The 249,231-nt window shown below is 42.3% G+C and overlaps 17 protein-coding genes and 2 non-coding genes across 27 annotated transcripts; 12 read left to right on the plus strand and 7 right to left on the minus strand.

Moving 5' to 3' along the window:
• The first annotated feature begins 3,332 nt into the window (after positions 1-3,332).
• Positions 3,333-6,498, plus strand: zgc:122979 (uncharacterized protein LOC641576 homolog). Of its 2 annotated transcripts, none has more exons than XM_041059008.1 (4): positions 3,333-3,455; positions 4,086-4,344; positions 4,734-5,287; positions 6,265-6,498. In XM_041059008.1, the coding sequence occupies exons 1-4, from the start codon at positions 3,348-3,350 to the stop codon at positions 6,496-6,498; spliced, it is 1,155 nt and encodes a 384-aa protein (XP_040914942.1). In that variant the 5' UTR covers positions 3,333-3,347. The 2 variants fall into 2 exon arrangements, with proteins under 2 accessions (XP_040914942.1, XP_040914941.1); XM_041059007.1 differs by having other exon boundaries at positions 3,348-3,455; positions 4,104-4,344.
• A 1,189-nt stretch (positions 6,499-7,687) lies between these two features.
• hwa (huluwa) lies at positions 7,688-9,847 on the plus strand. The gene is made up of 3 exons (XM_041059425.1): positions 7,688-8,278; positions 8,947-9,145; positions 9,681-9,847. Exons 1-3 carry the CDS (start codon positions 7,688-7,690, stop codon positions 9,845-9,847), a joined length of 957 nt encoding a protein of 318 aa, XP_040915359.1.
• A 1,348-nt stretch (positions 9,848-11,195) lies between these two features.
• On the minus strand, positions 11,196-16,216 carry atp5fa1 (ATP synthase F1 subunit alpha). Its single transcript, XM_041059576.1, has 11 exons — positions 16,092-16,216; positions 15,062-15,137; positions 14,761-14,930; positions 14,213-14,386; positions 13,602-13,768; positions 12,560-12,860; positions 12,208-12,432; positions 12,022-12,129; positions 11,788-11,932; positions 11,520-11,670; positions 11,196-11,424 (listed from the first exon to the last, which is right to left on the minus strand). The coding sequence occupies exons 1-11, from the start codon at positions 16,149-16,151 to the stop codon at positions 11,346-11,348; spliced, it is 1,656 nt and encodes a 551-aa protein (XP_040915510.1). The 5' UTR covers positions 16,152-16,216; the 3' UTR covers positions 11,196-11,345.
• Positions 16,217-17,190: 974 nt separating this feature from the next.
• c16h18orf25 (chromosome 16 C18orf25 homolog) lies at positions 17,191-27,936 on the plus strand. 3 transcript variants are annotated; one of them, XM_041058758.1, is made up of 5 exons: positions 17,192-17,418; positions 18,299-19,201; positions 24,148-24,318; positions 24,778-24,892; positions 24,991-27,936. In XM_041058758.1, exons 2-5 carry the CDS (start codon positions 18,364-18,366, stop codon positions 25,178-25,180), a joined length of 1,314 nt encoding a protein of 437 aa, XP_040914692.1. In that variant the 5' UTR covers positions 17,192-17,418; positions 18,299-18,363; the 3' UTR covers positions 25,181-27,936. The 3 variants fall into 3 exon arrangements, with proteins under 3 accessions (XP_040914693.1, XP_040914692.1, XP_040914694.1); XM_041058760.1 differs by lacking the exon at positions 24,148-24,318 and having other exon boundaries at positions 17,193-17,418; positions 24,991-27,935; XM_041058759.1 differs by lacking the exons at positions 24,148-24,318; positions 24,778-24,892; positions 24,991-27,936 and adding an exon at positions 21,112-24,124 and having other exon boundaries at positions 17,191-17,418.
• A 3,170-nt stretch (positions 27,937-31,106) lies between these two features.
• Positions 31,107-44,618, plus strand: rnf165a (ring finger protein 165a). Its single transcript, XM_041059328.1, has 8 exons — positions 31,107-31,271; positions 37,953-38,253; positions 38,329-38,454; positions 38,605-38,734; positions 39,202-39,306; positions 39,503-39,598; positions 39,711-39,811; positions 40,684-44,618. Exons 1-8 carry the CDS (start codon positions 31,211-31,213, stop codon positions 40,799-40,801), a joined length of 1,038 nt encoding a protein of 345 aa, XP_040915262.1. The 5' UTR covers positions 31,107-31,210; the 3' UTR covers positions 40,802-44,618.
• A 1,168-nt stretch (positions 44,619-45,786) lies between these two features.
• On the minus strand, positions 45,787-72,316 carry LOC121195641 (lipoxygenase homology domain-containing protein 1-like). The gene is made up of 41 exons (XM_041059240.1): positions 71,584-72,316; positions 68,236-68,350; positions 66,332-66,412; positions 65,352-65,536; positions 64,483-64,581; positions 64,193-64,341; positions 63,977-64,100; positions 63,601-63,851; positions 63,388-63,523; positions 63,030-63,190; positions 62,843-62,929; positions 62,364-62,499; positions 62,087-62,241; positions 61,828-61,988; positions 59,245-59,321; positions 58,934-59,130; positions 58,626-58,818; positions 58,331-58,491; positions 57,909-58,242; positions 57,592-57,743; positions 57,015-57,148; positions 56,549-56,700; positions 56,058-56,162; positions 55,850-55,978; positions 55,579-55,746; positions 55,276-55,457; positions 54,997-55,113; positions 54,339-54,501; positions 53,882-54,036; positions 53,516-53,725; positions 53,245-53,368; positions 52,907-53,115; positions 52,592-52,777; positions 51,954-52,081; positions 51,732-51,849; positions 49,904-50,081; positions 47,938-48,123; positions 47,513-47,683; positions 46,834-46,972; positions 46,373-46,528; positions 45,787-46,267 (listed from the first exon to the last, which is right to left on the minus strand). The coding sequence occupies exons 1-41, from the start codon at positions 72,314-72,316 to the stop codon at positions 45,787-45,789; spliced, it is 7,278 nt and encodes a 2,425-aa protein (XP_040915174.1).
• A 3,598-nt stretch (positions 72,317-75,914) lies between these two features.
• st8sia5 (ST8 alpha-N-acetyl-neuraminide alpha-2,8-sialyltransferase 5) lies at positions 75,915-88,333 on the minus strand. 2 transcript variants are annotated; one of them, XM_041058162.1, is made up of 9 exons: positions 87,696-88,333; positions 83,413-83,520; positions 83,002-83,097; positions 79,731-79,823; positions 78,779-78,865; positions 78,270-78,414; positions 77,999-78,111; positions 77,205-77,297; positions 75,915-77,101 (listed from the first exon to the last, which is right to left on the minus strand). In XM_041058162.1, exons 1-9 carry the CDS (start codon positions 87,839-87,841, stop codon positions 76,639-76,641), a joined length of 1,344 nt encoding a protein of 447 aa, XP_040914096.1. In that variant the 5' UTR covers positions 87,842-88,333; the 3' UTR covers positions 75,915-76,638. The 2 variants fall into 2 exon arrangements, with proteins under 2 accessions (XP_040914096.1, XP_040914095.1); XM_041058161.1 differs by lacking the exon at positions 83,002-83,097.
• A 1,217-nt stretch (positions 88,334-89,550) lies between these two features.
• rpl37 (ribosomal protein L37) lies at positions 89,551-93,514 on the plus strand. Its single transcript, XM_041059807.1, has 4 exons — positions 89,551-89,666; positions 90,729-90,864; positions 91,163-91,247; positions 93,404-93,514. Exons 1-4 carry the CDS (start codon positions 89,664-89,666, stop codon positions 93,471-93,473), a joined length of 294 nt encoding a protein of 97 aa, XP_040915741.1. The 5' UTR covers positions 89,551-89,663; the 3' UTR covers positions 93,474-93,514.
• LOC121196261 lies at positions 90,579-90,658 on the plus strand. Its single transcript, XR_005895731.1, has one exon. It is a non-coding gene; the product is annotated as a small nucleolar RNA SNORD72 (small nucleolar RNA).
• Positions 92,162-92,239, plus strand: LOC121196260. The gene has a single exon (XR_005895730.1). It is a non-coding gene; the product is annotated as a small nucleolar RNA SNORD72 (small nucleolar RNA).
• A 1,811-nt stretch (positions 93,515-95,325) lies between the features above and the next one.
• pdcl (phosducin-like) lies at positions 95,326-109,177 on the plus strand. Its single transcript, XM_041058391.1, has 14 exons — positions 95,326-95,525; positions 95,628-95,711; positions 98,088-98,204; positions 99,262-99,402; positions 99,518-99,661; positions 100,371-100,552; positions 101,027-101,110; positions 101,303-101,549; positions 102,435-102,721; positions 102,958-103,105; positions 103,431-103,782; positions 107,288-107,472; positions 107,549-107,730; positions 108,085-109,177. The coding sequence occupies exons 1-14, from the start codon at positions 95,519-95,521 to the stop codon at positions 108,646-108,648; spliced, it is 2,724 nt and encodes a 907-aa protein (XP_040914325.1). The 5' UTR covers positions 95,326-95,518; the 3' UTR covers positions 108,649-109,177.
• A 2,777-nt stretch (positions 109,178-111,954) lies between these two features.
• Positions 111,955-114,009, minus strand: rpl28 (ribosomal protein L28). The gene is made up of 5 exons (XM_041058185.1): positions 113,959-114,009; positions 113,403-113,490; positions 112,923-113,046; positions 112,206-112,324; positions 111,955-112,091 (listed from the first exon to the last, which is right to left on the minus strand). Exons 2-5 carry the CDS (start codon positions 113,481-113,483, stop codon positions 112,002-112,004), a joined length of 414 nt encoding a protein of 137 aa, XP_040914119.1. The 5' UTR covers positions 113,484-113,490; positions 113,959-114,009; the 3' UTR covers positions 111,955-112,001.
• A 232-nt stretch (positions 114,010-114,241) lies between these two features.
• On the plus strand, positions 114,242-117,127 carry LOC121195169. The gene is made up of 6 exons (XM_041058449.1): positions 114,242-114,611; positions 114,696-114,810; positions 115,126-115,235; positions 115,393-115,492; positions 115,702-115,820; positions 116,013-117,127. Exons 1-6 carry the CDS (start codon positions 114,521-114,523, stop codon positions 116,114-116,116), a joined length of 639 nt encoding a protein of 212 aa, XP_040914383.1. The 5' UTR covers positions 114,242-114,520; the 3' UTR covers positions 116,117-117,127.
• On the minus strand, positions 117,126-134,707 carry sec16a (SEC16 homolog A, endoplasmic reticulum export factor). 5 transcript variants are annotated; one of them, XM_041058448.1, is made up of 32 exons: positions 134,617-134,689; positions 130,684-132,983; positions 129,550-130,077; positions 129,287-129,438; positions 128,977-129,065; positions 128,706-128,829; positions 128,335-128,533; positions 127,478-127,661; positions 127,217-127,359; positions 127,001-127,062; positions 126,512-126,650; positions 126,142-126,384; positions 125,951-126,048; positions 125,781-125,862; positions 125,540-125,657; positions 125,332-125,443; positions 125,134-125,239; positions 124,826-124,966; positions 124,598-124,711; positions 124,124-124,325; positions 123,587-124,047; positions 123,424-123,468; positions 121,872-122,027; positions 121,653-121,742; positions 121,471-121,527; positions 121,262-121,382; positions 120,934-121,071; positions 120,699-120,781; positions 120,408-120,479; positions 119,896-119,955; positions 118,845-118,913; positions 117,126-118,733 (listed from the first exon to the last, which is right to left on the minus strand). In XM_041058448.1, the coding sequence occupies exons 2-32, from the start codon at positions 132,907-132,909 to the stop codon at positions 118,659-118,661; spliced, it is 6,489 nt and encodes a 2,162-aa protein (XP_040914382.1). In that variant the 5' UTR covers positions 132,910-132,983; positions 134,617-134,689; the 3' UTR covers positions 117,126-118,658. The 5 variants fall into 5 exon arrangements, with proteins under 5 accessions (XP_040914382.1, XP_040914379.1, XP_040914380.1 ...); XM_041058445.1 differs by having other exon boundaries at positions 129,550-132,983; positions 134,657-134,707; XM_041058446.1 differs by having other exon boundaries at positions 119,917-119,955; positions 129,550-132,983.
• Positions 134,708-146,245: 11,538 nt separating this feature from the next.
• On the plus strand, positions 146,246-169,813 carry notch1a (notch receptor 1a). Its single transcript, XM_041058873.1, has 34 exons — positions 146,246-146,485; positions 147,641-147,722; positions 154,353-154,615; positions 154,733-155,071; positions 156,124-156,246; positions 156,340-156,573; positions 156,680-156,835; positions 156,944-157,129; positions 157,315-157,428; positions 158,015-158,128; positions 158,234-158,467; positions 158,568-158,678; positions 159,951-160,143; positions 160,252-160,397; positions 160,510-160,623; positions 161,248-161,367; positions 161,461-161,613; positions 161,712-161,940; positions 162,044-162,245; positions 162,433-162,586; positions 162,697-162,881; positions 163,245-163,377; positions 163,494-163,751; positions 163,852-163,964; positions 164,090-164,661; positions 164,794-165,234; positions 165,350-165,495; positions 165,600-165,813; positions 165,955-166,039; positions 166,162-166,324; positions 166,441-166,739; positions 166,848-166,995; positions 167,102-167,199; positions 167,310-169,813. Exons 1-34 carry the CDS (start codon positions 146,428-146,430, stop codon positions 168,570-168,572), a joined length of 7,443 nt encoding a protein of 2,480 aa, XP_040914807.1. The 5' UTR covers positions 146,246-146,427; the 3' UTR covers positions 168,573-169,813.
• Positions 169,814-171,778: 1,965 nt separating this feature from the next.
• camsap1a (calmodulin regulated spectrin-associated protein 1a) lies at positions 171,779-193,017 on the plus strand. Its single transcript, XM_041058874.1, has 19 exons — positions 171,779-171,974; positions 176,746-177,008; positions 178,395-178,556; positions 178,640-178,720; positions 179,893-179,925; positions 181,003-181,144; positions 181,524-181,663; positions 181,769-181,865; positions 181,975-182,101; positions 182,562-182,647; positions 182,978-183,062; positions 183,151-185,518; positions 185,623-185,759; positions 185,877-186,085; positions 186,254-186,316; positions 191,890-191,977; positions 192,078-192,199; positions 192,415-192,533; positions 192,725-193,017. Exons 1-19 carry the CDS (start codon positions 171,779-171,781, stop codon positions 193,013-193,015), a joined length of 4,809 nt encoding a protein of 1,602 aa, XP_040914808.1. The 3' UTR covers positions 193,016-193,017.
• Positions 193,018-196,541: 3,524 nt separating this feature from the next.
• kcnt1a (potassium sodium-activated channel subfamily T member 1a) lies at positions 196,542-220,137 on the minus strand. Its single transcript, XM_041058966.1, has 31 exons — positions 219,971-220,137; positions 217,525-217,689; positions 211,708-211,787; positions 211,255-211,402; positions 210,438-210,485; positions 209,990-210,038; positions 209,702-209,761; positions 209,300-209,374; positions 208,535-208,618; positions 208,114-208,208; positions 207,655-207,835; positions 207,422-207,586; positions 207,153-207,289; positions 205,075-205,138; positions 204,786-204,894; positions 204,384-204,492; positions 203,290-203,439; positions 202,656-202,885; positions 202,303-202,519; positions 201,882-201,987; positions 201,561-201,733; positions 199,649-199,720; positions 199,328-199,462; positions 198,974-199,085; positions 198,710-198,811; positions 198,425-198,508; positions 198,201-198,329; positions 197,601-197,895; positions 197,419-197,481; positions 197,228-197,312; positions 196,542-196,659 (listed from the first exon to the last, which is right to left on the minus strand). Exons 1-31 carry the CDS (start codon positions 220,135-220,137, stop codon positions 196,542-196,544), a joined length of 3,807 nt encoding a protein of 1,268 aa, XP_040914900.1.
• Positions 220,138-224,127: 3,990 nt separating this feature from the next.
• psmd5 (proteasome 26S subunit, non-ATPase 5) lies at positions 224,128-228,778 on the minus strand. Its single transcript, XM_041059806.1, has 10 exons — positions 228,590-228,778; positions 227,916-228,060; positions 227,710-227,823; positions 227,501-227,629; positions 227,043-227,152; positions 226,530-226,672; positions 225,998-226,189; positions 225,769-225,878; positions 225,530-225,670; positions 224,128-225,348 (listed from the first exon to the last, which is right to left on the minus strand). Exons 1-10 carry the CDS (start codon positions 228,760-228,762, stop codon positions 225,091-225,093), a joined length of 1,515 nt encoding a protein of 504 aa, XP_040915740.1. The 5' UTR covers positions 228,763-228,778; the 3' UTR covers positions 224,128-225,090.
• Positions 228,779-228,852: 74 nt separating this feature from the next.
• On the plus strand, positions 228,853-231,116 carry LOC121195133 (beta-1,3-galactosyltransferase 9). The gene is made up of 2 exons (XM_041058392.1): positions 228,853-228,882; positions 229,947-231,116. The coding sequence occupies exons 1-2, from the start codon at positions 228,853-228,855 to the stop codon at positions 231,039-231,041; spliced, it is 1,125 nt and encodes a 374-aa protein (XP_040914326.1). The 3' UTR covers positions 231,042-231,116.
• The last annotated feature ends 18,115 nt before the right edge of the window (positions 231,117-249,231 follow it).

Here is a 249,231-nt window from a genome sequence, read left to right on the forward strand (position 1 = left end):
ATTCAATGTCTGGGCACCATGGCTATCTGTATCAGATTTCACAACAATCCATCCAGTAGTTATTGTGATATTCCAGTGGTGGATAACACCATCCATCCATCCATCCATCCATCCATCCATCCATCCATCCATCCATCCATCCATCCAACCAACACTGTCAATCCAAGAACCAAACCGCTCACTTGACTAGAGGAACTTGGCATGTAGTTAAGCCTGCATGTACTGATCACTTACTATTAAATTGACTATTCACCTGTACAAGGTTTGAAAAAGATGTAGAATTTATTATAGCATGTACTGGGTTGTATACACTAACACTATGACTCACAATATATTAAAGCAAACAAAAAGGAATAAAAAAAAAAAAGATAATGCACATACGCACCATGTAGTTAAAGACAGGGGTCATACACAATTGCAGAGCTAGTGGCTGTTTATTGCAGTTACTACTGAACGCATGTGAGAACAGCAAATAACACCATAAGAACACCAGGCTTCGTGTAAGCTGTCCGCCTTCTCGCCTAACAATAACGGTGTCAGTGCAGCCTGGTACTTTAATTAGCGTTATTTTCTCTGAGACTGACAGTTAACTTTGTATGTGTTTCTATGAGACAGAGTGTGAATGTGTGAAAAACCGGCCAAACACACAGTCAGACTGTTCCCGTGGGCAGGAAGGAAGAATGAACGCAGTGAAAGAGGCTGTTCTGATTCACTCTATCCTGTTCAGTCTGTGAATAGCATGGAAGAGCTGCTATCTGGTGCATGACGCTCCTGGTTCATCACGTTCAAACCAAATATGTCTGTTGGTTCCTGTAAGACGAAAGGAGAATCCCCAGGAAACTCCATCCCCTATTGGATGTATGAAGCATCACAGCGCAGGAAGCATTGCCATGTATGTACGCTCCCTGTGACACTGAATCCATATCCATGGCTGCACTGCCAGCTGCACGGTCGGCTTTGTCGTAAGCTTGTAGTATGTGTAGTATGATCTCTAAATAGAAATACTGACTCTTTATCAATGGGAGTAAAAGAGGTATTCAAACAGATGCTGCTGCATGTCATCAATAGTGGTGGCCTTCCTGTAGTGATGACTTTCAAGCTCACAAGAGTATGTGGGTCTGTGAGATATTTTTAGAATTTTCTTTTACATATTTTATTTAACTTAAATATTACATGAGCCCCGTTTTCTCAAGTTACTTCTTTTAACTTTAGCAAAGTATTGTATTTGTTACACAGGGGGTGGTTGGGGTGAGAAAGGGGGCGGGGGAGTTTGTATTTTTTCCTTTTGTTGAATTGAGGGTTGTCTGTTTTTTTGAGAGCAGGGAAGGGTCGGGGCAGTTGTCTCTCAGGACAGCGTGCCATCGGTTCACTAGCCAGCAGATGCCTTCAGTTTATGTTGTATTATAGCCATCATAATAGAAATGTGGCAAAGTTTAGGCCTGCCACAGGGCACATGCTGATTCTATCCCAAGTGTGCAATTTGGACGATGTAAAAATATTGTTCCATTGACATATTAAACTTGAAAACTTGGCTGAGTCATCAGGGGGAAGGGTATTGCTTGCTAAAAGTCAAACACAAGGTTCACCCCCCCCCCCCCATACAGCATACAGTCCCTTATCATTATGATTATTATTAATATAGACTCAACATCAGACTCCAAAAATCTTCATCATCGTTTCTGGCAAAGCAATCACCATGCTTCAATCAGTCAACATGCTTTTGAGGTGACATCTAGAGTTTTCACAGGCGGCTGATACAGTGTGTGTGTGAACACTAACAAAACAAGGCAAGGTTTTTAACACATTTGGTTACATAACTTGAAGCCGCCTTTCCTTCCACAGCTGTTTGCTGTTGGTTATGAAGTGTCTCATTTGCATCGGTTTGCATTCATTGTCTGCATTGCACTTTATTGCTGTGCAGAGCTACGTGGGCGGATGCATTTACATGAACACCTGCACAATCTAACAGATACAAGAACCATTCAGAAAACACGGCCTCCGTAAAGCGTTTTTGACCTTTTCACTGAAATTCCATTAACACAACTGTTTGGGTTCAGAAGTTAACTTCAACTACAGGAAATAAAACTGACACATTTAAAATGTTGGTCAGTAGGATCGTGTAAAGCTGTAATTTCTGTCTTTGTTTTGGATTATGGTAAATTACTGGGTGCATATTTTCTCTCTTAGAAGCCCATCCACCACTTCTGTATGTATGGGGGCTTGTGAATATGAAGTAATGCGTTCCAATACAACACAACAACAATGAACAGCTTCAAAAAGTGTTGAGAATTTTTATCTTGTGCTACTTTATACTTGTTGTACATTTTTAGAGTTGGTGGTTACTTTTCCAATCAAGAGTTTACATTAAAAAAAATTAACACATAAACTTAACAAGCGTTGCCAAACGTTTTGGCAGAAAAGCAGTAGTTGAGTCCGTGTTACGTTTCAGATATGAGTTGTTAGGAGTTCAAATAAAGAGCTATTTTTCTCTTTTTCTTTGTTTGAAAGGAATATAATGAAGTGTACTTCTTCAATCACTGTTATTTCATTAAAATAGATTAGACTGTACAGGCGTTCATGTTATTGTGTCAACCCAATGACAATACTTATTGATTATATAACCTAACCTGTGTCCATACTAATTCACGTATCTGGCTGTTTAGCTCGGCACACAGGTGTCACCGCAGAATTACAGGCTGCTTAAAATAGCTGAAATCAGAAACAGGCTGTTCTCTTGGGTATTGTCTCACCCACAGCAAAGTTAAATTGCTATAATCTGTAAAACCCGTGGGTTCACGTTCAAATGTACAAAATGTGCACAAGAAATCACTTGAGGACAGGGGCTCCATCAGTGAGCAGGTGACTGTCTGGAGGTTGTCTGGGCAGCAGCAGGGTTTTTTTTTTCTAATCTGTATGTCTGGTTGTTCTGTTCTGTTCTGTTCTGTTCTGTTCTGTGGAAGAAAAAAAAAGGACTCTGTGTACTGTGTCGTGACTGTCTGCTCGGCTCTGCCTTCAAGAACTCCGGAAACAAGTCTCGAGATGGAGAAGGAGGCTGCAACATCCGCGTGATCATCGCCTGAGCACCAATGGCTTTGCACCGAGCAACCTGAGGACGCCGGCATCCCCTGCCGTGCGTGAAGAAAGGGGCGGGTCAGGGGAAAGCTCGTCCACGCTGCGTGGGCGGGTGAGCGTATAGTAAAGGAGCTGCCGCGGCGGTATTTAACAGAGAGCCGAGGAGAGCACCAGACAGGACGGAGCGGAGAGATTTCAGCACCAGCGCGACTGGACAGCGACACGTAGCAGCAACAACAACAACAACAAAAAAACTAACTTTCTAGCAGAACATCATGGTACTCATCTGGACCCAGTTCGGTATGAAGCACAAAAATGTCAATGTCAAGTGCAAAGTGCGAGTTATGCACCGGGGAGACAGCTCAGGCTCATCATCATCAGCGGTAAGTACATTTTTTCATAAAGATTTAGTTTTTCAAGCTTTTTGTTCTGTTGAATTATCGATTGCTTAAATTACGTTAAGTTGGAATACACTGCTAGAATCATTAAGTTTCATACAAGGCGTATTATATGAGTGAATTCGCTGATGTACCGGCATCTTTCGGCATTTGATCGTCACTGCTGCATCCATTCAAATGCAAGACTCGCTGATTCCCGTTCAGCCAATCGCTGCAGAGAATCTCGGTCGTTGGGGAAGACTTTTTGCCCCTCACATGACTCCCCCCTTCTCTCTCGTTACCTTGTGCTTCAGTCTTTAAGATTCTTTAAGACATGCAGTTACATAGCAGCACAGAGATAAGGCGGTGTTTCCCCAGAGAGGGTCTTTGCTGAGGGGCTGATTTCACTGCATATTTATACATGCTGTACAGCAGCTGGTGTGGAGGATGTTCAGACATTCTGTGCTGTGTTTAAGGGAATGAATGTTTTAATTTACATGCTTATTAGTTATTCATTCTTTCTCAGCCTCTGCCACTTGAAATGACAATTGTCTATATGAGATTTTAAGACAAAAAGTGAATTCTATGACCAGGTTTTATGAAAGGACTAATGCATGACTGCTGTTGTTTCTACAGGAAGGCACCAGGTCTGAGCAGGACACACCCTGCCTGTCCATCAAACCCACAGGCAAGGACTTCTACAAAATCCTGGGTGTCTCCACTGAATCCAACGAAGACGAGATCAAGAAGGCGTACAGGAAGATGGCACTCAAGTTCCACCCAGACAAGAACAGCGATGCTGATGCAGAGGACAGGTTCAAAGAGATTGCAGAGGCCTATGAGATCCTGACTGACCCCAAAAAGAGGAGCATATACGACCAGTTTGGAGAAGAAGGTGAGAGTGAGGGAGATCTCACACTTGTTATTTCACTGACATGAGTTAAATACCTTAAAGAGTATCCGCCATCTGGCCAATTACTGTAGCACAGGCTGCTGCAATAACTATTCATGCCATCATCAAGGCTTAATACTGATGTGCAGAGGGAGAATCATGACTAAAACACTGTCTCCCCTATTAAACCAGCTGAACATGTGCATAATAGCTGTGGGCCTGATAAATTATTCAGGGTGCAAAGAAAGAGTTTTCCTGAAAATTCCTAAATAGCTGATGTTTAGTAAAGGCAGAACTTGCACGAAAGCAGCATCAGGATTAGAATGAGAATGAAGCATTTGATGAATGTGCATCCATTTAATTTAACTCTTTGCATTTCTCTGTGTTTTTAGGCCTTAAGAATGGAATGTCTATGACAGGCCAAGGCACTGTTTTCCGCAATAATTTCCCCAGCGACCCCCACGCCACCTTCTCCTCCTTCTTCCATGGATCCGACCACTTCGACATCTTCTTTGGCAGCGACTTAGACGGTGAAGATGACCTCTTCAACCCTTTCAGACGGTTCACCTTCAGCCACGTGGGTGGGTTTGCCGGCTACGATGGCGGGCTACGAAGAGGCCAGCGGCGCCTGCAGGGCGAGGAGGTTGTGCACGATCTGCTGGTGACCCTAGAGGACGTGATGCACGGCTGCACAAAGCAAGTGAAGATCACCCGCAGCCGGCTCAACCCCGACGGCCGCAGCCTGCGATCTGAAGACAAGGTGCTAAACGTGGTGGTGAAGAAGGGCTGGAAAGCGGGGACCAAGATCACCTTCCCCAGGGAGGGAGATGAGACACCCAACAACACCCCTGCAGACATCACCTTCATTCTCAGGGACAAGGAGCACCCTCAATACAAGAGAGAAGGCTCCAACATCGTCTACACGGCCAAGATCACCCTCAAAGAGGTGAGTTTTCTGCATTTATGTCAGGCTTAAAAGTCTGTCAGGGTTAGGAGTTTGACTCCCACAGAGGCCATCATTTCTGACCGAATGAACGACATATTGCGAAACATACAGCTGGTCTAAAAGTAGAGATACTATGTGATTTTTTTCAAGCCGCTTACACCTACTCAGAGAAAGGCTAAAACCCATCCACCACTTCTTGTCTTTACATAACTGTTGAATAATCCGTTTTCTGAAATACCAGAGAAAATCAATAACTGAAAGGCATCAATAAGACGTAAGACAGAAGGTACGATATCTGCCAAATGCAGGGAGGGGTGATACATCTGATTGTAGTCCGAGAACAGAACACAGTGTTCTGTTACGGGCATCTGAGCCCCCAGCTTACAATGGGCTGACAGTCCCCCGCCAACAGAACAGCAGCAGTATCCTGCCAACGCCTCCGTTACCTCATCAGCCCCTGTAGAGTGGGAGAGAACAGGAGCTAAATTTAGCCTCAGCACTGACTGCCCCCACGAATCGCACTTCACTCTCCATCTCAACTACTATGTGTGCTGCAGACTCCTCTCCCTGTACCAGGCAGTTTTTTTGGCTCGCTCTGTCTCTGGCTCTCACTTCTACCAACCCACACACAGATTAGCAGGGTAGCAGTCACACAGACTGGCATTTCAAAGAGCTCCTCCATCTTCCTATGGCTCCCTTCAGTCACTAAAACACTTAACTCCCACACACAGTCAGTAAATAGAGCAGCGATTATCACATCTGTAACACCAGTTTGTTGCATAAGACAGAAAATCGTTATGCTTTTAGAAAGATAGACGCTCCATATTTATCTCTTATGTAACATGACACTTATTTTTTTGTTGCGAGAGCACTTCATTCAGTCTTTCATAATGAGGCCAATCAAAAGTATTATTAAACTTGTTCTAAATATAACAGCTCTACAGGACTAAAATTTTTATTCCTTTTTTTGTCTCCAGGCTCTCTGTGGCTGCACAGTTAACGTCCCAACACTTGACAGCCGGATGATGCCTCTACCATGCAGCGATGTTATTAAACCTGGTGCTGTTCGGCGGCTCAGGGGCGAAGGTCTGCCCCTGCCCAAGAGCCCTTCCCAGCGAGGCGACTTGGTGGTGGAGTTCCAGGTGCTCTTCCCCGACAGGATCCCACCACAGTCCCGCGAGATCATCAAGCACAGCCTGGCCCAGTGCTAGCCTGCTTTATTTAAATGATTGAAACAGCTTCGCCACGTGTGTATGTTGTTATCAATTCATAAACACAGCCTTGCCCGAGGTGCTAACTATCACAACCAATCACAACCTCTTACTGTGTTTGGAAAAGGCAAGCAGTGCTAAAGTGAGCTGTAGTTCAGACAGGACTTTGTGAGGAGATGACTTTCTGTAGGTATTAGGCACAAACCACCTGTGCTACATGAGCAGTGAGTACAGAACTGATGAATGGGGTCTTTGGTATCTAAGGGCGTCTATTGACTCAATGGCCTTTCTCTTGAATGAAAAGGTTATCTGTACTGTAATACTTGCAAACCTATAGCAGGATATCAGTGTGCTATTCAAGTCTGTATAGACTTCCTTAAACCTGAATGGTAGAAACATGTGAAGAAAAAAAAACATCTTTATTATAGTTATATGGTGTTCATATGACTGATCCTTTGCATTGATTTATTTCAATAGCAAAATGTACTTGTGTGCAAAGATCTACTTTGTGTACAAAATGCAAAAACATTGTCTCTAAGAGATTCATCTGTCAAATGTTCTATTGAATCATTTGAAATGTTTGTATGTATTCTACAATGAGCTAGCTGTTGATGTATTATTATTACCTGATATAGACATATTTAGAAGCATGAAAAATAAATAAAAACAAGAATTTGAGTTCTGTTTTCCTCTGTTGATTATACTTGCATCAGTGGACCACAAATGTCCTCAACCAAGAATTAAGACATCGCATTCCATAAAGAAAATCACAATTGAGAGCACGAAGCTCTCCCAGGCATCACTGCAGAGCCTTCTGATGCAGTGATGTGCAGTGCCTGCTGCCATCTAGCGGCGATTAGCTGCTACGACAACGCGGAACATCCCGCAAATAATGAGACGCACCTGTTGATGTGTAATTTTATGTAGCTGCCAGCTGAGACGCACAGTCGCCTCAGATCTAGTCTTTGCTTAGCGAACACTGACAGGATTAGTCCACAATGACGAGGACAGGGCTGATAAAAGACAACAGTGGCACGTGGAGACTGTTTACATGCGAGAAGCAGGCTCAAAGTCAAAGCAGTCCACACTGATTGACACATCAAACCACCTGTGCATTCAGAGACAACGTGAAACCTCAGCTGAGAACAGCAATTCTCTAAAATTCACCCTTTAAGTTCTCTGGAATGAAATGTCGCAAATAAGTCAGACCACACCATCCAATCTGACAGAAGGTTACCCGGTGACAAATCTGACTTTAGTCGTCCTTCTGCTCATACCCTGCGTGGTCATCCTGCTTCTGCTGAACTGCCTCTTCCTGGGTTACAAGTTAATGGTCCTGTCAAAGAACAACAACAGACAGAAGCGAGAGGACACCGAGATGATGCTTTTGCAGTCCACCCTGCAAAGAAGAAGAGTGTCCGACATGGCCTTTCCCCTACTGCAGGACGGGAGGAGAGCTTACATGTCTGTGTCGGAGCCTGTCCTGCCGCAGCCCGTCACTTCTTCCAGGGCTTCATCCAGGGAGCGGGCCGGGGTGGATCACAGGATCCGGCTCTTAAGGCCAGATGGTGCCACCGGTTCGGGGTCCCTGAGGGCGCCGAGCACCATCCGGGCCTCTTCCTCTGCAGCTGGTTTCAGCCCAAGGCTTGACCTGCCCTCCGGCTCACGGACATACAGCGTCAGTAAAGCGGGCTGGTGCAGAAGCGCACCAGTTTTACCGCAGTCCAGTGACTCAGAGGCTGAAACCAGAGTGAACCTTGTTCCGCCAAACTCTCCCACGGTGAGTGATCAGTTACTAAATCGACCAGGAAGAGGCCTGAAGGGCCAATGCCAACAATTGACAATGCCAACACCGGTAGGTTCAAATTCCAGTTATGACCTATGCAGCATGGCTGAAGTAACATGCTTGGGGCAAAAATGAGCTGCAAGGCCCCTCTCACAGGCCTGTTATCCTTCCTCTCTGATCATTGCCTACAGGGGTTTCCTGTGTGGTAATTTGATTAAATACTAATTTAAAAATTTACACACAAACTTAGGTAAAATAGTGAAGGATTCAGATTATGACTCACAGCCTCAAGACAGTGTTGCAGTGTCCCACATAACCAAGCAAAGCCAACAAACCCGTTGCCACACAGGGAGGGTGGGATTTTTGAGGGCCACTGGGACAGTTGCCCACTCTGCCTGGCTGGCAATCCAGCTGCAGTATACAGTGAACCTGATGTACCAAAATTCATGGTATTTTGAATAGCTAAACACTTTGATTCTCACTTCTTGCTTGACCTGTATACATATTAGGTTATATAAAATAATACACATTTCCTTTCAGATATTTGACACCTCATCTCAGCTTCCTCTGAAGCTCTCTGTCTCTTTTTTTTGTCCTGCAGTTTTTTGAGATTTCATCAGACAACAAAACCAAAAAGTGTGCTTTTTTTCCTTCGTTCACAGCAGGAGCCAGAGCATGTGGGTTACATTGGTCGGAGCAGTACTTACGAGATGCTGACAGATGTGAACCCAGGTGTTGCAGTGCATGTGTTTGACAAAGCAGACATGGAGTGTGAGTACACCAACCCACCTTCAGAGACGTCTTGCCTGAACACCTCTGCAGTAGGTCCTGGACTTGACAGCGACTTTGGTGCAAGTGCAGGTACGCTTCAGTCTCCTTCAGCTGCAATGTAATCAAAACATTCATTAATAACTGTTACTGCTGCATCAAACTGGCCAAAGCAGGGGTACAGTGTGATTATTATCTTTGTCTGAGTGAAAGGTTTACAAAGGAGAACACAATCTCACCAGAGGAGGAGCATAAATTAACTTGATTTCTGAATGAAACCTTGCTCGGAGCAGTTTTGCTGGTTTAGGCCCTATGTAACATTGTATAGGCTGTATATCTAAATAATTTGAGTAGTATATTTTAATGTTGTTCTGGAATAATCAAGAAAACAAATCGAGTAGTTATGTTGTAGGTTCTGCAAAAGTACGTTGGTAGCCCTGTTTAGTTTCGACCACAGTATTTGCCCGGGAAAATGTCTTTGTCTGCTACTGTGGACAAACTCTTGGCAAGAGGAAAGTCTGGTGACAGAGAATGAAGCATCACAAAGGGACTCACTCCAGCCAGGTTTCAAATTTGTACCTGTGACTGCTTTATTCAAACCAAGTTCTGAAACATGACTTCTTTTCAGGTGTCTCCCTGCGGATTCTGTCAGCAGACAGTGACGGTCTGTCCAACGGTGTGCTGGCTTCAGCTTTGGAGTGGGATTATTATGACCCCTGCTATGTCAAACAGAATAATGTACCCAAACATAAACACCACAGGCCTGCAATGCACACTAAACAGTACTGGGTGTGATATGATTAGTAGTTTTAATGTTTATTTATTTTCATTACTTATTTATTTTATTTAAATAACTTTTTTTTGAAAGACACAAATAAATATTTAATGTATTTAGATTGTCTCACTAATAATCACTGACTTTACACTAGTGTGAATTAACTTTTAATGAACGCACTCCGCCACTGAACTTTTTTTTTTGAATTGCCACTGAATTGTGAGTTATTTACTAAGCACCTTCACTTACATCGTTAAATGTTTACTGTGCACCTTTCACTGATGTTTGTTTATTATTGTCACGATTTTGTAACTACAGGACTGCTCAGCCAGTTCTGATTTCATAAACATTCACATCAAGATACACATTCACTACTGCTGTTTATGTTTTGATTCACTCTGACCAATAAAGATTAATTTAGAACTTAAGTTCCTGTGGATTACTTTTATTTCCTCTACAGGAGACTAAGATCTGCACTAAATACCAGGATTCAGTATGTCAGCACTGAACTGATCTTTGTGCTGATCTTTGGTGGGTTAAACTTCATTAATGAACACACACAAGTTGATAACTCATGACATTGAGCCTTTACTGTATAGTATAAGCATATATTTGCTATGCTTATACTATACTGTCCGATTTAACGCTTAATGGTAGCGTTTTATAGATACAATATAGAGAAAAGACTTTACAATCTTGTCTAATAGTCAACGAGCAGAGAAATAAACTTTCAGAATTCTGTTTAAATAAAGCAGTGACAGGTACAGATTTGAAACCTGGTCAGAGTGAGTCCCTTTGTGATGCTTCATTCTCTGTCGCCAGACTTTCCTCTTGCCAAGAGTTTGTCCACAGTACCAAATAAAACAAAGACATTTTTCCTGGCAAATACTGTAGTGGAGACTAAACTGGGCTACCAAATACTTTTTCAGACCAGATGAATTTATATGTTTTTTAAATTACAAAAACTCCAGAATTTAAACCAGTAAAATTACTCCCTGCAAGATTTCATTCAGAAATCAAGCTTTCATTCAGAAACCCTGTTCTTGCTGGGTTCTTCTCTAGCTTTGTAAATTGTTGTGAGAATGATATTTAATTTGTCATGATTTAAAAAGGTGAAGTATTGCAACTTTGGACATTATAACCAAAATATAATATATATAAATATAAATTAAATGCTCGATTACATCAAACTGGTTATTGAGTGATGTGTCAGCATTGGTTTCAGTATTTTTACTATGTTGTTATGTGATCAGTAGGAACTGCAAACTGTGGTGAGAAAACAGAAGAGTCGCACCATCAAGGTATACCAAAAACAGAAAGTGCCCCCAACAAACAGTGTCCCAAACACCAAAAGAGGTGATAAAGTCAGTTAGTTGGAATACTTTATTCTCCGTTCAGAGATATCTGTACATTAAAGATCAAGTGCCACTTGAATTTTTTCATAGTTTAAGTTCATAGAAAGAATAACTGACGCTGCACTATGCAAACATGAAAACAACCAGACCAAAAAATGTGAATTTACTCGAAGCTGGAGAGGAAATTCAACACAATCTGCTTCAGCTTGGCGTCGGAGGCCTCAGAGATTTTGCCATCAGCCCTGCAATGAAGATGAGACAGATTACAATACATATGCATACAAAAATCAGAATGCAAAAATCGCACATGCTGCCCCCTCAAAGCTCTTTAACTTACTTAATAGCTGCCAGCAGATCTTGGTGCTGGCTCAAAATGTGCTGCAGGAACGCCTTCTCAAACTTGGTGATCTTGCTAGGCTCCATTTTGTCCAGGTGTCCCCTCACACCAGCATAAATGACTGCTACCTGTTCTTCAATAGCCATGGGAGCTGAAAGACAAAAGTATACAGGCATAGTAGTTAAGACGGCTCTAGAATTGATATATTCTCTGAAAGACATGTCTATATTCTCCATTTTTAGCACTGAAATGAACAGTAAATACTCACAGTACTGCCCCTGTTTGAGGAGCTCAGTCAGACGGACACCACGGTTCAGCAGCTGCTGAGTGGCAGCATCCAAGTCAGAGCCAAACTGAGCGAAGGCAGCCACCTCACGGTACTGGGCCAGCTCCAGCTTCATGGTACCAGCCACCTGATGACGGACAGAAATCAGCAAGTCAGAATCAAAGACATTAATTGCGGCATCAGCTCGGAGATGGATGATTAACGAGAATGACTAACCTGCTTCATGGCCCTGGTCTGGGCTGCAGAGCCGACACGTGACACAGACAGACCGACGTTGATGGCTGGACGAATACCCTTGTAGAACAGCTCAGTCTCCAAGAAGATCTGAGCAAGAAAACAGCATTCAGCTAATGGTTCGAAGTTTCTCTTGTGATGAAGTATGACAACGAGTCACACACTCACCTGTCCGTCTGTGATAGAGATGACATTAGTTGGAATGTAGGCTGACACGTCGCCAGCCTGTGTCTCGATAACGGGAAGGGCTGTGAGGGAGCCGCCGCCGAAGTTGTCGTTCATCTTAGCAGCTCTCTCCAGCAGACGGGAATGCAAGTAGAAGACGTCTCCTGGGTAAGCCTCACGACCGGGGGGACGACGGAGCAGCAGGGACATCTGGCGGTAGGCGACAGCCTGCAGACAACACAGACAACACACGAGGCTGGGTTTAACTCTAAGCTAAAATTATTTACAGTAACCAGTTTTCCGTGTATTAAAAATCCTGACCAACAATCAAATTAAATTAAAGGACCAAACTCACCTGCTTGGACAGATCGTCATAGATGATCAGGGCGTGTTTGCCGTTGTCTCTGAAGTACTCTCCCATGGAGCAGCCAGAGTAGGGAGCCAGGTACTGCAGCGGAGCGGCATCAGAGGCAGTAGCAGACACCACAATGGTGTACTTCATGGCGTCGGCATCAGTGAGCCTCTTCACCAGCTGAGCCACCGTGGACCTCTTCTGGCCGATGGCGACATAGATGCAATACAGCTTCTTCTTCTCATCAGTTCCATCGTTGAAGCGCTTCTGGTTGATGATTGTGTCGATAGCAATTGCGGTTTTGCTGCAACACAAATTTAAAGGCTAAGCACTGACAAACAGATCCATGTTGTACAAAGGGGATTTTCAATCTTGCGCTTTGGGGCTGATTGTTCTGACAGTTTTACCTTTAGTGTTCATAAAATCAGTATAATGTCAATGTCCACAACACTAATTCCTATTGTGCAACAACAATCTCCTCCAGAATGTCTTGCAGCCTTTCCTTTATAGGCAGGCATTAATTATAGCATGAAAACATAATTTGTTAAAGAAGAGAAAGTAAAACATGAGACTTGTACTGATAAATAATGCTATGAAAAGTACATTATATTAAATTTAACATGAGAGCTGTTGTAGTTGGTTACAATTCTCTTAATGACTCAGCAATTATTTTTTATGAGAATTCACGGTAAATAATCTCTGCACCACCTTCTCTGCATTTGAAAGCCTTGAAAGAAAACAACCACAGAGGCAACAACAGCTGTGATAAAACTACAACAATAAACTATAGTAATTAATTTTAACACACACTAACGTTTGCTTGTGTCAATATTGAAATGTAAAACAGCCATGAAATGACAAAAAGCTGAACAATCAGAAATCAGAACAAATAAAACTTCATATAACATATTTCAATGTAGATTATTTTGTCGACCCCTTAGCAACATTAGCTCTTCAACTGCTGTAACACAATTTCAGTGGCACTAGAAATAACATCAAATGCTACCATGTGTTCAAGCATTCACTTTGAGCAGAATCCTCTTACCCAGTCTGCCTGTCTCCAATGATGAGCTCACGCTGTCCACGACCGATGGGGACCAAACTGTCCACAGCTTTGATGCCAGTCTGCATGGGCTCCCTCACAGAGATACGGGGGATGATACCAGGGGCCTTCAGACCCACACGCCTGCGGACCTTGGAGCCAAGGGGGCCCTGTGAATAAAACATCGAAAGAAAAAGCGATTGAGTGCTATCAGTTATTTTCAATGCTAGTGAACTAATCTAAGTCATGGTGAGAGAACTTCCTGTCCATTAGAGTTGAAACCATTAGTTGATTAACTGATAAGTTTCTTGACAGAAAACTAATCATCAACTATTTTGATAATTGATTAATTATTTAAGTTATTTTATAAGCAAAACTGCCAAACTTTCTATTAATTTACATATCTCAAATGTGAGGATTAGGGTTGATATTTAATAAATAAATAATTAACCGACTAATCGAAAAAATAATAATAATAATAATTGATAATGAAAAAAAGGTTAGTTGAAACCCCACTGTCTACTTCATGCTAATATAATAACCCCAGAGGGAAATTTATTAACATTAGAAACACTTTAAAAAAAAACTGCCTTGAAAATAAATTCTGTCATTACCTTTCCATCGATGGCATTTCCCAGAGCATCGACAACACGGCCCAGGAGCTCTTCACCAACAGGAACATCTACGATAGCACCTGTTCTCTTGACAATGTCGCCCTCCTTGATCAGCTTGTCGTTACCAAACACCACAACACCGACGTTGTCAGGCTCCAAGTTCAGAGACATGCCCTGGAGAAGAGTAGAAACAACAACTGCCATCACTTTCCCCGTTTAATTACACTGCCAAGTTACTGGTAACATATCAATGGTATTAACTGACCTCTATTTAATAATCAGTCTGTATTGAGTTTGATAAATTACAATGGTTTGACTCATTGAGGGAAAATGATCCGATCTTTTATACAATGTATTTAAAATGTACAAGCAGTGACTTATGCTGGTGACCACCAAGCACCATTTGCCATTTACCACTGTCTACAAATGATCTAGAAGAAACGGGTTAAGCAAAGACAGCCAGTGTGGTCTGAATCCAGCATTCTCAAGCATCGAAGCACCACAATGCAACTCATTCTGTGCAGAGATAACATCATCATCAGTCTTACCTTCAGACCAGAGGAGAACTCCACCATCTCCTCAGCCTGCACGTTCCTAAGACCGTACACTCTGGCAATACCATCACCGATGGACAGCACGCGACCAGTCTCTTCCAAATCAGCACTGGTGTCAGCTCCCATGATCTTCTCCTCCAGGATGGATGACACCTCGGCCGTGCCTTGAATGTATGTAAAGTGTTAAATGAGCAAACTCCACATCTTTAAATGATAATAAATGAGTCTTACCCTTGAAACCTTGTAACGTATTTTCTTTAGTAATAGGCCAATTCAAGTTTCCTGATATACTGACCTGTTTTCTGCAGCCATGGGCGGGTGGTATGTAGATTCTTGGCTCCCACACATGCTGCAGCAACGTTCTTGGATACCTTTATGACAATGGAAAGTAGCAAAGGAATACATTTTAATCAAGTTCATGTAGGTGCAGCATTTTCAAGTTATGTGAATCCAACACATACACTTAAACAGTTTATTGGGTATAACCAGCCAAAGCTAATGCAGTGTTTTACAACATCCATAATAAAACTGCTGCTTAATTTTTTACAATGTGAACCAAAAGTAAAACATATTCTTCATTACATTTATTATCTTGATTTCTAAAATTTCAATTTTAAAACTTTTTTTTATTTAATTCAATGCTTTTTAAAACTTTAAGCCTGCTACACACCTTGACCATGTCCGTATAACACAATACAGTTCAACAACACCACAAATGACAGTTGATTTAACAACATGATAATCTCCATGAAGATGGGACTTATAAAAGCTGTACCCAATACACGAGCAACTGAGTGTATGAAAACATTTGATAAAGGCCTCTAGCTGTGTAGTCTGCAGAGTTACAGGACAGTCCTTAACAATAACAGATAACATACAGAATAACATAATATTCCATATAATTTCAACCCATGTATAAACAGCAGTCAAACAAACTATAATGCAAATCTTAGCCTAGCAAGTGCATCTGCAGCTAAAGCTGGCATGTGGAGTGAGACAAATCTGACCTTCACAAACAAATCACTTCGTTTTAGCTTAGTCATTTCCATTGACAATGCATTAAAAGTGCAACACGTGGACCAGAGAAAGATTTTTGTCGAGTAATCACAATTAACCACCACCACAATTACTATCACAAAGGCAGTTTGTTGCTATCATCTACACATGTTAACAGCGGGGAACAAGCTCTGTGAAGGGCCCGGTGTCCTCCGGTGCAAAGACGTGCGAAAGCACAACACCGCCATGGCTCTCCGTGTGAATAAAACGCGGTTTTTTTGGATCGAAGTCGACAAAAATCGAAACATAAAGAAGTTAGAGATGCTTACAAATCCAGCCCGTCGAGGCAGGGTGCGGGCAAGAGCCGCTGCGACACGAACTGACAACATGTCGATGTCCTGCGGAGTCTGTCCTGCTCCCGGTGCGGAGAGAGAAGGATGGCGGACACGGAAGCCGATTTGTAGAAAGGTCACCGTGACCCGGTAGTACTTCAAAATAAAATACCCCTCCTTTTTTCTTCATTCATTTGTTTCGCCTTTACGTTTGTAACTTTTGATTGAGGTACATATGAAATAAATACAACCTATTTGTCAAAAATAATTTCATTTTAAGTCATTCATAATTATGGCCATTCTAAATAGCTGAACGTAGTGATCAAGCTCAACGTAATTTTTTAAAATGAATCAAAATGGCATGTTTCTCAAAGGGGTATTTAAAGTTAATTTGTGACTTTGCTCTAGACTGAAGAGTTGCACCACACAAAATCAATGGATTTAAGTAAAAACAAACAAAAACAGAAAACGGTAGTAATGGGCACACAGCCTGAGATTTCAAATTGCTTGAAATTACTCAATTTAAAATTTGCAAACAAATTAATGGAAAAAGTAAGGTCTATCAAGTTGATCAATATCTAGCTATATCGTCTTTTTTTAATTTATGTCTATGTTATTCCCAGCGAAATTTACGAGTATTTCTCATTAAATGGATTTCAAATCATTGTCCAATTAGCCTCAGGTTCACTGTGTAGGAAGCAGTTAGTGGTAATGTGATAAATGCAACTTTTTACTTGAGGCTGGGGATATAAATGCTCACTTGTTGAATTGCTGAACTCACAACATATGTTAGAATATCAGCTCTGTATATATCATTGCATGAGTAAAGTACACTGACCCTGGTCTTGAAGAGGGATTCTATGTCAAAATCTAGTTTTAAGACCTTCATTGGTTTAGTTTATACTATATAATATTTTTTTCTGTGTGCCAAATGTCAATCCGGTCATGCCTGGGTCACTAGTTCGGGTACTGCTTTGTCCTCTGTCCTCTGCTTGTCCTGCGGTATTTTCTCGCCCTGTAATATTAATATGCGACCGCAGGGGCGCTCGGTCATTGACAACAGGCCGGAAATGGCGCATGTAGCTTTGTGAACGGCTGATGGAGACATTTTAAAATAAACACACAGCTAGCCGCTAACGGCTAACAGGGCTCGCAAAGGTGCGAGTGCACTGCGCCAAAACACGTTCAAATTCTTCCAAGTTTTAAAGAAGTGATCTATATTTTATAGGGCTCTGTTTATGCATCGTAAATCAAAGAATCAACAGATTATTGAAGATGTCAAAAAGTCTGACACTGAGAAGAGAAGATTATAACTAACGCCGCGGTAAGTTGTAACTAGCGCAGCCGATTTTAAATGCTAAGTTGCTGAGATAACGTTAGCTGTTAGCCACTGGCATTATTCTGCCTGTTACACCTCTGGCTGGCTAGATACTGCTTCCATTTATAGCATCTTGCGAGGCTGCTGTCCTGCAACCTGAATATGTTTCCATGACTTGTCGTGTTCTTCTCGCTTAGTTTCGGGAGTGTAAGGTTATGATCGAGGTTAGCTTCACTACGCAGCTAAAAGTAATGTCCGGATCCGAGTCTGCGTTAGCCTCAGTTAGCCGCGGACACAACTAACTAAATTCATTCATTCAGGCACAATTAAATATTTCAGTGTACACATGCTTAGTTTAATGTGGCTGAAGGTGTCTAACAGACATTCGTGAAATAATTTTCAGGCTGTGTGAAACGTTTAAGTAGATTAAAATTCAAAGTAAAAGTTACGTCCATTCGGAACACCGTAAATTGTTTATTACCAATACCGGGAAGGGAAGAAGAGACATTTCTGGCGAAAATATTGCATGGAATTTAGTGGGATTGTTTGTTGATTTTGGTATGTGAAAAGTCAACAGTTATGCAACATGTTAACCCGGTACAAAATACACGAAGTAAGTTGCAAATCAGTGTTTTAATGCGAGTTTGTAAGGCGAGGAAAGAAACGGTGTATTTAAACCAATAGATTTGAACTAGAGGCCTAAATATTGAAATGGCAATATTTCATTTTTTGTGGCCTTTGTGGTTATGATTGTAACTCAGCATGGCCACCATAGTTAATTATGCCCTCAAGCATCGAATGAGACCTTGAAGGTAATGGTAAAGATCTTGTCCACCCTGTTGTTCAAATTTAGACTGTGATTTGAAATTAGTTTTTCCTCCAACAGGTGAGCTCCTGTCCAGGCACATTGGTCCATATTTGTTGGACCTTTGGGCTTTGGGCTCAACTAGCATGAAGATGGCTGATTCAGAGAAGGCAGAGGAATTTGTGGATGCCGAGTGCCCCCCAGAGTGCCTTGATGAAGCACAATCAGCCACGGCTTCTGTTCAGGGAGAGCAGGATGAGCATCTGAAAACAGAGACCACCACCAGTACCAGCTCACCACCAAGGGAAAAGGAGGCAGACAGCCCCTTGCATACAGAGGGTGAGCAGAGTCTCCTCTCCATGCCATGCCTGATGAAAGAGCTCCGCCGAGACTCCCCAGAGTCCCAGCATGCCTCCACAGGGAGTGACAAGCCTGTGTCCCGTAATATCTATGAGAGTGACTCCTCAAACCCCTGCATGCTCTCCCCCTCGTCCAGTGGCCACCTTGCTGACTCAGACACACTCTCCTCAGGGGAAGAAGGTGCTGCTCCTCCTGTTGGAGAAGAGGAGGAGGGCAACATGGAAGCTGTAAATGATCCTGGACAGGCAGCTGGAAAGCAAACATCTATCACAGCAACAGGGGGCAGGAAGTCTCGGCGGTCACGTTCAGAGAGCGAGATGCCTCCCAATGCAATGGCTGCAAAGAAGAATCGCTGCCAGCCAACCGTGGTTGCAGCAGGAGGGCAGGAGAAACAAACCAACGGCAAGATGACGAAAGTGAAAGGTCATCGGAGCCAGAAACACAAGGAGCGCATGCGTTTGCTGAGGCAAAAACGAGAGGCGGCAGCACGGAAGAAGTATAACCTGCTGCAGGACAGCAGTACGAGTGACAGCGAGCTCACATGTGACTCCAGCACCAGTACCTCTGAGGACGAGGATGATGACACTTCAGGAGGTAGCAAGACAATCAAGACAGATATTCCAGGTAACATCAAGTGTTCACAATGCATTGCTTTTGCACAGTGCTACCACCACTGTCCAGGGTAACAGTAGCAGCAGCAGCCACGTAGATAACCCATGTAAAACTCTATTACATGGTAATAAAAAGACACATAGTCCAACAGTGTATGACAATCACAGATAATTCAGAGCCAAACACAGATCTTAACAATAAGAGACTGTCTGTGTGACCTTAAAATTTCAGGCAACCCAAATCAAATTGTTGACCTTCCACATATAGTATTAACATGCCGTGGGGTTGTCCAAAGCCTTTGTAATATTAGATCAGTACAAGCACTGCTTTGTCTGTTTGTTTTATCAGTCTGTCTCTCTTTTGTTATTTCCTCACTCATCATCTGTCTTCATTCATCCTGTCTTTAGATACTTTGTATGTTTAGAAGGGCCTATGCCCAGTCATTTGTAGTAATACGTTATGTTTTGTTGGAGCTATATCTCATTGTTTGCATGCTAATGGAAATCCAGTGGACATTTTTCAACTCATGGAATATACAGAGCTGAGTTACTGTAACCTAAATTTTGAGTTCTGCAATTCAACAAGTGAGCCATTTATATCCCCAGCCTTTGCTGTAAATAGACAATGGTGTACGCTCTCACTGTGTTAGTTTGAGCTGCAAGACTCTGCAGCTACTGTTCAGTGTTGATGTGCTATAGAAATATAACCTCATACCAGAGAGTTTAGGTTCAATCATACTTACTGTGCCATTTTATTAGAATGTGTACAAGTCAATTTAAAAGTTTTAAATTTTTTATTTGGGAGGTTTAATGACTGTCTATATCCCCTGTAGCCTGCTAGGCATCTAGGGTGTCCTGCTTTTCGGTCTCTGCCTGGAGCTTTTAAATATTCCTTAGGTCTGTCATACACTTCACTCTGCCTACACAGGAGGCGAATAGCCTTGGTAGAATTGCAAACAGGCGGTTCTCTTCTTTATAATGGGTTCTGTAGCACCTTTTGAGAAGTCAGAAGGCTCTTATGTCAGCGACTTCAACATGTTAATGCATATACAGCTCTGACTGTGGATGGCTGTGCTGTAAACTAAACTCAGACACAGACGTGCCTAATAGGAATGAACACCGGCAGATAAACACTGGCAGTATTTTCTGCTTGCACATCGAACGTTTGTTCCCTTAGTTAATCTAATGTTTCCTGATGGTTGTGGAAATCTCTTGGGTGAATTGAGTTCTCTATAAGTAGCTACTAGTTGGGTGATATTTACAGGCCCGCTGCCCTATGTTGTTGTTGGAGAAGCCACTTTGTTTGCTTTAGGTTGATCTTTTCCCTGTGATTATGTTCCTTAGAGGAAAACCTGCTGGGCTGGTTCTAGGGGGCTGTTTTTCTGTTCCATTGAATTCAGGATTTAGCTTGTGATGTGTCAAGGGTTTTGTTTAATGAATTATTGTTTAGGTCATGCAGTCTGTTTCACAGTAGAACTAGTTTATTTAGTCATAGATTTTTGTTCAAGAACATTATAGAAGTTATAATAACAAAGTTGATTTAACTTTTAGAAGCAAATATAGTTAGATGTATCTGTTGTCATTGCATCACGGGTTTGCAATTAATGCAATTAATTTTCCTTAAATGGGTGTTTTCCTTCAAAGTCTCACACATTTTTCAAACCACAGTCACTGAATCAGTCGCCCGAGACATCCAGTTTCTTCCTTTAGGGATCCGTAGTACATGAAACACTGTCAACCATTTTTACATCCCGCACACAGATTTGAGTGCTACAACTGCATGATGTAGTCCATCAGCATGAAAGAGTCGATCTGCACGTAACCAAAAACAAACTGTCATTTTCTCTTTAATACAAAAGTCCACCTCCGAAGCATGAAAGTGCCACTGTATTTTCTTATGGCTTGGCCTCAATGTCTTTAAAGCTGGCTTCAGACGTGCGTCGGAGAGATCCAGAGTGGGCGCCCAGATTCATGGGCTGCTGGACAGCGGTTCGTGGGACAGGAACGGCATCGGCAGCGTTCTGGAGGAGGCCATGACGCGCTTTGCCGTGATGCAGCGCCAGACTGAGGAGCGCTTCCGCATCTGGATGGAAAAGCTTGCGCACCTCGACTCGGACAACGACTCGTCCAAACGCTCAAGTGATGCCCTAGAGGGGCAGCAGCATCACTCCCAGGGGCCACGACCGTCCCCTCCCAGTTCCTTTTTACCATCGTCAGAGTCTGCAGAGACTATGGCTGCCTACATGCTGGCACGAGAGAACAACACTCTCACCCCTACCCCTATAAACAACAACATCCTACCTGAAGTGGTCACTCAGAATGGAAATCTAGGTGTTCCAGACCCTGGTCTCTTGAATGTTTAGATTTCACTTCTTCACTCTTTGCAGTTTCATACTTTGATCTTACCAAGTGTAGAATTAGTTGATGCAGAAAGCATGGCAGTGGGTATTAATAGGTAAACGATGCGAGGTCACTAAACTGATACACCATCAACAGCAGCTGGGCCTGAGCTGGTCATTTGAACTTGACTGTGCAGACCTGAGGCCCAGTGCATCTGCTGGCACTGAATCACTGTGAGATTTGACATTCATTCAGTAATTCAGCTCACCTGTTTGATTTCTGCAGCGTCTGTGACACGGACACGGGGCATATTTCAATAGACTGTTGAGTCAGGGCTCTTATTGTATTGCTTATTGTATGGCTTGTTTGTTTTTGTTTACCAGCTGTACACACACACACGTACAGAGTAGCTGATTGTGTCAAACACACGACAGCACCGGGGCAGCCATGATTACAGTGCTAGGTGGGGTGCTGCTGCTTAATAGCATGTGCCTTGTCATTCTGATTTTGTGCTGGGAATGATCGATAAAGCATCATAGTATTATTTCTTTAGAAATCAGGTTCAACAACCTTACATAACCCTTTTTTCTCCTGAACTATGTTTGCACTTTGCTTGTAAATGGTTCAGGACTTTAAAAAAAAATCTTGCAACAGCCTTTATTTTGGTGGCATAGCTTTACTAACATCAGAACATTTAAACATAGATATGCCTATAAATATAAACACAATATACTAACCCACGCGATCTCTTGCTTTTTTAAAATCATATTACGTAATTAGATTAGAAGTTTACATTTTTTAATGTTTGCCTTTCTGTTACATTTGCTGCTATTGCTGCCTCTGTGCAGTAACAGGAAACTAGTGAGGAAGGAATTGCTCCCAGGGTGTTTTATTTTTCCTTTTTTTTTTATTATAGCCTGTGTATAGATTATGGGTGTCAGATTTGGCATGGGTTCCTTTGTTGTAGCTGTTAGCTGCAATGTCAAGAGCCTCAAATTTTCATTCATATAATATTTGCGTAGTTCTTTTTTTTTTTTTTGCACTGGTCTGACAGCTTGGCCTGTGTCTCCACAAGGCACTGCGTATTCCGTAGCTTGACTTTACACTGAAAGCCCAGGCATCAAACTTACAGATGCACAGCAGTAACACAGCTGCAGTATGGTGCATGGCAATGTTTACTGATTTCCTGAAAACAGACTAATCTGGGTGATCAAGTGGCCTTCTCTGGTTCAGATCCTGTGGTCTTTGAGGCGGAAACACTCCTCTTCAAACCCTATCCGCAAACTACTTTTAGTGATGTAGATGACAGTAGTGTCACAGTTGCTTACACTACTGAACCATCACAGACGCTTAAGAAGGAATATTTGGCCTAATCATATTTATAGTTAGGATGTTTAAAAAAGTGTTTTCTGTATGTGTATATGTAGCCCAATGACTGTCAGTTTTACAAAACCTAAAGCTGACTGCATCGTTTCCCCACCTGTTTGCATGTGATTATATTAGTATATAGAATGTGCAAGGCCAAATTAGTTTTCATCAGCAGCATGTGTGCAAGGTATAGCTTTGCTTATGCTGATAAATGGTGACTGACAGAACATTTGATCTATTTAGTTGTTTTCTCTTGGCCTAATGGTTTTGTTTCAAATTGTGTGAATACTGGTGTTTTTGTTTCATGGTGCATTAATTACTTTGCCATTTTTGGGTTTGAATGGATCCAACAACTGCTGTCTTGGATTTGTTAAAGCTGAAATTACCTTTTGAATCAACTGTCAACACAGTAAAGAGAGCCTTGTGCATACAATCACAAACTGTGTGCATTAAAAACAACACAAAGGACAGTCCATTGTTTACCAAAGAGACTATCCTGGTTTACATTAGTCCTTTTTCTATCTTTAATACATGGCCTTTTACATTGGCAAGTGCTCGGTTTCTCTGGTAACCCTGATACCTGCTTATTTCAGCCCAATCAGCTACTCATAGGCAGCGTTCTTTCATAGTACACGCTGTCCAGGCAAACCCCCCCTCTCACACACGTCTGGATAGCAGTGTGTGTGTGTGTGTGTGTGTCTCCCAGAGACTATTTTGACAGGGTAGAACAAACATACATATTCCCGCTCTTCCACAGTTATTCTTCTGTTGTTTGGCCTTTATTATCCCAATACATTTCACTCACTGAGTAGAGATTATGTTGAAGCGTTTTGTAATGACTGTATTCTAGTGTTGTTTTATGTGAATGGCTGTTACTTTAAAAGCAATAAATGGAGAGAAAAAAAATTGCTGCTCCAAAAGGGTTATTAATACACTGCAAACACAACAACTCTTATTATATAAACGCGTCACTAGTGTAGCTTTGTAAAGTGATGATCATTTTATTCACAGTTGTAATTGTTCATGTTTTACAGCGGAACGAGGGCTGTCAAACTGACTGAGCCAAACTCTTTTACTTCACTGTTGGTGCAAACCTTTGAATCTGGTGAAATAGGGTGTGTTTCCTTGTGTGTATTTTAGATGCCGCAGCTAGCAGGACTATGGATGCTGTATCCAGTCTCTTGTCCAAACAGAGTCCCACTATTCCCAGGCATGATTTGAATAATGAAGTGTTTTCTTTGTTTTCTGCAGACGGGCCTCCAGTAGTGGGTCACTATGATATTTCAGACACTGATTCTAACCAGGAGAGTATGAGTGTGGAGACAGTCCGGCCTACGGTGATAAAGCATGAGCTAAAAACACACAGAGGCCAGGATATGGCAGCTCACTCTGGGTGTGTAAGAGCTCTGAGCTCTATCTCAGGTCAGTTACAAACCCGGTATATCTAAACTGATAATTTCCTCTCAGTGAAGACAGGACAGACATTTAGAGGCATGGGTGTCATCAATAAGTGGGGAAACTCTTATTAAATTAAGACGCCTTTGAAGTGCTACTACTCTTCATCTCTCACTCCACTGGCTTGCACTTGGTGCTATTTAAAGTCTTGCTGCTTTGCTCCAACAGAAAAGAATTTACTTTTTACGACTGGCTAGCCGGCATTGTCAAAACATGAAGATGAAGTCCACAATTTCTGTTTTGTCCAATGTGTGTCACTCCATGCTATCCAGTCAGCTTTTCAAGCACAAGTGTCAGATTCATCATTGTTTTGTTCTTGTCTGTGTCAAAGCAGCTGCGGTCTTCATGTGTCAGAAAGGCCTGAGGCTCTTCTACTGCCCCGGTCCTCCTCACAATGTGTGACTCTGTTCCTCTTATTTGTTTCAGGCCACGTGGAGGCAGAGCTGTCGCACAAGGAGAGTTCTCAACACAACAAGGGCCAGATTAACATTGCTTCCTCTGACAGTGAGGTGGAAATTGTTGGAGTGCAAGAAAAACCACGGTAAAGACTTAAAGAGGAGGAACTTTATCTGTACAATTTTATTTTTACTGACGGTGTGAAATTTTTTTTTTTTTTAATTTTTTTGTTTCTAAATCCAGATGCGCCCACCCATGTGGAGGAGTGATAAAGAGTTTGTCCTCCTGGAAGGAAAACTCAGTGGAGCAGTTAAACAGCACAAATCAACCACATCTCTGGACTACTGTTTCCCCACAGCCTAACTGGGTGTCCCCTCCTGAAGTGGTGGACCTCACGCTGGACGAGGACACCGGACACAAATACCTACTTTAAACAACTTGTACACTGAAGACTCCTTATTTCTTCCTCTCACTCCTAATCCTCATCCTTCTTGCCTCGCCTCCATGTTACGGCTGAAATCCTTCCTAAAGTTGCAGCCTCGCCTGTAACCGTTCGTGGACTCTCACTGCTCCAGAGCACTGTTTGTTTTTAACTTACTGTTGAACAATCATGTGTATCAAAGCCATTCTGCTGACGCAATTCCCTGATCCTGGCTTGTCAGCTATGAATTTAGGTTGTAATAAAATGGCACAGCACTTCATGTGCAGGTGGAAATTTACGTAAGAGTGATTTATCTGTTAATGATAGCAATATCCTCCCTTCATTTAATACCTCAGTTACCCCCTGATAACAGATGTAGGTAGTCATTTTGTTTTGTGTGCTTGCAAGCTGTATAGTGAAACCTTCAAGTTGCTGCTTGAGAGCAGGTCAGTATCACAGTATGGCTGTTGACCTGTTTCACTACAGACTCTGAATGGCGTATTTTCGGACTGGATTTGGCATTTTTATCTGCAGTCACCTGCGGTCAAGACAAAATGGCAGCTGGGACACTAGACCATAGATAGCAGCATTTGCTTTGTACCTGTCTGGGGTCAATTTTGTTTCTAAAAGTCTCACCACTGGTTTTATATTTAGTTCTGCATTGATAGCTTTGCTTTACAGTGCCCAGGTACAGCCTATGTTCATATACAATCTGGGAGTGCTTTGGTTTTGGTTTATCATAATGGAGTAGTCTGACTTTCTGGAAAAGAGGCATATTCACTTTCTTGCCGAGAGTTAAATGAGAAGATTGATACCACTTTTATATTAGTTTGTTCAAGCCGAGCTTAGCATAAGGACTGGAAACAGAGAAGCAGTTAGCCTGGCTCTGTTCTCTAAAGCTCACTAATTAATACTTTATATCTCGTTTGTTTAGTCTGCACAAAAACTGAAATGTCAGAATGGTAATTTACTGTTTTACAAAGGGTTATGTGGTGGACTTATTCTTGGCACAGTAAACTTCCCAGTGTCTCTGCTGGTTCCCCAGCAACTGCACAGAGCCAAGAAATAGCTGGACAGAGCCAAGCTAACATCACCCGACACCCCCACCCCCCCAATTTCCAGTCTCTGTGCTAGGCTAAGATGCTAGCTTTGGCTTCAAATTTAACAGACATGACAGTGGTATTGATTTTCACATCACAGCCTGAACTTTCCACCAGAAAGCACATAAGCTTATTTCTCAAAATCTTTCTTGCTTTAAATCCACAGCTTTTGTTTCCTTTATTACCATGTTACAATACATTTTTACTTTATCGTGAAATCTGAAACAGAGGGCCACTGGTTAAATTCAGACTCTGAGGGAAAAATACCGACACATTTGTCACAGACACAATGCAAAATATGACTCATTTCCACCACAGCAGAACTATACGTGGTGATGGTGGATTGGCAATAGAAATGGTGTGTCTTTAGTTTTGGGACACTTTATTTTGGACGCCATGTCCTCCGCTACAGAGTCTGAGAGTGTCCCAGGTGACTTAGTTATCAGTGAATGTATTTCCCTGCAGTGCTGACTGGGTGCACTTATTGTTTGCATGCTTATCCTGAGTGGATGCATACACCTTTAAACCTCTGGGGACCCCTTTATAACAACTAACAAATGTATCTTCCATTGAATACTGCAAAGTAAAATGGCCTGAATGCCTTGAAATGTGCACTATTTTCTTTTAGAATGGTATAAAGCTTATTCTTTTACCTAGAAAACAGTGGATTTTGCTATCTCAACAATAAATATTTTAATAATAGATGTGAATTTAGCACACATATAAAAACAGTAAAAGTGGTTTTGAGTTTGTGCCCACATGTGGCATTTACTGAATGAACTGATTTTACCCTGATCCTCAGGGCCCGCTTACTCTCTTTCCCTGTGGTCTTATTTTTGTCTTCATGCAGTACTGCAGCCACGTTGGTAATTTTTTTTTTTTTATCAACAATCCAATTTCACACACTGTTTCAACACTTTAGATTTATTGCGTATTGAATAACATCTACTCTCTGAGGTGATGCTTGGCAATTATAGAATATTATTTTAACTTCTGCTGGTCACAGAAAGGGAAAATCCTAAATATAAGAAACTAAACCAAAGTCTAAATGGAATATGTTTTCAGTTTGTTTCCTTTCCTGGTTTGAAATTTGCTTCCAATTTAGTCTTTTAAATTTACCCTGTAAGTCTGAATATTTTAATTTGGAAGTCAGTGCATTTGTTGTGAAATGACAGAAATTCTGTTTCAAATTCAACATACAGTTTAGTATGATGTGATGTTTTTGTTTTCCATTGGCCAGTTCTTTCCACTATATGCAGCTACCACTGTAATGACAGTTATTTTACCAGACCACTTCTGCTTGCAAAATCCATTTTGCTATTGTTCCTTAGCTTTAATATGAAATGTTAGTAAGACAGTGCTTATGTCTTTAGAGATAGCGGTTTGGTAGAAAATAGGGCAGTGATGCTCAACTATGGTTGCACATTGCATGTCTGGTCACATCTTTTAACCTCAAGTCAAATATTACCCTCATTACCAGTAATTTAGCCTTGCTCTTCTGTTTTTGTTTTTGTTTTGTTTTTTTTTTGGTCTGTTTTTTTTTTTTTTGTTTTGTTTTACTGTCAGTATTTTAAATTAACAAAAAAAAGGTGTTTATTTTGTTGCTTCTGCAGGTCCTTGACTTCCTTGAAATTATGTCTGTAGAACAAAAAGAAACTATTTTAAAACTAAATAAATAGAACGTTATTTAATGACCCTCTTGTACAGTTGCTGTGTTTTCCTTGAGATTCGGCTAATAATCATGTCTGGTGTCAAGCTTAAGGAAGGAAAATTGAACTGGTGAGAATTTATCTTGGATCTTTTATTGAGGTCTGATTAATGAATGTCTATTTGCAAATTTGGCTGTCGGTTTTGCCTGTCAAAAGTAGTAGTATTTGGGACGATGTCATCTCCTCAGAGAACTTTAAATACAGCTTTCACAAACAAAACATTACATCTACTTCAAAAACTTCTCAAATTTAAATATTATGACAATGACAACATACTGATAAATGTATCTGAAGCCCCAAGTCTTGTCTATGAAGAAGTGTTTTGTATGAGTATGGTCTTGTCCATATGAGTGAGAATAATTGCCTTCATAGGTACAATGCTTAATGAGATGGCTCATTGTGTTCATTTATCTTGTGGCCAAGGAGTCTAGACTATGACTCGCTGTGAACAATACAACTTCACCCTCACCCACAAAAGTGGCATGCCGGGTCAGAGGTCACACCGTGACACCTGCCGCTAGAGGGACATATGGAGTTCACAAGAAGAGGACAATGGGGGAGTGGAGCAATGTAGTCTGCGGGGCCCTTTTCCTAAAACTGAAGAAGCCCTTTAGCCAGCTCTTTTCACCCCCGGGCCAGAACATCAGCTGTATGCTAATTTTTACAGGGCAATAGTGGCCTCACAGAGCAGTGAATGCGCCTGCTCACTCTCAAAGCCAGAAATGAGCATCCTTCACCCTGCAGATGTCTGTTTAGTTTGCAGGTTTAGATTTAGGGTTGTACAAGTGTGCTGTTATATGCAGGTTTATTCAGAATGACAGCTCACTTGTTCATGACTGCTCCAACCACCACCAGAGGGCTTTACACCAACACACATATTGCATGGAACTACTTCTAATTACCAGAGAGCACAACATGAAATGTCACTTTCAGTCTCTGCTTAAAATGGTTCCAAATAAAGAGCTGCTTTCTAACTAACCTCCACCTGTCACGGTTGTAAGAAGGATCTCAAAAGATAAACCAACAAATCAGTTAGTGGATTGACAGAAAAATAATCTGCTGTGAAAAAAAAGAATATTCTCTGACTCAGGTTTCTCATATGCTGCTTTTTGTTGCCATGCAAACTGAATATCTCTGGCTTTTGGGCTTTTAGTCAAATAAGACATTTAGAGATGTCATCTTGGGCTGTGGGAAGTTTTGATGGGCAATTTTTTACCACCTTTTGATATTTTATTGACAACCAAAACTACTAAACTGTAAATAAATGGATAGTGACAAAAATTGTTAGTTGCATTAAATTGCTTGCTGACATTTTGCATTGAAATAGAAGGCAATGTGACTCGTGGACATGAGGACAGAAGAGATATAAACCTTTCAAGAAAATCTAAAACTGCAGTACCCACTGTTCTTATACTGTTTTGTAGTATAAATGTTTTGAAGTTCAAAGCGATAGTTTGGCGGCATTAAAGATCAAAAGTCTGTTATTTGGGAATAAAGGGAACCGATTGCAGTAGTTTGACCTGCACTGATAGTAAACCATTATGAAAGGCTCTTTGTGTGGCACAGCAGGCTTAAAGTATTAGATGGTGGGAACTGGAAGACGAGGACATATGGGACTAAGAGTTTTGTGACCCCCTCAGCCTCCCCATGCCCATCTGTTCCTTCACCCTTCAGGCTTAACACTAAAGGCAGAGAGGCTTTCAGGACACAGACAGTTTTCAACATATCTGCTGTGCTGAAAAATGGTACAACAAATGTTAAGGAAGAAGTTGTTTTTCAAAGGAGTTATGATGATAATTGAATATCCTTTAATGACCTTTAACAGATTATTCAGCTACAATTCCCTAATGACTGTGTCCGTTGCTTCCTTCTCACAGAGGGAACCTGGCTGGGACAAATAATCCACTGGGTCCTAAAGTGAAGAACAAGAAGCTTAAACAATTATTTAATTTAATCTAATCTGTTTTCTTGTCCTTCTTTCTTGATTCTTATTTCAAACAGGCTTTGGAGTCTTTGCTTATATGTTACATCTGAAAATGACTCTCAGATGTTCAGAGTTAAGATTGTAGGATTTTTTTATCTTTATTTTTTGTAGTTACTGAAGACTGTTAGTAACTGACAGTTACTGAAGACAGTGAACAAAATGTACTTAAAGCATCCAAAGTATAAGTATTCATGAAGAAAAAGGCCATTTTCAGAGGTTAAATACAGTATAGTGGACTGTTGTTGCTGACTGGGTGAGTGAAGCAAATTGGATCTATGTCATTACCTGATAGGTATTTCCCCCAAAGACCCTGCACAACAGTGGCCCACACCCACAAGTATTTTCACTCATCTTCTCCTGACTGCCCTGTTAGCTTTGTTGCAGGACAAGTTAAAACTTTATCAGTCTTACACATCTTACTTTTTCACAGCAGACATTTTGACTTTTCGTTCCAGGAAAAGCACAGGTGGAACTAATTTAATCAACAATGACTCATTTCCATCAGGTGTCCCAGTGAGCCAGCATGCACACGATCAGTGCCCTGGAAGTGACTCGCCTAAATGGAATGGATTTAAATGTTTTTAATGAAATGAATGTTTTCAGTGTTGTCAGTTTTATGAATTACATCTGTGGTTTTCTTGCTATGACATACAAGGAGCTTGGTTACCTCATGTAATACTCAGCAGAGCCTTTCATAAATCCAGCCTGAGCAGCATCATAGTACATATTATCTGCTTTAAACCATAAAAAGTATCAGTACTGGGATTGATATCTGTGATCCAGGCCCTGGTATTAAATGGTATCAGACTAAAACCAATTTTTGTGGTATTGCCCACCATTGCTGGATAATCTTACAGATTTGATTTTAATCGTAATTCCTTTGAGAAGCAGCTCCTGTTTCTGAGACGTACATGTCAATGCTAAATTAACAGTATGAATGAAATCTAATGAGGGGGTCATGATTTCTTGGAGGAGAAACCAGGGGGCTACCAAGTACCTTATCTGGGCTGGTGGAGTCACTCATGGAAGGGGCGGACTGTCCAGACCTCCCCGCCCCGGCGCTGAGCCCATTGGCGGAGCCGGGTGCCAAAGCCGGAGGTCCCGTGTGGAAGGGTCCAGGGATTGGTTGTCCCGGTGTGCGTGTGCAGGCAGCGCAGCCTGTCCGTTTGAATGTGCTGGGGACCGGAGAGGATCATTTCCATGGACCATCTGTCTCGCTGGCTGCCCACACAACAAAGAAGGACCCAGGATGGTGTTAGTACATGTTGGATATCTGGTTCTCCCCGTCTTCGGCTCAGTTAGAAACAGAGGTATGATTAGCTATATGTTTTGTTTGGTTTTCTTTTGTTTTTAAATCCTAACCCAAACAAATTTCTCCGCGTTTCTTCTCTTAAACGTCCTCAGATGATGTAAACAGAGCTGACACCTGCTAGCAAAGCGAGCACGATAGCGACAGATAACATTAGCTGTCTTGCTAACTGTAGCGTCGCGTACATTTAGCCGGTTTGAAAACGTGCTTACTGAAGACCGAAGACATTTAATCTCGCAGGAGCCACGGGTGTTATTCGTGTTAGGACGTTTCACGGCCTGCTTACCGCACCAAAACGACCGCAGCTGTCAAACGGCAGCCCCGCTTTTTTTCTCTTTATCCTCAGCGGCTAGCGCGGTCCTGCCTGGTTCATCTTCCACTGCGCCGTGTTTACGTGCGTTTGCAGCTATGTATGCGGTCATCGCTAGTTAAGTACCGGACAATACCAGCAGCACGATACGTTCACATTTACTATCTCAGCATTATGTTTTGCTAATAATATCCACAACTCTGTCTGGATTTGTGTTTAATTTGGCCACGCGAGCAGCTGACAACATGACAAGGGGTTGTGTGCCCCTTTTGTGTGCAACTGGCATCGAGTGTGTTGATTGCCTGCGCTCATTTTTACCCTGATTTTTATGACTTACATACATAAATTAACGCATCTTCCATTAACGACGGGCAGTGTAATGGCTGTACCTCAGATTAGGGGTTATTGTAAAAGGACCATAAAATGGTGGCTTTTTGCCCCAAACCGTAAAACCAAAAAATAAATAAATAAATAAATAAAACAAAAATATATATTTAAATGTTTGTCAGATGGAAAGCGACAAATAAAACCTGCAAATTACGCCGCAGGCGCTCCAGCAGTGAAAAATCCTGCCAAACAGAAAGGCGAATAATCACAGTCGTTCAATTGGGCACTATAACAATAACATCATCCTCCATTGCAGTAGGCTATCTGTGCTGATTATGTAATAATAGTAGTAGTACCAGTAAGAATTTGACGTGCATTGTTAAAACTACATGCAGTAGCACCAATGATTTCATTGTGCTTTTATTTGTGTTCTTTTTCCTGTTCCATAGTATCGAGGCTGGCTCTACATTCCGCATTTCTCAGACCTTTGTCCCCCTCCATTGTGTAGCTAACGATCATCTGCTGCTGTCTGCCGTAGCCTCTGCCTGTTCTCTGCATCTAGCTGTATTGTGAACCCCTTCTTCCTCATTTCCTCTTTCCATCTGAAGACGACATTGGCATTAAAACCGAGTTCCCACTCATACCGTATCCTTCTGTGTAACAGACTAAAGAATAACACCTTCTGTAGAAAACAGTTTGTCTTTATTTAAACTGTCATGTTGCTCTTTAGTGAATAACCCATTGTAGCATTAGACTTTACTACAGACTGTCATTGTGATTCTCCCATTCAGTGTGGATAGACTACATTCTGCTGTAAATTTCTGTAAAGTGGATACATTTTGATCCTCCCCGATTCGATTACAGCCAGGCTTGATCGAACTCTTTGAGTATTGTCTCCATTCCCTATTTGCAAAGGTGCATTGTACCAGCTTTTGTCGTCAATAAAGCGCTTGTATGATCACCTTCTCTAAATCATTTTTTTGACCAATAATCCTGTTATCCTAACAATCCCCCCCCCCCCCCCCCCCCAATTGGCCAATACCTGCAGTACTAAAATCACAGTAATTTGTGTGATGTTATTTTCACCTTTAATGGTCCACTGCACCTGCTATAGTGGCATCCAAACAGCTGGTCATAATCCTGTCCATGTGTGAAAGCCTTTGTTCCTGCTAGCTGAATTGATTTTGCCGGTCACAGTAAATTGGCGAGACTCGGGTCTAACTCATCTTGCCATTTTGAAAATCCCCCCCCTATCATTCACAGCCCCCTCTCAAGTCTTTCCTCAGACACCTCCAGAATGCTATCCATTTTACAGGGATGTGTATATCCTGCACTGCTGTAGAACTCCTTTTAGAATCAAAATGTCTTTTATTCTTTGGTTGTGGTTTTCTACCTTATGTTCTTGTATTAGATCCTAATGCATGGTCATTTTATACTTTTGTTTTTCCACATTGAACAGCAGATTCCAATGTAATCTTTGTGTAGAGATGTCCCTGCTGTACTGAAATGTGCTGTAAGCATACACATCTACTCATTGGATGCTGCTTCTGTTCTGTTAACCCTACAGAGAGCATGGTCGGGCCTTGCCTTTGGTCTTTATTTGCATGGTATTATTATGGTTATATAGGACATATTACTCTTATTATTACTATTATCACACAGTGCCACACATACTAATATTTTCCAATAAAGACTGTAGTTTTCTTCCTAACCTTCAGTGTGCTTTTTGCTGATTTCCATGTGTTCCTCCCCTCCTCCCTCCACACTGTGCTGTCACTGAGACGGTCCCCTCACTCTATATGTGCTCTCATTTCTCAGCTGTCTTTGACAGAGTTTCTTCAAGTTGCTGCTCTGCTTAGTTTGGAGTAGGGGCAGCCAAATTTTCTTTCCATTCCCAAACAAAAAAGGCATGTTTATATTGAAACACACTGGCATTGATATTTAATGTTACACGCTGTCATTCCTTCCTAATCCATACACTATTGTTTATAAAACAAAACGCAGCCTTCTTTACATCCACTCATTGGTGTTCATCGGTGTTGAGTTAACATTGGAAACACTTTGGGGCGATATGGATAAACTCCTCCATCATGGTATATATAATTTTGTATTGGGATGTCGATATATCTGGTGATATACTGTAGTCAGTTTTCTGTTAAATTATTTTTAATTATTATTATTTTGTTTGTTTTTGAATCTTTTTTTGTCTTTGTACCAATTGAAAATTGAAAAATGAAAAAAAATCAAGGTTCTTCAACAGATTTATAGCTTTGCCTAAAATGGCCTTGAAAAACCAAAGATATTAAAGGTTAATATGCCATGGTATAAATGGCATTGCAAATGAATCGTTTCATGGTAAAACATTATCATTTTGTCCAAAGTTGAGATATTAACTGACTACCATCTAAACCCCAAAGACTTTTGAGGTCTCTCGTCCCTACATATACACTGAACATTGGGCTACATTCTTCTGTAGGCTGTTGAGTTTTTTTCCTATGTGTTAAGCATTTAAGCTTAGCTAGCAGGCTGCTGGCTGTTTAACAGGCAGACATCAAAGTGGTATCTTCCCATCTAACTCTCATCTTAGCAAAATTTTCCTAAAATGTCCAACTACTCCTTTGTGAGTCTTCAGTTGTGTAGAACGATGAGAAATCACTTTGGTTCAATCACAAAATTGCGACCATTTAATCTGTGAAGCCTTATATCTGTATCTCTATGTAATGTTTAAACTATTTTAACTCATCCAGCTCTTTGCTTGTTAAATATCTCAACAATCAACATACCTTGACACGCTCATACAAAAAAAACTCTTAAATCACAGAAAGTAGCGGCTTTATAATATAAGATTAAATTCCTGTAGTCATCCAGTGGCGTGTTTGTAGCTTTTGACAACAGCGTAACAAAACCTAATGTGGCTCACATTACACTACAAGTACAGATAAAGCTTTTCATTATTCACTGCAGGCAGTCTGACATGAAATGAAAGTGTTGACAATTTTTGTTGGTAAATGATGATAATATTGCACAATAGGTGGTCTACAAGGAGTCTTTAATTACACAAGTGCTAAATGTTTATATTAGCCTACAAAATTATTTGGTTTATAAGTTCTATTTTTTCTTAAGTGTTAAGTTTGTTATTGTGTCATCCTGCTCTCACTATACACATTGCATTAAAAGCCATTGCTCCTTTGGAAGATTTGAAACTAGGGCAGTTGGTCACAACATGCAGCACAGGCTCTGGTGTCATTGATTTGGAGTATTTAGCTGCACACTTTAAATATAGACTCAGCAGTTTAAGGAGTTTTAAAGTCTGGGACTCCTTGCTGTCGAGCCACTTGAGCTCTACATCTGTTCAGAATGTCTGAAATAGTCAAGAGTTATTTATGTGCAGACATAAGGTGTGTCTGAGAAACACACCGAGATACGTGCTCGGCAACTTTCGCGACCGGCTGCAGCAACAGACTTTTAAATAACTTAACAGCTGTAATGCATGTGTTAATCCACAGTAGCTGCAGTGGTACAGGCCACATTAACATCAGATGTTTTGTCTTCCACCCAGCACCCACCCTGCCCTTATTTGACCCATGTACAGAATCAAGGTCAGTGAGCTGTGTGCAGGTATGGGGCCACGAAGAGCAATCTGAATGCAGATTTTCAGTCCAGCTTTACAGCTTATTTCTCTCCTTAGGCCCGCATTGTAATTGTGAGCATGCTAATCAGTGATATCAGCCAGTGTGGCAATGGGCTTCAATGGAAAACTGTGTGTACGCAGGTCTAAGTGTTGGAAGACCACTGGACTAGGCAGAAGACAGGATTACGTTAGAAAGGGGGGTGTGATTGTAAAGCTGCAGTGATGGCAGCAGGAGGGGGAGGAGGGGGCGAGGGAGGGAGAGACAGGTTTAATGTCAGACTGCTGCAGTCGTTATTGGGTGGTGCTACGGGCTGTCACTCACACAGCGACACCATGCTGCAGCCACACGGTGGGGGAGGGGCTGCCTGTGCGGCAGCTCAGGGGTGAGGAGAGACGGATGGGAGTGTATGTGCATGTGTGTGGATGGGTGGGGGTCTGTTCTGCACTAATCAGGCATTTTTATGTCTGTAAGTCAAAGTCGAATAACAAGGCTGCTGGCAGCTCTGCAATATGTCAAATATTAATGTCAGCAGATGATGCAGTATAAGAGCCCAGAGACAAGTCATTTGATATTTACTCTAAGCTTCACACGGAGTTCAGTTTTACCAGGTCACAGGCTTTATACAAAAGTGATGTACGGCCTTTTACCAAACCGAATCACCAGCCTGCCATTTCTGCTCTACTTCCTCAGCCAAATGTTGTTTTCAGTCTGCTCATGGCTCTCAAGGTTCACTGGCTTCCCATGTCCCAAGGCTACATGCAACGAAGCAAAACAACTATCATGCAATATGTCATATTAGTAATATTTAAAAAAAACAACTTGACATTATGGGAAATTTGCTTATTTGCTTTCTGGGGGAGAGTAATAGGAGGAGATTATTATACAATAATACATCCAGCAGCCAGTTAGCATGGCAATACCTACCAGTACCTAAATTCTGTGCAATATCTTTAGTTTCTACAAAAAACCCCATCTCACTATTTCTTGGCTGGGAAATAGCACACCACTTAATCCCCATAAAACAACAAACTATTGTGTTTTCGCTTTGGTTAACAGCTACAGGCTATCTGTTTCCCCCTGCTCCCAGGTTTTGTGCTAAGCTAAGCTAATCAGCTGCAGACTGCAGCCTCACATTTAACAGATAAACATGAGACTGTTATCATTCTTCCCATCTAACTGGTGAAAGCAAATAAGCGTATTTCCCAAAATTATAAACTAATCAATTTATAATTCACATATACTTAAGAGATGTGAGATTCTCTGTTTAAATTAAACTACAGATTTTTTGCCGTTGAAAAATGTTAGATGATTTGTAGATTAGATCTCATGTCAGAGAACAATCTTTTAATTACATTTGTCAGCGAATGCTAAATATATCACAAACCATTAACTAATAGCCAAATCCTCCCTCATGCTCATATCAGACATACAGTGTCACTCCATATTACTGTTTAGCAAGTCCAGATTTAATCTGCCTGATTCAGTTTGAAGCACCTGACACAGTGTTAGATTTGACAGTTGTTTCTTCAGAAATACATAACTTTGAACAGACTGAATATATTTTTCAAGGGTGCACAAAGGCACAATGATCAGGTATTTCATTACACACAGTGGACAGTCCATCTTCCACACCCCGCTGTCTGTGTCCTGGTCCAGAAACCCAGAAAGTTGCAACAGGGAGTTGATGTAGTAACTGTTTGTCCCCACATCACCCTCCATCCAGCCCTCCTCCCTTTGAGCTCAGAGTAGTTCCTATTGATGGCTTTGTGCAAGTCAATACCAAGGTAATTCAGCTCGACTACCATACAATCCCATGTCTCCTCCAGCCCTGGTAGGAAGGGTAATCTTTTGAGCCCACCTCTGTTGCTGTGGTGCCTGATTATCATCAGACTCATGGAGGGTATTAATGAGAAATCTACAGTTGAATTTGTGTTCCTTCAAACAGCAGGCATAATATAGAACCTAAGTCTATTACATTGATTAGCGATGGACTGCAGACAACCCTCCTCAGAAACACCCCAGGCTATTAGTGAAGATCCATGCTCCCTGCTGGCTATGCTATGGCAAGTGGACAGGGAGGCCACCGGGTGCAATCTGCCTGTGGGTTTAGATGGTGCTCCACAGGGGTCTCAGTGTTTGTGTCATCCATCTGCCGTTTTGTCTGTCTTGTCTCTTCCTGTGTCAGGAGTCTCCTATTTTTATGTTCTCTCAGTGTAATCACTTGTTAAATGTTTTTAAATGTGTTTGAGAGAGAGAGTCAGAAAGGTCAAATTTGTCTAATCAAGTGGGTATGTTTTGCAATTATGTGTGCTCTTCACTGGTCTGTCTGGGTCTCTCTGTGGTGTCTGTTTGGTTGGAAGTAATCACAGGCTTATCCAGCTCACTTCTGATCACTTACATTTATTTCCCATAGGAGCACACTTCACCAGGCATCACAACAGCCATGCTACCTCCTGCCGACACTTTCACCTGGGCGCTCCCCAGGCACCCATCTCAGCCGAGTTCCCTCTAGGACATGCCAGCCAGCCCCCTCAGACAGGCCTGGCCACCCACCTGCCCCCGGCACACCATCCACCCCTCACTGCCCTGCCTGCTCCCCCTCAGTTCCAGGATGTGCCGGGGCCTCCATTCCTACCTCAGGCCTTACACCAGCAATACCTCATCCAGCAGCAGCTTCTTGAAGCGCAGCACCGCAGGATCCTCCCGCACTCCAGGTGAAACCACAACCACATGCAAATACAGATACACAAACTCATAAAACCGAGTCAAACATTTTTATCTTATTGCAGAAGAACCCAGGAGCGTATTCCCCTGAACCCTCACAGACTGCGTTCAGGCTATGAGTACTCCCCTCCCCTCCATGTCCCCCAACCAATGACACAGCAGCCACGGTACCTGGCCGAAGGCACTGACTGGTGAGTCACTGTTGGAGATTAATGAGAGTCCTGTAGAGTCGAGAAATTATCCCCGTCCTTTCATCTCTGCACCCATCTGTCTGTCTGTCTGTTGCTATGCCTAGCATTAGTTGATGATGTTGATTTAGTCGCCTGTCTGTCTGCCTGCAGGGATCTCAGCGTAGATGCCGGCCTCCCTCACCACCAGTACCAGCTCCAGCAGCTTCCACAGCACTATCAGCATTATCTGGCCTCACCTCGAATGCACCACTTCCCCAGGAACACATCGTCTGCACAAGTGGTATGTTCAACACAGATTGTTCTACCCTGCTATTCTTTATTTTCAGTTTTACTACTGTTAATTATTTGGTTATTTTTTCAATAGATATCTTGATCTGCAAGTTAGAGTTTTTTACATTGGGCTGATGCGCTTCAAAAAAAGGATCAAATCTGATGCAGCTGAACCAGAGAAACTGTCTTTTTTATTCCATGCCTTGTCAGAACCTGGTGCCTACATTACCCACAATGCAACGTGAAGTACAAACGCTCGTTTTCCACATATGCATATATACTCCCCAAGACGTCTAAACAAACTTTGATGTGCAAAATCAGAGGAGTTCCCCTTTAACTCACAATAATTGGCTCTTTTCACACAACTGTCACATAGACATTTTGTCTTTGAGCAATGCATCAAAGCAATGGAGAAAATCTGTATTTAACTGCGGGATTAACAGTGCTGTAAAATGACGAAGAGTTCTCTTTTGCTAGGTTGTGCATGAAATCAGAAACTACCCGTACCCCCAGCTGCACCTGTTGGCACTTCAAAGTCTGAATCCTTCAAGGCATGCCACTGCTGTGCGAGAAAGTTATGAGGTAAATATATAAATACATTTCGTATACTTTCCATCTATCAAAGCCTGGACCCTCTTGTTTTTTCTTTTTAGACAAACTTTGCCTCACTGTGCCATCCCACTTGAACTTGTCTATACTCTTATATTCTATCTGACAAATAATCTCATACAACGTCCATTTAGCAGCTCAATATTATCCTACTCTACTTTTTCTTCAGGAGTTGTTGCAGCTGGAGGACCGGCTGGGGAGCGTCAGCAGAGGAGCTGTTCAGACAACCATAGAGAGATTCACCTTTCCACACAAATACAAGAAGGTGGGACAGATAACAGTAATCAGAGACAAAAACTACTGAATATATTCACACTGGGTTTAATGGCTTTTTGTGACCTTACCTTTTGTCTCTCTGTAATCTGACCTGCTAACAGAGAAAGCCCCTGCAGCTGAAGATTGGGGAGGAGGAGGAAACAGATGTGGATGAGAAATGTACCATCTGTTTGTCCATGCTGGAGGATGGAGAAGATGTCAGGTCAGAAATACTTCATTCTTTTTCACTAAAACAAAAAGAATATTTTCAAAGCTTAAAGTAAAAGTTTGAGAGTTAGTTAGTGATAAATATAACCCTACCTTCAGCAGCCAGTTAGCTTAGACTAGAAGCTAGCAAAATGGTAAAAAAAATCCATGTACCACACCTCTGATCCCAATTAAAGTAAAAACCACAAGTATTAGGTGATAAAATGTGAGGAAAATCTTTGTTCTGAGCAGTTGTGAGGCAACCAGTCCAACTCAGTCCAACACACTAACCCCTTGGTACATTTACACTGTAGTTTTTCTACGGATTAAACAAACAAGCATGTTAATAGATGAGCTTTAATGGTGCTAGCAGGCATTTGACAGAGCCAGGCTAGTTGTTTCCATGTGTTTCCAATCTTTGGTGCTAAGCTAAGCTAACCAGCTGCTGGTCGTAGTTTCACATTTAGCACACATATATGAGAGTAGTATCAGTGTGCTCATCTCACTCTCATCCAGAAAGCAATGAAGCCTAGTTCCCGAAATGTTGGACTGTTCCTTTAAGTATTGACATAAGCACGTGGACTTGCACATGAATTTAAAACCACAGTCGGGGGTGGGGGTGGGGGGCGGTGAATTTCAGGGGATAAAACAGCGCCCTGGGATGAGGAAAGAGAGTCAGCTTACAGCATATGGAGTCTCAGCTGTCTGAGAGGCGTGTAGGATTGATGAGTCAACAGAAGTCGTCTCTACATGCCTGAATGAACAAAATTAACTCCCTGCAGGTTTCAGAAGTTCTTTGCAAGCACATAACTGGATGCCGTGGGAGAGTCACATCTGCCAATGCGAATCAACGTTGACCCCGTGTCTCTCTGTCTCTCTGTCCTCCAGGAGACTGCCCTGCATGCACCTCTTCCACCAGGGCTGCGTGGACCAATGGCTGGCCACCAGCAGGAAGTGTCCAATCTGTCGAGTTGACATCGAAACACAGCTGAACCCTGACAGCTGATGAGATTCAACCCCACCCCACTCCTCTTCTTGTCAATCACCCTTGTGTGGTTCCTGCTTTCTTCCACCCCGGCTTGCCGGTTCTCCCCCACCACCCACTCCTCCCCCCCGTTGGGTGCTTTGCCAAATGTCTCCAGACTTCATGTGACATCACCACCCTTCTGACTCACGCTTTACTGAGCCAAGCCAGGATAACCAACTGCACGAGAGGCCGCAAAGGACTCTCTTTATATAGAAGCACATCCCTCTGGAAGCAAAAGACACGCAAACACACAAACACACACACACATACTCATGTACACAGGGTTTACTTGTAGCTTGCTGGTCGTAAGTGGGGTGTTGTTGCTGTTGTGGTGTTGTACTGTAGGTAGCCCCGGGCTGTGTAGCATGTCCTTAAAGCCATGACTTATTGTCCTGAGAGTGGAAAACACATAACCCCACACTGAGCTGGCTACTTTCTCTCTTTTCTCTCTCTCTCTTTCTATAAATATATATATATATATATAAACACATATATATATTTCTCTCTTTTCAAACACATGTCAATCAAAATGAATATTCTGCCACACAAGAAAGCTTAACAGAAACTAAATGCTCTGATGCCATGTTTACCTAAAGATCATTTGTGGTCGTAGTAGAGTAGCAGTAACCAACAAGTGATTTCTGGTGCACTGTCGCCTTCTTGGGGGCAAGCTCCAGCTAGCTGAGTGTTTTAATTCTATCATGCAGCTTTGACATTTTGCAATACAGTTGTACTTTTACCTTGGGCTGGTGTCATGTGAGATGGTGTCACGTGAGTAGGTCTCTCTTTCACTGCCGCAGAAACCGAGCCCAGTGATCGAGTCGTCATGTGTTAAGATTTTAAAAATAGGTAGAAAGTGTTTTTGTTTTTACCAAAATGCATTTTTGTCACAGTGTAGCTTGAACCTGACACGCAGGTTCACGTGTGTGTGCTCTGCCCTGCTGTGTGTGACTTAAAGAATGTGTCTAACAAAGGTGTGGATGTTCAAAAAGTGCAAATGCGAGTGTGTTTAAAGGGTTTCAGGCAACACCTAGATTCACTGTAGGTTAATAGCATGGCCAGTGTAGTGCTTATACAACACAAAGCCAAAAAAAAAGGGATGAAAAAAGGAAACTATCATGCACTGCAGAGGGAGGTGGGAGGAAGATTTAGCTGCCCTTGTACCTGCATCTTCACCTGGCGCAGGGCCAGAGGTAGAACAGCGTGTGCTAAAAATGCATGTTTCATCACTGACTCGGGCTGTTAGATTTGGTAGCGTTACTTCAATTTAAAAAGGTACAGAGATGGCTGTGCATGACTTAGTTAATCTGAGCTGTGACTATCTTCTCAACACTAACAAACAAACAAACAACAAAAAAAAAGCACTGTGTCAGTGGCTGCTTCCCTGACTTGTAGCGTGTGTTCATCCTGTCCCCTTTGGTGGCAATGGTGAGATCCTCTTTTTGATGTTAACCTTATTGCCTAAAGAACAAGCACATGTGACAATAGTTACAGCAACAAAAGTTGTTTTCTTTTTTTCCTTGGCATCGCATTTGATTTGGCTTATATTTAGATAGAGATTCATGCAGTGTTTCAGCAGAGAGAGGAGCTTGCGTTATTGATCTTGTGTATTTGTGTGACAGACCTCCCCTTGTGGTTGCTATGCTGGTTGCTATGCTGTATTGCTAGAACATGTAGAACGTGGTGCGATGGAGGCAGCCTCCCTCTCACAGTGCACACAGACACGAGACGACACGACAGCAGGAAAATATTCAGGCTGTTAAAACCAGTGTTTTTTCACTTTTGTTTTTTTTTTTTGTTTGTTTTGTTTTTAACCCTTCGTGTTGGATTGTCATTTCATTTCCACAGGGCCATGTGTTAATGGCTGCCTTTAGGACCCTCACTGTCCTATGCACTGTGATAGTAAAGGATAAAACTTGACCCAGAGTCTCTTTCAGCCTCGTGGGCCAAGGATCAATTAACATGGATTACTTCTCCCTGTCTTGTGCACTGCCAGTGTTGACACTGCCTCCTCCTGTAGTGGAGTCATCTGTGATGAAGTTTTCATAGTTTACACAGGGTGTTGTCAGTTGAGATGCCTTAAGTATTTAACAATCATAATTTATTACTAACTGTAGATATTGTGGGTATGTATTTAATTTTGTATAGTTTTTTTGGGGGCGACTGAATCATAATTTATTTATTTAGAAATAACACAAAAAATGCTATGAAAAAAAACTATTACCTCATTTTTGCATTGTTTTAAATGGGAATGCTTTGCATGCAGTTGTACTTTTTGGAACACTTAAAGTTAAAGAAAAAAAAAATTTAGCCCTGCTGTTTGATCTCCACAAGCTGGCTGTGCGATGTTTACTGTCCAAGGCTGAGCTACTGAGCCCGCTCTGTTTCTCTCTCTCTCTCTCTCTCTCTTTCTCTCTCAGTCTCTCTCTCTCTCTCTCTCTCTCTCATGTGGTGCTGTGGATCTTGGTTACATTCCATTCAATGCAATTTCTCTGATCCCCCATGCTGTGATGTAGTGGACAAACTGCAATGAAGTGAATTGGTTTTAGTTTGTGATTTATTTTTTAAATTTTTGTTTTGTTTTGCACTCACTTGTTAAAATATGGGAACCCTCTCACTGGCAAAAAAAAACTAGTTTAGATAATTTAATATAGTCACTAAGAACTCTGGGTTTTTTTTTTTATGCTCTGCTTCTCACAATGCACTATGGGTCTTAATAATGATCATCTGTGAAGCATGTTCCTTCGCTTTAACTCTTTGTGTCTATCTTTAAGTCTCATCTCTCTGCTGTTTCTCTTCAGTTCTTTTTCCAGAATAGTTTGTAGACTTAAGCATAACAAGTGCCTCGCTTTAAGTGTTAGGAGATATTTCCATATTACTGAAACCATGAATATGTAACAATCAATCCATGAAGCCACCATGCCTTATTGGTTGCATAACTAATCAAAAGAATGGGTCAAGAAGGAGGTGAGACAACATTTGACAGGTGTCTACAAAAGCCATTTTCCTCAAACATTCAAGTCAAACTGTCCAAACTAGCTGTCGGTTTGTAGTACTGAAGCATCACATACTGTGGAAATAGTTCTGACTATAAAGAGGCATGTTTCACCTTGGGCTTTACCTTTCTTCACTTCATTTCTCTATTCTGCTTATCTTCTATATCCTGTTCTCTCCACTTTGTCTTTATTTTACCGTCCACCCCTCCTCTCGGAATCTATCCTCTGTTTCCTTTCACAGTCTAAAAGGAAGGCAAGGATTTTAAAGCACAACCTTTTCTAAAAATGCATGTTTTCTCAGGTTTCAATATACTCTCAATGGTTTAATAGTATATGGTGAAAATATATACAAAGAATATAACAGAAAAAAAAAATATTAATTTTGTTGCTGCTTGAATCTGAAAAACAAAACTGAAGAGAAAATCCCAAAAAGTGCCAGTGAAAGGGCTGCCGCCATCCTTGTATGAAAATCTGCTGTTTAGCTGTGACTGCGCAATGTTTTTCAATATAGGATATTTTATCTGAAAATAGAATTATTTATCATTAATATTAAAGCAATAGCGCATTAATGGTGATGAGTGTGTTGATGAAGAAATGGATGAGCATATTATGGGTAATTGTTAGATTCACATTTGGTGGAATTTTGTACTTTATTTATTATTACTACTAATAATAACGGTAATGATTTCAAAAGTTGCATTGCTAAACCCAAACTGTTCTTTTGTTTTTTTAATTTTAATTTTATTTCATGGCTTGTATATTATCCTTTTGTATGTGCTCTTTTTGTAATAAATTGGATAAAATGGACTTGTTTTTGACCCTTATGTTTTGGTCTTTAATCGTCTTAATCTGCCCCCCAAGATGTAAATATATTTGACTCTTTGACACTAAAGAGAATGGTTTAAGGTTGATAGGAAGAAAGTAAAATGCAGCTTTTTTTTATGACTTAGCTTTTACATCAAGTAGAAAAATTCTCTCGGGCATCATTTTATATGCATTTTTCTAAAATTAATTTTTCCCCTCAGTTCGAGTTCTATAGTTTTCTCACCCATAACTTTACTGTTAGGGTTACTACTCACTGTTGTAGCTTTGGCACCTAAAGAGGCAGATTTTCCCAGACAAGTTGAGACCAAACACATAAAAAAAAAAACCCAGTCGAAAGTAATGATAAAATTGGTCCTTAAACACCAGATGCGTAAATAGCCAACCATTTGCTTAAAAGGTGACAATAAGTCAGTGCTGTGTTTACAGCTTATTTTCCACTGCACCCAAGTGGCCATAAAATCCATGATTGCAGGATTAAAGCAGCAATGATTTGTTTTTTTTAAATGTGGGTGCAGTAGATGGAGTTGTAAACACAGTACTGACATTATCACCTTGTGTTTATGGCCACCTGATGAATGCAAGTCCATTATTCACTCTGCTTTTAGCCTCCAGTTAGTCGCTAACTTTGTCGGATAGTGTACAGGGGGTTTACCAGAGCTTTTTGACAACAGCTGCCTGCTGTGACTGGGAACAGTTTGATAAGAGGAGTGACACTGAACCAAAACAATGAGCTGAAAGGCAGTAAAACGCTCCATAACACAACACAAGTGACCTATTTCACACTGTTATGCTGGTTTTGATATGTGTATAGATCAGTGAGTCAAACGGGTTGAAAACTGGAGTTCTGAGTATTACAAAAGAGTGTTTATCTTTTATAAAACCTTCATTGTAATAAAGCAGCTGAACAAACCATCCCTGACACATGACATTTAAAAAGAATGGCACATTCAGTTTCCTGACCAAAGACAATACTGTCACAGTATTTCATTACAAGCTACATTACCAGGTGGTATTAAACATCTAACCATAATATCATTTAAAAAAAACTGCCTCATTTCCTGAGATATAAACCTTTCATTATTTCTTTGGTCATTCATTTTAAACATGAATGTAGATCTTCCTGCTAAGAGAGAAATACATTTTTTAGTATTTTGGGTAAAGGACCCTGTTGATCTTCCCATCAGCCCTCTTAGTGTCCAACCACTTCCCACATAGGAAGATCGTGGTAACACCATTAGCTGTGTTCGTGACCTCCACACGATCCAGCAGCCAGCCGGGGCTCAGACCAGAGTTGTCATGCTCCACCCTAACTTTCTGCAGCTCTCCCATATCCAGCATTTCCAGCAGGAAACGGTCAGTCTGCTCACGCTCGAAAAGGTTGCGAAAATTCTGCCTTAGCTGCCGGCGGCCTGAATCGCCATTGGAGCCACAGATAGTGATGAAAACGTTGGCATCTGTACCCGCCCCCTTCTCATCACCTGTGATGACGATGATCTCGTACTTGACAGGCACCAGGCTTCGAGCTTTACTGGCAAAGCTCTCAACTGTCTTTGTGCACTCAAAGGTCAAGAAATCATCCCTCTTTGGAGAGAGAGGGATGAGGGCATTGCAACTGAAGATGTACCTGAAGGTGAGGAAACAGAAAGACAAGAAAAAATTCTGTCTGATAACAACAAACTAAACCAGTATGGTAGCAAAAATAAAAAGAATGAATACACAGATGTCTTACTTGTTTCCCAGTTCCTTTTCAGTGACGACAACCTCCACCACATGCCAGTAAACCTCCCCCTTTACTTTCTTTCCATCCTTGGGTGTGTGGCCCAGGCAGATACCAGCAATATCTCCCAGGGTCTTGGACGAAAACTCAAACCTGTCAACATTTCCCCTAAAAACCGAGGGACATAAGCATGTCGAGTAAATGAGTAGCTTTTCTCTTAAATTGGCTCACACATGCTTTAAATTCATGTCACTGCCAACTTGTTCAGTGTCTGAATAAATTTTCAGCAGGACAGTGTAATGTCATGATAGTAGACTGCAGCATTGGTTTGAGCTCAAGTACTCAGTGCTAGAGGGATTTTCATAATAAGTGTAAAGGGACAATTAGAGAGAGAGAAAGTGCATTTCTTTGAGCTTTGTTATGCAAAAAAGAAAGTTGCAGCTCATTAACTTAATCTCGCTGCAAGTACCTACCGCAAGAACCTCTTCTTCTTCGAGGAGTTCTCCATTACAAATTCTTTTGATCGGTTCTTCTTCCCCTCAAGTACAATCCAGGCATTTTCTTTGGTTTCAGCTTCATCCGTGTCTCCAGTTGTGACACAAATTTCATATTCTTTCGGAGAGAAAACACAGAGACAGTTACAGTAAATTGTCCCTGCGGTGGTCAAACAGACCTGGCATCATTTCCACACACAATGTTCAGCATACATCAGGATGCCATAGCACAAAAATACACAGCATCATTTGCATTAAATGAATATTAATTAAAATTACAACCTCTTTATCTACCTCACTGTTAGTGGCAGAGTTTCTGGAAACAATGCAGCATGTAATCCAGTGTAGCTCTGTCTCATTGATGTCCACCTCTTTTGTTTCCTGCTCACTCTATTTACACCAAACCAGAGCTGTATTACATTACAGCTACTGCTTCTTTAAAACAACATGCAACTGTTTGGCTGCAATGTAAAAAAGATACACCATTTGCTCTTATTCTGTATTCCTAACAAAGTACTTGCTCTGTAGGCAGAATTATGGGGCCTGTAGTATTAAACCACACTTGCTATTACCACACTAACCACGGGGGTTTCCAAATCAACCAGGAATGAAATCTAAGGACTACAGCTTTAACATGTGGTGTATGTGCCAGCCTTACTGGTCTTCTCATTAAGGTCTAAGTAGTCGTTGTTAGCACAGGCCAGTTCTCTCATTATCTGTCCATCATCATCATTCTTGGAGAGCCAGCGGTCACAGGGGAAACGAAATGTTTTGTCCATGATCTCATCTTTCACATCAATGTACTCCAAATGCCATCCCGGAGCAGGACCTGGGTGTAATGGGAACAGGAAACAAAAATGACGGTTAGTAAAGATGTGGCCAAGAGTGATGCAGGAACCTTTTAGGCCGATCAGGAAAAAGCTGTGTTGCTCCTTCAGGTTTCCTCAGAGTCAGACCAGTGATGCAGCAGTTGTTAGTGTTGGGCAGCAGCTACATTAAGCTCTGGTGCCTCACACATTCATTTATAAAGCACTTTTCAAAATGGCAGTTACAAAGCGCATGCAGAGTGACTGTTTATCTGACCTGTGTTGTCGTGCCACACTCGTACTTTGGAGAGCTCTCCCAGGCTGAGGATGTCTGAGAAGCGAAACGTGTCCACCTGCTTGCGCTCAAACTTGTTGGACTTGTTGCATTCTTTCAGCGCCAGTGTCCCCGTGTCTCCGCTCTCTCCAAAAATAATGATCCACACATTGGCATCAGTGCCTGCTCCTGAGGAGACAGGAGAGAGTCGCCCATCCACATTAACACAATCATCACCAAATGTGTAACTGGACAGTTAATTCATAATAAGTATTTGTAATTGTTTTTTTTTTTTTCTGAAATGCATTAAATTCATGAAAATGGAAACATAAAATGTGCTGGACCTCTCTTCTTTGAACAGTTTCAATGCGGTGATCATAAATTTAAAAGTGCTTGCACATTGTTGGAGATCTTTCTAAACTGCAACGAATCTCAACTATTGCAGGGAATTGCTAATGCTGAAATTGCAAAGCCCCAAGGAAACTGATCAGCTCACAACCAACCACACGATGCAAAGAGAAAAAACAAGGAGCAGAGAGAGCAGTGTTCTCTGACTCAGAGAGCACATCTATAATCCCGGTGTGCATGATTATTTCATTACACTGGGTTAGATACCACTCAGGCTGCAACATATTTTCAGTGTCCTGGAGTCTGTACTCTAATACAGAAAAACAATATTTACAACCCTGTAGCTTTAATGAGGAATAGAATGGTTATGCAACATTACAGGTACTTTAAGAATTGCATTTTAAGATGCTGTTACTTTATTTTTTCCATTTACCACTCTATATATTCATGTACATATTTGGCAGCCAGTGCCTCTTCACGCTACACATACAGATCACCCCATAAAAATCCCAAAGGAGTCAATTACCATATGCACAGCATCACCTATGTAATGTTGTCTGCATGCCCGTTTCTGTAAGTGTGCGTCTCTATCAGTCTGACTCATTATTCCTCGCAGAGCCTGAGTGGTGGTGCAGAGCTACATCTTAGCTTCCAGTAACTGCCAAGGGCAGAGAGCAGTTCTTTGAAGTCGGCTCAGACTTCTCAACACGCTATCGTATTGATCAGCAGCACCGCTGAGCTACAGAAAATACTGCATGAAGAAAAGAGGGAGCAAAGCCGTGTGGAGAGTTTCTGAAGAGAATTTCTTCCATTACCACGCTGGAGTAAAACATAAATTATTCCACTTTCGCTTCTCATGGAAAACACAAACCTCTGCACAAGAACAGGTCAAACGAGGATCTACATAACATAAAAAAAAAAATTTTAATTCGCATAGTGAAAGAATGAGATCATAGACATAAACAGCTTCTACAAAGTAGGCCTCATTTGGCGTTACATAGGTGAGTAGTTCACTAATCGAAGAGGTGCCACGTATGAAGCCACCATTCACTTTGAAGTTTAGTCATTTGAGCACCTGCAGGATACCCTCAGGTGCACCCCTTTGAAAGTGGTCCAAAAAAAAAAAAAAAAAAAAAAAAAAAAAAAAGATGGAATGCTGGAACCAGGTCACACTTAACAAATGATATGTCTCAGCTGACCTTTGAGTCCAACAGGACCCCCCCCCCCCAGGAAGAGCTGGAGGATGTTACTGATGAAAGAGAATATCTGGGCTGCTCTGTTCACTCTGAGCGTATCTGGACCTGACCTACGCTGACCCAGAGATAAAGATGCATGGATCATGTTGGTATTCCTAATAAATAGACTTTTAATGCAATTATTTGCAAGGAATTTTTTTGCTGCACAATTTTTTTTTTCATTTTTTTATTTACTTTTTGCTTATTAGTTACTGAATAATTGCACATCTTCACGCAACCTGAGGAGTCGCAAAACAAAGCCTCATTTGAAGGTGTCACAAACCAGAAAGGTTGGGAACCATGGGTATACACACATGGATGTTTTTCAATGGCACTTCCTGGTTCATGAGCCAGCTGACAGCAGCCTGCACATGTTGAGGACTTACCTGCAGCATCACTGGTCCTGACCTGGATGATGTAGGTGGTGAGCTCCACCATCACCTCTTCGTCCACCACAGCCGCCATCTCGCAGATCATGGTCCTCTTGGGTCCACGTGTCTTGGACAGCCACTCCTCATAGGTGAACACAGACACCACCTCTGTGGTCAGGTTACGCACGATCACCTGAACAAACGGAGTCTGCTTTTTAAATACAATATTACACTTGTTATTAATATCACTCAGAGTCCTGTCACTGATTTTGGTGATCAAAGGTGTATAAATGAACACTTGTTTACAGCCGCACCAGCTGCTATGTGAAGCTGTACTTATGCTATAATGCAAACATCAGCATGCTAACAATTACAGTGCCAGCATGCTGACCTTGAGCAGGTTTAGTGTTAGCATGCTAACATTTGATAATTAGCTCTACACACAGCTGTACAGCTGAGACTGATGCCACTAGTTTTCCCTCATATTATTGACATAATTGTTGAGATACTTCAGCCTGGACCAAGGTGTTGGTGCCAGATCACTGTCACTCTCCTCTGAGTGTATTAAAAGTGTTGTGCCACACATAATAAAGTCACATTATGGACACTAATGTGTTACTGATATGTACACAAACCCTTGCTTCTCCCAAGATGCCTGATCACTTGTCCTGGGAAGCATTTCGTTAGTTAATATTATAAACAGAGACTGGGTTCAAGCAGCCACACTTGTATTAGCTCCCGACTCTGCATATTTATTTGGGCAGATTAGTATGCTGGCAGTTCGCCCGGTGCACTGTTGTGTCCATTTCAATACACAGAGCCAGAAATCCATAAAGACAGCACATCTGCTTGTGATGCCAAACACACAAGGCTCTGTGCAGGGTCAAGTCAAGGAGATGTTTGCAGTCGCTGAGTCCCAGGCACGGACGGACAGGGCTCGGTATTGTTCCCGACTGCTCTGCTGCTCTGCAGGCATGGTGCCTTTACCATGGAAGACATTTGCATAGGAAATGTGTTCCGTTTCATCAAAGCGGTTGGCCTGAGACGTCAGACTGAATTTGGAGGTGAGCAGTGATCCTATCCTCACAGGGTCAGATGAAGAGAAAAAGTACTGAACCATTTTGGGGAAACCATGTATATTAATGCAGTCGATTATATTGCAGGACTACACATTAGAAATCTGTGATATCTGCACCAACACACAGCGGTTCACGCTAAAAGCTACCATAAAATTAAATGTTCTCTCTCTACTGAAGGTAGACACACAGTGCTCATTACTAAGCCTGTTTACTGTATCTCTGTGTCAGTGTGTGTGTGTCCATGATGCCAGCAACAACAGCATGGTAAATAAAATGGGTCAATATGCTCACTCCAGGATCTCTGGGTCCTGCTGCGTTTGTGTGTGTCTGTGTCTTTGTGCGTGGGTGAATCATTGACCATTCTCCTGCAGGCATGGATAGATGTGTGAGTCTGTCTGTGTGATATAATAGATTGAATGATCCTGTGACCTAAAGCATACAGCGCCAGAATAAAAACACAAAACCCATGACTGCTTTGTACTATTGATTTTGGATGAAGCCAGCAATTACTGTTCTGCTTTTTATGCTCCTGGTTCCATGTTTTATGGATGAGATCAGCACTTTCTTCCTATTCCTATAACCAATTAGCCCTTGACAAAAAATAAAGGAAGCCTGTGCAGAGTGCATCTTCAGCTGATTCTGGTGAGTTAAACCTGCTTAAATCTTTCCTTTTGCTGTAATCCTTAACCATTTTTAGCATGTCAACATCTCCTGAATACATATGTCTGTCCATCTCTGTAGTAGTTTGGTTAAGGTGAGCTGACCTGATCCAGAAACCAGTCAGGTCGACTGCCGGAGCCATCAATACGAATCCTCATCTTCTTCAGTGGGGCAATGTCATCAATCTCCATGTTGAAAGTGTCCTCCTGACCACGCTCAAACCTGTTATCCAGCACATAAACAACACAGAGTTTATAATCCACAGTATAATAAAATGTTGTCTTTATTTGATATGGTTTATGATGATGATGTCCATTTTTTGTTACCTGTCCTCATTCTTCTGCAGCAGCATCTCCTCTGTGCTGCCATTGGCCCCAAACACAGACATGAAGATCTGGGTGTCTGTTCCTGCATTCTGCACGTCTCCCGTGACGACCGTCACCTCATAAATAATCTGACAGGAAAATACTTATATCACTTTATTTTCCACACACCCCCACCAACACAATTACCTTTAAAACATCAGGGGACAAGGGTTTTTATAACACCCTAAACATCCATAGAATCATAGCCAATGGTATAAAGTAATCGTAGGAGCAAGACCTCTAGAATGAAAGAGACAACACATTTTTTATTGTTTCGTCTCTTTGTAGTTGTATTTGATTGACTTTCCAAAAAGAAAAATTAACAGCCACTCCAGACAGAAGCTCTGAACCAGGGGCCACCTGACCTCTTGGCCCCTGGGCTCAAGGCCTGTAGCCATTACGCCCACTCAGTCATCCATCAGATGGAATTTGAATTTAAACACACCATTTTCTTTTATGTAAATTGTTCCAGTGGTTTCATTAGTGACAGTTTGATACAAACTGAGTTACTATCACTGGTCGGTTGCAGTAAATCGATCTGTGATGCATGTTCTCTGTCATGTGGCTGTGGTTACCTCAATTTTGTCACATTTACATACCTTCTGGGAAATGGAAATGGCTTCTGCATCCAGCACATTGAATACTCTAGTGGTCAACCCATCTCCTCGATCTTTGGCCAGCCAGCACTTGCAAGCAAAGATATATTTGACCCCTTTGGTTGGCACAGCAACAGCCAGCTCATCAACCAGCCAGCAGCTCTCAGGAGTGGCGCCATCATGGCCGAGCTGCAGGGAAGGAGAGAAACAATCACTTCAAGCAACGTGGGTGTATTTTTCTGCACATTTGTGTGTGTGTGTGTGAGAGTGCACAATCTTCACTGAAATTCTAAAAGTGCCCCCCACCCCCCACCTCACCTCGACCTTTTTGATCTCCCCCACATCTGAACCGTGGGACTCAAAGCTCTCCAGAGAGCCGGCCTCAAAGCCCTTCCTCCCATCTGGCAGGTCCAGCCACAACCTCTCTGTCTGGGTGTGATTGGCCCCGATAATGATCACATAAGCCCTGCTCGTGGTGCTCGCATCCCTCTCCAGTCCAGTACAGATGGCGATGTGGTATGGTATGACTGCAAAGGGAGGACACAGCACTTATTCATTCACAAGAGCATGAGATTATGTAAAAATGTCTGTGTTGGAATATTAATAAACATTCACAGAGCAGAAGATGAATCAGGAAGATTCTGGATTTTTCTTACTTGGGAGCTCAATTTCCTCCTCCTCCTCCTTCTTCTTCTTATTCTTTTTGTTCATGTTACTGTCAACACTCTTCACTGTGAGGGCTGAGTTCTTCTTTTTACTGTCTCTCACTCCTTCATAACCCTTAAGAGAACACAACACACTGATAAAAACAATTGCACAAACATATATAAACATACATACTAAAATCTACACTTTGTTTTTAATAACCTCTTCCCCTTTTCCACATATGATTGTAAGGAACCTCCAACACACAGTCTTTCATGTTACCTTGACATAGAAGACTCTCTCAATGAGTCGGTCCTCCCTTTTCCTAGAGAGCCAGCGTTCACATAAGAAGAGGAAGACCTCCTCCGTATCCACGTCAACCACCTCGACCTGGTCCAAGTACCAGTCAGCGCTCATCATACTGTTATCATGGCGGATTTTTATTTTGAAAACCTGTCCGAGGTCGATTGCCTCTATAGTAAACTTATCCACCTGGGGAGACAAAATGTGTGATGTGTTTGCTGTGCTTCTGATAAATTTGTTCACTGTGTCATGATTGTTTGTCAATCCTCACTTCAATGGACTTTACAAAATAATAGAGTAAATATGCATAGCGGGAAATTAGCCACAAAATATGAGCTTTCTTACATATCCTCGTTCAAACTTGTTGCTGTTCGTCTCCGACTTGCTGAGTTTCCTCTCCCCAGTGTCACCCAGGTCCCCGTAAATCGTGAGAAAGACATTGGCGTCGGTGCCAGCTCCATTCACATCACCTGTCGTCACCGACACTTTGTATGTGTGAACTGCAGTGGGAGACGAAGATCACAGAAAAGAATACGGGGGGGATCGGTGCAAGGCAATTGGCAGAAAATAGACTGAAAAGAAAGCTATTTTTCATCACTGTTTGATGCCACTGTCATAATAGAAACTCATTCTGGTACAGAAAGAACCTGAAGGGAAGATCGTCTCTAGTTTTCCAAACTAATGCTCAGAAAGGTGCAGAAAAGGCAGGACAGACTGTGAGACAAACCTTGCAAATATTTATGCATGACAGTGTGTAATAAATGCAGCTGAATGTATTGTGTGTCTGCACATATTAACATACTCTCCAGCGCGTCTTCCACCTCGACTTCATTGACTTTCAGGCTTCCATCTCGTGAAAGTTTCTCAGTAATAATGTCAGAGGGCACCAGCTCTCTCACTGTTTCTCCATCATCCTCAGACTTGGCGAGCCAGCGCTCACATGGGAAGATGACAGTCTCTGAACCCTACAGTGACAGAGAGAGAGAGAGGAAGACGGGGCTCAAACACAACTATGATTTCATTTGCATGTTGTTTGTGGCTCAGGGGAAAAATCAGTGAACTCAGTGTCACGTCTTTGTCTGAGCCTCGGGTTAGTATCTGAAATCAAAAATGGAATCATGGTGCTGGATTACCCCCATCTGTCTGTGAGGAGAAGATCTCCACCTACTGACCAAAAATAGTAGTAAGTAGTAAGATACTTACAAAGACAAACCTAATTCCTAAACAACAGTTATTTGAGATGTTTATTAAGCATTAAGGTGCAAGTACTGTGATCAATATTAGTGATCAGGCCCTGGAGTAGTTAAAGGTATCAACACCTTGACCTACCATATTTATATACTTAAACTAAAGTGAAAAGACTTTTACCTGTAATAGAGTATTTTTACTTTCCAGTATTGTGACTTTTAGTCCAGTGAAATACCTCCTTCATCGCTGTGTCTGTCCTCCATGGACTTTACCTTTCCCTTCCTGAGCAGACGTCTGATCTCCACCCTGTCCAGATGCCACCCTGGGTTAACCCCTCGGTTGTCATGGCCGATACGGATCTTCTCAATTACATCCCCCACATCTTCAAGCTGCACAAAAACCAGAAAACATTACTGACCTAACAAAGTATTCAGGACTGAATTAACTATATTAAGTACAAAAATGACTCTGCTGTTCTTCACTGCCCTGGTCTCTACAACTTGATGCCTGCACCTGTTCTACTTATTGATGACAATACACTGTTATTTTACCTCAACAATAAACATGTCCTCAGCACCTCTCTCAAAGTACATCCTCCTCTCCCTCTTGTTGACACAGAGAGACTTCTGCTGTGTGCACACAGCATCTCGCCCATACAGAACGATGAAAACATCTGCGTCTGTGCCAGCTCCAAACACATCACTCGTGAAGGATTTAATCTCATAAGGAACAACTACAAAATAAAAAAAAATGTATATAAAAATTATATATATATAAATAAAATAACCAATTATGCGCATCAAATGACAATATCTTTAACATATGAATGTGTGCTAAAGAACACTAGGATTTACAGGGTGTGTAAAACTCCGTCTGAAGAGGATTGGGAAAAAGGTCCCTGACAATGGCCCCGTCATCCTCGCCTTTATCCAACCAACGACCACAGGGGAAGCGCAGTTTCTGTCCTAGAGATGGGGCGTCAATCTCCACATAGTCAAGGAACCAACCTGCTGATCCTCCTCCTTAAACAGTGACACAAGTTAGTATATTCCTGTTTGTCCCAGTATTGTGAATCATTCCGTGTTGAATATTCACTGCACAGGCAGGGAGTCTGTCCTACTGTACCACAGTTGTCGTGTCCAATACGCAGCTTTTTCAGCGGTCCGATGTCCACAGCTTCCACTATGAACTCATCAATCATACCCCGTTCAAACTTATTCTTATGGGTCTTTGATGCCTTCAGGTTAATGATTCCTGTGGATGAACACATTATACAGTATTTCAGTTATTTAAGTACACAGGTATAATGCAGGATGATCGTATGAAGTCTTACCTGTGTCATCCTTGGTGCCGTACAGCATCATAAAGACATTAGCATCTGTTCCTGCGTATTTCTTGTCACCAGTTTTGATCCGTACAGTGTATGTTGTTGACATGGCTGTCATGAGAAGAAATCAGAATGAATTAGTTATTGAGCAATCTGCTGTAGTAATTATTACCCTTGTCCAGAGATGATTCCATTTTCAGAGTCATTAAGTCAGCAAATAAATTTATACATGGGATTTCTTAAAAATGGTTTGTAAAGTATCGACTCCTGCAGCCACAAACATTACAACACAAGTAATATTCCCATGGCATCATAAGATACTTGAACTCTGTCAACTTGCTTTTCTGCAGTTTGACCACAAGTGTGCAGTATAGAGTGGTGTACAATATGCTCTGAGCAGAGGCATCTTCACTTCATCTGTACACACGCTAAACTCACCTAAGAGAATGTTTGATCAAATTTCTGGGCAGATGAGTATGCCATGATGTTGCTCTCACCTTTCTGTTCCAGACCGAGTGTGGCTTCAGAGTCTTCCTCATCATCATCATCCCCCTTCTTCATAAAGGCCTCGTCCACAGGAACCAGCTCCCTGGCAAGCTGTCCATCATCCTCATCAACGGCCAGCCAGCGTTTGCAAGGAAAAAAGTACCTAAAACAGAATACAGAATATATTTTGTGCAGTGGACAGTATACAGTACCATAACCAGGCTCCCTACTTAGGACTGTTAAGTGTCCAAAAGTACTTTAAGAAAATGACCATCCTTTATGGAACCTGTGGCACTGACTTTTTCTCTAGTGACTCAGCAAAGTGTAAATAATTTATCAATGAAATAAAATATTAAATATTTTTTTAATTAATTAATTGGTTAATTCATGCCAGGGATTTGTGTGAAGGTGTGGTGTTGCATCTATACTAAAGTGCTGCTGGATCACTGCTCTCTCTCTAAAATCATTATGACTTACGTGGTGTCATCTTTGTTGTCTACAATCTCTACCCTGTCCAAAAACCAGCCAGCGCTGGCCTGGCTGTTGTCATGTCGGATTCTCAGCTTCTTCAGGATCCCCAGGTCGACCGCTGTGATGTTAAAAATGTCCTCCTGGGTCACCCGTGCAACAAACCGGTGACAGAGGGTCAAGAAATGTCACAGGTCTTAGGTTAGCAGTCCATGAGAACCTCATTATTTATTTATTTGATCTTTAATTAACCTGCGGGGCTCCTGAGCTCCAACATTTGTTTAAAGACTCTTAGCCAGGACAACAGAATCAATGGTAACAATTCTGTGTAAAACACAGTAGATTAAATAAATGCATCTGTATAACATTATGAAGAGTGGGATAACGAAGCCTCTGTGGAGAACTGGAGGCAACATCACACTTTTTATAAATGTTTTTAGAGTTTTGAAGAGAAGAACATAACACAATATGTTAGTGAGTTCATTAGAGAATTACTAAAGAGCTGGTAGGAAGATTTTAACTGTCTCCTCACTGTAGCTTTATATTCAAGGGTAGGACATTCAGCACCAACAGAAACAAATCTCACCTTGTTTCTCTCAAATTTGTTCAGATTGTTGGACTTCCTAAGCCGTCGCTCCCCTGTGTCTCCAGTCTCTCCGCAGATGTTGATGTAAACATTGGCATCAGTCCCCGCCCCCCACATAGACCCAGTGAACACATGAACCTCATAAGAGTTCACTGAGAGGGAAATAGAGTGAGCGTGTAAATCACCAGTGACATTTTAACATTGCACACGACAACATTTGCAGCATTAATGTCAAAACACCACAGTTAAATCAATAATACGTGTCCAGGGGAAACTAATAACAGTGTGTCAATGCATTACATTGATGCTCTACTTACCCTCCAGGTCTTCATTGTCCTCAGTCAGCAGCTCAACCACAATCTCCCCATCCTCCTCATCCCTGGCCAGCCAGCGGTTACAAGGGAAAGTAAATGTCTCCACTACTTCCCTCAGCTCCTCAACTATCTCCACCTCTTCCTCCTCTTCCTTCTTCTTCTTTTTCTTGTCCTTCTTCTTGTCTTTCTTGGTGTCCTCCTTCTTCACCTCAACCTGCACCATAGCCATTGTCAGCCGCTTGATGTCCACCGTCTCCAGGAACCAGCCGTCTCCGATGCCCTTCCCGTCATGGTAGATACGTATCTTGTAGATCTTGCCGACATCATGAGCCTCGATCTGTGAGGTAGGTGTGAAACAGCGGTCAGACCAGGAATTTAAACCTCCAACAGATGTTGACTTAACATGGCACAAGCGCATTACAGACCTTGAAGATTTCAGTAGTGCCACGTTCAAAATTGTTGGAGCGACTCTTGAGAGCAAGGACTTCAGTTTTTCCTTCATCTCCATAAATCTGACAGAAGACATTGGCATTGGTGCCACCTGCACGCACGTCCCCTGTAACCACTGTTACTTCATAGTTGATCACTGTTAATGAGAGGGCATCACAGTATTATATACAAGATTGAAAACTATGTAGAGAAAAACAAAACACTTGCGTTTGTGTGTGCTGTGTTTAAAATGATCAATTCTGATTGTACAATGCTTTTTAAATTATTTACTTTGCTCGATCTCCAGGACCTCACTGGGATAGATCTCAACCTCCACTTTCCCATCAGCCTCATCTTTGCAGAGCCAGCGGTGACTCGGGAACATGTACTGCATCCCGTGAACTGGCACAGAGATCTGCACACTGTCCAGAAACCACCCGGCCCGCAGGCCCTCGTTGGTGTGACCAATCAGGAGACGGTTGATCTGTAAGTACAGAAGACATGAACCAATGGAATAGAACAGAATTAGGAAACACAAATTAATGTCTGAACCATAAACTCCATTCTCTGTTAAGTGCATGCATGTCTAAAGAACTTGCCTTTCCTATGTCAAAGGTTTCAATGGTGAAGATGTCAGTGCGTCCTGTCTCAAAGTAGTTCCTGAGGTCATTGTCAGAGACTGCCAGTATCATCCTGTTAGTGTCACCCTTCTCCCCGTACAGCTTGACAAACACTCTGGAGTCGGAGCTGGCCCCATTCACATTGCCAGTCTTGATTGCTATGTGGTAGCTGACATCTGGCGGTGAGGGAAATTCAGGACACTGATGCAATTTATGGAAGCATTAAAAATATATGCTGTCCTTTAGTTGCTTAACCTATGTGTTCTTGCTCTTGATCTTTCTGTACTCACTAAAGAGACGCAGGCCATCTCCTGCTGGAACTAACTCACGGACAATCTGTCCATCATCCTCATTACGGTCCAACCACCTAAACGAAAACACAAAGGAAACAGACAAATTTAATCCTGTAGCAGTAAAAACAGGACGAGAACAAGGCCACCCACCTAGTAAACAGCTGTTATTTATTATTCAGAACTTTTATTCTACCAGAACAGTTTCAGATTGAAACTGAATCACTAAACATTTTAGTGGCAATTAGAATATTATTGCTCCTTGTGAGGCAATCAGATCACTATTAAAGTCAAAATGAATGTAATCAGTGTGAAAAAAAAACGTACAACAGAACATAAAACAAAAAGTATCTGCCTGTTCTGCATTGTTTTTGAATTGTAAGATCTCTAACTTTCCCCTTTGAACAGAACAGACAAACAGGAAGAGCCTCTTTCCAGAGGTAACACTGCACCTCAGCTTTGCGGTTTGGCTCCAGTTACTACAGGAGACGGCTGGCTGGCCACATGCATTTAGTGCCTATTTGTCACGGCAAACTCATCCATCAGCTGCCTAACTACTTAAGCACACGCCACTGGAGAACTAGGGAACGTAAGCGTGGCCAATTTACAGCACTTACGAGGCTTCTAGAGCTGTTTGGACAATTTTGTCCATCTGGTTGGTGTTTTGGTGTGTTTCAGACTCAAGAAGGATGGGAAGCAATTGTTAAACACCTTTTGGGGAAAAAAACAAAAACAAAAACTTATTCCCTTTCTTGTTGAGAACATAAGTATGACTACTACTGCCAAGCCGGGAACACAAGGGGAGAGGACCCAAATGCTGACACCAGCAGGCAAACTTAAAGAAGATGATTTTCTTTCCTAACAAAACATCACTGGTTGCACAGTCTTTTAGCCGGTGAGCAAACTTCAAAAACTCCTTGTGGGGCAGTCACAGGGGTAGATCTACGGAAGTACCAGGAGCAGGGAAGTAACCATAGACTGTATAAGACATGGACGTGACACCCGTGATGTCACCCATTGGTTTCGGGCGCTTGAGCTGCGCCATCTTGGATTTTAGTGGGAGTGTACTTTCCATTTTTGGCGGAGAGGCGGTTACTCTACGCGTCAGCCGCGGTTAGCTGGCCGCGAACCCGCCCACTTAGCTCGGAGAAATAATTAATATTTACCGGCTTTCACCGCTGCCTCCATCCACTATGCACTTACAGTTACAGCAACACAAACAACAGCAGCAAAAAACAGCAAACAGAAAAACGAGACGAAATAAAATTGTAGCCCAGTATTCCCGCAATAAACGGACTCGGAGAGCACAGAACACACCGCAACAGCGTTCCTAACATTAGCCGCTCCGGTCCTCTATCTCTATCAGCAGCGACCATAAATCGGCAATAGGTGGGTTTCACATGACCTGACGCACGTAAGCAGAGCGATTTCACATGGAGTGTTTATTCTTATACTGGTTATGTATAGCTAGCAGCTAGCAATAGCGGCTATAATGTCAACAAACACATCTTACAGGGATACAAGGGGGTTTATTTGTCAATTACAAAGAAATACTAATGTATGACATGACAGCGAAATAGCATTTGGACTACTGAGTCAACGTCCCCTAAAACGCTAGGGCAGCCTAAAAAGTCCCAATGAAGTCCATATTAGACTACCGGCAACTTAATAATTATTACTATGTAAATGAGCATTAAGCCACAACCTAATGATATAAACACAGCCACAAAAACCAAGTTAGCTAGCTAACATACCTTTGACGGAGTGGTCACTGCAGACACGGGCATTAGCAGACTGCTCCTCCCGACCGCAGACGTAGGTTTAAGAGCCAACCTTTAACGGCGTTGTTCTGTAAGTTTTTTATATTTTTCACCTTTATGGGTGACTACTTTTGGTACCCTATGATAGCTTTTTTTCTTTTTCTCTATTATTGGAACGATTTGAGCAACGGTAAACTACACAAAACATAAGCATTTTTTCACAGGGTAGACAACAGGTGAATCATATAAGGGCGAGCCAGACAACAGGTGAATCGTATAAGGGCGAGCCAGACAATCAACAAAGGCGGGAAACAAGACAAAGGCAGGAAGTTAATTAAGAGCTAATACACAAAAACCAGGGCTACAAAATAAAACAGGAAATGCAGATCCAAACCAGGAACAGAAACACAAATAACAGGACTTCCAACAAAACAATCAACAGCCAAAACAAGAGTAACATGACTTCAGCATAAATCAGGAATTACTGAACAAACATGGAATGTATGTCTCAAAAGGCAACTTGAGGTAAGTATAAGGTCTGTGAGTAATATATTGTTGGTGTGTGATTTAATAGCGCGATCGATGCTAATGCGCTAGCCCGTCAATGGGATTCTCCATATTACGTTATCATCGAGCTAAGCGCTACTTATTAACACTTGTAGGTCGCGGAAGCGTACAACAGTATTACTCTTATGTCTGCTAATTATGTAGCTGTAGCCAGCCAGCAGTTAGCCTAGCTAAGCATAAACACTGGAAACGGGGGAAACAGCTAGTTGTTATTAAACCATTTCTTAAAGTCATGCACAAAGTGTTGTTGCCTTGCCTGAAACAGGGGAACTCAATGGCCATAGTCTCCGGCTGGCCCTCCTCTCTGACCATCACCTTATCAAGGAACCAACCACAGCCTCCTCCACGGCCGTCATGACCTACACGCACCCTGCGCACCTGGCCCAAGGACACGGACTCAATGAGGAACTCATCATGCTGAGGGAAGACAAAACATATTAAAGATTAAAGTGTATTTCTGTATTTGTGGGATTATTTGTTTTTCTGTGTTTATCTTAAATCAATAATGCATTCACATTGCCCTTTTCGAATTTGTTGACATTGTTTTTGCTCATAATCATGAGCCGCTCCCCCGTGTCACCCAGGTCACCGATAATATTGAGGAAGACACTGGCATCGGTGCCACTGCCGCTGACGTTGCCAGTGCAGATGGTGACGCGATACTTTATCACTGAAGAAAAACAAGAGAAGACTGGCATTATATTACATAAAGCACCTACATTCACTCAGATCTCATTTAGGATCACCCAAGCACATTTGTGTGTGTGTGTATGTCCTTAATGTTTCTCTTACAGGGCAGAGGATCATCAATGAGTGCTCCTGTGGCTGGAAGCTCTCTGACAATCTCATTGTCATCTTCATTGATGTCCAGCCAGCGGCCACATTCAAAAGAATACTTCTCCATTGACAGGGTCTTGAGCAAAGTGACCTGCAGAACGTCACAGCCTCGAATGTCATCAGATATGTCTTCTTCGTCTACCTTTCATACTGATTAATACTATACCTTTCATAGTGATTAATGCTGCTACTGCAGCAGTGACACTAACATATACTGTCCAAGACAATTTTTAAAAAAAATCAATAACATGTTTTAACTGTCTGAACATTTGTCCGTGAAACGATTTCCATTACAGCCTAATTTGCACATACTCTCTTTTCAGGTGCAAAGTAAACTCTAATTCTGTGTCTAACTCAGCGCTTAGCAGTGACATTGGTCAATAGACTTAACAGCTTACACTGACACTTCAGGCAGACAGAGCAATGGGTCTCACCTTTGCTAAATGCCAGCCAGCAAATGGATGTCTCTTCTCGTGCCAGATGCGCAATTTCTGCAATCTTCCTATGTCTGGCATTTCAACCTATGGCCATTAAAAAAAACAAACATCAAAAAAACATGTCTTGGAAAGCTTCACAGTACAAAAGAAGTGTAATGTGCTCAGCAGATGAGTCAGGGTTTACCATGAATTTATCAAGTTGGCCCTGCTCAAAGCTGTCTGAGTTGTTTTCCAGTTTGATCTCATCAGACTTGCCCCTCTCTCCATAGATCTGCAGAAATACCTGGGCATCTGTCCCTGCCCCCTTCACATCTGAGGTCCAAATCCACAGGGACCATGGGTACTCTGGAAAAGATTAGATCTGATACTAAAGAAGGCCACTCTAATTTTTAAGAATAGCAAAACTCTCTTAATTGCAAGAACAGCTTTTTTCAAAATCTGATATAAATCTATGACTTGAATCCTTTTTCTGTGCATAGAACATGTGCGATTTGCTTTTCTTTCTCAAAATAGAGATCTGTGAGGAGAATGAAGACACCCACTCTTCTGTTTTTTCTGCCTAAGAGAGACCATTTCATACAGCTCCCTCTCAATCAGTCCGTCCCCCTCGTCCTCGTCCAGCCACATCCCGCACGGAAATGTCTGCTCAATGCCCGTGAACGGGCAATATATTACCACCTGGAAGGGAAATGGGTGCTTGGTAGGTGAATGACACTTTGGGAGTCAATCTATAACCAGTAAGACATGTGAAGTACCTTTTCACAGTACCACCCAGCACCAACAGCCCCATTGTCGTGCCCAATGGTGACCCTGCTGAGCGGGCTAATCAGTTCACAAATCTCCACATTGAAAATGTCGATGAGTCCACGCTCGAAAGCCCCGCCCTCCAGGAAGACTTTGCCACTGTTTTTTGAGCCCTTGGAGCCGTGCATCACCATATGGATCTTTGAGTTGGTCCCTGCACCCCTCACATTTCCAGTCATCACTTGTACATTGTATATGATTCCTAAGTAGATGCAGGAAAATACACAAAAAACTGGCAAATTATCACTGCATTGAAAAAACATGAGACAATTATTGTATATATCTGTATACTGAACATACTGAGAAAGTGACTTGTGTTGTTCTTACCCATTGGTTGCACTGATCCAACCAACACATCTCTCTGTATTTTGCCATCATCTTCATCCATGGCGAACCAGCGATTAACTGGGAACTCATACACTTCTTTATTTCCCATGTCATCGATTACCACCTGTAGAGAAACGTTATGCACTGTCATGAGTGTTTTGAATGTATGTGTGCACATGTGTGCAGATTTTGTATGCATGTGCAGGTTGCACATGCCTTATCTAGAAACCATCCAGCTGATGAACCCCTGTTGTTGTGGCCGATGGTGATTTTCCTCAGCCTTCCCAGGTTTGGAGCCTCTATCGTGAACTTGTCCTCTGATCCCCGTTCAAAGTTGTCTTTGTCGCTGTCCAGGCGTCTCTCTCCTTTCATAATACACAATCAAACATCATAAGGTCATCAACAATGAATAGACAACAGGATTTTTCATGGCTAAGCAATGGTTTAATTTAACAGTTGATGGTAAATAAAAGTCACCTGTGGATTATTTGTGAGATAAGGCCTACCTGTGTCACCATTCTCTCCAAAGATATTTAGGAAGACATCAGCATCAGTTCCACTTCCCTTCATGTCAGCAGTGAACACACTCACTATGTATTTATTCACTGCAAAACATGGAATATTAAACAGGAAATCAAGAATACAGTTTTAATATATGCAATTAGTAGCACTACATAAACATAATTAGTTGGACTCTTCTTTTGTCATTAGGCGGGTTCCTTGCTAATCCACACTGAGATGGATTCCAGGTTAAATATTCATAACGCTGTGTGTGTTTGTTTCATCCATATTCTTCTAACCACTCCCTAGCAGCACAGTGTCCTCCGTGTTTATCTGAGCCTCGGTTTCACGATGCTCTGCTTGATTGACTGCAGGTTCTGAGACGTTAGATCACATTGCAACAGAGGACACATGGGCTGGTTTACCTGAGGATTACACTCTGATGAAATTCAATTACAACCTGAAACAGTAGGAAGATCTGTTGACTGTCAGGGACCTTTGTGTACAACCAGCCAGACACATGATAGACACTGTTAAATTACCAAAAAATGCTTTTTTTTCCTGTTCATTTCTGGTGACTATATTTCAAACTGTCTCTTTCTACTTGTCTCAATTTCTTATTTAATTATCAGACAATCTATGGTACAAAATAACTGAACAGAACATCTTTAATCAGCTTTATAACATTGGTGTCAAATTAGAATTGAGATCTTAAAACTAGAGGGTTTTTTGAGGTTTTTTGTTTTTGTGGTGATACTTTTAAATCCAGTGGTTTCTGCTGTGGTATTTGGAATATGAATCATTTATTGTTTTTGTTTTAACCTTTCTGAACCTTTGTGTTTTTGTTTTATGTGCTTGTCCCAGAGTGACCTACCTTTTGGGACATCCATGGGGTTCAGGCTGCCCAGCAGGTCCCTGACAAACAGGTTGTCACCCTCCTCCCGACTCAGCCAGTTGTTGCAGGGGAAATAGAAGCGCAGATGGGGCCGGTTCATGTCGGTCACCACCACCCTGTCCAAGAACCAGCTGGCGTTCATCCCTGTGTTGTCGTGCTCGATCCTGGGGAAATCAACAGTCATGGTGTGACATGCATTCACCCTGCAGATAATCATAAGTGAGCTTGTCACATCAGATGCAGCAGTGTTTTTGTTTTTTAGTGTGTTTGTATTTCTTAAGTGGTAAATCCAAAAAAAATAGGGACTTAGGGACTTAATCCATAGCACTTTTTGAACTTCTCATCCATGTTGAAATAAAAAGTGACAAAATTCATCCTTGAAAACAGTAGCTGAAAACTACTGTATTCAAGTTTGTTATTTTTGTGTAAGTGGACCTAGACTCAGGGTTGCTTCATTGTTGTTGCTGTTTGTTTCTTCAAACTATTACTTGTAAGTTGAGAGAAAAATTGTATGACTTGCTGGTGATACTTCCATAGTTCTTAATTATCTGAGCCATAGTGCAGCATCTCTACTTTTTGCAGTCTTTCACTTTTAAGTGTCCTGCTACTTCGTTTCACTGTCCATGTCTGGTGGCTGTGATGTAACTCAGCCTCCCCTAAGACATTAACTCCCAGCAACAGATGGGGCTTAACCCTCTGTCACTGGACGAAATCCTTTGATGGCCAGCAGTACAGCTGGAAAAATAAGTGAAAAATGTTTCTGTGTGATCCTGTCAGTAAGCTGCTGTTATCCTGTGTGAGGTATACTTAACTTTGAAGCATAAACTGTGATGTTGTCAGTGGCCTGTGGCTGTGCATTCAGGGTTTCATCTGCCATGGCACAGGCTTAACAGCCATCTTAACTGCCATCAGCCATGCAAACACCAAATGGCTGCATGTGTATGTGGACTTGACTTTACCTCAGTTTCTTCAGAGGCCCCACATTTTGTGTTTTGATACGGAAAACATCAGTCTTATTCTTCTCAAATGCAGTTCTGCTTCTGTAAATTGAGGAAACATGGAAAATGTCAGAATTTCTGAGACAGGTTAACTGAGAGAACGAGTCTGTGCATGTGTGTGTGCATGTGTGTGTGTGTATGTGTGTGTGTGTGTGTGTGTAAGAGAGAGAGAGAGAGACTCTAATTGGGAGAAAATACTGGGGGTAAAAAGATACAGACCAGACAAACAACTGAACTGAACTCTGGAACAGTAAACTACATCTCCTGACTGATCCAGCTTAAGGTACCCTGGTGGTCTAATGGCAGTGGTATAATCTGAACCTCCCCCAGGCTCCGGCCACTTCAACGCTCCCTCCTCCTCTTCCTCACGTACTTCTACCCCTTGCAGAGACGAACTGGGCCTATGCACACAGCAGACCCCCTCTGCCAAACACAGTGAATCAGATACCCTCTTTTCCATTAACAGAGAATACCTGCCTTTGTCTCTGACCCTCATCTCCATCTGTTCTCTTCCTGTAATAATCAACCCATGCACAATGCCAAGTCTTGCATACAGTAATTAAGGTGCATGGTGTCATATATGTATATGTAAAACACTGCCAAGAATGAAATACTGTCCACCACACATGAATACATGCTCTTATCCCTCATTTCCGTGTAACATCACCTGTAGGAGAATAATGGGGAGACATTGATAATAATAAAAAAAAAGAACAAACCCAATGCAAACTTTGGAATTCATGCAATTTGAATAACTTACAATCACACTGAATTTCCAAAGAGAGAACTTTTTAATCTGCTTTGATTGTTCAATTGGGCAAATATGCCTGAAGACATAGCAACCCTCCCTTACCTGTATCATGTTGTAAAGCTTTAATTGATCGTAATCGTAAAACACAATACAGGCAGGACCTAATATATATCGGAGTAAGGTGAAACTCCTTACTACACAATGTGTTTATTAAGTGACCTCATCAACATCCATGTTAAGTATTTCATTAGCTGAGCAACACAGTTGCACAGCATGGAGATACTGTATACATGCCATGCTGGTGCTGTCCGAGGTGGATGAATGAGAACGCCACAAGGTGTGGGTAACATGGTCCCGTGTGGCTTACAATAAGTTGGTATATCCTATACGCTCCACAAGTAACCCTATCTGTCAATCAATGTGTGCAAAGATAAAGGGAGCCTGCTACTGATAAGATCCCCTGAGAGTCATTTGATCATCCACAGAAATGACATCGTGGTCTTCTTTCATTTGCCTCTGAATGGAAAAGAAGACCGGCCATGTCACATAGTTCCTCCTTACTCCAGATATTCTGTGTCCGACATTTTATGTGACTGTATAGGGGAGAGATTCCTGCACCACAACCAAATGTTTTGTTATAAAGATGCTCTGCTTCTCTCACAGCAAACTATTTGTAGGTTTCAAGTTGATACAGTTTTGAAACAGAGGTCAAAGAGATTCCTGGTGTGCAAAGTGATTTTGTCTTAATGGGCTCTGTTGAGCAGGAATGCTCTCTCATACAGTGTTATATGCACAATACAACCAAACACAAGGACAGAATCATAACCATCCTTTAGCAGACTGATTAGAAAATACCTCTTTTCTGTGCTGAAGGATCAGAGAGGAATAGAAAATATTAAAAGTTAATGGCTGACATTGAAAAAGTGTCAAATGTAAACAGAATGGACTCAAACAGACTCAGGGTTACAGTGTTACACATGAAGCCTGATACAACGAGAGCAAACAAATCAGAGCAGAGTGAGTCACTGAGGCCTAGTTTACAGCCTTTAAGACCACGTATGTATCAAAGTATACTATAATTCAGTGATAACAACACAAATCCCTACAAACTCACTTGCTTGCCAGGTGAACCTTGGGCGTGACACCAAAGTCTCCAAAAAGGGTAACGAACACATTAGCATCAGTCCCGGCTCCCTTTACATCACCAGTGACGGTGACCACCTCATACACTGAAAGAGAGCGGAAAACATAGATTAGAAAGACAAGGGAAGATTAAAATTTATGCCAGGGTTGTCCAAACTGTTCCACAAAGGGCCGTGTGGCTGCAGTTTTTTGTTCCAACCAAGCAGCAGCACACCAGACTTGACTCATTTAATCAACTGATCTCAGTCTTCACACAGTTGATTGGTCAAACTGTGTGCTCTTCATTGGTTGGAACAAAAAGCTGCAGGTTAGTAGTAGTTTGGACACCTCTGATTTATGCAGTGTGGTCCATTTTGTGAGATTACTGTAGTGCATAAATTAAATAAATTCTATGCTGTCTAACTGGGACTAATTTGAAGAGTAAAAACTTGAAGAAAAGGACAAAGTCAAAGTCACAGCCTCACACAGTGTCCAATAATCTATAAACATTAGGGAGCATTTTGTTTCCCTCCATGCGAGGTTGCCAGGGAATTCAATGCAGCAAATCTGCAGTGAATCCATGTCTGGTGTGATACGGCAGCCAAGCCTCTCTCACGTTTCACAAAATGTGTGTCTCTTGTCTGACCAAGCCACCGAGCTGATGGGGAGGTTAACAGGATGAAAACTCTGCAGTCTGTAAAATCCACCTCAGTTTGTGTCATTTAAGGCGTTTACTTTGGTCCAGACGTTGACGTACACCCGTGACATCGCCCATTGGTTTCGGGGAGTCGGTTTTGTGACCAAACCATGGGTATTTGAGCTGCGCCATCTTAGACTTTAGTGGGAGTGTACTTTCCATATTTGGCGGAGAGGCCGTTACTCTACGGGTCAGCTGCGGTCAGCCGGCCGAGAACCCGCCCACTTAGCTCGGAGCAATATTTAATATTTACCGGCTTTCACCACTGTCTCCATTCACTATCCACTTACAGTTACAGCAACACACAAACAACAGCAGCCGCTTATTGACGGAGCTGCTCTGTCCATGCAATGTCGGACTTTTTAAACAGAAAATTGAGACGAAATAAAATTGTAGCCTAGTATTCCCGCAATAAACGGACTCCGAGAGCACGGAACACACCGCAACAGCGTTCCTAACATTAGCTGCTCCGGTCCTCTATCTGTATCAGCAGCGACCACAAATCGGCAATCAAGTCATAAGCTAGCGGCAAAATATGCTAACACACGCTAATCAGCGCAAACACCCAGGTAAAATAGTGAGAAATTTACTTACCGAAAAAACTGCAACACAGACTCCTTCGACGGTCGGTTAGTACAGTCTACACTACAACATGCCATATTTTGTCATAAAAACCTATCCGAACATTGGCAAACAAACACGGACACTGCAGCCCCTGTTAACCGCTGGAGGCCTCTGGATGTAGCCGCCTAGCCCTAGCCATAGTGCGTCTGTGCAGCGTCACAGCACCACAAGTATGGCTGTAGACCCATGGTCGTGATCATGTATTGCCACTATTTTTCCTAGTTTTCTATAATTCTATTCTATTCTATTTATTTATTTTGGAGCGGATTTTAAAAGTCACACCTGTGCAACTGCCTTTGTTTGAGTAACAGTGACAACATTAAATCTTCATCAGGAGATTAGGAAGCGTATAGCTGTTGCCTGTGACTCCATAGCCTGGCTTATACAGTGGTAATTCTATAGTCCTGCTGCATTACTGTAGTGTAAATGTAAACTCCTGTCTCTTGTGATTATGTAACTATGACTATTACGTGGACTTAAAGGTATGGGGCTTGAGGTCAAAACTCTACCGATGAACTTCGGAGACAAACAAAAGTCCAGTCTGTGTAGCAGCAGAATGTTGGCAAGCACTGGTCACTTGGCTCTCTGTAAGGTAACCATTGTTCTGGGTGAATGTTAAAAAAAAAACTCATAGTGGACTGAAGAGAATATTTGTTAAAATAACTGCAGATTCACTCAAAATAATATAAAAGAATAGTGAGTAGAGTAGAAGTCAATGAAAGACAAATACCCAAGAAAGCTAAGCACAGACACAGAGGACAAACAGATAACCTAAAAACATCCCAGAGAGGAGGAAAGGAGAGGCAGACGCCTGGTAAAGAGCAATTTGACCAAAGTCGATAAGAAAGGGACATGGATACCTAATTAACAGTGAGCAGGGCCATTAAAACCAGATTAAAAGAGAAAGAGAGACACCTGATAAAATCAGATAGACAGTGGCCTGGTAAAACCGAGCCTTGATAAACTCCCCAGAGTGTCAGAGACCTAAGTGAGCCAGTAAGGCAACAAAGACGTGGACACATGCAGGTATCACCCCAGATGATGCTAAACTCTGCTCCTTACACAGTCTGCACAATGATCGAGACCTAAAACTACATTAGCTTTAATCGGTTACTTTATGGCAGCAATTATTTAGCAGTGAAAATGCCAGGAAGTGCATTCATGTGTCACCTTTTCAGCGCGCTCTTTGTCAACATGATGAGGAAAATGACATGAAAAGCTTTTAAGTCCACACCTTTTTATATGTTTATGTATAATTTCCTTGTTCAAAACACCTTCGAATGCAAGTAAGTGCTGCACTTTCCAAATGCTTTTTCGTGGCAGGCCCGTCTCCATTTTTATATTACCAATTTGTTTTGCCATTTACGCTTCACAAGAAATAATTTCGATACCGAAGATGAGAGTTTGCATCCTCAGTCCTGTGTGGGCAGTTCTTTACCAGGGGAAGGGCGGTGCAACAGAATAATCTTAACTCAAAGGTCCACTTACTGGCTTTTTTCCAGGGTCAAGGAAAGGTAGCAAGTTGACTGATGCTGTGAGATTTTTCTAATGCTTATTCAAACCTAGTCTGGCTCAGAGCCGCACAGAACTAAGTTTGCATTAAAGTCATTTTAAACCTATAATTTAGAATTCACCTGCCATGGTTCCCCCCTATTTCAGAGCCTCTGATCTGCTTTAAGAAAACTCCTCTGGCTCCCAGCCCCGCCTCTGGCCACGGCACTGCTCCCAGCCCCTGTGACTGGGATGGCACCCAGCACCTGTCTGCCCCCGAGCCTCTGTTTGGCTCCATTCGTGTGGAACATAACTGAGCTTTCACCCAAGAACAATCACGGAGGGATTCCCCAGGGTGCCCCTGCTCAGAGCTGAGGAGAACTGAGGGAAATCTGTAGTCAAGCGTTGAGTTGCGATGAGTTGGTGCACTCCAGCAGGTCCATACATACTATATGTCAGATAACAGAGACTTACCTAAAGGGCAGCATGTGAGGTTTCTCAGTTGTCGCTACAATGTCAAATCCTTACCTTTCTTTTTGTAGTACTCATCCTCATATCCATCAGAAGAGTCTGTGTGGTAGTTTAGCAGCTCATTCTGGTAGATTGCAGCATAGTCCACCTGTTTATTTTTGGATTTCTTCCCCTTTTTCTTTTTATCTTCATCACTGTCTGCAGATCCCTTCTTTGCCTTCTTCTTTTTCTTTTTCTTTGAGTCCTCCTCCTCTTCCTGCTCCTCAATCAAGAGCTCCTCATCATCATCGTTGTGAGATTTCTTCTTCTTCTTGCCATCTTTGGACTTTTTATCCTTGGAGCCCATCTCCTCCTCTCCCTCTGGATTTTCTGTTGAGGACTTCTTCTTCTTTTTCTTCTTTTCCTCCTTCACTACCTCAGTCACTTCCTCTTTAAGCTTCTCTGATTTCTCCTTTTTGGATTTAGTGGTGGGGTCATTATTGTTCTTCTCATCCTCCTCAGTTTCATTTTCAATCACAGCACCAGCTTCAGAATAACCATCTGGTTTCTTTTTCTTCTTTTTCTCTTTTACTTTATCACCTTCTTTTTTCTTCTTCTCTTTCTCTGGGGCCTCCTGACTCTCAGAGTTCTCTGCGTTCTTGTGTTTCTTCCGACTCTTCTCTCCTTTTGTGGTGTCCCCACGGGTCACACCGTTGCTCCTCTCCTTTAACTTTGGCTCCGTTTCCTCCACTTCGTCATCAACCTCTTCGGTTTCTTCTGAAGCTGTGGATTTTTTCTGTTTCGACGGCATCTTTTATTCATCCACTTCCCTGGCCTTTAGTTTCGTAAGTGCTGCCTTGAGTTTCTAATGGTGTAAGACAATTCATTTGACCCTTGGCTGCAGGGAGGTTCGGGGATTGTGGGGTTCAGAACAGCCTGGGTGTGTGTGGCTGTAGGTATACCAACTCAGGACATGCACAGGGAGCAATGGCTGCCTGGACGTCTTCTACCTGGGCAGTATATGGCCATACAACACACAGTACTCATGAAAAATTACTGTTACCTCAGCACTCACGTGACCCATGGGAGAAAGCCCTGTGAAAAAGGAGCCTTGCACAGAGAACTTATCCTCTCTGCCACCGCACTCTCCATTATTCATGGTGTCAGGATCGCTTTACGGGCCGGGGGCGTCTCGCTTTTACCTGCAGTCACACGTACACAGACAGATAAACAGACAGACCGACACACACATACACATGAACACACGCACAAACTCTCCCTTACAATAACATCTCTTCTGTTACAGCGCGTGGCAATGTGTATAAATCACAATTACAAGTGCTGGGAAAGAGCAGGTGGTAAGACTAGATTAGCATAAAGACTGGAAACAGAAAAAACAACAACTTGCCTGCCTCTGCCCAAAGTTTTAAAAAATGCCTATCTACCTCTAAAACTCACTTGAATGATAAACAAAACCTGTAAAATCACAACTGCTTGTTTTTACACTTTCTATTGATTTAATGAACTAAACATCACGTATTAATTAGTGGGTTTTTTTAGGTGCTAGTAGGTTTTTTTTTAAAGTCCATATCAAATTGCTTAGAATGACTCTTCATTCATAATGTAGATTTTCAAGACAGCTGAAATGTAAGTCAGTGTGCCAAACAATACTGAATAAACTAAAACAAACAATGTTAAGCATATGTTGAACAATGTTAAGTTGCTTAGCTTTCTCTGCCCAGCGTGGTTTTACATTGACTATTTCAACATGATAAAGAAAAAAACTATTATTTTTGTAGGACTTCTGTCTTTAGCAAGTCTGTGTTTTGATATGATATGATAGAAAAAATTCCCCTTTGCAAATATTTGTTGCAGTGTTCTGGCCTTTCCTGTAGTTCCATCACACTGTCATACACATCTGCACCTGACTATGAGCCAAATAATCCCATTAGCCTTATTGCTGCCACCTGCCACCTGATAACGCAGGCATCATGGGGAAGGGCAGAGTTTGGTCATATTGATCTTTCAACATCAGATTACCCAACCGAGGGATGACAGCAGAGTCAAACCTCATTTGACACAGCGAACTGAGGAGCCATTCCTTTAAAATAAAATACAAAATCCTGCAGTTTTTAGTCAGATATCATAAATTGACTTTATAAATGATATGTTTTCTGATTTGGTATTTTCATTCATTACTTATTTCACACATTTATCCATTATTTGTAACAAACACTCACTATTTAAACTGTTTACCCCCTAACCTTTAGCTAGCTAGCTATTTTGACTGTTTATCCATTAGGCTACGTTTAGTTATCTGCTTCCACCATTAAAGCCATTACTTTTAACATTAGCTAACCATTAACCATTTTAAATATTGTTACTTTTAATGTTAATGTTAGCTATTTCAAGTGTTTATCCATTACTTTCAACTATTATGTTAAATTGTTTATCTATCGCTTTTAGCTAGCTAGCTAACACAAGCATTTATCCTTGGGGTACTTATTTATTTTTAGCTAAATATTTCAGCTCTTCATCCATTACTAGCTAGAATGATAACGTTCTCTGTTTACTTGCTAGCTTCATAAGCTTTCATTCGCAACACTTACTGTTCAGCTGACTCAATGTGGATATAAGCTACTTGAGCTAGCTTTGTCCACAGTCACCCCAACTGTCCTCTTTTAAGTTGAGAACGGGTTTTCTCAAATTCATCTAAAAATCCACCTTAAATCTTAAGCTAGCTTTCCTTATAACGCTACATTTGCTTCCCTAATGATAACTAATATTAATTTCTAGCTAAACTCAATCACCTTTCTGGCGCTTGTGCTAGTCTCAACTTCTCTCTTTACTGCACAACTCTGATATGATCTGCCATAGTCTCAGCCCAGCCACTGACTCACAGTAAGTGAGAGGATACAGACACCAGTCGCTGCTTAATAATTGAGGTGCTGACAGTAGCTTTGCTTAAGGAGCTAACTGGAGCAGACAAACCAGAGGTTAACTGGCCTGAAATGAGACAGTTAAATTGGCATATCGTGTCCTCTGTGACTCCACAACAAGCACACTGCACATAAGAAGAAAAAAAAAAACAATAGACAAAAACAGGAAATTTGGTAAATCAAACTTACTGCTGAGTTGTGGCATATGTATATTATATATATTATTATATATATTATTATGAATTTAATCTCAGGGACCGCACTATGCTCCTATCCCTACTCACACACAACAATAATGAATACATGAACATACAAGTGAGAAAATCCAAACAAGTTTATTTACAAACACAATACCAGTATAAAGAATGATCCAGAGTCAGTTAAGAAGCACTGTGTTATGTATTACCTCCATTCAGCGCAACAAACCAGTTCCCTTACTTTTCCATTCTTGATTCAGTTGTGTCTGCACAACAATTTAGTGGTGAAGCCAAAAAGTTTTGGTGTTCATATTTGCTGAACTTGTATCTCCTGTGCATAAACACACAAAGAGTCTATATAAATAATGAAAGAAACAGCATGTTTAAATCTTATAAGCAATGTTCTCCTTCAAATACAAAGGAAAGAAGGAACTGACAAGTGCACAGCCAAGCATAAACAGATGAGTGACAAAAAATTAATTCACAGTCTCTCAGAACCTTTTGCGGAGAACAACAAAGTAAACAAGAAAACCCACATAGCTGTCAAGTGCTTAAATTCATGATGCCTTCGTGAGTGCAAAATGAATATTCAGTTTAAAGGGGAAGGTGAAGTAATAGAGTATTCATAAAAGTGTTGTAGCACTTCAAAAAAGGGCAGCATCCATCTTTACTCGTGCATCTTTAATCAATGAGAACTGCATCCACTATTATACAATTCGCTTCGGCAAATCCATTTACCTCTCTCCGTGAAAGGTTTGTGTATATGTCTGCAAAAGCACTGTGAGATTCAGTAGAGGCTTAAGTGTAAACATATCTTAGTGATCATTTGAAGCAGGCACACACAAAGCCAAGTACAGAGTAAAGTCATGCAGAGCATTACATGTTTATGAAAGGTGTTTACAAGGAATAAGACTTCACTAATTCCAATAGAATATAAGCTGAGAACTGCACATGAATGTCTACCTTAGAGAGTCTTAACTGTCCTTTGATTCAAGAGACCAACTAAGATTTAGTTTGATGTTAATGTATTTGAAGATAAGCAAAACACATGGGTGCACTGCATATCATATAGAGGGGTTTGATATCTCATAAGGCAGCATGGCTTAAGACATGAATGACGGTGAGAGGCTGGGTCGCTCAACAGAGCTCTGTTGCTTTACAAATTGGACGGCCTTGAAAGTCAAAGTTTTGCTGCGGTGGTGTCATTGCAAAATATTTATCTGGATTTCGTTCAAAACTAAAGGAAAACAAAAGATCCTCACTTTTTTACTTCTTCTTGTACACCTTTTTTTTTTTTTTTACCAGAAACATCAGAGAAAATTTTAAATGGGAGAAAGTAGGCCACTGAAAACAGGCCATATTAAGAGTGTTTTAAAATATTCACCTAGTGAATCTGGTGAATAGGAAATAGATTACAAAAGTAGACAAATGGATGTTAGTTTTATCTTTTTTCATCCTTTCTTTAAATATTAGCTTAATGTCAAGGTTCAGGCTTTGTTTTACACAAACATTAAAAGCTGCCACACCCACAGAGTGTCCAAGATAAAGAGAGAAGAAGAGAGGGGGGAATGAGGGGACACGAAGACGCCCACAGTGCCCTCATTTCAGCATAAATATCTGTGCAGTGTTGAGTAGAAAACGACACCTCTGTACAGCAGAGCCACTAGAAAACTTCACAGAAACAACATCACTATGAAGACCACTGTTCACATTAAAAACAAGCATTCTATGGTCAGAGAGTCACAGATAACCATAGTCATTTGATTGGCTAAATAAACAACTTAAGGTACGCATCAAAAAGAGAAGTATGTTGGCAATTAAAGCAAGCAACCTTCAACGTGTAGTGGAGTTAGTGAGAGCCCAACTCTCTTTTTAAACAGGCAGGAAATAGTGAACTGTCTCCCTCACAGAAATTAAACATGACAGTAAATCTGCTTTAAAATAAACATATTAAAGGTAAAATGTTGAGCTATCACGTTAAGCAGAGGAGTGAGGGATCACGTACACTGCCCCGTGTGTACATTGATGATCCCGCGTGTATGCATGTGAATGAAGTTGAAAATTTCGTGGGGCATCGCGTGGAAGCCCGGCCGTGGCTTGACGTTGTCGTAGTAATGGTGAGTGATGAAGATGCCAGAGGGGTTCATGGGAAACGCCCAGAAACCGTAGAGGTGGACCTCCTCGCACATCTCTAAGGCAGCAGTCACAAGCATCAGGCCACTGCTGAGCCGCTTGGCCCGGACGCCCTGCACCGCCCAGAAACGCTGCACGTTGAGCAGATACTGTGGGTGGAAGAAGAACACGCCTCTCTGGGAGTCAAAGTCATCCAGCATGTACTTGACTCTGAAAGATACATCGGTGTTGCGGGTGTTGTAGAAGGCTGGAAGGACCACTGAGGAGTTCTCGTAATTCTGGAGGACTTCATAAAACGGTCGCCGCCATTTCTCCAGCTTCTGAAATCTGCAGAAGAGGTAAAACATCACACGGTCACAAAAACCAAAAGAGAAGAAGACTCCAGACAGATGTGGACTGAGAGAGTGAGAGATCTGATTTCTCACTGTACCTCTCTGTGATAATGCTCGGATTTATTGTCACCAGATCTGTTTTAGTGCCAACATCAGCTGAGTACTTCTCATTAATGGGTGGTATGTTGCACCTGCAAGAAAATACAAGCCCACTGATAAAGAAGTTCAAATGTACTTGACATATTTAACAATAAGCATGCTAACGAGACACAATGTAGAGCCGCACAATTAATCATATCATAGTGCAATGTAATATAGTAATACTCCATGTATATGGAATTGGAGGGTGTTGTCTTAATCTACCTTTCCAAAACCAAATAAAGCAAGAGTTTAAATATAAGAACTGATTGAACAGTGTGTTTTTTGGTCTAACATGAGATGCAAACATTTTAAAAAATCTTCATAATTATAGTATTTCCCTAAAGTCTGGAAGTTGTTTCTGTATGATATTATATGAGACTGTAAGGCATCATTAGAGACTCTATCCTGCTCCTGATTGGATTTAAGGAAGTTTACCCTCCATCCCCAGCCAAACTCATTATTCAAGATAGTGTTTAACACACTGGTAAGTCCTGGTCTGTCAAATTGACATTTGTCATCTAGAAATGAGTAAAATACTTTTGTTTAATTCTCTGAAAATAAGGACTGATCATTTAAAAATTACCACGAATTTTGCGTGGTAACTCTACCATCATTATCATTGTAAATGGAACGAGGGGCTTAGCAACTGTAAACTCTAAATAATCTCTTTGTTGGCAGTGAGCAAAATTAACAGTGATTATTATTGTGCAGCCCTAACACATCAAAGACGGAAGGATTATGTCCTGTTTACCTAAACACAAAATCTGCTGAGTCAATTTCCTTTCCACATTTGCTGTTCTTGATGATGCCACCATTTCCAATAACAGCACATTTCTTGTACTGTGATTTGGAATAGGGCATGTCCTGCATGAAACAAACAAATTATTAATGTCAGACCAGAGGTGCTTGGAATCAAACAGATTGTATCACAAGCTACAATAAACAAAAAACAATTTTCAGGAACATAGCAAACATTCATAAACATAAAAATAAGCTTATACACAAGCAGGATATTAACTCACATCTGGGAACATCTTGAAGACCTCAGTGGTGATGGGAAGGATACCACTGGTGTCCACCTCGTACCTCAGCTTGGCCCCTGCAGGAGTGTTCCTCTTGGTGGTGAACAAAAAGGAAGGTGCATTACAGCAGCGAGACAGAGACATCCTTCAGGAGGACACCAAGGAAAGGTAAGAGTTAGTTTAATAGTAGAAGACTGTCTGCCAGCTTCAAGACCAGAACAGATTTAACCCTTGTGTTGTGTTGACACTTGCTTTACCTCCTCATTGGACTCACACAGACCCCACATCTGTATGAGTACAAACAATAATAATTGCAAAATCAACCTTTTTTTTTTTAACCTTTAAATAATTTTTAGAAACTACAGCAACTATACATTTCTGTGACAGAGAACGATCAAAAAGAGATGTGTGCTTTGTGCAAACTGAGCTGTATTTAAGTCTTGTATGCCGCTTAATGAATCTGGACATTCAGATGTACATTTCCTCTGCTGAGACTGAGTAATGCTTACTTGAAGTTGCTGGTCTCCTCCTTGTTCTGCTCCCACCTACACACCTGCAGGTTTCGCCATCTCTCAAACAGGTCTGAGGTTTTCACCCTGGCAGACAGGCAGAGAGACTTGTGGAATGAGGAAGGATACCCATGGCCATGTATTTTCCGATTACCCATGTTTCTACAAGGGTAGTAAATTGAAGAAACATCAAAAAAGCAAAAAGACAAACAAAGGAACAGAAAATTGCAGTGAATAGTCTGTGATGGCACCACTGATGCCACTGCATCTAGACAGCATGTCTGTAAATAGCTGTCCTTGAACTGACATTCCTCTTGAGATGACTGGGAGATGTGATTTGCTCTGGGAAGCTGAGTGGCACCATTACTTTGACTGCCTGGCAGAGCGACAGCAGCTGTTCTCTGCCACAGCCAGAGAGGCTCACAGTCGTTCATCAAGCGCCCAGAATGTGTTTGACAATAAACTCTTTGACAGCCTGAGGGATGTCCATCAAAAGGTCACTGGACAATGTTCACATTTATACAACAGGAAAGATGCTGCTCAAATTGCTGTTAGCATAACTGGCTATTTTAGGAGTGTAATGAATCTGGCCAATAATCTACTGCATGATGTAAAAATGTGTTATTTATCCTGTGCCACAGTTAAATCTGATAATAAACAACAACTTTCAGCTGTAAAATACTGGTGATAAAATAGATCTCTTGGCATTTGTTCTCTCCTTCAGTCTCACCTCAGTTGTCAGAGTGTGAGGACCTATAACTTGTTTCTTGTTTAACAGCAACACTTAATGTACACACGTAATGATTATTAATAAAAGAACAGGGAGATATTTATTTATATCATATCAAGTGTTGAATTTTCTGTGCTTGAGGATCACCTTGGAGGAAAAAAACACATTCTAAGATATGGTTTTCCTCTACAAGTGATGGCTATATCATAAATCAACACTCACATTGTCAGGACCTTGACGTCCATAATCTCCTGCCTGAGCTCCCTGCATGCAGTGGAGTTGTAGTCAAAGGAGCCATCATAGTTTTCCAGATACCTGGCGGGATAGACACAGTCATCCTCTGCCTAAACCTTTCCTCAGACACAAGAGAATCCACAGAATTAACACCAAACTATGGAGATAAGATACAATATATAAAACAGTGTGTTGAAAGGACAAAATAAAGCAAAAAATATTTTATATCTATTGCAAAATATCCATGGTTTGACTTAAGAAATACTAGAATATCAGAGTAGCATTGTGGGATGACAAATGACAGAAGTGATGCAACTGGTTTTAGGCGTCACAGACAGGAAAGTAAGATACTGTTTACTGGACACTTGCACCAGATTCTGTTACATCTTAGTCTAAACCAATGTTATACACATAAGTGAAAAAAATATTACCTCTCATATTTTCACTTATTTAATTGGTTATGATGAGAACTTGCATGATTTAACACTGGTAATCTGTGATTAAGATGTGTATATGTGCTGTGTTAATTTAGAGAAAGAAACACTTGGCATCTGGTGGATATGAGTATGAGAGGGTCTGCACTTTTGTGTCAGGAAATACAATAAATTCATACATTTATATAGATAACTGCATAAAAGTAATGCTGTCTAATACTATATATACAGTTGTGCAGGCTACAGTAACATGAGATTTTGACTCAGTGGCTGATTTCTTGATATTTTGATAGAGAAACACATACACAGATGCTCATGCAAACAGGTAATCATGACATAGAGGCAAGACTTTTGGAATTTAATCTTTTCAACCAGAGTTTAAGAATCAAAATTATTATTTTAGACACATGTAAAACAATCATTACATTGAAATGGCAACATTAATCCAAAGCACACAAAGGTAATGTCTTCAGTATGGTGGTGTGACTGTGTTTTGGTGAATTTGACAAAATGGTTCTGCAAGGGAAGCTGAAAGGATTAATACTTGTTGTAAAATTCATGTCAAGGTGTCAGTAAGTTGCCATTTATTTGTGCACTGATGCCTCATTTCTTGCAGCACAACACATGCAATCAGAGCGCCATCTGGATAAAATGTGTGTGTATGAGTGTGAATATGTGTGTGTGTTTGTGTTTTGGGATGGGGTGGGGTGGTTAGGATGGAGGTTGAAAAGGGAGAAGAAGGAAACCACCACTGTAACGGCATTTGATTAGATGTTTTGAAGGTGCTATCACGTTAGGCAACAGAAAGTGATTTTTGATTTGATTTGATTTTTGATTAGGTTATGAAAAATTAGCAAAAAACAACTAATCGAATTTAAAAGAAAATGAGGATTAAATGGATGTAAATAATAAGTTACTTAACTTGGTTACTTTGGACTTATTTGGTTGGATCACTGGGTTGAATAATTGAAGGTGCTTTCTGATTTCCGGAGTATTGAATGTTAAAACAAGGCTATGTATCTTAAAATTCAAAACCAGTAAAACACAACCTTGCTCATTTCATCACAATCAAAACTGTCTTCAGAAATCTTGGGTAATGAAAGTAAATTTAATGCACCAATACCTTGTAATTACCACGTGTGGCCACAGAGGCTGCTGTTGAGCAAACATTAAATAGTATCCCTTTAGTCATGCATTGATTCAGTTTAAATTCAGTATCTTTTGCTTATTAAAAGCTACAGACCCAAACTTGATTTTGTCTAAATACTACACAGATTGTCTTAGTGTAAAATGTTCAGTATGTCAAGTTAATGAAGGCAATTCTTTTTCTATAATGATCAAAATAAGTGCTTCAGTTAACTAAAAAAAAAATCAGTGAAACGTTTTTAACTTGCCTGCAAATTCAGCTTTACTCTGCTGTGAGGGCATAAATAATTTAAACTGTGAGAAGTGTATATTTGTAAAGAGCCTCACCCCTAGAGGGTTGCTCACTTTAGCCCTGATCTATAATGTTCCTTTTAGGTTTGGGCAGAGGGCCACAGAACTGACAGTCAGCTCCCTCTGGCTGCATTTAAATAAACTTGATTTATATAAACTTACATCAATCCATAACAAAAATTTAGCTGCTCTAAAGAAATTTTACTTTTTTAAAATCAGCAACATCCCAATTCTTTATTTCAAAATATACCCCTTCTGAGGTACATCTGAATCTGGGAAAGCCATAAATATATATTTTTTAAATTAACATGTATATTGCTTGAGGATTTCATGCTAAAATGGCAGCAACTGTTGGGTGTATTTGTTGGAATGAATGCCGCTATTTGTCAGACAGATTTAATGGAGCGTGTTGTTTTGAAAGATGGATAAAATTGCAGCACATTACCTGTGGCTGTGGAAGTAAATGAGGTGAGTTAAATAAAAAAAAAAAAAAGAATAATCATAATAAAAGAACACAACGAGCAATACAATGGAAGGATGCATTAAAGGAACAAGATGCTGGGATGAAATCGTACAAATAAGGAACGATGAAACTGGTTGTCTACATCCACCTGATGATGCAGTATATTTCTGAGGTTCTACTGAGAGGAGTATCTGTCTTATATAATATATCTGATACTTTGAACTGGACTATTCATGTTTGTTTTAGCTAAGATGATGAAACCTTTGCAAGTGTTCTGCGTTCGAATCTAAAAACAAGACGAGGCAATAATTCACTTGATGAGATGAATTTCATCTCTTATGGCATCTGAGGTTAAACGTATAATGCTGGTTCAAAACCAATCCAGGATGAGAAAGACTAACCAGCATTTTACTGTCATCTACTGCTCAGTGCAATGAGAATCTGGAGCTCTGGGAAAAGAAAACAAATCTGGAACACTCCTGTTTTCTTGTAACAAGGAAAGTAGAAAAGGGGGTAAATCCAGGTTGCAGAGAGAGACAATGCAGATGTGAGAAGGGGAGATAGGGGGAGCAGAGAGAAGTGTCCACGCTATGTACATGGCATACACACAGAGCTGTGCAGAACACATGAGACACAGGTTGAGAAGGACAAGGCATTTGGAAATGGGTGCTGGATGGGACACAGGTACGAGGAGAAGCCAGTACATCAACAGGAGATCGTGGTTCAACCAGCTTCTGGAGGGGAGGGGATGGGGTTTAGGGATCTGGGGTCGAGGTGGACAGGATCAGACAACATGCAAGAGCAAATCTGAAGTGCAACCACCACTGAAAAAATATGAGAGTTTATACCTTTCAGACTAATGAAAAAGAAAGAGGCATTCTTGGGTTTCTGTGAAAATACTAAAAATGCCTTCAAACTGGCCTACCTTTGAGAGCGTTTTTTTTTCTTCTTAATATCGGCTAGGCAGGGTGTGACTATTACGGAGAGCTGTGAATCTGGCTGAAAATTCTGACGGAAACATCTGTCAACATGCAGACAGGTTAAGTTAGAGTTAAATGTGTGATGTAGTCGTGCGACATCAGCACCCCTGCTAACTTCCTAAACCTGCAAATTTCAAAACAAGTGAAGAAAAAGACTGTAAATGTGCTGCGGCTTGTGTCTACAGCATCTGAGGACTGACTGGTGGGCGTAGTAAACAGGGGCCCAGTCCACACATGCAGGGCTGGGTCGTCACTATGGTGGATTTGAAACTTGTGTTCTCTTTCACTCTATCTGTCTGTCTCTCACACTCTCTTTTCTCAGAGGTGTTGTGCAGTCAGTCACGCTGGAAAGGTACCTTTTCCTTCCATTTCTGGCAGGCTTCAGAGATCCATCATCGGAGAAATTAACGGGACCGGTCCAATTTCCTGTCTCGTCTCCTTTGAGTCGGCTAAACTGTTGCGCACTAGTAAGAAAATGAGTCAGTTTATTTGGGTTTTATTGTCCTTATTGTGCAAATGTCAAACACATACAACCAAGCCTCTGTGTTCACCCACAGAACTCAGAGTTGCACATTCATGCACACACATATACATTAAGGGGGACCAGCTTTTTGGCTCAAGAAACAGTCAAAATGTGACATCAAACATGGTTAGAATGAATTTTCAGTTAATGACACCATGGTTTGAATGGTTAATTTATGCTCTGCTGGGCTGTTGCCACTATCCTGAGTGTGATTCAAACATTCACACTCTGCAATATTGGCCTGCCAGAGTGTTAGACTTGTAATTCAATATATTAAAGTCACGGTGATTTAAGGGAAGGACAGTAATCACTGCCAATGTTTCTACGAAAGTCAAATCACTTCTGAAGAAGAGACGCCAACAGATTCGCCAAGTGTAGATACTATAAGGAAGCCAATTTAGATCATCTTTACAGCCAAATATCACTGATAAAATGGATTTATTCAGTTTACTCATTGAGTTAAGAGCTATTCAGCTTGTGAACACAGTAGTTTTATGTCACCTGTGGCTCTGGAGGAGCTTTATCAAGTCTGAGGAATTAAGTTATTTCAAATTGGACCTGGGCTTGGGGACTAAAAATATAAAACATCAAGCCCATGCCTTAAAAAACAGTGCTATGAGTTGGATTATGGGAAACGTAGGATCCACTGGAGCTTGACCCATAGTGGAGACTTAAAGTCAGAATATTTTAGCCTCTTCAGCATCAATTTTCACTATAACCATCACAGTCAGAGGAGGCCATTTGGTGCAGGTGGTTCGCAACCCTCATATCCTTTTAAGTTAAGCAACTACTTCCGCTAATGGCACACAGACATAAGCTATATCGCCTTTATCAGGGCCTAAACTCGTTACTGGTTATAGCAATGAGATTTGTCATAAGAATAATCACAATAAGAAACATTTTGAATATCACTAGATTTATCATTTGAAAATCTAAAAAGCAGCCTATTAATGGATAGGAGTTGTTACATCTTGGTCTGTGAACACAACTAATCACACTCCATATATCTAGGTATCTGTGGGTGCACAGCTTCTCCTATTATCTGACTGATTATTATGCAAGTATTCATGTGTGACTCATTTCTGTGAGTGCTTCGTGGGTGTTGTGCTAAATTCAGCGGGGAGGTTGAACCCTAAGAGCCTTTCTGGGTGCATTATGTGATCGAGCATTCATCACCGTGGACTCCTGTCAATACTGATCTGCAGGCGCATTTGGCCTCTCTGAGTGCCACTTCAGCATCTCAACAACACACTGCAACCGGCTGCAGAACAGAGCACGCTGAAAACCAGAGAGATGTTTGTCTCTCGCTTTAGGAGTGCCTGAAAAAAGGGCAGCTGCCTTTTATACAGAAAAGCTCATCACAGCTGCATAATTTAGTCCGTTACAGTATTATCTAACATAGATCTTAATCAGCACCATAATACTACATCTGTTAAGGCTTGATTTCCATGTTAAATGCAATTGGTTGATCAATAGAACGTAAAGATTGTACAGTAATGATATTTTCCAATATTGTGGCCACCATTAAAACTGCAGTCAAGCTCATGTTACCAGTTCTGACTCACAGATCAATTTAATGTCTTGAATTCAAAAGTTGAGAACCCATTTATCTCCCACTGACTCAATTACAGAGACAATTCGGACACTAATCTAAGCATTAGGTTGGACAAACAACAGACACAAAGTTGCTCTGAAGCACTAATGAGGTTTGAGTGTGCCCTCCAGCATTGTTAATGGGACTTGAGAGCAGTAAGGACTTTTGTAATATTGGATTCTGTGACTTGGGTTTTTAGGGCAGGTTAGCCTCATGTAGTGCTGTATGTCCAGGGGAATTTCATGTGACGATTAAGGGCTTCTTAAGTTTGGTGGGATCTCCATTGTCCTTATCAAAACAGATGTGATCTGCTCTTGATCTGTTTCTTGTTTCTTGTCTAACTTTTAATGGGTAATCACTTCTGTAAATGGTGCAAATGCTGTTACTTATGAACTATGAACAATGCCCTGGGATCAGTAAATTCATATACAGCTCTGTCAACAGCCCATTGAAACTGAAAGAAATCACAGAAAGCTCCTCAAAATTGGGAGATACAGCCCACTTATATAAGGACCAAGAAAGGCTTGTTTCTTAAATGGAGTCTTGTGTTCAAATTAGTGCTGAAATTAGATTCATTGATTGGCAGAATTGTGAAGAATTTTGATTCAATTAAATAATCATTTCCATCATTTATCAAGCGAAAATGGCAAATATTTGCTGGTTCTTTGCTATATATCACTGTAAGCTAAATTTATTTTTGTGGTTTGGACTGTGAGACAAAAAGAGGACAAGAAAAAGGTGATCCTTGTCCTCTATGTTTTATAGATTTTCATGATGATTTGAAATAATCATTAATTGACAATGAAGAAAATTATTACTTGCACTTATTTGCAAAGCCAAAATACTTTCTGGATGATTACCAACCAACCCCGTCCAACCGATCTGAACTAATACTCCATAAGTTTCCCCTCAATCTTAGCAGCCAAATGTCTCCTCTGCTGTAATTCTAGTTTGAATGTCGACAGCAATTTAAAGAGATGTTTGTTTTTTTCTGTATTGCCCTAAAAAAACAAGAGCGCATGACAAATGCCCCGCCAACAGGCCTGGGGAAGAGACTGGGTGCGGTCAAAACCCATGTGGACAACGACTTCGGATTGTTAATGCTTGGAGAGATGTCGCAAAATGATGTCTTCTCTCTCTTCTTCCTCTCTCTCTCTGTTTCTTACACACACACACACACACACACACACAATGCAAACACATTCATTTCATCACTCCCTCTAAGTCTCTCAGCCTCTCCCTCTCCTTCCTCTCTCTCTCTCCCCCACTTGCACTGGGTTGTGTGTGCAGACAGACTGTAGCAAAATGGCTGCCGCTGAGCCCACTGGTTTCTGTTGTGTGGCTTGTTCCCCCTCTCTCCTAGGCTGAGTGCTAGGAGCAAAGTGAGGGCACAGGCGGAGGAAGGTGTATGTGTGTGTTGGGTCTGGATTCATGCATCTCACCGCAGAGGTCAAGATGCCATGAATCCACATCGAGTATCCAGGCCAGCCCAGCAGGGGTGGCAGGGGAGGGGTTAGCTGTGGGGAGCTTTCAGATTGCAGCACATATATGTTTGCTTTGACGTAAGCATATATGTGCTGTCTGTAAAATATCTGGAGGTGGGGATAAAGTTTTCAGATTTTTTTTTTTTGTCTGAGGTGAGATTTTTGGTGTTTGCCATAAACAACCTAAAGATCAAACATCCCAGCTTCTCAGCATCTGCTCGTCTCACAGTAAAGTTTTCTCAGAAAGCAAAGGGGCCTGAAATTTGGTACACAAATGCATCTTTAAATTAGTTTAGATGAGTGCAAAAGTAGACTACCAACCAGGATTCGGCTCAAGAACCCCTATCAAGGAGTTGCACACTGTTACTGTTGCAGAGGTACTATAAAACTTGGCTCTGCAGCGGCTGTGTGCAGCCTGATAAGAAATACATATATTCAACAGGGACTGATAAGAAATACACATCATCTTAAACATGTAGCTATCTGTTATCATCATCAGCTCCACTGGCTTTCTGTTGCATTATGATAATCTGATGCCTCTGTAAGATGTAGGCTACGACCAGTCAAGAAGGCTGAAACGGAAAAATCAAATAAAGATCTTTGGAAAAAGAAAGGGAAAACATTACCATACACAGCTGGAGCACTGTGTATGGTATGAATGATGCTTCGTTTTCAGGAAAATATCAAAAAATAAATCCAATGGAAATTGTTTCTATGCCACTGGGAAAAAAAGATGGATGGTTAATTGCTATTGTTCTTTTCAGCCATTAAAGCTTGTTTTCCCCATGCGTACCCACATGTAGGCTAGTAACCCCCGACTACTCCCATTTATACCGCACAGTTTATCAGTTTATCATTTATCTTTCGCCATTCAGCCATTTAATTGGAATCAAACCTGAGTAATAAGCCTCACACAAAACGGCATGCTTTTTAAGTCTGAATCTTATTACAGTGTGGACAACTCTCTTACAGACAGCAGGGCCTGCGCTCTCATTGCGTGTGGTAAATGGCGACTAAAGAAGAATAATCAACACTTACCTCTTAATGTAGTTTTTCCCATATAGAATCTGTTGCAATAGTGTGACGAGTCCAAATGCGCAAATAAATATGAAACAAAGCGATCTATTGCCGAGTATATCTTTACCCGACGATGGGTCGGAGTATCCCATTCTTCGGCGCAGCATCCAGGGCTGACGGTGACACCCGGTTAGGTGTCTCTCTCCGCTGCATTCAGGACCAGGAGCGCAGGTGTCTTGTACCCGCTGGACTCGACATTGTCCATCACCTCCCTAGGCTGTTTTCCTGCTCTCACGCCATCGCATCATTGATGTTGGATGATAAGCATCGCAATGTATGGCCGGTTGTGATTTCAATTACAAACCATTAACGGCCCTGCATCCAATTCTGCCACAGAAAATTAATCCTATTTGTAAATATGTACGTATATTGTGAACAGACGGCTGGAAAAAAATATTAAATGTCCCGAAGGAAACTCTTGATTTCTATCGGATTTCATGCGCTCCTCGTCTCGAAGAGGTGCAGTCGCTCGGTCGGAAGCAAGTGATCCAGATTATCCAAAATAACGCGCTCAAAGGGCAATTTGTCCGGAATCAACCCTGAAATATTTAATCAGATAAAGAAACGACATCGATGCCGAACATGCTTGTTTTGCTTCAAATTACTGATTCGAACTGCGACAGAAAAAAACACATCCCCCATTGCTTCATATCAAATCTGAGCAAAGCTGCGTGACTGCAATGTAAAAGGAGGAGGGTGCGCCTTTTCTCAGCCTGACAACCGGGGGGCGCGCCGCTTTTCATTCAGACGCTCCTTACTCAGCCAAAACCCCAAGGTCATGGTCTCCTTCACCTCGCAATGTCTACATCAGCGCCTGTCACCAAACTGTACAGATTATATTATATAAAATTAAATAACATTATAATTTATTCATACCTGAAGTGGTTGCAACTATAATGCACATGAGTATTTCTGCAGTGTCACAGACTGATGGTTTTATGTCCAGGAGCTCATGTCTCAGGTTTCGTGCTTCGCTTTTCTGCTTTCTGTCTACCTGTTCTATTGATCTGTTTCTGGGTTTTCAAACCTTGACAGCAACACTGAGACAAGCTAAACCATGACAGCAGCGTCTTCTCAGAGCTCAGCGACTGACAGAAATCAGTGGAGCTTCCTAGCTGATAACTGTCTCAATGTCACCGATCTCTGCCAGTGTCCACTTTGACAGCTATCATTAAAGTCCATCTAGAACAGTCTGGGCTACTTTTAGCAACGTTACCACCTCTACAAGCAGCAGAGTCGTAGGTGGGTGTAACACAAGAAATATACCTGACTGACCCCATCACGTGACCGGTCACGTGATGCCAACATCTGTGAGACGTCACAGTCAGTCACTGGAGTTTTACAGTCAGATCAGGATCAAATTAAGTGAAACGTTAATGTCTTTTGCTTCAAACTCTCTTGAAACGTGTATATCTGCCCTGACCTGAAGTGGTCAGTGAGCTCTTTTGTCTTTTTTTTTTTTTTTTTTTTTTTAATTTTCTTCCTCCCATGTCCAGCTTGTGGGGCAAATTGCGCAAGGCATTACAATAAGGCCTACTTTTAAAGAAAAATATTTAAGCTGGATCTGTCGTTTCAGCGTTACAATTAAAACATTATATTTTTTTATGTGTGGTGCGGGTCCTAGAAATTAAGATGTAATCTGGCCTTTTTTTCTTCCTCACAACTAAATCAACAATAAATAAATCAATGTGTTCTTCGTAATAAATATAGGTAAGGCATTTTCTGTATTATTAAAATGGAACTTTTAAACACGATGAAGAGGCATATATAAAGTCATGGGTAGGGAAATGAGGTATACGTCTTCTTTTGCGCGAAACAAAAATGCTACGAGGGGTCACAATTCTGTGCTACACCGGAAGACGCACGGATGTAATTTGATGCAGCGCCGGCTCCTCTTCCGCCCTCTTTTCCCATAGCCACCGGACGAAAATGGTATGTTACAACGCTGTCAGGCACAAATCTGCAAACATCTGTTTAATGTGTCCTTAATCTGACATGGGCTGATGGTGTTTAGTTGTCGGGTAAACATGGTTACCCTTTGGATGAAGTATTTTTGAGATGAAGCTCCATTTTGATGAAAAATGACGTTGTTACTGTCTCTTCCGTTGAGCATTTATGTGCTGCCGTTAGCATTGAAGTTCAGTGTGTAGGTTAGGTTTGATTCACCCGGGAGAAGACCGGACAACGATAATTTAACTCTGAATTATATCGGTTATAGCCGTTAGGTGATCAAGAATGAATTAATGTATTTGTATTGCATTGTAAAGGTAAAGAAAATGGTAGCCTGTAAAATGGCTAACTAGCTTTTCCATAGCTGTAAGCAGAACCGGCTAGTTTCTTCATGTGTTTCTATTAGGTGAGCGTGCACACAGAAAACAAACATTTTACACGCTTTTTTGTTTATTTGATTCCTCATTTGTAACTGAATTACTCCTCATCATATACAAATACACTCAGTGACTGAGTAATACTGTGCGCAATACTTGTCAAATCAGAGTAACATGGCATACTTACTTTAAACATCACATTCAAAACAGGACAGACACCGATAAGCCCTGATCAGTGCTAATACAATGACAAATCCTGAACAGCCAAAGCTTTTATTTTTATCTGAAATGTGTTTTCAGTAGATACTACTATCAGATCACACATTGTTTGATGTAAGACAGTTTCTTTGACTGAACCTGGCCTTGTTTGGGGGTAAACTTCATTCCCTTTGCCTCTGCTTGTCCAGATGTTTGATCAGATGCTACAGTTAGAAACCAAGCAGTATACAGTGATGTACAGTGTTGTTGCACCTCTCACATCCAACATCAGGACATTATTGCCGCAACACTTGTCAGAGTCTTGTCAGTGATGTCTTCAAACACAAATGTCTGAACAAATGACTTTCTGTGATTCTTTCCTCTTAACTGAGACAAGACTGTCAGATCTTTAACATGTACTGAAGTCTTTGGGATTTGTTCCTGAGCTGCAGCGTCTTATCTTTTTCAGACGAAGGGGACATCATCTTTCGGTAAACGCCGGAACAAGACGCACACTCTGTGCCGTCGTTGTGGGTCCAAGGCCTATCACCTGCAGAAGTCCACCTGCGGCAAGTGTGGCTACCCCGAGAAGCGCAAGAGAAAGTGTAAGTCATCTAGATGACATGTTTTGATAATACAATGTCGTCCTTTTATTCAAAACATTGCATGCAAGTGTATTGCTGACCCTACATGGGCAGATAGATACGCAGGAGAGTTGCTGAGGTACCCATGTTATTACATTGTGACTAATATAAAACCGTCTTAGACCAGGAAAGGTCAACATGTAAATTGTGAATTATACTTAGTGTCATCAGACAACAACACTATGTTGGTACATCATCCAGCTCTACATTGATGTGAAAGGTCAGGCTGCCTTGATGCATACAGATGTTTGTTTTGTAGACAACTGGAGCGCTAAGGCCAAGAGGAGGAACACCACTGGGACCGGCCGTCTGAGACACCTGAAGGTCGTCTACCGCAGATTCAGGTATGATCTTTTGATGATAGAAGAGGCTCCGCTAAATTAGATGTGCTAATTCTGCTATGAAAACATGTTTGCTGTCTGTGCTTCCGTGCAGTGTGACAGGACGCTTTATGTCAGAAGTGATTGTTTTTATTGCCTTGGCGTCAGTAATATAAATGATACGTCATCTTGATGCTAATGCTTTGAATTGATTACACGTTTCAAAGGCCGCAGTGGGAATTTGCTTGATATCACTCCCAAAAATGTTAACAGACGTGATAAACACTCTCTAAGTAAAACCCATTTGTAGTAAATCATTTTATCAACTACAAACATTGGATCAGCTTTTGAGTTGTGTTGACATATTCCAAGCAGGGAATGCAAGCAGGATCCCTGCATCATACTTTAAACTGCCAACAGGAAGCTTATATCTTTATTTTCCCCCCATTCAGATATTGAATGTTGTGGTGTTGTTGTGAAATGTTGAACAGACATGTTTATAAAAGGTCTGATTATGTTACAGTGTGATCCTCATGATTTCTGTTGTTGACGTTACATCAAGAAAACTGTGGTTTGGGAGTAAAAAAAAAAAAAGTGTATCCAAAAACAGGAATAAACCATTTTAAACAAATGTTTACGAAAACAGCCAAAAGAAATGTCAATGCTGAACGCCACAGCTCTTTGCTGGGAGACGATAAACACAAGACTATAACACGGTCTGTGCACAATGCAAGTGAGCCTCAACGAGGTCTCTTGCTTGATCGTTTTGGAAAGGACAGATGGTCATAGGATCACCAGACACTTAGGAGATGGTGTCACTTTCACTCAAAACAATCAGAAAAGAATTTTAAGCCCAACAGTAGCCCAGGGATTCTGGTGTACTTCTGGGAAGTTATTTTCCAATCTGTCTATTGTGCTGTTATAAGATTTGTCAATGCTGCTTACCGATGATGGTGAAAAAAAAATGTCTGAACAAATGAACTCAAATGATATCAGTATTTTCTCTGAGGTAAGCGTCATTGTAAGACAAGATCAGTGACATTACATTAGACACTGGAGTTGCCAGGCTGGGCAGTTTTCTACTTACTTATTTAATTTGGCAGGAAAAATATTTTTCAGTGGGTTGTGTTAATTTGGGGAGATTATTGTACCATTTGGGTGGTTTCCATTAACAAAATGTTTTGCTATATTACAGTAAATCAGCCCCTGCTCTCATCCAAGTTCAGTGGGCTCAGATCCACGCGCAGTGTCGAGGAACTGACTGTCATAACCAAATGTCTTTTCACTTCATTACAGCCAAGTTAAAACTTTGTTCCTGTTCCAGTTGTTAGTCTGTCACAGCTGTGATAAAAGGCTGCCTTGTGTTAATGTAGCATCTTAGAGACTTATTTTATGACTCGTGTATATACAATGAAAATTGAAAATTGGCTGAGAGATTTGGCAGGTTCCAGGCTCTGATTTGGCTACTGTCTGTCAGTCCAACCTGGCAACAAAGGCCCAGACAGTAATTGAAGTTGGGCTTTGAGAGAGTTTCTGTTTCCAGTAAAAGGTCCAGGTGTCGTTGACGGTAACAATAATGCTAGAATGTAATTTAGGTATGGCAGTTCCATGGTCCTGGTATGGTGCTCGCTGGTTCACACTTGAGTGGATCTGAGTCACTGTTTTCCCTGCTTAAAAAAAGACAAACAAAAACAGAAAAACACTCTGTTAATGGAACCCAGATCTGAGTAAACCTGAACTTGTTTAACCCATGCTTCGTTTTTGGATGACTCGTTTTTAAGATGACGTCTCAGCTGAAATGCCAACTTCTGTTTGCTTACAAAGGAAAAAAAACCCAGCATGGTCAACGTCATAGTGCCACAGACCTGCTGTATATCCACCTGTCCAAACAAGTCAGGGAGAAATAAATATTCAGAATTAATCATCAGCTCTCAACAGCTGCAGTAACCATAGAGATTTACTTTGCTAGTTGGGTCACCAGCCTGCAACTACCAGGATAAAGTAAATCCATTAGCACATTTGTTAATAAATCTAAGGAAGCTACCGAACTGTTTTTGTGAAATAACAAATAAGTGAATTGTGACTTTTTCACCCGGATTCACCTCTGAGTCAGATTACTCCACATCCCACATCTGCATCAACCTCACTTTTTCTTTTTTTTTTAATTCCTCATTTTCCAGGAATGGTTTCCGGGAAGGCACCACCCCCAAACCCAGACGTGCTGCAGTGGCTGCCTCCAGCTCTTCCTAAAAGACACATTTTTGGTTAAATAAATGTGATGTTAAACAGGAGTTTCTGTCTTGTTTCTTGATCTTTCAGCCTGATTGTCTGGCCAGTGATGGCCGAGGACACCGATCATGTTTGGTGTCAGATTAAAACATTCACTTGGTTCACTTGTTCCATTGTCAAGTCAAAAGTTTTGGATATTATGTCAGGACTAAAAACACAAACCTGAAATAAAGTGTTTTCCGAAGCACGAGCCTTTGTATTAATGTAAGAGGTTACTCACTCACTTTTATAGATCACTGCCATTTCACTTTAAATTATTTGAACCTAATTACAACACTCTCAAGTGAACATCACACAAACAGTGCGAATGGAGAATGGCATGCAGGAAATTTCATCAAGTCACATTTCAAGCACAGTTTGGTGAGGCCTTGCCACAGATATTCCACCAAATATTTCACAGACATCAATACAAATTAATGAACACAGTTAATGTATTTGATCTTGTAACATCTAATATGCTGCATATTTACTAATATAGCATTTTTCCCCTCCTGCTACTTTGAAATATTTGGAAGATAACACGCTTTAAAATCCAAATGATTCCAGATTGCCAAATAACAGTTTCAGTGCCAAGCTGCACCTAAACCCAGCGTCTCTGACTCAGTCTGCAGATGGACTCTAAATCATTATCTGAAAGCAAAATTATCTAGATACCAGGATGTTAGGCTAACACCCCTTTGAGACAGAACAGCATTTGTATCCAAGATACAGAGGACTGCGCAGAATGAGTGGGGAAGAGTTCAGAGACCTGTACAGGGCCTCAGGTGACCTTCACAAGCTGCCCAGAGTTTCTAGCAGAGCCGCTGTCTACCTCACTTAGTAAAAGTGCAGCTGGAAGATGAATTACAGTCTGCAGCTTTAATGGCAGAATAGTGGTCTCCAAACATCTTCAACAACAAAACAAGTCTAAATATTTAGAACGGACCAAACAATACTGAAATATCTTAGATGGCGATCGGAGGGAAGTCGGTTTACAAATGAGTCAAAAGTTTAAATTTTATGGTCGCAGCTGGGAAACATCGGAGGAGACGGCCAGAGTGAAGGAGACCAGCAGTGAAAGGCTGTGGAAATGTTTGGGTGCAGGAATTTGATCAATTATATATTAACAAAGGAGATGTGTGGTTTTTATTGTGCAGAGGTGAGTCCGAGGTTCCAGCTGAGGTTAGTGAGGAGGGGATTCGTTCCCCAGCAGTGCAGTGACCCCAAAACATGAAACAAAGAAAAGCTGGGAGCTTCCACTTAAGTTAAAATAGCAGTTCTGGTTCATGGGAAACCATGAGCCAGCATTGGGAAAATTAAAGCCGTTGTTACTGAGTCCGAATGAGCGTATTATGCCTTAAGGGGTTTTCAGAGCAGTGTTTTTCTCCTACCACTCACTCGCAGTACCTGTTTATACACAACCACTGAAAGTGTTTGTCTGTTGGAGGGACTGGCAAGTCTAACATGATCTGCAACCTCACGCTATAGTGGAGGAGTACGGCTTAAATCGCCACAGATTTTTTTTACAGCAGCAGCAGCATTCCCTCCTGGTACTGCCTCAGGGTTTCTCCCCTGCGCTGCCAAAACACCGTGCCTCAGTGAAGGTACTGCTGTTTTCACGCGTTCAAGCTGTACTTCCCCGCCTGTTTTACCACAGATAGTCAGAACTACTCAGTTTTTACCCTGACCCTCCAAAAATTATATCCCATTTTACATCTATCACATTTATATCACTCATATTCAACTATGAGATATGACCAGCGGGGGGCGATAAAGAGCCGGAGACCCTCACTTGGCTGAAGTCACTCTCCCTTTCCCGTCTGAAGGCAGGTAAAGGCACAGTGCGGTGGAACTGCAGCACTCCTGCAGCACTCAGCGACAAGAGCTAACCTGTTGGTGCGTTGGTCCTGCTGCTCCGCCACTCTCCCTGTCTGGATCTCCTGTGAACCAGCCAGAGTCTGGATTATTGCACTTCTCTTCGGTTTTTATGAGTTGGAATGAAATTCTCCTGAACTGAGGCCGCTGTAATGAGATGTGAGTATCGCTGATTTCTGTGGCTGCATTTTGTTTTTACTTTTGCGTGTTACCTTTCCTTTCTGCTCCTAAACACACACTGACTTCAAACTTTTGCTGAAGCCTCTGTCCTAGGATCAGTTTGTGCTCTTCTCTTGCTGTTGCGGGAGCCTGCATGCCTGGGTGATGAGGTTACCTCCAACACAGGTAGGTGAGAGGTCAGTGGGTTTGGACCTACTGTTATGCCTGCATTGTAATATAATTACCTCTTCTGCACATTTTGTGCTTAAACAGCTGCCAGGCAGGAAACACATGTGCAGGAGGGGCTGAATAAATGTGCGTGCATGCCTGTGTTTTCATTATTCCTCTGGTTTTATCAGGTCTTCCTTGGAAGACAGGGGGACTACCAGTATGCTACTGTGTCCCAGATAACAAAGACAGGCCCTGGCAGGCCTGCTTGTGACACAGTAATACGACTTCATCAGCTAGAAGAGGCACAGCAGTAAGAGAATTTACATAAGGGCATGTTTCTTATAGATTATAGTATAATAAACCCAGCATTTGGAGGACTAATTCTGGATTTTTACAATTCATCTCTTCTTCCTTCTTAAGGTCTTCTTACTTAAATTAAAGTGAGATCATTTTATTTTTTTAATAAGCTGAGAATTTTATTTTTTAGTTTCCTAAAGGATATGATTTCAAGACTCAGCACTGCAAGATTTGTGAAAGAGGATGCTGTAGTGAAGCCCCCAAACAGACTTTTCCTGTCAGACCTGCAGCCTGACACACAGCCCCCCCACCCCCTTTAAATATACACAATACTATTCTGCCCTTCCGTCCGCTCACACCCATGTGAACGGGTTTCATTCGCCTCATTCCTCTGATTTCTGTTTCTTATTTCTGAATGAAATGATGCGTCATTAATCTGGTCAGGGCCCACACGGGAAGACTTGCGTTCCAGGTTTCTGAGACAAACTGTCTCCACAGGAGACAAACTAACTCTATAAACTGTTGATTTAGCAACAATGATTCATTTCCACGTCTTTTTTGGGGGCATCTGTGTGCCTGTATTAGAACGTGCAGCAGCGAGAGAGAGAGATACAGGAAATGCCAGGAAAGAGAGCAGGGAGTGACATGCAACACTGGCTGAGTGCTGAACCAGGGACTCGCTGCTCAGGCGCCGATGTGGTATGCAACCTAACCATTCGCCCACAGGTCACGTCATTTTGAACTTTTCCCGACCTATTAAATCAGCTAGTGTCTGTGTGGTATTTGAGTGTTCTCCTGTGAGATGGAGAGGCTGGGGGCTGTGAGGGCTGTGTTATCACTGCTGCAGAACCTTTTACCAGAAGAGGTTGCCTTTTACCTGGATGTTTTATAGTTTATCACACGGTTCACACAACATTTCATATCTGTGCACGCTGAACTATTCCATAATATTATGAACTTCCAGTTATCTGTGCATAAATCAATGGGTGAAAGAATTTCTTGTGTAAACAGCCTGATCTGTTATCGTGCAGTAGTTTAAGAAGATGTAATTCCTCTGCATGTACAAACTTTTCTTCATGTCCAAACTGTCAGACAACCCCCCTCCCCTCCCCGCCTCTCTCCCTCCTCTTTCTGTGTGAAAGAACAAAGGGCTTTTCATGGGTCTGACTTGACTGGCCAAAAGTGTTTAGAGTGTTTTTTTCCCACACTCTGTTATTTGAATTGTAAAAGAAATTTAAGACAGACACAATCATATACACTTGACAGAGAGACACAGAATCCATCTTGGGAATAGTTTTGGTTAATAGGATTTTTTTTGTTTGTTTCTGGCAGAGTTTGATAAGAAGAACAATGCCACTCACATGACTGTCTATTAAATATAAGCTTAGATTAGCTCAGCACAAAGACTGGAAACTGGGAGAAACAGCCACACCTAACAGCACCTATAACACTCAGTAATTATACGTCATTTGTTTAATCCATTAAAAAAAAAAACCTGAATTGTAAAAACAGGAATTCAGATGGTGTGTGTAAATGTCCGACTATTTCTTGGCCACACACAGTAACTTTTCCTGCAGTCTCTGCTGGTAGTACCACAGACCATAGTTCTTTCCGGGACATTTTTTTGAGAAATTGTTATGAAACATGGGGAAATAATGACCCTTTAAAAGTAAGTGTCCGGAAATGGCAGTGGGCTGAGATTATTTCACTAGTTTCCAACTCAAATAAACTTACCTCAAGACATTTTTGAGCACTGCAAAACTTGCACTGCAGTTATATGATAATTATCTGTCTCCTAAAAAACAAGGGTTGCACTAGTAGGAATTGAAATGGAATTACATCACTGGCAGATGTTTTATTAATAAAATCCAGTCCTGAAGGCTCAATTTGAGAAATGCAGAGGTGGTAGTACAATCCAAAACAGATGTTTTTGTGGATGAACCATGTCACTGTGTAAGAAGCACGGCCACAGTCATATTGTAATGTTGTCAAGATACTTCAGTTTCTTATAATGTAGGAGCTTTGCATCTGATGTGCCTGCCAGAGTTGATCTCACAGTCTTTTTACATGACGTCTTTTTCTTGTTTCCCACAGTGAACCCGTGCTGTTATTTCCCCTGCCAGCACTGGGGTGTGTGTGTAAGATATGGTGAGGACAAGTATGAGTGTGACTGCACTCGCACCGGCTACTACGGAGAAAACTGCACTGTCCGTGAGTCCAGTTATCCTCATGAGACCAGCTCTCATATTTCCTTTTATTACTGCACCTTTGGGGAATTTGAAACATTCTGTTATTCCTTTGTACATGAGATGGAGCCGGTCAGATGGCTGGCTGATGAAAGACTTTCATTTTGTTGTTTTTAAATCAGGAAATAATACAACTTAGACTTCTTGTCTAGACCCAAATATTTGGAAAAAATTGGAGAAACAGCAGCAACTGCCAGAAAGAGACCAGCTGGAGGATCAGAGCTGCTTCTGCTGGTCACTTCACTGAGGCACCTACTAACTCTGCCGGTCTGCTTCTCATTAACAGGGAACCCTCACACACTGTAGTCCTTAATCAGATGTGATGCATTTGGCTGACAGTTATGTAGTTACATCACACTCAACAGGCATAATAGCAATTAACCATTGCTTTTACTATGCAGAGAGAAAAGAAACGGATAGTGGGGCCAGAAGGAAGGAAAAGATAAGCAAAGTCAAACAGGATAAGAGAAAATGAGACTGAGTGAGAACATTCACTTCTTATGTAAGATGGAAAATCCAAATATGTGTAGCTCTGTTGTTTTACATGGGGACAGAAACCAGTGGAGCAGGAAGAAATCTGGATGTGAAGCAGGACTAGAGCTCTTTATTGTTTTCATCTTGAAACCGCAGATCATTTTTTTCTCCAAGATTAATATTTCTCGTCACTTAAATGACACCAACCCTGTTTCTCCGTTGAAGATGCCTTTTCTCATTGAGGAGAAGAATCTGGAGCTGGTACTACGTTGTTTCGGTGGTCTCAGATGAACTTTGAAATGTTTTTTAATGACGATGCAGAGAAGCCAGCACAACCCCACCTCTTACAACAGTCCTGGTTTTTAAAGTTTGGGGTTTTTTTGCCATATAAAATTGAAAGATTTGGAGACCAAACTTGCTGAGTGTCCCATTGGACTATGACACAATGACTTTGTCATACTGAGTGAATTTCCACTTGAAATTCCCAGATCCCACTGAATTCCAGTAACAAAAGTTGTTTGTTTTTTTCATGTGTCCTTTCACCACAGCGGAGTTTTGGACCAGAGTGCGTCAGTTCTTCAAGCCCAGCCCAGATGTGGTGCACTATATTCTTACCCATTTCCAGTGGCTCTGGGACATCATCAATAACACCTTCCTACGGGAGGTTCTTATGCGGCTGGTTCTGACAGGTCCAGAGTCAGCAGTTTACTCAGAGAAAGTCATTCAGGGCTGTTGTGTATTCAATAAATCTGATAACTGATTATTTTTCTTTTTTTTTTTTTTTTTTTTTTGTTGTACGAACAGTTAGGTCTAACTTAATACCCAACCCTCCAACCTTCAACTCAAAGTACAGCTACCTCAGCTGGGAATCCTACTATAATCTGAGCTACTACACCCGGCTTCTGCCCCCAGTGCCAGATGATTGCCCTACACCTGTGGGGGTCAAAGGTTAGCCACTTATTTATATTGTGTTTAAAACTGCAATAAGCAATAAGTGAACACTGGACTTCCATCCATCAGGTGGACAAAAGTATGACTCCAAATGAATATTGATGGTGCTCTGCATCTGCTGGATATGTGAATAGGTTACCAAATTACTTGTTGCACTGCCCCCGAGTGGCCAAAAAAAGATCAATGAACGTGTAACTATAGAGCTCTATGTGTCCAGTAGTTTTCTCTATTTATCAGTATTGAACCCTAGTACTTTTTTGGTAGCACCTGAAATATGCCCAAACTTTTCACTGCCAAATATAGAAAGTTGGCATCGAATGTTTGGTCAGATGTGTAATTATGTTGACTTGATCACATACTTACTGTTTTAAATTCAAATTTCACTGAAGTTCAAATTCTCATACAGGTGCTTGTTTTGAAATATTTGCATGATCTTGATATTATTTATAAAATGCAAATGTGTGACATTATCGGTAATAGTAAATGTATAGCATATGTTTTTCCAATTGTTTTGTAAGTGAATCAAAACCTCTCACCACAATAACTTGCATGCAGATTATCGACCTTGGACGGTTCAGAAGTGCAGTGTGATGTGTTAACCCTATCAGTACTGTTTTCACAGATGCACTGTTTCAATATTATGACTAGAGGCGTGGCATATCTGTGCCCTGTGCTGTGTGTGTGACGCTGTGGTGTTTCTCTCCAGGCAAGGCTGGGCTGCCTGACCCTGAGCTGCTGGTTGAGAGGCTGCTAAAGAGAAGGACGTTCAGACCCGACCCCCAGGGCTCCAACCTCATGTTCGCCTTCTTCGCGCAGCACTTCACCCACCAGTTCTTTAAGACCTACAATCGCATGGGCCTGGGCTACACCAAGGCTCTGTCACATGGGGTTTGTTCATTTAGAGCTTTTGTCCATTTAATAATAACACAATGAATTTAAATAGCACTCTACACTGTGTCCCAAAAGTCTGTGCAACACAGAAAAAGTCAACTCAGATTGTGAATATTATACAGAATGCATTTATTCAAAAGCCAGTATACCCCCCCCCCCCCCCGCATCTCAATTACTGCCTTCAGCCTGTGGGCCATAGAATGCACCAAGTTCATGGCAGCACTACCAAAAAGATTCTCTCAGTGACATGCACAAATGTTTAGGTCCATCCAAACAGATGAACTAATTAAGCAACCTCACAACACCTGGCTGACCAGGTGCAACCCATTTTGGAGACGAACGGACAAAAATGTTGCCCATTGGGGTGGGTGGACTTTTGGGACACGGTGTACTACTGCACTGCAGTTGTCCAGGCATGTTTGCCTTTGTTGTAAGTTGTATTTTTTTTGCTCTCACCTGTGACACATACAGGTGGATGCAGGGCACATTTATGGAGACAGCCTGGAACGTCAGCTCCAGCTCAGGCTTCACAAAGACGGAAAGCTCAAGTATCAGGTGAACAGAGTTGAAACTGTGAATAGAGAAATGCATTCATTAACCAAACAAGCAATCTGTGACTCACTAATTAATTATGGAATTAACATGTTGCAGTAATATAGTGTCTGATAAAGTGGAAAGGGTTTGGAAAGACAAGATTATGCAGTGAGTTGTTTTGTATAATTATTTATGACAATTTTTTCCCATTAGTTAATTGACGGCGAGATGTACCCTCCCTCTGTGGTTGATGCACCCGTTAAGATGAGCTACCCTCCTGGGGTCCCCCCTGAACGTCAGATGGCTATAGGTCAGGAAGTGTATGGACTCCTCCCCGGTTTGGGAATGTACGCCACGCTGTGGTTGAGAGAACATAACCGAGTCTGTGACATCCTGAAAGCAGAGCATCCCACGTGGGACGATGAACAGCTTTTCCAGACCACACGCCTCATCATCATCGGTGAGCTGGGCACACTTTTAAAGGAACAGTTTGACATTTTGGGTAGTATATTTACTTGTTTTCTTGGTGAGAGTTAGATGAGATGATACCACTCTCATGTCTGTGTGGTAAATATAAACACTACCAAGAGCAGCTGGTTGGCTTAGCTTAGCATAAAGAATTAAAACAATAGGAAACAGCTAGCCTGGGCCTGTCCAAAGATAACAAAGTCTAAATAGCAGCACCTCTAAAGTTCACTCAACACATTAATCTCATCTAAGTGTTTAAGTGGTTATGGTGGGGGGTTACGTGCTGGATTGTTCAGTGGTCGGATGCAGTAACTTTCTGGACTCTGCTGATTATTTGCCAACCTCACAATGACGTCAAGGTTCCAGGAACTCTCCGCACTGCACCAAGAAAGAATCTGGCATGCAACACCCCATAAAACCTTAAATTGTTGTTTTTACACTTTGGCTGTTGAACAGATTAAACAAAAATGATGACAAGACAGATGCTGGTATGTGGATGTTGTAACTCTTGGGCAGAGCCAGGCTAGGTGTTTCCCCCTTCATTCAGCCTTCATGATTTGCAGGCTGCTGGCTGGAGCTTCTCATTGAACATCATCATCATCTAACTCTGAGCAAGAAAGCAAAAAAGCCAAACTATTCATATAATGCATTCATTTCGTTCATTCGTTTTACTTTTACTTTTTTACTGTGGATACTTAGTGGTAGTGTACTTGACATTTTTTAATAACAGTGTCCATCAACACTCCTCCTCATAAGCCTATGATTGATAACTTTCAACTTGCATTTGAACCTGCTCAGTTGTGACTCAGTAGCAGGTTGGTATATTTAATTTTAATTTCCCTGCCTCCCTCTTAATGTCTCCGCATGTTTGCCTCAGGTGAGACAATAAAAATTGTGATAGAGGAGTACGTGCAACACCTCAGTGGATACCTGCTGCAGCTGAAGTTTGATCCCACCCTGCTGTTCAACACCCACTTCCAGTATGGGAACCGTATTGCTCTGGAGTTCAGCCAGCTCTACCACTGGCATCCCTTGATGCCCGACAGCTTCTTTATTAACGGAGATGAACTGTCATACTCTCAGTTCCTCTTCAACACCTCTGTTCTCACACACTACGGCATCGAGAAAATAGTGGATGCTTTCTCTCGGCAAGCTGCTGGCCAGGTAACAAACCACAGATAGCTGACATAATGATGTAACATGATAAATATGCAAAGAGTAAGAGATTGCATTTTTATAGAATAATTGTTTGTAACCTCCTGCAATTATAACTGAAACTTTAACTGCGGTACCGCAGGGTTAAATAGAACCTGTGGTATGGCTTCAAAAAGTTTTTTTTTTTTTTTTTTTTTTGGCATGCATACTTAGGCGTCCTGTTTTTGTGTATCTTTGTCCCACAGATTGGCGGGGGCCATAACATCAATGCTGTGGTGACCCATGTGGCTGTGGGAGCCATAAAGGAATCCCGCCAACTCCGCATGCAGCCCTTCAACGAGTATAGGAAGCGTTTTAACCTCAAGCCGTACACATCGTTCAGACAATTCACTGGTAAGAAAATCAGTTCTGTGTGCAGACCACACAACACGAAGTGCAGCCTGCAAAGCATGTGATTTACGACTTTTACAAGTTCATGAGAACAGCCGAGCATACATTCTCGGAATAAATGGCACCCGCTCGATTTCTAGGCATATTTTCAAGAGTATTATCCATTGCTATTCATTGCTGTAGCAGTGTTGTCCATTTCTTTCTATCCTGTGAAGAGCAGTAGACACTTTTTAGCTCAAGTTCCTCAGCTGATTACGTATTCTGTATCGCTTGACATGATTTTTGATATTTGCATTAACTATGCAATACTCCTGATTATCTTTTGCAGATAATGAGGAGGTAGCCAGCGTGCTTGAAGAATTTTACGGCGACATTGATGCTCTTGAATTTTATCCCGCCTTGATGCTGGAGAAAACACGACCGCTGGCCATATTTGGAGAAAGCATGGTGGAGATGGGTGCCCCTTTCTCTCTTAAAGGCCTTATGGGAAACCCTATATGTTCTCCAGATTACTGGAAGCCCAGCACCTTTGGGGGCAAAGTCGGCTTTGACATAGTGAACTCTGCCACACTAAAGAAGCTGGTCTGCCTAAACACCAGGACGTGTCCTTATGTGGCATTCAGAGTACCAAGAGAGGAGCCATCACAGAGAGTGAAGAGTGACAGTAAATCGACTGATGAGCTATGACCCTTTCCAGACACCAGGGGGTTATGGTTTGACAGCATGAATGAAGGTAAAAGAGGCTGCTGCTAAAAAACACAAGTGCTGAAGATGCTTGTTTGAACAGCACTGGAGAATCACACAGGACACAGAGTTCAGTATGAGATCAAACTTGCATCTTCCTTAACTTGCTCAATCTCTCTCACACTTGACTCGACACATTGGTGAGGACATAAACATCAGATTTTTGTTAAATGCTTAGTACCTGAAGACTGAAATACCATCAAAATACATGCTGACACTGTCCTGTAATGTCTGTAGGTTTTTTTGTTTTTTTTTAAATGTTTGCAAAACAGTATAATCATTCATTGAAATAAAATTATAGACACAGAATGGGTTGTCGATTTATTTAAATTGGTAGTGATTAAAATCTTTTTTATTGTCCATTCTTCTGAGCCTCGGGGAGTTTCCATTCCCACTTCCATTTCTCACACTCTGCTTTTCATGAATCCATTGTTACTTTTGGCTTGAGACTGAATACCTGTGCCAACAGATCAGAGGCTTATCCAAATGCAGGGTGTTTTTTCTTCAGTGAACAAGATGACAGCAGGGTTTACAGACACATAAAACTGAAGCAATGTTTACCCTATAGCTTAGAACATTTAAGTTGTAAACTCTGGTTACATATGGGTTTGTTCATGTCGGGGATCAGCCAGGAAAAACACATAAATCCACAGACAGCGGTATGTGCTATCTGTTTTTTCAGATTAATTCTGAAGTGATTTGTATTAACTGAAAGGAGTGTGAACCCATATTCTATTATTTGTATAGTGGTACATTTTGTAAATATATTTAAAAGAAAAGAAAAAATATCTGACTGGGTAATTTTGGTGCCACTGGTAGTGGTAGTAGTTGTAGTATATTCAAGTATATCATATTTCCACACCGCCCTCTAGTTATGAAGGCTGGAACTGCAAAATAACACTTCCAGGATCTTTCAAGTATGTGTCTGTGCAGAGCGGAGCCTGCTCCAAGTAGGTGGGGCCCAGGATCATCATTAAAGGACCAGTGGAAACAAAAACAAAAAAGCTTGACAACAGATTATGAAATAGCACTCCCGTGCTTGCACATTAGAAAACATCGAAAATATTTTTAATGCAATTAAGCAAAGTCAGCAATAGGTTATACAGCAATATTTCTGTCACAGTTTTTCAGATATTCATCATAAATTGAGCATGAGCCAAAGATGCAAAGGGGGTCTGGTGCTCCCGGGCTGGTTGCCTGTTCACCCTGGTTGGTAATCCATCTTTGGAGGATACATATCATAGTTAATATGGGGAATTCTGTAAATTCTGTATACATTTTTACACACATCCACGGGGCTTTATCTCAATCCTGGGGCCTCCAGCTCAGTCTCAAGAACCGATTCCATTTCGAAGCCATTTCCGTGCACGTGATATGAGAAATGTGACATTTCCTACGTCACTGGGATGGACCATGTTGCCTTCATGTGCTCTCGGTAAACTCCAAATTTACATTTAAGTAACGAAAAATGCGGGAAATGTGCGCGTTTGGGGAAATATCTGTGTTTAAAAAGTTGTAGAAAATATCGCAAGTTTTTTCGACACCAATTACTGAAACGGCTTCCACCTTGTCCACACCGTTAGTATAGGCTAAATCGCAACTTGCTATGCTACATACGTACGACACCGTTGTGAACCATGAAGGCAGCATAGTCTGGGAGAGTGGCTTGCGGCAGCTAAAGCTAGCAGATTAGCCAGAGTGAGCAGTCTGAGTTGGTGACATTTTACTAACATCAGCTGGCCAAAAATTCAAGGTAAGACCAAAACCAAATATTTATGGTCAACAGACATTGTGTATACCTTTATAGCAGTGCGCAATGTAGGTATCGAGTTACATACAACGGCCGCTTCGTTAACGCTCAGCTGATGACTAGCTAATGTTTACCAGTCAGCGTAAAAACAGCTAGGTAAGTTGGCTAATGCTAACTTAGCTCACTTTCACAAAGGCAGAGTCTGCTAAGTTCGGCCCTTGTCCTACTTAATGAACAAGCTAATTGGATTGTCTCTGTCCTCCTTCCAGTGGCGCTTAGGTACTTTAGGAAATATAAGTAACAGTTTATGGTTTGATGATGATCTCTATCTGACTTAGCTGTCACACGGGATTCTCATAGGTGTTGGCTGCAGGCCCTCTCTTCTACTGTTTACATGTGTTGGATACATTATAATCAAAGACAGGAGAGAGGTATTGTTAATCGTTGTCACCAATGGCGGCCAAATCAAACAAAAGTGCTCTGGCATAATATTATACTGTAATTTTCTTCCTGACCAGTGTCAAAGTTAGAGGGATTTTATCAAGTGTGTCTGCTCTGTCCGCTCTCCATCTGTGCTGCTGGGCTGACTTACATACGGCTCAGTGCTCCATTAGAAGCCTTTAAGCTCAAGCTTTATGAATTGACACACTTAAGCACAAGCTATGTATAAATGTAGATGCCCTCTTTTTTTTAAACAAGCTCTTTCTGGGCGACCTGTGACAGCTTGGATGGCTGTCAGTCCGGATTATTACGCTTCCCTGATGATGTACTCTGTCTGACTATTATGTGATAATAGTGTTGATAATCTGCAGAGGTTTTGTCTGCGCGGCTGCGGCATTGTTAATAAGGCAGACTCCAGTTTTGTCTCTCTGTGAGCTGCCATGCCTATGCAAATTATTAGTCAAATTTAGGGCTGCAGCTCATTGTGGCGATTAACCTTTGAAAAACAATCACCCGCATAACCTCCCAGAATACAAATTTCCTTAAATTCCTTGTTTATTTGTCCAAAACCAAAAATTCTTAATTTGTACATTTAAAAAAATGGAGTTTGCTCTCCATATCAAACACAGTGATACCATCTTATAGGGTTGAACGATTTATCGTTTTCTGATCGAAATTGCTATTTCAGACAACGCGATCATGTGATCGCCAAAGATACATCTTTTTTGCAGTGTTCCTGAGTGACCCATACATACTCATACATACCTCCCTACCTGCCAAGCTCACTAATCAGAAGCGGCACGTTGCTCGTGGACACGTCACGCTAACCAATCAGTATAACCTGATCCACCTGCTCCTTAATTTCTGAAATGGCTTCAGCTGGACGAGAAGCGAAGTTAGAGGGTTTAATCCCCAAGAAAAACAGCACATCGGTCATTTGGGAGTATTTCGGGTTTGAGGCTGCCGGCGTGCACCAGAAACAGGTACTGTGCAAAACCCTGTCGCGCTAAAGTTGCAACATCCAGCGGACACACAACCAATTTATACCGGCACTTGAAAAATCACCACGGGCATTTGCATGACGAAAAAGTCCGGTAATTGCAACATCTGCCAGAAAAACCGCAATTAGATTTTCCTAAAATCGTTCAGCCCTACCATCTTTTATGAAGGCATTAAGCCTAGCTGCGTCCAGACAAAGTTGCGTTAGAGAACTATGTCAGTGTCCATAATGTGAATGCTTAACTCAGGTGAGCCGTTGTCATGACGACTCTGGATGACAAGATTCTGGGAGAGAAGCTGCAGTACTACTACAGCAGCAGCGAGGATGAAGGCAGCGACAACGAGGATGAGGAGGGGGAGAACAAGACCATCCGAAACGCTGACGTCGGCGAGCCTGAGATAGACTACAGCGCCGATGGAAGTGCTGTCAACACAGGTAGCTTCATATGGAAATCATATTTATTAAGACATTTACAGTTGTTACTATGATGACACTGGCTGTTCCTCCTCAGGACCAAAGGGTGTGATTAATGACTGGAGGAAATACAAGCAGCTGGAGGTGGAACAGAAGCAGGAGCAGAAGAAAGAGATGGAAAGACTGATCAAGAAGCTGTCGATGACCTGCCGCTCTGACCTAGACCTGGAAAAAGACAAAGAGAAACAAAAAGAGCTGCAGGACAAAATTAAAGGCAAAGTAAGTTGGATGGGGACAAAAACACGGTAAAGAAATGCTTGTGGAAAGGTTTTTTTTTTTTTTTTTTTTTTTTAGCTTAAACTTTGTTCCTCACACCATCCTGGCAGTGCATAGGTAATTCCCTCTTGAAACTGTGCCACACTTCCAATGGGAAACAGGCTGAATTAGGGCAAGTTATTAATTAGAGACAATCTGATTAAGATAGTGAGTGCAATCCATGCCCCTTCATTCTAATTATGTCTAATTATGGATCTCTGAAGTTAATGGTGCATTTCACTTTGCATCAAAGCATCTGCCAACTATTTGACACATTTTGTGTTTTGACACGGTTTTTTCATTTTGTCCACTCTACAGATGACCATGCAGGAGTACAACATGCTTCAGGAAGAGGAGGATGATGAAGACTTCCTCCAGCATTACCGTATGCAGCGCATAGAAGAGATGCGGCGCCAGCTCTGCCGTGGTAAACGCTTTGAGCAGGTCTATGAGCTCAGCAGCGGAGAGGACTTCCTGGAGGCTTTAGACAAGGAGGATAAAAGCACACTGGTCATGATCCACATCTACGAGCCCGACGTCCCGGGCTGTGAGGCCATGACTGGCAGCCTGCTGTGTCTGGCTCAGGAATACCCGCTGGTCAAGTTCTGCAGCGTACGCAGCTCGGCCATCAGCACCAGCGCACTGTTCAGAGACAGTGCTCTGCCTGCTCTCCTCGTTTACAAAGGAGGGGACCTGATCGGCAACTTTGTGCGACTCACAGACCAGCTCGGGGAAGATTTCTTTGCTGTAGACCTGGAGGCCCTTCTGCAGGAGTACGGCCTGCTGCCCGACAAGCCTCCCATGGTCCCAAAGACGATTCGCAATGGAGCCATCATACAGACCACTGTGAGTGATGAGGACTCTGACCTTGACATAGACTAGAGCCATATCTAACATGCATTATGTGCTTGGGAAACATGTGTATGTACAGTCTGCATGGACGATAGATCAATTATATATATGTGGACCCCCTTTAGTGATAACAGACTGAGCCAGGATTTTACTGTTCACACAGCAGCGTACAACCAGCACCGAAGCAGAGCCAAATGTAAATACACACAAAATACAGACATCATGGTCCAGTGGGCGTTCTTCATTCCATGGTAAACATGAGTTAAATTTAATAAGAGTAAATACTAGACATTGTCATTATCGAGGACCTGTTGTTATGCACAGTGAGAATGCTTTAGGTGTAGGTTAAATGTTTTGTTTGAGCTGAGGCTGTCAACTATTTATTCATTGTGTTAAAACACAATTCCCTGTTTTGTTTAATTTTCATCTTTTTGTTATGTGTGTCACTCTGTAGAATACGAAACCTTCCAGCTCTATCTGACTTCTAGTTAATTTTATAACTTTTATATGTGCTGTACCATTTCAAATAGTAAGAAAAATAAACTGTAAAGTGTTTGGATTCGGTGCCTGTTGTGTTTTTATTTATTGAGAGTTGTAAATAGGGATGATGCCCAATTTAAAAAAAAAAAAAAAAAAAACCTGCAATAATTCAGCTTCCTCTGTGATGATACACCAGCATCAGCAGGCCCCTTTCCAGTTCAGTAAATTTCCCAGAGGTGATTTGTCTAACACAGACTGTGAATAGGTCAACTCATCCAGTCCTGTCCACTCAATAATTGCTCTGAACAGGAAAAGCCAGGGTTAGCACTAATTTCCGTGACAATATAAAAACTCACCATTCAGCTGTATTAAATTACACAGGATAGCTTGCACTTATCCCCACTGGCCATGAGATACTAAGTTTATACAGCTGAAGTTCTGTGGACACCAGGCTTATGTAGCCTACAAACAGCTCATCAGCAGCAGGGTGAGACAGGGTAATGTCAGCAGCAGGAGGGTTGTTTCCTCATGGTGGGAGGGAGCAGCTGAGCCGTGCAGGTCGTGTCCACAAAAGGCATGTTCCAGCAGGAGATGGGTTTCTGCACTGATGCCTGCCAGGGAAGAAGAAACACTGTCACAAATGCTCATGCAGGGTGTATACAGCAGCTTTATCTTTGTCATCCAGTGTGCAACAAACACAGTGCTGCTAGAAGGCTCTTTTGGCGCAGAGCTGATTAACAAATCATTTCATTATCCCTCTGGTGCTTACATGACCTGTTAAGCATAACTGCACCCTACATGACCATGAAATCAATGCCAATTAAAGGTATGGCCTCTGCCACAACAAGCCCGCTCAATGCAGTGGGTCTGCCGGAAGCTTTTCCCAGCTGGTATTGGACTTCTCTGAATTCACTGAAGGCAAGGCAATAATACACACCGTGCTCTGACCATTCGTCCCACAGATGCTGTACATCCTCATGATGCTCGTGGTGTTCGTGATGATCTGGGTCTTTATTAAACACACAGAAAGGCTACGTTGTTGTCTTGTCTGCGTGTCACAATTCAGAATAAGGCATGAGAAATAAAAGCACAGGAATCATGCATAGATAATTCAGTCCTCGGGCTGAGGTCAAACGACTAAAAAGAGAAAGGAAGCTAAGCTGTGTCTTTTGAAAGAACCTGAATGAATATAAAGCAGCAGGGAAAGGATTAAGAGAAAAAAAGACAGGACATCAACAGGAAATGAAAGTAAGGGAAATGACTAAAATGGAAAAGGACAGACAGCTGTTTTGACCTTGGGGGACCCATATGCCTTTGAAAAGTTCTCACTCAATGCAATAGGGGGCATGTATTTTACATCCTGTGTGTGTAGATTAAATTCTGTGTAATGTTTTTCAACTCGGTTTTGTCATGTGCAAGAGCAAAACGTGTGGTGAAGTGCAGAGTAGCATACTCTAAAATCATGCTGAGAGACCAGTGTGTAAAGAATAACTGCAATAATAATTTAAAGCAAGAATTAAAAACTATAAAGGACAAAAATTTTTAAATCCAAATGTTTTATTGTGAACTTCACAATTTACTTTCCTCTATAATGAGTTTCTTAAAATAAATAAATAAATAACTCCTATCTGAATTTAGAATTTAGATATAAATATTAAAGAGTACCATTTGAGTGATGCCAGAGCATCCGTTTGAGTTCCCTGAGGGCCTGGGTGAGGTTCTCCAGCTGGTCATGGAGGTGGATGTTCTCCTCTATCAGTGCATGGATTGTATCCTGTAGTTCAAAGCTCCGACTCTGCAGGACCAGCAGAGTGAAGAAAAAAAGCCCTGGCCTTAGTCCCCTCATAGCGACCGCAGCGCACAGCCTCTATCACATCTTCACAGACGCCATGCCATCCATCTCTGAGGTTTATCTGAAAGAGACGTGATTCACCGCAGAAATGATTGCTGCAGGACACTTTATCAGCTTAAACTCAAGGGGAGGCGACAGCAGTTTGTTCATTTCCAAAGCCATGAGTGGAAAGCTGCCAGTGGGCTGCTTTAAAATCTATCCAATGTTTCCACATCAGTGGGCACAGTGGCCACAGCAAGAAGCCTCAATATGCTTCAATGTGATCTACTTCAAATGAAAATATGTTTTAAATTTAGGCTGTGTTCAGTTCTTTAGGATTTCATGTAAATTGTAGTAAAAAAAAAAAATGCAAAAAATGGACTTTTGTCCACGCTGTCATCATAATGACATAAATTATCATTACAGACAGACATCCTCATCTTATTTGATTAGTAGCCACTCCTTTCTATCCCGTGCAGTACAGTGTGTTCATCATCACTGGGACATCAGGGTAGTGAAGAGTGTGAAATGTAATCAGGTGTTTTCTGGTCATCTATGTATAAATATTTGAAAAACCTGTACAAATGTATGTATAAAATGTATTGCTGCAATTATGCTCTGAATAATAGTGTAGATTTAATCTAAACTTAAACAGCTTGTTGAGATCGATGTGGTGCTTAGATCTTTTAGCAAAACAGACAACAAACTTCAGCACAAATAGGACAGTGAAACTAAATGCCCAGTTACTGACCTATTTCTAGCCACAACAGAAAACCATTTACTTTTGATCATGTGTTAAGTGCAAAGGCAAGCCAACAAAATGCCCCCCCTGCCCCCCACTCCATCCTTCATTGAGACGACAGTGGATGACTTTAACAGGAAGTTTTGCTCATTTATGTTTTCTCAAAAGTATGAATAACTTGATCCAAATAGCTGTGGTTGAATATCTGGGAAATCCTGTAGAACCCAGAAACCACAGATGTAGCAAGATCCTGGAGCAAGTTAAGACTCAGGACAACGTGGTGTTTTTTTCAAACAAAAAGCTTTTATTTATTTATCACGTGTTATCAGTTTATGCTGTCTTGGCAGCCCTGGTGCGCTTCTTTTTGACCACAACAGGCTTCTGGCTCTTCAGAATGGCACTGGCACGACGCAGGGCAGCCTGGGGAAACAAATCAAACACAAATTATTGAACAAATTGGTAAAACCTTTGAAATACAAACTTCAAATAAAGAACAAGAGATTTTGCCATTAAACTATACAGATTAAAGCTCACCATGCGCAGGTCCCTCCTGTAGTTGTTCTTGCGAATGATGTGCCTCAGGCTGTTGAGGGTGGCGCGAGAGTTCTTGTTGATGGTGATCTTCTCGTAAGAGCCGGCAGGTTTGTGCTGGCCTGTGCAACAAGAAAACAAGCATTCAAATGTAAAAACAAAAATATGAGGTCACGTAAAACTGCTCCACACCTCACTGCAAGAGCAGTTCTCATCTTGTCCTTAAAGCTCAGTTCGTGCTGACGTGTTCCAGGAATCAGTGAGTGCAGAGTTACATCTACCATCATTTAAATTCCTGCTTGTGACCGCAACCTAAAACTGTCAGTCTGATTTCTTAACTTTCGACAATTTAGAATATGAGCCAACTCTATTTTGAATCTTGTGGAAGGAAGAAGCGTGACTCAAGGAAGCATCTCTACAAAATGTAAAGTAGCTGCTGTCCCTTAACAATTTCGCTGGTGTTTGAAAATCGTTTTAAATCTAAATAAAATCTTCATCTTCTTTCATTCTTTTGAAATGAGTATTACTATTTTCCTCCAGTTTAACATTAGTATAACTATAGATATTTTTCAGATGTGTAGTAAAATCACATTTAAATGAAAAGTTGTTTATTCAAATGATTAAAATACATTGAGAACATTAGGTAAATCCCACACATATAAGATCACTTCTTTTACACACACAGGAAGTGCCTGACAATGAAAATAATCATGCATTTACCTGCACGTTTCTTCAGCACGACGACGACACCCTTGCCATCGGCCGCTGGCTGCACACCTACAGTCTTCTTGTGCACCAACCCATTGAAGCGGAAAGAGTTCCTGGCCTTCAGGTTGTTGGGCTCCTGCCACATAAATAGATGAAATTCTGATAACCCCACTGAACAGCTTGTGCCATTACAGTTCTAACAAATATTTATTTCATCAAGACCAGTCTTGTCATATCCTAATCTGAAAATGTCACTTTGGACACAGACTAGGTTGGACATCTTTCACCGCATGTAGACAGATCAGAAACTGACTGAATGATACGTATGATACGTAAAAATAATTAATTAATTAATTGATATTAAAAAATAATGGTTAGTTGCAGTTCTAATCAACAAAAACAAATTCTGCGTCTGGTTAGTATCATTCCTAGCACACTACTGGGACACAGGTACAGTTTGTGTCTTTCACCCTAGTGGTGTAAGTTACTCACAGTGCTGTAGGTCTGTCCGTTCCTCTTGATGAGGAAGCTGGAGCAGTTCCTGATGACCATCCACTGCAAATGGGACGACATGATGAACCTGGACAAAACAGGACCATGTGTTAGAGAAATGACACCTGACAGGCTACAGACGGTGTTTGTGACCATGCTCAAGGAAGCTAAGGGATAAGCGTGTTCGCTTAGTTTCACATTTTATTTTTTTTTTATTAGTTAACCGTCTGTGAGGTGTGGATATAAATACCCAAGATCATATACAATATCAACAGTTTTAATTTATTTGTACTTAAATCTAAAACAGTGAGCTACTGTCTTATTTTTTTTTCTAACGTTAGCTCCACTGCTCAGCACAACGAGGCCTAACCGGGGCGACGTGTTCACAAACGTTTTTCTTCCCATTTCTACACTGTACGAGGGTGTGTACGGTCATAACTGATGTATAACAATCAAACAACAACAATATCTCAGTTTATGAGCCTAAAAAGAAGCAAGATGATAAAACAAACCAACTTTACTAATCGGCTTTTAGCGGCAGAAGCGACCACGTTACCTTTTAGCAGAGGAAAAGGACCGGAGAGACCGGAAACCGCTTTACGGAACCTCTGTCTAAGATCCTTGCGCACCTAAAGCCACCCTTTATGTAAATCATTTGTTATAGAACCCACTTTTTCACTCATGAAGAGCATGTATATTGAATACTCATTATCATGTTGGCAATGTTTCCTAAGTATTACGATGCTACACCAAATTTTGAGTGCCATTCCATTGGGTACTAGTTATCCTCAAGCTCAGCGGAGGGACACGTCCTCACTGCTCTCCGGGAAAGCCTGACGTCGTTTCTGTGCGCCTGGTGTTTACAGATTGTCGTGAAAAAAATCGTCAGATACCAAATATCAGCTATTTTAACCCCAAACGAGGGAGAAATATTTTATGTCAAAACATGAGGGTATGTCCAGGATAAGCACGGCGTAAATAGGACGATAACTGAAGTGAAAATCAGTTGACTGAAGTGATTGGAAGATGTGAACACCAGAGTTGTTAAAGGTGAGAATCACCTGGCAAACAGCTCATGTCAAAACTGCATGACAGGTTGAAAGCAGCGTCTTAATGTGATGGATGAAGAAGAGGATCTGGAGTCGATTGGTGAGCAGCTTTACACTCGGATTTACCCAAAACACAAAGAGGCAGCTGGGAAACTCACAGGTAAGCTGACGTTATGAATAAGGAGAATATGTACGGCACATACAACATAAAACCACAGTTTCCAAGCCTGCGTGCGTGTTCCAGGTATGTTGCTGGAGTTGCCAGGTCCTGTCCTGAGACAGATGCTGCAGGACGAGGCCATGCTGACTGCAGCTGTGGAGAAAGCCCTCAGAGCCCTGCAGCTGCCACAGGAACCCAGGTACGGGAATGGGCAGGAGGTGGATCCTCGGTAGTCCTCATTTCTGAGCCAAATGCATTCCCAGCAGAGGAGTGAGTTAGTTTTTAGATGCAGACCATTATACCATTATACTGTAAACAAAAATGTCTCCATGAACTGGACACCCACTTCAGGGATCTTTGATCCTGAAGCTGTGTAATAATATTATTTTGGGAATGAGAAACAATCAATACAAGTGTATTTCAGATTCTTAAGAATGGTACACCATTGAATTTATTTGAGAGTCAGTCATGTCAACAACCTTTAATGTGGTGTATTCTCACCTCTTTGTAACAGGGAGACATGTAAGGATGAGGACGATGCATCTGTGTCCTCTGACTCTCTTGGGGAGCAGCTGTTTGAGCTGGTGGATGTCTACAACACCGGCCACTCACAGAAAATCACAGGTAAGAAATTCCTTGGGCTCAACACACAAACACGCCAGGCACAGCTGTTCCTAAGTACAGCCTCACAAAGCTGCTAGCATGGCTGTACACTCTTGGTCTTGTTATAATTTATATTCAAATGTAATGTATTAAAATATGACTCCTTGCTCTACCACAGGAATGCTTCTGGAACAGCACAAAGAGGCAGTTTTAAACCTGCTTTCAGATCCAAAACTGCTGGAGGAGCAGGTGAACCACGCTCTGAAGACACTAAAAGAGTATGTGATTTATTCATTACTCATATTTGCATACAAAGGCATAATGACACATACATATCCATTTTCTTACATCTCCAGCCCACCCATGGAGCCATTATTTTTTATGAATTCAAATCGACAAAATAAATGATTAAATAAGAGCCACCATTAATGAACAAATTACTGTTAAACTTCCTGTTTGTAATGATTTTTCTGCTGTTTCCCTTCAGGCAGAATGAGGAAACAGACGTCAGTGACACATCGGATGCTGACGACACAGAGAAACTGGGAGAGAAGCTTTTCTCGCTGGTAGAGGAGATGGATCCTCGTCATGCAAATGATATTACAGGTGAGCTGATACTCTGTTGGTATTCTCTGCAAATACAATTGATCTGCCTAGACGTCTTGGAAGTTTGTTTTTTCTTACTGTATAGGCCTTGAAAAGTGTGGATAAAGCCTAGTTTATACTTATACTATAAAACCTAAGAATAACACCAGTTACATTTTGTTAGTTTTTTGATCAATCTATCTGTCTGTATAGGTATGCTACTGGAGATGGACCCAGCTGCTCTCCAGCAGCTGCTCAGTGACCACACCATGCTGGAGGTTGCTGTTCAGAAAGCACAAGCAGCACTGAACACTTAAAATTGAACTCTGCTGAAAAGGACCATGAACTTTTACACAGAGAATAACACTAATTATTAATGAATGACTTGGATAAGCTCAGATAATATAATGCTGGGAAGAACAGACACATCATTCCAGGAGAACGTGGTAATATAAGCTACGTATTACATAACCAGCTATGTCTGTTTTATACCGATCATTAAGGAGATTTGACTGGACCAGCTGTAAATATCAGTTATTTACAGTTGGTCCAGTCAAGATTCTGTTAAGCTTCTTTCCAGCTGAAATGAAGTTGATGTTTCCACTTTCTAATACGGGTGCTCACTTTGCTAATATGTTATCGTCTTTCTCAGATAAGACGACTGAACACAAGTGCAAGTGTTTAATGAAAAATATTTATCAGTAGTTCTCCATCTGGGAACCGAACTTCCACTACAAGACATCAGAATCATTGTTGCTTGATGAAACTATGTTGGATGTATGAGAGGATTTGCCTGTAAGGCTGTAAAATTAGTGCTTACCTAAGTGTTGCCAACAGTCATGCTGGAGATGACATTTATGTATTTGTTTGGATTTTGTAATCAAACTGTATTCATATTGATGTAACCGTACACTGGTGAAATGTCTTTGCTAACAGAAAATACAGCTGATTATATATATAAAGATCCAGATTTTTACCCATGCTAGAAACATGGCTCTGTGGATGGAAATGTTGGGTCTGTCTTCTTCAACTGGTCGCACTGGTGCTTTTACATTAAATTTGAATGTAAATGAGGTAAACATGAGATGAAAATGTTACTGTAAAAACCCTTCCATCACCTCACTGGTCAGCCAAATGCTACACACAACATCAGTTTAATTTCTTATTAGATCTCTGTCAGGTTTGATAATGTTAGTAATATCAGTCAGTTATCAGTCACATAGAAACTATTTGGCATCACATTGAGAAAAAAAAGGGCATCTTCATTGGCTTATTTTGCCTCCCAACTGACATTTAGACTTAGGTACAGATATCTGCCAAAATAAATTGAACAAATTTCTAATACTTCATGTAATGTTGGTGATTTTATTTTAAAACAAAATAATGTTTTGAAACTTGTAGACATTTCTTTCATAGTACTACAGAGTGCAAAAAATACCTTTACTACCATTTTATTCCTACCTTTCTATTTATGGTTTTATGGAAAGGATTTTACATTAGGAACTCTAAAGCACTGGATAAAATAATTACCCTTTTAAAATCATAACCTGATGTCTACAAAATCACTGAATCAGAAACATCTGGGATGACAAATGCACTTAAAAAAAAGAAATATAAATGACAAAGTCTTAAGAGTGCAATTAGCTCTCATTTCACAATTTAGATAAAGATTTATTTGTCTGCAGAAGCGGCCAATACAAATGATCAGAATATGAATCCATGTCATCTCTGGTCAATCATAAATGCATTTTGTCAAAGCTATTCAGAAAAAAATTAGTTGCTCTCCACACACACACACTCTCACACACGCCTTTATGCCTACAGGTCATAAATACAATCAATCTAATATACAAATATTTGGATAGATTTATTTTTAGCGACATTTAAAATGCAGTTTTAATCCTGATTCCTGCTGTTCTAAGACCACCCCTCATTTTGTTGGTATCGTAAAATTTCTCGGGAGGAGAAACTGAAGCCTAACTTGGACGAAAGACCCCTGACACATCTTTAAAGTGAAGAGTTGCTGATGGGCAGGAGAACATTTAAATAAATATCTGAAACGAGCAGCATCCTAACACTGCAGACTTCCTTCAGCTCTCAGGTTGTGAAGCCAGTTTGAGTCTCTTCCCTGTGCCATCCGACATCCTTTCTTTACTGGAGGGCGACTGAGGAAAAGCAAACAACACAGCAGACAATGCACTATTGACACAACCCATTCTCACACAAATTGCTATCTCCCGTTGACAGAAGGACACTGAAGAGCTGCGAATGCACATACGAGTCCAATATAACAACATGAAATTAAAAAGGTGCCACTTTCTTTCTATCCATCACACATACAATCAATCAAACAAGGACATTTGGACTTTAGATACAAAGGGGAACCTAAAACAGGACCTGGGATGATTCATTCTGTTGTGTTGCATCTGAGGGGAAGCTGGACAGCTTAGAGGAGCAACATATCTATTGTACACTAAATTTTACCTACATGGACATACAGTTTGTGTTTGAATGCATCCATGGACACGCTTTTACTTGTGTTAAAACCCATTATACAAATGTCTGTTTTTGTTTGGATGCAGGAATAAGCCCTTCAAGGAGACGCCGTGCCTGTTAAAAATACACCAGTGACAATTACTGAACTAAAGAAGAAGATGAAAGATGGCAGAGTGGTTAAGATGACAGGACAATGGACCAACATATGATGGAGACTGTGATTATGCTCTTCTTAGAAGCAGGCAAAAAGAAGGGTCCTTAAGACAGAGAGCAGTATGTCCATGTGCTTCATTTACTTCCAAGGATGTAGGATATCACTCTATCCAACAAGTCTGTTTATGCAATCTCTCAGCAAGATGATGTTTACTTCAGCACGGGGTACTGGCGCTGACCTCCCAATCGGCCAGAGCGGAGTCCACCTCCTGCTGGTGCACTTGTCTGGGAAAAGGAAAGGAGATTACAAAGTGAAACCAAAGAAAATGAGAGGTGCTTTTACAATGCCACAGGATACTGCTTCATATTGATTTTTCTTTTTTTTTTTATCCTTACTTGTGCAAACTGCGCAGGGTTATAAAAGGTGACGCCTCCTGTGGGTGCAGTTCCCTGGGCAGGATGACTCTGCAAGGCACAAATAGAGTTACTACAGCATGTGCAGTCCTCTCCCACTACTTCTACAGGCAGGAGGATGAACTCCCAATGCCACACAATGTTTTGACAACATTATAAAACAGAGGCGAAGGAAGAGTGGAAACGTAATGCCAAAGAGGACTTGGATCCACAGTGAGGCAGCGTTACAAATCACAGTTTCACTCATTTTAGTATCCATGCAAACTTTATGACGGGTTAATGAAGCGATGTGCTCCCAGGACAACCAGTAAGCGAGTCGTCCTGCAGCAGTCTCCAGCAGGCTTCGCTCTCTGATCTATGACTCAAAGTTTCTAAACAACTCTCAGGTTAAGTGGATGCCTCAATAGTTTAAACAAGACTTAAAGAGTTTATAGCCACACTAGCAGCTCTGTAAGACTGTACTTGTACTAAATGTAACGTCGGTATGCTAACATGCTCGCAGTGAGAATGCTAACATGCTGATGTTTAGAAGATATAATGTTTACCAGGCTCACAATCTTGGTTTAACATTTTAGCATTTGCTAATTAGCGCTGAAAGGACAGAGTTACAAACCAAAGTACTAAACATGAACTGTCTTACTACACTTGATGGTAATCTGTCTAATAGTTGTTGAGATACTTAACTAAAAAACTGCTAGAGGAATTGTTATCCATAACTTGTTATGCTGCTAGTGTGGCTAAAAATAAAGGAACTTTACTGTCGTCACCGCTGCTCTGATTATATTAAATTTGTTGATTTGGTTCTGGTTGTTCATAACAGAGAGGTAAGTTGGTCTTGCTGGAGACTACCTTGAGGGTGAGCAGGCAGCCATCCTGGGTTGGATGAGCGGCGAAGCTTCAGGTGCAAATGGTGAAGCGTGCTACTAGTGATGTAGTGAGCCAGGTGGGTGAGCAGGCGAGAAGGGAGGGGAGGGGAGGGGAGGGGAGGGGAGGGGGGGTGAGAGTGGACCACTTGAGGCCCAGCTAGAGGTACCTGGTTTAAATGCTGACTCACTTCGCGTGATAAAGAACTCATTGAGCTAGAACGTGAGAGCTAAAGACAGCAGGAGGGAAATAAAAGGTAGACAAAAAAAAAAATAAAAACAGAAACCACAAACCCATATTAATAATCTCCCATGAATTGGATTACATCTATTTTCACTATCAACCAGTTCAGAATGAAAATAAATAAATTAGCGTTAGAAAATTATGGTTCAGAGATGGACAGAGATGGACAGAATTAGATTAAATTAGATTTTAACAGCAAATGGAACAGAAATTTTATATTTTGTCAAGGCTGCGCATTTAGCATGATTATGAGGAAAGACTTTAAGTTGACATGCATGCATTCTCCTGTTCTCTCATACCCTTTTTACATTAATTTACATTCATCGATATTAGCAAACTGCACGCACTGGCTGTTAGGTGTCGAGCATCATGTTTCAGTGGTAGCATGATGGTACAATGGTAGCTACAGCAGCATTTGCCAGGAACGATTTCTCTTACCTCCCCGGACTGTGAGCCATCAGGCACAGGATGACCCTCTGGGGCAGGTGGTAACAAGGTTGGGTTGAACATCTGAACAGATCAAAGTGCAAAAGAAGAGAATGTGGATGAGTAGAGCTTCAGCTTTGTCATTCTTTTTGACTGGCTAAGTTACCCCTAATGTCCGAATGTCCCATGACCTTGAGTGATTACATTGTTTGAAGTGCTGAGAGCATACTTAAATCTACAAAGCATTTTCAGCATGATGTGAAATGTGAAACACTTTTTTTTCCCAGTATATCACAAAGTTACCTGTGGAGCAGCGCTGGTGTTTGGTGAATTCTGCTCCTGATGTCCTCCTTCACTGCCCTCCAGAGGCTGTTGATCGTCAGGAGCTATATCAGCGATAGAGAGAAATATTTCATTACTTCATCTACAGCTTTCAGGGATGCCTTGCTTGTGACCGTACTGCTACACATATAAACTTAGACAGTTCACTTTGAAAAGTGCAAGAATTTTATGTATTCCTTTTATACAGGACACGCACCTGAGCTAGGCACAAATAGGTTAGTGGGCATGGGCATTGGTGCCAGAGGCGCAAAGAGATCCGCTGGAGCAGGGGCTAATCCACCCGGTTTAGCAGTTCTGCTGGGATTCAGAACATCCACATATCTGCTCTTAGTGCCTGAGAGAAACAGAAAAAAACATCTGAGTGGCAAGAAAAAGAGCAAACAGCAGGTGTGAACAGTGACTGTTAGACAATTATGTTAAGTGGTGTCTCCTTGATTACAGCGATTCAACTTTAAAAAGAATTATGCAAAGTCATGCACGGTGTTTGTGAAGCCAAAAGCCACAGTGAATAACCCTAATCTCACCTGCCTTCCTGGAGAACATGTTGACAGGAGGACCGCTGCTCGGGGGTGCAGCGGGCCCTCCAGGGCCAGGCATTGGAGCCATCTTGGGAAAGCCAGAGGGAGGTGGCGGAGGGGGTTTACTCTAACAGATTATAAGAAAGCCACGCGTTAGAACAGGTTGGTGTCTGCTTAAAAATGTCTTATAGAACAAATTGAAAATCAATACAGACCTCCTCTTCAGGCTCGTTCAAGTCGACCCATCTCTGCTTCTTCTCATCCCACACAATCTGACAATTAAGAACAATGCACTCTTGTCAGCACTGGTGACATGTACGAAAATTAAACTGCAAAATGAAACTGAATACAGACGAATACTAAAATAGGACATCAACATGTGACTGATGTAACTTACAGATTTGATTTTGTCATCTGGCAAGTGAGCTTCATTCTTCCCCTTCCTATAGAACCACTTCACCAAGCCACCAATGCCACCGCCACCACTCTGTATAAAAGAAAGGAAACTTTTCATTTAATACTAGTGAACTGGGCCCTCTCGCTTCTTCTCTCTTCCCCCTGGATTGACTATTGTGGGAGCACTGATTAAACTGAATGCTCAAGTGTGAACATGAACCTTTTTCGGGGAGTCTTTCTTGGCCTCTTCTTTGCGAGGCTGTTCAGGAATTGAAGGCGGAGGTGGAGAGGCCTGCTTGACTGCTGAGTTGCTGCGCTCTCTTCCACCAGAGTGAGTGGAAGATTCAGAGGTGGTGCGTGAACGACGTCCGTGACCCTGTGGACCAGAAAACACAAGAGAAGCTTGTTTTTGGGGGTGCCTTGACATGGACAGGCTTCCTGTGTTCCCTATTCTCCAGCTGTGTACAAAGGATCTTTTATATAATGGCTGCAGTCAAAGAGTCAAAAAAGTTACATCCTATGTCCTTTCCTAAACACTTTTCCTTGAAAGATGTGAAGGAAAATTCATAATTTCCACCTCCGTGAACAGTGTGGATTTTTTTTTGTACTACAACCGTTTTAGTGTTATTTAGGCTTAAAATTCTTACATTAAATTAGGGCGGGGTTACGTTGAGTGACATCCCCATAGACAGGCACTGGCAGTTAGGTCTTTGCTAAAGCATCGGCTGGGCTAGGCGGCTACCTCCAGTGGTTGACAGGGGCTGCAGTGTTTGTGTTTGTTTGCCAAATTTCGGATAGGTTTTTGTGACAATATGGCTTGTTGTAGTGTGGACTGTGCTAACCGACCGTCGAAGGAGTCTGTGTTGCAGTTTTTTCGGTAAGTAAATTTCTCACTATTTTACCTGGATGTTTGCGCTAATTAGCATGTGTTAGCATATTTTGCCGCTAGCTTATGACTTCATTGCCGATTACTGTCGCTGCTGATACAGATAATGTTAGGAACGCTGTTGCGGTGTGTTCCGTGCTCTCAGAGTCCGTTTATTGCGGGAATACTAGGCTACAATTTTATTTCGTCTCATTTTTCTGTTTAAAAAGTCCGACACCGCATGGACAGAGCAGCTCTGTCAGTAAGCGGCTGCTGTTGTTTGTGTGCTGCTGTAATTGTAAGTGGGAAGTGGGTGGAGGCAGCGGTGAAAGCCGGTACATATTAAATATTTAACATTTTAATATATTATTATTATCACAATTTTTATCATCATTAATAATAATGACAATAATAATAATGTTTGTAACGTTTAATATATTTTATTAATATGAAATAATAATGAGTTAAATAATAGGCTATAAATAAATTTCCCCCCACAACACCACCAAACTCTGCAGCTCCACCAAAAACCTCTCTATCTGAAAGAGTCATGTTTAAAACACAGCAGCAACATTAAGGTCTCTGTTATATGCTGTGTGTCGCGGTTACACGGGGTCGGCCTAGTCGGGTCGAACTCGGGAACTGTAGTGTGGTGGATGTAGCTGCGCGTAGCAGCTGCTTGTTAGTCTAGCTGATTAGCCTTAGGCTAGCTCGGGTGCTCCGAGCTAAGTGGCCGGGTTCTCGAACGGCTGACCCCGGCTGACCCGTAGAGTAATCACCTCTTCACCAAATATGGAAAGTACACTCCCACTAAAATCCAAGATGGCGCAGCTCAAATGCCCGTGGTGCAAAAAATACAAACAACCGATTTAACTGATTGAAATCGTATTTTAGCACACAAACGCACCATATGCATTGAAGACTGTGAAGTAGTCCTTGATCTCCCAGGACCCTGCAGGACCAGGAAAGACAGAGTTTTAAACATTGTTTATAAGATTTGTGAAACAATACAAAAGCAGTTAAAACTTAGTGAAACTTTGTCTTAGATATTCAGACAGATGGATACTGACCATGAGTGCCATGTGGTCATAGAGATCCATTTGAGGTGTTAAGGAGCTTCTGAGTGGGGATGATGATATTGACTGAGAAGGCTGCATCTCAGGTGGGGCCTGGAGCGGCTGCTCTACAGGTGGCATATGCCCAGGAGAAGGGGGCATGTGCTGAGGCATCTGGGTTGGCGGGGGATTCATCTGCACAGGTGAATGTGGCACCTGAGGGGGCATGTGTGGTGACATTTGACCCACATGAGAAAGTGGGGGGCACGGCTGCTGATGAGCTCCTGGATACATGTCTGACTGCTCAGGTTGAGGCTGGAAGGGAGGAGGGGCAAAGCCAGGATCCTGGGGAGGATAGCCTGAGACGGGGATCTGGCCTGGTGGTCCAGTGGGGGGTACTGGGTAGAACTGCGGCACATCATTGGGGGTTAAAGGCTGAGGTTGAGCCATGCCGTCTTGGAGGATGGAGGTGGGAGCTGAAAGAAAGTAGAAGAGGTGAGGTCTGATGCTTTTTGAGTTGGCTGACACACATTTACACACACAAATACACACCTGGAGGCATCAGCTGTACACCTTGTGGTGGAGGCCCGGGCAGTAATGAGCTCATTAGTGGGTTGTCAGGGGTGGGGCCATCCATCTCTAGCGGCATGCTGTAAGGTTCAGGTGGACTGGGCTGGTCCAAGTCAGAGCTGGGGCTGCTGCAGTCAAACTGTGTAGGAGTGGTTTTGCCTGCACTGTAAGTAATTACCCCTGACTAAAAACAAAAAGAGGCAAGAATTAATTGACAGTTTAAAATATCATAAATGTAAGATTAAACTCTAATCAAAATTTTCACTGTTTTTTATCATCACTGGAATTTTGAATTCATGAACAAAACAAAAGAAAAATTTACACAAAGTTTTATAAGAAATTCTTTTTTTAAATTTAAAAAGGGACCACATGCTTGATTCTTGGGCAATGTCTTCAGTTATGGTTAGAATTAAGCTCAAATATCACATTAGAAATGCCTATACTCCCCCTCCTCACCCTGATCTGTCCATCCAGCTGTCTGAGGTGAATCAGCCATTCAGGCTCATTGAACAACTCCTGCTCAGGTTTCTCCTTCAGTTGCGGATCGAAGAACCTCAGCTTTTCAGATATCTGTTCGCAAACAGAATAAAATTAACATTTGTCAGAATTCAAAAACTTATTCATATCTGTAATGGCTAAATTGAGGATGTACAGAAGGAAAGATGAGAAAAAATGAGTGCATACCTGTATGATTTGGCTAATAAAAACAGGAGAGTAGTAGGAGGGCTGCATGAGGACAGTCCTAGAGATAACTTCACAGTAGTGGAAGGCCTGAGCACACAGACCAGCTTCAGCCAAGCGGCATGCATAAATCAACTTGAACACCTAATAAGAGACAATAAGAAGCAGAGAACAGTGTTATTCCTCCATAGTAATATAACTGTTATCTTGTGCTGAGAAAACAAGACCACTTCTTTAGAAGTCTCCACAGGCTGATTCAGCACAGTTTGATAATTCATTCATTAATCATTAAATAGAACAGAAAAACGTACCTGGAAATTGGGCAATGAGCAGGGCTGGGAGCCCAGAGATTGAGCATACTCATAGGCTTCAGTCCGCTGAATAGCTTCATTGGTCGCAAATTGGTAAAAGGACAAACTGAATTGAAGAGACAAAGACACGGTTATATGTATGGTATATTTGAAAAAGGCCCCATTTCAGCATTATGCATGTATTTGTCTATCTCAAACCTGTGGTTGGAGCCAATCAGAACCATCTTGGTGCTCTTCTTTGTGAAAACTCCCAGACCAACTTGGGCCATCAAGTAGCAGAAGTGCGCAGCGTCAATCAGGCCCTTGGAAGCTGCCGCAACACAAAATGTATACAGACAGAAGGTGAGGTATTGTGCTGTGAAGAATCAGGAGCCCTTTTTAGTTTAGGGCAGTGAGTCAGTCCTACCGAGAGTGTCGCCCATGGTGGTGATAGTGCGGGTATCCAGGTCCAGGGTATGTGTGAGGTTAGACAGCACCATGGCCAGGTGAGGGCGCCAGTCACCCCACTTCTCCTCTCCACAGCACTACATGAATACAACAAATAACAAATAAATACACACCTGAAAAATATCCCCTTTGCATCTTCTTCAGAATGATCATGAAAAAATAATGTGGTGGAGAAAAGTAAAGGCCAAAGCAGTACTTACAGTGGCTGATGCAGGCATCCTCCCAGACATCAGCTGGTACACCGTCTGGAGAGGGTCATTGATGGGCAAACTGTTGGCAAACCTAAACAAGAGAGACAAACAAATTAAAGGTTACATCTATAAATATGTAAACATCACAGAAGGTGCCTTTTACATCACTGGTACTTTACCGTGTCATGACACGTGCATGTGTCCTGTTGTCCATCTTACTGGCCAAAAGCAGGGCATGGCCCCAGAGGCCTCCCTTCATGGCTGCTTCAAGTGCATCCTGTTCCCCAGGCAAAGCAGAGCACATTTCAGATTTCACAAGATAAAAGCTACTTGAAAAGACAATAATACAATTTAAGAGGGTATTTCTCACCTTCTTGCGGCCAAACAGCAGCAGCTCCCTGAAGCGCTCTGTTTCCTTGCCCACATTCTCTGGGACAGTCATGAATGTGTCAGACAGGAGGGAGAGTGGTCCAGCTCCTGGCTCTTCCTCAGCTCGTGCCAGTGGTTCATTGTTAAAATCAATCAAGTTGGCTTCATTAGGACTTTTGCCCGGTAGCCAAACAGAGCGATGTTCCTTCAGCAGGAGGTCAGCGATGTCCGTGCCTACCACCGTCTTAAGAAACAAGTTTTTAAAAAAGAGTATAATGATGAGAAAGTTGTTTCATGCAAATATGTAAAGTCACATTCCAGCTTTCAATTCCCTCTCTTACAGATTCCCAGTTACATCTGCACACTCTTACCCCGTTCTGTCTGCAGAGCAGCACAATGAAGTCCCAGAGCAGACGAGCAGAGTCCCTGTCCAAGAGGTTGTTGTCACGAGAACACTCCAGAGCTTTGTTCTGGGAGAACTTTATCACATCCACCTTGTGAGTCTCCTCCCTGAAAGACAGAATGCAACAGGTGAGACAGGTTAAAAGTAACTAGTCAAACTAATACTGGGAGAGAGTCAAAGGATAATTTTGGTGATATACTTTATTCTTCTTATTGCCAACAAATCCCATGAATATCCAAAATCAACAATGAATTGATCTTATTAACTAAGTATTGCTTTGGAGCTGAATGCAACAGACAGGATAGAGAAGTTGAATTTTAACTAATGCATTGTGGGTTTATGTTTTTTCATTGGATTTGTTGACATTAACAAAGATACAGGATGCTGCCAGCCTCTTCCCTTAAAGAGTTGTGTCTCTGAGCTGTTTGAGATGGATTTAAAAGCTGAATACACTTACTTGACAAGAGGTCCAGGGAAGGCTCGTAGTTCTACCTGATCTGGACTGTCCTGCAGCATGGTCTGCAAACACAAATGTAGTTTGAAATACGACTTTATACAGCCTTAACATTGTGTGACTCATGTCTTTTTATAGCCATCAATCAGTAACATTTCTGTACTTAAAGTGTTGGAACTACATTGAAGATGCTAAAATGTCATGTGTTTAAAAACGTACTTCCATGTTGTGAATATCAACAAGAGCAGGCTGTCCAGCTGAGGGGAGGTTAGGAAGGACTTGAATCAGATGACCACCGGGTCCGAAACGAGCACAACGGTGAGGCATGGTGAACTTCTCTGGGGTTGCAGGACGAGGAGGAGCTAAGAAAAAGAGTCAGTCTGTGAGTATTTGACTCATCTCTCATAAGGACCCTGTTAACATTTAGAGGTCGTTAATGCTTAAAAATGCAAACTGTTTTGAAACTCTTTGTGTGCTTACGCTGCTCGGGGGTGACCCAGGTGCTGTCTGCAGTGTATTCAGAGGGATAGAGGTACTGGCTGTAGTTCTGGGAAGCATCAGCTGGGTTTGGGTATTGTCCATAGGAGTAGTCCACAGCCAGAGTGGATGATGTGGTGTCATAGACTGCTGACACTAAGTCAGGCTGGCTCCTGTATACCTGGCTCTGCAGGAAAGGAAGACAAACAGGGATATTTATCAGACAGGAAGACAAAACAGAAATTTCTCCATACTATAGGTTGCACATATTTTCAAGGCCAACAACAACCAGCAAGAACAACAAAATACTTAAAACTAATTGGTTTCAGAATCCACTGCCAGGCCAGTGTCTTTATCTTAAGCCTATAGAGCTGAGAGTTAATGGGATGATGCTGAGACCTTTGAGCAACTCAGAACAAGACATTCTGAAGCTCAACCACAATTCACAGATGTTCCAGCTGGTAAACACATTACCTGTAGTACATTATCAAAACCATAATCTTCACAACACTGAAATTTAATCTTTTTCAGAGACATCCACAGCTGGCAGGTCAAACATTCAGGAGCATGACATGACTCCAAGATAATAGTTACGCTGAGCTGAGACAGAATAACATAGCATGTCCTGATTGGCTGTCAAGGTTTTGACTTCATTTGATCTCACTGTGGCTTTATTTATTAATGTACTGTGAGTCAGGAGTGCTGGTGTCAAAGAAAGGTGGAGGCAGATGTATGGCAGGTGAGCGGCACCATCTTTGGCATGAAAGCAGCACCCAGTATGAGGTTGTGTACTGTGGCTGAGCCAGATAAGAGTAACAGGCAGTAACACCTACAGTATGCACACAAGACAAGTCATTTACCTGTTGCGACCGTGAGCTGAAGCTGCTTCGTCTGCTGTGGTGGCTGTGAGAGCTGTGCACACTGTGTGCCGACTGCTCGCTGTGGACACTGCGTCGGTCAAACTCGTCGCCATACATTTCTCCACGTCGATGGTAGTCATCATCAAAACTGGGATCATAGCCGGGATAGTACCGCCACTGGTCATCATAGCCGTCTTTCCTATGAGCGGAGTGTACAGTGTTTGTAAATCAAACAGCACTCTACCTGTTGCATGTAGCCCATACAGAACCACATGGTAAGACTAAAAGTACCTACTGACAAATGTATATTAGTGATATAGCAACAATTTCACAGACATGTACCACTTTGAGAGGTGGTTTTCTCTGCATACCTGGCAGGATACATATGTTGATTATAGTAGTTGTCTCTGCCTCTGTAGCTGTCATCGTAATTTGACCAGTAGGACTGATCATAGTATCCTCTGTATCGCGGGTCATACTGTCCATAGTTGTATCCTTCCCGCAGAATTTATGGAGAGGAAGAGAGAGATGCATGTCAAAAAATGTTTATACACACACCCTGTGATTAATGTGCTTTGTGAACAAATTATTTTACAACAATTCAGAAAACGAGGAGGGAGAAATGTGTTCCGATTCCGATACCTCTGTAATCATAGTTCTTGGAGTAATCTGCATAATAATCACTGTAGGCACTTCGGTTTGCTCTGTGGTAATCATCAGGATAGCCATGTCTATGGGAGAAAGCAAACAAAAGTGTGATTAAGTACCACAACCAACTAGACATAGAAAGTTGCCTCTGCCAAACAATATATAAAAACAATATTCTCTTAATTAAGTAATAAATTTAAAATCTGCATAAACAAATTGACAACTGAAATCAAACCATTTTGACTTCATATGCAGTACACCTCAAGTAAATGATGGTGTAAGACTGAGAAACAGTTTCACAGACCTGGATGATGGCCTGTCAGAGTACTGACTGGACCTGGAGCTGGGTCGTTCTGGCTGAGGTTCTCTGTACTGGTAGTTTGGATCACGATAAGCAGGGGTCTGTCCATCATATCTGCCATACCAAGGATCTGCTCGGCCCCTGTATGGACCATCCTGAGAGGAAAAAGAATTGATAAATCTGATCAGTTTTTTACACTTCTTGACATAAAAGTGGCAGATGATTACATTCACAAGCTAGCATAGAAAAAAAGACTTTGTACATACTTGATAATATTGCTGTGCTCTAGGATCCCCGGGTGGAGGTGGGTAATGACCAGGAGGATAAGGCGCTCTGCTATCTGGGTATTCTCCATAATTACCATAGTAGCCACCATACATCTGTCCTGGCACTGGAGGAGGGGGGCCATAGCCTTGCTGGCTACCTGCGGAAGAGGGTGGTCGAGGTGGTTCTGCAGGGGCTGGCTGGGAAACCCCTGGAGGTACAGGTCCTTGAGGCCCTGGGGGTTGTGCAGCAGCAGAAGGAGGAGCACTTGCTGCAGCAGGCCCCTGTGCTGGAGGTGGATACTGGCTATGGGAAGGTTGTGCTCCACTCACTGGAACAGGAGGAGCATCACCTTGTCCCTGCAGTGCGGCCTGAGGATCTGATGTCTTAGGAGGTTCCATCAGTGGCGGCTGGGTGTTTGCAGGTGTTTGGGATGGTGCTGGCAGTACCTGTGGGGTAGATGAAGAGGCCGGGGTCTGGACAGGGGCATTCCCTTCCATTCTTACCCCCTGTTGAGCATCTTTGGTGACCTGTAGGTAAAATCCATTACTAGATTGTGGAGACTCGTGTAGAGAGGAAGGATGGCCAGGTGCTTGATTCTGGATTTGTGATTGGTGCATAGAAAAATCAAGCAGTTCATAATTTGATGACTGATTATGATTAGAGATAGGAGCAGTCACAAGAGAAGCCTGTGGATTAACCTGGAGAGCAGAGTGGCTGTCTCCACCCACTGGTTGGCCCCTTGAAAGAGGAGGGCGGATTGGCTGAGACGGTGGTGGAGCTGTGATTTCTGATGTTGCTGCCTCTGTGTTGTCTCGGGTCAGATTGAGTGGACCCTGGTTAGAGGCTGAAGAACTGAAGCTCATTGGTCCAGGGGCAAACAGTGGATTTAGATTAGAGGCTACTGAAGGTGATTGAGAGGTACTGGCACCCTGTCCCTGTGCAAGTGATCTCACAGGTGGGGTAGTTTCCCTAAGGCTACTTTGACTGGCTGCTTGAGAAGGGGTACTGGAGGGAATCACACTGTAATTTGACACAGGCGGGGCAATCAAAACAGGCTGGTGAAGCGAATGAGAAACCAGGAGCGAAGCATATCCCATGTTGCCTTGAGAATCAGCCGCCTCTGCCTCACTCACCTTTGGTGGGTTCTCTAGGTTCTCTGAGTTCTGCTGTGAAGCTGGCTGGACTCTCTGGGGGGGCTGGAGGTCCGGTGGGCCATCCTCTGGAGGTTGAATAACATCATCACTGGGCTCTCGTAAAGGGGCAAGAACTGTTGGGGCAGCAGGGGCTAGCAGGATGTTAGCACCCAAGCTTGTAGGATCATTCTGAGCCCACAGAGTAGTGGCAGGGCTCTCACAGGGCCGACTTGCCCCATTAGCACGGGATGAAGGTCGAGAGTGAGAATGAACCACTGGGTGTGTAAGGTGAGGCACACCACCTCCAGTCACAGGAGGCAAGGAGTGTCCTGGACCATAAATATTTTCCATGTTGTCTGGTGGTTGCTCCAGGTTGCCAGGTGTTGAATCTGCACCCCCTTCTGCTACAATTTTAGCCATATCAACTTCAGGAGGACGCACTCCAACCCCATGTGAGCGAACAGGTTCAAAAGAGCTGTTAGCACTTGCCTGAAAGATACCAGTTGGTTTGGGAGGGCTTGGTGTGGGAGGCCACATCTGCTCCAAGGAGCTCTGCCGTGCACCCATGTCTCCAGCTGGAGAAGTGTCAATCTGCTCAAAGTAACCTCCAGTGGCAGCAGACAAGTTAGCATCATCAGTGAGACGAGGGCTTTCCTGCTGAATAAAGGTACCTACTACTCCCTGGTGCCGACGAGTGCCAGCTCCACTTCCATGGCTCATATTGCTATAGTTAGATGACACACTAGCAGATCTCATTGGTCTTGGAACAGAATCTGGAGTCTCCAGATTAGGCCCAGTTTCAAACTGGTCTACTCCATGAGCTGCAGTAGGACCAGGACTGCCATGGGTTTCACTGGGTAATACTTCCTGGTTTGCACACTCCAAATTCTCCACATGGTCGTACTGGGAGTCAGGGGGCTTCTGAGTATTTCCCTGTGATGGATGACTGCCCTCGTTCATGTACGGTACATGTGAATGATCGTGAACAGAAGCTCCTTGATAATCCAAAGGAGCATCTGCATGACCACTATGGGTTTGTAGGTGGCTGGGATGCTGAAAAGATCCAGGAATACCATTCACTGCCTTATTTCTGTCTCCAGCCAGTGTTTCCTCATTTTCCACATCATTGTCTTTGAAGAACATTGAGAGTGTACCAGACTCCTGAGAGTATGGGACTGGGGCTGGGGCAGAACTAGAACCAGGCCCAGAGCTGGACGCATGTTGAGAGCCACCAGAATCAGGCTGGGGCTGAGGATGGCCCTGACCAGTTCCCATTTGGTGGTAGCCTGAGTCCTGTGGAGGCTGGTTGAACCAAGAGTCCTGGGAGGCAGAGCTCTGACTAAAGTAGCTCTGAGTTTGGAAGTGGGAATTATGCTGCGGGGGTGCATTTGGGTCAGGCCATTGAGAACCCAGGGGATTTCCAGGGTTCTGGGGAGGAACAGGAGCCGGGATATGGGGATGTCCAGGTTGTGTTGGTGGGGTGGGGGCATTGTGATGGGGCGATGGGGTGTGAGAGGGGTACATCTGGGTCTGTGGAGGTATATTGAAAGGCTGTAGCGGAGGGTCAATAGTAGGCTGGAAGTAGTTCTGAACTGATGGAGGGCGACTTCCGTGATCAGGGGTCCACTGGGAAGAGGAAGTTGTGGGAGGGACTGGCTGGAAGGGCCCAGGCTGAGAAGGTAGCTGTCCTTGAAATTCCTGGTTAAAAGATGTCTGACTAGGCGCTGGGGCTGAGGAGATAAGTGGTGGCTCTGTGGTCGTGGATGGTGTCTGTTCTCTTGAATTAAAATAGCCCTGTTCAGTATGGGAGGATGCATATCCTGCAGGACTTGAAACTGGGAAAACACCAACAGATGATGTACTATGAGGGTTGAACAGTGGCACCCCTGGCACAGAGGATGGTGGGGGACCAGGAGCAGCAGCTGGCACATCCTCCAGTGTCTGTGGTTGTGGAGGCAGCCCTCCGCCAGCCTGAGAGTACATGGTGTTAGGTGGGGCTTGCATGGGTGGAGGGTTGCTACTCGGTATTGTTGGGAGACCACCTGCAGCCATAGGGGGAGGAGCTCTAACAAAAGCAAATGGGTCTGTCATAGGTTGGGTAGCAGGTGGCATTGTGGCAGTAGCTGCTGCTGTATGCTTGTGAGGCCTGGTCCTGCGGAACATATTGGGCCCAGAGGGAGGAGGGCCAGAGGCTCTTGGAGGTCCAGTCCGCGGAGGAGGCTGCATGACTGCAGAGCTAACAGGTCCGAGGACCAGGTCACTCTAGTAGATGTCACTGAAGAGACTGAAGTCAGGCGAAGCTGCATAAAGAAAGAGAAGGAGGGAGTAAACAAAGGGCTACACATGCCTCTTTGCTGGACTTCACCACACCTTTATTTGTATAATGGTCTATGATGCTATTTAAACGAACAGTACAACGTGGCAATTTCTACATGAGCTCTAAGATGTTATTAGAGATAAATACATTGAGTACTATATTGACCAGAATACAATTGACCAGTTGTACTGAATGCCAACTTTGATCAAATGACACACTGACTTAAATTGTTTTACTTTCTAAGCTTACTCAAGCAATCAGAAACAGGATCATTTAAACGGATGTAAACATTTCTGTAATTCTATAGAGAAATGTAAAAAAAACCTGTTATGTATGAAAAGAAAATATCCTTCATATTTATATTTTTTTTTGCAAAAAATACATTCTTAACTTAATATCACTGAACTGAATGCAGCTCATTAGCAGCATGGTCATTTTAAAGAAGTGAGGAAAATCTGAAATCCTTAACCACTCATTAAAAAAGCTCCTGTTTTGGACCACAGACAGATTAACCAGGAGGTAAATTTGAATGTGGTGGTTTCTAGAATCTATTAACAAGACTGCATGGTGCCACAGCAATTAGAGCTGTTTCTTGGATTCTGTAAGGATGAAAACAGTTAATCTGTTAAAGATAAGAGGAACGCTGAATTTATGATTGAACTTTTCTAAACAGGAACTGTGATATAACTGAACTGACAAATCCTGCTGCTAACGTGTGCAGCTTTATTGTTTTTGTAGATAGCGTTAGCTATCGGTGAGACTTTAAAAGAAAAGATGGTCCGACAGCAGATTGTGCCTTGGTGAGATTATTTATTTTAACTATCCTTGACAGACACTGTGGATCTGTCATTGGGACGTTCAGGGGAGCTAACGCTGACACTGAGCATTTGAAATGTTAGAAAGGGAGATCAATAACAGACAGAGCTAGCAGGCAAGTAGTCTTGACCAGATGGGATCCCCCAACGTGATCCCAGATCTCTACAAGCGCCCCGGGTTATAATTTCACCAAGAACCGCTGAAAGCCCGTGAGCTAACGTTAGCGCCTCCGATGTGACAACTTACCCATACCCAGCATGCTACGAAACTCAAAACGTTAACCCACAGAGGTGTACGCCATCGACTTCTAATCATTATCCGACACTTATTGAAATCTAACCGCAGGGTAACTCTATTTGGTCTGGCACGACTTTAAGTTAACCTTAGACACTAAGCTGCCTACGAGGAAAGGTCCAGAGTGCTCGGCTCAACAGCTAACGGTAACGCTACACTGCTCAGCGCCTCCGACCCAGACCAAACATTGATACCCAAAGTCGCCCGATTTTTCCCGAAGCCTGGACTTCAACAGATTGTCCGACAGCTAATGACTTATCCCTTTCATACACATCCAGCGCCGACTGGGGCACACGCCGAGCAGTTACAGGTCGCTGACCACTCGTCGAGCATTATTTAACAGGTTCACTGCCTGGTCAGCTAGCGTTAGCACTGCTGCTTAGTTAGCACCGCTGGCTAACTAGCCTATGCTAATTACAGGAATAACAGTTTCAGGTCGGCCACAGACAACAGATCAAAGCAGTCAGAGTAAAACTCGGTTAGCGATGGTATATATTTACTCTTACCCGATGTCGGAAATGTGTACAGATATGAATAAATTCTTACAAATGTGCAGGAGAGTGAGTCTGACACACCGCCACCATCTTCAATGAACACATCCTACTAGGCTACGTGTACAAGCAGCGTCACGGGCCAAACAAGGATGCGTCGTCACGGGGCGGGACTTGTTAAAGGGTCCGTTCTCTGTGTTACTGTTAATCAATTTATATGCATCCAAGAAGCGATGCATTCACACTCACCTATGTCTATGGCTATGTTTTTCCAGTCTTCAACTGTCCAGTTAACTGGACACTAACTAATGTTAACTGAAGCCCCTGATCCGTATCTGCATGATTTTGTACATTGCACTGCTGCCACACGGTTGGTTGATTGGATAACTGCACCAATAAGCAGGTGTACAGATGTTCCTAATAAAGTGATAAGTAGGTGTACATTAATGTCCAGGAAAGTCATGGCAAGGTGAACACTGGAACTAAGTATCCAGGGCCCCAATATGGGGATGACCCTCAAAACAAACAAGCAAACAAACAAACAAACAATAAAAATGTGTGTGAGTGTAGACATGGTGTTTGTCCACTGGGGGGCAATATGGTTATCCACATTTTGTATTATCTCCCATGTCACTGAAGATAGGTCATATTAACCAAATAATAGCCAAATTTTAACCAAATATGAATCTCAGATGTTCTTTACAAGAACTTTGATTTATTGAAAATTAGTGTAATACAAACTGCAACATGCTATTTTACTGCTGCTGCCTTCAACAGAAATAATTGAAACATGTTGTATAGAGGATTTTATGTCTATTTTGGAATAATTCTTTCAGGATTAATTCCACTCATTGGTTTTGGTGTTGGAGATGTCTTTCAGCCACAAATCACCAAAGCAAGCTTGAGCTTTTAGAATATCAGCTGCACATAGTGCCCACATCCTCTGAGAATCAAAACAGTTTGAGAATCAATATAGTATACAGCATGTACGTAAGCAGTGGCTGTGTCTTCTTTGTATTTTACCTTCAGATTAACAGGTGTGCGTGTGTGTGTGTGTGTAGGTCTGTAGGTGTGTAGGTGTGTGAGCAACTCAGCTTCCCCTAATTAACTCACAGAGCAAAGTGACAGACCCACATCACATCCACTGCTGTTAGATTTGATTACTGCTGATGATATCTTTTTGATAAAAGTTAAAAGCCTCATGGTTCACATCGCAGACTCTTTAACCATGGACTGATCTGGATGTACAAATGTTTGTAATGTCTGCTTATAAGGCTGTGTGTATATGCTCATTCATACTTTGTAATACATTATAGAACTCTGCATACACCCACTAATCCATTACCTTGGGCAATGTACATGAGCTCTTGAGCTATGTGACATACAGAAGATGTATAATATATTTGTAAAAATTTATAAAAGTCCTCCTTTTAGTTCAAAGGTAATGGAAAAGTCTACCTTGACAAGCTGTGGTCATGCACTGGAAATGAAATAAAGCACATACTCTCAGTGCAGAGTTCAAACACCCACAATACACACAGATCTGTGTCTTGTTCACACGCCTTCTTTTCCTTTACTTTTGCTCAGACTTGTCAGCCGAAACCTGCCCTCCCACTAGACTGTATCTGGAGACTAGGCTGCAAGGCAGGTTGGAACAGACCTTTACGTTTGCACCTAAAACCCCCTGGCTTGTCCTCTTGGTGCAGTAAGTGTTGGGTAATCCTGAGTTTCATCTGTGTGAAACTTTGTAGCTAATGAAAGTATAACAGCTTGTCTCAGTTCACAATATTTAGTTTCCCAGCAATTACTACCTTTGACTTGATGTAACATAATTTGAACACGGAAAAAGGAATCACACCAATGTAATAACATAAGACATTATCTTAATATTACATAGTATATAATAATGATAGTATATTATTAGTTAACAACATGTTGCATTTCTTATTGATCGATATTCATGTGATAAAGCTTTAATGTGACATTTATAAAAATGCTACTCAGTAATATATTACAAGTTTTTTTACATATTTTGATGCTTTACTTTAACCCCAACCCCACCACCACTATTTAGCATTTACAAACAGTATATAGATGTTTAATAAATGGTTCATAGCACAATATACATAAGTGGAGGCTGGTGTATAAACAGATAATGACTAAATATAGAGAAGATGTTGAAGAATAAAATCGACATCATAATGTGTTACGAGAATTTATCAAATCTTTATACAGTGCTTATGAATGCCAAATGCTAACTCAAGATGTAATGCGTTGACTGAGGTTGCCCTTTTTACATGCAGAGTATGCACATACTCTTTCTCACACACACTCACCACAGTAAACAGCATCTGAACCCTGAGCTATGTGCACGCCACAACCACAGTTTTCATGTTTCATTTTCTCCTCTTTCAATCTGCAGCACACAATTTTATTTCCTTTTAACAGCAGTAATAAAGAAGCAAATACTAGAAGACGTGAAATTTATACTTTATTTCAGTTGAAATAAAATAGATACATAAAGTTATATGCTGAATGAATGAACGGCCAGTAACAGGTGTAACTAATATTAATTCAAATTAACTGAGAATTCTTAAGAGGGACACATTAATTGTTGGGTTTTATACTTAAACGAAAAGTGGAAGCTGTATCTCAAAAATAATTCAGACATTCTGCAAAACTCATCACTTCAACACCATTGTCCTTTGCCAATCAGCGGTATCTGTGGCCTGCATCACTCCCCGGGGGGGGGGGGGGGGGGGTATTATTGTGTTTGTGACAGTGTTTGTCCTCAGAGACCCTGTCTTCCCGGTCATTAAGGCCATGTTTACAGGAAAGCCAGAAGAGTGGTTTATGTTTGGTTAACCACTATCTAAACTCTTGATAAGCCCCTGAATATCAACCTGAGCCTTGTGGTTTTTTTTAATGGCACAGGGTCTCTTAACAATAGAGCTGGAGTGAGTTGGTCCTTGCAGAGGCACGTATGATTGTGCTCAGCTGTCTAATATGGCAGATGTTTGATGACTGAGATAGGAACTCTGCAGAGAGAGATAACTTTTTGAATAGTCAGAGAGGGAAATGGGAGATATTTAGGTCTAGAGTCTCATCCTTTCTTGATCTCCCTCACACACACACACACACACATTTGTGTTTAATTGAGTGATAGAAAAGATTGCATGGGCAGGTGTGGGCCTGGTTTTACACTACAGGATGCAAAGATTAGGATGGTGGTAGAACACCTCCTATCAGAGAATCTCTCACATCCTGTCATGATAAAGCAGTGTTCGTTTGAGATTTGACTGCTTTCATGAGAAACCCATCCCTGTCATGTGCTGTATATCCCATATTATTTGCATAGAGGCAGTCTCTCACAGCTGGCCTAAAATCTCTTATACATTTGATTTGGATATGTGGTGGCTGTGAAAAAGAACTATTCCACACAAATGATGCTGATTTATTTGTGAACCCAGAGAAACACCCAGCCAGTAGCTAGGCTATGCTGCCTTCAGGCTCTTGAAAACAGCTCCAGATGGGGGCGTTGTTACTCAGATGATCAATCACAAGACAATGGTGAATTTAGCTGAACTGCTTGGAGTAACAGATGAAAAGTACTGGAACAAAATTCCATCTATGAAATATACTGATTCAGAATTACCTTTTCCTTTCATGATGAACTATTTAATTTTAGATTTTTAAAAGAAAGAGGTTCAAAACTGAAAATCATTTTGTTTATTTTCAGTTTGTGTGTGTGTGTGTGTGTGTGTGTCTGTGTGTGTGTTATTGAGTGTGCATGTACAGCAGTGGAAGCAAAATAAAATGACAGATTGAAGGGCACTTACTAGATTACGCTAGGGGTCTTGTATCACATTTAACCATCAATTAGGACTGGATGCAATTATGGCCTTACTAAATTAGGAATAATTTTGTTTTCGTGTTGATTAAAGCTGGAGTTATGGGAAGAGACGATGGATGTAGAAAGTAATGTTTTTACAAGTGGAAGATGGATTGTTTTACAAGCAGCAGAGGCATAGTCTGAGGGTAGGAGGGACAGGCAGAGTGGAGGAGTGTAGACGTCACATCTGTTCCTGCCACTCCCTAGGGGGCCTGGGAGCATGGGAACCTTCAGCAGCTCCAATGGTTGCAACAGGCTTCACAAAGTGCAGTTCATTTGTCAATTTAAAAGGTAAATGAAGCTATACATGTGTCTGAATGTATTGTATCTCAGGGATAAAAGATGGATGCTTAGCAGAGTTCAAATCCTGTTCCACCCCTCATCCAGTTGTGAGATAAAATAAACTCAGCATGGTTAGTCTTTGGGTTCGGCAGGGAAAATAAAAGCATCTGTCATCAGTATTTCATGCATGCGGTGTGTTCTGTCTGTGTAAATACATCCAATAAAAGTATCTCCTGAATTTGGGGCTTCCTGTCTGCGGCTTGTGGCTTGCACAGTGCTCAGTTTGCCAAAGAGGGTTTTGAGTTTCCCTCACTGTCTTGTCCTGCCTTGGCCCCCCAGAATGGTGACCACCACACTTTAATAAGCCATTTCACAGGGGTCAATTCTCCTTTCTCCACGGCGTCAGCTGGGTCGCCCCATTCACCCTTTCCTCACCCAGGCTCCCCCATTGGCATGTGTTCAGCCCAGCGTTGTTTACTGGACTGAGCATTTAGAGGGGTTAGCGTTTCACCATGGCAGCTGTTGGCACCATGTGCCTCCCCCTCAGGCGGCTGGCCGACGGCACGCAGGCCACTGCTTCACACACCCTCCAGCATCCCCCTGAGGACCTCCCCTTCCCCTCCTTCCTCTCGCCCCCTTCACTTGGCCTTGGCTGCAGCCTTGATTGGGTATCAGATACCAGTTTAATGTGAAGACACAGTTCTGGCTTTAATTGATGGCTCCTGGTTGATACTCACTGTCTGCAGACAATGTAGGCTGAGTTTTAAAATGTAAATTTGGTGTCAACAAGCAGCATCCACCGCCTGTCTTTACTCGTCTGACATGTACAGACTTTGTTCATTCTTGTGCAACAGCTAACATCATGTCTGTCATGAGCAGAAAGGGCTTCTGTCACTGCATTTTCCATGTCACCTCTACCTCACTGATTGGCCGGACAACTGAAACAGCCATCAGGTCACAAAGAAAAAGTCAAAGTGAGATTTCAGCTCAGGACTGTGGTTAAGGGACTAGCTAGCGGCATGATTGTAGCAATGGCACTGTTGGTCAGCTCATTGGTCTATCACTTTGGTCCAGACTGAAATATCTTCTTCTATCTATACAGAAACTCTCTGGTGTCCCCAGAGAATTAATCCTAGCACCATGTGCGGATCAGCAAATGTAAATACACATACTAACATACTAAAATAAGATGTTACCATTTAGCTCCCAGCCCCACTCTGCCTAAGTACAGCCAAACAGAGACACTAGCAAGACGAGCTGAGAGAGCGAAGTGTTATGCTACTTCATGAAGACATAGAGTGGAAAGAGGAAAGTATGTGACTTTGCCTCTGTGACATTTACTTCTTCAAATCAGATGTGGCTCGCTAATCAGCCAATAAACCAGTCAGCAATTTCTGGCTGACTAGTTGTCACCTTCTGCTGCGATTCAAGGTGACATGCAAGCGAGGCACGCAAGCAATTCTCTTAAATATAAACCCACTTGAGGACATACTCTGAGATCCTGACATGTCAGTGTCTTCATATGCTTTCAGCGACCCCGTCGTGACTGTATCTCTGTGATTGGCAGATGGCTGTGTTTTTGGAGAGACAGAGGAGATTGTGAATGTTGGTAATCTCGTCCCCACCCTGCCCCAGAGACTCTAGTGAGTCTTGGGAGAGTGGTGTGGAGAAGCAAGGTCAGGGTGACAGTTGTCGGACCCCCATCCATACCATTTGGATGGAAAGTGATACCACAGACAGCTGAGGCTGCTTCTGTCACTCTCAGGGTTAATTTGGAGTGTCTTAACATTCACTTTGCTCTGGATGGATTTGTAATGAACGTGGAACTGGGGGGTAGATGGAAATCTCAGCATCTGTGTCTCCTTACCTCTCCCCCTTCTCTCTCACACACGCACGCCGAATTGCAGTCACCATCCTGAGACCACAGACCAGATTCCTGAGGTTGTCATGTAGCCACAGAGTCATGTGGTGCCCGTCACTCTTTCAATCATATTCACTGTCACTGATTGTGACGGGAGCTCCTTGGTGAATGTTCCCCTCCTTCTCCACAGCCAGGCTGCATATCAGGTGGGCCCTAAAATAAACAGCAGGGAACTGGGATGAGGCTCTCTGGACACCAGATATCCCTTTTCCAAAGGGGACCCAACAAGTTCCACACACGCCTTCAGCACTAATGCGTGGATACAATGAGGGATTCATAGGATAGATTGAGCAGCAGTGTCCAAATAGTGGATACTGCATTAGGGAGAACAGCGAGTGTGCAGCTTCCCCGGAAGAGATTGTTCTTTTTGTGATAAGTAAGGTTATATTCCCTGTTCTTATTATTTCGAATGATTAAACAGAAAATTGTGTATTTGCATTGATGTACTTTTCAAAGAATAAGTTCCCCAAGACTACAGCCACTCTGGTCTGTTGGTTGTTTCGTTGTTACTATGTCATGGTGTTCCCAGATCTCTGCAATTACTTAAACCCAAATTCTGATAAACCAGACTGATCCTTTAATCATGAAATTTGCCATCCTCATCTGGCTGACATTGTATGAACTCTCTCTGTGTATACCAACTTTTGGCCTGCTCTCATAGAGAGAGTGGGAGAAAGCATACTGGCATCCATTAGTGTCCATTAGTACCAACATCAGAGATGTATGTGAAAGTGGGAGATCATTACTCACTATCAGTTCTCTCTAAAGTGTGGGAAGAACAGCAACATTCAATTAGTCATGACAGAATAAAGCTAGACTGCACTTAAAACTCTTTCAAAACTAATACACAGTCCAGCTGTGATATTACTCATTCATCATTACTGTGCACAAACTTTGTAGTAGTGGTTATTCTGGGGTGTTTCCTACTCCCTTGCCACACTTGTGCACAATCTGTGTGTTCATAAATTCACACACGGATTCTTGCAGAAAATGTGCTCAATAAAGTTAAAACAAGCCACAGGGACATGTATCTGAACCCTACTTGTCTTCAGAGCCACAGAGGGGTGAAGAATAATGATGGTGATGGTGGCGGTGGCGGTGGTGGTGGTGAGGAGGAAGGGGCGGGTGGTTGAATCTGCTCTTTAAGACTTTCTCTCTGCTGGCCTCTTGTTTACATTCCACACCCCTAAACCCCCTAACCAGATCTTCAGTGCTTAATCTCATCAGTAAATTCCCCGGCTGAACAAATATCTCCCCTCAAAGTGAATGTTCTCAATCTTTGTGTTTATACAGACACACACACACACACACACACATTTCGGTTCCAGTTTCCCGGGCTGTGTCTTGTCTTTTATCCCTTCAGTAGATTCAGACTTTGGTGTAACTCTTCTCTCTGCTGTGAAATAGAAACACATCAGCAGGAAATGGGTCACATTCACACTCTCTTTCATTTTCCTTTTTTCTTACTTTGTCTACTTCTTTCTCCTCTTTTTTCTAAATTGAAGGACACAAGTCAGACCCAGTTACAGACTGGCTGCACTAGATGGAATCGGGGTTTGGTGGGATGGGTTGTGAGGGGGCTGTGGGTTTCGCAGGATAACGAGTATCTTTGTTCCGGTGTTGCAGCATTTGGCTGGCAGGCGAGACACACACCGACACACTGCCCAGAGAGAGACCTTGGGGCAGAACAGGGAGGTGGATATGAAAAGCCGTGTGGACGGACAGACAGGAAGACAGACAGAGATGGCTATGCCTTCCCTGTGAGCCACAGAGCGGAGTACAGGCCTCCAACTGTGCAACCCTGACCCGTTCGTGCTGCTATTAAGGCTGGGCTCAGTGGGCCTGTAAAGGCCAACTGCCTGGTTTGCTGCACTGTTCCAGTCTTCAGCCAAAACCAGGCAATGTTCCCCTCTAAAGGCCTTGAACATCTGCTTAGTGGGGCAGCAAATCTAATTTATGTTCTTTTTTGGGGGATTTGCTGATACAGTTGATTTCAGTATTTAGTGTGTGTGTGTGTGTGTGTGTGTGTGAGTGCGTGTGTGTGTCTCCTTTTGTCCTTTCTGTCACAAGGTTGTGAATTAGAGACCATTTCCTGTTCTCACTTGGGGCTATATAGATGGGGGAAGGACTGTCCCCCCAAAAACAAAACGTATTGTGTGTGTGTGTGTGTGTGTGTGTAGTGGGCTGTTGTAACACATAGGTATATATATATGCCTTGTCTGCATGGGCAGCATGGAGCCGGGCCCTTCCTGTGTTCCGTTGTCCTCCAGTAAGCATGCTGACACACACATGTACAAACACATACATGTTTTCATGTTTCTACCAATTAATTTTTAAGATGATCATCTAGTGCCACTATTCAAACCATCTAAACCTTTGATTTATCACCAAACGCCTGGAGAACAAATTATTTTTCCATCAGCCACAGGTGTGCATTGTGTTCAGTGCTAAAAAATTAGTAGTAAAGCAACGAAATTACTGTCAACAAAGAAACTGTGTGGTAATTTAAAGGGAAACACCATCCGTTTTATCATATTTGTATCACATTAAAGTTTAACAATATTTAGATATGCACCAGTGATAAGTGGCGTCCTTCTGTAGTCTCATGCTGTCACCTTGATGATAAGCTCTGTCTACATGTGCTGATCTGCCACTGGGGATTATGAAGCACATGTGGCAAAGTGCTTGATCTATAACACTTTTTTCTCACCAACAAGTGTCTGGACATGTTTGACATTAACATGAGTCACATACATATGAGAGGCCTGTCTAAAAACTGAATGTGACGGCCATCAGAGGAAGGTGATAATTGGGACACCTGAGGACCTCTGTTCTCTGATCCAGGACCGTATACTCCAGAGAGAAAACAAACAGAGGCTCCAGATTGATGTTCCTCTAGATAAAGTGATGTGCTTGTCCAATCTCTTATCTTCAAATAACCAACAGAGGGGTTGTTTTCCTACAAACAGCAGCCAAGTCAGTAGAAGCCCTTTAGTAAATACTGGGCCATCAGATTAGCAGAAGACAAAGGTGTGAAGTACCGTTAGCAGATTAGACACGAAGCCTTTCTTTTCTCTGCGCATTGTTTTTGGTTGTAAATTGATCCGACAGATTCTTAAATAGCTGCATTTAGAACATCTTGCCTTTAGAAAATCAGTAGCTGTTAAAAAACATGCAAATTTGGTACCAAAAGTAAAATTTGAGGGATTTAATTCAAAGAAAAAATGGGGAGAATTAAGTGTTTTGCAATGGTTAGTGACTTAAATTTGTGCTTTTTTTTTTGAGACATTCTTGTAACTAGTTGGGTGTGAACCATGAATCATATCTCTGGTCAGCTCTGGTCAGACTTGGTGGTCTGATAGTAAGGATGACATCATGTATCCCTTGTCAAGTAGAGCTACTTTTTATCGGAACCTCTGGCCTCGCTTCATTCCTGCTCCCAGAGAAGGAAGGGAGTCTGATATGAAAGAATTACGATGTGTTCCAGGTCAGACTGTGCAGCGCTGAGCGGCCAGGGTTCGTACTGCAGAGGGCAGTCGTATTTATATTTAATCTCAAAGAAATGATTCTGTTTTCTTGCACTTTGTGTCGACCTCTCCGGGTTTTGTTTCTATATTAAGCTTTGATAGAGTTTGTTTTCCTAGCTTTGGGTCTTCCCCTCTTCAACCTTGTGAATCCACTACAGAGCATTTTCTCATGGCCTTAAATTTTTTCCCCCAAACAAATGAGTATCGCAAGTCAAAGAGAGCCTCACAAGCAAAAACAGAGCCTCCGATTTCATGACAGATAAAAGACACTCCCTGACAACCCTTCTGAAAAATCAGCACTTTCTGATTTGAACACTAAACCACACCTTACTATGTGTAGTGAGGATGCAGGAGGGCATGTGTTAACAGTGTGCCATGACTTGGGCTGAGCGTGTGCCTCATACATCTGACATTTCTCACGGTGGGTCAGGTGCTTTCCTACTATCACACTGCATGCCCATACGCATCCTTTTTTTTTTTAATTTCATACATCCAGCATCATCCTTCAACACTTCTCCTTTGTTTTTTTTCTGTTATGCAATAAAATTGTAGCTGATTGCTCACACTCCCTCTTTTTTTCTCTCTGTCTTCCCGGTGTTTCCCACACTACATGCACCTCAAGAGACCTAGCCCCTTTTGGCGTTGGTCCATTTGGCAGTCACACCAACAGAAGGACCAGCATGTGCGTAGGCTTCATAATAAAATAATCTTTGCCCTGGGGTGCTGAAACTCTGCAGCTACTCCCTGACAGTTTCACTTGCCCCAAGAGAGAGAAAAAAGGTAGAACAGGAATTTGGCACAGACATGTTCCATCAGTGTCAATACTTACTGTACTATTACTGTATGTTGAACCTGAAACATTATAGAAATATAATGTAAAATCAGGCTGTGTTTGTGGAAACACTTGACAGGAAAAATTACAAGTAGTCATGTGTTTTGAAGACTTTGCACAACAACGATCCATGCAGCGAGTCATGCTGTGAGAATGAAACTGTAACAGGAACTGAAATGTGTCTTTATTTCATGAAATTAAGATTTTGTGGTTTGGAGCCCAGAATTTCAGACTTTGAGCAGGTCCATGAAGAGCAGGATTCTCTAACCAGAAGCATGAGGGTGAAGTGTGTAGTTTAGAGAGAAAAACAATAAAAAGAAACAAAAACACAATGGGCTGGCCTCTCTGATTGTACTGTTTGGTTTTACATTGAATATAATGTTCTTGTGATGGAAGAACATTTCAAATGTTTTACTCATGTAAAAGTAACAGTGCAATAATGTAAAAATACCACATAACAAATTAAATCCATGCATTCAAAATCATGTTCAAGTTGAATGGCTGCTGTCAGGGTTGGATTATTATATATTATATATTATATATTATATTACTAGATTTTGATTACAGATGCATGAAAGTGCAAGATCAATCTTATTCTTGTGGTTCGTCATGGTTGAGCTAATTTTAAATACTTTACACTGGGTAGTTTAATCAGTAAAAAGTGATCCTAAGTTGGTCATGCTTTAGTGTTTAAATAACATTTAACTGCTATTTGGTCACAGTGGAGTTAGTTTTAAATACTGTTGGGTAAGTAAATATAGTTAATGATAATACATCACATTTTATAAACTATTAAAATGTAAAATCTTAACTTCTGCAGTGTTTGTAGCCGTCAGATAAATGTGATGGAGTAAAAAGTTTCCCTCTGACATGTTGTAGAGTAGATGTATAAAGTATTCGAAAATGGAACAAATGAAGTTCAAGTACCTCTAAACTGTACCCGTGTAAGTAGCAGTAAATGTGTTTATTTTCCACCATCATGTAATGTTAATAATTTCACTTGACTCCACATCGGACAGTGAGAGGGGATTGAGTGTTTGTGCCTCTTACAGCATGTGGAGAGGGAGGCAGCTTTCATTTGGCCAGAGGAGAAGGAGGTGGGGAGAAGGAGGAGGAGGAGGAGGAAGAGTGGGAGGAACTTGTAGAGTTGCCTCTAGATTTCATTGAGAACTCGGAACGCACCAGGTTAACATCTATGAACTGATTCCTCTTGATGATTGGAGACCCCTTTTTTCCTTTCTCCTCTCTCTGTTGGATTTACCTTTTTTGCAAAGGATATTTATTTCAAGCCAACATCTGGAGTGTACCAAACTGTGGATCTATGAGAGCCCTACGTGGGATTCAACGACATTTGTGAAGTTGAAGAGGAGGAATGTATCGTTTCTTTGTGAAACTAACATTTCTGATCCCTGCAATCGTCGTCTCACAAGGTAAAATGTCTAAAAATGATTCGGTGCAGAGACTCACGATACAGGCTGCAGATCACGAGAGTCAGCAAGAGAATCAGTTAAAATCGCTCCTCGGAGAAGTTGGTGAATAATTAGAACAGATGGATAATAACTAATACATTTGATCAGCACTGGGTTATTTTTCAGAGCCATATAAGTATGAGCAGAAGATCAGACACTAAGAGATTCCAGTAAATGCCTTTGAAAGTTTTACTGGCTTATTTTAAGAGCTTTTCTTGGTCGTGGGAATGAATTCACTACAAGTGCAGGAGCCAAAAAGCTGCGGTGCGCTTGGCTGCTGACTTCCCAGAGTTCGCTTGTGAAAGTTAACTGTTTATTTTGTCCGCGCAGGCAGAGTAATCACACTGGCTTTTACTCTTCACACAACAATTAATTATCAAAAATCGACTATGTGAACTCTTATTGCTACTAACTGGCTGATTTCCTTCTCCCTGTGACCACACTTATTTCTTATATTTAACTGGGGAAAAAAAGTCTTTATTTAAGTCTTATTAAATGTCCTCTTTTAAATTGTTGGGAGAACTGGTTTTAAATAACATGGGAGATAATGGATGTTGGTGCGTGTGTCGGGGCCGGGGGACGCTGGGGGGATGTGAGGAGGGAGGTGGGGGTGGGGGGGGTCACCTTTTGTCTGCATGTGTGGGAGAGTGTTGTGAGTGCCGGGTGGAGGGTGGGGGTGGAGGAGGTGCTGTTATTCCCGTCTGCCGGTAAACAATGCCCGAGGAGAGTGTTTTATGGCTCGTGCTGGACTCTGATTTCTTTTGTTCCGCATCTGAGCCCCGCAGCTGCTGCGCTTTCCCCGCAAAAGCGTGCGCTCCTAAAAGCCACGCACCACGCGCTCTGGCCTCACCGGTGTCCATAACAGGCTTCCCAATATCCCCCACGGACAACTGTGTAACAAATCAATTAAAAGATCAGGATGTGCAAGCGCGCATGCATTAAATATTAAATTCCTGTGAATAAAAATTGCATTAAAAATATTTTTTAAAATTTTTAATCCCAGTTAATCCCGGTAACTCATTTACCAGTACAGATTTCACTGTACACTATAAACCCTGTGTTGTGAGTTCATGTTGGGTCAAATGTGTGTTAAAATATTTTCCTTTCACTCAACAGGTCTAAAATGTTCACTACCCACTGAATCATGTCTGAACGGAGGAAGATGTGAAGCCACCCCAAATGGAAATGGAGAATGCAAGTGAGTAACCCAGATGTTACAGTGCAGACCATGACAAAGCATCTACATTTCCTGTTATCTTTTAGCATTGTGTCATTTGTTGAGGTGTTTTGGAATTTGTGCAGTTTTAGAAGTGCAGCGTAGTGTAATTTTGGTACTTGAAAGGGATTTTTGGATTGGAAAGAAAAGGGGCCACATATTCCCCCCTTTTCATTCCAGCCTTTGAGCGGGCCCTGTGCCCAGCAACCGAAATGAGGCCCTTGAGTTTCCTCTGGGCTGGTGTGGTCCTGTACACATCCAGGAGCCACATTACTCCATGAGGCTGCACACATTCCCGAAAAAGAAAAGAGTTAAAGAAGTGAAGAAGTGAAAAGAGGGTGCAATTCCAGAGTGTTGAAGAGGTGAGAGAGGGATAGCTGGACAAAAGCCCACCCCCCATCAGTAGGCCCGTTAATGAATGCAAGACCCCTTCGCCAGCAAAGTGAGAGGACGCGTCCAGTCTTAAATCTTGTTTTTCTGCCCTTTCATGGGCGACAGCTGGGGCTCGCCCGCCGCCCGTCACCCATTGTCCTGCAGTCAGAATAATGCTGTGTGACTAATCTGAGTGGGGCTTCCCATCATGCCACAGCCACCCCAAACACCACAACACACCCCAAACCCCTGCCACAACCCCCACCAACCTTAAAAATACCCCTCCTGCTTTCTGAATGGATACCCCCCCACACATCTCCACCTCCACTGCACCCCCCCCCCCCCCACCACCTTACTGGCTTGTGATCTCCATTAGAAAGCCAGATGGCTGTGAAATGTAATTGGATTGGATGTTGAGAGAGTGAGATTAATTGGAATAAAGTGCAGAAATTTGAAGGCAAACAAGTGGGAACAGAGAGAGAGAGGCAGATTGTAGGCTGTTTGTTTAGGCCGTGGACTGATGTCAGTAGTTTGTGGGTGAGACACTTAATATGCTGCCATATTCCCTTCAGCTGACCTGCATGTACATCTGTGAATTTGTTGATTCAAGCAGACAAAAGGTAAGGTGTAAGAGGATGTCAGTTTTGGGGGGGGGAGGGGTTACTCATGGATAGTCCTGAAAGGAAACAGAAGTTTAAAAATAAACTTGTGATTTCCACTTGTCACATAATTTTTATCCATGTGTAAAGAAGTTCAGGGGTGGCCTGGTTTACCCTCAGGGCATGTGGTCATGGCAGGCGCTTCTCTGGTCTGCTGAGAAAAGGGGAAGGGGGGTTATTGAAGAGCCCATGCCACTAGCCCAGGGCCACCAATTTACAATACCTAATCTGCACACTCTACACACACACACACACACACACACACACACACAGACCTCCGCACGTGTGCACATAGAAACTCTCCCTCCACCCTCCTCCTCCACAAAGCTGTCATTGTGGTCTCCATCTCTGCTCAGTCCAATTAAAAACAGACAGGATAAGAGCATCACTTCATCCACCCGCACTCTCTCTTCCTCCTTGCTTTTCCTCTCATTAATCATTCATCCCTGCCAAGCCAAGCAGCCATCAGTCACGGGGGGCAATGGGAGATTCGGCGTCTGTGCTCCAGGGTCAGAGTGTAGCGTCTCAACTGGTGGGTGGGGGGCTTCCAATAATGGTCCAGCTCGTGTTTTTATCGTCCTTCATTTTGTGGCACATTAATTTGCAAATTCCCTTTGAATGTGTGTTGATGACATGGGTGGAAAGTCCTCCTGTGGAAACTGACGCACTGGTTGAAAAGAAAAAGTGGCTGGCACTGTGATGACTGAGTCAAAGCAACTCTCTTGATTCAGACAGACTTTGTGTGAGGTTAAGATGTACATTCCAATTAAACAATGTGAAATGGGAGGTCAAAGGTTCATATGCAAAAATGGTTTAAACCCACATTGTACCAACTGGTGAAGTTGCCAGTGAGTCATCTTGCACGGTGTTTTTTTTTTGTTTTTTTTTTTTTCTGCTGCAGTGTAAAAGCATGACACAGATTTGAGAGGTAAGATAGATTTAAATCCTCTCTCAGCACAGTTCCCACGAGTGTGAGAATAGAGAGTGATATCACATGTTGGCATAAAGAACAAGGTTAGGCTTGGTGTAAACTGTGGTAATCCCATGTCTTATGAAAGGGTTTATTGGGATTAAAACCATGTTGGTACAAAATTGATATTTCAATTTCTCTTTCCTGCTGAAAGAAAGTTTTCTGTCCTTCCTGGTTGTGAAAAATAGCCTCTCCAATTTGAATCCCTTCAATACGGATCATCCCTAAAATTTTTATATGGTTTTTTAATATGGTTTTGGTTACATAAGGGTATTTAAAACACCCAAAGGGGACAAAGAGAGAACATGAGAACCTAAATTTAAATCTTTAAACTTGCTGAAAATCTCCACAGATTAATTCAGGAAAAGGGGGTCAGTCTGTGGAAAATCTCTTGCCTAGACTTAAACGTGCGCTTCAGTCTGTGGTGGTGCTTGACACGCGGAAACAACAAGAAGCTGCTGTAATGGGGAAGCACTCGGTCATGATTCTGTGAAGTAAGAGGTTATCTGAAGGTCTGGGGCTTCCTGTTTCCCATGGAGCTGCAGTCATCTTGTTAAAGTCAGCTTAAAAACATGTAAGGGCACAGCGTCGTTTGAGTCAAATTTAGTTTCCATTTGTGTGACAGTAAAAAGGGCATGGCGAGGTTGAAAGGTTGCTGCCCTCACCCCTGCCTTTGCATGGCTGACTGGCTGTCAATGCTGCTTTGCTGAAATGGACACTGTTTTGGTGTGAGGTGACTGTTAATAATAAACTCAGAAAACATCTCAACTGTCTCGCTACATGTCTCAAATACTGCAAGAAGTGTGACAGAAATAGACGTGAGACAGAAAATTGACTGAAAGTTTGCTGCGGTTGGTGGGAGTCAGACCTCTCTGACCTTGCACGGAGCTGTCTGGTGTTGCATATTGATGATAAAATGTCTTACCCATAAAGACTGTCTAGAGCGAGCCCAGTGGGCTACAACTAAAAAGATGCTCCACTCTCGCTTAAGGAATGTTGCTCTTCATTTGTCCTCCTATAGGATTACCGGGCAGGTCTCTGTTAAGGCTCAGCTCTATGTGGGCTTAAGCGAATCAGGAGCATACAAGTGCATGGCTGGGTCAAGTGTGCCTGCTGGTGTAGGCCTTTTTATTGGGGTTTAAGATCTAAGGCCGCCACTCCCCTGGTTGGGCCCATTCCCCAGATGCCAAGGCCCCTCTGATACAGAAGTGAATGAGTGAATTGGTGGGACGCTGTGATAAAAGGTCGAATTTTATTTACCCCATAAAGAAACAAATTCGGTGCTCTACTTTTATTTTGATATCAAGTTTAGTGAAACTTTAGTGAAACCTCAAGAAATTCAATAGATAGATAAATATTTCCCCTTATTTAGTGTTGACATGGCCCCAGAAATAACACACTGAGACCGGACAGTGATCGGGATCCTGGGGGTCTGGAGATCCTCAGAGCGGGATGATCAAAGCTATGCTGTCAGAGTACAGAGCTAAGAGGTTATTTGGCTATAGTGGGTGCTGAAAGTACAACTCTTCTGGCAGGTCAGTGTTACACTACAGGGCACGTAGGAAGGGGGTTCATGTGTTAAATGCTTACATGCGTGGGCATGTTTCTTTATCTGCGTTTTAATTACACGCATGAGAGGAACTGTTATGAGTTGGGACAATTAGTTACCCCTCATTATCCCTACTTTTGCCCTTTTATAAACTGGTGTTTCTGCTAAGAGGGGCAAGAAAGACGGGGGTAAAAGTAATAATAGTCCCAGTTCAGTTTCAAACCCAGGGTGTTGTGGTCACATGCTATGGATGCACCTGATTCAGGGACTCCAGGCAAGAGGTACTTTAGCAGATGTGTTGTCACTGATAACCATCAAGTCAAAATAAATCATCAAGTGTTCTGACCCTGGTGTTTGTTAACTGGTATTTTGTGCATGAAAGTGACTTTGCAGTCGTTAGTCAGCAGGTGCTCAGTCCTTGTCAGTGTGACTGACCCTCGTAAATCTTCCCACGTTGCTCCTTTCAGAGAGCGAGAGAGGAAATAGCTTAATTACTGTCAAAATGATCTCATCACGAGCTTTTTTTGACGCGTTACCTGTTGAAACTATTTATATTTGTCATTTCTTGTGGTTCCAGTTTACACTTAGTCTCAGGCAGTAGTTTCAGAACTTTATTTAAAGGAAGTGGTGTTCATGCTTCAAAATTTCCCAGTGGCTTTCTGAATGTGTTTCAGCTCAATGGTTTTGTAAATAAATGAGAATTGTACATTGTTTTCTGAAATTTCTACTGTTAATTACTACCCTTAATAGCAATTAAGTCACGTGATTTAATAATTCTCTTATTTCACAGTCTACTGTGTTTATCCCCTGTAACAGTATTAAACTGAATGATCCTGGCAAAGTGCAGATCATTCATTGTGGTGGGAGTTCAGAGCTTTTCAGACCCAGTACATTTCTCATTTCCTCTAGCACCACTCTGCTGCTCTGTTCTCAGTCTTACTAACAGATGTGGAACCCGGGGGTCAGACCTTGGCTAATTATTAGACACATCCAAGGGAACATTAGCTAACTAGACAAATTGACTGAAGAGGAAAGGAACAAATGGCTACTCCACCAAGAGAAGAACAGGGGTGGGGGGATAAGAGTTTAGGGGAGTGTGAAGAGAAAAGATGGGGATCATGTAATAATTTCATAAACAACAATAACATTTAAGGAAAACAACAAGAGCCTAAAACTGTTACTCACAGACATGATTACTGTACACCACCCTCAGTCATTTACATAACATTTTCCTCAGCGGTGGCATTTCCACCGCACAGTGGGGCTGGTTTTGTGTTGGAGGATAAAGTCACCCCCAGAGTGGCAGATGGTAGATCAGGCCCAGCAGGGAGAGAGGAGAGAGGGGAGAGAAGGCAAAGAGGCCATCCCACAGTCACAAAAGTGTTTGGGGTCAGAGGTCAGGGAAGCATCTGCTCCGGCCTGAGGGGACATTGCATCGCTGGGAGAGACCTGTTGCCGTGGTGTGTGCTGCTGAGCTTTGCAGCATGTGGGTGGATCTTTATCTCAGAATGAACTGACTTCAGAACAAAGTGGATCTATTACAGTTAGTGGGGGACGACCCACACACACACACACAGCATTAATAACATCTCCATTTCATTATGCCCCATAGGGCTGATTGAGGAATTTTCACAACAGTGAATTCCTGAAGTGATTATTGAGCGTGTTTTCATGGTAAAACGAAGCAGACAAACTTCAAAGGAAGCCTGAAAAGCTTTTACAATCTTCTGCCAATTGCAACTGTCTGGGCTCCGTTTGGGGCACATGGGACTGTTAAAAACTCCCTGATTTGGTCTCACCTAACTAAGTCAACAAGGGAGTTTTCAGCAGTCCTGTGTGACATAAGGGGAACGCTGTAAAAAGCAAACTGTGGGGAGCTGTAAAAAGTCCACACAGGGGGGAAATGAGAAAACAGAACAATGAAATCCTGAATGTGAGTTGAAGACAGAGAGAAGACTAGAGGGAAAGAAGAGTCAGTGCTGTGTTGGGGAAAAAAAGGAAATTAAAGGAGGATCAGGTATGGAAGAGAGGATTTAAGAATAAGTGTGGTGGTTGAGAGGGGGGGGGTGAAGAGACAGAAGTTGCAACAGCTGACTTCACATGGGTTCTTTTTGTCCCTGGAGGAGAGGTTGGCTTGTCAGCACCCCCATCTGACAAGGGGACAGAGGGGATGGAGGGAGCGGGGGAGGGATAAGGGGAGAGGAGGAGGAGAAAGGAGGATTCGGGTGGGGGAGTCCTGTCCAACAGCTGCCTTCATTAACATGCGCACCTGCTCCCTGTGGAGTTACTAGGAGGCCAACAGATGCCGTCCCCTACACATAAACACTCATGCTCATGTGCACAGCCACACAGTGTCACACAAGCCCTAATTCAAACATAAACTCATTTTGTTGCTGACTATAAATGCTCCTACATGTGACAGATAGGGCTTCACCAGTGTGCACAAGTTGCATATCAAATAATGTCTGAGCAATTTACAGATTAGAAATAAGTATAAATGAAAACCTTTTGTCTTTTTTTGTGATGTCTGCTTTCACATTGCAAAACAGATGGTCTGTCCTCATCTTTGTCCAGCTTCTGTCCCTGGGTTTCTAAGTCTTCATTTCTCATGATCAGCCAGTTTGAGCTATGTGACTGTAGCAGCATCTGCACTTGGTCTGGACGGGAGGGCTTAGGGTCTGAATGCAGTGCTTCATATAGGACATCCAGAGCCGGCACTGTCCCCTTGATCTCTACGATCATTCAGGATGAGTGCGGACAGCGTGGGGGTGAAAGGTAGATGGGAACGGGCTGCTACGCCTAGACTATTTTCTGGCGTCTGTTGTCCCGGCAGAATGTGTTTTCAAGGTTCTGAGGGTGTCTAATCCAGAGAGACACACTAGAACAACATGCTGTCCCTGCCCTGCTGCAGTGGGACTTTGTTAGGCGGGAAATTTTTTGTTCCCCTCCCCTTCTCCCCCCTCCCCGTATCCCCCTTTTGTTTAGATAATTGTTCCCATGACTTAAAAAAAGATCCTACTTTACTAATCATAACTGCTTCCACTGTCACTCTCTACTCCCAGGTGTCCCAGTGACTACATAGGCAGTCGGTGCCAGTACCCAAACCCCTGCAGCCCGTCGCCCTGCCGCAACGGGGGCGAATGCCGCCCTGTTTCCCATGGCAACACATTTGATTTCCGCTGCGTGTGCCGCCTGGGTTTCACCGACCGCCTGTGCCTGACCCCCACCAACCATGCCTGCATGAGCTCCCCCTGTCGCAATGGAGGAACATGTGATCTCATCACCCTGACTGCCTACCGCTGCCGCTGCCCACCTGGGTGGTCAGGTATACAGCTAAAAATTTTATCAGCTCAAATTTTTATTTATTTTTTATTACTCTCTTTTGCCTTGTTTCACCGTGAACTGTAATTACTAACAACTATTTTGCCGTGTTGTTTTCAAGGTAAAGCATGCCAGATTGCCAACCCGTGTGCTTCCAATCCATGTGCCAACGGAGGCCAGTGCTCAGCCTTTGACTCCACCTACATCTGCACCTGCCCACCTGCTTTTCACGGTCAAACCTGCAAGCAAGACATCAACGAGTGCGCTCAGACTCCCTCTCCCTGTCTTAATGGTGGCGTGTGTGTGAACGAGGTGGGCTCTTACCACTGCCGCTGTCCTCAAGAGTATACTGGCCAACACTGTGAGACTCCATACATGCCATGCAGCCCCTCACCATGCCAGAATGGAGGCACCTGCGTCCAGAAGGGAGACACCACCTATGACTGTAGCTGCCTGCCAGGTATCACACAAACAAACTTCTACACATTAACAAGAAGGACAATAGTAGTTAACTTTATTTCTGTTCATGTATGGAATTGCATCCAGCTAGCGCAGCAGCAAAACATAGAATTCTGTTTTCTCATTACATCTATTGACCTATACCTACCCACTAGTCTGTTGTTGTAGTAAAATCTGATTGGGTGGAATGAGTAACCCCCCCGCACCCCCCTCTCTGCCAGCCTCCACTGGCAGGATGCAGTCACACAGACGTTTCCTTCTGATAATCACCTACAGCCCCCCGCAACACCAGAAGCCACACATTCACATAGTCATATAGACATACACACCCTATTTATGAAGTCACACACACACAAATATCTTGTTTTTCAGCTCAATGCAGCCAGTCTGTTTGGTATATTTTCTGTGTTGGCATCCAAAACCGTTGCAGTGTTGTGAAAAACTTTGGCTGATCCTGCGTAGCTGTGGTTACTGTTGTTAAAGTCATGAGAGGAGCTGTGGAAAAATTCTTCCCCTTGAAACCACCTCTTACTAAACAGTTCTTTTTCTGTGAAAGGTTCGATACTTGATCATTATTTTAGTATTATCCAGTATTACTTTCTGATTGTGTGCTTTTGACTGCCACGGAGGAAGTTGTTTAGATATGCAGATGAATGAGGGATATTGTCGGGTTGTGTGTTAAAGTTTAACCCATGCTGTGTGCCTCTCGTGGGTGTCCGTGCTGGAATGCGTTTAGATAGCGAAGCTGCACGGGCACCTGCAGAGCTAAGGGTTGATAGTTAATCAGACTATCATGGCTGTAAAACACCCACTCAAGTCTTTGATGTTTGAGGAGGAAGCAAGCCGCACTGTCATCTTCAGGGCATTGTAACAATCTACCACAAGGATATAGAGACCTTATCTTTCACCTAAGTGTGCAGTGATAGAGACAGGAAAAAGGAGAAGTGATTATTAACTAAAAGCAAATGATGGTGCCAGATATTTTTCCATAACTTTGTGAAGCGCCACTTTTTCACACTTTGTCTCTTTTCATCTTCTCTCTCTGTTCATCAGGCTTCACAGGCCAGCACTGTGAGCATAACATTGATGACTGTCAAGGCCATAACTGCCAGAATGGTGGTGTGTGTGTAGATGGTGTGAACACCTACAACTGCCAGTGCCCACCTCATTACACAGGTGACCTTTTGTTAAAAGATCTTTAAAATTAAATCAGAAAAGTACACAAAAACATTTCTTAACATCGCTTCACACTGTACTTAACTTTTTCAGGTCAGTACTGCACAGATAATGTGGACGAGTGTGAGCTGATGCCCAATGTGTGCCAGAACGGAGGGACGTGCCATGACACTCACGGCAGCTATCACTGCGTCTGCGTCAATGGGTGGATGGGTGACGACTGCAGCGAGAACATCGACGACTGTGCCAGTGCAGCCTGTTACCATGGCGCCACCTGCCACGACCGCGTAGCTTCCTTCTTCTGCGAATGTCCTCACGGTCGCACAGGTACGACTCCTCCGGACATACCATGCACACAGATCACGATCTCATTGACATGATTTCAGTGTAACGATACAGTTTGATGAAAATGTTTATTTTGTGGGGCTCGCAGGTTTGCTGTGCCACCTTGATGACGCCTGCATCAGCAACCCGTGTCAGAAGGGCTCGAACTGTGACACTAACCCAGTCAATGGCAAGGCGATCTGCACCTGTCCCCCGGGTTACACCGGGTCAGCTTGCAACCTGGACATTGACGAGTGCTCCCTCGGTAAGTTATAAAGCTGAATATTTCTTTCCGCTGGTTTAGTTGAGAAATTCAGTCCTTTATAGTAAAATTACCACATATGTGTGACGTCTTGTACCTTAAATGCTTTAGGTGCCAACCCTTGCGAACATGGTGGCCGCTGCCTCAACACCAAAGGCTCTTTCCAGTGTAAATGTCTTCAAGGATATGAAGGTCCACGCTGTGAGATGGACGTCAATGAATGCATGTCTAATCCTTGCCATAATGATGCCACCTGTCTGGACCAGATTGGAGGCTTCCACTGCATCTGTATGCCAGGTAGGAACATTTGTTTATACCACAAGAAGAAGAACAGGGGTTAAACCGTTACTGTAAATGTATTCATGATTATATCTTTTCTTCTTTTCTTGTTTGAATAATTTGGGACTATTATTAAACATGTGGACAGTGACTAAGGTAAAAAAATAAAAACATGATTTCACTAATACCTGTTCAACTTTCAGGATATGAGGGTGTGTTCTGCCACATCAACACAGATGAGTGTGCTAGCCAACCTTGCCTCAACAATGGCAAGTGCATTGACAAGGTCAACTCCTTCCACTGCGAGTGCCCCAAAGGTGAGAACACATCAGTGAATGAGAAAAGTGATGGAGTAAAAGAAACAGGTTCTTCAATCCTTTCGAGTCCCTTTTAACCCCTTTTTGCTCAGACAATGGGAGCAGTGAAGAGGCTATAAAAGAGTGGATCATTAACTTATCTGTCAATGATTGGTTTTCAAATTGAATGTAAATGATTTACTTCTATAGTGTCACCGAAGGGTTTTCAGATGACCCGGGCAGAGCAGATCAGATTGCAGAAACATTAGCATATTTCGCGGGCATGAGAGTTTGTGTTAGAGCTTAGCGCCAAAACTGGGGGTAGGGATTGGTTTGTACCCGGTAAGCTGGAGGCTATTGTGTCGGGGTTTGAAAGAAAGATTTCAAAGCACAGTAAGAGCTGAGGGGGGTGGGGGTGGAAGGAGTGTTGTGGAATGGTTCGTTAGGACCTTCAGTGTCCTCCAAACCTACTTCACATCATTAGTTTTGCACACTGTAGCCATGATATACAGAAAATAATGAGCTAAATTAATTTTGGAAATCTCACACATTTATAACATAAACTGAATGAAAGTTTCATTCTGTTTTTTTTCCAATTCACATGCAGGCTTTTCGGGGAATCTGTGTCAGGTGGACATTGACGAGTGTGCCAGCACCCCCTGCAAAAACGGAGCTAAGTGCACAGATGGTCCTAACAAGTACACCTGCGAATGTGCTGAAGGTAAACCAAACTACTGATCTGCACATTTCTTCCAGTTTTTCTATTTTCCCTCCGAATGAGCATTACCATCACTTTCTCAAATACATATTTTCTCTTCTTGTCCAGGTTACACAGGGCAGCACTGTGAGATCGACATCAATGAATGCTACTCTGACCCCTGCCACTATGGCACCTGTAAGGATGGCCTGGCCTCCTTCACTTGCTACTGCCACCCTGGCTACACTGGCCGCCTGTGTGAGACCAACATCAATGAGTGTCTGAGCCAGCCCTGCAAGAATGGTGGTACTTGCCAGGACAGGGAGAACACGTATATCTGCTCCTGCCCCAAAGGCACTGCAGGTGAGACTATAGGCATCCACATTTTTCTATGAGAAGTTTGTCCAGTTAAAATGTCTAAATTTTCCTAATATCCTTTGCTCACTTGTGCTCCAATCTGTAGGTTTCAATTGTGAGGTTAACCTGGACGACTGTAAGAGCAAACCCTGTGACTACGGGAGATGCATTGACAAAATCAATGGCTACGAGTGTGCATGTGAACCGGGCTACACAGGTGAGTGCTGGGTGGAGTTTACAGGTGCAGTGGGATGGTCCCCTGAGCTTTGGGAGAGGCAGGGAGGACAGGTGGCTGGCGGGTCCACTCCTGTGGAACAATGGTGTCAGATTGCCTGTGTGGGATGCGGGAGAGGGAGGGTGGGTAATAGAGAAAGGAACACAGTCCCCAACCTGATACACACACAAACACACACACAAAGCCCAAAACACAACTTTGCCTACTGTTTGAAAAGACTGACGCTGAGCCTGGAAAGGGTCTGTAAGGTGATACTTTAAAAGGAAAAGAGCCTGGCCTTTAAACACGTCTGATGTTTATTAGTGCGCAACTGCATGACAAATCCCGCTGATAATTCAGGTTGAAGTGTTTTCAATCCATTTACTTTGCCACTCAACTACCTTTATTTTACTGGTATATAAAATGTTAGTGACAGAGTCTTATCCCAACAAGTGGAGCGCTCTTGTCTTCCTCCCTTTCATGGCCCAGCAGAGCCAGTTCTGACTGGTATTGGCTGTGTCATTATGCTGAAAGGGGGGCAGGGAGGAACAAGTGTGTGTGTGCAGGCTGCTGTGCATCCCTCCTCCTGTTCCTCCCGTCCATCTTTTTGTGCTGACGGGGTGAGTGTGGAGGGCACGGCGGGACTGAGACACAGAGGGACAGAGGACTATTGTAACTGAAGATCAGGCAGTTGGGCCCTCCCTTCCTGATTGATGAAGAACAGAGGAGGAGGGAGTGGGGTAGGGGATCAGAGGGGGGTTTAATTGTTACTCGGCCGTGTGTGAAATGGGTCTGGCCTTCTGTCCCTGTAAACAGCCCTGGGTGAGGTTACTTCTCCCTGGATGGGGGGCTGTGTGTGAGTGTGTGTGTGAATAGGGTGAGTAGCTACTGCCCCCCTTTCCTGGCAGCACCTCCCCCTCTCAGATCCAGCTGAAACCCTCCTTCTGCCTATTCAACAGGGCCCCATTCAATCAATGAAGAAGAGGCAAAAGGGCCTCCAGGGGCCGCCAGGCTAGGCACACATTGGAGCGGCTACAGCTTCAGCCTGTTGAATGTTGAGGGAGTGTTTAGTGTTAGCTCTCTCTATTGTTCAAAAGCCACACAGTGCACCTCAGCTAGCAGCTTATAAAGGGTCAAAGAATTCCACAGCAGAGCGAAGTGTCCATCTGTGGGGCTTCCATAATGGCCAGTGTAGATATTTATCAATTCATATCTTTCAAAAGGAATATTTGGTGTTTTGTCCTAAAATCATACCTGAATATTATTGTCTTTCAGGAGCAATGTGTAACATCAACATTGACGAGTGCGCCATCAACCCCTGTCACAATGGGGGCACATGCATCGACGGCATCAACAGCTTCACCTGCCTGTGCCCAGAGGGTTACAATGACGCCACCTGTTTGTCTCAGGTGGACGAGTGTGGCAGCAACCCCTGCATCCATGGTCGATGCCAGGACCTCATCAATGGGTGAGCACAGAACAAATTTTATGAGTGAGCGAGCAGTATGAAAAGATGAGCTCTTTTCATACCACAACAAACACACACCACTCACCTGTCTTTTCATTTTAATTAAAGCTACAAATGTACCTGTGACTCTGGATGGAGCGGGCCAAACTGCGACATCAATAACAACGAGTGCGAGTCCAACCCGTGCATGAACGGGGGAACCTGCAAGGACATGACCAGCGGATACCACTGCACATGCAGAGCTGGCTTCACTGGTCAGTGAAGCTTTCTTCTCCTTTCTCCTCCTTTGCTCATTTAGACTGAACAGATTAGTGTCTTGTTGACCTATATCTAACCCAAGTGTGATCTCTAATCCCGCCACTGTAGGACCTAACTGCCAAACTAACATCAACGAGTGTGCCTCCAACCCCTGCCTCAATCAGGGCACCTGCATCGATGATGTGGCTGGATACAAGTGCAACTGTTTGCTGCCCTACACTGGTATGACATAGTAGCTGCTTATTTTTCACTCAAAGGATCAGTCTATTTCCTGGATTGTTACTGCAGTTATCTGCTAACTCAGCTGTTTGCACAGCTATCAAAATGTAAAGGCAGTTTCCCACTTTCCACACAGAAGAGTTTTCCGATCCCATCCTGTGTTGTTTTAGAAAACATCAGCCTGTGGCCACTAATAAGGATGTCTGTTTTTGGCATTTCTGCGTGGAAAGATCTGCTTGTCTGCTTTGCAGGGATAACAGAGAGAGTTTGTGTTTTGGAATAACATGCCACAGTGGCTAATACAAGCCGGAGTACAGGAGTCGGCTCCAAGCCCTATTCCAACTTCCGCCCCGTCCTGTTTCCTGTCTGTGATCACACAATAGCAGGAAACAGGAAGGTCCTTCCTGTTTGGCAAAATCGTCATGGAACTGGATAAGGAAGTGGAATGGAAACTGGGATTTAGAAATTAAATCTTTTACAGGGGTCTAGAAACACAGGGCAATTGAATATCCATTTTATGTCTTTGTTTTTTTTCTTTTTTTGATGAAGTCTAATTCTGAAGCAGTTTCTGTATATCACCAGTGCATACCAGGGCAAACATTGATGTAGACTTTTCTCTGCCACCAGGTGAGAACTGTGAGACCCTGCTGGCCCCCTGCAGCCCCAGACCCTGTAAAAATGGTGGCGTTTGTAAGGAGTCTGAAGACTACCAGAGCTTCTCCTGCATCTGCCCTGAAGGATGGCAAGGTATCTTTCCATTACATGTCCTGTCCATTAATCTATCCATGCGTAGGACAATGAGATTAATTGTTCTTTATCTATCAATTTCTTTATCTTAAGGTCAAACATGTGAGATCGATATCAACGAATGCGTGAAGAGCCCATGCCGCAATGGTGCTATTTGCCATAACACTATGGGTGGCTTCCAGTGCAAGTGCCAGCCAGGTTACTCTGGCCAGAAGTGTGAGACAGACAATGATGACTGCAAACCAAGTAAGGAACAGATTGGCACCTTTGCAAGTTCCCATATGGTCTACAATTTAAAAATAGGAAACAGTGCACAAACTTATATCCTATTTTCTGTGTTTCAGATCCCTGCAGTAATGGTGGTCTGTGCCACGATGGCATCAACAGTTTCACATGTACCTGTCTGCCTGGGTTTCGCGGCGGCAGATGTGAGCAGGACATAAACGAGTGTGAGAGCAACCCCTGTAGAAATGGAGCCAACTGCACAGATTGCGTCAACAGCTACACCTGCACCTGTCCGCCTGGCTTCAGTGGCATCAACTGTGAGATCAACACCAACGACTGCACTGACAGGTAGCTAAACCTTGTTCAAATATTGTCTGTGTTTATTTAATTTAATCAACCCAAAGTGAGGATAGGGATGCTTTAACATTTTTATTTTCTTGTGTTTTTGCAGCTCTTGCTTCAATGGTGGCACATGCATGGACGGAATCAACGCGTTCACCTGCCTGTGTCTCCCTGGATTCACTGGCAGCTACTGCCAGTACGATATCAACGAGTGTGACTCCAAACCGTGCCTCAACGGAGGAACTTGTCTTGACAGTTATGGGACGTACAAGTGTACCTGTCCACACGGCTACACAGGAGTCAACTGCCAGGTAGGGAGAAGTGATCTTTCGTCAGGGTAAACATGTAGGTCAGAGGTGTCCAAACTGTTCCACAAAGGGCCATGTGGCTGCAAGTTTTTGTTCCAACCAAGCAGCAGCACACCAGACTTGACTCATTTAATCAACTGATCTCAGTCTTCAGTTTATAAAGTATTTTCTCTTGTTGTTTCCCTGTTAGAATCTTGTGCGCTGGTGTGATTCTTCCCCCTGTAAAAATGGAGGTTCGTGCTGGCAGCAGGGGGCCTCTTATACCTGCCAGTGCCAGACTGGATGGACTGGCCTCTATTGTGACATCCCCAGTGTGTCCTGCGAGGTAGCAGCCAAACAGCAAGGTACGATAACCAGCTGAAGCTAACTTGCCATTATTTGATAAAAGCAATTTGTGTTACATTTGTTGAACCTGTGAGTGATTTGTCTGTAACTCCCTCCTCATTGATTTCAGGTGTGGAGGTGGGTCAGCTGTGCAGGAACTCAGGCCAGTGTCTGGATGCCGGAAATACACATTACTGCCGCTGCCAGGCCGGCTACACTGGGAGTTACTGCCAGGAACAAGTAGATGAGTGCTCACCCAATCCTTGCCAGAATGGAGCCACCTGTACTGATTATCTGGGAGGCTACAGTTGTGAGGTAAGGAATATAAGACTAAAAAAGCTAAATCAAGAAAATGAATGGAAATCTTGAGTTACGATGGGAGACGAGGATTTGTATTATGAGGGTGAGGGACTGTCTTAATTTAAGAAAATCTGTTTTCACTGGGTTTAAGAGGTGGACAAGGATAATTAACTCATCTCCACATTAAAGAATCATTGCCAATCATGCCAAGTATAATAGATGTACAGATCAATACAGTACATCAAGCCCCCTTTTTTCTCATTTTAGTTTTTCTGTTTTGGTCTGTTTGTGTTTTTCATCGCATTAAATGTGATAATAAAAAATATTGTTTAAATTACAAATTTGACCTATAATGATTTTTTTCTTCCCCTCTGTCAGTGTGTTCCTGGTTACCATGGTGTAAACTGCTCCAAAGAGATCAATGAATGTCAGTCTCAGCCCTGCCAGAACGGAGGCACCTGCATCGACCTCATCAACACATACAAGTGCTCCTGTCCCAGAGGAACACAAGGTATATACCTGCATAGCAAATTCCCACACACACACATTGGCAAAACATTAACACACAGATGACCACTAAAATGACGGTATGGATTTTCCCTCACCCAACATTTCTGTCTCCCATAGGCGTCCACTGTGAGATTAACTTGGATGACTGCAACCCGTCCAGTGACCCCCTGACCAACGAGCCCAAGTGCTTCAACAATGGCAAGTGTGTGGACCGCGTAGGAGGCTACCAGTGTGTGTGCCCACCAGGTTACGTAGGCGAGCGCTGTGAAGGCGATGTCAATGAGTGCTTGTCAGACCCCTGTGACCCCAGAGGATCCTACAACTGCATTCAGCTCACCAACAGCTACCGCTGCGAATGCCGCACTGGATATACAGGTACTGATGTGCATCTAGTGCCACATAACAAGAATGCAATGTTCCTGTCTGCAGAATGTCCACATGTGGACCTGACACATACATTTTGCATCTGCTATAGGTCAGCGTTGTGATAAAGTCTTCGATGGCTGCAAAGGAAGACCCTGCAGAAATGGAGGGACGTGTGCTGTTGCCAGTAATACACCTCATGGTTTCATCTGCAAATGTCCACCGGTGAGTACAGCTATGAGATCTACTGAGACCACTGACTCTTACAAAATGCTTTTACTATACTTTTTTTTTTTTCCCCTCAAGTATAGTATGGCAATCATAACCTCTGTCCATTTCTGTCCCTTTAGGGCTTCACCGGCTCTTCTTGTGAGTATGATTCTCGCTCCTGTGGGAGTCTGAATTGCAGGAACGGAGGTACATGTGTGTCAGGCCACCTAGGCCCACGCTGCCTGTGTCCACCAGCCTTCACTGGACCTGAGTGCCAGACCCCCACCGACAGCCTCTGCTTCTCCAACCCCTGCTACAACGGTGGAACATGCCAGATCACCCCAGAAGCGCCTTTCTTCCACTGCAGCTGCCCCAGCAATTTCAACGGCCTGCTGTGCCACATTCTGGACTATTCATTTGTCGGAGGTTTCGGTCGGGACATCACTCCACCTCCGGAAGTGGAGGTGAGCTGTGAGATTCCTCAGTGTGACGAGTGGGCGGGCAACCACATCTGCGATTCGCTGTGCAACAACCACGCTTGCGGTTGGGATGGAGGAGACTGCTCGCTGAATTTTGATGATCCATGGCAAAACTGCTCTGCTGCTCTGCAGTGCTGGCGATACTTCAACGATGGGAAGTGCGATGGCCAGTGCAACAGCGCTGGGTGCCTTTATGATGGCTTTGATTGTCAAGGACAGGAAGGACAATGCAAGTAAGTATAGAAAGCACAGAAAATTTTGTGTATTGTGGAATTTTTTGGAGGGGATTTGTCAAAGATTTGTGTTCTTGCAGAAATTTTAGAGTACTAACCTGGTCTAATTCTTTTTTTTTGTTTGTTTTTCAGCCCACTGTATGATCAGTACTGTAAAGATCACTACGCTGATGGCCACTGTGACCAGGGCTGCAACAACGCAGAGTGTGAATGGGACGGTCTGGACTGTGCTAACAACATGCCAGAGAAGCTGGCAGACGGGCACTTAGTTCTGGTGGTCCACATTCCCCCAGAGCAACTTAAAAATCGTTCTTCAGCCTTCCTCAGAGAGCTCAGCAGCGTCCTCCACACCAACGTGGTGTTCCGCCGCGATGCCAAAGGAGAACCAATGATCTTCCCTTACTATGGCAATGAACAGGACCTGGTCAAACATAACGTGCTGAAGCGCTCTGCAGACGGCTGGCCCGAGTGGGCTTCTATGCCAGCCAATGTTTTGGGTCAGGTGAAGGAGCGTGTGTCTTCCATGGTCAGCCCACGGAAACGCAGAGAACTGGATCCTGTGCAAGTGAAAGGGTGGGTACCACAAAAGCACCCACTTTTAAAAAACAGAACTCATCTATGACCTAATAAGTGATTAAATAAATCAACTTGGGTGAGTGTTAACATTTTCACCCATTTTCACTTGTAGGTCTGTGGTGTACCTGGAGATCGACAACCGTCAGTGTTACCAGCAGTCTACTGAATGTTTCCAGAGCGCCACAGATGTAGCTGCATTCCTCGGAGCACTGGCCTCCAGTGGGAATCTCAATGTTCCCTATATTGAAGCTGTCACAAGTATGTTACTTATCTTCAGCCCTTTTGTGTATACAGACATATAAATGTGTATGTATACGTATATATGAAATCCTGAGTAACACATATAAACTTTCACTTTTCAGGTGTGAGACCCACTCCCTCGACTTCAGAGCTCTACCCCATGTATGTGGTCTTCCTTGGCTTGGCTGCCTTGGGCTTCATCTGCCTGGGTGTTCTGGTGTCTCGTAAGCGGCGACGAGAGCACGGCCAGCTCTGGTTTCCAGAGGGATTCAAAGTGTCGGAACCCAGCAAAAAGAAACGCAGAGAGCCGTTGGGAGAGGATTCTGTTGGGCTGAAGTGAGTAGACTTTGACAGTGGAACATAACGCTCACCTGTAGCTGTATGTTTTCTTAGCTTTAACTGGCAGCAGCAGACTGTATCACGTCTTTTGTATTTGATGTCATGTATGTGATCTAACCTGCCTCCTCTTTTCAACAGGCCTATGAAAAACTCGGACATCAATCTTATGGATGACAATCAAAATGAATGGGGTGATGAGGATCCAGACTGCAGGCGCTTCAGGGTAAGACTAACAATTTGATATGAGTCTGAATAAACTATATTTTACCAAATTCTCTATTCACAATCATTCTCATGTGTGCTACCTACTAATGCTGACATTGTGATGATTGGTATGTGTTTCAGTTTGAGGAGCAGGCTATGTTGGATCTGAGTGATCATACTGACCAGAGGAAATGGACACAACAGCACCTGGATGCAGCTGACCTACGTATTCCATCCATTGCTCCTACGCCTCCTCAGGGAGAGATAGAGAATGACTGCATGGACGTCAATGTCAGAGGACCAGGTGTGTACACTTACAAACATTAGTGGATGTCAGAGTCTTTACAGAATGATTTATCATTGTGTGACAACAGACACATGATTGGGAAATCATTAAAATTTTCACCCTTACTCCTTCAGATGGTTTCACTCCCCTGATGATCGCCTCCTGCAGCGGTGGGGGACTGGAGACTGGTAACAGTGAAGAAGAAGAAGATCCCTCAGCAGAAATCATCTCTGACTTCATTTACCAGGGCGCCAATCTCCACAACCAGACTGACCGCACTGGTGAGACTGCCCTCCATCTGGCTGCTCGGTACGCCCGCTCTGATGCTGCCAAACGTCTCCTGGAGTCCAGTGCCGATGCCAATGTTCAGGACAACATGGGTCGCACTCCTCTTCACGCTGCCGTGGCTGCAGATGCACAGGGAGTCTTCCAGGTAACCACTTTCTCTCCTGGAGTCTCATATCTCTCCAGGCTTTGATTTTGGATAAAGTTTGTCCGGCAGCTTGAAAACACTTTACTAAACAAGTCTGTCTTCATGCAGATTTTGATCCGAAACCGCGCCACCGATCTTGATGCCCGCATGCATGATGGAACAACACCACTGATTCTGGCTGCCCGACTGGCGGTTGAGGGCATGGTGGAAGAGCTTATCAACTGCCACGCCGATGCTAACGCTACAGATGACTCCGGTAGCTAATGTTTTATCAGCCTATCATCTCCATAGTCCATAAAGATCCCTCAGTGTGAAGGGCTGTTACGATAATCAAACCATGTCTTCTTCAAATCTCTCTGCAGGTAAATCTGCTCTTCACTGGGCCGCGGCTGTAAACAATGTAGAGGCTGCTATGGTGCTGCTGAAAAATGGTGCCAATAAAGACATGCAAGACAACAAGGTATGTGGAATGATGTGACTGTGAACGAACTATATGACTTGCATTTACACTATTACATTCACAGTAATATATCCTGTGTACTACCTGTTTCCTTTTTATTTGTTTTTTAGGAAGAGACACCACTCTTCCTCGCAGCCCGTGAAGGCAGCTACGAGACAGCCAAGGTTCTTCTGGAGCACTTTGCCAATCGTGAGATCACTGACCACCTTGACCAGCTGCCCAGAGACATTGCCCAGGAGCGCATGCATCACGACATTGTCCGCCTCCTGGATGAGTATAATGTGGTTAGGAGCCCTGGGCTTCACAGCGCCCCCTTAAGCACCTCCAGCCTCTCTCCACCTCTCTGCTCACCCAATGACTACCTGAGCAACCTCAAGCCTACCCTCTCTGCCAAGAAGGTTCGCAAAATTAGCTCCGGGGGAAAAGGTGGGAAAGATGGGGGCAAAGATAGTAAAGTGAAGAAGAAAAAGTCTCTGGATGGGAAGGGTAATTTACTGGACACGTCAGCTGTCCTTTCCCCGGTTGATTCCCTCGAGTCACCACATGGCTACCTGTCTGATGTGGCCTCTCCTCCCATGACGTCACCCTTCCAACAGTCCCCACCTATGTCTCTAAATCACCTACAAGGCAGTGGAGACTCCCATATGGGCCAGATGAGCATGGGTAAGGATATGGGCTGTATGTCTTTTGACCCTAACCCACCCCGTCTCTCTCACCTGCCTGTGTCCAGCCCCAGTAGTCAGGGCACAACATCCATAGGTGGAAGCAGAGGAGGCCAGTGTGACTGGGTCTCCAGGATGCACCCAGGCATAGGCCAACAAGGAAGCTTCACGCAGGCGCCACCAATATCCCACAGCATGATGGGTCCTCTGCATGGCGTCAGCACTGCCACTCTGTCTCAGATCATGGGCTATCAGAATCTGCAGACCAGCCACCTCAGCTCATCTGCACACATGATGCAGCAGGGTCACTCGCGGCAGCTCCAGCACCAGAACTCCAACTCCACCACAGCCGGCCAGTCCCTCAACCAGAGCTTCCCTACCATCGAGCTGAATGGCTCCGACATGCAGCAAAACAATGGCTCGGGCCGCTCTATGCCCATCCACACCGTAATGCCCCAGGAGACTCAAATCCTCGGCACCCAGTTTCTCACCCCTCCCTCCCAGCACAGCTATTCTGGCCCCATGGACAACACACCTAACCACCAGCTACAGGTCCCCGATCATCCATTTCTAACTCCCTCCCCCGGCTCCCCCGACCAGTGGTCCAGCTCATCCCCACATTCCAACATGTCCGATTGGTCAGAGGGCATCTCCAGCCCACCTACAAGTATCCATTCGCAGATGAATCTGATCCCAGACCAGTTTAAGTAGAGACTTGTTAAACTGATGAACTCTGTAGCAGAAAAACAATATACCAACATACTGTCTCAAGACTGAAGATGCTCCTTTTTTAATATCAGTTTTTATACTAACGATAAGAACAGTTTTAGTAATTTTGTATTTATTTATGTGCTTTTTTTGACCTGAAATATAAAGAAGATGCTTTTATATTTATGCTTTTTTTAATTTCTTTTTGTTTTTTTTATGTATGGGAAGATTAGAAACCATTTAAAAGGAGTGTATATCAGAAAAAGGACTCCTAGATGTGTACACTGGCTATTTATTTGTCTCTTGTGTTGCTATATTCACTGGATTTATTTTTATCTTTTGGTGCATTGGCCTTCACAAATTTTATTTTTGGGATTTGCATTGCATTATGTTTGTACAGATTTTTTTTTCAACTTTTATAGATTATTTTAAAAATATTCAGTATTAATTAATTATATTTTAACCTCTTTTGTCTTTTTAAGTGACACAGGTTTTGTTACTGAACTACATTTCACTAAGTCTTATCACTGAATTAGATGATGATCATCATATATATATATGTATATATATGAAGAGTCACCTTTCATGATGTTGCTTACAAAATGTAAGAGAGCTACAGAGAAACTTTAGAGATTTGGGACCTTAAAGCACAGAACAAACATTTCTTATCTGTTGAGAGACACTTTTCAAAATGAGTGGAAAATGCATGTAAATCAACCTGAGCCTATTTTTTTTTGTTGAACAACGGTCTGGGCCGGTGCTGAGTAATTGATTTGTGATCATATATGATGCAAGGACTGTTTCTTTATTTCATATTTTATCCCAAATCAGTGATTACGGTTTCCACGTTTAACTTGTTAAGTGTTAAATTGCGGACCTGTTGTAGAAAACTGAAATGTTACATTCGCCACAGTTTAAAAATAGTGCCAGTGTGATTTTTGTTTTACCTGAGAAAAGCAATGTATTTGTGAGATTTCTTGTGAAAAAAAAAAAATGTCTCCGAGGTGGAGAACATTGTTTGTGAAAGAAATGGGGACCTTTGTTGATGTGTTTAATGACATCACCTGCACTTTGTAAGAGAGTGTGGTTTAAGGTGTCTAAATGTCATGTTTTATAAACTAATCCAGACATAAAGGTGTTTTTAAGAAAAGATGTAATTCAAAATCAATGTTCATGCAAAGTTGTAGTTTGCAAAGTGTTTCCTGATTAAAAATGTTTTGTAAAAATTGTCTTGATTCAAATAAAAGCTGTTGTCAAGCTTTAAATGGCTTCCCTTATTGGTTTCACTTTCTTTTCTGTTGCCATTGTATGGCTGACAGTATGACCAGGTCACTTGAGGAAGTTCCTCAAATACAATGTAGCATCCATCACAGAAGTAATGAAAAGTGGATGGGTGGTGTGTGTCGCCCTCCAGTGGTGATACCCTGATGGCGCCACAGTGAAAATGGGGACCTGGGAAGAGGAAGGCAAAACTGCTGTTGCTGAAAACCATTCCAGTTCATGTCACTTAAAATGTTAGGGTTGAATTATGTGTGAATATAAATTTAGCGATTCAGATGATGTGTGTCGGATCTTTGGAAAAAGAAGCAGCAAGTTTAGACTGACATGGAAAAGAACAGATGCTAGAATGGAACCCAGTTTTTTACATGCATGTTGATTTGCCCACACTAAATAGCATTGTTCTGGGCATCTAGAAAACCTTGTGCGTTAGTGGGGTTGCATTGCTGTCCATGGATTAAAGCCATGAAATACCTGGGGTCTTGATTGTAGTATGAAAAACCCATTTGTATACAGCTGAAATTTCTTAAACATATTCAGAGCAACTCTCTGTCACACTAAGAAAACCATGAGTCCCATTATCACCGCATATGCAGATAGTGTTTGAACCACTGGTCACATATGATAATTTTTTATCACATTTATGAATTTTTTTAATGTTTTTATAGGGGCACATAACTGACCAGTATAAAACACTAGTATTTATAGTCTTAGTATATTCTATATTGATATTTTATAACTTTCCTACTTTTACTTAAGTAACATTTCAGTGCTTTTACTTAAGGATCGGAACACTCCCTATCTATAATCTGTCTGTGGTGTTTTAGTGTCCCTAACTAACTTTAGCAACACACTTTTAAATCGCCGGAGGTTCCCTTTAAGTCAGTGTTTACAGCACAGATGCAGCATCATGCCCAGCCTGCCGTGTCAATCCCGGCGCTCTCCCCTGCGCCCGGAGCTGCAGCGCCCACAGCAGGTGAGCGGGTACATTGCAGCCGAGCCCATTGAAGACAACAGTCGTCCCCATAGAGACAGGCTCCTACAACAGGGCTGCCCGTTAGTCCTCTCTCAGAGGCGGTGGCAGCCTCGGTATGAGACGCTCCGCATTTGCACAGTGGTAATTTTCCTTGAAAACGGTCTTCCGCGGGGGGAGTCGCCACTCGGATTTTTTTTTTTTTTTATTATTATTGGATTAACGACCATCAGCCGCCAGCCACGGCAGCTTGATCCTGGGAGGCCGGAGATTTGTGTCGCTTTTCAGGGAGGAGTCCTCCTGTTATTCCACCGTCAGCTGAAGCCAGGCCAGCATGTCGGTGCTTTAACAACACATTCGTCTCGGAGCTGTGGAGAGGACTCAATGCGCCCTTAGAGGTGAGTCTTTGTGTTCGTCGGCCTTAATTTCGAGGTGAGCGTGTGTGTGTGTGAGTGTGTGTGTGTGTGTGTGCAGTTAAGCGGGCTAACGTAAAACGGTGAACTCAAACGGTGCTCGGTTAGTGTTGGGTCATTCATTGATCACCCTGTCCTGTCCAGCCTAGACTGGACCGAGCTGGAAAAACAAACAACAGCAGCGAACAAAGATGCGTATTATTCTTGATTTCTAGTCGCTGATAAAAACCAGAGGAGAGCTCTCATTTGTGTATTAAAGTGCAGCTTTCGTTTCACTTCAACACATAAACACAGCATCAGCTGATTATCAGCTGAAACAACATGAAAATAATTGGGTGGGATTTAAAAGTGCATACATGTGGCCATAATCGTGACAGCCAGAGGAGACAGCTACAGCACCGGCAGGTGAGACAAGGTGAGTCTGTGATCGCCAGAGCAGGTGCTGTCAGTGATCCAGGCCCTGCTGCTTGTTGTTCTTAATATCGATGATGTAATGCAGCCTGCTGGGAGACCGGTGATGATGTTCCTGTGTCTCTCCGTGCAGGATGGATGTGGAGGTGAGTGCTGGCAGGGACAGCACCAGGAGGAGAGCAGCGGCAGCAGATGATGAAGCAGGAGGAGGAGGAGGAGGTGGTGGAGGAGGCATGGAGGCCCAGGTTGTACCACTGGAGCTCTACGACTCTGCAAGAGCCAAAATAGACGCAAATCTCCGCTGGATGTTTGCCAAAGCCTATGGTATAGGTAAGTAAGGCTTTCTCTGTTTTCCTCACACTACAGAGACTTTGAATGATGCCCTTTTCTCATGGTGGCTACTCTGTGATACGTTTTGTTTTATTTATTGGTGCAACAACTACTCTGCTGTGCATGAACTGAACTATATAAGCAACTGCAATGGGATTCATGTAGTCTAGACCCTGTGCTGTAGTTGCAGGAGCAGTTTACTAGATAGATATTAGCTGATATGCTTTAGTCCTATTCACGGTTCCTGTAAGACACCCATTTCTTTACAAATCTTACCTCAGGATCAGTTCAGTTAGTGGATGACTACCCTCACAACATCCACACTCATTAAGTTTATGCGATTTGCTTTGAAATGCATCTGCTCCTCTCTCATAAAAGCTAATGTTTGATTTTATTATCTGATAGTGGTCTTTCTTTCAAGGCGAGATGTCTCACTTGTACTAAAAAAAGACAGCAGCAAAACCCTGCTCTCAAGATCAGTTTGATATCAATGAAAAAAAAAAACACAATAGATAATGCAGTCAAATGTATTAATTGCCACTATGCATAAAGGGATTTTGAAACAGTATAGTCATGATATGGTTTTATGTCAATATTTGGTCCAAAGAGACAATAAGTACAAACTATCTGCACCTCCAGTTCTTACTTAATGTGTTGACAACCTCCCTGTTAACAATCATAGATTTATAAATTGTTTTGTTATGGTGTATCACTGAGAGTGTCATCTGCTTTGTCATCTGGCCCTTTTCACTGACACAAATGTAAACAGACTTTCAGACCTTCGTGATTGTGAGTTAAGGCTTAGTCCATCATCTCTTGATCAGTCTTTTATACTCAGGTCACTAGCCTCGCCGGCTCTGATGAGGTCGGCTAAAACATTAAAAACGATTGCTCTGCATCGCCAGGCTGTAAGTAAATGTCTGGAAATTACCCCTTGAATGTGGGTTTTTGTGTCATTCACTGACGGCTCTCTGGGGAGTGTGAGCAGGAGGTCAGCTGTGCTGTTCACGCTGGCCTGCAAGTCTCTGTGAATTTATTATCAGTATGACAATGAGGCATTGGGAAGGAGACACAGAGGGGCAGTGATTCAGTAAAGGGAAAATCTTTGTCATCATATCCGTTTTCTGAGCCGGACGTACTGTCGTATAAATGTTTCCTTCACTGCAGTGCTGTCTCCTGTGTTGCAGGAGATGACTCAGTAAATTGGAGACAGGAATAAAACACTAAAATTGAAAGCTTGAAACGTGGTGAGGTAAATAGCAGCTGAGCTGAGAGAGAAAAATGAAAATGAAGGAAACCAAATAGATATAACTCCCCCCCCCAAAAAAATCTGACATCCACAACCAGTATTGCACCACATCAGCACGGCTGATATAATATTAATCTCTCAACAATTGGAGCATTTTTATGCTTAGCAATGTTGTAAATATCCTGAGCTCTGTGTTGCTGGTTAAAGCTTTGCCGCTCTGTTATCCAACACTCTGTTGTTCCAGGGCAGAGATCCGACACCCATAATAAACGCCAAACTATTACCCATTCCTCCATCAAGCTTCCTGCTTCCCTTAATCTGATTGGCTCCTCCTGACTTAATTGTGCCAGGGAAACTAAGGAGCCCTTTCAACAAGAGACCTTAACTATCTTAACTCCTTCTTTTTTACCCAGACTGAACCATCCCATTGTAACCTGTAACTAGCAGTTATTTTCAGTGTCAATTAATCTGCCAGTTACTTTCTTGACTGGTCTAAACAATGTAAGAAAATAGTGAAAAATGCAGAATATCTGATCCGGTCCCTCTTTTTCTGACATTTAAAACCTGTATACTTCACATCAAAGAACGTATTGAGTCATTTTTATGTGAGTTAAAATTAGGCCAGGGATTTCACGTATTTCAAAATGACTTGTCAGCCTGCCATGATTGAATGAATGTAACTGAGAGCAGAAACACTTTTATTTTATGACAGTGACAAACAAACTACATTTTCTTGGCCGATACCCATTCCACTCATTAAGGTATCAATGCCGATACCAATCTGGTGTTTTGAGGTTATGTTATCTCACATCTTACTGACTAATGTTGGCTTACTCAGTGCTAATATCACAGTGATGCAGTGCCAAAGCAGATTTGGTATTTAGGTTTGGGCAGTAACAAAATATTTTGGTTAACAGGCTGTAAAACTGTAGGACAGCTAACTGTCTGTGACTCATGAATATATTATAGTTAAAACAGTTTGAAACAGACTCTCATGTTGAAGTGTCTGTTTGTTTTCTGTGGTTCAATCCCTGGTTATTTATCGTCGATGAACCAAAACACTCTTACTAGATTAGAGCTCAAACCAACCAGCGCAGCAGTGCTAGGAGAACTGTGTTGTCTGTGTGTGCTGGTGTGAAAGTCAGCACAGCCAGTCACATGTTTAAGTGTTTAATGGGATTGGACATGAAGGCTTGAGTCTTTGTTCAACACAGCCTGTTTGTTTAGACTCATGACAGTTTTACTAATGGGGAAGGATGGAAATGTTTTCTAAATGTTATTACTAGAACCCAAGGGCATTGGCTTTTTCTTGATTGCATAATTGTTTATGCTTCTTTTTATGCCTCCAATATTGATATTTGAGAGCATAAAAGATATGAACTTGACAGTTGGGTGCCATATACCAGCTTTCAATTTTTTCTGTAGGGTCAGACTTCCAAGTGTCTCTACGGGGCGCATCGGCTTAAAGGCAATGTTTTCCCAACATACTGTCTTGTGGAGGATTCTCCACTAAGCCTTCTTATTGGAGAGAATAGTTGTGTCTTTCCTCTGCAGAGCCCAGACTCTGACAGCTCCGCCCTCACTGTCAGCAAGATCTCTGCTGATCAATCTGACCTTGTGTCTAAAAGAAAGGGAACAAAGGCTTTCCCTGCACCCCATCCTCTTGATTTCTCACAGGGTGGGCGTTAACGCCCAGATCAGGTGGATAATAAATATCTAAGGAGTATTAGCATCTAGGATTAGAGAGGAGCTCCTGCCTCCCCCCCTAATTCTCCATGCCACACACACACACTCACACACCTCCTGATGTCAGGGACCATAAAACGATCCAGTGAGCAGGCCTTGGTGATGAGATGGGACAGCAGCCCAGCCCCCACCTCCGGCCATGCTAGCATTCCCCATCATCATCTCCACGGCAACCAGGGAGGATGATGGGGCATTCTGGGACAGCTGAGGCCGAGGAAGTGGCAGGGTAAAGAGAGGTGTGTTTGGAAAGTGGCTTGGGGAGGTTTGTGCGAGATTTGCTTTTGCTGAGGGAAACACAAATTAGACAGATCAACACGGAAGTGGAGGGGTGTATTTTCACACATGATCTGGAATTCTTGTGCACATATGGAAGCACTACACAGCAGCAGAGAGCGAGATAGACACTGTGGGTAGACAGTGCCAAGCAAGAAGCCTTTTGTGAAAGACACAGCTGAGGTTTTCACAGTGTGCTGTAGTCCTAATCTGAACCTGCTGTGTGTGTGTTTCCCAGTTATGGATCTCTTATTTTATCTGTTTCTCAGTCAGCATGGAATCTAATGGGGATCAAATTCAGAAAAGATGCTATGGGTTAACTCTGCTTTAATGCTGTCATGATGGTTATATATTGATGCAAGTTTTGTTGCATTGTTTATCCTGTTTTCTTGTTTTCCTAGTTTTGGTCACTTTTATTTTCATTTTAAAATATACGGCAAATGTATACGAAATAACCATTATGGTTATTTGAATCAGAAAGTAGCTCAGCACAATCTAATCAATGGTCACAGTGGTCTGGCTGCCTATGAGGCTTTCTCTGTTGTCACATTTTGGGAAATATGCTTAGCTGTCTCCCTCTTGTTTCCAGTCTTTGTGCTAAGCTAAGCTAAGCTAACTGCCTCCTGAGTCCAGCTTAATATTTAATGGACAGATAGGAGAGTGGTATCGATCATCATCTAACTCTCAAAATGTTAAACTACTTTAAGTCACACTGACTGAGAGAACATTTTCCTGTATCATTATGATTTATATGGAAAGTAAAATGTTAGAACTGATTGGTGTTATAGGCAGAATTATTAAAATAAGACCCTAGTTATAAAATTAAAAAAAAAAAAACAACTCCTGAACCCTATTTTAATTTCAATTTCTCACCTGTTTTTTTTTTTTTTTTTGTCATGTATCATATGCAGAGTCATACCACTTTCTAATTCTATCGTACAACAGTCTATTTCCTCCTGTTCAAATCTACCCAGAGAGTGCTAGAAGCTAAATTTCGTGAGTGCTTGAGGCCTTAACTCTGGATTAACATGTCCACCTCATATAAAAATAGCTGCCCTATGTCTGTGTCCATGATCAGGAAAACACCGGGCTGGCTGGGACAGCACCATCCGCTTAAGTATCACCGCTAAGTCCCGTTAGCTCATTGGCTTTAAGCCTCTGGTCCACCTATCAGCCTTCAGGGTTGCTACCTGGCACGCTGTTTAGCCATTGACTTTGTCTCAGTACTCTCCTCTTGCACTGGTTTCTTCTCAGACAGTCTAATACTTTGACACGCCTTGCCCTGGGAGCTTCTCTGTTATGTAACACGGCAAAAGCATTGGTGGACATGTGTCTGTGCAAAAATAGTTTGAGTGTGGATGCAGGGCGTGGTTTGTGGCTTAACAACTACAACAGGTAAAAAAAAAAAAAAAAAAAGAAACCTCACTGGCTAACCCAGATTGTCTAATCAAGTGGGCTTTGAATTAATAATGCGCATGTGTTTATCATACTTTTTCTTACCAGACAACATCCCTGCGGACCTGCGAGACCCCTTCTACACTGACCAGTATGAGCAGGAACACATCAAGCCCCTCATCATCCGCCTGCTGCTGTCTGGAGAGCTCTACTGCCGGGTGTGTGGGCTCATCCTGCATGCTGAGCAGGCTGCCTCCCTGCAAAGCCACCAGTCTGTCATCCAGGCCCTGTCCAGGAAAGGCATCTATGTCCTGGAGTCTGACAACACACCTGTTTCTGATCTGGACCTCAGCTCAGCTCCCATAAAGATGGTTGGTATCTTAACCTTTTTCTGCTTATATACCAACACTGACAAAGCTCATGCACAAACAGGAATATTAGCAAATTAGTTTCACGTTAGTTTCACTCTTCCCCCAAATCCTTAATAGATCAACTCACTGCATTCACAAAATGGTCTGTGGTTTTTAAAAGCTTTTGTGTTTTCTTATCTGGTTAGCAAACATTGTACACACAATAATAGATGCTATGTTGTCCGGAGCCATCTAAAAAGCCTAAACTGTTTTACATTCATCAGGTGATTAGACATAATAATAATATGCGCTGTTATCGCTGTTCTAGTTGGTAATATGTTCTCACTTATTCTGTTGCCTCCAAGTGGCCAGAAAAATGAAGTAATACTCCTTTAAGAATTATTATGTAATATGTTAAGTAACAAAACATAAGACTTTTTCACTTTTCTATAAAGGGGTACTTTCTCTGCAGTAGTATAACCTAGTGAGCTGGCAACCCACGCTTACCATCTGGTTACAGGCTAATGTGACTTTGCTTTCCAGAGCCAAATGTGAGCCAAGATTATTGGAATGAATAATGCACCAGTGGATGTCAATGTTTTGCAGGGTTTAGAGTGTGTAACTAAAATATTCATGAAGCAAAATGAACCAAAGGCTTAGTATTTTTCACCTGAATATGAAACCGCTCTGCGGAGGTATTAGTCATATCCCACAGGTGTGAAAACACAAAAGGCAACTAGCTGGTTGAGAAACAGCAGATTACGCTGTGTTCATCAGAAATAAAACAGTGTCAGTATATGAATGTAATTTTTTCTCCTGGCTACAGAGATTTCTATTAAACTCAAGTGGACACACTAAAGAGACTCTGAAACCATCATCGCATGTACTAGATTTTTTGGACACGTATCAGTCGACTTTCTATCCAAGTGTGGTCTTTCGAAGTGTTTGAGAATGACCTGTTGATATGCTGGTGATATCCGGCTATTTCCATTTTAATGAAAATGCCTTTATAAATAAAAACAAATTCATGTGCCAGGCATGTGGCACATGGATTTGTGTGTGTGTGTGTGTGTGTGTGTCATAAAATAATGACAGCGATTGTTTCACATGTAGGCTGGCAAGTATTTTACTGTTAGACCTCTGCATGTTTCAGTGTGGAAGTTCTGACCTGTTTCCATGGCAACTCAGTTCATGTACTATATTAGAAATACAGTACAGTCATTTTATGCAATGTAATCTACTGCACATTATAAACAGACTGATGATTCTCATACATATTTACAGACCTTAGAGACACTTCTTAATTGGTTATCATGACCTGGAGCAAGAAATGTTATTATAATCCAAATCCAAAATTATGTCCTTGTTGTTATATTCAAAGACAACTCAAAATCCATGTTCTTCCAGAGCTCTCACATCCACCTCATTGATGCCCTGATGATGGCCTATACAGTGGAGATGATCAGCATAGAGAAGGTCGTGTCCAGTGTCAAGCGCTTTTCGAACTTCAGTGCCCCAAAGGAGCCGCCTTTTGACCTGGAAGATGCAATGGTCTTTTGGATCAACAAGGTAACAGCCAAACATTGATGTCACTGTTTGGATTTGTTCTTTCCTTTTGTCTTCATTAACTTGCGGTATCTTTGTCGCTTCAGGTGAACATAAAGATGAGGGAGATCACAGAAAAGGAGCTGAAAATGAAGCAACATCTGCTGGAGCCATCCAGTCACCAGAAGGTAACACCCTGTGTGTCTCTCTGTTTTATTGCATTGTCTCACGCTCTCTTTGTTGGTCACTTTGTCTCTTTCTCTCACTGTTTCAGAAAAAAAAGCTTCCTCTTTGTTGAATAGTGTCTTTCTTTAGTAATGTTGTTGCCTTTGTCCATTGTCCCCCCCGGCTGTGATTTTATACTCAGGCATCTTGTACTCACTGGGTGCATTGGCTGCCAGGTGTGTAGGTTTTTATCATCAGATCTTGCTTGCATTGTGATCTGATGAGCACCTCACATCACCGCCTGATCACAGATTCATTCACGTTTTTTTGTGTTTTGATTGTGGACACCCAGGGGCTTTTGTTTACTATCCTATTTTGGAACTGCAGCTGCCTTAATGTTAGGGCTCTGGAGAAGGTAACCTTGGAAGTATGCTTAACATTACCATGGAGTTAGTTCGCTGTGGGCTACAATTTGAAAACTGTATTTGTTATTTTGCCTGTATTTGTACAAATTTTGGCAACTTGATGCTATCAGTATGCTGAATTAGTGATTAGCAATTCCTGCTTGCTGTGTAGCCATGGATATACATAAACATATATATATAGCTGTCACTGGATTACTTTGATCCTGAAGAAAACTTTAAAAAGTGATAATGAGTTATAAGAAGGATCTTTTTTCTGTGATTTCTAAGTGGATTTATGGATGTTTATTTGCGATGGATTGGATATGGTGATATCCTTGGGAAATGTAAGTCACGTTGAACCTAAAAATATGTCTCTGTTCAGTTCACCGTTTGAAAGCCTCTGCACTCTGCTGACTTGGCTTGGTTCCCATCATCCAGTTAGAAAAGCCATGTTGTTAACATAAAAGTGTATGCACAGAGTCTGTCAGTGGGTAATGGAGTTGAATTAGTCTGAAATAATGTGAGAACACAAAGTGAAATCATACTCAGCTTTAATTACAGTACATACAAACGGCTCAAGCTTTTTCTTCATTTGCCTTTTTTCTGTAAATCTAGATATTCTTGACTCTTTCTGCCTTACCCTCTCCAGTTGTCTTTAAGATCAGATCTGTCTCCATGGTAACGGGGGATAATCTGATTCCTTGTCACTGTATCTGACCCATGACTTGTCTGCTGCTTTTCCTGTTTGTGTCCACCCCCCCCAAAATCCCCTCCTGCCTCTTGGATGCTAGTCTCCCTCCAAATGGTACTGGAAGCTTGTCCCTGTAAGTTCAACTGCTAGCAGTCTCCTGTGTGTGTGAGTGTATGTGTGTCTGTTTGAGGTGTGTGTGTGTGTCAGCGTGACATTGATCAGATAGCACGAAGTGGAGACAAACCAAAAATAATAGCTAATTCGATTGACAGCAAAAAGCCAGGCATGAATTAAAACCAGTTTTACAGAGAGTACAGTGATGTACAAATACAGTGATCGATGATGTGCAGTGATGTACACTGAAGATGACACAGCGCCCCTCGGTGGCAACTGAGGAAACAGCAAGTTCATAACTATTCTTATGTTCTCTGCACATTTGCTTTTACGTTGCATGAAACCCTTTAGTCATTCCTTAAGTTTTCAGCTGAGCTTTCATCTCCATCAGCACCTTCCCTACCCCAAAACATCCACAATCCACTGCACCTTCCTGCTCTTTCTCTTTTGTTGTCATCCAGCAAAGTGGCACTTGACAGGCACTTCTGACTCACTGTCACCATAAAGCAACATGTGTTGCTGGACTTGAGCCCAGTGTTTGAATGGCTCAGGTCCAGTCATCTACACACAGCTTTCCTCATTTCATTAACTTCCTCCCAATCATTTCTTTCTTCCCTCACCAGCCTGATATATTGCATGCTCTGGCCCACTGCTTATTGGAACCTGTGGAGTTCTCTCGCGTGGTAATGTACCCACCATTCACAGTTTTTTTTTTTTTCATCCTGACCTTTACTTTGCCCTTTTTTAAATCATTTATCACATCCACCTAGTCCCAAACCCACCTTAGTCTTATATCAGGTTCAGACTACATAATATCAGCCCAGAAAGAGCATCATCCGACTTTGCAAAGCTACATCTGACCTTTTCTGATACAGATAAATAAATGCAATCAAGAGCTAGGTGTCATTTGCAGATAGATACTCTAAATATATGTTAATGAACATTTAGAATAATTAGTGATATGGAAAGAGATTTTCCTTCAAAAATAATGTGAGAAATGGTGTGTTTGTGTGTGACAAGTGAGCATGTGACTCAGTGTTCTGATCAGATAAAATCGTGCTGTCTTTGTTAACTTGCGCCCTCTCTGTCTGTGTAGGTGCGATACCGCAGAGATCACCTGTCGGGTCGGACACTACAGCACTTCCCCCTGTTGGACGACTTGTTGAAGGATGTGTGTGACGGCACGGCTCTGCTGGCTGTTATCCACTTCTACTGTCCAGAACTCATTAGACTGGAAGGTGCGGTAACACTGGACGTCTAAATCCACTGAAGAAAGATAGAGATAGTTTCTACAATTCCACCACGCTGCTGCCTAAGGTTATATAATTCTTTAAAAGAACAGCCTGACATTTTGGGAAACACACTTATATGCTTTCTTGCTGAGAGCTGGATAATAGGATCGATATCACTCTCATGTCTAGACTCATGTCTGGACACTGAATATGAAGCAAGAGCCAGGAGACTGTTAGCTTAGCTTAAAGACTGGGGGCAGTGGGAGCTTATTTCTTTAAGGTCTCTCTTGAGAAAAGACTGAAAAGGTCTTGATCTACCACTACCCTGTTGCAGTATTCAGTATTAGCTTGATAATATTGACCATTGTTGTCCCGCTCTGCGCAGATATCTGTCTGAAGGAGGTTCCTTCCATAACAGACAGTGTGTACAACATCCAGCTACTGAGGGAGTTTTCTAATGAGTACCTGAACAAGTGCTTCTACCTGAAGCCTGAGGACATGCTGTATTCTCCACCAGTACTGAAGGTAAGTCCAAGAAAACTTCACTGCCAGAAAATTCTTCAAACTCAGGCTCCAGTCACACTTTCTTATTATCCTGTTGACCTTGTTCTTGATCATTGTGTCTTGCAGATTAATGTGATGGTCTTCATTGCTGAGCTGTTCTGGTGGTTTGAGAGTGTGAAGCCAGACTTCGTACAACCCAGGGACCTTCAGGAAATCAGAGATGGTATAACACACACTGCTGTTTTTTTTGTCATTTACTGAACTGCTTTTTAGCTCTTTTACACGATGCAGTGTCTTGTAATGGTTTCATTTCCCTTCTACAATTTTTGTAGTGAGATTGCTGCTGCAGCCGAAAGGTTCTCGACCCCATGCACCCATCTCCAGCGTCACCAAACGCAGTTTCCTGACATCGTCACACTCCGCTGACATCTTGACCACACCACTGAGCCCGGACCTCAGGTGATGTACAGGAACTTCGTTTAACAACACACACACAGTTCTACTTTCAACCCACAAATTTACTAATTAATGTGCTGTAGTTGTTTTTCACATCAGAGCTCTGACCTCAGGCCTAAACATAATTTTGTTCTTTCTATATTTGCATATTTGTAGTTTAAGGGAATTGTATAATGTATTCCTACTACTCATACACTAATTAATATGGTCAAAGTCACAAGTAACAACCTCTACAAAAATTAATGTAATTTTCTAACTTTAGGACACGTTTTTGTGCCATTCCCTCAGTACATTACCACAATGCAAGTGTAATACAATAAAGGCCTCTGCAATTTACATACTATGGAAGTGATGGGCTTTTTTTTTTAGAAAAGCTTGAACTGTATAACTTTTTTTAATTTTATTTCAGCAGCTAAATTCAAATTAGATTTAACTTTAAAACCCAAACCTCTCTGTCTTACAGCACTAAACCAAGTTCAACGAGCCCATCTCACTCTTTATTGCCCCTGAGACAGAGACAACAGAAGGTGCTTGAGGAGAGCACTTCAGGTAATATAAAAAAATATTTACTCAGGCTCTGGTGCAGAGTTTGATCCCTAAAGTCACAAGAAAAGTTCTTCAAACTGAGAAAAGGGAGAGCGAACAAAGAGAGCGATTGATTGTTCTGTGGAGGTGATCTAAATGTACCTAAGGTGTGTTCTTGTATCTGTCCTTATTTGAATGTCCCCTTCTAACAAGGTATTACTTAAAGCATTTAACTGGAATGTTTGGAATTATAACATTTTAATTTTATATGTTTAGCTTTTGAAATCACCCACTTGTGATGGTGCTTGTTTGAGAAGTCCTTTTTCTAATATGGACCATATTTTCCTTGCACAGAGCTGAGAGATAGGTCCAACTCTCTGACACGTTCAGATGGGCAGCAGCAGGGACCAGTACTGTCCTGGCCAGAGAGGAGGCCGAGGTGAGCAGTATGATTACAGCCTTCACAATTTCTGTTTTTATAATTCATTAGCTCATCTAAATTGTATCCCCCCCTCTTCCCTGCCCAGGCCTTTATCCCAGCCGGTGCCCTATGCCCTGCATTTTCCCATGGAGGACGACGCAGACAGTATCAGCCTTGCTCGCTCCATCAGCAAAGACAGCTTGGCCTCCAACATAATGAACATTACCCCTAAACACATGCTGGGGTCAGGCCCCCATCTGCCTCAGCACAGACTCAGTGGTCAAAGCCTGCTTAGTCACATGCGCATAGAAGATGAAGAGGAGGAAATAGAAGAGGAGGAACTGGTTGCTGTTATCCACCCTTATGCATTTTCTCGACATGGACCCGGGAGTGACATGGAACAGGATGAGCTGGAAATCCAGAGTGCAACCTCCAGCTCCAGAGTTTTGAATACTCGTTGCTCTCCTCGCCTTGACGCGGGTCCCTTTACTCCGGACCATCAAGCAGACAGCTACTATCTGGAGCCTTTGATGCCTGCCATCCCTAAACCAGCCAAAGAGAAGAGCATCAGCCTGAACAAGCAGGAGGAAAGTGGTGAGAGTCGCTGTAGAGCAGCAGGAGCTGCGAGGAAAGCCGCCACCAATGTCTCAACCACTTCACAGAGGAAAACCCCTGTGGCTGAGTCAAATAGGAATACCTTTACGCCCATACCTGTCGCGGAATCAGTGCCTAGCTCTCTCAGGCCACCCACAGAGGGGTCGATAGTCATCTCTCCATCTGAGAACAAACAGCCCCAAGGCTTTTTCCTTCATTTGTCGGGAGAGCCAGACCACCACAGTCTGGAGGCAGGGCATGACTCTGACTCAGACATTGCAGACCTTGATGAAGATGATGAGGAGGATGATCAGACGGAGCTGACTAGAGAAGTGGTCAAGAGAGGAAAGGGAAAATGCTTAGAAGAGGGGGACGTGTGCGAATTTGGAGAGGGTGAGTCAGTCAAGCTGAGAGAAGACTTGAAGGTGAGTGAGCGGGATGATAAGGAAGACAGCAGCGGCCGCTCAAGCCCTTGCCTCAGTACCATATCCTGGGCAAGCAGCTGCAGCGCTTCAGGCAGCGCCAGTGTCAAGATGACCAGCTTTGCAGAGAGAAAGCTCCTTAAACTTGGCCTCCGTGATGGATTTTCAAGCACCAGCAGCTCCCAGAAGACCACACCTGATGGCTCTGAGATTGCCCCCTGCCCCCCCTGGCAGTTGAGGAGTGACTGCACCTCCAGTTGGCTAGGCAAGGAGCCTGGTTCTGTGTTGGGGAATAATATGACGGGGAGTTCCCCAGTAGTGCCTTCAGAGTTGCTGCAACTTCACATGCAGCTGGAAGAGCAAAGACGTGCAATAGAGTATCAGAAGAAGAAGATGGAGACCCTGTCAGCACGGCAGAGACTAAAACTAGGGAAAGCTGCTTTCCTGAACATCGTAAAGAAGGGTGGAGGGAGGAGTGACACACTTCCTCTACCCCTGAAACACTCACAGGAATCCTCAGAACTAACAACTGCCGATAAAAATAAAGCGAAGATCCAGTCCTGCAGGGACGACTCCTGTCTTGATGCTCTGAAGGTTCAGGTGAAGGCCGATCAGCCAGAAGGGGGACAGATGAACAGAGACAACAGGTTGAACACCCGGTCTCAAGATTGTGGGGCTGAACCTGGTTTTAATGAGTGTTCCCGCTCCATAGATTTACTCAATGAAGCTATTAGTTCCATTCAGCAGCAGATGATGCAGCTCTCCTTGCAGCAAGATCTACTGATGAAGCAGAGTGTGGTCTCACCTCCAGAATTAGTAGAATCAGGCCCTAGCACAACCCCCAACACAACCCCCAACACGACACAAACAGCATCCTCTACCTCAGATTCCAGATCTTTTGCAGTCCACTTTGTAGATATCAGTGGCAGCAATTCTTTTCCTGCTCGCCGTCCTCCCAAGCTTAGCTCCAGCCAACGCAGCAAAGGCTCGGACAGAAAACAGGACAAGGAGAACAGCAAGATAGCCTCTATCAAGTCCAATACTCAGTCCCCAGAGGGCACACCCTCTCCCAAAGAAATTACTGGTGGAGATCAGGAGACAGGGAATATTGTGGAGAGCTCCAGGCCAGAGAGAAGCATTCAGAGAAACACCACCTTCAGAGTCCATGGTGGCATCGGAGAAGGAACTGGACGCTTTCCAGAAAAACCCCAGTCACAGGACCCACCAGTCACTTCCAGTACACCAGTATCTCCCTCACAGACTGCAGGACCACAAGAGATCAAAGCTGACAACTCAGGAAAAGACGCTTTGGGTGGAGATGAGAGCACCAGGGTCAAAGGTCAGCTGATTGAGGTCGACCTGTCAGAGCTTAAGGATCCACTGGAGGATGGCAGTGCAGATGTTACAGACTGCACAGTAGAGAATGAGCAGAGGAATGTGTTGGGCTTCTTCTTTAAGGTAAAATTCAGATTAGCATTTTCACAGCGCTCCTATGTTTTTCAAGATAATCGTCTGAGAAGCATAGTTACTGAGTAATTATGACTCTTTTTTTAATCTTCCAGGATGATGAGAAAGCAGAGGATGAAATGGCGAAACGCCGTGCTGCCTTCCTCCTCAAACAGCAGCGCAAAGCTGAAGAGGCGAGGCTACGCAAACAACAACAAGAAGCCGAGGGGGAGCTCAAACGTGATGAGGCCAGGTACGGTTTCTTTTCACACGTACTCATTGTAAGGATAAGGAATTGTCAGGAAGGTTAGGGTATATTCTTGTCACGCAGTGAGATTCTGCCTGTGTTAACTCCGCCCTTTTCTTCAAGGCGTAAGGCAGAAGAGGAGCGTGTTCGTAAGGAAGAAGAAAAGGCGCGACGAGAGCTAATCAAGCAAGAATACCTGCGGAGAAAGCAGGAAGCGCTGATGGAAGAGCAGGGTCTGGTCAAGCCTCGCCCAAGACCTAAATCCCGCAGGAACAGACCCAAATCACTGCACCGGGAGGAGCCCAACAGCCTCTCCAAAGGATCCACCACGCGTAAGAACACCTTTAGTATCTTTAACAGCATACACTTTTTGTCCAGTGCACCATGTTGTCTTGTTACCATATTGACCGTTACCATATTGATTGTCTGTGCATTTTCACTGTAGTTCACTTGTGTGTATTTGTTGTCATGCTCTGCGTGTGTACATGTGTATTGTGCAGGTAATGCTCTGAAGGTGTCCATGTTGATCAAAGCCCAGGGTTCAGCAGCAGACTGCAGGGGAGGTGAACCTTCTAACCTGCTCTGCATGATGTTATATCAGACCTACTGTACACATCCCATAAAAACAGTGCAGTCAGCTATGGATCACATAAAAGAAAGATCAGTGTTTTCACAGACTAACCTATGATCCATTTGTTGTTTTGTTGTCTTGCCTTTTATGCAGATTTCTGTCCCTTGTTTGAATCGCAGGGTGTTAACCTGTTAGTATTTAGAGTAATTGTTATGGTAGTCTATTAATCAAGCCGTGGACCCAAAAGCAGACAGGCAGGAAGGAAAGGATTTAACCAGTTTATTAGTAGCTCTTAGCAAACACAGGATCGGTCGATGAGACGAAAACGGGACGGAGAAGAGATTCCTGGGCGGCGGGAGAGAGTCGGCTGGAGCGGCGATGAATGGAGATGTGGGGGAAGGAACCGGGGGAAACGCGACAGATGACGGAACGAACTGGCGAGGAAGGACAGGAACGCCGAGCCTCTTATACTTCTAGAGCAGACTGATTGCGCCCAGGTGTGCGCAATCAGCCAGAGCCGGAGGCAGGAGTGGGGAGGAGCCGCCCAGGGATCTACCAACAAAAACACACAAGCACACAGAGAGGAAAACAAAAAGAGAAAACAACCAAAAACCCCAGAGGCAGCCAAGCTGCCTCACAACAGTACCCCCCCCTCAACGACCGCCCCCAGGCGGTCCACCAGGTTTGTCAGGGTGGGCAGAATGGAAGTCCCTGATGAGTTGGGGGTCCAAGATGAGGGACTTGGATACCCAAGAGCGCTCCTCCGGGCCATAACCTTCCCAGTCGACCAGATACTGGAGGCCCCGACCCCGACGGCGGACATCCAGCAACCTATGGACAGAATAGGCCGGCCAATCGTCCACCATCTGGGCGGGAGGAGGGGGAACGGTCGGAGGGCTGAGAGGGCTGGAAAAGGCAGGCTTGAGCAGGGAGACGTGAAATGTGGGGTGAATGCGCAGAGACCGGGGGAGTTTTAAACGGACAGAGACAGGATTAATTATTTTCTCCACCTCAAAAGGACCAATAAACTTGGGAGCCAGTTTTTTTGATTCAGTCTTTAAGGGGATGTCTTTTGCAGAAAGCCAAACCTTTTGCCCGGGGGTGTAATTAGGGGCCGGGGTCCTGCGCCGATCAGCTTGCTGTTTGGTGATGGTGGAGGTTCGGAGTAGGGCTTTGCGTGCCTCTTTCCAGACCCGTCGGCAGCGGTTCATGTGGGCTTGGACCGATGGCACAGCTAGGTCTTTCTCCTCTTCTGGAAAGAGAGGTGGTTGATAGCCTAAGGAACATTCAAACGGGGACATACCTGTAGCAGAAGAGAGCAGAGTGTTGTGGGCATACTCAATCCAGGGGAGATGTATTGACCAGGTGGAGGGATTGTGGGAGGAAAGGCAACGGAGAGCAGCTTCCAACTCTTGATTTGCCCTCTCTGTTTGACCATTGGACTGAGGGTGGAATCCTGATGAGAGGCTGACGGTGGCACCCAGGGAGCTGCAGAAAGCCTTCCAGACTTGGGAGGTGAATTGGGGACCTCTGTCAGAGACAATATCTGAAGGAATGCCGTGGAGTTTGAATACATGGGAGACTAGAGTATCTGCAGTCTCACGGGCAGAAGGGAGCTTGGGTAAAGGAATGAAATGGGCGGATTTAGAGAAGCGATCGATGACTGTGAGAATGGTGGTGTGACCGTGGGAGGGAGGTAATCCAGTGACAAAGTCTATTGCAATGTGTGACCATGGGCGTTGAGGAACAGAAAGGGGTAGGAGTTTTCCAGCCGGGGATCGATGTGCGGACTTGTTCCTGGAACAGGTAGGGCAAGCTGCTATGTACTCCCGGGTATCGGCCTCCAGAGAGGGCCACCAGAAGTGGCTTCGGAGAAGAGCAAGGGTCCTCTTGATTCCTGGGTGACAGAACATTTTTGAGTTGTGTGCCCACTGGAGGACCGAGGAGCGGACAGTCCGGGGAACATAGTGTTTTCCAGGGGGACCAGTGACCGGGTCAGGCTCGTCCAGCAGAGCAGAATGCAACTCAGTCTCAAATGGCCAAGTCAAGGCTCCTATCACGCAGGAAGTTGGCAAAATGGTATCAGGAGCGGGCGGTTTTGAGTCAGCTTCAAACTGACGGGAGAGGGCGTCAGGTTTAAGGTTTTTCGAGCCAGGCCGATAGGTGATGGTGAACCGGAATCGACCAAAGAAAAGCGCCCAGCGAGCTTGTCGAGAATTCAATCTCTTAGCCGACTGCAGGTACGCTAAATTCTTGTGGTCGGTCCACACTACCAAAGGCTGCTCCGCCCCCTCCAACCAGTGCCGCCACTCCTCCAATGCCAACTTCACTGCCAGGAGTTCTCTGTTGCCTACATCATAGTTGCGCTCTGCCGGGGAAAGACGCCGAGAAAAGAAAGCACAAGGGTGCAGTTTATGGTCAGAGGAGGACCTTTGGGAGAGGACGGCCCCCACGCCCACATCCGAGGCATCCACCTCCACGACAAACTGGAGGGCAGGGTCAGGTTGGGTCAGGATGGGAGCTGTAGTGAACCGTCTCTTGAGGAGGGTGAACGCCTGTTCTGCTTCAGACGTCCACTGGAAAGGGATAGAGATTGAGGTTAAACTGGTTAAAGGTGCGGCTATGGTACTGTAACTCCGAATGAACCTACGGTAGAAGTTTGCAAACCCCAGAAACCTTTGAAGCTGTTTACGGTTGGTTGGAGTGGGCCACTCCACCACAGCTTGGATCTTGCTGGGATCAGCTTGAACCTGGCCTTGCTTAATGATGAATCCCAGGAAGGTGACTGTGTCTGTGTGAAACTCACATTTCTCTGCTTTTACGTACAGCCGGTTTTCCAAGAGTCTCTGCAGTACTTGGCGAACGTGTTCCTGGTGTTGCTGGGGATCTTTGGAAAAAATTAGAATGTCATCAAGGTATACAAAGACAAAACGGTTCAAAAAGTCTCTTAACACATCATTAACCAGAGCTTGGAAAACGGCTGGTGCATTGGTTAACCCGAAGGGCATCACGAGGTACTCAAAATGGCCGAGGGGGGTGTTGAAGGCCGTCTTCCACTCGTCCCCCTCTCGGATTCTTACCAGATGGTATGCGTTGCGAAGGTCCAGTTTGGTGAAGATGCAGGATCCATGCAGAGACTCAAAGGCGGATGAGATGAGGGGCAGCGGGTACTTATTTTTAATGGTTATGTTATTGAGCTCTTTGTAATCAATACAGGGGCGGAGAGTCTTATCTTTCTTTTCCACAAAGAAAAAGCCGGCCCCCAGGGGAGAGGAAGATGGACGAATTATTCCAGCTTGAAGAGAGTCCTGTATGTAGTTCTCCATTGCCTCCCGCTCTGGTTTCGACATGTTATATAACCTGCCAGAGGGGAGAGATGAGCCAGGAACCAGGTCTATGGGGCAGTCGTATGGTCTGTGTGGGGGAAGGGATAGAGCCTTGCTCTTGCTGAAAACCTCCCCGAGGTCATGGTATTCGGGGGGCACGGTGGAAAGATCTGGCAGATCTGTAGTGGTAGGAGAGTGGAGGCTAACAGAGGGGGGAAGAGCAGAGTGAAGACAGGATTGGTGACAGTGGATTGACCAGTTTGTAACCTTACCCGCTGCCCAGTCGATATGGGGGTTATGGGTCTTGAGCCAGGGATGTCCAAGAACCAGGGGAGTTTGGGGAGCGGAAAAAACCAGGAAGCTGATCCTCTCGTGGTGGTTGCCTGAAAGAACTAAGTGCAGTGGTTCAGTTTTATGAGTGACTTTAGCCAAATACTTGCCATTGAGGGCACAGACGGGGATGGATCCTGAGAGGGGCTCCATCTTAATTCCTGCTTGTCGGATCAATTCCAGGTCCAGGAAATTCTGCTCGGCTCCGGAATCCACCAGAGCCCAGAGGGGAAGAGGCTGGTGGAGCTGCAGGGATGCTTGGAGTAGCAGTCTAGGGAGATTTTGGGGAGAGATGGCAGATTTGCCCACCAGACTCCCTATTTGAACTGGTGGGCAGGGAAGTTTGGGCGAGTGGGACACGATGAGATGAGGTGGCCTGCCTTGCCGCAGTACAGACACTCACCAGCTCGTAAGCGACGCTGGCGTTCTTCCGAGGTTAGGCGGGTCCGACCCAGCTGCATGGGTTCCTCGGCAGGAGGAGATGGGACCAAGACAGGGGTAGCGATGGAGGGAGATGAGAAGCTGGATCCAGGCTTGCGAGGTTCAGTTGTGATGTTGAGCGGGGGGGGTCTGGCTGCACGTTCTCGCTTACGCTCTTTCAGTCTTGAGTCTAGGCGGATGGTAAGTGAGACAAGATCGTTAAAAGATTCAGGTTCATCTCTAGCTGCCAATTCATCCTTTAGCTGCTCACATAGGCCGTTGATGTAACCAGCACGGAGCGCTGCCTCATTCCACCCGGCTTCTGCCGCCAGCGTGCGGAACTCAATAGCATAGTCAGCAACAAAACGGGAACCCTGCCGGAGGTTGAGGAGCCTCTTGGATGCGTTAGCGGGGGCATTAGGATAACAAAAAACCAGTTTGAATTCATTCAGGAACTGAGAAAATGAATACCTGCTGATGTCCGAGTCCCCCAAAAAGGCTTCAGCCCACGCCAGTGCTCTCCCTCTTAAAAGTCCCGTAAAGTAAGCGATTTTACTGGTATCTGAGTGATAAGTTACAGGCTGCATATCAAAAAACTGGCGACATTGAAGTAAAAATCCCTTACTTTTGTCTGGGTCTCCTAGGAACAGTTCGGGTGTGGGTACCGGCACGTCCACCGGAACACGGTTTGGCGAGGGGGGGGAAGGGGGTGCCGCACCCGCAGCCGCTGGGAACGAAGATGGCGGAATGCTCCGCTGGGCGAGGGAGTCCACCACGTGGCTGATCCGCGTTACCTGTTGACCGAGGACATTTTGTTGCTCTTGTAATTCCAGGAGAAGTTGATGATGGCGTCCGATAATTATTCCCTGGCTGGAGAGCGCCTGCGGGAGTTTATCCGGGTCTGCTGGGTCCATGTTATGGCCAGTTCGTTCTGTTATGGTAGTCTATTAATCGAGCCGTGGACCCAAAAGCAGACAGGCAGGAAGGAAAGGATTTAACCAGTTTATTAGTAGCTCTTAGCAAACACAGGATCGGTCGATGAGACGAAAACGGGACGGAGAAGAGATTCCTGGGCGGCGGGAGAGAGTCGGCTGGAGCGGCGATGAATGGAGATGTGGGGGAAGGAACCGGGGGAAACGCGACAGATGACGGAACGAACTGGCGAGGAAGGACAGGAACGCCGAGCCTCTTATACTTCTAGAGCAGACTGATTGCGCCCAGGTGTGCGCAATCAGCCAGAGCCGGAGGCAGGAGTGGGGAGGAGCCGCCCAGGAATCTACCAACAAAAACACACAAGCACACAGAGAGGAAAACAAAAAGAGAAAACAACCAAAAACCCCAGAGGCAGCCAAGCTGCCTCACAACAGTAATATTACAATTTAATTTGATTTGTGTTACTGCCCATCACATGGAAATGGAGCAGAGGTGGAATTTAATAAAGTTTAATAAAATAACAGGTGCTAAATCCTTCTGTCTCTGTCATTTTCAGCTGATCTGAGCTGCAGTCATCGAGGATCAACGCTCTCTTTGGCGACCGAGGCCGACAGTGTCATCTCTGGAGGGGCCGAGTCACAGAGGTGAGAATTCCCATGTTGTGTGTGAGTCCAGACGTGATAATCTCTTCCCATATTGGGTATCCATGTGGTCATTTGATTGACCCATAAGTTTGTCTTTCAGGGCTGGATCAGTGTGCTCTATGGAGTCGTTCCCTATGCTGAGCAGGGCATCTAGCAGGAACATGGAGAGGGACTGGGAGAACGGCTCCATAGCCTCTTCCATCACTTCGACCGAGTACAATGGTGAGCAGAAACAGAAATATAAATGTTACATATTATTAGAAGAAGTATGGACATTTAGAATCAGTCCAATAAGTCAGTAAACCAGACTTTTTGCTAAGTTAAGCTATTTGAGTCCTGGCTCCAGCTCCATTCTTAATGTGGAGATAAGGGAGTGGTACTGATCTTCTAATCACTTGAATACTTTTATACATTTCTCTTCTTTGTGTTTGTCAAAGGTCCTAAACTCTTCAAGGAGCCGAGCTCCAAGTCCAACAAGCCAATCATCATCAATGCCATCGCTCACTGCTGCCTGGCTGGAAAGGTTAATGAGACCCAGAAGAATGTTGTCCTGGAGGTCAGTGTGATCCCTTGAAATTTATTTGTGATTGGTGATAATTGTGGAGTGTGTAGAAGCTATGACTACAGTATATACCGTAGCTGTTGTGTCAGTTGTAGAGAAAGTTTTTGAATGCATTTCTCTCACAGTTACAGTTTTCCATTGTGATTTGCCATGTGCAGAAATTATATCTTGTGTCTGTTTCACAGGAGCTGGAAAAGTGCGAGTCCAATCACCTGATCATCCTTTTCCGCGATGGTGGCTGCCAGTTCCGCGCCATTTACTCTTACTCGCCAGACACCGAGGAGATCATCAAGTTCACAGGCACTGGACCACGCACCATCAGCCGGAAGATGATCGACAAGCTCTACAAATACAGTTCAGACCGCAAGCAGTTCACCGTCATTCCAGCCAAGAGTGTTTCAGTCAGCGTGGACGCCCTGACCATCCACAATCACCTCTGGCAGGTCAAGAGACCGGGGAGTGCACGGAGGAAGTGAGAAAGGAGGTAAAATGGACACGTTTGGAACAAAACAGTTTCTGTTCTATCTACTACTGTTGGGCAGGACCCAATAATCGTAGAGATGATTGACAAGTGATAACGTGACTGACATTTCGTGAGGGAGATGGGGTTACATGTTCTCATTAATGGAGATGTCAATCTGTGGCAGTGCAAGAATATTTTGTTGTTGCTTTTTTTTAGCCTTTTATTCTGCATGTCACACTTTTATGTTTTAATTTGTGGGTACGTCCTACACTGATGAGGCACTGTTGATGACGGATTCTTATGTAGCAGTGAAGAGGAAATGGACCGTGGATTCGAATACTGCTGAATCTACTCACAGTAGCAAGTATTACTACTGGTACCAAGTGCAACTACAGACAGGCAGTGATGAACAATCACTTGATAATGCCTAGTAAAGTTTGCTATTTCAGCTTGGCAAAAAAAATTACCCTACTGCTGTGATTAATCCAGGCTCAACATACAGAGCCACTGTTTATCCACCAGTAACTTCTACTGGTCAGTGCTTTTATGACGAGGGAGCTTTGAGCAAACTGTTTTTTAATGTAAGTATGGAATGGATGTTATTGAGTGGTAATGTTCAGTCTTGTTTTCTGTTTAGTGTGTTTGGGGAAGTGTGTGAGTAATTTGTGTCCGGGAAAGGGAGAGCTGAATGTACCTCTTGTGCATCCAGCTCTGAATGTTTACTCTTGATTATGCTTTAAAATTTCTGTCATGCAACAGAACAATAGAGCAAAGCAACAAAACTTTTTTTTTTCCTTTTAATTTGGAAGCTGCTGTTACAGTGGAGGAGAAATAATGTTTTTATGGGAGGGTAAATTGTATTATTATTTATTCCAAACAAACTTTTGAGACTCAGTGCATTATACCTTATCAGTAGTGCATTATACTGTATTAACTTCCACCACCCATAGGAGCCATCTGAGATCCCTGACTGGCTCATATTTCTGAACCAAAATGAACTGAGATATGCCACTGAGCTGTTTGCTGTTCATTAACTGCTCACTGGATTCTAGTGAGATTTTAATGTAGCTTCTTGCGTTCAACACGAGTAATATCCCTGTAATGACTGACTGTCAGCAGCTGGTATAATGTGGGGGGGGGGGGGGGGGGGGGGTAAACTGCACAATACTTGATATTTGTTTGCTGCATTTGTACATTTTTGAGTAGTATTTTTTGTACATTATGTACAAGTTATGTTTACTAAAAAGCAGGCACTATTTTGAGGTTTATTCTGTCACAGGCTTTCAGAGATGTTATCAGTCTTATTTCATTGTGTTACGTCGTTTATTTATTTTGAAGAAATATAATAAAATGCAACTACCTGTAGGTATGTTTTCTTGCTAAAGTCGTAGTGGTCTGTGTGCATTTTTGTGTTTTTAGTTTGTGCATCTGTCCCGTACCACTGCATCTGCCTTCCTGTTTGACACACCTCTTTTAGTCGACATCCACATCCAGATTATTATTGCTCGTGCATCAATGTGTGAGCAGAATGTTACTCTTGCGGCTGGTTGAGGTTGAGCTAATTTGTTTATATGCAGCAGAGCTGAAGCCATTGATTATTTTCATTATGGATTAATCTGCTGACTTTCTTGATCAGCCACTGATTGTTTCATTTATAATTTTTTTTTTATAAAAAAATAGATTGCGTGAAATGCACACCCAGAGCTCCTTCATTTCATTATAGGCTGTTACGAGTTAACATGCTACATCTTGTTTGTTTAATCCATAAGAAGATCCACTGCTCTTGGCTGAGAAAGCTGAGTGTCTGTCTCACATTTGGCCCCCCCTCCCCAGTAAAACCACAGCTTGCTTTAACACTTCAGTGTTTTTACAAATTAAACAAAATTTAAGAAAATTTGCAGAAATGTGCCGTTACCTGTCCATTCTGTTGCTGTTGATCTCCCACATACTGCATATCAAGCTACACACACACACACACACACACACACACACACACACACACACACACACACACACACACCTGCAGTAAAATCACACAGGTGTTTTCACTTAGTTGCCTGATTAGACCTCCGGTCTTGATTGCCAGTTCCTGTGGCTCCCCTGTTATTTTAGTCACACAGCTCCATCCTTTCTTTTTTTTTTACATCACCACTGTTTCACCCTTTTTTCTTTCTCCCACCTCTTTTCCATTAGCGTCACCCTTTATTTCACCCATTATTTCAGCTTTTTTTTAATTTTTCATACAGCATATTTTAGTACAGAACTGTGCATACATGAGTGCAAAGCTGAGGTCTTCGCACTTATGTTGTCCTCTGCTTTCCATTTAGACTGTTAACTATGACAAATCTTCTGTTCTCCTGCTGTGCGCTAAATTTACCTGCCATTACAATAGACTGTGTGGTTATGACTGAGACAACACACCTGTCTATATTAAGACACAGGCTTTTTTCATAATATAGCACTTTAATGTGCAAATTAAAATAAAATGAAACTCAAGTACAAACATTTTCAACATTTAAATATGTATGAAGTCAAAGAGTCGCAATCAGAAATTCCTGTGTGCAGGCTGTAGCATTTTAGAAATACATACCTCACCCAAACAACCACAAATTACTGAGCAGCGCTGAAGGTAAAATGAGGTTGTCTGATTACTAATACAGTACAAATCCTTTAATGGCACAATATTGAATATATGGCATTGAATATTTAAGGGGTTGAACTAAGCTAAAAAACCTCATCCAACCTAAGAAATTACAGCAAACATGTAAGTAACCACCATTGTTTGTAGACCTCTACACAACTGAATAACTACCTCTATGGCTCAGCTACAAAAAATAAGCTTTAAATAAAAGCTTGAAATGCAGATATTTTATTTAAGTCACATAGTGTTGAAGATTATGTTTGATTTTATATGATTTATGGTAAATAGGTGAGAGTATGGGCTCCCGGGAAATTTAGAATATGTGCATCTGATTTCTGGTCCTTTCAAAAAGTAAAGAAAACATGGATAGATCCCAGGCCCAAAATCTTATCAACTTGCGCTTTTCCTGAGGGACCCAGAACCCAAAAGAGCGGAAACAAAGCGTACAATTCACTGCAAAGTGTAGGAGGTTCAAATGACAGTGGCACTCGTAAGGATTGCCCTGTGAGGCTAATTCTTTTGTTTGGTGAATCAGATTAACTCTAACCATGGAGAACACTGAAGTTGGGATGGACCTGGTTAAAATCCCCTCAGTTAGTTGAATCATTTGTTAATAAGCGCGTCCCTGACTGCTCATCGGAAAGAGCTTTCACAGAAATGAATACACTATTCTCACATACAGTGTCTGTGGCGAGAGGATGAAAATGTCACAGATGACGTCAAACATCATCTGCCAAACAGTAGGCACTCATATTATACAGTGGTAGACTGCAGTGCTGGAACATTATAGCACAAAATGTCCTCTGTCATACTGGACCTGTGTGGACACAACCAGACCCCCCCTGAAAACTGAAAGAGGTGATTAGGAAGGAGTGTACCAGCGAAGGTCAGCACACTATCAGAGCTGGGTGTCCTCTCTGGTGTCTATGCTGGACTCATGTCTCTCTTTCAGGCTGCTGCTGTGGACAGGTGGTTCCTCAGGGACGTGAGCCAGAGGGTCCGAACGAATCAAGTACCTGTGCAAAAGAGAAGGGGCGTGGGGGGAGGGCAGGAGGGCAGATGAAGGACTGAGTTTTCTCACACGGGAGCACTGCATTCAGGGGCTCTCCTAAACCAATCCCTCCTCACCAACCCTTCACCACAGAAGTCACGTTCTTAGCCACAAAGGGCTCTCAGGGTTAAAGAAGAGGAACTATACAAACAAGTAAACTGTGGGATGCACTCGCTGCTCTCCACCATGAGCAGGAAACAGCCGTCATCATGGATACTGATAGGTGCCCTGCACACTCAGTTGTTTTCCTGTGTCTTTCCAAAATAAGACGCTACAAAATATATGGAAGGGCATATTCTTTTTTGCATTGGTATGAACTGATTATAGTTCATACCAATGAACTATAATCAGTTATAGTAAATTATAGTGACAGTTATATGAGTTTTTCCCTTTAAATATTTCATTTAAATCTCCTGTGAAAAATCAGTGTTTTGCCATTTTTTTTTTCATGAAACTATTTTACTTTGACTATTACTTGGACTCTTTTCTGACAGTAACACACATGAAAGTCTTGTGTCATCTGTAATGCTTACACAATGTCGTTGAGCTCCAGCCTGGTGTCAGGAGAGGGGTTAATCAGGACATACGACAGGGTGTTTTGATGATCATTCTGTTCATCTGAAACAGAAGCCACGCCACAATCAGCAAAGTGGAACACTCACAGCTGCATGATGATGTTACAGTCTGATTCCTACCTGCCATGGGACATGACTTAAATGTTTACCTTGTAAGTAGCCCAGATTGACTCGGTTCATGACGTCACTGGCTGTCAGATTAGTCAGGTCTTCTACAAACAGCAGTTAGACAAGAAACAGGCAAACTGTTAAGCAGAAGCAGACATGAAAGCCTGGGAAAGGAAATAAATGAGTTGTTTGACTTCTCGGTTCAAGTTGAGTCCACCCTCACCATATCCCGAGGTGGGGAGGCCCAGATGCCTCATGCGGTTGCGGACGAGTTCAGACAGCTCCTCCCTCTCAGAGCGTCGGTAGAGGTTGAGGCGCTGCTGGGCGATGCGCTGGGCGTGGTCCTTGCTCGAGTCCCGGCTCACCCCCTGCCACCTCATGCTTTTCTTGCTGAGCCGCCGCGCCCACTGCATGCTCTTCTTCCTCAGCAGGGGGTGATCTGACTGCTCGTTGCTGCGAGACTCGTCCCCCCTTTCCTTCGTGTCTTCGCAGTCATCGACACTGACTGACACCTGAGACTGGGGTGGGGCAAGGGATGTTTTAATGAGTACTTTTACTTTTGGTACTTTTACTTAAAGTTTTGAATGCAGGGCATTATATTGTTACAGAGTCTTTCAGCACTGTGGTATTTCTACTTTTCCTGAAGCAGAAGAACTGAGTGCGTCTTTCACTGTTATTGTTAACTACAGCCTCAGATAGCTGCTGGCATGACTACAGACGCACCGTCCTGTTCTATATTCTGCTATGAACCAGCGACCACCAGCTGATTTGAAATAAATATTTGACATTTAGCTTGATGCAGCTCACAGTGTCCTTCTCTCACCTCAGAAGTAGAGAAAATGTGGGATTCTGTCCGGTAGATCCCAATGGGAATTTCGGCACTAGAGGAGCAGAGTTTCTGGAACAGTCTGCCGTAAGTGCCAATCCACAGATCTTCCTCAGTCACTTTCATCTGGAACAAGAGATCAATGGACAGGTCAGCTAGAGCATTGGTTCTGTTTCGGATCATTTCTTTCTTCTCTCCTTTCTTGTAGCTGTGTTACTCACAGCACAGAGGTATCCTGATCCTGGAGTGGTGTCCAGTCCTAGTAGCAGCCTTGCAATAAGGATCATGTAGTCCTTCACAAAAGACTGACACGGAATCACAGAAAAATCACTTTTATAACGCAGTGTACATCAGAAAAACAGTGACTGAACACAAGAGGGCACTTTTGCTTAATGTTGCTAATGCTGATACTGTTTCTCTGCCGCTATAAAACACATCCATTCATTTCACCTGGCATTGAAAAGAGTCATCTGAGGCTCAGTGCATAGCTGTAGGTGTGTACTAACCTGATAGAGCAGAGTGTCCAACATGCTGATACTGAACACTCTGCCTGCAGCGAAGGGTAGGCGAAACATGAAGGCCAAGTTGGAGCCTTTATCACGCTCCTTCTGTCAAGGAGAACCAGGAAAGTGTAGAAAGTTGGTGGAAATATCAAATATAATAAAGAAAAAAAAACACTACTGATAAAAATCTGTTATATTTTCTCTTTACAATTCATGTTTATAATTCATACTATGTGATTCATTGTAAGCCCTCTTGCTATGTCTTACCTTCTCCAGCTTGGAGAGAGCCAATGAATAGCAGTCCTTTGCTCTGAACTGCATGAACCTCATGTTGGATGGATGAGTAAGCTCTGTGATGATGCTGAGACTGGGAAACAACCTGCAACAAGAGAGAACGTGATAAAAAAAAAAAAATTAAATAAATAAAAAGGAAAAACATGAATCAGACTAAATATCACAATTTATTACCAAACTTTCAAAATCATTTTAGCAAATGCTGCTGCTGCTCAAACTGCTGCTCAGATGTATTGAGCCTCCAATGAGTCAATAAACTGATGTGATAAAATGAAAACTATGTTATGAATAATATACAAGTATTATGATAAAAAATTATTAAATTACCTGAACATCGTCTGTACATTGACAATAGTTTTGGCATCAGCCATGTAGTCCTCCTCAGCACTCATTGTACTCTCTTTATCCACAACCACCAAATTATCGGCGTAAATAATGCCACACTGCAGCAGGCTGTCGAGACTGAAACACATACAGACACAGACACACACACACACACGATGAGCATAACAACAGGTCACCAACTTGAGAAGTGTACATTAAATTACATCTCACAGAAGTACAGACTCTTCGATATGTTAATGAAAAAATAAATGAAATATAAAATAAAAATTTAATGAAAAGCGGAGGATGATATGACACCCTTACTTGTCTATGGTCCCAGCCATGTAGTAGACCATAGGGAAACAGCAGATAGCCTCCAGAAAGTGATTATCTGGCCTATTGGAAACATAATTGATTTAGAAAATTTGTTCCATTTTGCTTTCTATTGTCCTTTTTATACGAAACCACACAATATATATACATGATTAGAAAAAAGAAATAGTTTAAATATGGAATGATGCAGTAAAAATTTAAGGTTGTCAGTTACTTGGAAAAAGCCTGAAAGATGAGTGTCATGACTAGCCCCTAAGGGGGCTGTTGTCTGTACCCTTTTGGTTATGTTTTGAACTCTCTTTTGGACTTTTATTCTGAAATCATGGCCCTTGTGTATCTTGTCTTGTTCTACTTCCTGTCTTTGTCTTGTTTCCCTCCATTTGTGATTGTCTGCCTCGCCCTAATTTGTTTCACCTGTTGCCCATTGCCTGGTGTATTTAAGTCTCGTTATTTCCCTGCATCCTTGTTGGTGAATTTGTGTCCATGCCTGAATGTGTTCCTGAGTCTGTGTCTTCCCTGTGTTTGTTCCCATACCTGTGCCCTGTATTTTCTTTCCCCCACCTCATGGACTTGATTTCCTTTGTTTCAAGTATAGACTTTTGTATTTTTGTTTAGTTTGTTTTTCTCCTTTGTGGATGATTTTTGGTTGTTTGAGTTTTGTTCCCTGGCCCTGGACACTTCCAGTGATTTTTGGTTTACTCCTAGCTTGTCTTGGGGGTTATTGCTTTTGGGTCCTGGCCTGATTCCTAGTCTCACCATAACAATGAGTAACAAAGTCCTTTAAGATAAACTTTGGACTTGTAGCATTTCTTTTCTTTCTTCTCATGGTGCTTGGTGCACAATTTATTTGAAACTTTGGTCAATAATGCATGTTATGGTTAATGGTTTTTCTTTTGGTTTTGTATCTGTGTTACAAGAAGATTTGTTGTTTTGCTTTTGACTTTTGATGTTTGGAATGGGCCAAATGTTTGGCAAGAAACAGAAATAAAAATTAAAGAGCTAACTCTATGAAAAGTGTATATCAGTGTCAGTTTTGGAAAATGATTTATCTATAATCCATTTAGCAACTCTTCTCCAGCACTTGAATCCCACAAAGTCCATAAAAAAGATTTTTAGCCTAGAACACACTAAATACACTGTGATTATAAAGTGATGATGTACAACGGTACATACCAAGGCCTCAGGAGCCTCTACGGTAGTTCAGCTTCCTAGTTTGTGTGTCTTTAGGCTCCCGAGTCCATCTGTTGCTCAGCACACTCAGAGATTTAGTCGCTTTATTACTGCCCGTCCTCCAACACCACCCCTGACAGAACGTTACTTTATGCATCTGCCCAGTCCTGCTGACTAGAGACCCAAGGCTGTCGTAAGTGCCTGAATTGCATATCCAAGTGTGTGGGTGTTTATATTAGTGCGTGTGCGAAAGCGATAGGAAAGGAGGGAGAGAGTGCTGCATGGAGGGAGAGTTTATTGTTGTGTGCGTGCTTCTCTGAGAGTCCTGAGAGCTCGCATGTGGGGGCTGAAAAGGGACACATCAGGGCTGTCGATGAAAGCCTGCTTGGTGTTCTCCAAAGAAATCATTTTCTCCATCTTTTTCTCCCCCTGTAGCAATATATATTATTCAAGTTCAAGGCAAAGCAAGTTGCCATGGTGACTGTCTGGAGCTACAGAGAGCAGCGTTTTATTTTATTTTCTTTGTTGCTCAAAACACACCGTCACTGTGAGCAACAGCAGTAACCTAACATCACGGCCGACAATGGCGTCCCACCTCCACAGCCTTGTCCTAAGTGCTCGGCTGACGTGAGCTCTTAGCATACATAACATTTCCCACCGTGACATGGTGAAAGACAATGAAGGGGGAAGAAAGGAATGTGTGCGTTATATGTGTGTGTTAAGGTGAACTCACGCGTTATCCAGCAGCAAGACGATGGGGTTGAGTTCTTTCCTGGGTCTGTAATAAGCTCTGAGAGGCACTATGAAGTTATAGAGACCATTGCCTGCAGTCTCGGCAGATACAATGATGAGCTTATTTTTAAAACCATAAGCCTTAGCATCCTCAAAACTGTTGTGCCTGCAACCCTGGACAGGTAACAAAAAAAAAGACAGGTATTTTTGTTTTCCTTTTATCAAGTGAAGGACAGAGAAACAGGGGAAGGAATTTACAGTGAGGAATGATGGAGGCAGTAAGTAACTGAGTGACTAAGTTGGAGGAACAGCGACTGCCCACCTGGTCCAGTCGTAGGCAGCAAAACGGGGCTTTTTCAGCCAACAGATGGCACAAGGTGGGCGAGCTCCCAATGTACGGAGAGTTAGGGGGATAACCTTTCACATACCTGGCAACAAATCCAAAAAGCATGAATGACACATTTCATAGATACAAACTGTGCTCAGAATTGGTTTTCAGAGTTTTTACATTTGCAAGATTTCTTTTCAGAATATACAGAATTCACTCATTTACTCATGTTGCCTTGGAAATTAGCAAACAGTACATAAAAGTTCAGCTGCATGCTGGGTAAAATATTCACAAAATCTTAAGAAGTAAGTTAAATAAACTACACTCTATTGGATTATTATTGGATTGGTTGCTGACTCTTTGTGGCTAGGTTTTTTAAGGAATAGGTATTAATGTACACACAAACAATCCTTACTCAGTTGATGAGTGGTCTTTCTCATCTGTGAAAACGGAGTCATCTTCTGATTGGTCACTGAGGAGGTCACATGGCAGGATAGAGGAGGAGTCGGCGAGCTCCTGAACTGGAGCAATGCTTGGCCGGCGGCTCCCTGTCCCATTCACTGTAGGTGGGACCAGTTTACCACCTGAGACATCAGGTGGACTCGTATTTTGAAGATCCATGGCAACAGTACCTGTGAAATATATTCACATGAGCTTTACATCACCGGCAATGAAACAGCATCTCCTCAGTTTAACCAAATTAAGCAGTGCCTTTCAGACCTCTTTCATCAACAAGAGCATTTTATCACATTCCCCTTCCTGTCTCACCCATGCTAGCGATGATGCTGTGAACAGGAAGCTGTGAGGGTCCGTCGTAGATTCCCCCGACAGGACGGCCCTTCCTCTCCTCCTGGTTAAAGATGAAGGCTGAGTTCTCCTCCTTGGTGATGTTGATGTAGTAGCAGGTGTCTGTGGCAGCCATGATGTGGCGTGGGCCAGGGTTCAGCAGAATACTCTTGTTGTCTTCCCTCTTTATACCAATCAGACACACGCCGTACCTGGACATCACATAACCTGTTGTTAACATATACTCAGGGGGTAAATATCCGACACCAAAACCGTGTCATTACTCCATAGCTATGAAACTGATGCTTGAGGCTCAAAGGAATTGTTCAGCATTTTGGGAAATACCCTCAATTGATTTCTTTATCAAGAATTAACTTAGTTTAGCTTAGCATAGCAACAACAAGAACAAGACAATACTCCAGCATAGCAAATGTCTTTGCAGTCTGGACAGTGACATATTTGATATCACTTTTAGTGAAAAAAAAAAAGATCTGTATAAGTCTTCAACTAAGATGAGACAATAGAAATTTGGCTGCTGTACTTTATTACGCAAGATGATACCAGGTCAAATCCACGACCTAACGAACAAGATGCTTTAGCTTACATGTCAACTCACTTCTTGTGAGCATGAAAGGAGGCATATGTGAAGCTTTTGCCATTATACTCTCCAAAAAACTTGCTGTCGCTCAGTCGGATGTGGTAGACCTCGTTGCCGGAGCAACATCCGTACGTCCTCTGCCACTCCTCCGGAGACTGTTGTCCTTCTCTGCATTCATTTGGAGAAAATACAATCAAATGGGAAGCAGCTCAGTAAGATAAGAAATGTACCACATATGCTAATACATGGAGCCTCTGAAGAGGGAAATCCTCCAGACCTTCCAGGTCAAGCTGGGTCCCTTGGGTTATCTAATGAAAGCAGACGGCTTCATCCATTTGTCAGTCAGTTGCCTTGGCTATAATATGCCCTTTGTAATGACTTCCTGTAATTACAGTAACAGCTCAAGCACTGTGATGGAGTTTAATGGGCTATGAGAGATGCTCAAGGAAGCAGTTTATATACTTGCTTTTTAATACCTATATTTAATATTTACATATGATGACTTATAAATCATCTATGATGAGATTCATATCTCTAAATTCATATTGTGCTCTCTAAGACACCCACACGTGATGCAAACATTAGCATGAACGCACAGAGTCAGTAACGTGTGCAATCTGAAAGCCTGTATGCCTTTGTCTGAAGAAAATACATAGAGCTTCACTTTCTAAAGAGTTGTCAGGAACACAGTAAGAGCTAAAGCCCATTGATTCCCTTTAAAGACGTTTTCCCTCAGCCACTGACATAAGCTTTTAAAAGTCATCCATTTGCATGCTGTGAAAAATCATTTTTCCACTAAAGAGCTTTTCACACAGTTTTACAGGGAACATATCTGAAAAAATCGATGTAGGTGCCGCCTGTTCTCCCTTTTGGTTTAATGCCCTCTTTCTCTTTGCCGCCTGCTGAGTTCCACAATGACTTCAGTCTTTGCTTGGGCTTATTCACTACTCCGTGTCAGTCTTATGGAAGCTACGGTGGAGTCCAAAAATCTGACACCACTTTCTCAGACTTCTGGACCATGAACGTGAACATGTGAAGAAATTTGATCTTTGTGATCACACTGATGAAAAATCAAAAAGCCTGAGGAGGCCTTGTTATGCAAGATGACTGACCGTCCACGAGAGGTGTGTACAAGGAGCGTGACCAAGGTGGAGGTGGCAGGACAAACACAGTTGAGAGCCAACATGGCGTACTTGAACTCTTCCTCACACACAACATGGTCTAAAAACAAAGGAAAATGAGATGATCAGTAAACAACATGTATAACAATAGCTCATTGTCAACTTTTGACAGTCAAACTAGCTCTTTCCACCTGACTTAAGTCTTCTCTGTGTTAAGCTAAGCTAAGATAACCTACTCCATCTCAGCTTCATCTTAAAACCTTCAATAACTGATTTCTGGGCCACTCCAGGGCAGAGGAACAAGCTGTTAACACTGACGTGTTATGTGTATTTCAGAAAATGTCTTAAAAGTATTTCTTGAATGTGTGATGTGAATGCAAAGGTGCATCTCACCTGCAAATTTAACATGGAACTTGTTTTCAGGTTTGAGTATCTGGACATAAAGGGGGCAATTTGGAGCAAAGTCCTTCACCGCCCAGGCTCTCAGGATGGTCTGATGGTCCTGAGGAGAAACAGTCAAAGATAATGCATTTTCACTCTCGCATTTTGAAATTAATCTCCTTTAACTACTTAGTAATTAGCTTCAACACAGACAGCCTTAATGAGCTGAGCTCGTGTAAACAAATAAATGACACTTCATGATTAATAAGGAGACAGAGAGTTCACTAGTTGTTGTTCTTACCGCAGCCATGCGATCTACCTCGTTACGACTGCTTAGAATGAAACAAGCCTCTGCGTCATCCATCCTGCAGAAGCAAGACAAGTTGACGAATAATAGAACAAAGTCAAAATACATTAAAAAGGCAAAACAGCTGAAAAAAATCCTGAACCCTGACACAAAAGAGTCAGCAAATCCAACTGCAACTAAAATGGCTTTTGACCACTCAGATTCGCTATGCAGTTCAGCATTGCATATAGAAAAACAGGGAAACATCATCCTGAATTGCTCCGTACTATGCTGTATATGTGCAGTGACTGTGGAACTGTTTGCATATGATTAACACAGCCAGGAGAGTGCAGAATGCAAAACAAGTGTGGGAGGATTTGAAATGGTGCCAGATGCAGGATGTAAGCTCGAAACACACCCAGTCCTCTACCTCTAGTTGCTGAAACCCCTGCCAAATGTATACAGTTCAGTTATTTAACACATTTTCATCAAAGTAATACTTATTTTGATGTAAGGTGTTCAATACCATATGGTTCAACTACAGGTTTAACTGTACAAGTGAAGTTTTTTTTTTTTTTTTACTAAAATGTGTGCTTTTTATCTTTCTAGGGAGTATCTGCTGGCCTTTTGTGTTCTTTTGATATTCTATTTTATTTCTTTGCTTTTTGTTATTTTAGTATTTTAGTATTTTACTTACATAAGGTTGGGGAACTTGCAAGAGAGAGTTAAAAGCATAAATGGTCAAACTGAAACATTAGAGATCATTTGTCCTAGTATGGATCCAAAGCTCCAAAAATACCAGAACCTTCATTTCTCATAATGCCACATCTTTTTGTAAGAGCCTCATCGGGATTATTTTCTTACACTGGAAAACCTTCCTCCAGAGCCACAGAGGACACTTTGAACTGTTTTCACAGAGTGTGTACTACTATCAAAGATGAGCAAGCTGACCTAGCTGAGTAAAATCTGTTGATTTACCACTGAAGTTTGGCTGTACCTCTGTAAAGTGCTTTTAGACATGCATGTGATTATGGCTACGAAAATAAACTTGGCTTGACATACAGATTGACAGTGGGCTTTTAATCCTTTCATCGTTGTTAAAATTTTCCACAGTCTCATTCATAAAGCTTTTACGACCAAATTATCTGGTGAATGTGAGACAGATCATGTTCTCCTCACAGAAAGTGGTCCTTTTAATGGCTGAGTATTAGGAGAAATGGGTATAGCTTGAATGAATAATTACAATGTTGTCTAAGTATGAGGCCCCACAATAGATCTGACAAGCCTATTTACTAAGAAAGGAATAAAAGAATACCAGGGTGATATTAAGGAATGGAAAGACAATAGAGAGTCCCATCCTACTGATGGGAGCTTCATAGTTTGAGGAAATTATTTATATCAATTCCAGAATGCAAAAAATAAAATATGAACATCCATTACAGACAAAGCTGTGCAGCTTGTTCAGGTGCATACTGCAAAGTCAAACCAAGGATAAAAGGAATTTATTTCTACTGTTTTTATTTGCAAAAAGCTTCAGGACGTATCAGCAGCATGATGCACTAAAGTAAACATAACATACTTGCTCCTCCTGCCCATAAATGACGCAGTCATTGTTCCGGCCAATCACTATCATCTCTCATAATGAAGTTATCAATACAGAATGGTTTGTTTCACCTGTAATTATAATAATAAGACCAATTAGACCAAATCAGGGTGATTTCTCAGAGCAGGTGGATTTATGTGATAAAGTCTTAGTCAGTCACAAAGCATATCATCAACACTTCAGCAACATGTGCTAGTCCTCATGTTATTCATCACACTGTGTTCACACTGGTTTCATTCATTCACATTTCTGCTGCACATTCAGCAGACTTCAACTATGCACACAAACAAACAGGTAAATATATTACCTGAGTCTGTATGATGCAGATGCGGAAAGCACCAAGTTAAATTTTCAGCATTTTCAGCTAAATGCTATCATCAACAACACAGTAACAGTGCAAACATGCTGAAGTTCAACAGGTGTATTGTTTACCATGTAGTTCAGCAAATGTCCATCTGTGGGCCCAGAGGTCTTAGGTTCTGTCACTTACTTGGCTCTCAGCAGATCCTGGTCTTTGAGAACAGATCCTTGCAGATAGATGACCCTTTGCGACCACAGAGGGATCTGCAGAACTCTGCGCACCTGGAGGTCCATTTCACTTGGACACAGGATCACCACATAGTAATCCTTTAAGATTACACAACATGAAGAACCATGCAGAAGATGTTAATGTCACAAAGTTACCACATCCTGTATGTGGATCCTAGAGTATAAAAATGCATGTGTGTATTTTGCTGCCATGTTTGACAATCTCTATACCTGAAGTCTGGGATGGGCATAGAATTCATTGAGAAAATCCATGAGCAGGTCTATTTTGAGTGCGCTGACACACAGTACTACATGTTTCTCTGTCTGTGCTCTGTGGCGGCTGTAATTCCCTCCAGATTTCTGTCTCTCCATCCACAGGTAGATCAGCTCCTCAAACTGATGCACAAAGAACCTGAGCAAAACTAGAACTCACAAAAAAAAGATTTTTTTCAGCTCCTTCCTACCTGCAGAGGCAGCACTACCAGAGCCACACAGATCATGATGACTACCAGCAACTGGGAGGGCCATATGCGGGGAGTAACGTCTCCAAAGCCCACGGTGGAGAAGGTGACGATGCAGAAGTAGAAGGAATTGAAGAGGGTGAGGTTCTTGCCTGCTCTCTCCAGGTGCTGGATTCCACATGTGCTGTGCAGGTTAGATAAACCATGTAAACAAACAAACACAAAGTCAGCATTTATGAGCACCATCTATTATTCACTATGAACTCGGCAACATAAAACCGTGATAGGCTATCTGACAATAAACATTTAAATCCTACGGATGATTTGCAGCAATTATTTGTAACTGCCCCAGATGGCAAGACATAAAGTGTAAGCATCCTCTATAGACAGATTGATTTGAGACAAAGCTGAACAGCTCATACAGGTGCATGCTCCATAAAATCCTTGACGAAGCAGCCTCACCCAGTGAAGACCAGGCAGAGCAGGGTGCAGATGAGAATGAGGACCTGGTTGAACATGGCTGAGTTGGTCCTCTGGATCGCCCTGTGGACATCATTCTACACCAAACAACATACTTTAACATTTGAAGCTACAAACTATCAAACATTTCCTTCAATGATTATTACCAGGAAATATTCACATCATTAGTTTAGCTGTTTATTGCAAATGGATCCTCGCTGCAGCGTAACAGCATGAAATACAGAACATGATAAAATACAGTAAAATGAAATAAAAAATGAAAGAAGGCCTGTATAAATCGATGCAGTGGAATGACTGACCTGACATAGTATGACTCAAGGTGTCTTGCCTTAACAAAGTAATTAAAACATTGATTTAAAACAAGTCATTAACAGAGACCATTAAGTCAATACTTCTAACTCACAATCATGTTCTCCAAAGCGCATTTGGCGAGCCAGCAGTTGAGAAACACAGGAATGAAGATGTTCCGTATTGAGGGCCAGAAGATCTGAGGAGAGAGGGAAACACTTCAACTGACCACTGTATATGATTTTATGGTTAAAAGTTAAAAGTGGTATACTTTAATTCTCTGTGTCCAGAGAGAACTGGTGTGGTCTTCAACACTTTTCATGGTTGCCATTGTCAAAGGCTAACATTGCACAGCTATGTAAACAAGACCAACAGTTGACAGCCATGATAGCAGCTCTGTGATGCTGCACTTCGCCATAACACTGATATGTGCTAAATGCAAATGTCAATATGCTAACAGTTTTTACCATGGTTGCGTCTCAGTTTTGTGTGGCTGTGGTGCACAGGTACAGTCTCTTGTTTCTAGCTATCAAAACAGTGCATAGTTCACATTTCTGTGTCCATTAAACTGAGTCTGACTCTTAATAATTCTTACGGCCTTTTATTGTTGAAGGCTACCACTTTATGAAATAAAGTGGTAGCCAGTTTTGTACTGACACAAAAGTGTCAGTACAAAACTGACACTTTTGTTCTTTACCGTGAACCTTCCTTCTTAACTGAGAGTATATCATTAACCAGTCAGAGATGTGGTTAGAAAAAACAGACATAGTCACAGACAGGTCACATCAGACAACACATGAAAGCCATACTGCTAAAACTAACACTAAAACAGATAGGAAAGACAATGGGTATTTCAGTGCTGTCAAGGTAAAAGATTTACTGTAATGATGAAGGGGACCGTGTTGATCATCTCCAGAAGAAAGGACACCTGGAATATCTGCTCCCAAATGTTCCCCTAAAATCAAAAGCACACACACACAGACTTTTTAACACTTTTATCTGCAAGCACACAATGACAGTGAGTCACTGCAGAGATGCATTTCTTCATTTTAGTCTGTCACTTTCTACGACCACTTAATCCTTCACCTCAACCAGATCCTGTAATTACCGTCTATCCTTAATGTAACCATGACAAATGACTTGGGATAATTACACCACTTATGGATTGTCAGTCTCACAGACTGTAAATGGCTAATTGTACGGACTGTATTAATCATGCTGATGTGCTTGAAGTCTGTGTTTTGTGTGTGTATGTGTGTGGGTGTGTGTGTGTGTGTCTTACCTTGTAGCTCAGATACATCAGTAACATGGTCTCCAGGAAACTTATGATGGCCACAATCACCTGCACAAGTCGAAACAGGAAATGATAAATACAAACTCATGAATTATTAATAACAGAGCAAACTTTTCAGAAACAATCACATGAGAATGAAGCCCACTGTGTTTTTATTTTTCATTTGAATGGTAAACCATCTGTGGCTTAGATTGGGTGATCAAATAAGTTGATTGCTTCAGTTCATATACTAAATTCATTAATGTTTTTCTCTGTATATATTCTGTTGTGACTCACTTGAATGGCCCAGACAGGAACCTTTCTATCCACCCAGAAGATCAGTGCCCTGTCAGACAGAGCACAGAACAGGAACACTTTCAATAACAGTTAACAATAAATATTCTCAATATCAGAGAAGAAATTCATTATTATCTATTTTTATTGAATCGGTGAGAGATAAATACAATCAAAATAAGACTTTAAGATGACCAAGTTGTCAGTTGTTATATCTTTTGATGAGTATTAACAGAGTAAGAGATAATAGATATGAGTCCAAATAGCAATATGCAAGCTCATAATGAAAACACTAAACATGCAAGGTTAAGTAAAAAGGTGAGTACAGGAAATGAGGCAAGCTCCCAAACAAATATCTGAAAGAGCAAACACACAATACTGCTCCACACTGAGGGCGACATAATAATGCTAACAATGCTAATGTTCCCTCATTAACAGAAATCCCACCTACCAGTTAATTTCTCTGTCCTGCACTGATCCGTTCCACTGGCAGTCAACACTGCAGGATAGCGACAAGAACACAATGAGACAGAATGGAAAGTTAATGAATGTGTGCGGTGAAGTTATCCGTACTGATGCTCTTCAGGAAGTGTTTATCGTTGAATTTTATACATGCCAATTCAACCCAGTGAATCCATCAGTCACTTCATGCTCGCCTGTCTGAAAGTAAAAACTGGATGTCTTCTAACTGTTCATGTTAAACACAGAAAAAACTGAAATGATTCTTGTTCAGTCAAAAACATACATTTATTTAAAGATGTTTGGTTGCTTGAGGGTTGAAAACAGTTAAATATCTTGGATCCCACATCGTCTACTGCCAAGATAGCTAATACAACCTCCATAATAAAGTCCTAATCTTACCATTTCTATCTTGATAGTGAGATTTTGATGTGCGCATTATCTCTACACTTGATTATGGTAATTCATTTTTTGCTGACCCACTCATCTATCCACAGCCTGCAGCTTGTTCAGAGCACTGCAGCTGTTGGAACATCTCTGGAGTCAACCAGTAGAAACTGGACTCGGACTGAAACCTCTTCTGTTCTGTAATGTGTAACCTACAGTACGCAGTTAATTGGTTCAACACCTGTGTTGTTTAAATCCTCTCTTTGTACTTTGTTGGTATTTTGATATAGATTTTCTGTCAACAATCTATCACTTGTACTGCATGTTAGCTCTTCTGTTGTTTTTTGTTTTGTATAGTTTGATAGTGAACTTGAAATAACTCTCGACTTGGCTTAGTCACTTTCCTCTCAGTGTAAACAAACCATTTGTTGTTGCCATTGGGAGCGTTTTGCTGTCCTGCACTGTGGCTGGCGTTGGCGCCCTGCCCGGGGTTATCCGTCATCACTCTGATGATGTACAGGAGGCAGGTGAGTAGCTTCAGGGAGAAGTTGAACACACGAATCCTAAGGCCTGAAGGAGAGAGTTGGTCATGTTTTCCAGACAAATACTTTTTGTCTAGAGGCAACATAAAGCAGTGCAGTTAAAATGGGATTTATTGAGACTTCTATAGGAACTTAAGTTTGTATATGTGTTTGTATGTGTGTATAGACTTACAATAAACGCAGCACAGTGGTAATTCTCTTTAAATCTATGGTTGTTGAGCAAGAAACTTTTTTTGTGTATATGCATCTGGGTCTCATTAAGCACACGTTTCTGTGTGTTACTTGCATTATGTCATCCTTTAATGGACCCTTTCAATAACACCATCCACTTACTTGATCTTTGGTTTTTGATGAAGAAAAGCTTCAGACGCTCCTTGAAGGTGTTTTCATTCACATAAAACTCGACCTGCACCCTAACAGGGAAGAGAAGGAGAGGAACTGTCACACGACAATCAGCAGCGCAAACAGAAAGAGCCAAGGCAGATGTTTCTAGATGAAGTTTTCAAACTATAACATTTTACTCAGCATGAATATTCATGTTGTTTTTCTAATTATTTGCCTGAGGAGAATTGGGTAATTATCTGTCTGTGATTGTGTTCCCAGTTAGACAGGGTTATACAGGGTTATTGTGGGACACGTAGCATAAACCACAGGAGCCAAAGAGCAGCTGTAAACAGCACAGAAGATGATTTGACCCCTTATTTTAAATTCAATTTTTCAAAATATCATGTTCAGCTTTTCTCTTTTTCTCATTTAGTTTTCTATTTGCCCTTTCAATTTTAATTCTTGTCAATACTTAATCCTGCAATTTCAGAATAAAATGTAATATAAGTGAACACAAACTTTCCTGTTGGAGTAAAGAATGACAGTAAAATTCAAATTTGGTTTTATAAAGTAAAAGTTTTTCCTCGTGATCTATATGCTGATTCAGTATGGTACAGCAAAACACAAAACAGCTTTTGAGTAAGAAATCGTGAGCAACTTTCTTGCACTCAAGCAAAACATAAAATTGGATTAACTGTGTAACAGCAGAGCAAAGCCCAGAAGGAGAGCAAGAGGGAAGTCAGGAAGAATAAACACAACTCATCATATGGTGGGTAGCTTGGCAACACACGGACAATCTTTACACTATTAATGTACAATCCTTTCAGAGGAGAGTGCAGAAAGGGAAAATAAAAAGAGAGATTGTAAGTGTAAGAGAAATTTAAAAAAATTTGAGGAAGCTTGTGCTGCGGCTCCTACTGCTGCTGCAGTAAATCCCAAGTTCTGGCTCGTGGCTGAAAGGTTTACAGTGGGAAGGAAAAGGCAGTGTGGGCTGTTGGATGCACAGACGTCCTTCGGTGTGCACTGTAACAGCTATTTCACATCTGCATGATGGTAAAACCAGACCAAAGGGTGGAGAAAGCCCTTAAGAGATGAAACAGAGACAGAAACAGAAACACAAAAAAGACAAATCCTCTGTGATGAGATCTGACAAAGGCTGTCACATCTGGCCAGCAGCAGGGCAGAGATGATCTCTGGAGGTAAAGGCACTTCAGCTGAGAGCTGGATGTCGCATATGAGAGTCCTACAGATTGCTCCCTGTCTGTCTGTCTGTCTATCTGCCCGTCTCACCCCTCCACCCACTCACACAGACACACACACACATACACATAATGGTGCAAGTAATGACCCTTAATCAGCTCCTGTTGAGCACACAATTACTAGCTGAAGTGCTCTGACATTAGTCATACTGCGGTGTCACATCGGAGTTTCAGGCAACAAGACGCACAGCTCTGGGAGTAATTAGATCTTCTGAAACGACTAATTGCGGCTGAGCGGGTTCTGCGAGTGCAATCACTCTGCATCTCTACAACAGGCCGACTTTTATCAAATCAGTTCGACTGGAGGTGTTCATCAGCAGCGCAAAGAGACCTGTTGCTGTGAATTCACGCATTTAAAATAAAACCAGAGTTTGACTGTGATCGCGAAAATACGTTTTGGCATCAAAACGATTAATCGTTTAATCAAGTAGTTGATCAACAACAAATTAATCGTTAGTTTATGTCCCCTTTCAAGTAAAAATTACTGAACATCACCTGGTTACAGCTTTTAATTTGGAACGTGAAAATCTGATGGTTTTCTTTTGTCTTATGTGTCTTATGTCTCAGTATCTTTTGGTTTAACTGGTTTAAAAAAAAAGAAAAAGAAAAAAGTCAGATTAATTGATTAGGAAAATAATCGTTAGTTGCATCCCAAATTGTCCATCAATCAGCAGACAGAAATGTTATTGGCAACTGTTGTAAAAATCGATTTTGATTTGAATAAAATTTGAATATTTTCTTATTGTTCTAAACTGAAGATCTTTGGGGTTTTGCCTGTTGGTTGAAAAAAAAAAGTAACTGGAGTCAGTTTTTCCCTATTTTCCAACACTTAATGAGGCACAGGAGTGTGGATTAACTGAGAAAATAATTCATCGATAAGCACAGTCGTAGTTGCCACTACAACAAATGAGTCCATGAATAAAACGAATTAATTACTTTCAGGTTCTAGTTACGATGAATAAACAAACACGCTGCCATTTCTGTGCCCCTCAGCAGTTTTTGGGCGCGCTTATCAAATTGGTCAGGCCGAGCGCAAGTTGCTTCATCCACCGTTTATCTGCAGACGCACTGGAAAACTGGGATTTGTTTCAAGCCGCAAAAAAAAAAAAAAAAAAAAAAAGCAACAACAAAAAAAAAACTTCTCACAGTGTCGCACCCTCGCCTCCCACTCAAAGTATTCAGCTCACCTGTACTGACATTAGGACATGCATGTTGCCCCCTTATGAGAAAGTCTTAGTCTCTGCTGCATGTGACCCTACCTCTGCCCCGCATCACTACCGAAAAGGTCCGACCTCCAAGTGCCCACGGACGTACTGCCCCAGGTCGGGATGACGATCTTCGGATCCATTTGTGCGGGACACCTGTAGCTGCGTCGTGCAGTCAGATAATTCCTACAGTAGACTATAAGCTTCTTGACCAACGCGCCTCCCCGCAGCTCTAAAATAACACAGCTCTGTGTTTGTCAGAAGATGAATTGATGAAAAAAAAAAACTAAAATACGGTGAATAGAACACGAAAATAAGAAATCAGAAACAAATTAGTGTTTGATGAAATATTTATTTTGGAGAATAAAGTGCTTATTGGAATATTTTTAGAAATGTATACAATCTCTCTCTTGTTTTCCCTCTCGCTCTCTCTCCTTGTCGTGCGCGGGCCTGTTGCCACAGCAACGTTGAAATGACAGGAATAACCCTAACTGAGGCTGCTGCAGCATGGTCCTCTCCAGCAGCACTGCAGCTCCTGACAGAGCTGTAAACATTCACTGTGACATACTGGAGGAATGATCTGATGGATCAGCTGCAGATAAACACAGCTTTTTGTTGTTGTTGTTGTTCCCCCCCCCCCCCCCCCCCCCCCTTTTTTTTGCAGGTGGCATCAGGCAAACAGCATGTCAGTATTAACTGTTTCTTATAAGTGTTTCCAATGTGTAATCTTAAAACCCCCATGACTTGTAGCCTCCAAAGAACAAAGGCAGCCTTTCTGTTTTGCTGCTCTCTGCTCTATTCATGCGGAGGTTTTGGCATCACAAGTGACAGGCGACAGAAACAGAACGACAGATGCTTTTTCCTTCGCATTTCGGTGGAAAAATTCAGACAAAAACAAAGTGAATAACAAAGCAGGAGGCACTGCTCTGTTTCTGTCTCCCTCCAATCCCTCCCACCTTTTTGTCTTCTCTAAATCCGAAGAGTCTGAAGTAGTAATTTATAGATGACCCCCTCTATGAGTCAGTGCTTTTGAAAATACCGGAAGAGGTCACTCCACTTGAACCCCCATTCGCCCACACTGGTACAGCCACTCAGTGTGGCTTTCCGAGTTGCATGTGAAGACCTTTACAGTGTAACTCGTGCTTGTGAAAATCTGTGACATTTTCATTTATGAACTCTGTATTAATTTATTGCAAAGTTTAGCCCATAAAGACTTCCCTTAAACAGGATAATGATGGTATTTGAAATGGGGAAAAAAAAAGTGAGACAATAAACTGAAAAGAAAAGAATGTAATTACAGGCAGAAGAATGGATGAAAGGAGAAAAAAGAGAATGTATAAATGAGGGAGTGAGCCTGAGAGAAAGGCTGCAGCACTTGACGCGTACGAGAAATTCTCTCTATGTATTTGTGTGTTTCTTCTCGTGCATCTCGTGCCTTTGAGGAAAGAACCTTTGAGTGATGGATGATCCCTGGGCAGATGTGACCAGTGACATTTGGGAGTTCACAGACAGCTGCTGAACACAAGCCTGGAGGCTGACCACTGAAAATCTAACCTGAAGCATCAGTCACCTCCAACAACACTATCTACCGCGGACAGCAGGTGGGTTCATTTGCAGGGAGACAACAGAAAAAATGATAATAACTGTCCTAATAGAAGCTGAAAATGTAGGCTGCTTTATCGAGGAGAAAACAGTGGTTGTTGCAAGGACAGCTGGGGAAAGGTCACCTTTGGCTGAAAGCATTGGCAAAGCTGCTTGCTTCTCCACGTCAAATAGATATGTCAAATATTACAAACAGCCCTGCAGTCTCAAAGGTTTGCTGCTGCTGTAATCACACCTAAAATTACATTTGATCATCACTCTCCTGTGGTCCATCTGGCAGAACCCAAGCTCATGTGCGGCATAAATATCTTTAGGTAACACAAATATGAATGCAACACTAACTGCTCCAAAATGCTTAATGCAGTTCTCTTCAAAACTTTTGAAATAACAGGAAAATGGGACAAATGTTTTTTTCTTCTTCAAGTTATTTTCTGACTCTTTGTTTTGGACTTTAGAAGCAGAAGCTATCTAAATCCCCGCTGTAGCACTGTTTTGAATCCTAGGACAAAAACAAATGAAGCAGATCTCAGACAAACAGACGGATGCTTCTGATCTTGTCTTATATCAAGCTCAGAGGCAGCAGCAGAGTACAGAGTCGAGAGGAAAAGAGAGGATAAAGTGTGGATGAGGAAAGGTAGACAACTGATGCTGAGAGCTCATTTTAAATTCTGATTGTGAATTGGGTCACAATGTTGTTGCTGAAAAACATGTTTCGAGACAAACTTTTTTAAGCTTCGCACGCGTTCTTAGAAAAGCGTACACACACACACACACCTAGCCTACTTCACCTCCGTGCTTCAGAAACCACATCTTTTTCAGCACCGTGGACAGCTCCCCAAACTCTGCCATGTTTTTGGCTTCATTTCCTCTTTCAAGATCCGAACGCCACTTACACCATATAACAGGGTTAGAGAACACAGCACTCAAACTGCACTTGTGCATGCTAAGACTGCAGGGGGTAGACAAGGTAAACACTTCAAGCACAGTAACTCTGATGTAACTTGTAAAACAACCACACACACACACACACACAGCCACACAGGTGGGTCGAGTGGGCTCGAATGCCAATTAATGGTATTTGTCAGCTGTGGGCAAAAAAAAATAGGTCTGACAATCCAATCTGCACTTTTGTTGGGTGAAAGCAACAAGAAACAATAAACAGATCTGTGACAAGGTCAGGTGATCTGGTCAAAATAAAGTGTTTTTTTTTTTTTGTTTTCCAGAGGAAATAGTCTGAACAGCAGCAACAGCTACTGCTACTTGACATGACATGGTAATAGATACTAATAGACTCATTTGGTTACAGCCTAATGTATTGTCCTTTTTTTGTGTTGGCAATTTACTCATTTTGAGTTTACAAATCTCTTTTCATGAAGTGTTTCAGTGCTGCAACTAACATTTATTTTCATTACTGATTAATCTGCTGATTCTTTACCTTGATTTATTTTGGTCTCAAAGTGTTAGAACAGTGAAAGTATATACGGTTGAAATTGACGAATAAGAGGTTGATGTGTCAGCGTCAGTGTTGATGAAGGGGTTCATGTGAGAGGGCAGTGGGGGATCTGTCAGAAAGGCTACTAATCATTACTGCAGAAAAGTATTCACAGTATTTTATATATATCTAACAGTTAAATATGGTATGTCTCTCACAGTTTTACACAAAAAGAAAGAAAAAAAAAACTTATGTTCATGTCAAACCGCAGTGATAAAAATGCTTTCTGTGATTTACAGCTTCCCTTCACATCCACACTGCTGCCTACCTGTCATCATTCTGGAAGCTCTGGTCCCCGAGCAGCAGGTCTCTGAAGCGGAAGCGGGGCGGCAGCGGAGGCACCTCACTCTCCTGCTGTTCCATCTTAAGGGTAGAGATGTCTAAGATAACCCCGCTGCTGTTTCTGTTTGCCTGGAGTGGTGCTGGAGCAGTGCTGAAGGAGGGAGAGGAGAAACGTAAAGAAGCAGAAGGGGAATGAAGGGGGAAAAACAGCTGAGGTGCAAAAGTGAAGGGAGCTGGAGGAACAGGCAGTGGTGAAAAGGGACAAGGGAGAAGGAGGGGAAAGGAAAGGAAACATGGGACAAAGAGGTACAGGTGGTGGACTGATACAGGAATGCAGACAGACAGATACACAAATTAAAAAAAAAAAAAAAAAAGAAAAAAGATAGTCACAAACTATTATACTGCATTTCTGCTGAGTCCAGAAAATTCTCTATCCTGAGCCTTGATAACTGGCCCTGTTATAAAGCTCTTTACCAGTCTGTTTACAGCTTGTTCTGTTATAGGAGCTGCAAACAGCATCCTGAAGTCGTAGAGACGATGAAAAGCAGAACCAGGCAGCATATGCTCATCTAAAACACCATGCATGCTAACTGTTTTACTACCCCGAGGCAGATTCAGGCATTAAATGCAGCTACCGTTGCTGTAAGCATTCATTTGTTCCCGTTTCAAACATATAACCTACATAACAAGAAGAAGCAGAAGTTTACATGCATTTTAGCATATTTGCTGATGTGTAAATAATCCTGTTTCTTATAGTCCACAACTACATTTGATAATATTAACTTTATTAACAGAAGCATAATGTTTGTCTTTTCGATTAATTCCATGTGTAATGTAATTTTTTGCTAAATGAGTTCTTTTACTTTTAATATTTTATGTACTTTTTGCTCCATTTGAGTTAAGTAGGATTTTTGATTTAGGATCTTGTAATGTATGAGTATTTTGCCATTGTTGCACTGGTACTTTCAAGTAAAGGATCTGAGTCCTCCTCCCACCACTAGTTTCAACACGTGATCACTCAGCTTGATGCATACATTATTAATCCTGTGTAATAACCAATAAATCCATGACTCAGATTCATCTTGATATCAAACCATAAAATGTAAGACAGAAATGTTTGATTAGCTGCATGAGGAGCACAGTCTCTACTGATGTTTTTTTCTGAATGCCTGCAGATGTTGAGTCACCTCTCCAGTTCACACCTAATTCACTGACAGTCTGAGTAACATGCAAAAGAGGAGTACGATATAATGGTATGTTACCTTGGACCCTCGGAGAAGATGATTTGTGAGGATGAACTCGGTCGCTTGAAGGAATGAGATGAATTAGAAACTCCAGATCTGAGTGAAACTGATTTATTCAAATGAAGTGTAAGTGGTTTGGGTGTGAACATGGATGCAGTCCCTTAAGTCCCTTCCAAACAGATCACTGAAGAAGCAGCTAAACTTACAATCTACAAAGAGGCAAGAAGCATCATCCAAAAAAAAACACAAAAAAAACAGTGAGTGCAGAAAAGCCCCAAATGTCTTTTCTTTTTCCTTCCTTCACCCTCCCTCCATCTCCCCACCTTCTCTCTCAATCACTGTCTGTATGTTTGCTATACTCCACCATTAAGCTTGTCAAACATATTGCATTATAGATGAAGGGTATATTTCCCGTGTGGTTTTGTGAGATTCATCTAGCTTAACCAAACAAAACCCATTGGCAAGAAGAACCACTCAGATCTCATAAAGCACTCTGTCGCTTATGGGTCATTTGAGGCATCCAAGTGAGGAGAACAGAGAAAAACATGTTGAGTGAGAGCTTTTATGGTCGTTGTTTGCTGAGCTCATGTGGCTGATGTGTCATTTAAATGCACATCTCTGTGTCTTCTCTGAGACTTTCAGTGTTCATTTTTAACACCGTGTGTAAACATTTTTTTTTTTTTTTTGGAAAACTAACACAAATGTCCGCAAGAGGACACACAGGTGCAGAGCCCAACATTATAAAATTACTTAATGTGTTTATTATTAGTGCTAGTATTACAGCCATGTTTTCAGCAGATAATAACCGGGCTTTAATCCTGGCAGCTGAGACAGAGAGCATGCCGACTAACAGCTGAACACACAGCCGTGGTGACAGGAGTAGATGAGCAGACAGTGTATGGATGGATGGAGCTCTTGGAAACACACTAATAAAAACTAATGATCAGTGTGTTCATGCACTGCACTGAATGACAAAACATTTAAACATTTCCATGAAATATAAGGAGTTTTTATTCAACAAATCCTTCAGCTCCAAAGCATCTTTGTGCCCGGGTTAACTTTGAGAAATGTGGGGTTCAATAATCAAACGCACTAACTTGCTCATCACTAATCTCCACATATGATGCCTGAAGTTTGCCTCCTTAGTTGCTCCTGCCTGTCTGCTCTCGCTGTTTTTCTCTCTCTTACCGTGGCTTGTGGTCGTTCACGGTCCCATCATCGTTCACAAATGACTGATTCACGTAACATTCACTGCACATTTTGGCCGGAGATCCGGCGCTGCCGTCGGACTGGAGAGCTGCGGTGGTCGGCGTTGAGTCCCCCTTGACAAAGTCGTCTTCCTGGGTTAATTGCATCGGAGGGTGATCTGCCTAAAAGGAGCGGACTCCCGGAGAGAAAGACGCGCTTTTTAAAAGCCCGGGTGATTTCTCCCTGTATCGGTGGCCCCCCTCACCTTGCCAGGTGCATCTTGGAGGTATGGAAGAGTTTTTGTCAGCCTACGCAGATAAGAGGCTGCGAGCAAAGTGACAACTGCCTAATGAACTCTTTAAATAGACAAACTGAAAGATGCAAATGAAAGCATTTAAGTGGCAGGAAGAAATCACGCTTCCAGTATTCTGGGAGATGCAGAGGACAGGTCTGCAGCAGAGAACATAATGGTGATGACAGCTTTCCTTCCTGAGGTAGCGGGTACACCTAATGACATAACTGTTGAATTATCACCCAACTCTTGATGAGGAGAGAGAGAGATTAGCACCATCTGTTGGAGGCTCTGAGTCTCCTCAGTTCTCCACAATAAAAATATGTTCAGCTCAGCTCAGTGTCATAAATAAAAATGAATCCTTTGAAATACACATACAAAACTTTGTTTGTTTGTTTTTTAATTAATTTGCCTACAACTCACACGTGAGGTTTTATTTTTATCCAAAACACATAAAGGGCTTGTACAACAAATCAATTAGATCATTCCTCTTATCTTGTTTAAACTGTCAGATATGAGCAAAGGGGGGAAATGCACAGATGTTTCAGCTATGTCTTCTTTAGTGTGCAATATTTCTTCAGTTCAATGATTTGATCCTTCCCTCCCATAAAAGCCAAAGCGTGACGTTTTACATATGGATGCAGGCGGTCCGCGGGCCGTTATTTGCCCAGGTCCGTTCTAATGTCTCACCAACAATGAGTGCTGATCAGCTCATTACCAACAGGTGCGCCAAGTAGCCACGAGCTAAACTGACTCAACCAAACTAAATAATGAATGAGCATCTGAGGAACGCTGCAATGAAAATATCCGGGCCACTGCAATAAGTGACCGTAGTATGAGACAAAACTCGGTTTAATAAAAAATCTTTGGTTAAAGTTGTTAGAGGAAAGGAGATCAGGTCAAATCACTTCATTTAAATTAGCAGGAGACGAAGTCTTTTTCTTCACTCAACGGGGCAACAGGAGAGGTAATATCCACGTCTGCTGACTGATTTATGTTCTGAGAATCTTATTCTTAATTTAATGTTTATGCTGATGTTTTTCCTACGCTGATTTTGGAGCATGGACACTGTAACAAATACATGATGTTCTTTGTTTAGACATGACTTATTATGAAAATGCAGGGAAAACTACAGGGAAAACAGCCTTTGATAAATGCCTTTTTTTTTGTTTGTTTGTGTGTTTTTGGTGGACAGCGGTGGGTTTTGTTTTGTTTTGTTTTTTATTCCTTTGTGTGAACCTGAACAGTAGCTATTAAATGGGTTGGTGACTGATTGACTGACTGATTTATTGAAGTGTCCTGTGTGACATGGAGCCCAGCCCTTATGGGTTTAACAAGACAGCAACAACAAACAAGATGATGACATGGCAAATTATAATGCACAAAGCCACAATTTCAAAAGGAAAAATTACAAAATATGTAATTTACATAACAAATGTCAGCTTTTGAAGGATGGAGGATACTCTGTCCTCTCAAAAGTCAACTCAGTGTACCACCCTTACAACCAAAGGACATCAGGATTTTTAAATAGACCTTTTTCTTAAATAGAAGATTCCATTTGTCACTGAACTGTACATGGTGCTCTTCAAAAATGTCTTTATATTGATATAGCTAAAGGTAGGTGATGGGGATCCTAATAAACAAACAAGCTAATCCCAGATTTCACAGTTACACGATATGTGTTTGTCAGTATGATAAGAAACACAGTGGCTTGATGATGATAGTATGATTCATCATTCAAATAAAATCTAAAAATCCCACATTTCCCTCCACCTCGTGCCTGCCACCAGTGTTTCTCAGGAGTGTTGAGGCTGAGCAGCAGATCATCCCACCTTTCACACAGAGGAAACCCAGGAGGAGCCTGACACTCTCTGACAGACGGCAGCAGAACGAACAGAGGCCAGCAGCATCACAGGATTACCTAGGGATAAGAGGTAATGCTTACACTTCATATTTTAGTGTTATACCAAAAAAAGGATGATTGCAGTACATCCTGTGACTGGTAAATATAGAGCTGCACAAATAACAGTTGAATATGACTTTTGAATATTGATCTTTTCTTTTTTGTTGACAAGCTGGGTTTAAAAAAATGTTTTGCAACATGAGCTAGCTTTCAGCCTGCGTTGTAATTTTATCCTTCAGGAGAAGGCCACGAACACTGAACCTTAGAGATGAAAATAATAAAAGACAGGGGAAGAATGAAAAGCCAAATGACTTCCACTGCGCTCACAGAAGGTGCCAGGAGAACAAAAAAAATGAAAAAAATGTAAAGAGAAAAGATTGACTGACTGGATGTTTTTTTAAAAAAATTAAATAATGTATTACTTAGTTTATATGATGACGCAAACTAGAGCAAGTATGGAGGAGACGTGGGAGAGGTGATATGATTCACTGGGGAGACGGTGACATTAGGTTGTGGAACAGTTTTAAGCTTATGATGGATGTTTGGGATTGAGTCAGCCGTTCTGACTGGAGTGGGAAGTCTTTGCTGCTGGAGAGGAGAAAAGTCACGTCTGTGAGATAATCCCGCCGGGGTAGACGTGTTGTTGGGGGGAAGTCGGGCTTTGTCAGCAGATTAATGGTAAAATATTGTGAATAAATATGTTCCTATAGATCCACGCTGGGATCCATTCCACGTCACAGATATACTGGGCTGAACTGAATTCAGTAGGAAAAGAATATATAGCTGTCACACTGAGGGATGGGAATTGGAGCCTTTTAGGATTTGAAATAGCTTTTGAAAATGTAATTGAGCTCACTGTGTCACTTCACCCACAGATAAAGCTGTTTATTCCTGTGGCGCACACTCATGAGTTGTAAGTGTGGTTGTTGTTGTGATGTGACAAGGAGGAGGATAAGTATCACGGTCTGTACCATCACCAGCATTTAGTTTTTGCAAGAGCTTCAGCTTGTTTGTACAAAAGCTTACATAAGCTTAGCTGCTATATTCAGTAGAGTATAGTTAGAAGTCAGACCTTTCCACTGTGCCATGACTGTCTCCATCTGGTGTCTGGGAGCCGCTGTGCTGCCCCCTCTGAGCTCGACCCGTCCACTGTACATCAATGTACAGCTTGAGGCCTAAAAATGGAAAATGCCAAACAGAAGTGAAAGGAAAATGGAAGTTAAACATATGAAACATTGCTTTTTTGTCCTTTCAGTCATTTTTCTTTTTGAATTTATTCAGTTTAAATTGCTTTTATGTTCTAAACTTCTGAATCACTGCAATTTCAAGCCACGGATTACATTTTTCTATAGCACCTACCTGTGATTTCAGCGGTGAACAAATCTAAATTGTCATCCAACATCAGATTGCACCTGAAAAAAGTATGGCAATTTAAAATGGTGTAACAGTGACTTTGGCGTGTATGTAATGTTAACTTCTTTCATTGCTAAATCTGACTGGATTTTAAGACTTTGAGAGTTGATAGACCGAGTGGCTGAGGGAGGCAGCGTTGGACTGTTGCCCTCTGGTGGAGAGGACAAAGATCACCAAATGAATCTGAAATTATTATTTTTTCCAAGTTGGTTTCTGCTCCTTGATAATCATAAATCAATGTAACCATTCCAGTCAACCACACAGATAGTATTTAGCCATATGTGTTTTAATTCTCCATGGATTAGGAGAATTGAAAGCTATAAAACAAAATTAAACACAGAACAAACCTAAGAAGCTTTTCAATTTCTGGCCGCTGCTCATGCCCAAAGATGAAACTCCTTTTCCATCAGTTGATTTATGGTTTGTCTGTTTAGAGACCTCAAAGGAAACTGTATCTGCCAAAGTAGGTTCCAATTTATTATGGTCACAGGCTACGATAGAAGTAATCTGACATACACAAGATACTACAGCTGAAGTAGCACTCTAAATCATCAATGAAAAGTAAGCACACATATCCTTTGTCAGAATCCTCTTTAATTAAAAAAAAAAAGATCAATCTATTCAGTAAACAAAAATATTTTGACACAAAAAACAATTAAATCAGTGTCCAAAGATGTTGGAGAGCAAGGGTTTGATTAATGATGTTTTTGGTCGAGTCCAGTTTTATTTGAAAGATACTGTGTATGATGATGTAGATTTGTCTGTGTTAGTGCATGGATGGTGAACATTGGAGTTCAAATCTTAATTACTGCTCAAGTAGCTGGTAAAGATGCATAAACTAAACGTGTTAACATACCATTTCTCTACTGCCACTATTATGGCACCAGGTTTGATGCATTTGTGTGTGGATACTTAGCACTTGTCCACTATGGAAGTCCATCATGTTTCAAGGGTGTTGCAATCATTTTAAGTACTAAAGTTGGGGGACTCACAAGAGACAGATTTAAAAAAAAAAAGTCAAAATCAAAGCATCAAATTCCAAAATATCCTGACTTTTAGTCTCTAATCTGGGTCAAGCTCCAAAAACACTTGATCGTACATTTCCCAAAATGCAACTCAATAACATTTTTCATTAGAACACTCCAAACTTCACACCCCAAGTTTGTACACAGGCTTCTGTGACAAAATTTGCAGTCTCTAAGTCCAAACCTCAGAAAAGCCTGATAAATATATTAATGTAAGACAATAACAGAGCTGCTAAATACTTTTTAAGCACTTAAACCATTGTTTTTGAATATTTCTTGATGCAGTTGAGTTGCTTAACGTTGAAATTCGCGAGATAACATTTCTCAAATTATGTGGAAAAAGTGAAGTAGTTTTAATCAATGATCAGAGAATGAGTTTATTATGAGCAGAGAATAACATGTTAGCCCACGGTTAGATCATTCAGGCACTTACCCATTACTTAAGCTCTAACTAGAAACCCATGAGGTGTATCTGAGTTTGTTTGAATCAGTCTGCTCCTTCTGTGCTGACTGAAGCCACAGCTGAAACATAGTAAGGTCCTTCTCTGAGGTACGTTTTCAGGCGGATGTAATGCTGGCTGCCCAGTATCTCTGCTGACGTAGATGAAGATACAAGTGACCCCACCAGTTCAAACTTAGCATCTTTGGCCTCCTTGGTCTGACCCGTTGAACGATCCAAAATGAACTCCATAAATCCGGGATTGTCGATCATTAACTTCTGACCCCACGGTTGAGTGGCAATGGCCTGGAACACAAACACAGAAAGAGTTGATGGCATTCAGCCTTTGTGTAATTATACAAAGTATACAAAGAATGCAATACAAAATCTTTAAATATCCACAGTTCCTTTCTCATTTTATAGGAAATCACTAGGTCAGTAACACAGGGATGAAATGCTGGTTGTTCAGCTTCAGCTCAGCACTCACAGTGAATATCCGCAGAGCCCCACAGTGCAGCTCTGGGAAAGGCTGAGTGCTGATGTTGCGAATCATGTCCATGGGGTGGTTAGACAAAAGGTGGAACCAGGACTCTGTCAGGGCCAAAAGATCTTCTGTCTGCTGCTCTGGCTGCAAAATAACACTGAAGATTCATAAACTGATCCCCCTTTTTTTCTGAATAAGGAATTTAAAGGCATTAAAAAAAGAGCGATGGTGTACACACAGACCTGTAGAGTGAGAAGTTGTGATATAGCATCCAAGCTGCGCACTCTGAGCTCTGTGGCCCCAGAACTGGCAAGCTGGCTCATTCTTAACAGCACGGTCTTGAACTTTTCTCCTGAAGTCACACAAAGAATTAGACACCAAGATCCCAAGACATCAGTTGTAAGTGTAGCAAGTATAAGGGAAAAGCTGCTCCTTCACCTTCATTGAATTACACCTTGGACAGCAGCTAACCTGTTTTCTGCAGAACTTGTTTTCCCTCCACAGTAGATCCGAGTAAGCCCAAGGTGTCCAGAGCCACCCCAATCATCACAGGGTCCGGGTCCAGTGCCATCTCAAACACCTTGTTCTGAAAGGCCGGGTAGCTTTCACAGACCTGCTGTGGGCTGTCCATAATGGCCAGGTTCCCAAAGAACTTCACCAGACCTATAGAAGCAATATTTGCACTGTGAAGGACTGAATAATGCAGCGTTGAGGGACTTAACTAAAGGAACAGTTCACCTAAACTTTGGCATGTTTTTATGATTAAGTCACATTTAGCCTGGAACTGCCATAGCTCAGTAACACAGGGATGAAATGCTGGTTGTTCAGCTCACATCACAGTCTGCACTTGTATTTCATAGAGTATAGAGTGACTAAAAGTTGAAGCCCCTTCTGTTATGATGAGACACAGTTTCAGAATTGATCGGTGGACTCTGAATGTAGCTGTAGGAATTTGTGTTGGACTGGCTGTATTTTCTTGGGGCAGTTTTCTAAAGTGACTCACCAGGCAGGTAGAGGGAGGAGAAAGGGTCCGTCTCTGCTCCTCTGATCATGTTGGAGATCTTGTCCATGATACCCTGCTGAGCCAAATACTGCCGCCCATGCTGACTGTGGGCTAGAGTGGTGACCATCTCTATAGCTGTGGCCCTAGTTAAAAAGATATACACGACATCTATTGCATTTCTGTCTGTCCTAGAAGAGGGGACTCCTCCTCTGTTGCTTTTCAAGAGGTTTCTTCTATTTTGTCCTGTTAAAGGGGTTGGAGTTGGTTTTTTTTTTTTGAGAAAATGTAAAGCTCCCCAGGGCAAATTTGTGATTTATGATATTTGGCAAGGTAAATAAAATTGACTTGAAAATTTACTGAAATTGACAAATTGGCACAAAACTAAAGACGGTTATTAAAAGGTGAGACTGAGAGAAGGAGAAAGGCTGTCAAAGGTAGACAAACTACTACATTATATGTTTTCACAGACCAAATCGATTTGTGCCCCTGTTTACGTATGATTTATCTCATTACCTGATCAAAACGTCGTCTCCTGTCAGTTCACTGAGGAGCTGAGAAATGAGGTTGCTGTTGGCACAGTAGCCGAGGGAAATGGGAGAAACAGCTGAGATTTCCACCACCAGCTGCAAGCAGCAAGAAAAACAAGTCAGTGATGTAGTGTTTGTGATCGCCCAGCTGGTTACGGAGCCTGCTAAATGGCTGATGGATCATTTTATGAAAACAGTGGAGAAAATAAATTCAAGTTCAGTAGTCATTCAACTGCGTCTGTGTGCATGTTAACAAGCTCATTTGTCATACATTAAAACTTTCAAATGACTGAATTAACGTTGCCCACATTCTGGCATGATTTCTTGTTATGATTAGTCATACCTTCTACTGATTCCATCAAAATAACTGTCAATCAAAAAACTGCATGGTTGACACTTGTGAATCACCAGCCCCAAAGTTATGCAAAGCACATTTGAACGCACCTCATAAAATCTGTATCTGACAATGTCGCTTGTGGCCATCACATCTTTCATGACTTTCAGCAGGTCGCCCTGGAACAGTTTGTCTAATCCAGGCTTGGAGTGACTCAGTTTAGACAGGGACTGAATGGCCTAAGAAACAAAACAGTTACTGCACCCACTGTAAATTCATTAACATCGCACGCAAGCAGTTTTAGTGCCTGGGTCATCACCTGTTTTGCCACAGCCATTTTCTCCTCTCTGATGCAGTGGATCACTGCTCGAAGAATGTCCTGATTGTTGAGGATTTCAGTGACAGCCGCAGGATGCTCCACCATTCTGCCAATCTGCCAGAACAGGGATACCTGATTTAGTCCATGTTTTATGGGCAGCTTTCCGTGTGTGTGTGTGTGTGTGTGTAGGTGTGTGAGCAGCCTACCTGCGTCAAGGCCAGTATCTTCACAGTTTCATTAGGATGGTTCAGACCCGCCTGCAGCTCCAGTCTGTAGTTCTGGGCAAGGTATTCAGGGCTGAGGGCCATTAAGATGCGTTCAAGGATGTCCACACACAGCTCAACCTGCTCCCTGTGAACACAACTCGCATTAGTCACTTTGTTTTTCATTACTGATTAATCTTCCAATTCTTTTCTGAATTCCTCAACTAGTCATTTGGTCTTTATGAAATGTTTGATACCTAAATATACCCTCAGAATTGCTCTATGTGACTATGTGTGTTGCACTGTTGTAGTCCTGCACAACCTCCAAAACATCTTAAATATGAAAGTCAGTCACATGATTTTCAACCACTGTTTCGTTTTAAATCTAATAATCTCGAGTAGAAGGCTACAGAAGGGAAAATGTGTCACTTAACAAATGCACTGCACTTGAATGCTCTTTGTAGCATTGTAGCTAGTTAGCTTGCTAACGACTAACTGCCACAGGCCAAATGCAGCCTTTTATTTTAGTTAACTAACTTAACCCGCCGGTACATTACCCTACTGTTGAGCTAGTGACACTATTAATACGCCCTGATTCCTGCCAGCTGACTGACTCAGCACGTAACACCCACCAGTTTGCTTAACAGTGTAAACAAGACGCACTGTGCCAAACCAACCTCTGACTAGAGTTTAACAGAGAGAAGATCACATCGAGCCGATGTCCACTCACTGAGTCTCTCAAAGCGCTGAGAGGTATCGACAATAAGGCTGTTTTTAAACTCTGCAGCTCTTCAATTGGGTCTTCAACAGTGGAGATTTCCTCCAGTAAACTCCCAATGGAAGCCGCCATGTCTGTTTGTGTTTGGGGAAACTGCAGACGCGAGTATCCGCCTTTTCTGCTTCTTCTGCTTGATAGTTCACACGGTTCGCATCGAGCGTTATGGCGACTTACCGCCACCTGCTGGACAGAGTGCGAGGCTGCAGAGTCCGCTTCGGTCTGACACAAGAAGAGTTGTAGTCAGTGGCGGTTTTTTGGCACATAAGAAAACATAACAGATTACTGCATAGATTTGACAGGCTCTTTCTTCTGTCAAAAACAATACAAGAGCCTCTCATCTTCTATACGTATAATACAAGAACAATAGACCGTGTGTCTCTGTTTCTCTGTAGTATAACAATATTTAACTAACCACTACATGCAAACTGAAGAGACTGTTTTTGTCAGCTGCATTGCCTGAAACGTCTCCCTCCACTCTAAAATGTTTTATCTTGTTGTTACTTCACTTGGACATTTGACCTTCACTGAGGGAGTTGTTTTCACATTCGTCTGTTGATGAAGTGAAGTTAAATCTCAGTTTAAGACATGTAACATCACAACTAGTTTGGAAGCCAGTCATGGTCCAGTACGCAAGTTACAAAAGTGGAAACTGGAAACGTCCAGTGCACATACACTGGAGACTGGACTTTTCAGTGAAGTGGCAGTACTTATAGTTTTGAAATGAAAAATATTTGCATATTCATAGATTCTAGATTTTTCAATTTGGGAAAGAAGGTAGATGTAATTTTAAGAATTTTTAAAGAGGTCTTTTAACTTTGTTTTGGAAAATCCACATCAGACACAAGTAATTATTCAAAGGAGAGCATTATTAGATGTCTTAAAACATGTCTGGAGGGGATCCTTAATGTCCTAGTGGTGTGATCCAACTATTCCTTCAAGGTATCATTAATGTATGTGTGATGCAGGATAGACTGCTCTTCATGAGGCTTGTAGAATGGGATTTGGGGTGCCAGGTTACATGCAGCTAGAGTTTCATGAAAGTGGAAACCCCGTCTGTCAGCTAGTGTTGTTGTAGAACTGACAACAAGCAGGACGTCGTCTGGTCACCTACAGCTAAAACACACGAAGAAACAACAAAGGCTGGTGAAGCAGGTGTCATGCAGGTACGGTGTTAATTCTTTGCAGCTTATAAATTTCCATTTCCATTTGTCTGAGTACATTCATGATAATTCCCACACTCTCTTTTTCTGTCTCAGTGCTCTCTGTGCAAGCTGCGTACCCACCAGTGGTGTTTCCTCCTCTTCAACGTGCTACTCTTCCATGCCTTGCTGTTTGGGGCTGATTTTGTTGAGGAGTACCTCTTGCAGCCCACGCCTGCTGTTTACACCGATGGCACGGTTATTGACGTAAGGGAGAAGGCGAGGAAACTAGATCTGAGCAACGCCAGGGAGAACGTGTCCCAGGCCTACCCCATCACTAACCCTGATGCCTGCAGGAATTCTGACCTCTTCCTCCTCACACTAGTTTTCAGCTCCCCAGCTAACATCACGCAAAGAGATGCCATCAGGAGGACGTGGGCCAACCAAACTCTCATCCAAGGCTTCCCAGTGAGGGTACTGTTCTTCTTAGGTTCAACTCAGACTTCTGCTGCACAGGAGACCCTTATGAGAGAGTCTGACCGATATGGGGACATAGTCCAGGGTCATGCTGTGGCTGACTCGTCTCTCCGTGGCCCAATAGAGAGGACTGTGCTGGCACTCCGCTGGGTGATCACTTTCTGCCCTCTGGCACGCTTTGTTCTGCTAACCAAGGACTCCGTGTTTGTCAACCTCCCTGCCATTGGAGGCTACCTACTCGGGCTACACAGGCACCCTGAGGACCTTTATCTAGGTAGGGTGATCCAGAGAGACTCACCTGATAGAGACCCCAATAGTCCTGGCTACCTGCCCCCAGTTCTCTACCCTGACAAGTACCTCCCCGAATACTGTGATGGGACGGCTTATGTTCTGTCCCAAGACGTGATCCGGAAAGTGTACATAGCATCTGCAGCAGTCCATGCACCCGTGAAAGCTGATGTGTTTGTGGGCCTTTGTTCTCAGAAGGCTGGTGTGGCACCAACCCACAGTGCCAGGTTCTCTGGAGAAAAACACATCCGCTACAACGCCTGCTGCTACCGCTATCTGTTCAGTTCAGCAGGAATGAGGAGCGATGAACTAGAAACAGTGTGGGCAGACCTCGGACAGAAAGGTGGAAGGTGCTCACTGTTACAGACCTACTATGGCCTGGTGACTTGCAAGGCCCTCACATACCTGGATAAACTGTCTTTCTTCAACTCCCAGGGAGAAGATTAATTGCATGGTTGGCAGAGAGCGAGAGACCAGTTTGTGTTTGTTCTTGTGAATGAAAGAGGACTGAAAGAAGCAAAGAGAGCGTGCGCGTTTGTTGTTCTTGTTAATTTCAGATTAGAGTCTTGTTATGTCAGTTCGGATCCTTATAATGAGAAATGGAAACATTCAACCTGGCACATTGTATTATGCTGTGCACCTTCAGGGCCAGATTCATGTAAATAAAAGTACAGTGAAAATTTGACTTCTAGTAGGAAAGGATGCAGGGGAGACAGTGCTTTTCCTGCAATGACGACTTAAAATGTGCAGAATAGAAAAAGGTTGAGAATCACTGGTCTAAAATAAAGAGTAATGTGCACGATATCTTTTTTCTGTTTCTTTTTTTTTGTTCTTGGCAGGGATGGATTTCACCGGATCTTGTTGTCCTCACAAAGCCCTTCACACCCACACAGGTGTTTTGAGTCATTCTGGCTGACTGGACCTCTGCTCAGGCTGAAGTTAAGAGAGGATATGAATGGAAAGGCCATTTTTCACAGAAGACAGTTTTGCCTTGTCTCAGTAGGAAAAGCACAGGTATGAATAACAAAATTACAAATGAGTGCTGTTTTGCTGCTTTAGATTCAGGGTCCTGGGATAAGTAAAAATGTCTGTTATTAAAAAAAAGCTTGTTTTATGAGGTGATGCATTTTATCATGGCAGATGTTTTCATTCATTACATCAGGAAAAGCACAAATGATATTAATGATGGCTTCTTCATTTAGTTACGTCAATTACTTTAGGTGCATCAATACCAGTGTTGCATCCGTCAGACCTAAATGGGATGCAGATAGCATTAATGGTATTAATTAGACATTTGCTTTTCCTGCTGTGACAAGTCGAACTGCGTGGTTTAAAAAAGCCTAAAGGTGTTGTTTTGCCCGTACTACACAAGCAAAACAACAAGTGGGTGAGTCAGGAAGATACACATCCTGTGTATGCCCACGCAGTGCTAAGAGGAGGTCTAATCAGGCAAAAATAATCGAGAACACCTGTGTGGGTGGACGTTTGGAGTGAGGGACTCAAAACAAGGACAAAACACTGTGGTGCACAGTGAACTCAAACATCCTGGTCATTTATTAAAAAAATTTTTGAGTCAGCCTTTAGATTCAAATAATTATTATTAGAAGTTGTCTGTTACTCAAAAAAGTATTTATCACAAGAATCTGACCTGGGTCTGATTTGTTTGTCAATAAAATATCACAAAATCTTATTTATCTGTAGACATGGCCCCATTTACACAGTATTTCCTGTTGTCAGGGAAAGTTTTAATTATGCTAGTAATGGTCTAATACAGGGGTCTTCAACGTTTTTTAGGCCAAGGACCCCGAAACTGATGGAAAGATGAAGCAGGGACCCCCTACTATATATTTTATAAAATTGCATTTTATATTAAACTGAGCCTAGTGCCATGTATAAACATACCTTGTTATTGTGCAGTCAATACTAAGCTATTCAAACAATACACAGGCTCATATAAATGTTTTTATTTTAAACATGTTCAAGGTACAGTGAGTAGGGTGGCCGTGTCATTGCCACCCTACTCACTGTACCTTGCACAGTAGTAGTTATTTAATTCAATAATTAAAAAACACAGATTACTGAATACACCATGTCAACAAGGACATCTAGTGCCCAGTATGAGCCATAACAACACACAGGCAACCAAGTCACATATACCTGTGCAGGTTATGTTCAGCCTGGGAGTAAAACTCACTGATAAAATGAATGATTTTCTATTTATTTAAAATATTTTGTTCCAAATCTGTATTTCTTTGGGAATGTGACACGTATATTCCCTCAATAAATGACTGATGTCCATGCTGGTGGCGACGTTAACATGAATGAAAGATCAGAAGTCAGTACAAAACAGTTACCCTGTGCATCGTTAATTCTTTCAGCATCCACATTAATGTGTGCCACCCTTTTTTTTTATAGAGTAGAAAGATTTGCGTTATCATTGTTGCTTTAGCGTGACTGAAAGGTGTGATCACGCAACAGTTGGTACTGGAGGAAATGAGTCTGCATCACTTGGATTTTAGATTTACAGCAATTTAATGCCCTTTAAATGCTACTCAGACTAGTGCTTCTCTCCCTCCAAATTCCACAAAAGGAAGGTTTGGCCTCTGTCCCAGCACCACAAGCTGACCAAACAAAATGTTTGGGTGTTTTACAACCTTTTTCTCTTCTGTTCTCCTGCCAGTGGTTCACACTCCAACACTCTACTCCACCTTGGCCAGGTTCCATTGTGTCTGCAACGCTTTTCCAGGCTGTCTGTCTCCCTGGATCAGGCTGAGGTATTCAAAGAATAGCATCTCAGCATGTCTACAATCATTCTGGCTGGCGACCAGCCATAGCAACAATTTGACTGGCATAACATCAGTGTGAACCTGGATCACTCTCCGGGATTAATCTAGATTTATTAGCATCAACACCTCCCATCAATGGCTTCAGCACCACATGATCCCTGGCCTCTTACCTTTCTTTCTGTCCAGTCCTAAATAACAGGCTCCATGATGCCTTGGTTGTAGACTGCTGTCATTTTATGGTTTCCACAATCCCACGTATGACACAATTTCCCATGAAATACCCAAGTGGCAAGAGCTCTTAACTGTGCTATGGAGAACAGAATATTTCTATTTTCATATTTTTCAGGTTTTTATGTTAGTGTTGGACTGTTAACAGTGAATAGGAGCCATTAAGGAAGCATCTCAAAGGAATTAAACAAGTGAGCTATCAAGTGTAAATTAGTGAGCCTTTGATGCTGGTGGGCAGGTGTGTTATTTACTGTGCCGATGTGAAAGTGGTCTCATCTCGTCTAACTTTGGGAAAGAAAGCAGATAAGCGGATTTCCAAAACTGTCAATCTATTCCTTTCTCCATTCTAATGTGGCCTTGTGTGCACACATACCAAAAAAAAAAAATTCTTTACTTAAGACCACAAACTCAAACGGGTTTGTTTTCTTGCAACTGTGGAACTGAAAAAGTTGCCAAAGCGTTAGTGAGTGCAGTTATTCTCTACAAAGAGTCATCAGCATAACCTACTGGCTCAAAACTCTGTTGAGGTTGGGAAGGAGTTTCCAAGAGACAGTGGAAACAGGGTCTGCAGGGCGGGAAAGCCATCAGACCCCCCGAAAACCACATGTACACTTCAACGCGTGCATGCACAAACACATGTACGCACACACACACTCATCACACAGCCCGCAGAGATTGTTAATGTGAGGTCGAGGGGTCGGTAAACTGCATGTGGGTGGTGCAGCGCTCTAATGAATGCTTCCCCTCAGAGAGACGCATCTCTGCTGAGAAGGACTCATCAAACCAGAGAAACACTGTTTTATTTAGACTGTTTATACTGACGAGAGAAGTCTGGGGCTCCGCAGCTTCAGCCACTGATTTGAAGGGGTGGAGGGGAGGGTCAGAGGGAGTTAATGTCTCAGCTGATGAAAGAAATAACTGTCTGTCGTTTTAATTTCGTATGTCCACATGTGTCATTCATGAGAACATATAGCGTGGGTTTTTGTACATGAGTGTACAGTCCTTAGAGGTTTTGGAGTTTTATGTTCGCAGCAGAGGCTCTGTATTCATGTGGCCCTCCAGCCCACGGTCATTTACGTAGAAGCAGTAACCTCAAGGATAAACCCTCTTTTTGACGACATCAGTGGTTTCTTCTCCTTTCCCTTTTTGTAAACTCCATAATCTTTCCTTTGAGGTTTTGGTCACTTTGCCAAGCCAGGAGGAGTGTGCCTCTCGTACAGTGCAGTTGCTTTTGACTTCTTGTGTTTTAATTGTGCATTCTATAGCTTTTGGATGGCTTTCTTTCCAAAAACTGCTCCATCTGGATGAAATTAAGAGCATTAAATATAAAGTTTTTTTTTTCCTTTCTCTGCTTAACAGGTCTAGGGGTGAACAGGAGTATAGCTGAAGAATTAGTGTTAAACATCTTCATTAATAATTCACAAAGTTTTTGTTTTTGATGACAGTAATATACATCAAGCTGAATTTGCCATGTTGCTGAGAGACTATGTAGAATCTCTGGACATACAGGAGGCATTAAGTCTGTGCCAGGATTTGAGAAAAAAAAGCATCCTACATTTTGAGGAAAAGCTAAAGATTTGCATTTGGGAACCATGAATGTCCATACATAAATGTTTGTGCCAATTCATCCAGTAGCTGTTGAGATTTTTCAGTGCATAAGAGAAAACTCCATTTCCATTTCCAGACTGACATTCCCTAGATCCACCGTGATAGTATCATGATGGCTAATTAGATTTTGGAATCAGAATTAATAAAAGAAAAAAACAAAAACAAAACATGTAGTGTGTAGTTGTAGAGCAGAAACTCTGCTACATGCTGGGATACTCTTCCCAAATTTCCAGAAATTGCTTATTACATGCTCTCTCTGTCCTAAATGTTAGCAAAGGCACCACAATCACCTTCTGGCTGGTAAGCACGTGGTGCCAAGGTTTGGACATTTGTGGGCAGTCCATTCAAAGTGATGAAAATTCTTGGTAATTGCTTCTGGTAGAACTAGTTGTTCTCCAATGGGCTGAGTCTGTCAGTGTAGTGAGGCACTGACTGATTTATCAAAGGGATCCTAAGTCACTGCTGTCAGAATCGGTGCTGGGTGGAGACTCAGTCTTTACTAGAACATATCAGATCACATGTTATTAGAGGCTTGTACTGTGTTTGTTGATGGGCTCTGGTGTGGTTATGCAGTATTTTCCCCTCTACTTTGTCTCAAATGCTAACTGCCAGATGATCGAGACATCTGCTAACATTCTAATGTTCTCATATACGCAGCTATACTTTCCCCTCTACAGCAATATTTGAGTCGTGTATTTCTTCCAGTAGCAATCAAGGTTATGTGTCAGAGATAATACAACATATTCCAAGTCTATGTATCATTGGAGATCAGCTATAATAGATATATGTTAAGACATAAATCGAACACAACTATGTTATATTATAATTCATTCATTTTTTATACATCATGGACACTTTACAGGTTATAACTGTTGACAAATACATTAATAGCCACATACTTACATATTCCCATAAGTACACTATTATGTGTTATGTATTAATTGTTTATATACTACTTATAAATGTTAAATAAAGGAAGGTGTTGATGTTGTAGTACGGCAAGCAGTTTCATTGAGACATGGTTCTAAACATAGCTGTTTTTTCATTGCATAGTTTTTTTTGGTTGAGGTCATAAAATGTGACAGGTCCTCATCTTCCATTGTAGTGTGTCATAATGTCGAAATACTGTTCTAATAGAACAAGAAACACAGGGCTGCTGTGCTCTTGTGATCACCACAGTCAAGCTGGATGCGAAAGGGTGAAAGAGAGAGACAGAGAATATGTGTATGTCAAGTGTTTTATAGTGAGGCTTGACTTGTAATAATAGTAATTATAAAGCTAGGTTTCCCAATAAAACCACCTCATCATCCAACACGTCTCATTACAGCTTCCTCTTCAGCAGCTCCACAGAAACTGGTTATCAGTATCCCAAGACCATGAGAGTGCCGAGCGAAGCTGTCTTTCAACACATATGAATAATCTGTGTATCAAACTCAACCTAATACTTGTGGTTAGGGTGGAGGTTTAAAGATCCAATAGTACACCGACCACAGATTTACACTATTATTTTTGTGTGACTAGAGGAGCTAAATGCATCCTACAACTTTATCTTTTATTGTTTTGTAATTCTTGGCATTTCCTGTGGATGCTGCTGCCTCAACAAGTTATAAATTGTTCGCCTTGAGACAACGTGGTCACCGCTTACAAAATGCCTCAAGTTAAAAGTTACCATCTCATCCCACGCATTTATTACTTGCCAGTCAGCACAATATTGCTTCCCACAGCGAGGCATCTACATTTGGACATAGATCCTGTAAGGCTGAATGAAAAACTGTGGAAGTAAAAAGCAAACGTCTGACATTTCATGCAAAATGCTTTTTTTGTTAATGAATGGAACCTTTGTTGATCCTCAGTCAATTTGCTTTGCACAGAGATAAAAGAACATGAAAAATGTCAGCTATTTGCCATTACATGGATGGTTATTTGCTGGACTATTTCTTGGATGTAACCGGTAACTCTCTAAATTGTCGTTTTTTTGCCTGGCAACTGCTCTGAGCCAAGTAATAGTCTGGTAATCAGTACTTAACAAGGGCAAACTGTTTTTTTGATAGTTTGTTTATTTGATAAAATACACATTTAGAGGTGATGGCGGGTAGGTTTTTTGTCACCAGGCTATTTCCCATTGTTTCCAGTAGCCGTGCAGACAGATGTGAGAGTACTATCAATCTACAATCTACATTGAACTCTTGAAATATCGAACTATTCCTTTAGCCAAAGAGTCAGTGGTGCAGAGCATCTTAGCTTTGGTTATCTGAGATGTATCATTACCTATTGGGTGCCCTGTAGAGCATTAACAGCCCAATAAAAAGCTGTAGGAACATTGCTGTCATGAACTAATAAACAATTTTTATGTGACAACCATTCTACAACTTTATGTGTAATCAAAAAAGTGTGTCACGGTCGGTTTAACCGGTAGGATTAGTGGAAGTGGGTTTATGGGACTCCACTCAATATTATTGCCAAAATTGCCCGAAGATTTACCTTAAGTGTCTGTAATTCTGTCTTTTGTTGCTTTCTAGCTGCAGCAGTTGTCTGGAAGAAAGTGTATCTCAAGCTAAGGTCGATGAAGCAATCTTCTCTATTTCTGCTGGCCCCAGATCAGTGGTCCCATTGTCCTCCTTCAGAATGTGATCTTAATCTGACCTGAATAGAGTTTTGTTTCAGAGAGGACTTTCAACTAGCCAGACGTGAGACACCCTGCAGTAAGCTGCTTTTCCAATGCAAGGACTGCAGACAGAGGTTTCATAGCGCTGAGATTTGTAGTCTCTGATGGTCAGCGGGTTTTACTGGTGTCTTTTATCTGTGCATTGTATCATGGGGGATCTTATAATACTTTTTATTGGTCTTCCTGCCAGAACTTTATCTTGTGTTTGTAATTTTCTTTTACTGAGATTCCTTTAAGTTTTGTTTTTTAATTGAAGGAGCTTTCAATGGATGGTAACAGCTTGAGAAAAAAACATGTCTGTGCTAAAATGGACACAGTCCATTGTCTCTTACTGAGAAAGAGAAGCAACTATTCTGTAATGATAGCTCTGTCTTGGTGCTCTCAGCTATGCGAGCCCTATTCTAGTACCAAATTATTCTGTTTGTTGGATCAGGTGCCAGTGAACTGGTTTTGGGATTATTGTATCTTGCTAACCCTCTTATTTTGTCTCTGTTTTCCTCTTCTTTTAATCTTGGAAGATGCTTCCTCACTTTCACTGCTGTCGTTCTCACAGTCTTTTGCCTGTCTGCATCTCCACAACGAGGCATACACTGACACAAGTGAAATAGTGAGTGATTGATACTGATGACAGCAAGGCCAGTGAGCCATTCCTGACACATGGTTGACCTCAGGTATGACTTGATCAACTTTAGCATTGAAAAGCTATTTATAATATGAATGAAATGTGCATTATTTGGAAGAAAGTCGAGGTGACTTTAGCCCACTAATTCCATTAGAGTACTGAGTACAAAACTTGTTTCTAACAATCTTGATTACGTACATTTCTCAATAAATGAAGCTAAATCAGTGATCTTAGAGTTGAAGATTATCTAGAATGGAGAGTATACTGTGTTAAATGGTGTTTTGAGTTTTCAAGGCCACCTGGTTACTTTAAATGTATTTCCTGATGACTTCCTCTGCATTTTTCTCAGAAAGGTATTAAGTGGAAATGACTGCAACTTCAGAAATATTTGTTGAATATAAAAGTCAAGTTGTATCACGTCAGTGGCAGTCTGGTTGTGCGTGTGTGAGCAGTGTTCTGACTCCTGTAGAAGAGGGTGTAGTATTTAGCTGCAGGGGTGCCACTTCCTTTGATGCATGTTTGCAGTTTATGTTATACATGCAGTGTGGACGCACCAGATGCACCCACACGCATTCCTTCTAACCCTGGGGCAGCCTGAATATAGTCTTTTAATAGCAGGAAGAGCTCCACCCTTTTAAATATAAAGTTCTAGATTTTATAAATATGTTGGATTCTGTATGTACTCGTTTCAGTCAAACAGCCTTAATTTCATGTCATGTGTGTCAACCCACTGACAGTCTGTTGATGATTGTGCTGTTTCTGACCATCTCAGGCTCTAAGTAACATCCTTCTCCCCTAAAGGCTATGATCTTGCTGTGCCAAAATATTTCCATATGGCAACTGAGGACAACACAAAAAAAAGGAAAGAAAAAGAAAACAGAGTTCTTCCAGCTCGGCAAAAACTACCTGACCCCTTACATAACAACATGTAGTATTTCAAAATTAGTTTTTAATCATGAAATTAACAGTAGCTGAATGTTGAGTGGGGAATTTAGCTCTAGTACAAGACTGTTGTGAGATTCTTGAAGACTGTGGATTACACCAGCCTCAAACATCCACAACTGATTGACACCTTGTGCACATAAATTGCCATAAACAATATTATAGTGAACCATGAAATTACCATACATACTCATTTCATACATGAGAATAGAGGCAGAGTAGCTTGTCATCCAATTACCTAAATCCCCACTGCAGGTGTTGGATGCTTTCAGACCACACTGAACATGAGAGTAAACACAATGTTAACTTTAGTTTATGTACATTGGCTACAAAGGATTTCGTATGCCACATAAACAATGAAGTAAGCATTTGGCAGCTCTTTTGGTAAAAGCACTTTGCAGTGTGTCTCTCATTCACCCATTCACACACACACGCACACACACCAATGGCAGTAGGCTTCTATGCAAAGAACTTGACCATTCTTAAGAATCAACTGGGGCTCTGTGTCTTCCTCAAGGACACTCTGATATGTGTAAAGAAGAAGCTGGAGTTGCTGCAATAAGTAGACAAGCTGCTCTACCTGCTGAGCCACAGCTGATGTCTAATCTGAATAACCCCGGCATGTTGAGGATTGGAAGGGAGGGCTCTCTGTGGCAGCTGTATGCTGTTTGCAGCTGCTGTCTTTGCTGTCCTGTCTTTGTTTGTCAACAGAAACTGAACCAAACACTTTATCTGTTCTGAAAATTATTCAATTATTAATGAGTTGAGAACAGATACCCTTTTCTCTCTCACAACTGTTTTGTTAAACTATCATCTAGTTTTACATAAAAACTTTACTTTCACACCATATTTTTTTTGCTGATGTGATGAAATATCCACTGTCTAGGAAATTTGTCCAGGAACTGAACTGCTGTGCATAACAACCGAGAGTTATGCTGCTGTTTGCTATGTGTGAGCACGTACAAACATTCATGTTCACGTAGTGAAGAGTACACTGTGCAGAACTGAGGAAGCATTTGATCCCATGTGGGGGCCATATTTTTTTCATCATGTAGAAAATATGAGGACTTCATGCAGACTATCACTAATCATGTGGAGGAAGGAGCCTCGTACACAGAAGGTGCTTTCGATGTTTATGCATCGGAACGTAAACAGATGAGAAAGTCAACAGGCCAGGCTTAGGGTAGAGGAAGGAGTTAAAAGGCTCACCTTTCATCTCTAGTTAAATGAAGTCTTTTGATGGATGTTTTCTGTGAAACGAGCCTCAGTGATGCCTTAGTGAGTGCCCCTCATAAGGCAGAGCCCTGGCTCTACACAGGCCTGCTGTTCTAGCGGGAGGCAAACATGGGGAATTCTCAAAAGTCCATCTGTCTCTTTCCGACCTGTTTGGATTTCTGCAGGAAGTTCAGCTAGCGAATATAGGTGTGACTGTACTATGATATTAATGAGTTTTATAGAAAGGCTCCATTCAAAGTAGGTCCTGAAAAAAAGAGAAAAAAACAGGGCCCCACCGGGATTTCAGTACAGCTTGCATCCTGCCTGCCTCTGAGAGAAGGAAGGAGTGAAATCAAATTTTATAAATTGGACACTTATCTTCTATTTCAGTAGCTGAAAACAGAAACAGCACAGGACAAATGTACGGGTGCCACTTTTTTTTTTAAGACTGAAATAACATTTTCTCCCATAACCGGAAGCAAAAACCAGGAATATAAAAGAAAAGCGCACATAAACTCAGAACAGAAAATATAGGAAATAGACGTAGACAAATAGAAGTACCCAGAAGCATTTTTACAGACTCCAGCTTTAGACAAGCCTGTCATTAAGGTTTGGTTTACTGGGACAAGTGTGGCGGTTTAAGCCAAGAGGCTTCATATGAGACAAGGCTGCATAAGACTGAATCCTTGTTGGGAAATGACAGTGGCCTCTGCCTGGTTGCTGGCACCAAAAGTACACAGCTGGGGATGGCTAAGCATCGGGTTTGGGAACGTATATATAAAGTTAATTATTGTATATGCTCAAAGAAAAATATAGTAGGCTGTAGCTAGCTACTAATTTTCTCTCTGTCTCTTGACTATTAGACTTTCAGTAACAAGCTCTCTGCATGTACAGGGGGATTATAGGATTGTATTTGTTTAGTCGCTTCTTGTTTTGAAAATATTACCATTTTTTTTCCTCTCTATTTTCAAAGTCATATACATTCAGCTCAAATGAATGATAGTTTTCTTTCCAGAAAACACTTTGTAATATTTAAATTTAAATGTGTTCTGTCTTATGTTGCACAAATCTTGAGTTTTTTTCTAATGTGCAAATGTTGAATGAATGGACTGACTGATTTTGCAGCATGCATTGTGCACTTATAACCACCAGAGGTAGCATTGTTCCTCTATGGAACCGTCACTCTCAAGCATTACATGATCTTTTTCAGTCTAATCTATGTTTAGGCATATCAGAGTAATGCACACAAATTTTATTTCAAAAGTCTTTACTTCAGTATTTTCCTCACCGCTATCTTAGTTGTAACTTTCCTCAGTGAAGAGAAGATTCAGATGCATCCAACACAGGTTTCTAAATTTAAGAACTCTGGCTGTGATGCTGTTGGTTTGTTGGTCAACAAAAAAAAATCCATCTTCTTCCTCCTACACTTTCACCTCTAGCTAAGGGTTTGTGCATTTTACGTTGCGGTGTGGGCAGCCACTGGCCACAGTCACTAAAGTCTCTCTCAGAGCATTCATTTACCTGGATCCAGGAAAAAAGGAAGACAGAGGGAAACAGTGAAAGGGTGTGTGTTGTGCTAAAATTGAAGAGGAGGAGTGGAAGAGCATCAACGAAATTAGTTTGAACGAAAGGAGGGAGCGTTGTAAAATGAAAGACATTTAATTAGGAAGGAAGTGAGTGAGAGTTTAGAGGGACAAGAATAACAATGCGAGGAGATAGCTGCATAAGACAGTCCTTTAAAAGTGACAAAGAGCAGAGAGGTAGCACTGTGCCCTTCTTCTTCTCCTCCAGACCTTGGAGCAACTAACCATGAATCCAGCTTTTGTGATGTAACAGTGTATTGACCCTTGGAGGGGCCCCAGACCAAAAGAGGGTGTTTACTCGAACACGCAAGGAGCTCTGAGCTTTTCACAGCCTCCTGTGCTCTGAGAGGGCCAGCGTTTTTTGACTGCCACTGGAAATGGCACTGGAATGGCCTGTCTCTCTCCTCCCTCCCACAGAAATAACAGAGGCACATAGAGACTGTATTCAATGTAAGTATAAGTCACTCCAGCTACAGCCAGTCACATGTGCCAGAGCCGCAGATTAACATGGTTCCGTGTACAGTGGAAGTCCAGTCCAACACAAAGCAAATCAAGAGCTCTGAGAGATTGTTTGTTTGGAGGAGATCCACAGCATCTGTCATTAACGTGGACAGTGCTTTTCCATAAAGACCAATTCACTCTGTAACTGTAGATAATTTATGATCACAGTGGAGGCTGACGTCATGTCTTGAAATATCCCAGAGGTTAGACGCATCTGCCAGAGATCAGGTGGTTAAACATCCCCTGTGACAATCTGGGGAATAAAAGTAGAACAAAAGGGACACACTTTGAATTTCCACAATTACATTTTTTTTTAATTCTTTTGAGTTCTCAGTTTTCATTTGAACCAGTGACAGAGTCAGAGGCCTACAAGGAAGATGCTGATTATGGTGCTACAGCATGTGGATGCAGGATGCTGCTTAAAAAGTACATGTGCTGTTATTTTCTCAAGATAAAGATAGGTTTAAAAAATAACTTTGAATTCTAATCCACCTCAGACGCATGAGCATAGTTTAAAGTAGTGGTGTTTTTAGCACTGGGATTATGGTCTCTATAGCTATATATATATATATATATATAATAAACAAATAGCAGCAAAAAGAATATTATAATTCCTAAATGTTGCTTGTGAGAAATTTTAAGCTGATCTTGTTTCCACATGAAAAGTTACAGTTCATTTTGGATGGGACGTGAATGTCTGACCTGAATCTCACGGCATTCCTTCCAATAGTTGTGGATACAGTTTAAACAAACCACAAATGTGAACCTCATGGTGGTGCTAGAGGAAAAGTCAGAGAAAGGTCAGAGGATTACCAAAGTCATTAGGATACATCATCTAGGAACCATGAATGTCATGGCAATCAGTTCAATAGCTGTCAAGATGAAAGTGCCAAAAGTGTCAATTTGAAGAATTGAACACATAACTGGAGGAGTTCTTCCAGACAGGAGGAGTGCAGATTTAACCTTATCTGTTCATTTGAATGTTAGGGAAATCTTAGATTTTCATCTCCAAAAAATGTGACTCACAAGGAAGCCTCCTTTCCAAAAACTGAGATTATTACTTTATTTATGCCCTATCCTGTTATGAGCAACTTTAACTTAACCTTAACGTGACCACAGTATATACAGCCCTGACTAAACCACTGCTACAGGGTAAAATGTGGCATTTTCTCCAAACACACCTTTAACTTATTGTAGAGTGCCCCAAGTTACAGTGTTTAAAATACTCCTGAAAACAGAAAAAGCATGCCATAGTAGATTTTATGAGATTTGTGGGATCTTAAAATGAAGCCACTTCCCACAAAAGGTTGAGAAACACTCTATTATTCATGAAAAGACCAACATTAAGCCAAAAAAAGAAAGAAAACAAAAACAGTAAACTACTAACCAATAAATAACTAGCATCAGAAGATTGGTACAATACACGCCAATGCACATGCTCAAAGATACATCACCATTCATCACAATGGTCTCATTCAGATTGACCCAGCCCATTATGAGGGGCAGCATAAGTCTATTTATGTCATTCACTGGATGAGAAAGTGGAAACCTGCAGAAAGTTACAGTGAAGACAATGTGAGGCAAGATGGTGGAAATGTGCAATAAAATTACAGTGATGTTATGGAACAAGCTCCTTTTTTCCTGTTCCGAGAAAGGCAGTTACTCATACTGTGTTGTACTTATTTCCTAAATCTTTAGATCACTCACTGCTTGCCACTGAGCTTGCATCTGTTTTAATGCTGAGTTTTAGAAAAACGATCATTTCCAGATTCTAACACTTACTGAGTCATAAAAGCATTCACCAATATTTTACAAGATGGAAATTATGCAGATTTAATTTGATGACTACAGGCATATACAAACAGCCTTTGTGTATTTTATATTATAATGCTTTTAGCTGGGACAAAAATGACATTAGCTATTTAGTAATCTGGCATTGGGTGATGAAATACCAGGAATAGGTGCTGCTGGCATGACAAAAACTTGCAAAACATCTTCTACAAATTAATGCAATTATGGTGCTTTGGTGCTTTTAATTAACACTTAACGTTTTTGTCATCCTCCAATCCAATAGCCTTCAGTCTTTTTCGCAGATGTCTCTGTGGGCACATCATGCTGGGCTTACGTTCCACACCCAGCAATTCTCCCACCATTCTCAGAGAGTCTCTGCATCCTAAAGGTTGGGTTCTGCTGTATCATTATCATTTATATGCTCTCACAGGGACAAGCCAGCATGAATTCCACAGGCGACATGGAAATACTTCTCTTATTTTTTTTTACATCAAGAGCACAAAAAACAAAACGGTTTTAAGATAGAAGAAAAAGAGAAACACTACAACTCTATAATTTTGTCCAGGGGGGGTTGTTACCAAGGAACAGCACGGAAGCAAGAATCTACAGCCAGATCTACTAGACTGTATTTAAGCCCAGTGGTGCTTTGAGCTTAATGTTAACATACTCATAGTGACAATGTTAACATGCTGATGTTAAGTAGATAAAATGTTTAACACATTCACCATCTTTCTTTACCATGTTAGCATGCTAACTACCAACGTTTGTTCAAAATTTCATGGCAATCATTGTTCAATATTTGAAATATTTTAGTCTGGACCAAAGTGGTGGATCTGCTGACCAGCCAAAAGACCAGCATCCTTAGAGCCATGCTGCTAGCGTGGCTGAAAAGATGACGTAATGCAGGGACATGGAGACTTCATAATTAAAAAATCAGACCTTGAAGAGAGGTGCAGAACAAAGCTGAGGACAAGGTTCAGCTCTCAGATTAGAAACTGTAAGAATTAAGGGGTGAGTGCAGCAGTGGGTGCTTATTTGTCCAGAAGAAAATAAGCACACAGTCTGATGGAAACATTATAGTCACCTTATCCTCCTTCCATCCCACAAACTGTGTGATGGTTTAGTAGCAGCATGGAAGATGTCTGTTTTTCATACTTAAATACACTGCAGGTATACGCAGGAGACCTAAGTATTATCATTACAAGTATTTATTTTGGCTGAGGAGGAAATGGTAATGTGTGTTGGGTGTAACAATCTGCTAGAATAATAGGCAGTCTCTCACTAGGAGGAGAAAAGGCTGAGGGGTCCCTATGTTAGTCTACCCACAGTCATCATTTCTGATTTATTAAAGCAGTATTACATTATTGAATAAAAGATGCTGACTTGAGCACACGTGTGGTCCTCATATATGTTTGTTCTCCGTGTAGCGTCAGATTTAATTTACGGCACATACTGACACCACCTTGGGCTGCCACATTTACTTGGAACTCCCATGTGTTTGCATCTTATGCACCACCCACTCCTGCACCATGCCCACTGCAAAGGGGGGCAAAAATGCCAAATGAGCAGGCGACATTTGCCTGCAAGCAAAAGCAAGAACTGCAAGCAAAAATCACTATAGTTGACAAGGTAGCTTTGTTCTACTTTTCCCATGTTTTTCCGATCACTGCCGTCCACTTTGATTTTTATGGGAACGCTTCTTGTTATTTTTATATATGCTCCAAAGTTACAATTTAGGATCATTATGTTCAACTAGAGCCATGTTTATGGGATGGGGTGGCTTCCTTAATATTTTTCAAACTACAAGGAGGGAGGATCTTGGTGTCAAGATGATGGAAAACGCATGGGGAAAAAACACAGGGCAAGGTCTCTCTCACCAACAGTGGCGGTTTTTGGCACAGGCGAACCGGGCAGCCGCCCGGGGCGGTATCACATGGGGGGCGGCACAACCATGTGAAAAAAAAAAAATCATTTGCGCCGCTAAGCTGTTTTCTATTATCTATCATATTACTGTGTGGGGAATTGGCAAATTGGTGCCGTCCCCATCTCCCAGCATGCACCACCAGCATATGCATGTATAAACGGCACCCTGACTCATGGTGGTGGCTGGGCTGGGAGAGTGTGGGAGCCGTCCCCTCTCCCAGCATACATCACCAGCATATGCATGTGAATGCATTATGAAAACATCTTCCAGTTTCTATGGAGTACTGTGGTGGTTGATAAAATAATGTTGGTTGATCCAGGGCTGAAACATCAGGTTCATATGCAGGTTCATTTTTACAATACAGGGACCTACTTGCAAAAACTGGGTTTTTATGTATGTTGGTCTGGTGATTTGGTGATTTCTTCTCATTTAAATAGCAGAACACAGTGGTCCTTTGTGGCATTTTGTGGTCAGCGTGTGGCCCTTGTTTGGTCTCTTATGTTGTGTATGCCATCCGTCTATGGTCCTTAGCCAAAGAATGTCACATTACAAGTTTATGCATACAGTGTTCTTCCTCTGTTTTTACAGGTTACCTTGAGAAACACCCATCAAACAGACAAAAGTTAAACTTGTTCTTTGGACTGCTGGGAGGCTACATCATCGCCATAACTGGCCACCGAAATGGCGTCATCATCAATATGATGCGGGAGGAGGCCGAGAACTCAGACAGAAGCAAGACAGGTGACTGCAACATCTGTGTAAGTACAAAATTGCTAAAAGTTCATTTTTTCCCTCATTAATGTACACACAGCACCCCATATTGACAGAGAAAAACAAAATTGTTGACATTTTTGCAGATTTATTAAAAAAGAAAAACTGAAATATCACACGGCCATAAGTATTCAGACCCTTTGCTCAGTATTTAGTAGAAGCACCCTTTTGATTTTAGCAAATGGCTGCAATATAACAAAGAGTGTCAATACTTTCTGTACCCACTGTACAGTATCCGTGCATCAACTCTGCAATAATATTTAAGAATAGTTAAAAAGTTTGTAAAAGGTCTTTTTACAACTCTCTTTTAAGAACAAATGTTAAAAGATGAATATTCAGCATGTCAAAATTGTTTGGAATATCACATAAAACAGTTGATCAAAAAACATTTTGCTAAATGTTACTGACTAAATTAAACAAAATTTATGGGAACTGAATAACGACATAAAAAACCTGAAAAGAACTGATGGAACAAGTAATGAAATTTGAACTGCTTTTAATTCTATACTCACTGTCAAATCTGTTACCAACACAGTCATCCATTTTATCTGTCATAAAGGATATTTTATTTTAGATGACGATCTTAACTAAAATACAGCATTGTTTGCCTTTTCTAAAATAAAGCAGGTCAGTGCTTCTGTAATAACTAAATGTCCTTCAGAATGAAAAGCTTTTCATACAGTGATCCAGCTCCTCAACTAGAGGAATGACCCAGGACAGAGAAACACAGAATGACAAGCATTTTTCAGTTGCTATTTCTGCTCTTTTACATCATATAAGCCTTCCTATTGCTTGCCAGAGGAAATGAAATGTTTATTATATAGCCCTGAGGGCTTTTGCAGAGAGAGTTTTGGTGGACTTAAAGAAAGGATAAGCTTTTCCTCTCTCCCCTCTAAACTTGGCTTCCTCTAGTGGCATATGAGAGGCAGGAGGTGGAGGTAGGGTCACAGAAATAGTAAAGGAGAACGAGAAGAGGGAATGAGAGAGCAGGAAGAAGGGGGCAAAAGGAGTTAAGATTGGCAGCACGGTCAGAGCTCTGCCAATCTCCTACATGCGCCTTGGCCTACGTGCTGGACACGACAAAGCTGAGCACAGTACATCTGCCCAAATAAGCCCTTCCACCCACCTGGGATAGCTCTGCAGCACGTAAAAGCCTCATGACCTGCCCGCTGGGAGGCTTTAATTTGGATGAATGGATCCTAAATCTGTTCAATCTCTTCCTTTTCCTACTGAGGTTTTGGTAAATAGAGGATAGATTTAGAAGTAAACGTATTAAATGGGGGTGAATGAGGAAGGTTTACCTAAGGGCTTCTTTTGCTACAGGAAACCCAATTTATTTTTCTCAATAGTAGATTTGAAAAAATATTGTCTTCTTATCTGTAAATCTATGAGATATGCGAGAGATGTCATTAATGGAAAGCCCTGTGCTCTGGGCTAAGAGAGGCACAGTAAGCCACGTTTTTCTGTGTAAGGAGTCCAGGTTCTGAGTTTCGGTCTCTTTAATAAGAAGAAACATTCAGCTTGGTCATACTAATGATGATGGCTTGTGTCACTGTCCGGAAGAGGAACTCATCTCAGTGGTGTGGACAGGACACAGGGTCATATGGCCCCATGACACGTGTCTATATAAAAATTCTGCAATTTCCTGCAGTCACTGTGGCCACAGTGAGTCGGATAATATCCCGCTATCAGAGCCATCTGAAAGTGATTCCCAGGCACAGCCACTGGCGTGGAATAGTTTTGCTTAACAGGACAGTTAACGGTTGACGTTCACACATGCACACTCGTGTGTACACTGTGGTTGCACACAAATACCCACAAAAGATGCTTACTACTGCCAACGTAGCAGGCACACAAGTAAATATAAAGGCCAGACTATACAAAGAGCTTGTGCTCTTCTGTGTGGAGTTTGCATGTTCTCCCTCGGCTTCCTCCCAAAAACATGCACAGGTTAGGTTACTTGACTACTCTGAATTACCCATAGGTGTGAGTGTGTGCGTG

Source organism: Toxotes jaculatrix, chromosome 16 (genome assembly GCF_017976425.1).
Source record: "Toxotes jaculatrix isolate fToxJac2 chromosome 16, fToxJac2.pri, whole genome shotgun sequence".
NCBI lineage: Eukaryota > Metazoa > Chordata > Actinopteri > Toxotidae > Toxotes > Toxotes jaculatrix.

Coding starts and splice junctions, on each gene's coding strand:
- rnf165a (XM_041059328.1), top strand. CDS start 31,211: ATGGTGTTAGTACATGTTGGATATCTGGTTCTCCCCGTCTTCGGCTCA. Junction 39,307..39,502: donor CTGTGCGAGAAAGTTATGAG/GTAAATATATAA, acceptor CTTTTTCTTCAG/GAGTTGTTGCAGCTGGAGGA. Junction 39,812..40,683: donor GAGGATGGAGAAGATGTCAG/GTCAGAAATACT, acceptor TCTGTCCTCCAG/GAGACTGCCCTGCATGCACC.
- zgc:122979 (XM_041059008.1), top strand. CDS start 3,348: ATGGTACTCATCTGGACCCAGTTCGGTATGAAGCACAAAAATGTCAAT. Junction 3,456..4,085: donor CAGGCTCATCATCATCAGCG/GTAAGTACATTT, acceptor TTGTTTCTACAG/GAAGGCACCAGGTCTGAGCA. Junction 4,345..4,733: donor CGACCAGTTTGGAGAAGAAG/GTGAGAGTGAGG, acceptor CTGTGTTTTTAG/GCCTTAAGAATGGAATGTCT.
- LOC121195169 (XM_041058449.1), top strand. CDS start 114,521: ATGGATGAAGAAGAGGATCTGGAGTCGATTGGTGAGCAGCTTTACACT. Junction 114,811..115,125: donor CAGCTGCCACAGGAACCCAG/GTACGGGAATGG, acceptor TCTTTGTAACAG/GGAGACATGTAAGGATGAGG. Junction 115,821..116,012: donor TCATGCAAATGATATTACAG/GTGAGCTGATAC, acceptor CTGTCTGTATAG/GTATGCTACTGGAGATGGAC.
- LOC121195641 (XM_041059240.1), bottom strand. CDS start 72,316: ATGCCGTCGAAACAGAAAAAATCCACAGCTTCAGAAGAAACCGAAGAG. Junction 62,242..62,363: donor CATTGATGATCCTCTGCCCT/GTAAGAGAAACA, acceptor GTTTTTCTTCAG/TGATAAAGTATCGCGTCACC. Junction 51,850..51,953: donor CTGCAGAAGAATGAGGACAG/GTAACAAAAAAT, acceptor GCTGGATAACAG/GTTTGAGCGTGGTCAGGAGG.
- LOC121195133 (XM_041058392.1), top strand. CDS start 228,853: ATGGCGACTTACCGCCACCTGCTGGACAGA. Junction 228,883..229,946: donor ACCGCCACCTGCTGGACAGA/GTGCGAGGCTGC, acceptor TTTCTGTCTCAG/TGCTCTCTGTGCAAGCTGCG.
- notch1a (XM_041058873.1), top strand. CDS start 146,428: ATGTATCGTTTCTTTGTGAAACTAACATTTCTGATCCCTGCAATCGTC. Junction 160,624..161,247: donor CTGTTTGCTGCCCTACACTG/GTATGACATAGT, acceptor CTCTGCCACCAG/GTGAGAACTGTGAGACCCTG. Junction 161,941..162,043: donor ACCAACGACTGCACTGACAG/GTAGCTAAACCT, acceptor GTGTTTTTGCAG/CTCTTGCTTCAATGGTGGCA.
- rpl37 (XM_041059807.1), top strand. Junction 90,865..91,162: donor CGAGAAGCGCAAGAGAAAGT/GTAAGTCATCTA, acceptor TTTGTTTTGTAG/ACAACTGGAGCGCTAAGGCC. Junction 91,248..93,403: donor GTCGTCTACCGCAGATTCAG/GTATGATCTTTT, acceptor CTCATTTTCCAG/GAATGGTTTCCGGGAAGGCA.
- kcnt1a (XM_041058966.1), bottom strand. CDS start 220,137: ATGCAATTAACCCAGGAAGACGACTTTGTCAAGGGGGACTCAACGCCG. Junction 208,209..208,534: donor GCGCTTTGGAGAACATGATT/GTGAGTTAGAAG, acceptor TGTTTGGTGTAG/AATGATGTCCACAGGGCGAT. Junction 207,587..207,654: donor TGGTAGTGCTGCCTCTGCAG/GTAGGAAGGAGC, acceptor TTTGTGCATCAG/TTTGAGGAGCTGATCTACCT.
- rpl28 (XM_041058185.1), bottom strand. CDS start 113,483: ATGTCGTCCCATTTGCAGTGGATGGTCATCAGGAACTGCTCCAGCTTC. Junction 112,325..112,922: donor CGTGCTGAAGAAACGTGCAG/GTAAATGCATGA, acceptor CTTGTTGCACAG/GCCAGCACAAACCTGCCGGC. Junction 112,092..112,205: donor ACAGGAGGGACCTGCGCATG/GTGAGCTTTAAT, acceptor TTGTTTCCCCAG/GCTGCCCTGCGTCGTGCCAG.
- hwa (XM_041059425.1), top strand. CDS start 7,688: ATGTCGCAAATAAGTCAGACCACACCATCCAATCTGACAGAAGGTTAC. Junction 8,279..8,946: donor TTCCGCCAAACTCTCCCACG/GTGAGTGATCAG, acceptor CTTCGTTCACAG/CAGGAGCCAGAGCATGTGGG. Junction 9,146..9,680: donor CGACTTTGGTGCAAGTGCAG/GTACGCTTCAGT, acceptor ACTTCTTTTCAG/GTGTCTCCCTGCGGATTCTG.
- atp5fa1 (XM_041059576.1), bottom strand. CDS start 16,151: ATGTTGTCAGTTCGTGTCGCAGCGGCTCTTGCCCGCACCCTGCCTCGA. Junction 12,130..12,207: donor TCTCTATCACAGACGGACAG/GTGAGTGTGTGA, acceptor TTTCTTGCTCAG/ATCTTCTTGGAGACTGAGCT. Junction 11,671..11,787: donor CCTCAAACAGGGGCAGTACT/GTGAGTATTTAC, acceptor TTTGTCTTTCAG/CTCCCATGGCTATTGAAGAA.
- c16h18orf25 (XM_041058758.1), top strand. CDS start 18,364: ATGAAGATGGCTGATTCAGAGAAGGCAGAGGAATTTGTGGATGCCGAG. Junction 19,202..24,147: donor AATCAAGACAGATATTCCAG/GTAACATCAAGT, acceptor TGTTTTCTGCAG/ACGGGCCTCCAGTAGTGGGT. Junction 24,893..24,990: donor GGAGTGCAAGAAAAACCACG/GTAAAGACTTAA, acceptor TTCTAAATCCAG/ATGCGCCCACCCATGTGGAG.
- st8sia5 (XM_041058162.1), bottom strand. CDS start 87,841: ATGCTGCGCCGAAGAATGGGATACTCCGACCCATCGTCGGGTAAAGAT. Junction 78,866..79,730: donor GACGTCAAGGTCCTGACAAT/GTGAGTGTTGAT, acceptor CCTGTCTGCCAG/GGTGAAAACCTCAGACCTGT. Junction 78,415..78,778: donor GAGGAGACCAGCAACTTCAA/GTAAGCATTACT, acceptor GTCCTCCTGAAG/GATGTCTCTGTCTCGCTGCT.
- pdcl (XM_041058391.1), top strand. Junction 95,712..98,087: donor TGAGGTTACCTCCAACACAG/GTAGGTGAGAGG, acceptor TGTTTCCCACAG/TGAACCCGTGCTGTTATTTC. Junction 101,111..101,302: donor ACGGAAAGCTCAAGTATCAG/GTGAACAGAGTT, acceptor TTTTCCCATTAG/TTAATTGACGGCGAGATGTA.
- psmd5 (XM_041059806.1), bottom strand. CDS start 228,762: ATGGCGGCTTCCATTGGGAGTTTACTGGAGGAAATCTCCACTGTTGAA. Junction 227,824..227,915: donor AGATACTGGCCTTGACGCAG/GTAGGCTGCTCA, acceptor CTGTTCTGGCAG/ATTGGCAGAATGGTGGAGCA. Junction 225,671..225,768: donor CACAACTTCTCACTCTACAG/GTCTGTGTGTAC, acceptor GTTATTTTGCAG/CCAGAGCAGCAGACAGAAGA.
- camsap1a (XM_041058874.1), top strand. CDS start 171,779: ATGGATGTGGAGGTGAGTGCTGGCAGGGACAGCACCAGGAGGAGAGCA. Junction 178,557..178,639: donor TGGTCTTTTGGATCAACAAG/GTAACAGCCAAA, acceptor TTGTCGCTTCAG/GTGAACATAAAGATGAGGGA. Junction 179,926..181,002: donor GGTACTGGAAGCTTGTCCCT/GTAAGTTCAACT, acceptor CTGTCTGTGTAG/GTGCGATACCGCAGAGATCA.
- sec16a (XM_041058445.1), bottom strand. CDS start 132,909: ATGCAGCCTCCTCCGCGGACTGGACCTCCAAGAGCCTCTGGCCCTCCT. Junction 127,063..127,216: donor TTGATATTCACAACATGGAA/GTACGTTTTTAA, acceptor TTGTGTTTGCAG/ACCATGCTGCAGGACAGTCC. Junction 124,712..124,825: donor TTATTAGCCAAATCATACAG/GTATGCACTCAT, acceptor GTTTGCGAACAG/ATATCTGAAAAGCTGAGGTT.